Source organism: Diceros bicornis, chromosome 4 (assembly GCF_020826845.1).
Source record: "Diceros bicornis minor isolate mBicDic1 chromosome 4, mDicBic1.mat.cur, whole genome shotgun sequence".
Lineage (NCBI taxonomy): Eukaryota > Metazoa > Chordata > Mammalia > Perissodactyla > Rhinocerotidae > Diceros > Diceros bicornis.
In genome coordinates this window covers 28,016,658-28,295,993 of record NC_080743.1, presented here as the reverse complement: position 1 = coordinate 28,295,993, position 279,336 = coordinate 28,016,658, and the positions used below count along the sequence as shown (strand labels likewise).

The following is a 279,336-nucleotide window of genomic DNA, read 5'->3' as shown; positions in this document are numbered from 1 at the left end:
TTTTAAACTTCTAAAAAAGACTTCTAAGGAAATATTTCAAAGTCATCCCTGACAAATATGTATAGACCAAAGATTTCCCAAAATGCATGCATAAGCTAAAAAATGTTTCCAAAATGTAACAAGAAACACAAAAGTTCACCTCTAATTCAATGGACACACAGGCATATCAGGAAGAGTCTGATCGCTTTGGAAAAGGTTTCCCCCTTTCAAAAATATCAGGACCAACCAATTTCTTGGGTTTACCAAGAAAAGAAAATGTTTAATTCCTCAATTATTACTACCTCAGTGGTGCAGGTATTAAATTGTGTTGCCCTATATGCATACTGGAGTCTCAAGGAATCGAGCCGACTAAAAAACAAAAATATTGATTCAAAGTCTCAAAAAATTCAACTATATTTATCTAAAATTGAGCCTTCCAGGCTCAAGATACAATAACATATTATTTTCCATCCATTTCAATAAATGGCAGGGAATAAGTTATCCTGCTGTGTGGTGGCACTTCTGGTTGGACTTCATAGATCTTATAAGTGCAGGGAAACGGTACAGAATAGAATTAAAGACTTTTGGATTCTGGATATCAGACTGCTCTAGGGCTCAGGAAGGTCAAAAGTAATTTTCCCTGTGATAAGCTCAAATACTCCAAATCCTGCATCATCAAATGAGCTGTCTCCAATGGAGAAAATGTTTTCTTCAAAAAAAAATCAGTCTTCAATTAAGGTCAAACAAGTAATCTGTAGAAATGCCTGTTCTTCATAATTCAATCTTCTCATCTGCTCCTCCCTTCAGTCTAAGAATGAGGTACCTTTCCTGTCTAGAACTCTTTTCCCAGTTACTCTTCATAATGACCCCCCTCCTGAAGGTCCTTGCTCTCTCTTGATGGTATCGTCAACATTTCTATACTAGCTTTCCCTCATACAAACTTTCTCAAGTCTCCTTAAAATTCTTCTGGATCCTATTGTCTCCTTGTAGCCTCAATCTTCTCTATTCTGTAGCTCACACCAGAGCATCCTAAAAAATGACATTGTCTTTACTCTCCACCTCACACTTCACTTATTCCCCCTGCCATTCCTCTACAACTTCCCTTACCCTGAGGTTAATACTTACCATACTTAGTTGTTACATCCAATGGATTATTTTTGAAAAATCTTATCTTACTTGAGACCTATCAGCTACATCTGTCACTAGACTATTGTGACTCTCTTGAAACTCTTCTCTGGTTTCCAGGATACCACTTTTTCCCAGATTCTACCTGTTCATTTATTAAATATTTATAAAGCACCTACAATGGTACCAAGCACTGAGCTAGGCATTGGGGATACGGTCTCTTTACAGAGACTTATAAATAGCCAATTACAACATGATACATATAATTACTGCTATGCCAGAGGTAAGAACAGGGTGTGAAGGGAACAAATAGGAGGATCAGAGTGGAATTCCAAAGAAAGTTACCTCCTTCATAATCTCATCTTCTGCTAATCCCTTAATATTCCCCACAGTTCTTCCTTTGCATTTTTTTTACTCCATCTACACACTCCCCTTATGCAGATCTCTGCCACTCCAAGGTATCAAATACTCTATACAAATGACTCCTGATTATAAATTTACATATTCTGAATACTTATTGTGTTCCTATTCTCCATCCCCTAATCCACTCCTTTTGTTCAATCACGTGTCACTTCCCACATGAATTAATGCAATGGTGATGTTGATTTTTGTTTAGTAACTTAAGATCATATTGTTCAACCCATTGCCCTTCGTGCAATACAAATATATAAACCGTTTTATGACCCGTTGCCTATCTCACTAGACTCATCTCTTGCTACTCTACCATCCACCAATACTGTGCCAGCCACACTAAAAATATTTGCAGTTCTCCACTGCCCCAGCCTACTCTGTGCTCACACAGTTCCATGCCTTTGAAAATTTAGTCATCCTTACCAGAGCTCCCCTCATCACTCTTTAGTCTAACTTCTATTTGTCTCTCAAGACCCAGCTCAACTATCACCGCTATCCGGAAGCCTCCCTCACTCCTTTGCATCCACCCAGGCCCTTCCCAGTGGTCCCAAAGCACCCTGTACCTACCTCATCTTAATTAACACAAGCCAGCGCCTTGAGGTCAGGCCCTCCGATTCTCAACGCCCAACGGAGGGTTTAGCAAGTTCCAAGGGCTTAATAATGTTAGTTGAACGACTGAATGAATCAAGGACGGGAATTTCTCTGTCCCAAATAATGACGCCCAGAATAAAGACAACAAAGATGCCAGCTACAGCTAAAGCTCCGAAGGCTCTCCTGCATGCCCGAAACTACAGTACAAGCAGCGATCCACCAATGCAAGACCTAAGAGAACTACAAAGACCATGAGTGTTTTTCGAGATGGGGAGGAGGCGTTTGCACAACCGGACCCCCACCCCGTTGCCCCAGCCTCCTTCTTCCCACCCCTTCCTTGCAAAAAACCCCAAGCGTTTAAGAGAAAAGCCAAAAATTTTTAAAAAGGTCCCTTGGGGCAACGAGCTTGCAGTTGGAAAGGCCAAAGGAGGGCTGCAAGCTGGCACCGGGACGGCATCCCTAACTGCCTTGCCCGTTGCACACTGTTGATGGGGGAGGGGAGGAGAGGAAAAACGGTTGTTCCCCCTCAGGGTCGCACCCAGGGCCCGGATCCCAGGGCAGCGCTCCCCAAAGAGGCTCTCACCTCTTGAGACAAGGACCTTATTTATCTGATCATCCCCTTCGGTTTGCACAGGATGAAGCGTTGCAGGGCAGCGGGCCTCCACCGCGCGTCGCCGCCAGCTCTCGCCCTAATGGCGGCCGCTAGCGGGCAGCGACGCGCGCCTTTATGGGAGACGGGCGGCGGGCGGCTCGCCCATTGGCCTGAGCGTGTCACGTGGCCGCGCCTGGGCTCCGGCGGCCGACGGCGCGCGAGGGCTGAGCCGGGCGGCCCCCGGCTGGAGCGAGGTGTGGAGGCGGTTCGCTCAGCGAGCGCGCGCTTGTTGAGCGCTTACTAAGTCAGGCACGGTGCGCAGAGCCGGGAGTTAAGGGGTAGGAGCGCCGCCCTGGAGGCGTTTACCCTTAACACAACTCTTAGTCCAGTAGCCCTATGTTGCTGTTTTGGAGCTTCGTGAGTTTGCGGCGCTTTCTGCGGTTTTCATACTTTTCTCCAGCCCTCCTCAAAGCTCCTGTCTCTTGCACGTAGTGAGTGCTTAATAGTAGGTATCAGCTGAGGGTGGAGCTGACGGGAGCTCATTGGGTTTAAAATGGCACTTAAGAGCTGTTTCACAACAGCTGCGTAAGGAGAGTAATTTAGGATTTGAGAGTCTTGGCGACTACCTCCTGGTTATTCGTGGACGTGTATCAGAAGAATGTATTTAGCACAGTAGTTGCCTATTGGATCCAATTGCAAACAATGTTTCTAAATTCGTTTTCTTTTTTTTTTTTTTGGCGAAGAAGATCAGACCCTGAGCTAACATCCATGCCAAGCCTCCTTCCCGCCCCCACTTTTCTCCCCAAAGCCCCAGTAGATAGCTGTAGGTCATAGTTGCACATCCTTCTAGTTGCTGTATGTGGGAAGCTGTCTCAGCACCACCCGGCAAGTGGTGTGTGGGTGCGCGCTGGGGTGGGAACCCAGCTGCCAGCAGCAGCCAGCAGAGAGCGTGCACTTAACCGCTAAGCCACCAGCGGCTGGCCCCCTAAATTCTTAATATTCGTTCCTAGATGGATGAGAGGATGGAAAGATGGATTGGGGAGAGGAAGACAAAAACAGCTGACCAGTGGCTGGATAAACCCGTCAAAACCCAATCAATCTGCAGTTTCCTGAAGCGCAAATCAGGGGTCATTAACAGCTTGGCATATCTTAATTCAGTCGCTTTTATGTGTGAAGGTCCTCAGGACCAAGTGTTCACAAGAAAGCAACACACTGCTAGAGATCATATAAATTACTGGAGCTGCAGGCATTTTTACATTAGAAAGGATCTTATTCAAAACGCTGAAAATGGCTTACTTTAGTCAAAGAAAGCATGAGAAGGCCTTTATTTCCAAGGAACCCGCTGATCAAGAATTGTACCAAAACAAAACAAAACAAAGCGAATTGTATGGAAGAGTAAATGCCATAACATATACTGTGTAGATTTGATGTTTGTGTATTTGTTTTTGTTGCTTAAAATCTTACTATGCAAAGAAAAGGTGGGATCTAGGGTGTGACTAGGTACAGACCTAGGGTGTGACCCTCACACCCTGAAAGGTCTAAGGGAGGTGAAAGGAAAGAAAAGCCAGGAATGACTCAATGTAAATCTTGCTCAACTGTCAACTTTTTGGCTCTCCTCCTGAGAACCAATGGAAGAGAGAAATGCACACTCCACAGAGAAGCCTAAGTGATCTCTTAAGAAGCCAAATCTTATTATGTTAACGCCTCTAAAACCTTTCAATCACTTTATTTTTAAGATAAAGATCAAAATCTTAAGATGAGCTACAAAGTCCTACAAGAATTATCTATCTTCACATCCTACCACCCATCCAGCAGTGTCCCCATCTCCAGCCACATTAACCTTTCAGCTCGTCCCAGTGCTCTGTCCTCGAGCCCTCTCTCTCTCCTCTCTCTCTCTCTCTCTCTCTCTCTCTCTCTCTCTCTCTCTCTCTCTCTCTCTCTCAGGGTTTGTATAATGGGCTTTTCTTTCTTTCCTCCCATCCCACACTCCAGTCTCAGCCTAAAGTCATTTCCTCAAGGAGGCCTCCACTAGATTAGATCTTCCTGTTATACGTTGTCATTACAACCTAATTACATAGCACTTACTATGGTTGTAATGATATAGCTAGGGGTATATTTAATGTCTGTTTTCCCCGCTAGACAGTAAGCACCATGAGTGCAAAGTATCAAAAACCTTTAAAGTGTATTATCATTGAGTACATTATCTTTTGATCCTACCGAGTTTTAAGCTCTGTGGCAAATCAGATTTGAATTAAGGGTGTGGGTGGGTGGGGAGGAAGAGAGTGAGAAAACCAGATTTGAGTATTCAAAATAACTTAAAATGGTTGCAGAATGGAGAATGGGTTTATTTGGGAGGTAGACTCCCCAGGATTGGTGTTAGATTGGATGTAAAGATGATTTGAGCTCTCTGGCTTGAGCTCTTGGAGGAAGGCACCATTTACTGGGAAGGAAAATGTAGGAGGGGAACAAGTTTGATGGAGGCATAAGATCTTTAGTTCAGTTTTGAGCATAATGAGTTCAGGGATCCTGTAAGATATCTGGGTAGAGATTTTGAATAGGGAGTTTATTATATAGGTAAAAATACAGTCTAGGCTGAAGATGGGAGAGGAGGGCAGGAAGGAGGTTAGGAGAGTGAAAAAGGTTCAAAATTATTATGGAGAACAAGAAAAAAAGCTACCTGGGTAAATGTGTTAGTAAGACGTATTTGAGGCAGTTAAGACCCAGAAATTGGTGAGTGTTCATGGAGAAGTAAGATAGTTGCTTTTATCCAACATTAAGATTTGTCAGGGATGTCACAGATTTGTCACAGAAAGATGACAGAGAAAAGCAGCTTCTAAAATATTCTATTCTATGACATATGGAAATAGTTGTAATTATGTTTTTTTAAAGCATCACACATATTTCCATGAAGTATTTTAGTTTTAATCAAGATATCATATGAGCATAGCTGAAAGACATTTTAAAGTTCCCATCTTTCATTCCAGCAGCAGACTCAGCAAGAGGAAGCCCATCTTTCTGGTTTCCTATGGATTCACAAATGTCCCCAGAACTCACAGTTAAAGAATTTAAATTTACAGATGGTTTTGTCTAGGAATTAGGAGGCAATATAATACATATAGACATAGGAGATGCTTTATTACTAAAAATAAAAATGTTTGTTACCTCTGTGTTGCTAAATCCAAAAGTCAGTTCTTGCTAGTTTCTTCTCAATCCTCCATTCTCAATGTTGGAATGCTCTAGTGCTCAGTCCTTGGATCTCCCTATCATACACCCTTAGGAGCACATCCAGTCTCAAGGCTTGTCTACTCTTGGCTCCCAGATTTCTGAACCTTTTGTCCAAACTCCAGACTCATACATCCAACTGCCTACTGGATATCTCCATGTGGAAAGTCTAATGAGCATCTTACACTTAGTATGTCCAAACCTGAGCTCCTGATATCTCGCTTCAAATTGCTCTGCCTATAGTCTTCCCCATCTCAGTAAATGGCAACTCCAGTCTCACAGTTACTCAGGCCAAAAATTTCAGTCATCGTCTCTCTCATGTCTTACAGCCAATCAAGTCCAAAAGGATTTGATTCATCAGCAAATCTTTGTGGCTACATATTCAAAACCCATCCAGAATCCAAACTAGTCCAAGTCAATATAATTTTTCACCTAGTTTATTACGACAGACTGATCTCCAGTGCTTCTGCTTCTTTCTCTTTTTGGTCTCCTTCAGTCTAGCCTCAACACAGCAATAGAATGATTTTGGTAATCAATTCATGTCACTCCACCCCTCCGCACTTCTCAATGGCTTCCCATTTCCCTCACAGTAAAAACCAAACTCCTTGCAATGATCTTCAAGGCTCTATATCATCTACCCCAACCTCCATCCCTACTGCCCCACCCCATCATTGTTATTTGATCTTATTGTGGGCTACTGTCCCCCATGCTCACTCCACTGCAGTCAAACTTGCCTCCTTGCTGATCCTAGAACACACTAGCCATGCTCCTGCCTCAGAGCCTTTGCTCTAGCTGTTCCCCTGGCCTGGAAGGCTTTTTCCCCAGAGAGCTGAATGGCTTACTCCCTCAGTTTCTTCAGATCTCCCCTCAACTGTGAGCTTCTCAGTGAGACCTTCCATTAGCTAGCTTATCTAAATTAAAACATCACATACATTCACACATACACATATTTCTTATTTCCATTCTGCTTTACTTTTCTCCTTAATTCTAATCGCTAACATACTATGTATTCGTACTTATTTATCTTATCTATTGTCTCCTTACCCTATGAGATTGTAAGCACCATAAGGGCCAGGATTTTTATTAGTTTTGTTCCTGATATGTCCCAAGTACCTAAAACAGTGCCTGGCATATAGGAGACACTCAATAATTATTCGATGAATGAATGAGTTAATATGTGTCTGGATCGTTCTGCTCTGTCACAGAAAGAAGATACGTACTTATGACCGTATAATAGGGAAAAACACAGTTGAAATAAAGAATTGGGATAAGCTGTGTTTATACATATATCACCATAGGTAAGTTTGCCTGGGCAGACCTGCTTAGTGAGCCATATATTAAGAATAAGTAAATTTGGGGGATGCAAAATGCTTTGAAGAATTACAAATATGATTTTGAGAGAAGAAAACAGAATAGTACTAGTGGCAGGTAGACTGCTCCATAATTGTTTGAAGAAACAAGACCTATTCATTGACAAAGCATGAAAAAAGGTTTTGAGTCAAATAACACATACACTAACTTCAAGGGGGGGCTTGACTGCAGTCCTAGTCTTATCATCTCCCTTTTCAACTTCATAGTTTAAAAATTTGAGGGGCCGGCCCCGTGGCTTAGCAGTTAAGTGTGTGCACTCCGCTGCCGGCAGCCCGGGTTCGGATCCCAGGCGTGCAGCAACACACCGCTTCTCTGGCCATGCTGATGCTGTGTCCCACATACAGCAACTAGAAGGATGTGCAGCTATGACATACAACTATCTACCGTGGCTTTGGGGGGAAAAAAATAAATAAATAAATAAAATATTAAAAAAAAAATAAAAATTTGAGAGCCAGCCCTGATGGCCTAGTGGTTAAATTTTGGTGCTCACTGATTCGGTGGCCCGGGTTTGCTTCCCAGTCACGGAACCACACCACGCGTCTGTCAGTTGCCATGTGGTTGTGGCTCACATAGATGAACTAGAACAACTTACAACTAGGATACACAACAGTGTACTGAGGCTTTGGGGAGGAAAAAAAAAAACAGGAAGATTGGCAACAAATGTTAGCTCAGGGTGAATCTTTCCCTGCAAAAAAAAAAAACTGGGGGCCGGCCCTGTGGCTTAGTGGTTGAGTGCACGAGCTCCGCTACTGGCGGCCCGGGGTTCGGATCCCGGGCGCGCACCTGCTGCTTCTCCGGCTATGCTGGGGCCGCGTCCCACATACAGCAACTAGAAGGATGTGCAACTATGACGTACAACTATCTACTGGGGCTTTGGGGGAAAAAAATTTGACCTTTTACTTGCTGTAGACATCAATATTTTTATTAGCAGCTTTTCAGCTCTTATATTCCCATTTATTTTAAAAAGTGAAGTTAAATGAGGTTTTAAATTATTTTGACAATAAAATGCATAATGTTTACCAATAGATATAAGCTTACAATTTTCCTTAACAAATTTATTTATTTTAGAAATCATATTAAGTATAATTAAATAATGCTCCTCATATATAGCTTAGAGTGTAGAACTTTCAAATTTAGATGTGAATGAACGTGTATAGTGAATAATGAATTATCTTAGTATAAACATTTCAAATAAATAAAGATTACAAATAATTTTGGGGGAGTGGGCAGTAAACATGGGCCCCTTCTGTGAGGAGAGAAGCCGTAAATTTTCTATAAGCACTACCACAAAACTTAAGAATTTAGTTAATCAGCTTAAGAAAATTTATTTGTAAGATTCTGTCCCATTAACCCTGTAAATCAAGATTTTGTAAATAGCAAAATCACACTGGAAAACGCTAAAAGAAAGTTAATTTTGCATCTAGAATGGTGAAACTATACGACACAAAACATTTCTGTCAGTAATAAAAAATATAAATCAGGTAAAGTAGGAAGTTACAGAGACTGTCTCTGTGAAAGGGCTGTAACCTAATCTGAAGTCCTCAGGAATTCCTAGCCCCCTTGAGTCAAAAGGATGCCTACTGTTTGGCCTTGATTGCATTTTCAGGTTCCTCCTGAGAAGAGGAACCATTACAGAGGAGTGTCTGTTTGCCCAAGTCTGGATTCCTAAAGGGCTGAGGAGGGGTGTTGGTGATCCCCTCCTTCCAAAATAAAAATGGAGGATCAAACCCCAATGGGGCTTCTGATTTCCATCCCAGAAGAGAATCAGGAACTCGTGGACTGTTCCTTCACAGGAAGGACTGTGAACAATCCTTCACCTCCACCGGAATCAGTAATCCGTTAACCCTAACACCTTTTCACTATCCCTCACCCTCTTACCCAGCTGTAACGCTGTGGTCAATCATGATACTCTCTTCTTGCAATCACCCTCAACTCCTCTGCCCCCTCTTGCTTCCTCCTCATTTCATGCTTGGCAAGATCACAACCTTTATTAAACCCTTATTAAAGCTTAAATCCAATCCTGATTAAGTCTGTATCTACTCTGTGCCTTGCAGCTCAGTGTGACTAAAGGAAAATGCACAACCGTGCTTTCAGATCTTTCTTTAAATTTATCACCATGAACCTCAAACGGGCAATTATGCTGTATTTCTTAATCCATCACTTTTCCACTCACTTTACTGGTGAGACCTCACCATCCTATTTAAAAGAGCGAGCACCACTTCCACCCCCACACTCCCTCTCCATGGTCCCTGCTTTATTTTTCTCCACAGCACATATAACCATCTGACACATTATGTGATTATTTGTTTAATTTCTCTCTCTTCCTTGAATGGAAGCTCAGAGAAGGGATTTTTGTCTGTTTTATTCTCTCCCTTATCCTCAGTACCTAATAGAGTATCTGGAACGTAGCAGGTATTCAACTGACAGTGGTCTAATAATGAATAAGTGATTTTTGCCTAAAGATCACTCTTTACCAAAGGTGGGAATGGAGGAGACAAAGAGGTAAAGTGAACAGAGAAATCCACCTGCCAAAGTAACAAGTAGAAGACGGTGCCCTAACTTGGGCCTGAGAAGAAACCTGACGTTCCCTGACATGGCTCAACAGTGATGGCAGAAAAGACTATCTTGCACTGAAGAATGGATTAGGGAGGGGGTCAAAAGTTACAAACTTCCAGTTATAAGGTAAATAAATCCTGGGGATGTAATGTACAGCATGGTGAATATAGTTAACAATACTGTATTGTATATTTGAAAGCTGCTAAGAGAGAAGATCTTAAAAGTTCTCATCAGGAGGAAAAAATTTGTACTATGTATGGTGATGGATGTTAACTAAAGTTATTGTGGTAATCATTTTGCAATATAAACATATATCAAATCATTATATTGTACACCTAAAACTAATACAATGTTATATGTCAATTATATCTCAGTTAAAAAAATAAATATATAAAAAAAGAAAGAATAGATTAGGGAGTTCCTAAATATTTTCCAAGATTGCCCAGACATTTAAACAGGCCACCAGCTTTCAAATATTGTTGAAATTATCAAAACTCTGTGTATCTAAACCTCTCCTAATTGGCTGGAAATTGGCAAGTATATTCTCTATTATGCTGAAAAAGCAGACAGGCCAATGGAAAAGTTTACACATGGAACAATGACCTGGTCTTTTGGCTGCCGTCAACAATTACGATCCATGTCAGGGGACTGAAGGAGATACCTTCAGTGACCCAATGGGTCTTTCTCATATCTGAATTCTTTGATCAGAACTAAACAAACGATTCGTAAGGGGGAAAAAATCCCCTCTGACAGAATCAGAGAAAGAGTCATCATAGCAAAAATTAGTTACAGCTTTAAAACAAATTCAAAGGAAAATAAGCCAATTCGTCAAAATAAAATTCTTTTATTGCTTCATCATTTGTTTCTTAGGAGCCTTTGCATTAATTTTATGGAATTCTGACCCATTGTCCAGACCTAATCAATTCTAAGGATGCATTTCTGTTGGAGAATTGCACATTGTAACTCAGCCACTTCCTGTATTGTTATTGACACATAGGTGAATTTTACAGTGTACACAAAACCTCCTCAGAAACAAATAAGCAATACTAGAAGAATTTTATTTTGACAGACTGGAGCACAGATCATGAAAAGGGAAGGAATTTTTATTTGTTTTGGTTTGTTTTCCTTTGAATTTGTTTTACCATACTTTTCAGAGATGATCATTGACACAGATAAATTTTTTTTTTTTTGTGAGGAAGATCAGCCCTGAGCTAACATCCATGCTAATCCTCCTGTTTTTGCTGAGGAACACCGGCTCTGAGCTAATATCTATTGCCAATCCTCCTCCTTTTTTTTCTTTTTCCCCAAAGCCCCAGTAGATAGTTGTATGTCATAGTTGCACATCCCTCCAGTTGCTGTATGTGGGATGGGACGCGGCCTCAGTATGGCCGGAGAAGTGGTGCGTTGGTGAGTGCCCAGGATTCGAACCTGGGCTGCCAGTAGCAGAGCGCGTGCACTTAACCGCTAAGCCACGGGGCCTGACACAGATAAATTTTTAAATGTTATTAGTGGCAAAAAAAAAAAAGAATTTTTGACTATATTTAACATGGTAAAATTATTTGATTTAAAAAAATTTTATATAGTTAGATCCTCAAACATATAACTTCTATGTATTTGTTTAACTAGAAATGCTGGGATTTGCAGATGTCAGAATCAATAATGCTTATATTTCTTGATCCTAAGTTTTACCAGAAAATGAAGCAATTCAAATTATAAGTGATGAGAAAATGTGTTATAACATGTTGATCTCTTAGGCTAATAGAATAAACAAATCATCTCTCAAAAGTACAATAAGGTAATTAATATAGTATCCAGAGAGGTAATTACTAATGCTGCTTATTTGAAAAACATATATGCCTTTCAGTCTATTTTGTTTTATTTTTTTTGTGTGAGGAAGATCAGCCCTGAGCTAACACCCAATGCCAATCCTCCTCTTCTTTGCGTTGGAAGATTGGCCCTGAGCTAACATCTGTGTCCATCTTCCTCTGCTTTATATGGGATGCTGCCACAGCACGGTGTGACAAGTGGTGCATGGGTCCACGCTGGGATCCGGATCCGAAGCCTCGAACCCCAGGCCGCTGAAGCGGAGTGCACGCACTTAGCTGTTTGCACCACCTGGCCAGTCCCTCAGTCTATTTTAATCAGTGTTGTTGCTGTCTCTTTTATAAAAGAAAGTCTTCAATACAATAACTGATGAAAAATGAATAGTTTTGTTATTTTTTTCACCACAATTTATTTATCAAATACTTGAGTTTAGAATATAATTGTGTCTACCTTTTTATACTTTTGGATGGCATTCAAGTAATTTATTAAGGTCAATTTCTAAAAACATCTTAGAATCTCAGATGGGAAGTTTCAGCCTTAGGGCTTTGGATCATGTTGCTGGGCTGTGCCCATGACAAAGTGTCTGTCCTGGGAACGTAGGGAACCTCTAACCAGGCCCTGCCAGGCACCCTGCACAAAATAATGAAGGGCTCTGGGCTCTGAAGGAGTTGGACAGGGCTCTACAATCTTTTCCCCAATGTTAGATCCTGTCTGGACTAAAGGTCAGGGAAACGGAAACTGGAAATGAGGCGCTCTGCTAGGAGAAGGGCGAGGGACCAGAGGTTATAAGAAGGAAGAGCAGTTCAACAAGCTTGAGGGAGTAGGGACAGGAAAGAGATGTGATCAGAGAAAGAAAGCTTCCTTTGAGGTCCTGGAGGTCATGCCATTCTAAGTGAGGACCGGGTCCAAGGTGGGTGGATGAAAAGCAGTGGAAATGCAAGTCTCTGGAGTTTAGGAGATTGAGAAACTGGGAGGCAAGAGTATCCTGCAGAAGGGCCATCTCTGCTGTTCTCCTTCTGGCCGTATTCATTCATCTCCTTCCATCCAGGTCCTCTCTGTTTCCAGTTTCTTTCTCCAGTTCACTAAGTAGACAAAACTCCTTCAATAAAGTAGCTGCTGGGATAAAGTCCAGGTTTTTCACTAACACTGAATTTAACTTAACATGAAATCTATGTTGAAATGCCGCAAATCAATGGATTAAATTGTGGGAAGCGTTTCACCAATGACTTGAGATGCTTCATGGGCCGCAGCGTTAAATAAGAGAGAATCACATGGTCGTAAAATTATTCTTTTTCTCTTCGTATTAAACCCAGAAGAATATCTCAGTTTGGTGCTGGTATGTCTTGAACACAAGGCTCAGGCAACAGCATTTAAGGAGTACCCTGTGGATTCTGACGTAGAGTTCAGTTTATTTTGGTATTTGGTTTAATGACAGTCCTAGCTGATAAAGGTATCTCACAAAGATTTTGTTTGTTAGTGCCATGGAGTGGATTCTGACTCCTAGCGACCCTGTACAGCAGACCAGAACCCTGCCTGGTCTTTTTGCACCATCCTCTCATCTTCCGGCACTGTATCAGACAATACCCTGCTGCTATTCAAAGAGTTTTTCATGGCCAGTTTTTTCAGAAGTGGGTGGCCAGGTTCTTCATCCTAATCTGTCCGTTCTGGAAGCTCTGCTGAAACCAACAAATGGGTACTGTGGTTCTCTGACCAGGAACCAAACTCTGGCCGGGGCAGTGAGAGCAGCGAATCTTAACCACTAGACCACCAGAGCCAGCGTCTCACCAAGATAGACAAATTCAAATGGAAATACACTGTTGTCTATACTTACTAAATCTTGATATTCATTCTTCAATTCAATCCACCAATTTTGCAAAGTTTTGTTAAAATCTGGCCACTAAATTTCTTTCTTTCCTGATGTGTCAATCAATGTTTTGTGAAATAAATGGGAGATTTTGCATTTTTAATATTTTTAACAAATAGTTTCAAAACCCATTGAAATTTCCAAGCAGATGATACATTGTCTCCACGTCATTTTACTGTGCGGGTGACACTTTAGAGGTAACAGTTATATCATTTTGGGAAACAAAATTACAAACAATAAAAATAATTTCATACATCAGGGCCAGCCCGGTGGCATAGCGGTTAAGTTCACGTGCTCTGCTTCTGCAGCCTGGGGTTTGCAGGTTCGGATCCTGGGTGAGGACTGACTCACCGCTTGTCAAGCCACGCTGTGGCGGCGTCCCATATAAAGTAGAGGAAGATGGGCACGGATGTTAGCCCAGGGCCAATCTTCCTCAGCAAGAAGAGGAGGATTGGCAATGGATGTTAGCTCAGGGCTAATCTTCCCTACACAAAAACATAGTAATAATTTCACACGTCAATTTTCAAAATGTTCCTTTCATAGCATGAGTTTCTTTTCAAAGGCAATTTCTTATTCATTGGATGACTGCTTGTAATATCTAATTAGATTGTCACACTGTTTTAACCTGGCTGATAAAAAGCTCATAATATGTCAGTTTTGTTGTTTTCTTAGTAGCTTCTGTTTGCCCTATTGTTTTTTTTAATATGTGTCTTCTTCCAGGAAAAATTTTAAGTCAAACTAGATAGTATACTGTGTGGTTTTTCTGATACCAGCAACCAATTCTCCAACACCAGCTGGGTTTCCAATAATTTAATTCAATTCTGACGCTAACTGTCGGAAGTCAGCACAGGCCACACAGGTTAAGGGCTCGGTCCCACAAGACTGCCCCACTTCAGATGCCAGCAGCAAATGGGGTGCCCAGCCTCCCCACACTTCGGCCTGGCTGACTACAAATTTGGGGGTTTCCATGATCCCCTCCTCAGGTTCGTAATTCACTAGAACAGCTCACAGAGCTCAGAAAAACATTTTACTTACGTTTAAAGGTTTATTATGAAGGATACAACTCAGGAACAGTCAAATGGAAGAGATACAGAGGGTGAGATATGGAGAGCAGTGAGAGGGGCACAGAGCTTCCATGTCCTCTCCTGGCAGCCACCGTCCCGGCACCTCAATATGTTGGCTAACTGAGAAGCTCTCTAAATCTCTTCCTTTGAGAGCTTTTATGGACTTCCATCTCTAATCCCCCCTCCCTTCCCTGGCTGAAAGGTCCAACCCTCTAATCAAGTGTTTGGTCTTTCTGGTGACCAGCTCCCATTCTGAAGCTATCTAAGGGGCCTCACCTTGATCCATCTTGTTAGCATAAACTCAGGTGTGGTTGCAAGGGGCTTGTGAATAACCAAAGACAGACAGTGAATTCCAAGGGTTTCAGGAGCTCTGTGCCAGGAAAAAGACCAAATATATATATTTTTGTTATACCACATAATACTCTATATGGCGCTTAACCAGGCCCATGTAAATTGCAACTGCAATGTGCTTAAAATGAAAAATTGAGTAAGGGTGACACTGTTAGCTCCCACTTACCCCCAAGATACCTCACTGCATCAGTTACATTTCTAATTGCAAATAACAGAATCCACCCTAATTAATTTAAACAGGAAATGGTTTATTAAAGGATATTAGGGAGCTCGCAGAATTGTTGAGTTTAGAGAAACAGACGCAAAGCTAAGCTTCCAGAAACAATACTCCAAACCTGCTGTGGAACTGGCCTGAAATGAAAGCAGCTCCTCTAAGCTTTCCTGCAGCTGCTACTGCTGTTTTCCACAACAAAGTTTCAGCATCAGGAACTTGACCTTGCAGCCCCTGCTGCCCTCAACAGCTGGATTCCTCGGTGCATCCAGCTTTGCTGCCAACAGTGCCATCAAGGTGGACACTCCCTTCAGAGCCCAATTTCCTTTCTTGCTTAATCCTGAATCAAAGTCTGATGTGGGCGCCACTAAGTGGCAGAGCCCCTGCACCTGCTGTGTATTTGAGTGAGGCAAATGGCCTCATGATGTGGGAATTTCTACACAAATGGAAAGGCTAATTAGAATATGCTGGGCAGCCATGCATGTGACAAATGTCCCCTACTTTCCTTAGTCTATGTACCTGTGTCATTATGTATATTAAATATTATTAGAGTTTACTATCTTTCTTATTTTGTTTGATTACAAAACAGATATGGATGGGGCCGACCCCCTGGCTTAGCGGTTAAGTGTGCGTGCTCCGCTACTGGTGGCCCAGGTTTGGATCCCGGGTGCACACCGAGGCACTGCTTGTCTGGCCATGCTGAGGTGGTCTCCCACATACAGCAACTAGAGGGATGTGCAACTATGACATACAACTATCTACTGGGGATTTGGGGAGAAAAGAGGGGAAAAAAAAAAGGAGGAGAATTGGCAATAGATGTTAGCCTGCTGGCACAGTGGTTGAGTTTGTGCACTCTGCTTCAGTGGCGTGGGGTTCACAGGTTTGGATCCTGGGCTCCGACTTACGCACCACTTGTCAAGCCATGCTGTGGCTGGCGTCCCACATATAAAGTAGAGGAAGATGGGCACGGATGTTAGTCCAGGGCCAATCTTCCTCAGCAAAAAGAGGATTGGCAACAGATGTTAGCTCAGGGCTGGTCTTCCTCACCAAAAAAAAAAAAAAAAAAAGCAGCATTCCTAGATTGGCATAATACATTATAACTATTCCAAATCCTTCCTTGATGGATCCATGAAGCACCTCAACGTGAGGTGCTTGCAAGTAAATCAGAGCAAAGTATAAGCATGTGACCAAAAAACTGACCTGGCAGCAGTATTTAGAAAACCTGATGAGCAGCAGGTTGCAAGGAACAGGAAAAAAAAAATTCAATTGGAACAAGAAAACAAAGGCTTGAGAAACAACCCTCAGATAACTCCAGAATCAGTTCTGAGCCTCGGGAAAGATGATGCATCTCATTAATGACCAACAGCAATCTGAGCTTGAGAAGAGCTGAAGAACTTCTGCATCTCTGAGCTTCTTTTACGTGGTTCCGAAATGTCACCAAGGTTGGCCTGCTTAATGGACTAATTGAGTAAATGGGAAAACACAACCCCAATCAACCCTTCAACTCGTTTTTATTTTTATATTATGTTGACGATCTCTTAATCTTTCAACAAGGACTTTAGTATTATACTTCATTTATTTATTTTGCACAATTTTCTGACACTAAGATTTATAAGAAGATAGCACAAAATGCATAGTTAGTGGTCATAGGCTGTATTCCTATGAAAATATAACTGAGGGGCTGGCCCCGTGGCATAGTGGTTAAGTCCACATGCTCTGCTTTGGCCGCCCAGGGTTCGCAGGTTCGGATCCCGGGCATGGACCTACATACAGCTCATCAAGCCATGCTGTGGCAGCATCCCACACACAAAATATAGGAAGACTGGCATAGATGTTACCTCAGGGCCAATCTTCCTCACCAAAAAAACCCAAAAAACAAAAAAAACCATAATTGAGAAGCAGAAATTTAAGCAATTGTTAATAGCAAACATATAAGAAATTGCTTGTCTTGTAGACACTCCATCTTATATCTTAATTATGTCTGCAAAGCCCCTATTTCCAAATAAGGTCATATTTGCAGGTACAAGGAGGTTAGGACTTGCACTTTCCCTTTTGGGAGAGGCAATTCAATCCACAACAGGTACCAGTGATAGTAAGTAAATTATTATTATTTTTATGGATCCATTCTTGGGCTGCTTCTATTCCTAGTACCCCGTTTTTTTAAAACCCCATAGAAAGTAGAAAGGAGGAAAAAAGCCCATGGATTTAAATTTTTGCTTTTTCTTTAAGCAAACTTATACAATGTAAAAAAAAAATTTAAAGACCACCAAATTCAAGAGTGGACTTTTATTTTACAAATTGGAAAATATTTTTCGTGCTTTGTGCTGATTATACGTGTAGGGAAGGAAAAATGAGTTTCCCTCTACCTTTCTGGGTTCTTAGCTAAGACCTGTGTAATAAAAGAGGGAATAACAAAAGAAAAACATAAGTTTATTAACATGTATACTTCACGTATACATGGGAGATAGCGAGGGAAAAATGAGTAACTCTCTGAAGTGGCTTAGAATTTAGACTTAAAAATTATCTTAGTAAGGGAAGGAGTGTGGGGATGTAGGCCTCTTAGGGGAAAGTAAATGATTTTTGAGGAAGATAAGTGAGCCCTTAGAAGAATAGAAGGGAAGTATGATAGTTTATGACAAAGTTTGCCCGGGTGTGGTGTCCACTTCTAGTCTTCTCTCCTATGATAAGAGTCAGTCCTTGCTGGTTAATAAAACTCCCGGGGAGGGGATTTGTGACAACTGAGTTCCTTTTGGAGGATCTGGCTTTGGGCTGATAAGGGAAGTTCAGAGAAAGCCTCTCCCTGCATTTGCTGCTTTTCAGGTGCCTACAGCTCAAAATAATCAATATGCCAAAGTGGCGTATTTTAGGGTGGCGTATTCTGCTACCTTTCATAGGATGAAAGGATAAACCTGAAAGAAGAGTGTTAAATAAGTTTAAATATAGTATACTCATTTAAACTAAATACATATATATTAAAATCAGCACATATGAAAATAATAAATAAATAAATATAATCACATTAACGGATTAAAAGAAAAAATGATATGATCCTATCAATAGATGCAAAAAAAAGCATTTGATAAAATTCAACATCCATTCACAATCTCAACTCTTAGTAAATAAGGAATAGAAGATGTTATAGTCTGAATTGTGTACCACTCCCACCACTGCCTCCCAGCAAAATTGATATATTGACCCCCTAACCCTCAGTACCTCAAAATGTGACTGTTTTTAGAGATAGGCCTTTAAAGAAGTGATTAAGTTAAAAAGAGGCCATTAGGGTGGGCCCTAATCCAGTCTGACTCCTCAAGTTCTAAGTCCAGCGTCTGTGAATGTGGCTATATGAAAATTCCTTATAAGAAGAGGAAATTAGGACACAGAGACAGACACCAGCAGTGAACACACAGAAAAAAGATCACTGAGGACATAGGGAGAATACGACAACTTACAAGCCAAGGAGAGAGGCTCAGAAGAAACCAACCCCCCCCCCCAACACCTTGATCTTGGACTTTTAGCCTTCAGAACTGTGAGAAAATAACTTCCTGTTGTTTAAGCCACCAAGTCTGTGGTATTTCGTTATGGCAGCCTGCAAACTAATACAGAAGGGTATTTCCTTAACCTGATAAAGTCTATCTATAAAAAAATGTCTAGGGACAACATCATCCCAGACAGAGAAATATTAGAAGCATTCCCTTTAAAATTAAGAATGAGGCTGCAGAGGAGGAAAGTTTTCCTCGGCCCTCTTAGGGTCCCTGGCTGGATCTGAAAATTAAACCGACAAAGACAGATCAACATTTTAGAGAAAAGCATACACATTTTATTGAATTTTTACATGTGCACAGGAGCCTTCACAAGAGAGTGAAGACCTAAAGAAGTGAACTGAGCAGGAAGCTTTTATACCTTTAGACAAAGAAACACAAATTTGTGAAGAATTGGCAAGACAAAGGGGTTTGGGCTAGGGGTAGTAGATCTCAATAAATTATCTGTGCTTCTGACTGACTGGCTATAAATCAGAGGTTCCCATGACCTCCTCATTGGGTTCAATTAATTTACTAGAGTGGCTCACAGAACTCAGGGAAACAGTTTACTTACATTTACCAGTTTGTTGTAAAAGGATGTGATAAAGGATTCAGGTGAACATCCAGATGGAAGAGATGCATAGGGCAAGGTATGTGGAAGGGACGTGGAGCTTCCCTGCCCGCTCTGGGTTTGCCACTCTCCCAGCACCTCCACATGTTCACCAACCTGGAAGCTCCCTGAACCCCGTACTTTTGGGATTTTTATGGAGGTTTCATCCATAGGCATGGTAGATCATTAACTCCATTTTCAGCCCATCTCCCCTCTCTGGAGAAAGGCGGGCGGGGGTGGGGGTGGGGCTGAAAATTCCAAGCTTCTAATCATGGGTTGGTCTTCCGGTGACCAGCCCTCTTCCAGGAGCCATTCAGGAGTCCATCCAGAGTCACTTCATTAGAACAAAAGACACTCCCCCCCCCCAGGAAATTACAAGGGTTTCAGGAACTCTGTGCCAGAAACCAGGGGCTGAGACTAATATATATTTTCCATTATCTCACACCTAGTTACTTCTTTCCACCTTGCTGACCACCTAGCTCCTAGGCCTGCATCCTTCTTCTAACCACCACACTGGCCGGGCTCTCCATGGTCCCGTGAGTCTCCCTTCCAACCTTGGTTGGTAATTTTTTTGGGGGGGAGAGGAGATCAGCCCTGTGCTAACATCTGCCAATCCTCCTCTTTTAGCTGAGGAAGACTGACCCTGGGCTAACATCCGTGCCCATCTTCCTCCATTTTATATGGGACGCCGCCACAGCATGGCTTGCCAAGCTGTGCGTCAGTGCGCGCCCAGGATCAGAGCCGGCGAACCCGGGGGCCGCTGCCGTAGCGGAGCGCGCGCACTTAACTGCTTGTGCCACCAGGCCGGCCCCTTGGTTGGTAATTTTAAGAACTCCACAGGCTCACTGTCACATTCCTGGCAGGGATGGGCAAAAGCAATGGTCTGAAACCCAGGAGCCTTTGCTCTAGGTCCAGCTCTGTCACTAACCAGTGGGGTCTTGATTGGTCTGATTTTCCTCTTTTGTAAAACAGGAGCACTGGATTCAATCGTCTCCAATTTTCCTTCCAGTTCTTTTTTTTTCTCTTGAGGTATAATTGACATATAACATATTAGTTTCAGGTGTACAACATAGTGATTCAATATTTGTATATATTGCAAATGATCACTATAATAAGTCTAATGAACATCGGTCACCATACATAGCTACAAAACTTTTTTTTCCTTGTGATGAGTTCCTTCTAGTTCTAAAATCCTGAGTCTACAATCCCAGGGATAGCCTCTCGACTTTCCTGGGTTTTGTCCTAGCCCCAGGCCACCTCTCCTGGCCCCTGCCCCTGCCTTATTTTCCCTGCCTCAGTCCCTGCTTGACCTGTGTTCCCCCGCGGCTCCTGCATGAGCACAGCACCTTCTCCCGAGTGCCGTGGCCTTGGCTCCAGCTCTCCTTCGGCATTTATACATTGCCGTGTGTTATCTTTTTATGCTCATGTGTTTTATCTCCTCGGATGTATTTTAAGTGTTTTTAAGGTGAGAGCCCTGTCTTGTAACCCAAATCGACCTTTTCACGCCATCTGCCTAGAGTGGACATTCAGTAAATATTTATTTCTTCATTGAAGAGTGTCTTGAGAATTTATGCACCATTGTTACGAAAGCTTTCTCTCTTTTTTTGAGACAATCTTGAGTAAAAATAGCTTTGGCTTGCCTGACTTAACTTCTTTCAGTGTAAAGACGCTATGCATTCTTCCTCTATAACCCTCTCTGTGAATTCCCTTAAAAGAGCTGTTTTTTATAAACGTTTTTTGAAAAATTTGTGTTCTTATGGGAACCATTTCTTCCCAGGCATTCCATTAAACTTGTCTGTCAGGTTATTTGGTATTTTATTTGTTTGTCAGAGAGCTACTCAGAATTATTAGCTCATTCCACTATTCAAAACCCTCCAATGCCTTCCCATCTCACTCAGAGATCCCAATGTCTAGTGTGAATTCCTAACCAAGGCCCATACCCAGTGGGCATCCCCACCACCTCCCTGACCTTGTCACCTCCCACCTCCTGACTCTGCTCCACTGGCCTCCTTACTGTTCTTCAATCACATCAGACATATTCCACTGTCAGGATTTTGTCCCTTCTGTTCCCTGGGCCCGAAACACTCTTCCTCCCCAAATATCAGCATGATTTGCCCATTCACTTCCTTCGGGATCCCTATTGAGAGGTCTTCCCTGACAACCCTATCTGAAGTGGAACGCACGCTGCCTTGCCAGTCACTCTCATTCCTCCTCCTCCACTTTGTTTCTCTTGGTGGACTTCATTGTCAGCTAACACATTTCATGTTTATCCATTGATTGTCTCCCTCACTACAATGTCAACTCCATGGAAAGCAGGCATGTCGCTTGGCTGTCTGCTGTGTCCCTGGCACAAAGCAACACCTGAGAATTACTCTCATGTTAAATGACTAGATGCTGGGAAAAAAACAGAAATGTGGTGTTAGGCAGGTCACAAGTTTTAGTTCAAGTAAATTACAGTTATGTGATTATGTTTCTGGTGCTGTTTTTTCTGCTGCATCAGTGATATAACATTGATAGAGTCAGTAAACATGAATAAAAAAATGATAAATTTAGAGGGTTGGTTCAAAGGTTCTAAAAATATTAACAAGGTTCATTTCGTTCATTTTATCTTAATACCAGGAGTGTGCTTAAAAATGATTTCCTCCGGGGCCGGCCCATGGCCTACTGGTTAAGTTTGGCATGCTCCGCTTTGGCAGCCCAGGGTTCAGCTCCTGGGCGCAGACCTACACCACTCGTTGGTGGCCATGCTGTGGTGGCGATCCATATACAAAATAGAGGAAGATTGGCACGGATGTTAGCTCAGGGTGAATCTTCCTCAAGTAAAAAGAGGAAGATTGGCAACAGATGTTAGCCCAGGGCGAATCTTCCTCAGCCAAGAAAAGGTATAATTAACTACTTATGTAAAACCCCCAATGATGGATGGCTCTATATTGACAATAAAGCTTTAAAAAAAAAAAAAAATGATTTCTTCATATGGCCACTAGGTGACAGAATATGCACACATACTTCGCGAATGGAGTCGTTTGTCTGAAGTTCACCTTTCCGGAGCAGTCATACTAATCCCTCATATTTGAAAAGTACTTTATAGTAGACAAAATATTTTCACAAACAATATCTCCTGATGCCCTTGTGACATAGGGAAGACAAGTATTTTTTCTGTTTATTTGTTTGTTTGTTTATTTTTTTGTGAGGAGATCAGCCCTGTGCTAACATCTGCCAATCCTCCTCTTTTTGCTGAGGAAGACTGGCCCTGGGCTAACATCTGTGCCCATCTTCCTCCACTTTATATGGGATGCCGCCACAGCATGGCCTGACAAGCAGTGTGTCGGTGCGCGCCCGGGATCCGAACCGGCGCACCCTGGGCCGCCGCAGTGGAGTGGCCGCACTTAACCGCTTGCGCCACCCGGCCGACCCCCCTTTTTTCTGTTTATTTTTAATTTGTTTTCTTTTTCAAACAGAAAAACTGAGGCACTGAGTTTACAGGATTTGCCCCAGGGGGTAAACGGCAGAGCTAGAACCAGAACCCACATCCTGGGCCTCCTACTCCAGGGCTCTTTTCGCAATTCCACTCAAACAGGGCAAGATGACCCTGGACATTTGCTGTGGAGTCTAAACTTGCCCTGATGAAAGAGCCTGAAAATACAAATCCTTTTTAGCTTTTAAAAAGTAAATCAGCCATAAAAGCTTTCCAACCTCCTGAAATGCATCTCTTTTTTGGATCTCCCCAAACTTCAAAATATGTGTAGGGGGAAAAATAGTTTAAGATATGAAGCTTCCACCCTATGTCAGAGACAGTCTCAGCAGGTAGCAGGGCACTGGTCACATGACAACATGTGCCTGACTCCTGGAGGTTTCTGCCTCTTAAGTGGTTGAGTGCCTTTGGGTGTGTTTTCTGTGAAGAGCTGGGGTGTGTGATTCACATTAGTATTAATGAGAACTGCACATGCTGAGCCCTGGATGGATCTGGAAGAACACTAAAGGGGAATGGCAGAAAAATCACCTCCATGTCAAAACTATCACTTAAATTCATTAAATCTTGCTCTTAGATTTTCTAAGTTTACCGTAAGCGACCTATTGGTGTATTTTTAGCACAGGTTTCTATTGGTAGAAATGTGATTTAACAAAGCTCACTTCACTGATTGTATCTTGCTATAGTGCCACGTGGCATGTTAGAAATAACTTAGGCTTTGAGGCTAAATTCTGGGGTGTGGTCCTACTTTAACTACTGGTTGTGTGCCCTTCAGCCAATGATTCAACCCCTCTGAACTTCACTTTCCTCATGTGTAAATGAGTGTAATAATACCTGCTTTGTGGAGTTGGTGTGAAGATGAAATGCGATAATGATTGTGACAAGGTTTATAAACTAAAATCCCTGTATGTAAGGTGATTGTTATTATCACAGAGGCAGGGGGAAAGCATGGGTTTTTTCTAACCTAGACGACCTGGGCTTTGTCGTTACCAGCTGTTGACTTTGGGTTACTTTACTCAAATTGCTGAACTTTCTTGTTGGTGGAAAAAATAGTAATCCGCAACTCGGTCATTGAGGACTTTCTAAGTTCCTTATATAAAAACTAACTTAATCTCTACACCCACTTCTGAAGAGTGTTTGTTAAAATTGATTGATTATTATTAAAATCTTGGCACTTAGAGCTAGAGGAGCCTTTAAATAATATGGTCTAACACTTTTATTTTACACATGAAAATAAACTCGAGTGGCAAGGTAAAGTTTTTGAGGTTGCACAGCTAGTTGTTGGCAGAACTGAGTCTAGAAAATAGCCGGTGGCTAATTTCCAGGATGTTCATTGTCTCAATTCCTATAATGTCGATTCAAAGGAGTGTAAAACAGAAAGTTACTCTTACACGTTTTAGTCCAGTTGGAGGGATAAGTGAGAATTGCCTGAAGCAGTGCAATTGTGGTACACAGCAGTTAGTAGAGAGCAGAGAGGTGGGAGAGAACAATGTAGGTGGAGGTGATATCAAAGGACTTCCTGGAGGAGGAGAGATTTGAACTGGGCGTAAAAAACACCCAAGATGTGGTAAGCAAAAGAGGGAACATTCCAGGAGAAAATGGTGTAAATTAAAGAGGAGAAGAAGGTGAGAAGACTGAATCTGCAGGAGATTAAGCTTCTTGTTGAGGAGAAGTGGCAAATGAGGCAGGACAGGAGGCAGGTGGGGACTAGAGGCCAGGAACCTGGAATACCAGGCGAGGTTTGTTCCTAATTCTATAATCAACAGGAACCCTTAATCAATTAACTCAATCATTTGTTTAACAAATATTTATTGAGCATCTACCGTGTACTGTGCTCAGCGGGGCACTGGATATATTGCGCTGAACAAAACGGGCTTGGTCTCTACCTTTGCGGGGGGCGGGGTCAGTCTAGTTTGGAAAGATGGAAGATAAACTGATAAATTAATACAAATCTAGAAATGCTATGGAAGTCACTGACAGGGTGCTGCATTAGAGGGTAGCAGAGAACTGCCCTTATCCAAGGCAGCCAGGGATAGCCTCCCTGAGCAATTAGTAGGAGGCCCATGTGGCTAGAACCCTATTAGCATGAGGGGCTGGAGGAAAGGCTGGGGAAGGGGGCTGGATAATGCCGGATTTTGTTCTAAGTGCACTGGAGGTTTTTAAGCAGGTTAGTGATATGGTCTGACATAACTGTTTAAAAAGCCCCTCTTGGCTGCTCTATAGAGAATGAACTGTGGAGGGGGGAAGCGACAAGAGTGGAAGCAACGAGGCGCCGGCCTGGTGGCGCAAGCAGTTAAGTGCGCGCGCTGGGCTGCGGCGGCCCAGGGTTCGCCAGTTCAGATCCCCGACGTGCACCGACGCACCACTTGTTGAGCCATGCTGTGGCGGCGTCCCGTATAAAGTGGAGGAAGATGGGCATGGATGTTAGCCCAGGACCAGTCTTCCTCATCAAAAAAAAGAGAGGATTGGCAGATGTTAGCACAGGGCCGATCTTCCTCACACACACAAAAAAAGAGAGAGTGGAAGCAATGAGACCACTTACTGCTAGGGGGCCATGGCAGAAATTCTCAAGAGAGACAAAGGTACCTTGAATCAGGATTATAGCAATGAAGCAATGAAGCATAGCATCTTCATAGCAATGAAGACAGATGGACTTGGCTGAGAGGTACAGTTTGAAGGTAAGTTCTCCATGGATGAATTGGCTGTGAGGGGTAATGGAGAGGGTAGTGGGTTGCATGGTGGCTCCAAAAAGATACGTCCATGTCTTAATCCTCAGAGCCTGAGAACGTGACCTTACTTGGAAAAAAAGGTCTTTGCAGATATAATTAAGGATCTCCAAATGAGATCATCCTGGATTATCCACATGGGCCCTAAATCCAATGACATGTGTCCTTATAAGAGATACACAGAGGAGAGACTCGGACAAAAGTAGAGAACGTCACTTGAAGATGGAAACAGAGATTGGAGTGATGCAGCCACAAGGAACGCTGGCAGCCACCAGAAGCTGGATGAGGCGAGGAAGGATTCTCCCCTCGAGCCTCCAGAGGGAGTGCAGCCCTGCTGACACCTTGTTTTCAGATTTCTGGCCTCCAGGACTATGAGAAAATAAATTTCTGTTGTTTTAAGCCATGATGTTTGCAGTAATTTGTTATGGCAGCCATAAGAAACTAATATAGAGAGGGAGGAGTCCAGACGACCCCGGGGTTTCTGGTTGTTTGGTGTTGTCATTCGCTGAGTTGGGGAAGTCTGGGTTTGGGGGTGGGTAGGATCGAGAGTTCTAGTTTGGACGTGTTAAGTTTGAAACACTTGTGAGACGTCCAAGCAGAGAAGGTCAGTAAGTAGCTGGTTGGAGGAGGCTGGCATCTCAGAGGAGGGGTCAGGAGGGGAGATAAAAACTCAGCATTGTCAGCATACAGATTACATTTAAGCCACAGAAATCAATGCAATCTCCTGGAAAGAGCGTGGAATAGAGCTGTGGAAGATTTTGAATGGTAGCATGCGCTATTTCAGTCCATCTGTGGGAAACTGGTGAATCCTTTGCCTTTTGCTTTTTTCTTTGCCTCACCTCTGCTGCCCACATATTGTAAGAGAGGCAAATTATAGGAAGAGCATGGTTAACTGGGAAGGTAGTGTAATTTCAGGGCAAAACAATGCCATCTGCCTTCCCAGATATTTTCTCCATCTGTTGACTGATGACTAGCCTTCCGTGATTAGAGATTCATTCCTTTAGATATTAAAGTGTAAATATTCTTTGGGAGACATCATTCATAACCTTTTCCTTTACATCTTCATGAGAATTTGTTTATCAGATACTTTCCTTGGAGCAGGTTATGATGCTGTGGGTGATAGGAAAGTGGGAGAACAAAAGCACGAAGCTCAGGACAGAAGTTGGGCAGGCTGAGTAGGAAACAGCAATCAAGAGAACGTGGGGACCCTGAGCCTGACCACGTCTGCCCTATAGCTTTGCACGGGAGGGAAAGAGAATCCTAGAGAAAGATTCCTCTCTTCTCTACCATAGCCTGAAAACTCCCTTACCAAACTTCCTTCCCTCCCCCGCTGGAGTATCACTGAGGGCATCTGCGCTGCCACACCTCTCTCTGGAATGAGAAGAAAAGTGAAGGAAGCACCAATGCCACCCAGCAGATGGCTTTACAATATTAGGAGAGGAAATCTAGTGCACGGACTTCGCAGCGTCTTGATAAGGGCTGTTCTGAAATTTCTACTTTCTCCGAGGTGACGGTTACTTTCACTGGCCTCTTGTCTCCATCGCTACCATCATCAGTCTAGCACCAGCCCCACCGTGACTCCCCTGAAGTCCTGCAACAGATCCCCACACCTGGTCAGACTCCCCGCATCACCTCCACCTGCCCCCAGACCCTCCTGCCAACTCTGCTGTCAGAGTGAGTGTTTCAAAATGTAAACACGCTTCTCATCTTCAGTGTCTTCCCACTGCTCCTTGAATGAAACGCTGTAAAGCTTTTCTTGATCTAACTATTGCCTATATTTCTGGCTTTGTTTCATCTCACACCCCTACCTTCTTTGCTCTCTGAGATTCAGCTGCACTGACATTCGTTCAGTTTCTCCAGCTCCACAAGCCCTCTCCTCACTGCTCCCTGGGTCTGGAATGTTCTCCCTTCCCCCACCCCCCAACCTCCGCCCCAGAACATAGAATCACACACTTCATTAGGGAAGCTGTCCTGACTTCTCCCCCTCCCCACTATATCAATTCCCCTATCTTCAGCCTTATGGCACTGCATACCTTTTCTTTTCTGCCTAGTCCTTATGATAGTTGTAATTACATACTACATATATAACTATATGTAATTATATATATATATATATTTTAGTGGGATTATTTGGTGAATGTCTCTCCCTATCAGGCTTTAGTCTTCATGAGGGCAGGTATCTTGTTCATGGTGGCATCCCTAGCATTCAGCCGCCCTTGGCCTGTTACAGGGTCTCATTGTATGTTGGCTGAATAGATGAAACGAATGGACATATATTGCCACTAATTATTGAGTTACCAGATGAATTCTAAGAATTCTCAGGATGAGTCACTTTTATGTGGCTCTTTAAGGTTTGAAAAGCGATTAGTAATGATATTGAGTCTCAGTCTCTCTCCTGGACAGCACTCATTCCTAGGGCACAGGAAGGAGAATGATGCCACCTGTCAGTTTCCACTTACGAGCATCAATTCCCAGCCCCAAATAGAAGGAGAGAAATTCTTGCAGGCCCCGGGAGAAATGGTGTCGTTTTTGTGATAGCAGCCAGCAGGACAGATTTCTCTGTGACTGTCATTTATGAATGAAGAGAAAGTCCAGTGAAGGGTGATGTCCCCCCAGGGTACAGTCACACTTTAATAATGTGCACTGGTTATTTGAGACTGTGTTTGGCCTCCCTGAAAGAAGAAAGACAATGATAACCAAACTCAATCACTTTAAATAAAAAGGAGAACACAGGGGTTAAGGTTCATAAAATTACCAAAAAGCATTAATGTAGGAAAAAAGTCAATAACGTGTCTCAAACGTAGTTCAAAAGTTGTTTCTTTTAATTATTAAGTCCCCCATACATGGCTCTAGTCCTCAGAGTGATAAAAATATGGTGTACATCTGTACATTTGTTTTCTCATGGCTTGTGTTTAATTATCCACACACACACACAAAATTCACAAAATGTTTCATGTTCTTCTCTTTTAACTGCCAAAACAGGAACTTCTGAGGCTTTGACAGACTTGGTTGCAATCCCTTTGAAAGTTTTATTAACACAGACAGAGTGTGTTTTTAATCTTTTGTATTTTGATCACTGAAATGTATTTTCTATGATTTGTTCATGATTGCTTCTACCATATTTTAAGTAAACAAGGAGTTAGGGAGTCAGCAGTTTTTACCTTGTAAGATATATTGGGCTTTTTTTTTTTTAATGCAGAGCTATGATGATTAATGAACAAACTAAATATTAAATCAGAGGATTCTTCTTTGTCTAGAACAGAAAGGAGGTCTTGAGACCCTTCGAGAGATTAGTATCTACATTCATTTTAATGTAAACATCAGAGACATTCCACTGTGAACATGTTCTTTCCTCTAAAAAAAATTCTGTATACGGACGTTATATTTTTTATGTATTTGTAGATGTAGAAATATAAATAAATGGAAGTGCTTACTTTTTTTCTATCAATTGATATTTTGAGTCAGCAGTTGAAACTTAAAGCAGAAGTGTTTTTAGTAGAGTACTTTTAAAAATAAAAGTGTGCATGAGAAAGTATTGAATGCTTACTACAGCTAATCTATTATTATAATTGTCTTTGTTATTCATATTTTCAAAGCTTCATTCCAGTTTCACAGATCTCATTGTTGGGGGTCTATTTAAAGTGTATGGAGCATAAATAACTGGCTACTTATCAGTAGTCGCCTGAACAGAAGAACAAGATGTCTTGTTTTCTAGATGAATCTATAAGAAGAGTCTATCGCAAACAAAATAGAATTCTTGGGTTAACAGTCTCAAAATAGACATAACTAACTAAGGTAGTTTTAATGGAATGCCCCAAAAAGTAGGTACTTTAGTAAAAATAAAGGTCAAAACATTTTATTAAAATAAAATAATATCATCTTTTTTTAACTAAAAAGTTTATTTTTAAATTGTTTTGACCTTGTAGAGTCAAACCTCAGATCCTTGTTTCTTATTGTTAACATTGCACTATACTCTGTACACATGAAAGTGTATAAAACAAAACAAAACGAAAAACAGTATTTGAACAGATCTCACCTGTTATTACTAGGTTTTGCAGAGATGTAGATCCTCTTGCTTAACAGACTATGTAAGAGTTGAGGACAATGCCTAGAAATGGAAAGTTAACAAACAACTAAACACCAGGGGATCTGAAATAGAAGCCCTGATAGCATGTCATAAAGAACCATTTTCCATCATTCTTTTTTTTTTTTAAATAATTTTATTTATTTTTCCCCCAAAGCCCCAGTAGGTAGTTGTATGTCATAGTTGCACATCCTTCTAGTTGCTGTATGTGGGACACGGCCTCAGCATGGCCAGAGAAGCGGTGCGTCGATGTGCGCCCGGGATCCAAACCCGGGCCGCCAGCGGCGGAGCGCGTGCACTTAACTACTAAGCCACGGGGCCGGCCCCTCCATCATTCTTTTATTTACTAATTGAGCAAGTATTTAAGCGCCTCTCACACATCAGGCACTGTTCAAGGTGTAGAAATGAACTAAAGTAAAGAGATCAAAATCAAACCTCAGGGAGCTTCTCTTCTGGTAGGTGGAAGTGAAATGCTTAACATTTAACCACATCTTTTCTTAATCTAAGAATAAATCACATGCTATTAAAATAATTTCTAGATCTTCATCACAGATTGAGTTCAAGAACACCTATGGAACACCTATACTGTTATACCACAGTATATTATTTTTCTTAATTTAAGAAAGTATGAAAGTTTATCTTGTTAGCTCACTTAAAGTTTATCACATAAATGATCTCTTTCTTTATGATCAAATTTGTATACTTCTCCTTAGGAAATTATGCTTTTCTCTGTATTTTACAAAGGAGAGCCAAAAAGTATAAGATTACCCAGCTAGTTAGTGGCAGAGCTGGTGATAGATTTTGATGTTTTATCTGCTACCCTTTGATCTTGTTAGTCACTTTATTTTAAATTTAACACCTTGTTAAAGTGATCTGTTCTGAATTGGAAAGTGGGAACTGACATTTATTAAGTACCTACTATGAACCAGGTACTTGATATATGTGGAAAGGCAGGTATGATCAGACATAATTTGCAAAGGAGGAGACTTTTCTGAATGCAAATAGGTAATAGGTAACAAGACAGAAGTTTGAACGTTAGTCTTCAGCTTTCTATTGTGCCAAGCAACACCTAAGTGAAAACAGTACATCTGTTTAAATTTAGATTGCCTTTTGAATCCAAAATAGAGATAATAATCAACATTTAAATTAATGTCTAACAATAGATTCTAATGATAACTAACATTTAATAAGCATTTACTGTGCTAGGTACTTTATATGGAGTGTATCATTTAATCTTCACAGCAACAATTATTCACCCTATTTTATGGATGAGGAAACTCAGATTCAGAGAAGTTAAGTGGCCCTTGGTCACACAGTTAGTCAAGTCAGGATTCAAACTTGAACTTATTGCATGCTAGAGCCCCGACTTCTAACTTATTTCTTCAGTAAAGGACGTCAAAAGGAAATGGTAAGAGGGGGCCGCTGAGGGAGCTCTGCTGCCTTTGGGACGTCCCACGTGCTAGGACAACCTCTTCCCTAGTAGGAAGGTCCCTGGCAGGATGGACACTGAGGTGGGCTGTCCCTCTCTTTCCAACCCTTGGATCCACTGATGTAACTCAAGGGGACCTAAAAAAAGGAAACTTCAACTGGAGACTTGCTGTTGTCATTGGGGTGAGTGGGGTGAGGATGTACAACGGGTTTACCTGGAAGATAACAGAAAGCAGTGGTTCTCTGCTTGAGTCATGAGCATTTCCTAAACGTTCCAGTGAAAGAACAAAAGATGGTTTCCTCACATTCACACAGCAAAATGGGAGTTGGCAGCACTGTAATGTTGGCAAAAATACGTGCTGGGGACAGTATCTTCTCTTTTTTTGTAACTTTTCAGGGCTTTTAGTCACTCATTTGAGGAATACTTTCTGAATACCTAGTGTATAAGTGGCTCTGTGCTAGGCAAAGTGGGGGACACGAAGGCATACTTTGCAGGAAATTAGAAGTGAGAAGAGAAGACTACCACTGATTGAATCTTAATCCAAATCTAAATGGATTTAAAAATCTAAATAAAAAATGAAAGAGGGAGTTTACAATGAAATTAGAACGTTTAGAGTAGAAACTTGGTAATTCAAACACAGATCTAACTTAGAATTATCCAGATAGAATCAATATCTATCTTAATTATATCAACTGAATAAATTGCCCAGTCTACCTTTCACATTTGGTTGTATAGGTATCATCACTAAAGGACGATGATGTTACATTTATGCCTTTTTTAGGTAAATTGGGATGGTAAAGGTAAGATACTGAAACTCTCATGATAGAATTTAGTAAATACTTTGAGAATATTAGAGGAAAAATTAGATTTTCATAAAGCGATTCTAGTTACTTACATGTATAATGGGGCATGCAAGGGCTCTGGAGATATACCAAAAAAGTCTTGATGTTCAATTTACTAGTTGCAAAAGCTTCCATCATTGCAATATTTCATTTCTAGGATGCCAGTTTATTACATATTAATTAATTAGTTAATGTTTGAATTTGATGACTTCCAGATGAGATTTTTTTTTATGCAGTATCCTGGTGATTTAGGAAAACACTCTAGTGTTATCAGTAATAAGGTTTCAAACTTCGGGTGTGCCATTCTTGGGAAGATATCTTCAGATGGCTCATCTCTTTCTTTTTCATGTTTCCATTGCAAAGGATGACTTAGCTTTTTTCCAACTTCTTCCCCATACTCTGCAACTGTTCTCTATTTGGGTTGTGAACATCCATATACTGAGTTGGGAGAGTTTATATATATAGCATAGATATCTTTTTGGTTTTAAAAAAAGTTGTATTACGGAGCTTACGTAAATATTTTCCTTTTTGTCGTCCTTGATCATAAACTTGCCCTCACTCCTGGATTTGGAACAAAACCAAGCTGAAAGATGAGATCATGTTTGCAGAGCACAGAGAGGTCTCAGCAAGAATCTTCCAATTTGAGACACATGAGTATTTTATGCACTCATGTGCTGAAATGCTGAAGAATGAAATCAGGAGTTTAAAAGTTATTTTCAGCATTGGGACTAAACAAAGGAGATAGGGTTTTCCTTTTTGCATTTTTTTATATTCAAAATAACTTATTTTTCCTTGTAAATATAATTATATTTCACTTAGAAAAATTGACTCAATAGTCATTTGCTAATGCAAATAATGTAATGTCTTCCTTTCATTTTATTTTTAGTATTATGTAAATTGGTTATAGAATATTAACACTTTTGTTCTTATTTTTAAATTGGTAAAATTTTAGACTATTATTTATTAATTACCTGACTTGCTTTTTTAACATGAAGAAATTTTTTTCTGTTTCTTTTTCATGTAATTGTACACGATTATTATTTATTAATGGTCTTATTTGCTTTTTCAACAGGGAAAGATAATTTTCCCTTTTTTCATGTAATTATACACATTATACTGCTTAGGATGCAGAACATATGAGGATAACTATACTTTTTTTTTTTGCAGATGCTCACCACATGCAGAGCTTAGCATGAAGAACAAGCATGAGTCAAAAATGTCCCACCCCAATGCCCCTTTGAAGCATTTTTATGTGGTTCCATGAAATAGTGCATATTTTAATAGATGCCATGCTGGCCATACTGAGGTCTTTGTTTTCAGACAATCCAACTCAGACTATCTGCTGTGGGCATCTTGTTTTCACCTGCTTACTCTACCGTCCTCCTTTGTCAGGAATAACATCTTGATTTTCTTTTGGGAATCACCTCCCCCCAGGCCATGTGGTTCTAATGAGATGACCACAGTGCTCCACCTCCTCTGAACTAATAAGAATCTTCTCTAAGATTTGTTTCTCTAAGATTTATAGCTGCTAGGAGAGAGAAGAGCTCCTTTTTTTTAGGCTCTCAAGCTGAAAAAATCACATAAGCCTGAAGCTTATGGTCCTAACCCCAGGCTTCACAGAAGAAGCTCTCTGCAGAATGATGCCAACGCACGGAGGGAAGCAGAGCTCTGGCAACATTGAGCACCATCTGAAGCTAAATCAACCCTTAAAGCCCCCAGTTACTGGAGCCAATTCATTCCTTTTTGCTTAAGCTAATTCGAGTTTCATTTCTATCACTTTCAACCAAAAGAGCTTTGGATATTGCTTTCCATCTAGAGGTGAGAATGATCAATTCAGTGCAAGCAAAAGGAACTTGTCAACAGTTTTAACTGAGTAATAGAAAATCTTATTGAAATCTCTTTTGGATAAGTTGTAAGTTTTTGTTGGTTTGGAATCCTAAATTTAGAAAGTTCAAATAACTAACATTTTCCTGTACCCTGGAGACAAGTGTTAAATAAACTAACTGATCCCAAGATTATTCAAAGATGTAATTCCAGGTTATGTCACAGTGTCATTATAGATTCAACATAATCACCTACATTTTCAACATTAATAGGATTATTCTACAGGAATTGATGCCAACAGAAATGATTCCAAGGCTCTGTGCTAATAATAGCTACAACGTATTGGCACATTCTGTGTGCCAGAAAGTGTGCAAAGCCTGTCATTATTTTACATTTAATTCTCCCAGAAATCCTGAAAGATAGGTGTTATTGTTCCTCTTTTACAGGTAAGGAATCTCAGAGAGGTTCAGCGACGTGCTCAAGTTCACACGGCTGTCAAATTGTAGAACAAAAATCTAAGCCCAGGTCTTTCTCATTTCAAAGCCCAGGCTTTCAACCACTGTTCTGTCTTTAAGTTTCCAAAGTTCATAAGAATTTGTTCAATTATTGATTCTTTTCAACATATTTTGAAGATCTACCTCGCTCACAGTGATATTATATATATAGATATAGATATAAATGTAATATTGTATAATATATTACATATATGGTAAACATCTACAGATCTATAAGTTCTTATGAACTACTATGAACCAGGTATAAGAATTTCTAATTCACATGGTAATCTGATTTCAAAACTTTTACAGATAAATCCGAATTTGCCATCAACAATTCAATATCTGAATTTTACATTCTTTCTCTGATGAGAGAAAGAGGCCCAGGCTGGAATTAAAAAAAAAAAAAAAAAAAGTGAAGTAACCAATCCAGCAGACTGCTGCTAGCAGAACCTGGGGCTGCTGCTTTTTCCAAAAATGCACAAACCCTCGGTGGTTTTGGAAGACTTGGAAGGCATCTCTGCTGATCTAATGCGATCCTAGGCACAGCAGGCAGGAGGAAGGGAGTGGAGAGCCTGGCACTGGCCTCCATCCACAACCTTCTCCTTCACCAAGCCAAGTGTCCCATGTGGATGTGTGCTCCTGACCCCCGCCATCTGGATGTGTGACAATGCCTTGTTTGCATGTCGACTCTTCACAGCTAGGAGCTGTATTGGCACTGCCTGTTTGTTTTCACTTCCCACACAGGGACCGGGTCCAAAATGTAATTAATCGAGCCCTTATTTAAAAAAAATGTGTTCTGTGTATATAGAGGCTCCAAAAAGATGTGAAAAAAATATTTTCAAAACTAAACTAATGCAAATAGAACTGTTTTCTGATGGAGGAGTGAAAAAGGGTAGGGATTTGGAGAGAGAGCACCTAGTTTTGAGTTTCAGCTAACCACTTATTAAATATATGTCTTTGGGCAGATTGTTTGCACCACAGTTTTTCAGTAATAATATTTACCCCATAAGGATGTTGGAAAGATCATATAGAATAATGTGCATGCTAGTACTTTGTAAGTTTTAAAGCACTACTATTCTAAATTAATACACCATCCTAATATAGTTAGGAAAACTTCCTAGAAATCCCTTGAGTATCAGGGAACACACACCATTCGTTGTGATGTTTATTTCCACAAAATTTCAGGAACAGTTGAAACATCAGCTTAATATCTTTAAACACGTTATAATGCGATATACAATAGTGTTTGTAATGTTCAAATGTACAATGCTATTATTTAAACAGATAGCTGAGTAAAAACAGATTTAAATTCTTATCATCTTAATCAAATAAAAGATCAAGCAATTGCAAAAAAGATTAACTAGTTTCATTCTGATGTTTGGATGTAATTTCCCTTATTTGCATATTTGTAGATACTGGTTCTTGCTGGGCTTTCCTTTTATGGTATAGAAACTAACTTTTCTGTGGAGATCACTTGTATGTGTTGCAGGTAATCAAATATGTGGATTAATGAAGGGTTGTTACATATTTTTCATGGAATTAGAATCAATAAAAATAACCTAATAAAAACTATATGTAGCTACCAAAAAAAAAAAAAGCTAGACAATAAGTGTTGTAAGGATGTGGAGAAACTGGAACCCTTGTGCACTGTTGCTGGAAATGTAAAATAGTGCAGCTGCTATGGAACACAGTATGATGGTTCCTCAAAAAATAAAAAATAGACTTACCGTATGATCCAGCAATCCCACTTCTGGGTATATATCCAAAGTAATTGAAAGCAGGATCTCAAAGAGACAGTTGCACACCCATGTTCATTGCAGAATTATTCACGATAGCCAAGAGGTGGAAGCAACTCGATGCCCATCAATGGATGAATGAATAAACAAAATGTGGTATACATGCAGTGGAATATTATTTGGTCTTAAAAAAGGAAATCCTATCACATACTACAACACAGATGGACCTGAGGACATTATGCTAAGTGAAATAGGCCAGTCACATTCCATTTACATGAGGAATTTAAAGTAGTCAAATACATAGAAACAGAAAGTAGAATACTAGTTGTCAGGGGTTGCAGTGAGGGAGAAACGGGGAGTTGTTAGTGGGTGTAGGGTCTCAGTTTTGCAAGATGAAAAAGTTCTGAAGATTTGTTGCACATAGTGTGAATGCGCTTAACACTACTGAACTGTAAACTTAAAAAATGGTTAAGATGATAAATTTTATGCCATGTGTTTTTTACCACAATTAAAAAAAAACTATATATGAACACAGTTTAATTAGAGGTACTGTGGTCCCCAAACCCAGTGCTTGACTCAAGGTGAGGATGAGGGTGGGGTCTCAGGTCAGAGAGTTTCTTATCAGTTTGCAAGGATTAAACCCAAGGCTATTTGTAGGGGCACAACGGAGACACAGGGGGAAGAAAGGGCCTGAATTCTTTCTACTGGTCTACATTTTTTTTTGTGAGGAAGATCAGCCCTGAGCTAACATCTGCCAATCCTTCTCTTTTTGCGGAGGAAGACTGGCCCTGGGCTAACAACCATGCCCATCTTCCTCTTTTTGCGGAGAAAGACTGGCCCTGGGCTAACATCTGTGCCCATCTTCCTCTACTTTATATGGCACGCCGCCATAGCATGGCATGACAAGCGGTGCGTCGGTGCGCAAACGGGATCGGAACCCGGGCCACCAAAGTGGGGCGTGCACAGTTAGCCGCTATGCCAACTGGCCGGCCCCAGGTCTACATTTTTAAAAAGGGTTCTAGGGTCAAAATGTTTGGAAAATGTATAGTTAAGAAGAGTTAGAAATGGAATTTTTGTCCTCCAGAAATTCTCAAAGGCTTTACTATGTCAGTAATAATATTAATAGTACTATGCCAATACTAAGTATTAGATGTGAATATTTAGTGTTTAATATGTTGACATCAATGTTAACTATTAATTAATATCCATGTTAATATATTAATATGTTTTTCCTAGTCCCATTTTTGACCAAAGAAGCAGTCCTTGGCACACCACTGTGAGAATGAGGCCCTATATCATAAAAGGCATAATATTTTTGCCCACTGCTTTCCTTAAGATGGTAACTTTTTTTCATTTCTCCTGAGTTTGCTATGAAGCCCATCTCTTTCACCATGAGCACCAGCGGGGAAATATCTAGAGAGGAGGGCAGTAGTAGTTTTAGTATTTGTTGTGTTGAGATACTTTAAAGCCAAACAGTATGATGATTCAGCTTTGCTGTGACCCCAGCTATTTTCGAAACAGTGAGCGTTAATATTGGACCACCTTGTCAATTTTGCAAAAGTGTCTACACAAAAGAATGAGTCAAGAATACATATTGCAAGATGACAATGGTCAATGTGTGGAGTTTCTTATATGGGATACTTTTCTGCTTTGTTTTGTAAGAAAAAACTACTGCATTAGGAAATTACAGTTCACATATTTTGAATTCTCATTACTAGAGATTTTAAATGTTACTGTTACTAAAATGGTGATAGTTAGCTTAGAAATGGCCCATTTAACAGCTAACAGATTAGATTTAAATAATTAAGCTTAATATGAATAGAGAGTGATCTCTAGGAGGAACATATTTCAGAATCTAAAAAAAGACAACTATTACAATGGATATCGGCACACAAAATTCAAGTCAACTGAGCAAGAAGAGAGTCAAAGCAGTTTCTTAATACTTTAAGAATCTTTATGTTATTTTTTCAGATGAAAACTCAGGGTTGCTGCAACTACACTCAATGAATGTTCTTTGTTTTATTTATAGTTGAAGCCAGGACACAATATCAGGGGGAGGGCAGGGAAGCCTTGTGTGTAGACCTTTGATGGTGAGTCTCTTGATTAAGACATTTGCGTTAGAAGCATTTGATTTTGAACCTGAAAAGTGGAACCATTGATGTGAGTCATTACAGAGAGATAATGTGATTAGTAGAAAGAAGCATTGACTATGTGTTTTTTAACTCTTTTTTTAGTGTATAGTTTTATCTTTAGTAGAGCACTATTTCTGAAATGCTCCTAACAGCTTGCCCTACTCTTTTTATTTATTCATTCAGCAGGTACGTATTGAGCAGGTACTTTTGCCAAACATTGGGTTGAGCACTGAAGATGTTTATCTCGCTATCATAGTGAAGAAGCATATTTTTATTTTATCAAGAAAAATTAAAACAGCTTATTACCTTTGATGCACAAAAATGAAAAAAATATTTTAAGATACCAGTTTAAACATTAACTGCTTATATGTCAAAATTTTAGTATGATTGCTTTTTGAGAAACTGGTTTTTAAATTTCTTTTAGGACTTGCTCTGTCTAGAAATTGAACATGTATCACAGAGGAGGAAAACTGAGTGGTTAATAAACATATGAAACCGTATTTGACTTCACTAGGAGTCAAGGCAAAGCAAATCACTCTTCAGATTAAAAAAATTGGAAAGTCTGACAGTATCAACTGTTGGTGAGGTTGTAGATGAATAGAATGGCTGATTCCATCAGAGGGAATCTAAATTAATACATTCCCTATGGAGGACACGTTGATAATACCTATAAAATTTTAATTGTTTATACCCTTCAACCCAACAATTCTGGTTCTAGTTATACATCAGCGACTAGCGAAATTGTTGCACACGGGAAGTGGGAGACAGGTACAGAAATCTCTTGTTCATCAAAACACTGTTATAATAATAGAAAGTAGAAACAATTCAAATCACCATCTTTAAGAGAACTGATAAATTTAAAATTGTATATTAACACTGTGGAATAGTATCCAGTAGCTAAGAGTAATGAACTAAGTCCACAAAGACAACATAGATGGATTTTTTTTTTTTTGTGAGGAAGATTAGCGCTGTGCTAACATCTGCCAATCCTCCTCTTTTTTTTGCTGAGGAAGACTGGCCCTGGGCTAACATCCGTGCCCATCTTCCTCCACTTTATATGGCACCCCGCCACAGCATGGCTTGCCAAGCAGTGCGTCAGTGCACACCCAGGATCCGAACCGGCGAACCCCGGGCCGCCACAGCGGAGTGCACGCACTTAACTGCTTGCGCCACCGGGCCAGTCCCCAACATAGACGGATTTAAAAATCATAATATTGAATGGAAAAAAGTGAGTTGTAGGAGCCGGCCCATTGGCATAGTGGTTAAGTTCGGCACTCCGCTTCGGCAGCCCAGAGTTCACAGGTTCGGATCCTGGGTGCAGACCAACACACCGCTCACCAAGCAATGCTGTGGCAGCATCCCATATATAAAATAGAGGAAGACGGGCACAGATGTTAGCTCAGGGCTAATCTTCCTCAGCAAAAAGAGGAAGATTGGTGACGGATGTTAGCTCAGGGTCGATCTTCCTCACCAAAAAAAAAAAAAAAAAAGCGAGTTGTAGATTATGTGCTACTTATATAACATTTTTAAATTGACACATATGTCATGTTATAAAGCATTGCCCTCTCTCTATATATAAATATGTAGATATGTATATACAAATACACACATACACACATATAGGTATATGTAAAAATATAGCAAAACACACCAGAAGGGTACGCACTAAATTCATGCAAGTGGTTTCCTCTGAAGAGATTGGGAAGGCAATTGGTCTGGGCTGGAGTTGGGGGGAGGTCACAGGGGCTTTAATTTTTATCTGTAATGTTTTATTTCTTATGTAGAAAGGCAAAGAATTTGTCACAATGTTAACTCTCAGTTCTGGGTGTTGGCACATGGGTGTTTGTTACACATTTTGCATTTTTCTGTATTTTGAAAATTTCTTATAAACAAGATCTGTTCTTTCTTTTGGAGAGCAGTCTTCTACTTTGTGCCTAGGTTTGGTAAGTTGTGCACATTTCAGCCCACACAATAGTAATAAATGAGTCTTGGAACAAAACATGCATAATCCTCTGCTTAGCTGCACGGCACATTCTCACCAAGCCAGCCTAAAAATAACTGAAGAGTAAAAGTATTATTGGACAGAGGGCCCCTCAGTTGACCTGCAGGAATTTTAGATTGTCCATTCAGTTAATCTTGTCACAATTCACATAATTATGAGGTTGATTTGAGCTTAATGAACCCATATATGCAAAGAAAATATGCTGTAACCAGCACTGCGCCACATCAAAGCCGTTGGGGACATGATGCTTTTCTAGTGTTTCTACATGAGGTTTTCCTAAAGATAACAAAGCCTTCTTATGCTTTTCAGGGATATCACCCTTCCCAACTAATGTGCCTCTTCCCCAAGTCAAGTCGTCTTTCCCCAGAATATGCTGATGCCTCACCTCCACCAAAAAATACCCGAATGCCGCACCGCACCCCAGCGGGCGACAGTTTGACAGGGAGATACCTCTAAGAGCAGTGGAGCTGCAGAATTCTATTGAAAAGACCACTATATCTTCCTCTGAAACAGAATCTCATAAGCTGAAATACCAGTTAGTAAAAAATACAGGAAAGAGAAAAGCAACCAGGCAAGGATACAAGTGCATTCAAGCGGCACTCCAGATTCCAGCTGAGCTGAACTTGGAGTTAAGAAAAGTCAAATATCTGAGGAACCAGTTTGGGAGCCTCGGTCTGTTTTTTTTTTTTAAGGTACATACCACTTAGCTCTCTGAAAAAAAAAAAGTTGAAAGAGATTTCCATCCAACAGAATGAAATCTGAGACTATCCCAGGTTAAATGCAGTTATAGTTCACCATTCCCAGTGAAGTTTTCTTCCCTCAAAAGTTTTTTTTCCCCCCAAAGCCCCAGTAGATAGTTGTATGTCATAGCTGCACCTCCTTCTAGTTGCTTAGTTGCTGTATGTGGGACGCGGCCTCAGCATGGCTGGAGAAGCAGTGTGTTGGTGCGCGCCCAGGATCCGAACCCCGGGCCGCCAGCAGTGGAGTGAGTGCACTTAACCACTAAGCCACGGGGCTGGCCCTCCCTCAAAACTTTGTGTTTTGAAAAACTTCATGCCTTGAGGGAAGATGAAAGAACACCTAGTGAAGTTTTGAAGATATTTGGCACAATGAAAGACTGGAAAATAATTCATACGAGGAAAAAATATCTATAAAATTGACTAATTTATATATTCATTTTTACAAATGTGCATGAACTCTACAAATGTATATAATTTGCTTATGCATTTAAATTTAGTAAAATTACATTTAGGGAAAAGCAGGAGAAAATTTGGCGAAGAAAAAGAAGAGTGAGGAACAAAAAGCCATACTGCATGCACAAAACCCTATGAAGCTCTTGATTTTTAAACAAGGTCTGAACAACTGGTTTGCTTGAATTTTTTTTTTTTTCTCCCAGCCAATGACTGGGATAGGGACATAAAGTAGGCCCATTCTTGTGAGACAGAATACTTCTGACAGGTAACTCTGGCTCCGGGACTCCTCATCAGTCTTGCTGAAGCTTTTAGAAATACATTAAAGTCTAAGACGTAGCTTTAACCTCTTTCTGCTCCTTTCTGTGTGAGATTAATGAATGCCTAGATGTCAAAAGCAAGGTTGAACCTCAGATGAATAAATGAGCCTAATCCAGACTCCTGTACCCTCCATCCATTCCAACCGTCGTTTATCCCTTGAGATGAAGGTTCACCTTCTTCCCCTCCAGCGTACATGGAGTGTGACCAGCTAGCCAAAATGGCGCTAACTGGTTAGAGAGACCACTGAAGGAAGGAATGAGTAAGGGATCCATTTTAAATGAATGTGTTTGCAGTAGCAGGTATGCCTATGTTTTCTGCCTCAGCATTTCCACTTTCTTTTTATAGCTTGTTCTTTTTTTCTTTAGCCAGGCCAGCTCCATGTTTGGTGATGAAGCTTCAATGAGAGGTTTTTGGGGGATGAGTTGAGGGGGAAGGGGACAGATTTGATTGTGGTATGAAGAACGGTCACACAAATTTGCAGTATAGGGGCTGGGCTAGTTCTTACTCATTCAGTGGCCCTGAAATCTTCATGTGCCCCTCCAGGTCCACCCTCACCCTGCTTTCCTCTCCAGAGTCTGAGCTGGATGGGTCACATCACAGGCTACTGAGCCTTCTGACTCCTTATAGATTCAGCCAATGATAGGAGCCTGGATAGATTGGAAGGAGGCAGGAAGGTGAGGTCCAGGTGTTTATGCCTCTGGCACCTTCCTTTGAGGTCTCAGGGGCTGGCGATGTCTTTGTTGGAAGGACCTTGCTCCTAGTAAGGTTGTCCTCTTTACAGACTCTCTATCCTTCCAGGTCTGGTATCTTATTCCTGCTCTGGTTTCTCGGGGCCTGGGAGTGGGAGAGCTCTGCTGCTCTGCTGTGTCTTAAGGGCACAGACTACAAGGTTCTCAGCTCCTCCCCATTGCTGTCCAGTTCTGCTTCTTTGGAATTAAGTCCAGGTGCATGCTTTCCCCATCTCTTCCTCAACATTCAAGGAAGTGGCATTCTCATCAAGGTCTCGAGGTAAGTACAGAAAGCATCAGCTGCCCTGCTTCATCAGAACGAAACACGCAGGTGACGGCAGGTGGCTCCTGCTGCCCAGCGTGGCTAGACTTTCTCTCTGGGCCAGTTTCATGACCTGCATTCAGAAAGTGTCATTCTTACCATCCCTCTCACTGAGTGTCTGTGGCAGTATTCCCCAAATGCCAGTTCCAGGATGAATAGTCTGAGGGTAGTGGTTTAAGTTATAAATACAGATGCCTGAGTCCTAGGTACTAGGTGTAATCCAGCAAGTCTTGGGTGAGGCCCGAAATCAGTACTTTTTTAAGTTCCCCTAAGTCTAGTCAAGTTCATGAACCATTGCTCTATGTCCCACTTCTTCAACCTCCTACTGTTTCCCCTTTTGTTTCTTGAAGACATGTATATAGAGCTTCTACTATCAGGTTTGTGGATTTCCATCTCATGCTTGTTATCAAATATAGTTAATCCCCATCACCTCCATCATATCAGTTTCTTTTGAGGAAAGTGAATCTTTCCAATAACCTGATATGTCATTACTCTAAAACCTCCAGGCCATGAAAATGCCTATAAGATCACATACACAATTTAAATCAAGAGATTAAGTTCACTTCTAAATATTTGTATAAAATCTATCCTTGCCCACACAGTAGTTGCGTATATCTGAGAACACAAGGACTCTCATCAAACTTGTTCCTTAATATTTCTTCTATACTCTTCTCACAGTTGTTCTCCTTCCTGTCATATCTGTTGTCCTCCAGTTGTCTGGAATTTCAGTTTTGTCTGGTCTTCATTCTCAGGTTCAGTTTAACCTCTTGACCAAGTTAGCACTTTTTTTTTTAAACCCCTCATCATAGTCCCCAGGGCCCTGCATGACCTGGTTCCTACTCCCCTCCAACTTCACCTTGGAAGCTCTGGTTTCACGGTTAGCTTTCTGTCCTCCAGCGTGTGAGACTCGTTCTATCTCAGAGCCTTTCCTCTTGCTCTTTCCTCTATCTGCCTTCCCAAAAATCTGTGCTTGGCTTCTTATCACTTAGTCTCAGCTCCAATACTGCTTCCTCTCAGGGTCTCCCTATAGAAAAAACCACTTCTCCAATCATTCTTTATCACCGTATCCTGTTTTTCTCTTCTTCATAGAAATTAACTCTCCCTGAAATTATGCTATTTATTTACTTGATCCATGAAAAAGGAGCCTTGTCTGTTTTGTTCCCAGTATTTCCCCATCATGTTGAATGGTGCCTGGCATGTGGAAGGAGCTTGGCAAATATTTGTTGAATGAATACATGAATTAGATATGCTGGAGTTTGGACTAGATCATCTCTGAGGGTCTCCTCCCAGCTATTAAGTACTATGATTTTCAAAATCCATCACAAAAAGCATTTATCATTCCAATGGAGAGCTTTTCTCAACAAATCAGCCAAGACAGGATTTCCCGGGGCTTAACTGAAATAGTGGGTAAGCAAGCCCGGTGAAATAGATGCCTTCGGGTGCCAACAAGTCTTCCTCTGAGTTTAGCAAAGGAGCAAAGAGCCATCGTCATAATCACTACAGAGGTGGATGAGAGAGTTGGTTTGCTTGATTTTTAAAACAGAGTTGAGGGAGTTTTAACATTCTACAGAGAAAACTGAAAGGGATACTAACGGGACTGTGCAGTGTAGGAGACCGGAAGTTAAGAAGGAAGTATGCTGTCCTTACTCAAAGGGAAAAGGTGAGTGGGAAGGGAGGAGACTGTGTAAGTTAATGAATGCTTCCTGCCTTTCTCTCACACTTGAGGAGTAGCCAAAGGCCCTTTAAGACTGTTTCTTTCTCCTTTAGTACCAGTGCCTCAGTATTTCAAGATGGTCAGCATTTTCCAGCAATGATAATAGCAGTGTGGATATGATTTTTATCTCTATCAATCTAGTATAAAATAAGAGTGATATGCTAACACATTATACATTGTTTCCACTCTTAGTGGCACCTGACTCTTTCTCTCCTTTCAGCTAACTTTAGTCAGCAGGCCTTTTTGCCCCAGCCTGGGAGCTTGGTTTAGCTACTCTATGTTAACAGGTCTGGCTGAGATCAGGAAGCCCCTTGCTTGTGCTAGAACCTCTGGATTCCAGGTTAAGCTTCATTCATGCTGTTTATAGCATGTACTTGCTTCCTGCCTGGACAAATTGGTGCCAATTCTTCCAGGTCAGATGTATTCTGCTGTCTCCCAAGTCTTGGCCTGTATACTACCCAAAACCCTTGGGCCAGTCTCTTGTTGAGCCTCCAGAGGTGCATCTCTCTCAATGGTTGTTGCAAAACTTCACTATTCTCCTTAGCCACTCAACTGTGGGTATCCATCTCTGGAATGAAGCCATCCATTAATTTGATAATGTTTATTGGATACCTGTTAGATGCAGGACATTCTGCTAGGAGCTGGGAATACAATGTTGATTAAGATAGCCGTGGTCCCTGCCCTCATGGTGCTTATAGTCTAATGTGAACTTACACAAGAAGCCTGCTCTAAGGAGGGGCCAGGTTTTATTCACTAATGTGAACTGTACATAGGAAGTACTGAATAAGTATGTGTGCACACATGTGTGTGTGTTGGTGGGTGGGAAGCAAGATTAAAGTAGGGAGACTAGAGCTATCACAATTGTAAGGTGAAAAAAATTGTATAGGTTAGAGATTATGGGGTTTTGACTGTAATGGAAATAATGAGAAGTAATAATTTGAAGGTAGAGCAAACGGGACTGGCTGATGGATTTGTTATGGAGTATGAGAGACATAGAGGAAGCTATGAAGACCCACGTGTTTTTGACCTGAGCCTCTGGATGAATGGTGGAGCTATTTACTGAGATGAGGAAGGGGAGATGTGTGTGCAGGAATCAAGAGTTCAGTCTTTGACACACAACATTTGATTTTCCTATTGAATAAATAGAGCGGAGATGTTAAGATGTCAACTAAATACATAAGTTTGGAGTTCAGGGGAAAGATCCAGACTGGAGATAAAATTTTGAGAATCATCAATGTGTAGATACATTTAAAGAGATGAGTCTGGATGACAACACCTTGAGAGAGATTCTCAATAGAGAAGAGAAGTGGACCAAAGTCACTGCCCTGGGATAAGCCAACATTTAGATCCTGGAAGCAGGAAGAAAAGCAAGCATTGGGGACTTAGAACGACCAGCCAGTGAGGTAGGAGGGAAACCACTAGTGCTCCATATCCCTGCAGCCAAATAAAATGTTTTAAAGAGGAGAGAGTGAGCTCCGAGGTCATAAGACATTGAGTGGTTGAGTAAGATGAAAACTGAGAATTGGCCACTAGTCTGGCCACAAAATGACCTTGACAATTGTGGTCTGATTGGATCTGGTTGAGGCGGAAATGGTGGGTGAAGAAGCATGGGGAACAAATGTAGATATATCCCTTTTGAGGAGTTTTACTACACAGGGAGTAGAGAAATGAGAGTGAGATAGGTATGTGGGGTCAAAGTAAGATTTTCTAAAATGAGAAATATAGTATGTTTTTAAGTTGATGGTAATGCTCTGAAAGACAGAGAAATCTGAGAATGCAAGTGAAAGAGGAATCACTACAGGACAAAAGTCCTTGAGGAGTTGAAGGAATGGAATCCAGTGCACAGATGGAGGGAGCAGGGCCCATTCATCCAGGGTAACAAGAGAGAAATCACAGCAGAGAATAGACACAGACAAACTGGCAGATGTGGTGGTAGGAAGGTGAGGATATTTTCTTCTGAAGACTTCAATATTCTTAGTAAAATGAGAAGTAAGGTCACCAGTTGAGTTCGAGTAGGAGGTAGAAGGTATTTAAGATTTGAGGAAAGAGGAGAAGTAAAATAAACCTCTTGGGGAATAAGAGAGTGAGCTGATAAGGAAAACAGCAGGATTGCTGACCAGTGCTAAGAGCCCATTGAGGATTGTGGTCATAAATTTAAAGTGAGACCAGTTGTGGTTGCGGATGGTGAAAAAGTGGTAGGGACAATGGATTAGAGATCCTGGTGGGGTCAAGAATTGTTGGAACCAACAATATTGGAGGCAATAGAGATTGGTGGTCAGTGAGAAATGCTCAAAATTGAGATTTGGGAGGTGCAGCAGTTATTTTTAATGAAAACAACCTGGACATGATCATGGTACTAGGTGACGTAAGTAGGGTGGAAGAATTGGTCCCTGGAGGGGAGAAAGTTAAGGAACTGAAAGGCCAGAGTTTTCCAGAAGTGGAAGATACAAGGGATTTTACTATTAATTTGTCATAAATTCCAGAGGGCAAACTGGAAGGGTTTAGAAGGTTCGGAAATGGAGAAAGATTGAATTAGATTAGGGGATGTTCGGAGCCATTTGGTGATAAGAACCCAGGTGCATGAGCAGTGACTTAGAAGGTCTGTCTTTCTTGTGAAGACTATGGAAACAGGACTGTGAGGTCCTCCTAGTCTCTTACGGGAAGTTGAATAATGTATTCTTATTCTAGCTCCTTTCTTGGGACCAGTCTCTCAGGCACTCCTGCTTTACAGCCTTAGCATCACTTTGCCATTGTTCAGAATGTTCCTTCCATTCTCTGCATCCACTGAATCCTCAGCTCATTTCTTACCTTGTCTGATCATCCTAGACCAAGGATCATCTCAATTCTTCTAGCACTTACAGTTACATTTGATAGTTAACATATGATACTTTTCTATTCCTTAATTATCTTTTTATTATATTTCCTGTGACCTCTATATGTATCTTTTACCTCTTAATACGGCTTAGCAAATTTCAATAAATATTGGTTGGGTTTTGGAACATGAAAGAAACTACACCTTCCAGAAAACAGCCTAAATTGTATGAGTAAACTGGGGAAACTTTAAAGGAAATTTTAATAAAAAAATTTTTTTTTCTTGTGAGGAAGATCGGCCCTGAGCTAACATCTGCCAATCCTCCTCTTTTTTTGCTGAGGAAGACTGGCCCTGGGCTAACATCCATGCCTATCCTCCTCCACTTTATATGGGACGCTGCCACAGCATGGCTTGACAAGTGGTGCGTCGGTGGGCGCCCAAGATCCGAATTGGCGAACCCCGGGCCGCCACAGCGGAGTGTGTGCACTTAACCGCTTGCACCACTGGGCTGGCCCCTTAATTAAAAATTTTATAGTACATTTATCAAATGTTAATTTAAGGACTCTTCTTTTTATATATAGCTTTTTTTTTTTTTGGTGAGGAAGATTAGCCTGATCTAACATCTGTGCCCATCTTCGTCTTTTTTTCGTATATGGGACACTGCCACAGCATGGCTTGATGAGCGGTGTCTAGGTCTGTACCCAGGATCTGAACCTGTGAACCCTGGGCCGCAGAAGTGGAGTGCACGAACTTAACAACTACACCAACGGGCCGGCCCCTAAGGACTCTTTTTAAAGGAAAAAATTTTTAGGGACCTCTGGAAATAAGTTTCCCACTTTGAAAAACACTGATTTAAGAAAATAAAGTCTTTTATTATGAGAAAGTCTGTTGGTTTTTAACTATCCTTGGCTCCCCCCACCAAAAGAGGGTAAAAGCTTGCTTTTTAAGATTATCATTAAAACAAAAATACAAAATGAAAACAAATTTCTTACAGAACTCACTAGTGAATTCTAAAGAGTATGTCTGCAGGACCCAGTTGAGAAATTCTCCTTCTCCTTAGATTACATGTTAAAAGAACAGTGGGTGGGCTGGCCCCGTGGCTTAGCGGTTAAGTGCGCATGCTCCGCTGCTGGCGCCCGGGGTTTGGATCCCGGGCGCGCACCGATGCACTGCTCCTCCGGCCGTGCTGAGGCCGCGTCTCACATACAGCAACTAGAGGGATGTGCAACTATGGCATACAACTACCTACTGCGGCTTTGGGGAAAAAAAAAGGAGGAGGATTGGCAATAGATGTTAGCTCAGAGCCAGTCTTCTTCAGCAAAAAGAGGAGGATTAGCATGGATGTTAGCTCAGGGCTGATCTTCCTCACACACACACCACCAACAACAACAAAAAAGAACAGTGGGTGACCTAAAGAAATGTTATAGTAGGTAATTTTATAACAAATACATGGAAATAGCCATTTTCAAAATATGTTAGAAAATAAATTTATGTTAGAAAATAAATTTTATAAGCGAAACAGAACAAGGCCTTGAACAGAGTAAGTGCTCAATAAAGGGTAATATAATAACAACAATATTACAGAGGTAATTACAAAGGGTAATATAATAAACAACAAGTATTAACAGAGGGTCAATACCAATAGCAATAATAATTTTTAAATTTGGATGTTTTTAGAAGTAGAGTTTCAGCATTTCTTGTATTTGTTAAAATGAAGGTAATGAGATTTGTAACATTCACAGATATTAATATATGTCTTGGGTGCTCCTTGTCTTTGGTCCCTCTGAACACAAAATAACATGTCATAGTTCATGATTTTTTTTTCTTCTTCAGGCCTAAACCTAAGTTCTCTGCAGGGCAGCTATGGTGGGCCGAAGGCTTCCCTCTGGAATCCCTGTTCCTCAGGGATCTGGGGGGTGGGGGTGCTGGGGGTAGGGGGGTGGATGAGGGGTGGTGGGGGTGGGGGGGTGGATGGGGGGTGGTGGGGGGGGTGGGGGTGCCGTTACTTTGAAATGGTGCCAGGTTTCCTGCTTTGTCAGAAGCCCCACTGAGGGGGAAATTGAAGGTGCATTGTGGAAACCTACATTAGAGGCTCCTGCACAGGCACAGGAAATGACAGGTTCACAGGAAATCGTGGTTACTGTAGGGAATTTGCTTTGGATTTGTATTTCCAGATCCTCTGAGGAACCCCCAGGCCTGAATCAGGTGTCTGTTTCGGGCTCTGCTCTGTATACAGGTTCATCTGACAGTATTTTTTCCTCATTAATTTGAAATTTGCCAGCTGCAAATTTTATCAGTGAAAACCAAATTCTAATTTTGGATATAGATATAGAAAATGTGGCTTTAGATTATGACCTTAGATGATGGTGACAAATAAAACACCTATAGGTATGCACTGGAATCTTTATGGGTGAATTTTAGAAATAAAGTAGTAAATCTGTCTGTAATAATAGGTCAACGGAGCAGAAAATAGGAGCATTACTGTAGTTTGTAGACTGGTATCCTGTCACAACAATTTTGGGACAACATTTGGTTCATGTTCTGTCACACATTCTTAAGGGTAGTTACGCAATTGCTTCCAAGATGTTGGCTGTTTCAGACAAACTTTCGAGTTAGTGTCCCTTCTCCTCTCTTTACTGGGCAAAAGGAATCTATTTTTATGTGGTGTGTGGGGGAGTAATATTTCTCCTAAAAAACTTTTGTTTTTATCTTTTTTTTAGGAATTTGACCAAAGCTGTTCTTTTTTTAAATTTTTTTTAAGGAAGATTGGCCCTGGGCCAACACCTGTTGCCAATCTTCCTCTCTTTTCTCCCCAAAGCCCCAGTACATAGTTGTATGTCCTAGCTGTAGGTCCTTCTAGTTCTTCTATGTGGGACACCACCTCAGCGTAGCTTGATGAGCAGTGAGTTGGTCCGCACGCAGGATCCGAACCAGCAAACCCCAGGCCACCGAAGCAGAATGCGCAAACTTAACTGATACGCCACCAGGCCGGCCCCTGTTTTTACCTTTTGAAACTTTTAAAGAACTGAGCTTTAAACAAATAGGACTCTATGAGTGGAAGAGGGCTCACTTTCACCTGTAGCAGCACAAAGTGGAGGTTCAGAGCACACTCGGGAGCCGCAGGTCCTGGCTCTGCCACTTGCTAGTTGTGTGACTTTGGACAAGTTACTTAACCTCTCTGTGCATCATTTTCTAATCTGCAAAATGAGGATAATAGAGCTGTTATAAGGATTTAACGAGTTAGAATTTGTAAAGTGCAAAGCATGTGCTAACTACTGTATGAGGACTTGTTAAAAAAGAAAAACACCAGATGATTTTCTAATAATAGAGTCTTTCAGAAATTTGAGGTGTTTGCTTCTTTACGGAATATAAACAGGTTATTACGAATTTGTTCCGTTGTCTGCTAATCAACAGAATCTGGAGACATGCCACTAAACATGAGTCATTATAAATGAGAGGTTCTGCACCTATAGGAGGGGTGATTTCTTGTGAGAAACACGGCCTCAGTAAATCACTGAGACTGTCTGCTGTCAAATGTTTATGCAAGTGAGATAAAGTGCACTTCTTTATTTCACCCTCCTGCTTAGAATTTTTTTGGAAAAAATTCAGAACAAATGAACAAGATACCATCTTGGACCAAAGGAAGCTTGTATCTTACAGTAACAAATACTATAACTTGAACACAGTCCTAATTTGTAAGAAACCAATGAAAGGAGAGGATTCATCCCCCAAGACATCAGTTAATATTGCCATTAATAAAAGGTAAGGGAACACTTTTTCTAGAGCTTTGCTGGAAAGCCAAAAATTTATTTTAAGCCTTTGTTTAGGTGTCTGGATATTAGCATAAAGATTTAAAGAGAAAACACCTCTGTAGACATTGCTGGTTTTGTAAACACTGATATAATTTCTTGTGTTTTTCCATATCTTCTACTGACACTAATAGCCCTGAATTTTAAAGAAATTTTGCAAAAAAAGCCCGACCAGCCAACCAAACAAAACTCCCCCAAACCTTTCATTTTGCCGATACGTAAAGCTTTTGGTGACAGGTAGTATGTCCTGGTGGTTGAAGACTTGGCCTCAGAGCTAGATGGACATGAGTTTGAATCCTGGCCCTCTTGCTTATTAGCTATACTATCTTGGTAGGTTATAAGTCCTCAGTATATATGTGGGTTTGTACATAGGCCTCAGTTTGTATATAGCCTTATAGGGCCGTGAGAAGTAAATGTGGTTGGACGTATAGAATGTTTAGGACTCTGCCCGGCACAGAGTAATTGTTCAATTGATGTTGATGGTTACACTGTTGAGAATCTGGCTTCATTGTGAACAGTCACTTCATCACCCTTTAAAGACAAAACACTTCTAAATTATCTAGGACTTGGTTTTTCTCTCTTCTACCATGCCATTTTATTTAGAAATTAGAAAGCCTTAACAGGATTGATACATTTAAACATAGGATTAAATATTCACACCCAGCTCAAGTGTTCATGTTTGCACTTGAAACTAAAACTTGACAATTTGAGGCATGAATACTATATAATCTGAGTCTATGAGAAACTAAGGCCTCTCTCTTTAATCGAGAGAGACTACATCGAAGCTGAGGCTAACTCTACCTAGACTGTTCCTTCAGGATATTATGCCTATGTGTATCACCAAGCTAGCTCAAGCCTCTCACACAGTAGGTACTCAACAAATATTGGTAAGGAATGAATGGTTTATTGAGGAAGTTTTTGCAGTAATCTAGGGGATCAATGATGATTTGACCTTTGTGCAAGTATCTCCAATTGGGTGGATTCTCTATGTACATGTACAAAAGAAAAAGGATGAGAAATACTTCCTCTTCTCTCAAAGTAGGAAAATCCAATAACTTTCCAAATAGTAATATAAGTAATAATATAAGAACTTCCCACTCCACTCTCCAACATATTAAAGGCCTACCATAACACTTTAGAACTGGAAGAGGTCTCTTAGGCCAAGCTTCTTATGCTATAGAGGAGAAAGCAGAGACTTGGAGAGTTTAAGCCGTTTGTCCAAGATCCCACAGCTAGTCTAAGGGCAGAGTCAGGACTGGAAGTCAGGTGTCTGAAACCTGTCAGCCCACGGTCATTTCACCAGCCTGTTGGTAAAACAATATCCTGTGATTTAAGCATATCTTTTAATAGAAAAACAGGGTGTAAACAGGAGTATCAAAGTGGTATTCTGATTATCGTATCCGTCAACTCCTACAGGTTCACAGGCACCTGCATACAGGAAGTTGCACGGCCACCGACACCTTCGTTCATACCGTGCCAACCTTAGGGTAACGCCAGTAATGCTGACTTAGCTCCTTTATTTGTATCAATTTATTTAGCGAGCAGGGGGAAAGGCTGGGGAATGCACTCTCAGCTGGCTCCAGAGGAGGAGGCAGGACCCCGCAGGCGCCCACCATCAGAGCGCATCTTGAGATAAGAAGCAGGACTGGAGGTGGGAAAAACAAACAGGGAAAGAATGAATGTGTGCGTGGGGGGCTTTGCTAGGGGGTGGGCAAGACGGTGTGATCGGATAACTGGAGGTTTAGAATTTTTATATCAAGACGGAGGGAACCAAATAAAAATCCCACTCCTCCAGAGAGCCCTGGAAAGTTTGAGGGACCTAGTTTGAGGGAGCGAATTCCTGCAGCTCGCGCCCGCGTCCCCCGCGCTCTTCCCCCAAGGACTGGGACCCTCACCACCCCAACCTGGGCGCGCAGCAGCCCGGCGGCTCCCGGTACTCATTCTCTCCCTCCCTCCTCAGTCCGAAGGGAAACGCTGGCTCAAGCGGCGCTCGGGGCTCATCCATCGGCCCGGGAGGAGAAGGGGGAGGAGAGAGGAGGCGGGCGGCGGGAGGAGGAGTTTCTCGGCGGCCCAGAGCCCTCGGTGGGGACGGCGGAGGAGGAGCGCCCTTCCCCCCGCGCGCTGATTGCTGTGGCGTCCTGCCCGTCCCCGCCCGCGTGTGTGAGGGAGAGCGGGCGCGCTGGGTCGGCCCGATGGGGGTAATCGAGGGTTTCGGGGACGCTGAGCGGCGCTTTCCTCTTCCCAGTGAGTGAGGGAGGGAGGTCGGCGGCTCTGGTGCCCAGCCACTTTCCCCGTGCGATTCCCGGAGCTCCCTGCAGGAGGTGAAAGTCCCCGGCGGGTCCGGATGGCGTAGTTGCGCCGCGGCGCAGCAGCTGCCGGAGCTCGCCGCCGCCGAGCGCTGGGCGGGGAAACTTTCCTCTGCTTTCCTCCAGCTTGGGGCGGGTGGATCTCCGCTTGACACACCGCCTGCGAGGTACGTGCCGGCCAACCCCGCAGCGCTGCAGCCCGCGCCTGGACGCCCCTGGCCGCGCCGCTGGTCCAGCTCCCGTCCCGGCCGCGGGCTCTGCAGGCTGCGCGGTGCCTGTGGGCGCTGCGCGGAGCTCTGTGCCTGTTTCACGGCCCGGGGTCGCTCCAGCCTCCCGGGCTTGGGGGACGGCGTGGGTCGGGCAGTGTTTACGCTCCGAGGAGCCGGGATCCTTGGCCCGCGGTGCGTGGGGAGTGGCTGCCCCCAGTGGGCAGCGCTCGGGGCGATGCGCTATCCTGGGGAGGACATCTCCTCCACGCCTGCCCTCACTCTTCCTCTCCGCACTTTCTTCTGACCCTTGCGGGGCGCGCCGGCCACTTCCCGCTGGGCGGGTGACAGCGTCGGTGGGAAAGGTTTGTTGTGGGTTTGCACTCAGTTGCCATTGCAGAGGCTGCGGCCCCGGCACTCGCGCACCAACGTGCGCTGCGCTCCCGGCCGGCCGCGCCCTCGGGGTGCTCTGCGGGCGGCGCCGGGCGCTGCAGCGCGGAGTCCCTGCAGACAACGCGACCCCCGTTAGCTTATTAGCAGCCTGACCTCGTTTGTTTTGAAGGCTTCTCTTAGCATGTTTATTTGGTCAGAACAAGCTTGGAAGTCGTGGACTGTTGCTGGGAGAATCTGACTGGAGTCTTCTTATTAGGGCATTTGCCCCACTTTCCGGAATCGCATAGTGTAGGGAACCGGCTTGTCAAGCGTGAATTACCTTGATAGAGTAGAACTTACGGATTTAGTGTCCATAAGAAGAAGTGAGAGAAGAAAATCGCTGCATTTCCTTAGCTGTGAAATAGGAATCATAATAGTACATGCCTCATAAGGTCGCTATGAGGATTGAGTGATTTCATACATGTCAAGTCCTAAAACTGCCTGGCGCCGAGCAAGCGCTGCGCGGCCGTTAGCGCTGCTTGTCCTGAGCCCAGCGGTGACGGGAGAAGAGCGATGAGGCTAGGGGACGGTAGGAAGGACAGACTGAGATGGGGAACCAGGTTTTTTCTGAGCTCCATCTCCCTTGCAAGAAAAGTAAGCGAGCCGTTTGGGAGGAAGAGAAGTCTGTGCAAGTAGCAAAGCACATGTCCAGACCTTTTAATTTTCCTGAAATGGTACTTTTAGGCTGCTAACAGTTAACTTCAGTGTGAAATTAGCTATTTCTTTCGAGTAATAATAATAGCTAACGTGTATTGAGCCCAAACTATGTGCCAGACACTCTCCTAAATGCCTTAGGGACACTTAATCCTCATACCAACTCTGTGGTAAAAACACAATTAATAGCCCCATTTTACAGCTAAGACCTTAGAGGTTAGTTACTTGCCCAGGCTAATACACAGACAGAACTTTCTGTTCATTCTGACGGAGAGCTAGTTTAGGCACTCAGCAGAGAGCAACAAGTATAGTCAGATTCCAGGTGTTTTCTCCCACCTTTCAGCTTCCCCTTTGAGTTGAACACATCTCTCTTGAAACACAAATAAGATATCTGTGATTAATTTAGGTGATATGGGGGTGCCAAATTACAGCTCCTCTGAAACTGGCTCCAAGTGATTATAAGTAGAACTCAGATTTGTATTAATTAATTTGGATCTTTATTCTTAATTTCTTTTATTAATTCTCAAGACATTGCTGGTCATCATTACTTGGCTTCCTTAGGAAACAGCTTGGGGTTGGCACAGGAGGCAGGGAAATAATTCTTACCCCCTTAAGGGCTATTAAAGTGAAATTGATTTCATGCCATTGTGTCAGTTAAAGGATGTTGCTCTGTTTCTTAGTGTTCTCTGCTTTTGGCTTTAATTCTGCATTGTTTAGTGTTTCAAGGCTTCAGCATATTTTCAGCCCTTCAGTTTGCCTTTGTCATTTGTCAACTTTAATTTTTCCTGTTTTGATGGAATCTGACCATTACATGGCAGCTTTGCTTAACAATTGTTGATCCAGCTCATGTTTTTAAATATAAAAATCACCAACTTACTTTTGAACCCCCGCACTTCAAAGGCAACCCCTGGGGAATTCATTGTTATTTTGAATATTAGCCAATAGGGGGAGCATAATACACTATTGATGTCTATTCGGCAAGTAAACCAGTTTTTAGAGTGTTAAGCATACATTTCAGAAATGGAAAATGTGGTGGCTTTATCTAGCAAAATAACCAAGTTGCTTTCTGAGTTTACCATGGAGAACTGGGTTTAGTTTCAACTGATTACAATAAGAATGACCTTGAGGACAGAGCCTATATGTTGGATATATGTCAAGAACTCTCTGGTGGCTGATATTAAATACACACATAGGTAGTTTTTTCCCATTTGTTTTCCTTAAGAAGTATGTGTAAAATAATTTTGCATACTTTGAATAATATTTCAAATTACCTAGGAGAACTGGGAGTCCAGAGAGATCCATTGTGAATCCTTTTGTAATGACCATCATTTGTCTTTTGTAGAAAACTGGATATAGTGAATTTGTTCTCAGGGAGGTTGGTGCAGTCACAATCCTGTCATTATCATTTTTCATTAACATCTTCCAAGTGCAAGACAATAAGGGATTGTTATCCTGAGTGACAGCATTTCTATTCCTGTGCATTCTTCAGAGGCTTATATTTTTAGTATAGTAATAATTTAGAAGTATCTTATTTGCCTGGTATAGGTGTGATGTGTCTATTGACACTCATACCTGTAAATATAATATATACGATATTTAAGAATTAACATCCTTGGAAAAATAGTTCAAGTTAAACTGACTTGTAAAAACAGTTTCAATCTTTGCCTGCAGTTTTGTAAGTCAGTTTCCTTTCTTATCTCTTATGTATCAGGTAGTAGGGACTTAACTTTATTTCATTTACTAAGTTAGGGTCCAGTGGATCCTATTTTAAAATAACTTTCACATTTAGTCCCTTCTTTCTTTTTTTTTTTGTAAGGAGATCAGCCCTGTGCTAACATCTGCCAATCCTCCTCTTTTTTTTTTTTTTTGCTGAGGAAGACTGGCTCTGAGCCAACATCCGTGCCCATCTTCCTCCACTTTATATGGGACGCCGCCACAGCATGGCCTGCCAAGCAGTGTGTCAGTGTGCACCCGGGATCCGAACTGGCGAACCCCAGGCCGCCACAGCAGAGCGCGTGCACTTAACTGCTTGCGTCACTGGGCCGGCCCCTAGTCCCTTCTTTCTAAACCTCAGCATTGCATTTACACTTCAGAGTAGCATTTTATTTAGGCTGTTTAGCATTTAGTTTAGTCTTCCATGCTTTCATCTAGTTTACTCCTTCAGCAAACATTTATCAACCCCCAGCTCCCTATTAGGCTTACCGTTCCTGGTCTTGGAGTTTGGCAAATTAGCTGTCCTGTTTCAGCCCTCTGATAGCAGGGGGCCAAGATGCCTCAAGGCTTCCTAGGGCTTTGTCATGGAAAGCCTTTATAAATTGACAAAATTGGTTTGCTTCAAGGAAAGTATTGTTGCTTTCTTTTTAAGACTCAAAGGAATTAATCTTTCCCTTTTGCTTGCAAACTTGGTTGTATCTTGTAAAAGTCAGGTGACTTTTTTCTGAGGGTAGAATCTGGGCCTAAGCATCCAGGGAACTCAGCTGTGCTTTGACTAAGAAGGTGATTGCTGTTGACTTCTTTAGTACCTAAGTGATGACCAGTTTCCTGGGATCATAAATCTATGGAAAGTTGTGATTTTACATTTCAAGCTTAACGGACAGAAGAGTTGGAATTTAGAGGATGACTGTTAAGTATTACATTGCTGTAATATTTTTCCTAGATAAATTTGCTCTGTGGTCAGTTTGAATTACCCCTGTTCTTCATAATTCATTTTGAAATGTATTTTTTTTTCTTCTTTCATTGCTATTGGACAGAAACTAATTATAATTGTCAGGTTCATTAGTTAATCAGGACAGTCTTCATTTTGTCTTTTTTTTTTTACTCTTAACAGTTATTTTTATAATGATTTTATTGCTGTTTCAGTCTGTCCAATGGAGCATTTTTCTTATATTTTTAAACTTCTTTTGAAATTTTGAAACAAAAAATGTTAACTACTTTTTGAACTTGTATAAGTCAAGTTAGATAAATGTTTTTAGGGGTCTTGAACTTAAAAGCAATCTCATATGGCCTCTGAGAATGTGGACAGTTTGAAATATAAAAGAGTGAGTCTAGGGCGTTGGTGGCTTCGGAAGAAGATGACTGCATCAAGATCCATGGCAGTGATTTCTCTGGTTCTTCCTCTTTAGAGTAACACTTGGAATGATAGTGTTGTCTTTTTGTAGCATTTCATAAAACACAAGCTATTGCTAATTTGTTTGGTTTCTAGTTAAGCTGAAATAAATCAACACTGCTTGGAAGGGCCTTACGAAAAAGGACTTGGGTTCATTTCCTGGGCTCTGTCCATTTCTAGATTTCTTGTTTTATATCTTTTGAAATAGCACATTTGTTTGTTAACTGACATTGAGCTTTATTTTCCTCTGTTTGCAAAGTTCTTGCTTGAGATATAGCACAGATTTCCGAGCATTCTTCCTTCTCTTAGCAAATAATGATTTTTCTCTCTCAACCAAGATGTGTGCAATATTTAGTGTTTGAAGCAACATTCATAAAAATTCTGCATGAGGCCACTCTCATTTGGACCTTATTCTACATTTTTTTATTCCGCAGTGTTCCAGGCCAAATATCAAGACTTAATAGGCTGGGGCTGGCCCGGTGGCACAAGCGGTTAAGTGTGCGCACTCTGCTGCGGGGTTCACTTGTTGGGATCCCGGGCGCGCACCGACGCGCCGCTTGGCCAACCATGCTGTGGCAGCATCCCATATAAAGTGGAGAAAGATGAGGCATGGATGTTAGCCCAGGGCCAGCCTTCCTCAGCAAAAAGAGGAGGATTGGCAGATGTTAGCACGGGGCTGATCTTCCTCACAAAATAAATAAGTAAATAAATAAAATGATTCTATAAAGAAAAAAGACTTAATAGGCTGACAACTAGGGGTATACTTACAGAGGATGGAGATATTTAAAATCAAGATTATCCCTGAAGGTCTGAACCATGCCCTCAGGCCATCCTGGTATCTCCTGCTTAAGATAATTATAGGAAAAAAAGATTAATGTCTGTGTACTGAAAGCTTCTTCAAGTTTGGTAAGAGGACTGAGTGATAGTAGAGCCTGGCAAAGTTCATTTTTAGGATTTAATGTTAAATTATTGCCACAATAATAATTTAGAATTAAGTCTGAAATGTTAGCTCTATCTTCACTTTAAGAAAAAGGATGGAAATACAGCAGCATTTACTCTCCCTGCCTCTTAGACATTGGAAGCCGGGGGAAAGGAGATGGGTTGGGTGCTGCTTGCAGAAGGAAGAAGCACCTGCTCGTCTGCCCTTCCAAGCACATAATTCGTTTCCCTGGTACATGCTGCAGGTCAGGTTTTTGCATGAAATTGCAGATGGACCATTTGTAAAAACACATTTAGGTTGATTAGTCCTTGAAAAAATGATCTTCAGAAAACAGTCTTTACAGATACCAGTCCTTGCGCTTTCCTGTTGATCAAATTGCCCTGGGAGAAGGTCTGCAGTTTTACAGGCAGGATGACTAACCACCATTGATGGGTAAGAATGCCAAGTGGGCCAGGTGGAGGGTCGGGCAGAGCTGTGGATTTCTTTTCTTATTCTTATTAAACTATTTTATTAGTGGAAACTTGATAAATACTTAATTCAATTTGGTGTGTGAAAAGATTCCCTTTTGGGAGTATAATTCTGTTAGCGTTTTTAGTGATTTATATGTTTTGACAGTATGAAATTGGTCATTGGATGCAAAAATACACGAGTGGCTATTTGCAAATTTCATTTCATAATTAGCTTAACTGTATGATGATTGCTGGAGCAGAATGTGGCTTTTTTTTTTTTCATCCTTGGAAGGTTATTTGAGGTGAAATACTTAGATTCCAATCTCAAGGCCCTGTGTTTGTGTGGTCCCCGAAGTACTTTTGTGTGATACACCCTGTGTTGTTATGACTTATCTCTTTTCTGGTGTTTTCTTTAAAACAAAACATACTCAACACAAAATTCTCTTCTGACTGTCCATAAAGAATAAGTGTCTCATTTTGTTATATTAGACTTTGTGCAATTGGCTGGCAAATTAAATTCAACTTTGAGGGAAAGCACCGTTGACTCATTACATACATTTTGCATCATTGCAGTGTAAGGTCTTCCCTATGTGTGTGGGAGAAGTTTCTGATCTTCTAAATGGGCATGTTTACTATTGCTGTTCTATCTCTTTTTGTCAAAGGCTTTCTGAGCTGACATTCCTCTTAGTATTCTTATTTTTGTGTCTCTATAGAAATTGTTACTTGTGTATTCGTAATATACCATCTGAATCATGACAAAATACTTAGGCTAACAACCCATTTTGTGAAGATACATTTGACTTTTTATTTTGAATCCATCATACTTATCCATTACAATTGCTGCACAGCCATTGGATGCGTTATGTTTTTGACATGGGAGTCGGGAAGGATGACCTACTTGATATATTTCACATTTTTTGTGTTTATGCCTTTTTCAGTTTGTAGCATCTTTATTTCATTATTAGAGTGGTTGCTTTCTAAGATATTCAAGGTTTTAATTTCATTCAGTGTGTGGGCTAATAAGGAGGTTTCCTGTAGAACCAGTTCTACTAAATTCTTAAAAATAGTTCCAGAAAGTATCCCATATAGATACCTTGCTGGGTGGGGCTTTTGGTAATGTTCAAATGAGAGATAACTGAGCACAAAGCAGGATTCCACTTAGCTTAACTGGTTAGGGAGATTAGGAAAGGGAGGGGAGTGTCTAATTTGTTAGGAGAAAATTCACTTTTGCATAATAATAAGAGATTTAAATGTTTTCTTTGGCATTAATATGTATTTCAAGTAGGTATATAGGTAAGAGGTTTGCAAAAGAAATTTTGCTAAGGTTGAGATTTTGTAGTTGGCAACTCTTATAACCCCGAAGATCCTGTTCTCTGAAGCCAGGAAAAAGCAGTCTGTTTCCAATTATATATCACAAAAATAGGGAGATTAAGCCAAGAAAAATGATCATTTGGGGGTTGGATTGTTTTTTTTTGTAGAGGGTAAAGGAGAAAGGACTATAGATGCACATTTAAAAGAATCTGTTAGTTTTTCTGTTGGCTTTCAAATTTTTCTAAGCATTCTATATTGGAAATTAAGAATAATTTTGGGATGAAAGACTCGCTCCTCCTTCAGCTTCTTTTTGTTTCTCAGCAAACGGAAGAGTAGTTAGGCAGCTTCTGCTGACATTAAGGGGTTTGGTCCCAGTGTTCTGGGTCCCGGCTGGTGTTTTTGATACAGGTTTTCCTGTGTGAAGCTGCCAGGTTATGGGCTCCCAGCATCATACCAGGTAGTTGGTGCAATGGTTTTTTGTTATACGTTTTACCCTGCTTTGAACGGAAATGTAGTCCCTGCTGCTTAGCATTATTCTGCTGGGGGAGAAGGACTAGGGATGCTAGTGTGAGAAGAATACCAAGGTGAGAAGCCTAACTGGAAGTTGGATGATGTGTGTGTGGGTGTATTGTCCTCAGCACTTATCAGAAGCAACTAGCCTTTCTGAATGCCTGCTGCTAGTTTCAGGATTAGTGGTCCCATGAGACCCATGTGTTAACTAAGAAATCTCCTTTCCGCCATCAGCAGATCACCCCCAGCAGATCTTAGTTCCTGTTTCTCACACCTTACACCTCCACAGTGTGTTGAATAAAACTTTCCTGATGGTACAGAATCTTTGATAACACGGAGTCTGTCAGGGCTAGTGGTGTTGAGTTATTGGCTCTTGTCTTCTTACCTCCCATAACTCCCCGGCCTGTGGCAGGTGGGCTCCCATGCCCACCACACCATGACAGGGCGCTAGAAAAGGTGCTAAGTACAAAATTCCAGGCTTGCGTTCAGTCAGCGTCTTTGTTGACCTCTCTGTGATGTGTTTGCTGCTTCTCTCTCCTCTTTTCCCCACACTTTATCATCTTGGCTTCCCTGGAACTACTTCTGCTGGTTCTCCCCTTGCCTTGCAGATCTCTCTTCAGTTTTCCTTTTCAGTGCATGTGCTGGCATTCTCCAGGTTCCATCTTCCCTTTCCTTTCTCTTCTCAGTCTACATTTAGTCGCTCATATTTCCATGCCTCAATGGTCACGTCTATGCCATTTTATATTTCATACCCTTATTTCCAGCAGCTACTGGTTGTTCTGTAGGTCTTTCTGTTAAAACTAAGTCCAAAACCCAGCATACTATTTCTCTGGTCCCAGTCTCAACTCCTTTATTTCCTATGTCAGTAAGTGGCACCAGTTATGAATCAAGGAGCTTTAGGCATACTTAACTTCCTTCTGGTTCCTTCCCTGAGCTGAATCACACCAATCCCACTGTGGCTTACTGTTAGCAGGTCTCAGTTGGCATTTTCTTCTCCATTTCCAAATCATTATCTCACCTGGACTATTGCAGGTGTCTGCCAGTTGGGTCTCCTGGCTTCAGCATCTGTTTCCAATTATTCATTCATTATGGTTGGTACCTTCTAAAGCACAGGTCTGTGTTTTCATTTCTTGCATTTTCAAAGTCTCTGCTGTTCCATTATCCTTGGCATGGGATGTCCAGTTATTGACAATATAGCCGCAGCCTACTTTTTCAGCCATTTTTCCTTGATTTCCTCCATGAACTGCAGTCTACCAGACTCCTTATCGTTTCCAAAGCATGCCCTGTGCTCACACCCTGTTCCTTTTATACTTGCCCCTCCTCCAACATCCCCTGCTTGCTGTCCTCTAGTGGTCTCCTGCTTGCTTGTCCAGGCCGTTTCCACTGTCAGCTTCTCTAGGGAAGCTCCACATAGCTCCTCCTGGCAGGTGGTTGGTTGCTTCTTCCCTTAATTTCTCTTACGGCGCTTCTCCTGCTGCCTCGTGAGAACTTATTTTCTTCCTCTGCCGAATTGTGGACTTCCCTAGAGCAGGATTGAGTCTTATCATCTTTGTATCCTGGGTGCATGGCATGGGGTTGGCATATATTATGTCCTGTCAAATTGAATTCTTTGACTCAGTTCCATTTCGGTTAAAGCGTTGGGGAAAGATCAAGCTTACAGTCGATATAAATTATAACTATAGAAAAGAGAAAGAAAATCAACTCAGAGTCAGAGTTAAGGGCTAGAGTAGGGCTTAGAAATAATCATCTTCAAGTCCCTCTAAGGCTAAGAAGGGGACCCTCTATCCTACAGGACCCTCTAAGGTCCCTGTACCCTCTAAGGATAGGTACAGAGAGGTTAGTGGGCCTGCCCAAGATCGCACGGCTGGAGTAGTGCTTCCCTCTGGCCCTCTGCAATCTTCTCCGCCAGTAGCCAGAATGGCTCTGATAAAACCTAAGTCAGATCCTGTTGTTCCTCTGCTTAAAATACTCCACTGTTCCTGTCTTTCTCAGAGCAAAAACCAAACTCCTTACAATGGTCTGTAAAGCCCGACACAATCAGGCCCTGACTCCCTTGCCTGTTACCTCTTTGACCTCACTCCTCCACTCTCTGGCTTGCTCAGTCTGCTCCAGCTGCTTGACCTCCTTGCTGTTCCCCAAGCCTGCCAGACATGCTCTGTCTCAGGGCCTTTGCATTTGCTGTTTTCTTTGCTTGAAGTGTTTTTCTCCCAAATATCTACAGAGTTCACTTCCTGTAGATTCTTACTCAAAACAAAGGAAACAAAGTAAAGACCCCCAGATATGTCCTTTCCCTCTTCTCTGCTTTGTTTTCTTAGCATTTATCTCTATCTCCTATACCATTATGCGTCTTGTTTATATAGGCTGTGTCTCCTGACTAGTATGTAAGCTCCACGAGGGCAGCGATTTTTTTGGTTTTATTCACTGTTGAATCCTCACACCTGGAATAGCCCTGGCACTTGATAAATATTTGTTGGATGAATAAATGAATGAAAAGAAGCAAGATTTTGTGGATTTCTTATAGCTCGAGTTAAGTATACACTTAAAGGCATTAAAAAGGGAAAACCATCAGGTCTGTCTGGAGGAAGGAGAATCTGATTTTTAAAAAGCCTTCTTCAAGACCTGTCAGACTAGAACACTGCCCTCTTTTTAATTGTCTGACTTGAAGCAGCAGCCGTGGGCTCTCCCTAGCCTTACAAGTGGTTTGGGAAGCCTCCCATTTTACCTCTAACAGGCTCGGGCTTGCTGTGGTTTCTCTCTGCCTGTGGTTTGCCCTTTAACCCGTTGGACTACAAAGATGAAAAGTAAACACAGCATTAAAGAAAAGAGCTAGGGGAGAGGGTATGGGGCGGAGGAGCAGAATTTTCTTGTCACCCTGACATCTTCCCTTGGCTCTGGGCCCATCCTTAGAGCCGCTCACTGTATCTTCTAGAGTTGCTTCAGGGCTGTGTTCTGAGGAACAGTCTGGAGATGGCCAGGCCAGATGACTCTTGAGTTTTGCTTTGATGTTCTGATTTCTTTGAAAAGAAATGTTAAGCTTAGAGAAAAAGGATATTGGAGAAAGTCCTTTTTAAAATTAAATTACCGTCTTAATTTTGAAGAGAGGTTTTAACTCTTCTCAAGACGGAGGATTGCAACTGAAATTACCACTTGCTTCTGTGGGTGGTGCTAGTGAGGGGTCAAGACTGGTGGGATCCAGTCCTGTGAAACCAATGACTTAAATCCAACGGGCAGTAAATTACACTTCTGAAGAAGCTTCTGATTCTTGGGGGTAGGGGTTATGTTGAATGAAGAGTAATTTATATTAGCTTAACAGTGAGTTAGAGTGATTTGCCTCCCGCTCTTTTTGCGATAACATCAGTATGGTTCCTACAGAGCCCTCCTCGTCAGCACAGGAATCCCAGCCAAGGAAGTCAAAGGCTTAAGAGGAAGTCATTGGCCACGTGCAAAGCCAGCAGTGGAATTTAACCTTGGGATTCAAAACTATCAAATTGAAAATAAATTGTCTTGAATGGAGCTGAGTTATCAATCACCTAGTTAAAAATCCTAGCTACCATTTCCTGAACTCTAAGCACATACTAGGTATTAAGTGCTTTACATGTTATTAATTGACTTAATCCTCATAACAACCATTGTAGGGAAATAGAACGATTATTTCTACTTTATAGATGAGGTGTGGAGGTGTTTAGTAAGTTGCCCACAGATACACCTCTAAGAAGAGGCTGGGCAGGGATTTGAACCCAGGTGGGTTGGGGGCGTCCCCATGCTTTCCACTATGCTATACTGCAGTCTGCTCCTAGAACACACCAAGCATGCTCGCTCACCACAGGGCCTTTGCACTTGCTGTGCCTGCTGCTTGGGATGCTTTTCTTTCAGATATTGTCAGCTCTGTGTCTCACCTCTGTGCTCAAATGTCACTTCATCTGAGAGGCCTTCTAAAAAGGGTTCTGGTCACCAATTCCACTGTGTGTGGGTGTGTCTTCCCCTCGCACCACCAAGCAATTCTCAGACACCAGCAGGGTGTCTGAGAATTGAAATTAATTCTGACACTAGTTACTATCTACCCGGAGAGATAGCATTAGATTCCACAGTTTAAGGGCTCAGTCCCATAACACTTCCCTGTACTTCAGACGCTAGTCACAAGCCCAGCTTGTTACCTGTGCTTCCGACCGAACAGCTACAGATTGGAGGTTCCCACAGCCCTCTCCTTGGGTTTGATTAATTTGCTAGAGCAGCTCACAGAACTCAGAGAAATTTCACTTACTAGATTCCTGGTTTATTATAAAAGGATATAACTCAGGGACAGCCAGACAGAAGAGATGCGTAGGGCAAGGTATGGGGGAAGGGTGCGGAGCTTCCATGCCCTCTTGTAGGGTGCCACTCTCCCTGAATCTCCACGTGTTGACCAATCTGGAAGCTCTCTGAACCCCATCATTTTGGGTTTTTATGGAGGCTTCGTTCCATAGCCATGATTGATTAAATCACTGGCCAGTGGAGATTGATTCAGCCTCCAGCCACTCTCTGCTCCTTGCAGGTGGGGGGAAGTGGGAGGTGAGACTGAAAGTTCCAACTCTCTAATCACACCCTGAGATCTCCTGGCCACTAGCCCCCATCCTTAGGTGGGGTCCCAAAGTCACCTCATTAACATAACAAAAGACATTTATCCCTCTCATCACTTAGGAAATTCCAAGGGTCTTAGGAGCTTTGTGCCAGAAATGGGGATGAACACCAAATATATATTTCATATTATAAATCACAATATCACACCTTCCCTGACGACCTTATCTTAAATAACATCCCTCCTCTTGTCACTCTCTCTCCTTAATCTGCTTTATTTTTCTATCGTAGGACTTAAACCACCACTTGACACATTATACATTTGTTGTCTGTCTCTTCTACTAGAAGGTAAACTCCAAGCATACAGTGTTATGTTTAGTTCACTGCCGTGTCCCCAGCACTCTGAACAGTGCCAGGCACATGGTAGGTGCTAATAAAGGTTTGTTGTGTGAATGAATGAAGTAAAATAAAACTGCTGATTGAGCCTTGCCTCCCTGGTTTCAAAACAAAATAACATCCTTAATGTCAGATCTAATCAGCCCGCCCACTACCAGAAGGTGACTGTGCAGGGCCTGGTTGGCGCCCAGTGGATGAGCTCCTGTTTGTAGTGGTTTAGAGCATGGGCTGTGGAGTCAGGCAGACCAGGGCTCAAATCCTGGTGCCAGGACTTATTAGCTGGTGATCTTGGGGTTGTCTAGCATCGTGAAGCCTCACTTCTCTCACTATAAAGTGGAGTAAAGGACATTTATCTCCTTGGGTTGAGAAGATGAAATGAGAACTTGTGAAAAACACAGTAGGTGCTCACTAGATGGTAGCTGAGATGTTTTGTGGAGTCAGAAGAAAGCATGGGGTTAGCCTCTAATAGGAAGGGGGACGAGGTATAAACACATGAAGAAGCACAGAGTAATTACAAAGCAGCGTATGGACAAGTCTTGGCTGTGCTGCTAACTAGCTGTGGCCCACTCGTTGAGCCTTTCTAATTCTTGGTTTGCTAATCTGTAAAATTAAAGGGTTGGAGTAGATGTTATCTATTTCTAACATTCTGAGTTGGCTCTGAGTAGAAGATAACATGGAACAAATTATACACAAATTTTAAGGAGATGGAATGTTCACAGTAGGATGGAATTTATCAGAAGTGGCTTTTGGAATGAGGTGAGGGGAATGAGTAGAGCTCCTGGAGTTTGAGGAATAGAATAAAAATGGCAGTTTTGATAAAATGGGCAGATGTGATAAAATTCAGATTTTGTGTCTGCTTACATTGCTTGGAAGAGAATTCATTTAAATATTTTTTGTTTATATGTTATGCATTAAAAATAGCTAATGTAGTATTAGTATTTTATTTATACTTATGTTGTCAAGTTGAGTGTTTTTCTTGGATAATACTTTCCAGTTTTAAGTCATTCTTGCTAGCCATTAAATGATCATGCATTTCAAATTTCCACAAGTGTGTTTGAAGTCTCATTTTTTAGGAGAGATTCAGGATTAGTTATTGGTCCATGTAATAACAGTTATAAGTAAGGTATACAATAAAAGATTTTCTTGTTTAATCTGTTCATATTAAAGATGAAGAAATTAAAGCCCAGAATGAAGTGACTTGTTTGAGCTTGTAAAACATGTTGATGCCAGAACTCCTGCCTCTCCTATTCCTTTGAGGCTGCCTGGGATATAGGGTCTTTCAAATACACAACTCTTTTTTTTTTTTTTTGTGAGGAAGATCAGCCCTGAGCTAACATCCATGCTAATGCTCCTCTTTTTGCTGAGGAAGACTGGCTCTGAGCTAACATCTATTGCCAATCCTCCTCCTTTTTTTTCCCCAAAGCCCCAGTAGATAGTTGTATGTCATAGTTGCACATCCTTCTAGTTGCTGTATGTGGGACGCGGCCTCAGCATGGCCGGAGAAGCGGTGTTTCGGTGCGCACCTGGGATCCGAACCTGGACTGCCAGTAGCAGAGCGCGCACCTAACCGCTAAGCCACGGGGCCGGCCCTCAAATACACAACTCTTATTTGTTGGTTTATCATTTATTATTGAGAAATGTTCTCATAATTCACCATCTTTCCATACTACTTTTAATTGCAATGTATACAATACTATTTTATACTTGCTATCCATTATGATACCTACATTGTATGCTTACTGTATGCCAAGTAGTGAGCTAGGTAGACTGTGATCTCTCTCTCTGGAGTGAACAGATGAGTGAGAGAGCCCATACCTGGAAGGAAATATTACATAAAGATTTACCTTGAGGGTTGAATTGCACTACATTCCAGGTGTCCAAGTTTAACTTTGTCCGAGGGAATCATAGAAGGCTACCTTAAAGAAGTAACCCTTAGGGGCTGGCCCGGTGGCATAGTGGTTAAGTTCGCACTCTCTGCTTGGAGGCCCGGGGTTCGAGGGTTCGGATCTCAGCTGCAGACCTGTGCACCGCTCATCAAGCCATGCTGTGGCGGCGTCCCCTATAAAGTGGAGGAAGATGGGCATGGATGTTAGCCCTGGGCCAATCTTCCTCAGCAAAAAGGAGAAGGATTGGCAACAGATGTTAGCTCAGGGCTACTCTTCCTCACACACACACAAAAAAGAAGTAACCCTTACGCTGAGATGTTGGTTTGGTGGCAGTGCCAGGCTGAGTTCCGCAGCCCCCTGGCTAAACCCCTGACACTAATTTGGAATCATAAGGTAGAACTGAGGAGGGCCGTGCAGCCAGATCCCTGTGACTTATACCAGAGATGTTGAAGCAGTAGCTTTGCCACCCTTTGCGAAAAGCTTTGCAATATTATGACTGTCTTTAGGACTCATATCTCTTGTGTTGAGTTTGGAATCATTATTTTTTGGTGATTTGGAGGGGATTTTTGAAATTCTAGATGATAAAGTCTAGTCCTAAAATTAATACAAACTGATCTAAACTACTATTTATATTATCTTGCTACTGGTAGTTTGCTTGGTTTTCTGAAAGTCTAGTTGTATGTTACCCATAAAAACTCCAATGACTATTATTTTTAAAAAATGTGCTGTGTGGGCCAGGTATTGTTTTAGGTACCGTGCCCCTGTTCTACTTCATACATTACAATCAAAATATCATCACCATTTTACAGATGAGGGGGTGGTGGAGGCTAAATGACTTGTCCAGTGTAACACATCTGGGTAAGGCAGGTTTGGAAACCCCCAAGTAGAGTTCTCTGTTAATTTTAGCTCAAAATTATAAGCAACAGAAATCTTTAGATACACAAATATTAAATGTGAAATGTGATTCTTAGAATATTGCAAGGGTGGGTAAAAAATCCATCCTATTTTGTGAAAGTGAACAAAACATGGTTTTTCACAACCTTGGGAAATGTAGTATTCATGCCCACCCTCCCCTTTTTACTGGATTTTGCTTGGGCAGTGAGGTCTCTTGTGCTTGGGACAGACAAAACGGCTTTTAAGAACTGACTGAAGGTCGGCCTCAAGGAAACCACACAGCATCTGGGGCCCGAGATGTGCTGGTCACACTCTGTGCCAGGAGTGAGGGTGGGCCGGCACTGGTGGTGCAGGGGAGAGTGGATTCCAGCTTCTCTGCACATCCTGTACCCTCTGTGCCTCCTGCCTCCCTTCCCACTGAGTCTTCATGAGGAATTCCTGCCTATAAGTACAGGTAGTTCAGGAGTTATTCTCCTTTTTTCCCTGCCACTGGCAGCCGCAGAATGTTGGGACTTTACTCTTAGGCCTCAGGATAATAATTCTCTTTAGTAGAGACAGCGTGCTAATGATAAATAATAACTTTTATACTGTACCTGTACAATCTGATTTGATTCTTACAACAACCCTATGATGTAGGTGAGCTTAATTTGTTATTATCTTCTTACAAATGAAGAAACTGAGACTCCTTTCTGATCTAAACCTCCTTTCTTGTCTGACCTGCTGTAAGAGGCTTAACTGATCTTCCATGCACTCTGGGCTCCCTTCAGTCTGTTCTCCATACAGTACTCAGAGAAATCTTTAAAAGCCCAATCAGATCACACCACTTCCTTGCTTAAACCCTTTCTCGAACCTTATTCCTCTTGTTTCCCATTTGGCTTTGCAGCCATGCTCCCTCCGTAGGTGTCAGGGATCTGTAATGGTTCCTCTACCTCCTCGCCTGGCCTTTCAACCTCTACTTATCCTTCAGGTTGTGGATACTTTTTCTTTAGAGCACTTATCATAGTGTGTAGTTGTATATTTGTGATTATTTGTTTATCTCACCAAACTTTAAGCCCATGAAGGCAGAGAACATGTCTCTTTGCTTGGCCACTATATCCCCATTGCCTGGCATGGAGTAAGCAATCAATACAGATTTATTGGAGGAAGAAATGAAGGTCAGGAAATGAAATATCTTGCCTAAAGTAGTAAATGGTGTCACTTTACAAGAACATAAGCTCCATGAGGACAGGATTTTGGGCTCCTTTTTCCACTGCTATATCTTTGGCATCTTCAGCAGTGCCTGGCACATAGTAGTAAATATTTGTTGAATATTGATCGTGCTTGGATGCTATTCCAAAGATTTCTTATCCAAATCCAGGACTTTTCCCCTCTTTATGCCAAATCTGTCTGAAAATGGGGATTTGGAATTATCCAGTTTCTCTGTGTAGTAGAGAAATCTGAGAGTTGCTGTTGTGACTCAGTAAGGTGGCTTTGCTTTCTCTGTGTACAGGTCTCAAAGGGCATCCAAATGTCATCAGACAAACAACAGTATCTGTTCTACATCCTGTACACCCCTTTCTACAGGCTGCCAAGCTAGATATTGATGTCATCCATCCTGCCTCTTCTAAATCCTCTGGATAACATGTTGAATAGCTATCAGAACAATTTCGCTACCAGTTTTTATTTAACCATTTGCAGACTTAACACAGGTTTGTGCTTCATCCTGCCCTTTGCATTTTCAGAGAATTTAGAGTCATACAGTGTTACCAAGGATTGTTTGTTTATTATAGCTGCCACCCACAGTCCTGAAGTCAAGTCACGGTTTGTGATCAGTAATGATTGGTGCAGAGTGCATATGTAAAGATGGAAGTACCAATGTCTGATGGCAGCCATGACAGGCGTCCCCCTCTCTTGGGAAAATCGTTATGTTTTCGGAGATTGGATACCGAGGGGGAGAAAATGTTTCCTAGTTTTTGGTGACAGACCTTGAGCTGGGAGGTAAATGCTGGTCATGGAAAGATCTGGTTTCTAGTCTGGACTCTGCCGTGTTATTTTGGGCAAGTGCTGGTCTTGGGGATTGGGCTCCTCTTCATCAGTAAAATCATGTTGACCTCTTCCAACTTTAAGAGCCATTCATATATATCTTTAGCATGTTAATTCTTTTGAGAAATTGATTGGCTACAAGTTAATTATACATTAGTTCTGATTTTGATAATGTCATTATATAGCTGGTTCTGTTAGCCATCAAAGGAGAATTTAGTAATTTTTCTTACTGGCTTTTAACCTACTGCCAGACATCATTTTGCCACATTTTCCTCCTAAGATAGAGCAAGATTTGCTCTTTAAAAAAAACATCCTGTTCAACCCAAGGAATACCATTCCCAACCAATTCCTTTTGAACGTTGGTTTAACCCAGGATGGTTTTCAGGACTCCTTTGGGTAGGAGTTTTTCAGCTAATCCTGGTCTTTACCTTTGTACTCTGTTGGATCACCGGGGAACATGGGACAGCATGCTCAGATTAATGGCCTCAGAAATAGACGTAGAGGAGCTCTGAAATTAGAAGAATTAGTAGCACATTCATCTTTTTTTTTTTTAAATCCGTTAAGCTCTCACCCAGAATTTTTTTCTGTTCATTTGCGGACACTAAAAGTTCTGGTACCCTTTGAATGGAACACATTACTTTGAAATGTGGGCAAAATGACTATTACACAGTAGACCCCAAATTGTTCTTTCAAGATCTCAGAGTACCCTATTTATATTTCTAAAGGGAGCATTTAGTTCTTAAAGTCCAGAAGATTCAGTGAGGTCAGAAAACCAGGGTGAGGCGTCCCTGGTCTTTGCAAACTGAGTGTGATATAATCTCAGAGAAGGAAGAGGAGTTTGTATTTCTCTAGTTTTATTTCAGATCTACAGCTTATCAGAAGCCTTTGCTTGTCCAGCATTCTTCTAGCTGGAGAACTGATCCCTGAGTCGTGTGTTAAGGCGCTAATGTCTGCAAGTTTTGGCCAAAACTCCAGTTCCACTGGATGGGAACAACGTGCTTCCCTTTTTATTCTTCTCCGCCTTAGGATCCTGTCACCACGTTGGGAAGATTAGACAGAAAACTCTCTGCAGTTTATTTTCTTTTTGAACAAGTTACATTGTGGAGGGACTTTTAAGCTAAAAGAAGAAAAGTTCCCTCTTTGTTAGAGGCAGCAGTGTGTAGTTTCAACTTGTCTTGGACTTCCTCGGAGATGTTTTAAGATCCGGTGTAAACTTGCTGTGGTTTGCCTTTGGGCATCAAACTGTTTAGCTTGGCTGTATTATATCTGTAATTGCTGCATTTTAATAATTGCCCAATATTATTGTCAGCAATTTGCAGTCTATATTTTTAATAGAACCATTTGCCTTTCTTTTCCACAGGTTCATTCAGACCTAGTTTAAGCCCCAGGATTAACGCGTACAGTCGGACAGACCCTCTGCAGCTGCGGGCAGGGGGTGACACAAGCTCATTCAATAGTCTCACAAGCCTCATGCTGATTATAGTTTATGTGCCCCATAAAAATCCTCTGGGAAGCCATCTTCTGAGATTTCCTTACAGAGTTTTGCTTTTGCTGAAATAGTGTATTCTTTTAGAGAGGGTTTTCCTTATCAGTCCATTCAGGAAATCTAATTTTTTTAGGGGAAAAAGTAGAGACAAATTCTCTTTGCTGTCGTTGACTTTTTAAGTTAACAAAGGACACTTCATTTCATCTGAGGTGATGTGGAATTATGGGGACAGAAATGTTGGACCTCAAGGGATGATTGGAGGCACTTTCTTAGCTTCCAAAATTATCTCTATAATTAGTCAGTTTTTGAGACAAGCCCATTGTGCCACCAATGACTTGTGCCTCAACTTGACTGGCAATTTTGTTCTTTTAGTGATTCCATCCTTTAGCTTTCTCCTTTTTGTATCTTTTTTTTTTTTATAATTTTATTTATTTATTTATTTTTCCCCCAAAGCCCCAGTAGATAGTTATATGTCATAGTTGCATATCCTTCTAGTTGCTGTATGTGGGAGGCGGCCTCAGCATGGCCAGACAAGCGGTGCGTCCATGCGTGCCCGCGATCCGAACCCGGGCCACCAGCAGCGGAGCGCGAGCTCTTAACCACTAAGCCATGGGGCCTGCCCTTTTTTGTATCTTTTGTAATGTTTATTTTGTAGTAAATAAAAGACTGAACTGGTTTTACAGTAGCTAAGAATTGCATAAATAACCACACTCTAATTTCTCCACTTTATTGGTATAAATATAACTCAGAGGGAATGGACAAACTGATGATAATAGCTAACATTTATGCATCACTTATTATGTGCTAGGCACTGTTCTAAGCAACGTGTATATATTAACTCATTTAATCTTCACAACAGCCCATAGGGTAGGCTCATGTGTGAAGAATAATCTGCCCAGTGTCACCCATAGGCTGGTGGCAGAGTGGGTTCACACCCAGGCAGGCTTTTAAAACTGCCCTTATAATCCATATTTTATTCATACTAGGCTTTTAATCACTATCGTATACCAAGATTGAACCACAGTGCCTCCTGCATATATAATAATTTAGTTTTAAAACATATATCAAAATTATTTTTGAAATTAGAACTTTATTGTTATTATTTCTGGATAGGTAGTATTTGCAAAACCCAAATGGGAGTTCAGTGAAAAGGCTCCTGCTCCCTCCCACCGCTGTCCCCCAGTCACCCTGTTTCCCTCCTTCTCATAGGCAATTAGTGTTCCTACTGCAAAGAGCCATTTTAAATATCTTTCTCTTAACACTTGATGAGATGAACTAAGACCATTTAATTAGAAACTCATTTTGCCATTGTTTTTTTTTTTTTTTGTGAGATCAGCCCTGTGCTAACATCCGCCAATCTCCTCTTTTTTTTTTTTTTTTTTTTTTGCTGAGGAAGACGGCCCTGGGCTAACATCTGTGCCCATCTTCCTCCACTCTATATGGGACGCCGCCACAGCATGGCTTGCCAAGCAGTGCGTCGGTGCGCGCCCGTGATCCGAACCAGCGAACCCCGGGGCCGCCGCAGCGGAGCGCGCGCACTTAACCGCTTGCGCCACCGGGCCGGCCCCTTTTGCTATTGTTTTTATGTTTTTGTATGTATCTACCAGTGCCCAAACTGGCTTTGTCTCTGAAGCAGCAAGCTAGTTCTGTGGATGGTACTCCCTGGGTGAGGGTCACAAGGCTGCAATCCCCAACTAGTTGAGATGGTTCCTGGAAACTCCATGATCCTGCCTTGCTCAGGGCTTAGATCAGGCAGGGTCTCTGTGCTTTTATCCAGTTGGATAACTTTTATTCCTGAGTAGAAGGCATCATGTCTTTATACAATGCTTGGAACACAGTGGGTGCTCAATAAATGTTTGTTGAACAACTTCTGTGGGTTGTGCCAGGCTCAGGGATATAGGGCTGGAAGATATACTTTAGAGTGTCTAAATGAGGTAGTCTTTAGGGTCATGGGAGGGATATTCAAGTTAAACAAACCACCACAGAACTCGTCATTCAAGGCTCTGGATACGAAAAGGTTAGAAAGGACCTCTGGATCCTCTAGGCCATAACCAGATAGTTTTGGGGGGGGTTGACAGTCAGGGAATACTTTTATCCTATTAAAATCTTGGCAAACAGTTGAAATAAGAATCTTGCCTTTTAATAGTTCTTTATTTTTCAGATTGATTCTAAATGTATTTTAACTTGATCCTTGTGCTAACGCTGTCATTGTAATGTTAGATTGAGTCTGTAATCAGAGTCGCGTGTGTTTTCTTGTTGGAACTAGGGAATTCATGTACCAAGTGTCATTGATTCCTTTAGTGCTACAAAGTATTTGGTGATGCTTTATTATAGGTGCACCTTGATTTTCTTCTGTATTCCTTAAAATTTTATGTAAAACCAAAGATTTAATAGGATGTCTTTGCAAAAGTATTTGCTATGAAAATCTTTGTTAGGTAATTACCACCCCCACCTCAGTTTGCGTGAGTGCTGTCTCGGCATCTGTTAAGATAAATTTATTTTACACTTTTTAGAAATTCTTCGTTTCACTTTAATGTGCGTTTATGAAAAGAAGTTCCTGCATTAAGTTTTCTTCTTGAAATATGTTTGTTTTTACAGGCAATTTGAAAATTGGAAAGAAGGATTTTAAGACCACTTCTGATTTGCAAATATTGATTACAATCTGAAGAACTATAGGCTGAGGTGACTGAACGGGACACACTTTTGGAGAAATAAAAATGGTGTCTCATTATGTGATGGCCATGTTTGCCCTGATGAGTTCCGGTTTAGCCACTGCAGGTAAGCTGCATAATATAAACTGCATATTTGTTATATTCTTTTGGATATATTTTTCCTCAGTCTCTTCACTTTAGAAAAATTTAGGACGTGATGTTTATGCAAAATTTGAGTATTTATGTTCTTCAGGGAAATAAAATGTTGATTACTATGCAGATACATAGTATGTTTACCTGTGTTATATTTTACCAGTTTGTGCTAGACATTCTAATGTTAGTGACATAGATACCTAATTAACCCCCAGTGTCGAGACGGGTAGAGAACAAATATGCTAATGTTTAATCTCACTTAATTTTGTTACATGCGTAGATTACATTTACTTTCTTGTCCTAAATAAGAATTTCAAGAAAGGCTTTTTGTTCTTTATCACAAAATAAATAGATCTTCTAGATAGAGGTGACACCCCTGGCGTAGGCTGCTTAGGAGGTTTTTAATTTTGCCCCTTTCCGATATTTTAATATGTAACTTTTAAAAAAAGTACAGAAATACAGTATGCTTCCTGGAGGCCATCAGAGTATGAGGCTGGAGATGAGAAGAAGCAATTGACTTGGTTGGAACATTGTTGCTTCAGTAAGAGTATCCCATCCCCCACATCAACATCTTAGTGTTCGCACTCAGGGTTACTTAACACATTTGGAAGCTTAATTTGCTCTATTTTATTGTAATTTGCTTTGTGTCTCTTCTGTAATGAGTTACATGATACTAATTTGTTGGACCAGTTCTGGAACCTGGCTGGTCTCAACAAGAAATGCATTGACTTGAAAAATGATTAGCCTCTTGGTTTTGGCTACTGAATTCACATAGAGAGGAAATGATAGTGATGATAATTATCATTTATTGAGTGTGCACTACAGCCAGGCACTGGCTAAACAATTATAGAATATAACAATGAGTAAGTATATTCTTATTTCATGAGGTCACTTCATCACAACTCTGAGGTAGGTATGATTATTTTTCCCATTTTATGGATAATGAAATAAGATACGGAGAGATCAGATAACTTGCACAGTGTCGTGTAGCTAGGAAGTGGAGGACCCAGGTTTTACATCTATGCTCTTAACCTCTGTGCTCTCCTGAAGAAGCCAGACCCCCCTTAAGGCTCCAGTAAACTCAGACCAGGAGTCGACGTAGACACTGGGTGACTGAGTGAAAGCCAGTTCGCAGAACTTGGTTTATGAGATTGGAAAGCGGAATGTCTCCCTTGTTACAAATATCTTGAGAGAAAGTTGCTACTTTTTTTTTTTTGAATGCCAGTGTATGAATTTGAACTGCCCCTTCTCTCTGTCAGCAGTTTCATTTTGTCTCATGATTGAAGAGTTATTTGCCTTTTAGCCTGTACGTTAAAACTGATCTTAATTAAAATCTCATTGAAAAGTCGTAAAAAAAAAGAGAGAGAAAGGACTTGATGGAAAATGTGCTGTTTTGATGACAAGATGTATAATCATACCTGGCGGGTTTGATGCAAAATTTTCTGCCTTCATTGATGCCTGGGACAAACTGAAAAACATAGCTGTTTTTGATGGCTCTGTACAGCCTTGATGTATTTGATAGTCAATCAATTTTGCTTAAGACCTTCTTTCCTCTTTCAAGCCATTCGTAAAATATCTTTTTGAGTTTATACACACTCAAAACTTTGCTGAGGTGTATGGTAAAATTGAAGATACGGTAGAACTGCAGATTTTGTAACAACCTGAGGCAACTGATCCATAGTACAGCCGTAGAGATGCCTTTTTGGACAACTTAATGGGCCAAATGAATGAAAAAGAAGGAAGAAATGTTTTGTATGTACTGATATCCAGTAGCTTTCTGTACAGGCCCAGCATGCTTTACAAAATGCTGTTGGGGGCATTCTGGATGAGTTTAACTTCAAGGTAGTAATAGTAATAATAATATTTATAGAATAATTAATTAATTACTGTGTGCCAGGCCACATTCGAAGCGTTTTATATGTATTATCTCATTTCATTCTCATAATTACCCTAAGAAGTGTAGGTACTTTGTTTATCCTTAGTCCATAGATAGATGAGGAAACTGAAGCACAGACAGGTTAGGTAACTTCCTCAAGGTCACACAGCTAATAAATAGCCGATTTAATTATAAACCTACTTAGTCTAGGTCTGCAGATTGAACCTTGAAGTCTCTACACGATGAGGGAGTATTGATCAGAAGGGGGTATTTGTTTAGAAAGAATGATAATGGGTTTGCTGTGTGCTGTCTGTGCCCTCTTGAAACATCAAGTAAATCAGTTATTCTCTGAGTCCCTGCTAAAGCCAAATCACAGTACTAGTCACTTAGGAATATACAAAGAAATGTAAGATTCATCCCTTCCTTTGAGTTGCTTGTACTTTAGTTAGGCATATAAAATATAAGCGTCTAACAAAATAATCAGTGTATGGTGAGTGCCAAGTAAAAGCCGAAAGACCTCAGAGGGGACAGAAGGAGCAGCCCTGGTGGGTTAGAGCATCCCACAGGGCTTTGTGGAAGTGCCAGGTCTTGAGCTCTGTTCCGCAGGCCAGGCAGAATCTAGGAAGGGGAAGGCGCTGGGTTGACCAGATGGGAGGAGTGTGCCTAGCACAGTACATGGCATTAGGCGCTTGGTGTTTTTGTAATGAATGGAGGACCCAGAAAGCTGGTATGGGAATGTGGCAGGAGGGCTGTTTGGAAAGACAGATGGGAGTAGGTTGTGGAGGACCTTAAATGTCAGAACGAGGCCTGTGGATTTCATTTTGAGGTTTGGATTCTCTTCTCTTCCATTCCCCTAGCCAAAGGCATACACTGTTTAATCTTAAAATTCAAACGGTGGCCTCATAAAGTGAGGCTGAGAATGTGGTCTTCAAAGACAACAGTGCCTGGCACAGAGGCTGACATTTATCAAGGGCTTGCTCTCTGCCAGCTGATTTATTTTGTCTTTATAGGACAACCTTATGAGGTGGTATTAGTATTATCATCATCACCTGCATTTTACAAACGAAACTGAGAGTCAGTTTTGTTAATAATTTGTATAAAGTCCCATAACTAATAAGTGAAGAGCTGGGACTTGAACCCAGGCAGTTTGGCTCTAGAGTCCAGCCCATCAGCCACTCCACTGGAGCCTCTATGTAGGAGACCCTCAGCGTGGAACGAATGAGCCTCTTTCCTTGATTGAGTAGCTACCAATGAGACACCCTGGAACCAGATTAAACCCTTTTGGCCTCAGAAGAGATGATGTAAGTTATCAGAGCGGAAGGACCCTCAAGTAATGGGCCTTATTGATTTGCATTTTCACTTCACTGACATGGCCGTGAAGCTCTGTTGTCGAGTTCTGGGCAGCAGAAGGTGGAGGCTGTAAAAGGCTTCCCTTAGATACGCGGCCAGCGGGGGGCAGAGCACAGTGCAGCACATAAAATGAGCCCAAGTTAGAGTAGTAGGAGGCTGCTTGTTCCAGCCCCATGGGTTTGGCTGGGCCTTCGTGAAAGCCTTTCCTTCTCTGCTTGTGGCTGAGGGGGAAGGAGGCAGGGGCAGCAAGCCACAGCCCAGGGTCAGTGGTTGCTTTGACAAAACTCTTGCTTTTCCTCCCTCCCTTGTTCCTTGGTAATTGTACAGCATTGTGGGGAGGGAGGGCCATGCTCTTGGTGAACAAAAGCTGTGTAAGGACCATAATGCCTCTCAGTTAGAAATTACCCCAGGTTTTTGGCCTGTAATCTCTCTAAGAAAAGTGGGAAGTTTAAAAAATAAATGCTTGCTCCTGTGAGTTTAAGGCTCCCTAAGTTTTCATTTTAAAAACTGTTCCGCTACACATCTTTAAAAAATGTTAACTGCTGCCTCTGAGGCTTACCACGGTTAGGTAGGGCTGTGTTCCCAGGAGCCTTAATAACAAGAAAAAGAGCACACAGAGAGAATTCAGGGAAGTCGGTCTGGTTGGAAAGGATAGACTTGTCTGCATCCACCAGCCCCTTGTGCCAGGTCAGAGCAGTGCTGCTGAGGTGAATGCTGCAGAAAGGTGTTCATGAGATGTTCCACTGTTTCCATTCAGGGCCTAGAAGCATCATCTTGGAGGCTTGCTCACGACCTGCACATGCATTTCTATTGAGCAAACACGTTTCTTTTTATCTCTACTGGATGTACCTGGAATTCCAGGGATAGTCCATGGGAAGAAAAATAGATGTTTTTAGTTGGAGCTATTTTCCTGCTAAGAAAGCTCTGAACTCTGTGTCCATGGGACAGCAAGCAGAGATACCAGCTGGTTAATACTTGGTTTACAATGGGACAAGCTGGCAGCCTTGGAGGGAGGCTAAACTAATAATAATATCATTTTATATTTATAGTTTTCAAAATGCTCTCATACCTGATATTTCATTTGGTTCTCATAGCAGTCCCTGGCGTAGGCAAGTATTGTTTTCTTCATTTCTAGAATGAGAGTAATGGGACTTAGAGAAAGTAATTTAGAAAGATGGTTCAACTCTTGGTGAAACCAAAAGTCAACACTCTTCTGCAGACAAGATGCACTGACAAATCTTACGGTCTTTTTGCCACAGTGCACCTGTTAGCACCTCTTGACACGGTGCCGGCCAGGCACTCTGCTGGGTGCTTTACACGTATCAGTTCATGTAATCCTTACAGAAACCCACTGAGTAGGTATTTATCATTATCACTGTTTTTGTAATTATTACTACTGCCACCCCTCTTTCTACTGTTATTATACTCATTTTACTAATGAGGAAACTGAAGCTTAAGAGAAGAAAGATGTAATATCTAATGAGAGACAAATCAATTTTTAAAAAAGTTAAAATGGCTATGTATGTGCAGTCATACAACTGGTAACCGGCAGAGTGGCCGCAAGTCCAGGGTTCATGCTCTGTCTGTTATGTGCCCAAAAGGAGCTGGCACTCTTTCTCTTGGGCTGGAGATGAAGGCCTGAGGACCACAGAGGTGGTTCTGCCATAGTTTTCTCCTCTCTGCCAATTGAGTGATCAGAGGCTGTAACTCATAATGGCAGGAAGGCATTGTGAGTGCTGGCGGGGGCTGCCACCAGGGAGTGTAAAGAGTAGAGGAGGGATGGACTTGAAGGTTCAAAGAAAATTCAACAAGGCCTTCTCTTGCCAACCCCTAAATCTCTGGACACAGCTAGTTGATTTGGTCCGTGATTATTATTGTTTTTAGGTGGTTATTATAACCACTTTTGTTTTTAATTCCACTTTTGGATACACAGTGAAAAGATATTCAATTGTAATGCCAGCTATCACCACGGTGCCAACTTTCTGTTTATTTTAAAGAGCAAAGAACTTTATTAAAAGACCCAGAGTGGATAGAGTGGCCTGCATTTTAGGTTGTGTTCCCTTTGGGGATACCATGCACACCCAAGCGTGATGAAGTCCCTCCCCCCTTTATGTTTTTGCACAGAAGCAGTAAACACACACACACACACACACAGTTGGGACAGTTAGCAGTAGTCAAGAAAACAGATGTTTGCTTCTTGAAGATTCTCTTGCTCTGCATGGACCTGGATGAGTGTGTGTGGGGTGGAATATGATATGATATCTAATAAAAGGCCTTTTTTTCCGTTTGCAAGGAGAGTTTACTAATAGATAGTTGGGTAACCAGATGTGCATATAGCGTAAGAAAGAACGTGAGTAAGATTATACATGGATTTGATATTAGACAAGTACTGAGAACCCAGGTTTCTCTCTCCTTTGCAACCTTATCCTAAACTGTATAATAGCCACCCTGCTTTCTGGATTCCCGATTTATTTGGATTCTTTTAGGACACCAATGATGGTCTTTTTTATAAACACTGATCAACATTTCCTTCAGGACAGAGCTATCTGTGTGTGCCCACACTGCTGTTTAATTGCTCACAGTGTATACGTTCACACATTGTGTATATAGGACATTAGGCTTTCTTAGCTTGTTTGCTTTGATAGCTAATCCCTCATACTCTGGGGCCACCTTGAATCACTGATAGCGCTCCGAGCTCCGAGCGCTGGTTTTGGAAGCGTTGCAGGAGCAGGGAGTGTCTGGGAAGAGTTCCAGCATGAGGCCCTGCACACAGGCATCCAGGCGTCAAGGCACTTGCCCCTCTCAGAAGATTGGCCTGGCTTGCACACTGCATCCCTGTGAGCTGCTGACTTTCATTTTCTTTAAAATGTTTTCTGCCAGAGTGGCCTAAAAAAGATTTATCCTGAAGTCCAATATAGCCATATTTTTGTTTCCTAAGAGGACACTGTAAATCAGGAGGAATTCAAGAGAGCTCAAAAACGCGCTTGCTCTCAGAGTGTTCCTTCCAAGGACTAGGCAGCAGGTGCTCTGGGGACTGAGGCCCCGCTATTCTCCTGCCCTATCCTGCCAACTCTTAGAAATCTTAAAAAAAAAAAAAAAAGCCAGAGTGGAATGTGGAAAATCTTACTACCTTCAAAGGAAAATGTTGATTTTTTTTTTTTTAAAGTTATTCTCTGTTGGTAATGAAGGGAACAAGATAATGATAAGTGGTAGTTATGGCAAAAGGATAAAGTTCCAGTAAAACTGCTCTAAGTTCCTTGTGTTGCTTCCCTTTGTCCTCACACATGCCCCCTACATGCCTGAGTAACTTAGTCCTAGTCTACATGATAGAGTAGAGCCATCTGGAGTGACACCTCTCTTCCTTCCTACCCTTCTTCCCCATCCGAAAGGATGCTCAGGTGGCACAGGCATCAGGGGAGAGCAGAGCGTCAGCTTCTGGAGTGGTCCTTGTTCTGTCAGCGCTGCCACGGAGCTGCTGCAGCACTTTCTTGCGATGAGCTTTTCCATTGGGAAGATGAGCTTTTCCAGTGGCATCTGTGCATGCCAACTGCTGTTTTGTTGCTGTGTGGTGAAGCAAAATGCCACATAACTCCCACCCTCCCCTTTCTTTTGAGTTTGGGGAAAGAACCATTTATCATTTCACTTTTTCTTTCTTTCTTTCTTTTATTTTTTGCTGAGGAAGATTGGCCCTGAGCTAACATCTGTGTCCATCTTCCTTTGTTTTATATATGGAATGCTGCCACAGCATGGCTTGATGAGTGGTGCGTAGGTCCACACCAGGGATCTGAACCTGTGAACCCTGGGCTGCTGAAGCAGAGCACACGAACTTAACCGCTACACCACCGGGCTGGCCCCACATTTTGTCTTTTCTTTTTCAACTTTTAAGTAACTGCTGTGTTTAGATGAGAACTTGTAGTCTGGTCAGTAAACTTTGCCTACCACTCTCAGGTATTTTGCTAGCTTCTGAGGGACAGAATGGGGAGACTGGAGTTAGTGCAAAGAATGAGTTTTTTCCACCTTGTAACATGGTTGAGTTTACTAAGGTGTTAATTGATTCATTCAACAAGCATCTGTTGACTATTCTAGACACTGTTCCAGGTGTTGGAGATATAGCAGTCAACAAAACAGACAAAAATCCTTGTCCCCGTGAAGCTTACATCCTAGTGGGGAGAGACAGACCAGAAACAAACAAATTATGCATATTTTAGCAGGTTCAATGGAGAAAAAGCAGAGGGGCTTGGGATTGTTAGTGGGGAATACAATTTAAAGTAAGGTAATTAGGGAAGTCCTCATGGGGAAAATGACATTTGAGCAAAGATTTGAAGGAGGTGAGCTAAGTGGATATCTGGGGGAATGAGCATTCCAGGCAGAAGGAAAAGTGCAAAGGTCCTGAGGTGAGAGTTTGCTTGAGCTGCTGAAGCAATAGGAAGTGGGTCAGGTGGCTGCTAGAGTGGACAGTCGGAGAGTTACCTGGGAGGCGTGTGTGTGTAGAGTCTCGTAGGCTATTGTAAGTAAGGTTTTTACTCTGAGTGAGAGGGAGCCATTGGAGGGTTTGAGCAGCAGAATGATATGATCTGAAAGATGTTTTAACAGGATCACTCTGGCTGCTGTGTTGAGAATAGACTGTTTGGCAAGGGTGCATTTGGGGATACTGGTTGGTGGCTATTGTAATAATTGAGGCAAGAGATGTTGGTGGCCAGGATCAGAGTTTAAAAGGAAGGACCCTTGGGAGTGATATGCTTATGAACCTGACAATGATTTTGTGATTTTTCTTTCAATTTGTTCCTTTTGGGGAGGAAAGAGGATAAAGACTTTACATTTCATATCAGTGGAATACTATGCCATAAACTACTAGTAAAGATAATTACTGTTTTGTATCTTAAAATCCTGTTTTGTATCTTAAAACACAGAACAACCCCCTAAACCATCTAGAGAAAATCCCTTTGCACTGTGAATGACTGCCCTTGAAAAATCACTCTCTTAAAGCCTGGAGCCTCTCTTCCCAACTTACTTACTCTTCTGATTTGCGAGTCTCATCCTTTCCATTCCCCAGGTGGTCTGTTTTCAGGATTATGGATTTCGAGGGTCTTACCACCTTTTGCAAAAGTCCTCCTCATAGCAAAACTAGTATTTTAGAGAAATAATGGTTGTATCCAGCTTTCTATAGTAAATAAATGTGTTGTATGTAAATTCATTTTTATTACTTAAACTACGTATTAAATGTGAGCAAGGAGCTTGATACTTATAGCAATTTTTTTCTATAAAGAAAATAATTACTTTAAAATGTGTTTTACAACAGGGATATTCATACTGGTTTTGCTTGAGGATGGGGTATACCCATCTTGCTTTTGGAGTTGGAAGTTATAAACAGACAGACATTAGACCAGTGCTTTCTAAACTTCAATGTGCATACGAATCTCTTGGGGATCTTGTTAACATGCAGGTTCTGTTTTAGTAGGTCTTGATGGGTCACAGGTTGTACATTTTTTAACAGGTCCATATGATGTTGATGCTGCTGGTCTGAGGACCACGTTTGACAGCAGAGATGATCTATTTTCTCAATGCACAGTTGGTAACACAGAACCTGCAAACACCTTCTAGAAATTCTTACTGTCATAAAAGAGAGCTTGGTTTTAGCATGCCTTTGAAACAGCTACCTTGAAAACCTTCCAGTAAACTCTGTTGGGCCAGAGGGATCCATGTGCTGGAGAGGAAATTGGTTTGAGGGAATGAGTTCCACAGACACCTTTAGCTCTCAGCTATAAGTGTGGTGCACCTGCAGAGACCAGGTGCATATTTATTGTTTATTAGCTGGGGCTACCCCTTGACACAGTTATCATAGTTATTAAAGAAGGAATTTCCCTCCAGTTTTTCCTTTTAAGTGCCTCTTGCTTTTTCCCATTTCTTGCCTTGGGACTTAGTAGACCAAGGTAGTAGACTTGCGTTGATTCAGTGAGCACGGGGCCATTGGTGCAGGCAGCTGTGGCTGAGGAGACTCTAGATAATGTGGCATGGTACCAGCTGACTGGATAAAAGGGACAGTTGAGGTAGGTTAACAAGGGTTTAAAAAAAGTTAATGTTGGTCCGGCCCCGTGGCTTAGCGATTAAGTGCATGCGCTCCGCTGCTGGTGGCCCGGGTTCGGATCCCGGGCGCGCACTGACGCACCGCTTCTCCGGCCATGCTGAGGCCGTGTCCCACATGCAGCAACTAGAAGGATGTGCAGCTATGACATACAACTATCTACTGGGGCTTTGGGGGAAAAAATAAATAAATAAAATTAAAAAAAAAAAGTTAATGTTAAATGGGGCACACCTCATTTTTGCTGGACCTGTTCTAGTTTTTAACTCTGCCTTACTCACTGATACCTGTTTCAATCCAATAATCAGACTCCAGGCTAGAGCTTTAAAAAATTAACATTTTTACAGAAGGGAAAAAAATTCCCTAAGTTGTTATTGATATTTGTTAAGCACCCGGCACCATATTTACTAAAAATTGGGATAACCTCTGTGCCTGCAAAGTTGTCTTTTAAAATAACTTTTATTTATTTATTTTGCCACTGAGTAGTTTATAAAGTTTTCTGATTTGCTTTCTCAGACCTCATCACTGTCATGTGGGGGGGCAGTTAGCACCCTAAGCAGAGCCCTGGAGCTCGCCACAAACCCCAGGTGGTGGTCGTTCTGTTTTTGAAATTGGACCAGAAAAGTCCAGAGGAATGCAACAACATTTTTACATCTTGTCCCCCTGCTAGCTTTTTTTCTAGGCCTCCCAAAAATGTGTTTATCTTGCTAGCCATGCATGTGGAGCAGTCTGGAATTCTGTGTGGCATTAGATAGTGAAAAAAATAGCAAGGTTTCCCACATGACTGAGGTTATGGGAGTGGGAAATCTTGGATTATGCTGGACACATTGATTGAAAGAAGGGAATTTGAGGGTGAGATTCATTTTAATATTTAGTTTTTAAAACTACTATTTTTCTTTTTTTTAAAGCCAGTCTTTTTGGGCATGGGGGTGTAGATTAGAAGCAATACCAAACTTTTTAAGTATCAAAGCAAGAGTTTCCACTCATTAGGGAAAAAAATGTCTTTAGGGTGAAAGAATAGTTTGAACTTCGAGAGCTTGGTAATTGTATAATTTGAGAGCAGGGTCTGGCATATTATGGAGGACTCTGAGGGCCTGACCCCAGCAGCCCCCCGCCTTTGTCACTCCAGGATGTCTGCAAGGATGGCTTCGCTGTCACCCGCCAGGTCCCATCTTGGCCCTCTCCAGTGCCTGGGGAGTCTGTGTCCTCTGTTTTGCCACCTTTAATTAGCTCTGGAAATACGCTATCAAAGGCTCTCTGGCAATGTTTCGTTAATGGTACAGGGTGAATTCAAAAGCACTAATTAATTGTTTTAGATGATTTGCAAAGCCCGTGCTGAAAAACCTAATGCCTGTAGGAGAAAGTTGGCAGAGAGGCTGTTCAGAGATTAGCCTGGAAGGCTCAATTGCCTTTTGGAGTTGGGCCAAGAGGGGAGTTGTTTTTCTTTTCGGAGAAGTGCTTGTGGCCATATTGTTCCCTGAATTCCCATTTTACTGCTCCAGGCTCTTGGCTGATGGAGCTCATATGGACCTTGCTGAGCTAGGGAGCCCAAAGAGCATCTTCTAGAAGTTTTGTTTGTTTTTTGTTTTGTGAGAGAAACACAATTACTTAACATTCATTAACTAAATAAATACTTCCCAAGGGCCTCTTCTTAGAGAGAGGAAAGGGAGCTCTAGTTTGTTATGAAACAATTCAGGTTTTAAGTGTTAAATGTTCAAAGGCACCAGAATCAGGCCTTAAAGTGTTTTTTTTCTTCTTAAAACAAATCAGATTCCTCATTTCCTCTGTTTAGCTGGCCCAGGGCAGCAAATTGCTACTGCATTTGTAAAATGATGTTCAAAAGTCTCAATTTGAAATCAAGTGCATGCCAATTTAAGTTCAGGGTATTCTGTACGTATGAAGGGGGAAAATAGGCTTACGTTATTTTGCTACATTTGACATATCTTATAAAATAATAACACCTAGAATTAGCTCAGCCTGATGAATTGTAGAAAAATAATAGAAATCTCTGGCCCTTAAAGATGAGAGAGATTTGAGGCTTGTTGAGCCAAGTGCCAGTTCTGGTGACTCAGAGCAGTGTAGACAGTTGAAGATGAAAGTAGAGAAGAGTGTTTCAGACTTATCTCGGAGCCAATCAAGTGTTATATAAGGGAGCTGTTTTCTGAGCAGTATATAGCTCTGTTTGAAAATATCCATCCAGAAATCTTCCAATTCCTGGGCCTGGCCCTGCCTCCTACTGGCAGACCTCAGAGTCTTTTCCCGTCCTTCTGGGCTCGAGGAGCCTGTGAGTAAGGAGTTACTTACGGATCCCAGGCCAAATCGTACTTTATTAACATGATTCAGAAGAAAGGAATTCTAATGAAAAATTTCAGGGGACTGTGCTGAGCTATTTCGTGATATTGTCAGATCTTCCTGAACTCAAGGAAGGCCCAACAAAGTCTATTATTTATGTTTATTACTCAGCTTGGAATCTATTGGAAAAAGCTTACATGAAAACCTCAGGAGAGTATGTGCTGGTTGAGGAATTTATTCCTGAGTGCACAGCGGCCTCTGTTAACTCTGTGTGAGGCTGGCTGTCCTGAGGCCCTGGGCAACCTGTCTCCTCCTGGGCCAGCAGGCCTGGAGGAACAGCTTTAGACTTTTAACTCTTTCCGTAGAATCCTCAGGCAACTTGATAGAGTTGATAGGAATGCAGATCTCAGAGCTGTGAGAGATCATAAAAGATACTTTTAAAGTTGGGAATAAAAACTTTGCACCAATAAATGACTGATTTTTCTTTGCTGCTTTATCTTTTTCAGTCTCCTTACACTTTTATTTTGGAAAGTAACTTTGTGCCACAATGTCAAGGCTTACTGGTGTATCTCAGTTAAGTTGTAAGATATCAAGAATAATGTTGCAACTAATAGTTAAATTGATGACTTTATCTTTAGAGTGATTTTCTTTAAAAAGATAAAACAATTCAAGGTTGTCCTAAAATAACCATGATTATTTGCATTTAAATATATTTGAGTGGAAGAGAGAGGGTTTAGGATTGCCACTGATAGAATGAAAAGTGCACAGTATCTGTAGCGTGTCATATCTGTTTTGCCATCCATGAACATGGTATACCCCTCCATTTGTTTAGATTTTCTTTAATTTCTTTCAGCGTTGCTTTTGTAGTTTTCAGTAGTTTGTTTTGAAGACTATAGGGTGTCCACATGTGAACAATATCATGTCTGTTTCATTCCAGTTAGGTTTGAGGACCTCTATTTTAGAGCTATAATTCTATCTTCTTCCAACTACTCTTCATTAATAATGATGAAAACAAATACTCCCTCTGGCCATCTGGAGAGGGAGCTCAGTTACAGATAACTAAGGCCACTTGCTAAAGTGAATTATTGGCCTGGCTGGCTTTGCTCTAAGTTATGGGAACTCTAAGCTCAGTGTGTACTCTGAGAAATATGCTCTTTAGCTGGGGCTCGCACTGGCGTTGCTGAGCAGGGAATGGTCATAGCATCTCTTCACTGTGGTAAAATGACCATCTTTTTTCTCTTGGACTAAAGGTCAGAGTTAGGGGCAGTTTCAGAACCCAAAGATTGAATGTTGTGCCCTTTTACCAAGTCCTTGGGTTTTCCCAGTAGATTTTTTTGCTGCTTCACAGTCACTCTGGTGAAGCTTTATTTGGAACTTGTAACTAAAGGATTTTGTAGAGATTTTACCCTCCAAATGTAAGGAGTGCCTGAGGACTTTATCAAGGTGAAGAGTGACTCTGTTGGACTATTACACTTTTATTTAGGAAAAGTAATTTTCCACCAAAATGTCCGGTCTTGACAGAGATGTATTAAAGTAAGACAGTCAGGGTCGTTTGGTACTTGTGACCTTGGGCTTTGGATTCAGACACACAGGTTCAGGCCCAGGCTTTGCTATTTGCAGACTGCATGACCATAGCCTCAGTGTCCTCATATGTAAGATAGAGATATTTTAGGTAACAGTACCTACCTTGCTGTGTTCTTGTGAGGATTATAAATGAGATAATGCAGGTAAATCAGAGGGTCATGTTTATTTTAAACTATTGAAAATAGTATTCTTTGAAAATGTTAGCATGATGAACATATTTACCCAGTCTTTTAAGTTGCAAGTCTATTACTCAGGCATATTTTTGGTGCAAAAGTCAGATCTGATCCTGGAATACAATGTTGTGGATAAGTTGGACTCTATCAACGCACAGTTTCTTTATTTTCCATATCTTCTGCTCAAAGTGGAACAATAGGGGTACCGAAGTAGTACAGTGGGACTGATGAAGTTGGCAGGAGGTTGTGAATAAAAAAACTCTTCTTTTTTTCTTGTTTTGAAGATGTGAATTTAAGTCCCAAGTTTATGACTTTCCAAGCTTCTCTTGCTTTGTCTATAGAATACTGCTAATTATACTTATTCCTTTGATTGTTATGAGAATGAAATACATGTAAAGCAGCCAGCAGTTTATGGCACATGGTAGGTCTCAAAAAGTCCTTATTTAGAGAATCTGTATATTTAGGAAAAGAAAGAGAGCAAGAGCAAACTTATGATGGGCAGTGTGAGTTTACTGTTCAGCTGTGTGCTCCCAACAGAGAAAAGGCCATCAGGATATTTCTTTGGGACGTGGCTGAGGAGCTGTTGGCTGAGCCAGGGCTCAGGTGGCTTTGAAATGAGCAGCTTAACCTGAGGCTGAAGGGCTAAATCTGGAGCCGGGATGGAAAAGACCTTGCTCCTCTTGAGGGCGCGACTTGGCTGCAAGTCGGAGGGTAAGCATGAATCCTCAAGAAAGGTAGTAGTGGCACTGAGGGTTGGGGCTCGAGAGAGACAGGAGAAGCCAGAAACAACGAAGTGAGACCGCCTATCAGTAATGTTCCTCATCTGTGTGGTACCTCTGGGCTCAGTCCCACCCTACCCACCCTATTTAAAATTATAATCCCTCTCAACCCCTGGTATTCCCACTCCTTATCTTGCTCTGTTTCTTTCCTCATAGCACTTACCACCTTAAAACATGTTTATAATTTACTTATTATGTTTATTCTTTATCATCCCCCACTAAAATGTAAGCTCCACGAAAGTCAAGTTGGTTTGCTTTTGCTCTGGTGCAGCTTTTCCGTATGTATGAAAATTCTCAAGTAGACAGATGTCCGTGTCTTCTGTGTCTGTCCCTTCTTGAGTGTGACTTTTGAGGGAGAGGGCGGGGACTGTCCACTGATGAATCCCCAGTCCCCAGAACATAGTGAGTATTTAGTATTTATGGAATAAATCAATAACTATAACTCTGTCTCGTTCACAGAGTGCAATAAAGAGAAACAACTTGAGTAAAATAATAAATCTGAATCTTAATGTATTCCGTTTTTGGGGAAAGAGGCAGTGTTCGGATGGAGGCTACCCCATGAAGACTGGGTGAAGAGTCACTGTCTTTTCAGATTCTTAGGTAAAACAGTGTCTGAGTGACCTGTAGTGGTTGATTTAAAGACAGATACTGGGTCTTTAAATAACAATCACTAGATTGTTATGAGTCTTTGACAGCAGGAAGCTTTTGTTTCATTCTATAAAGCTAGCATAAGACTCGTGTTAGTACTCTATGTTGGCTAAAGTAGTGGTGGTATATTTCATTCAGGAGCTGAAGGTTAATTTTTTAAACCAGTGGTTCTCCAAGTGTGGTCATGGATCTGAGACCTTTTCAGGAGATCTGTGAGGTTAGACCTATTTTTACAATAATTCTAAGATGTTGTCTTTTTCACTGGGTTAACACTGTGCTGATGGTATAAAAGCAATGCTGGATAAAACAGCTGGTGACTTAGCAGGGATCGAGGCAGTGCTTCACGGCCACACACCAGTTTCACTTAAGAATGTCCTTGATGAAGCAGTAAAAACGCTCAAATACGTGTCTTTTTCATATTCTGTATGATGAAATGGGAAGTCTGCATGTAGCACTTGTATATTCCAAAGTATGATGGTCGTCTTGAGGAAAAGCTCTTGTGCAGTCATTTGAATTGTGAGTTGAACTAGTCTGTTTTTCATGGAGGACCGTTTTTTTGAAAGAACAACTGACAAACGATGGTTATCCAGACTTTGGTATTTGGCACACATTTTTCGAAAATGAGCAAAGTGAGCGTGTTATTTCAAGGAAAACAACTGACAGTATTTGTTGCCAATGAAAAAATTTTATTTTTCAAGCAAAAATTAAAATTTTGGAAACTTATGTTTGTCACCATGACCATGGCCGTTTCTCAATAGTTAAATACTTTATTAATGAGATTAATGAAGATATTAACAAACGTGATTTTTTTGATATTGAATAAGAAATATGTCAACATTTGGCATATGTGCATAACTCAGTGAACCATTATTTTCCAGATGACCAATGCATGATGTTACAAAAGCATGTGTGGGTAAAAGATCCCACATTTTGATAGTACAAGATAGAGCAATTGATTTTGAAAAACTTTGTATTTTGAGATAATTTTAGGCTTACAGAAGACTTGCATAAATAGTACGGAGAGTTCCCATATACCCTTCACACAGCTTTGCATTATGATGATATCTTGTATACCCAGAGAACAATGATCAAAACTAGGAAAATAATCTTGGTGCAATATTATTAACTAAAGTACAGAATTTATTTGGATTTCACCAATTTTTCCACTAATGTTCTTTTTCTGTTCCAACTCAAAATTTCACATTGCATTTAATTGTCATGTCTCCTTAGTCTCCTCTAATCTGTGACAGTTCTCTGTGTTTCAGTGACCTTGACACTTTTGAAGAGTACTGGTCAGTTTTGGAAAATGTCCCTCAGTTTGGGTTTATATGATGTTCTCTGCTGATTTTATTGAGGTTATGCATTATTGGGAAGGATACTACAGAGGTAATGTGCCCTTCTCAGGGCATCAGATCAGGGTTACATTATGTTGATGTATCTTATTACTGGTGATGTTAACCTTGATCACTTGGTTAAAGTGGTGTCTGCCAGAATTCTCTGCTGTAGTTACTATTTTTCCATTTGTAATTACTCAGTATTTTGGGGAGACCAGTGGATTTTAATGTAACAAGGTATGAAAAGTTCATTCTGTGCTTCAGATTCCACTTTGCAACTAACCTTTAAGAAATGACTATTTATTAATTAAATTTAGGTACAATATCAAAGAAGAAATACCTGCAAGTATATGAAAAGACTCTTGAGATTTGCCTCTCCTTTCCAACTACATATCTCGGTGAGGCCAGATTTCTTCATATCCTTCAACCAGAACAATGTATCACAACAAATTGAATGCAGAAGTAGCTCTGAAAACCCAGCTGTCTTCTATTGAGCCAGACGTTAAAGAGATTTGTAATATGTGAAACAATGCCGCTTTTCTCACTAAATTATGTTTTATTTCAGAAAATAGTTATTTTTCATAAAAAATACTATTTACATTTCATGCAATGGGTTTATTATTGTTGGTTTCAAATGAATTAATAATTATTTTAAAAGTTTCTCAGTTTTTATTTCTGTTGTGGTAGATGTTGATAGATATAACTCATATCAACAAAATCTCTTTGGAATCTCAGTAATTTTAAAGCCTAAAGGGATCCTAAGACCAAAAAGTTTCAGAAATGCTGCTTTCTGAATAAAAGAAGAGATATCCTGGGGGAGGGGAGTGGATCTTGTCTTCTGGCCTAAACGAACTAGGAGACTTGGTCCTGGGGGAAGTCAGTCAGCATCTCTGTGTCAGTTTTCTCATCTGGCAGATGAGGCAGATTGGTCTAAGGATCTTCAAGTTTCTGTCAGCTCCCACATTCTGTGATTCCAAACCACTGTTGCTGTCAAAGATGCCATCTTGGCAGCACAAGCATTATGGAGCGAGATAGGTAATTTCTAGAGGGTGATATTTGTTAAGGGTGACAATGAAGAAGATCATATCTAGAGGATCTAACATGGTAATGTTTGTGATGCAGGGATTTGAGGGCTGTGTTCTGACTTTTTTGGGCCTATAAAATTATTTCTTTCACTGTCCTCTTCAAAAAAATTGTAGTTTTAATTACTATTGGATTTTACTATAATGACTAAAGAAAAGATTTTAAATTATTGCTGAATATGTTTGTTGGTTTACATGTATCACAAATTAAAAAGTGCATGATTTCCTAGATTTTTTTGTGCTCTAATGTTCTCTCTGTGTACGTGTAAACTTTTGTGTGAATAGTTATAAATATTTACATAAATCATTTTTATTTGTTAAAATAAATATACCACTTAATACATCACTGACGTCTATATTGAAGCAGGCTCAGGTTGTATATCCATTATATACTTAGTTATAATCTCATGGAGTTAATTAATTAGTTATTTTAGTACTTTGATTTTTAAAAAAATTGATTCCTAAGACTCTTTAGACATTGTTAATATTTACAAATAAAGACCTTAAAAAAAAAAAAGCCAGCTGGAATGTTTTAAGAATCCCAAACTTTGGAACTGACATTTTCCTTTTTTAGTTTAAATGGAGGGAGACTTGAAGCTTAGTTTTTAAAAATGAGGAAACAGAAGGAAAGGGGAAGCCAATAGTGTATTGTCATATTAAGTATCTAAATCAGTTTTTAAACAGGATCCTGTGTTCCTGTAAAGTGGATTTTGTAATGGAAACTGCCACAGTGGAGGGCCAGCTCTGTCATAATCACCAATTTGGGCATCTCTGATACTTAGCAGAAATATAAATATCTAGTGCAGTGTGTGTTTGTTCTACTGTCATAGGAAAATGTTGTAACTGATTTTGAGCCAGATTCTTCCAGTGTTTAAGCTGCTACTTGGAAATAAAATTTGGAACCTGAACTAACTTTCTGAGCACTTCTACAGTTTAGTAAGTTATAGTAAGGTAAATTTAGTATGTATTATATCTAGAACAGAAATTTATGATTATGTTACATCAGAAAAGTTTCATTCATTGTTCAAAAATTCCTTTAAGTAGTTAGCTATTTTAGGATATTCGTGTAACCCAGCCTAAGAGGAAAATGCTCTCCGACCCCCAACGAGACAATTGAACAGAGCACAGGCTTGAGAGCCAGCTGCCTGGGTGCAAATCCTAGGTCTGCCACTAAGGAGCTGTGTAACCTCTGTTTGCTTCAGTATCCTCATCTGTAAAATGGAGCTAATAATAGTATCCACCTCATTGGGTTGTTTTGAAGGTTTAATGAGATACTATGCTTCAAGTGCTCAGAACCCTGCCTGGCACTTACTAAGCACTGCTAAGACATAGCTATTAGTGTTTGTGTGCTTTTAAAATTATTGCTTAGTTCACATGTGGTATATTTTAGGTTGCTTATTTCTTCATGACGTCTGAATTTTTATCTCATTAGCAACATTATCCTCGAGTAATGTTTTAGGATAAGTTACATCTGGGAAGATTTTGCATTCTTAGGGCACACTAGAGTTCTAGATTTGTGGTATGTTGCTGGTATTTTAAAGATCCTTAGAGATTATGTGGTCCAACTCAGCCTGATACATAAATCACCTTTCTAATATCCTGTTGACTGAGCCCCTAGCCTTTGCTTGAATTTAAAATATCTCTGACTCTTGGGAAATTCTTCCTTGTGTTTTGTAATCCACCTGGCTGTAACCTCCACTCTCGGCCCCTCGTTCTGCCCTGTGGAACTACGTACAATTTGGCCAACAAATAACCCATCTGAATGGAGACAATGAAGCAAATGGATTCTGGACAATTCCGAGTTGGCTAAAAGTGACCAGATAGCATATGTCAAAGTTGGGAGGGTTCAAAGGACTTTGCTCCCTGTTGGTAAAAGAAGAAAGGCTCGTGTTTGTAGATAGAGTTGTCCTGAGCTAGTTGGGAACACATTTGGCATAGAAATTTGTGCTACTGAGCCTGTGGTAGGGCTGTGAGCCAGAGAGGGGAAAGGCAGTGCCTGGGTCTCTGGGCTCCAAGCTTACAAAACACCCCTGTGCGTTGTTGTGCATGTCCTTTCCTGGAGGTGGAACATCTTGGTGTTTTTATTTATTTATTTATTTTTCCCCCAAAGCCCCAGTAGACAGTTGTATGTCATAGCTGCACATCCTTCTAGTTGCCATCTTGGTGTTTTAAAAACCTGATCTCCCATACTTTTTTATTGTCTGTTTCTCTTACATAGAATGGAAGCTCCATGAAAGTGGAGGTGAAACTGTTTATCTTGTTCATTGGTGAATCTCTAGCAGCTACAAGAACTTGGGATATAGTAGATGCTCAAAATATGCAAATGATGGGATTAAAGATTGAACACTCAAATTGGAATAAGTTTTCAGTTTAGTGCAGGAAAATAAATGTCACTTTTACTCATATGTCACAGCCCGTCCTTTGGGCCTGAGCCAAAGGAGAACCTGTCAGAGGATAGGAAATGAGATCTCAGGAAAAGTATCTGTTATTATTTACAACTTTCAAATACATTCAGGAAAAAAGTATCTTTTTTCTTTTGAAATATGAGCATTTTTGAGAAAGGAAGGAAAGATTTCTAATTTTATGGAAGGCAGGGAGAGATATACCATGCTATCAGAATTGGGTTTTTATTTTTTTATTTTTTTAATTTTATTTATTTATTTTTCCCCCAAAGCCCCAGTAGATAGTTGTATGTTACAGCTGCACATCCTTCTAGTTGCTGTATGTGGGACCCGGCCTCAGCATGGCCAGAGAAGTGGTGCGTCGGTGCGCGCCGGGGATCCGAACCCAGGCCGCCAGTAGCGGAGTGCGTGCACTTAACCCCTAAGCCACGGGGCCGGCCCTATTTTTTATTTTTTTGTGAGGAAGATCAGCGCTGAGCTAACATCTGATGCCAATCCTTGTTGGTTTTTTTTTTTTTTTTTTGCTGAGGAATATTGGCCCCGGGCTAACATCTGTGCCCATCTTCCTCTACTTTATATGGGATGCCGCCACAGCATGGCTTGACAAGTGGTGCGTCGGTGTGCGCCCGGGGTCGTTCAGAACCTGCGAACCCTGGGGCTGCCAAAGCAGAGTGCACGCACCTAACCGCTGCGCCACTGGGCTGGCCCCCAGATTTGGGTTTTTCAATCAGCCAAGCTGGATAGAAGCTTCAAACTGTAGCCTGGTTGGTGTTATACGAGCTGAGCTCTACTATGAGTGCTAATGAAACAAGTTTGCCAGAAACATGAATTGTAAAAAGCCATCAAAACATTACAATGTAGAAGAAAAATGTAGTGAAAATTCCAACATATAATATCCAAATAGTTCCTTTTTCTGAAGGCTTTAAACATTTTTCTTAGGTAATTTGCAAAGACTCTCTGAGGTTGTAGAAAATATATGTAAAATTAAAATGACATTAGCTGAGAACTTTGAACAGATAATTAAGGAAATCTGAGCCTCTTTTTTTCTTTGGCATTTGTATCTCTCTTTAATGTGCCAGTAGCTAAGTTTTCTATAGAATGAAGACACATGTTTAGGTCAGAACACATTGGCATATTCCTTGGGCTATCTTGATTCAGCATTTTCTCTGGGAAGAAACACTCTGATTTTGGACCCAGGAGGCTAGTTCCTGCCTTTTCTTCCAGGTTCCATCCTCCTCTGCAGGCTGGCCTTGGCGAAATCATTTGACTAAGTCATTAAGTCAATAACTTACAAAGTCAATAACTTCGTGACTTTGAGTGGGTTACTTAACATTACATTCTATCTTAGTTTTTTCATTTGTAAAATGGAGACAGTAGTAGTATATCTCAAGGTTGTTTTGAGGAATAAATACATAAACACAAATAAAGTGCTTAGAAGAGAGCCTGGCACATAGTAAACACTGCACAGATAATAGTATTATTATTGTCAAATGTGGATATTTTGAGGGTAATATAGTGGAAGATAGATAAAAGAACTTTGTGAATTTAAAATCCCTATACAAATTCAAAGAAATATTGATTATTTGTTTCTGTGATGACCTTAGCACTTGCAAATTTCTTTCCCATTTAGGACCACTAGCTGTGCTTTCATTTACACGTCCCCGTGCGGGGTGTGGAGCTAATTACTAGGGTGCTCCGTTAATCATGAACTAGAACTGCTCTGAGGAAAAGAAGTTTAGGTACTGACTAGTTAGAAAATGACATAACTTTGAATTTTCTAAGCTATACCTTTATTTGGAATTTTCACTTTGTTGAATTTCTAAGTAAGGGGGTAAAAATGATACTCTATTCTATTCTTAGATTCACAGTGTTCATAGGCAAAATGGAAAAAAATTGCTAAAAATTTAATTTTGAGGGGAAAAGTTTTTTTTTATAATTGTCTACATTAATCAAATTCCGTGAATGTTGTCTTAATTATCACTTTGTCTCTGTAGAGAATGAAACAGACTTTGAACATACTTTTTTTTTTTCTTAAAATCTATTGGCCATTATATTTAACAGGATTTAGGTTTTTTTAAAAATGGAAGTAATTCATTGTGAAGTATTTTGATATTCAGCAGGCAAAGAAAACGCATTACTTTGTATAAACAGAGGTTAATATGGAGTCTTTGAAGTCTAAATTATTAAACTATTTGCCTAAGGACAAACTTCTTAACTGTTTAGGTTCCCTGTGGTCTGTAATAAACCACAGTGGTGGGAAAAACACAAAAACATCCGATGTGTAAAACATTTGGGTCCTGTTTGCAAAGCACGTTTGATCCAAATTTTCAGCTTTACCTTTGAGTTACACTGACGAAGTAGGGAACTTTCATCCCATTTTCCTCTCCTTGTAGCGGTCTAATTGGCTCATAGTTGATAAAGACAGAAGCATATGTTTCTGGGAAAGGTAAGCCTTAATTTTATTTAAGTTTTAAATGATCTCTTGTCTCTGGAACTGGCACTGGGGCCAAAGAATGTTTATTACTTCCATGTTGTTAACATGGGAATGGATCTGAAAGATGTTAAGTGAGGTTTACGTTCATTTCTATTCTATAGCTATCTTGGGTCCCCGCCAAGGTGAGTTGGTTTTGTAAGGGCCAAGAGGATCTGCTTATAGTCTCTTTTTATAGCTGTTTTTATCTGAAAGCGTCTACCTTGAGGACAGAAAAGTTCTACTTTCAGAGTAAAAGGCAACTAATACTGATCAAACAAATGGACAACCACCAGGGAGGTGGGCAGGGACACACGTGTTTCCAGATACAGGTTTTGCCTCACACGTGCTCAGCTTCTAATACTGGTGGTCAAGCAGATCTTGTGGCCTTGGGACAGGGCTGCCTGAGCGAGGTGAAAACACGATAGTGATGGTCTCTAACTTAGAAAGACCTCTGGGAGTCCAGTCAAGAAGTTTTTTTTTTTTTTTTTAACCTGTATGTGCCAGGTGGGAAGTATGCTGTGTTTCCTGCTGTGATGGTGGGGAGAATGGTGTCCTGCCTTTGCCGGGAAGGGAGAAAGCATCTGATTGGCACACGTGGTTCAGACGTGTCACAGGCCTAACTCCACATTCACTTTTCCAAGATCCTTCCCTTTGCGCTGAACTTCGGCCCTGCCCCCTCTCACCGCTCTGGGGACTGTGGAAACGACAGGGAGGAAGTTGCCACTCCTTCTGTTCTTTGCTCTTCCTGTGCCCCCAGGCTGAGATCTGTCAGGTGGGTCTGGGCCCCACCTAAAATCACACTTGTATTTAGCAGCTTGCTTGACAGTTCCTCCTCAGGGCCTGGGCTCCTGCCTGAAGTACTGGCTGGCGTGACTGCAGCTCCCTCCTTTTGACCCACTGTTCACAGAGGCATAGGAACAGAGAGCCCCAGAACCCAAAGAAAGCTCTGGGTGACCTCTGCTATTTAGCAGCTGCTCCTAGCACCAGTCACTGTGGCAACTAGGCTCTGTTTATAAAAATGATTAAAGACCTCAAGCCTGGGGCATACACACCATGGACAGAGCTCCCCCTGGAAATCCATTGCCTGCCAGATTGCCAGGGCTAAACCAAAACAAAGACATACCAAACAAAAGTAGCCGGGAAGTGTTCTGTCCTTGGGGGACATGCACCACAGCCTAATTGCCTGAGTAGCCTCCTTAACCAAGCAGAACCATGCGAGGGTGAGCTTACTTGGTTATGCCAGAGAAAGACGGAGGCAAAGACCCTGGTACTTGCATGGGCAGTTTTCAGAGACACCCTTGTATTGCACAGGCCTGGCCTCCAGCTGTGGGTTTAGATGCAAGCAGTTTAGTACCAAGGATCTGACTTTTTGAAAATCTTATTTTAGATCCTGTCTTTATGTAAACTGTAAAGCTATTTTTGGGTCTGCACCTTTAGAATGGACTCTTGTCTGGAACCACTGAGTTAGGAGTTTGTCTTCTTTGAGTCCTTGCTTTCACAGTGATGGTCCTTTGTGTCCAAACCACTCTGGTAGTTATAACTCCCCATGGGAAATGGTGAGTTGTGGACATCCTTGGGCACACTTTGAAACCCAGAGCTTCCTCTGACAGGACTGCTATGTTCTGGGTGCTTCCAGCATTGTTTTGTGATTTCATGGCTGGATCCTTCCAGCATATGTGTCCTTTGGCCTCACTTAGATGCTCACTGGGGTACATCACTGGGGGTACAGATGGATAAAACTATGGTCTACATTGAGTGCTCCTAGAATTTTAGAGCTGGAAGGGCCTGTAGAAATCATCAACCACACTCCCCCATTTTAAAGATGTGTAAGCCAAGGCTAAAGGTCACCTGGCTTGTTTGTCAGAGCAGAGCACGGGTCTTCTGATGCCATTCCAGAGCTCCCTTCCCCACACCATGCCTTGTCACTGTGCAGTCTGCTTGGACTGTGGCCAGGGGTCCTGGTGGCATTGGTGATTTGCCAACAGAGCAGAGACACTCAGGAACGTGAGCCAGAGAAAGAGGGACTCCTTCACATCCATGTTAGTCAGCCTTAGCTTTAAAGCTTAAAACACCCATTCATTGCATCGAGGAGGCCTTGAGGTCCCCCACTGCTCTTCTTGATCTGAATGTCAAAGAGTTAGGGGATAAAGGGGGAGGGGCCTGGGGTGGGGTATTACTGGTTGTGACTGCAGTGAGAAGAACATGTGCTTAAGCCCGAGTTCCTTCCTAGAAGAATTCAGGTCTGCCTCTGCTCCAGCAGCCCTGTACTCCCTAACTTCAGCACTATGTCCTGGGGTTTGAATAGCTGCTTCCCCTCATGAAGGTGACCCATCCAGAGGGACCCTTCATTGCGGGGGAGGGAATGGAGCTAAGTTCACTTGCTCCTCCTTCAGTACTAAGGCCTGTGCAGTTACGGGGGTGGCTGCCACTGTTTGCTCGTGATAATTCCTTATGAACTCTCCTGTTGATAAACCAAACCAAATCAGTGGTAGTTTTCCTTTAACTGAGGATTTAAGTTAAAGTATAACCACAAGTATCCTGTTGGTTTCCATTCATTTCAGGGCGGGACATTTGTACAGTGGGCTATAGATCTGATGTTTCCGTCCTGTCTTGGCTGAGATACCTGTGTGAAATGTGAGTTTGCTATTTGGCAAACTCTTTTTCCTCTGGCTAGTTAATGAAGCTAAAATATTGACAGGGTTGATGGGTTATACTTGAGAGTTATCATGGGTGGGAATATTGGTACAGGTGAATCTAGTGCTTCATTGAGTAATTGTCATCAGGGGAAAAAGAAAACTTTTCCAGGTTTAATCTGTAGTTATTATGACATTCAGGTTCTCTTGGGGAAGGGATAAGGGAGAGGTCTGTTGGTGTATGTCCTGCGCTGGTGCTGTCAGGCTTTGGAAAGCAGACCTCAGGGTGATCCGAAAAGCCAGCACCCTAGATAAATGGCTAGATAAAGCCGTTAACCAAGATGATGGTCTGGACAGTCAGCAGCTGAATAGGTTCCTCCAGCACCTATTCACCGTTAGCCAGTGAGGTTAATAACAAGTTAGCTGGGAGTGAATGCCTGCACTGGCCGTAATTCACTTGTATTCTGGATGGGGGTCAGAGAAACTGAATAGATTTATTCATTCAGTGAGCCATGAGTAACAGCAGCCTTTGCTGCAAAACCAGCTCTTTTCAGCTTTTTGATGACATGTGCTATTGCTGTTGTTAATAGGTCAGTTAAAAAGTGAACCTGGGAGAGTCAAGGCTTTGTTCCTGTCTGTCCAACACTCAGATGTTTTCACCTAGTTTCCTGTAGTCATTCAGTAAACATTTATCAAATGCCTACTGTGTGCCAGGACTGTGTTATCTTAGCCAGTAACTTATTATTAGTTAATAAATGATCTCATGCGGCAGGCATACAAAGAAGCCTTAAGAAGGGGAGGATAACTGGGGTCTTTTGTGTCTCTTCCTGCTCATCTTTTGGTGCCTTCACACCGGGGAAAGGAAGTAGAAGTCATCTTAAATTAGTTTACTTTGCTAATAGCAGTTTTAGAAAAGGTTTGGAGAAGGAAATTGAAACTACTGAGAAATAGGAAGTTTGGGAATTACTGCTGGAGTTTTCTTGTTCTTACTAGCCCAGGGACTCTGTCCCAGTTACCACTGATAATGGACCCTTTTTATGTTTAACTGTCTTGTCAGTAAGTCAGTGACACATGCTGAGAATAGAAACCAGTACCATTCCATGTTGCAATCACCAGCCCTTACACGCCCCACTGGGTCTGTTGTTGTGATTGTTGCTATGATGCTTAACATCAAATGCCAGCCATTTGCCTGGCGCTTTACGTCACACCAACAGGGGCCCTACCCCAAGCAACTTACCTTCTCCAGAAGCCCAGGACCTTTCCCACATTGGCACCACAGAAGTGGTGGAGGGGAAGGGACAGGAACTTTCCCTTGGTAAAATGTGGTCCTTGCTTGAATCAATAAAGGGAACTGTTTGTCTGTTTTATTAGGGAAGGCCTTTATTTAGGTATTTAGGTGTATTAAATTCTGCTTTTTAAGATATGTAGGATTGAGTGTAACAAGAACGGACTAACAACTCTGTTCATTGTTCTCTGTTTTTTCAGAGTATGTGACTTGCAATGGTTGACTACCAGCTAGACTCCAAGGGAGGAAAGGAAACAGAGATGTAGCCTTTAGTCTCTGCTCTGTAGGTGCTTCTTGACCAGTGAGGGAAGAGAAAATATCAGGTGGCATTGTCAGGAGCTTTTAAACTTAATGGTGGACAGGAGAAAATGGCAACTTGACTAATTTCATTCAATTCTTAGGTTGTTTTGTCTCTCCACTTTACTGGTGATAGGGTCAGCTTAACCGAAGACTGGTCTGCTGGTGGTTGTAGGAATGGCTGTCAGTAGGTATCAGAACTCTGTGTTTGTTCATAGTCAAAGGAAGAGTCATGCTGCCTTCAGCCTTCTTAAGAGAGAGAGCTTCTTTCCCAAAACTCCCAGCATGCCTCTCTTTGCATTCATTGGCTGAGTTGACTTAGCCCCGCCCATTCTTGAACCAGTCACTGGCAAAGAGCAATGGAGTTGCCATGATTGGCTTAGACTGATCAACTGGAGAATCAATCACATTTCTCGCCACCGGGCTTCCTACCAAGATAAATATGAGCAGACCTTTCGATAGAAGAAATGCACATGCAGTAGAACCATGATGTAGAGATAAGAGGTCAAGGAGGCTTAGCCCTCGTTGTGTTCCTGCAGTTCCCTAGACAGCCTTCTAGGGGGCCCTCTAATGTGGTGCTACACTGCCTACCTGCCTCTCTCCCCACTCCTAGAGTATAGCTTCTTAGGGCTAAGGCATTCTCTCTTACTCAGTATTTGTGACCACACTACGTGGCACATAGTAGGGACTTAATATGGATTTACAAGTTGAATGAAAAGGGATGCTTCACATTCCTTTGTGTTTAACTTTTATCAAACATTCCTTGAAATAAGTAGACCATTGACATCCTATTGTTCATTAAATATTATATAAGAGCTTAATTGAGATATAATTCACATACCATACAATTCACTCATTAAAGTGGTTCAATGGTTCAGTGGTTTTTAGTATGTTCACAGAGTTGTACAGCCACCACCACAATCAATTGTAGAACATTGTTTATCACCCCAGAAAGAAGCTGCATACCCATTAGCAGTCACTCCCCACTTTCCCCTTCCCCCCACTCCTGGCGATCACTAATATACTTTCTATGGATTTCCCTATTCTGGACATCCCATATAAATGGAATCATACAATATGTCACTTTTTGTGTCTGGCTTCTTTTACTAATATAATGTTTTCATTGTTCATCCATGTTGTAGCACGTATCAGTACTTCATTCCTTTTTATGGCTAAATAATATTCCATTTTATGTATATACCACATTTTATTAATCCATTATCAGTTGATGGACATTTGTGTTGTTTCCAGTTTTTGGCTATTACAAATAGTGCTGGTATGAATATTTGCATTTAAGTTTTTGTGTGGGTATGTTTTTCTTTCTCTTGGGTATATACATACCTAGGAGTAGAATAGCTGGATCATATGGTAACTCTGTGTTTAACCTTTTGGGGAACTGCCAAATAGTTCCCAAAGTGGTTGCACCATTTTGCATTGTCAGCAGCAATATATGAGTGTTCTAATTTCTCCACATCCTTGCCAACCCTTGTTATTATCCGTCTTTTTGGTTAGCTGTCCTAGTGGGTGTCAAGTGGTATCTCATTGTGTGTTCATCGATTTTTTTTTTTTTTTTGTGAGGAAGATCAGCCCTGAGCTAACATCCATGCTAATGCTCCTCTTTTTGCTGAGGAAGACCGGCTCTGAGCTGACATCTATTGCCAATCCTCCTCCTTTTTTTCCCCAAAGCCCCAGTAGATAGTTGTATGTCATAGTTGCACATCCTTCTAGTTGCTGTATGTGGGACGCCGCCTCAGCATGGCTGGAGAAGCGGTGCTTCGGTGCGTGTCCAGGATCCGAACCCGGGCCGCCAGTAGTGGAGCACGCGCACTTAACCACTAAGCCACAGGGCCGGCCCCATCGATTTTTTTTTAAAAATAAATATTTAATTGGATATGTCAGAAGCTCTCTGTTAGGTGTGAAGACATAGAGATGAGTAACCTTTGACCTTCTCTGCTTTTCTGGCCTCATCTCTTTCACATCTTTCCTCTTAATTTATGTTCCCAAAACACTAAATTGTTTCGTAGTCCCCACACTACCATATTGTTTCATACCTCTAGGTCTTTGCTTGTGCTCTTCCCTCTGCCTAGGAAATGAATACTAATGCTAATGCTAATAGGACTACTGGTTAAGTTATACACAGCCAATAAATCGTAGAGCTGGCAGTCTGGCTCCAGAGTCTGAGTTCTTAAGCCGTGTGCTATATATGTGTGTGTGTAAATATATATATATATATATATATATATATATATATATATATTTTAATCAGCTTTATCGAAGTATAATTTACATAGATTAAAATGCACACATTTTAAGGGGTACAGTTTCGTGAGTTTTGATGAACGTCTATACCTTTGTGACCACCACTGTGATCAAGATATAGAAGATATAGATATTTTTCTATCAAACCTCCCCATCCCCCCCATTCTCTTGTGTCCCTTTGTAGTCAGTATCCCTAGTCCTGGGCACTTACTGATCTGCTTTCTGTCACTGTAGATTAGTTTTGCCTGTTCCAGAATTTCATGTACTCTTTTGTGTCTAGCTCCTTTTGTTCAGCAAAATGTTTTTGAGAGTCAACAACCAGGTTGTTGCATGTATCAAAAGTTTGTTCCTTTTCAATGCTGAGTATGTCTATTGTATGAATATATTGCAATTTGTTTATTCATTTACCTGTTGATGGACATTTGGGTTGTTTCCTTTGACTATTACAAAAAAAGTGGTTATGAACATTTGCAAACATGTCTTTTTAGGGGACATATGTTCTCCTTTTTCTTGGGTAAATACAGTGTTACAAGTATAGGTGTTAACTGCCAAAGTATTTACAATAGAGAAATATTAGAAATAACCTAAACGTTCACCAAGGTACAGCTGTATCATGAAATATATGTGCTGCAGTTAAAATACTACTGTTTGTACTAACAAATATCTTAATGACATATTGTTAAGCTTTTTAGAAAACTGCAGAAGAATATGAAAGAATGATACTTTATAAGAAACTGCCACCCAGTTCTTCAAAGTAGATGTATCTACATTGATTTTAATACAGTTTTGTCCCTCCCTATCCTTTTTGCTTGGGTAACTTCGACTAATTCTTAAGAATTACCCCAGACATAGCCTTCCTAGGAAGGCTTTTCTGACCCTTTCATCTTCCCCTTCCTTGAGATGGATTAGAGAGGCTCCTCCTCCGTGCTCCCCTAGCACCTTGGTTCTTGAAATTGTTCACTTGCCCATCTTTCGTATTAGACTGTGAGCTCCTTGAAGATGGGGAATGTGTTCTTATTTCCATATCCCCAGGTCCTTGTGTGGTACTTATCATCTAGGTACATGCTCAATGAATGTTTGTGAATGGGTCACTGAATTGGACATTACTCAGCTTATAAGGGGGTTTATGGCCCTGTAAGGGAAGTAAAACAGGCGTGCAAATAACTGTAATATAAAGTAGAAATTGATAGAGTTGAAGAACAAAGTCGGGGCCGGCCCCGTGGCTTAGCAGTTAAGCATGCGTGCTCCACTGCTGGCGGCTCGGATTCGGATCCCGGGCACGCACCGCTTCTCCGGCCGTGTTGAGGCCGCGTCCCGCATACAACAGCTAGAAGGATGTGCAGCTATGACATACAACTATCTACTGGGGCTTTGGGGGGAAAATAAAATCTTTAAAAAAAAAAAAAAAGAACAAAGTCTATGGGAATTCAAAGAGAGAGAGGGCTTTAATGGGAGGATTTGGGAAGGTTCATAGAGGAGGTGGGATTTCAACTGAGCCCCTAGAATAGATTGAGACATATGAGATGCTGTTATGCATTGGTTCTAATAGGATTTGACTTGAACTTCTGTCCCAGAAGATTGAGGAGGCTAGAAAATGAAGGCTGTGTTTGGGAAGGTCACACTAAAATGCATCTTTTTTGTGATACTTTGCTATTCCCAGCCTATAGCAGGTACTAGGGGATATTGGAAATGTTTTCTTTTTGGCAGTAGAAGAATATGAATATGTCTGTATGTCTGTTTATTTCTCCAAATTCTAAGTCTCCTAGACTGGAGAAAAGAGGCTTCTCTTACCTTCTTTTACTTTTACCCCATGATGTGGTCACAGTCACACAAGTCACACCATCGCCACAGCCCTGCCTAGGAGGTTCTCTGGTCTCTTTGGTCCCAGCCACTTGCCTACAGTATTCAGCACGTCTTTGTCCACTTTCCTTCTCTAGCACATGTGCATAGAATATTAGAACTGGAAACTTTAAAAAAAATCAAATGGTAGGCCCTTATTTTAGAGATGAGAATTGATCTTGAGACCCAGAGAGTTGCCTGATTAATAATATTAATGATAAAAGCTGCCATTTATTGAGCACTTAGTATGTGTCATGTAATCCCTGTGACAGCCCTGCGAAGGTTAGCTATGTCTCCGTTTTACAATGAGAAAACTGAGGCAAAGTCTCAGACAGTACATGGCAGAGCCTGGAATCAAGGCTGGGTCTTTTCACTGCAGGATCCTACTGAGGCCAGGCAGGACCCCAGGTCTGCAGAGTCACTGACCACAGAGAAGGAGGAAGTTGTGCCAAAGTCCTCAAGTAGAGGAGAGGCCATTGTTAGGCAAGTAGAGTGGACCGGGGTTCTCTGCTGCCCAGAGAGGCACTGGGGTTGTTGTTCCTTTGAACCACATATGATGCTGTCCCCGAATAAGACATCCAGAGGAGAGAAAACTAATCAACCAGCATTGGCTTTAATTAGAATTATTTGTGTGATAAAGCAGGGTATATTTTTTAGTTTTTAATTATACAAATAAAACTGTTTTCATTATGCGAGTAATACTTAAAATTCTTGTGCGTAGTAAAAGAGTTAAATATTGTAGAAAGACAGAGCGAAGTCTCAGTTCCCATTCATTTCTCTGACCCACTCTAGGACTGCCCCCACCTTAGGTAAGAACTATTTATAGTTAAAATTATGTATTCAATCCTTTTTCTAATCACTGATATACATATGTATGAACATATACACATAGTTCTAGAGGAGTTAATAAATTGTATCATTCTTATTCTGAAATTTTTAAAAAAGTTTAATATGTCATTAAGATATTTCTGTTAGTACAAATAGTACTGTTTTAACTGCAGCATATATATTTCATGGTACAGACGTAGCTCCACGAACGTTTACGTTATTTCTAGTATTTCTCTATTGTAAATACTGTGGCAGTTAACACCTATGCGTGTAACACTGTAATACCTTTACAGTTATGTTGTCAAGTTATGGTGTAATATAGTTGGTGTATTTACACTTACACCAATTACAATAGTGTATAATTACAGTTATGGTGTAATATCTTTACAGAGATGTTGAGCACTTTAATTACAACCCAAACCTAGCTGAGAAGATTGCAAAAGGTTCAAAATGTTCCTATTGGCCTTTATTATTGAAAGATCATACCCTCCGAAAAGTATTAATCGAGCATTATGATTGCTTTATAGGTAAAAGGTTGGTAAGTACTTAATATATGCTAGGTACTTTCTTATGTATTATCTCATTTAAATCTTTTAAAAATCCTGTGAAAAATGTGCTACTATTCACCATTTATCTGAAACTAAGACTCAGAAAGATTGTGACTTGCATAAAGTGACATGACTTCTAAGAAGCCCGTTCAAAATTTGAACCCTCATCTCATTACCAATTTAGTGTCACTTTACCCATTGTTCTGAAGCTGATCCATTCTCTTCTTAAAGCGTTTAAGGAGAAAAATTATAGAAGGTAAAATGTCTGTGAAATAATGGAAGCGTAGCGTGAGTAGAGGAAGGAAGAGTGGGCGTCGTCTATATTGGGGGGTGGGGATGGTGGTGAAGCCTCTACCCCTGTCATCAGGGTTTTGGGTGTGATTCATGACTTCAGGAGGCTGTGACAGTGGCTACACTGAGAGGCCTTGGTGTCTGACAGCAATGTCCTGCTATTGTAAGCTGTGGATTTAGTATCATGCTAAGAAAAATAAATCACCGCCAGGAAAGGCTGTATGTTTAGATGCAGCCGACTCCTGGAGGCCCTCTCCCAACAGGAGAATGGCCCCCAGTGGATGAATTGTCTCAGCTTCCTTTGAGTTTTAATTTCTATATGGATCAAAGGGTTTTTTCAGCCCGTGGGATAGCTTAGCTCTTGAGAAGTGGCCCCTTTTACAGGGACACTGGAGTGGGTGATGGGCGGGATTTAAGGCTTGTTTCAAGCTCTTCCTGGACCCTGTGTTTGTAGGTCCCCTGAAGTAGGTGTGAGCACCCTTTCCTCCCAGAGGCAGAATTTGAGCAGTTTGGAAAGAGGAATCAGTTCTACTCCCTGGCAAAATGACCTGTGTCTGTGGATCGTAGGGGGATCCTGTTGGCAGTAAAATAATCAAAAATTTAAAAATAAGTAATCAAATGTATTTAAGGAAGAAAGCTAAGAAAATCTGAAAACAAAACACAACACAACAGAACACAAACCCATAATAGAGTAAATGACGTTCTTACAATGAACGTGTCAGCATTTTTAACAGATGTGTACTCAAGTGTATGGTGACACAGTATGTATATAAAAGTCAAAAGCACAAATGTAGTCAGTGTTTACATTAAACCTCCCACCTCCCAAACACACACAAATGGTCCCACTTGTGTATGTGTAATTACATCTCTGAATACTCCCTTGGTCCCTTTTTTCCCCTCCTTTCCCCAAACATATATTTTGATTACTTCTCTAAAGATACATGATATATATGGGGGAACGTACTCAGTTGACTCACACCTCTGCGTAGTGTATAAAGTGTAACGTTTTGAAACACCAGGGACGCAGGTCCACCGGGAATCCTGAAGGTTGCTTTCCAGCCACACTGTGCTGGAATGAACTAGAAAACAATGAGGCATGTGCCGAGTCAGCTTTCCTGTGTGTCTTAGCTCAGCAGTTTTCCTGCTGTCCGAAAGTTTCCTAAAAAAAAAAAAAAAAAGTCTGGGGAAAAAGAGGAAATGATCCAATTTTCAAAGATTTTAATAGCGAAGGGTAAAAATATAAAATAGCGGTTAGGGCTGTGGGACCACATAAAAAAATTAAAACTGAGTTAATAATGAGAAATCTCACTGTTCTTTGCTTGGTTGTGAGGACTCACATGTATGTGCACACCACACAATATACACACGTAAATACGAATGCAGCCACGGCTTTTCATGGTGGTATGGAACGAGCTGTATGTGGTCATCGTGAAGGATGGGTTTTATTTTTGCTTCTGCTGTCTGCTTGCTGTGGAACCTTGGAAATGTTACTTTATTCATTAATCAAATAACTCCATTTAACAAATATTTATTGAATGTTTGTTATATATGAGGCCCTATCTAGGTGCTGTGGAGGATTAATAAGAAAACACTTTCTCTGACATTAATATGCTTAGCTGCTGGGGGAATCATGAGGAACCAGCCTGCTGCAGGAATTCAGAGGAAAGGGCAAGGTTAACTCTAGCTGGGAGAGGCTTCCTAGAGACAGTGAAGACCATTGGGGTGGGCTTTAAAGGCTGGGTGGCCTTTCAGCACATTAGAGACAGGGAGTGAAGATTAGGTGCCAGTGCTGGGGAAGCACGTGGCCTTTCTGGGTGATCGGGTCCCAGAAGGAAGTGGGGCTCTGTTGTGGTAGGTGTTGACCTCCAGGCCAAACTGCCCCTTAATTTTTCTGGGCCTCAGTTTCCTCATCTGCAAAAAAGACTTTGAGATTTCTTTTTGTTTCAGTGTGCCAAATAAAGAAAGGGAGTGCTAGGTTTGTAGTATAGGCATGCAAACTGCCACTGGTCTTATGCCTTAGTGCTTGAAAACAATTAGGTTTTTAGCCCTTTGTGAAAAGTAGACATTAAAAAGCTTTCCTTTTTTTTTTTTTCCTCTCGTGTCTTATTTTTCCATTTTAGCACCATGGTCACTAGGATACTATTTACTATCGGAAGGACTTGTGGAAACTTGTTTAGTAAATAAGAAAAAAACTCTAAGTGATATGTCAAGCCTTTTTCATGAATGGTAGGAATCCAAATTTACATACTGTAGTTTAAATTGACAGCTTTGTTAGTGAAGTATTATTTCAAACATCTGTATATGCATCTGTAAAAGGAGAAAAGTGAAGACAGAGGGAGATGTGAACTTTAAGTACATTTGCAGTTCTTCACTGTTATCAGTGGCATCCTTCAGAAAGTACTGATTAGAAGTGAAGGCCGTTTCCAGTTCTTGGTACTTGCCTCATAGCATACCAACTCAAGGCTGAGCTGGGGGCCACTTTCCAGAAAGCACAGACTTCCTTTCTGATTGGAAATAGTCTGTATTTTGCTTGACCTTCAAAATATTCATGGCCTTGCTGGAATACATGGGCCAACGTTTGTCCTGGCAAGGCCAGGGCACTTGGCGCTTGGTGTCCACAGGGATTGCTTTATAGGCGGTTAAGAGCAGTGGGAGGAAGGTGACTATAGTAACTCAGACATTTGCATCCTTTGCTGCTTAAAAATCAAGGGGTGATTTAAAACAGACAGTATTTGAAAACAAATAAACAAAAAAACCACTTCTTGCAGTTCCTATTTGTCTAAACTCTTGAGAGCTCTGCCAAGGTCAGAGTGTTCTTTTGCAAGTGACCTTGTCGTGAAGAGGGGGTTACATCTCATTTATTACACTGTGCTGTGATGTGCAGTCCTCTTCTAAAGACTGTCAAATACGGACCTTGGAAAGCACAATCTCCATGACTTTTGAACAATATGTTCTTTATGATGCTTTGTAAAAATACCGTCAGGGGGCTGGGGATTTGCGTTAACACACTAATGCTAACTGGAGTTAGGCCTCATGGTAGCTTTTTTTTGATCAAGGCAGAGGCACAGTCCAAAGTCTAAGGTAGAGTTAAAAGTTATTGTTCTGATTTTAAAGCAAATATGTAACTAGAGTTCTTGTTCTATCCTGGGTTCTTGAGTTCTTAGGGAGGCCAGTAATTCTCACTACTTAGGGCCACAATTTGATTCTGTCCAATGTGTAGTTGCAGAGATGACAAATGATAAGGTGCCTCAGGGATTAGATAAATTCATATGCGGTGACATGAAGATGTTTTCTTTAGCAAGAATATCCATTATATGGGAAATAACGTATCCTAATATAGTTGAAATCCTGTATTAAATTAGGGAGAGAAAAGTAAAATAAGTACGTTTTTATCCTACTTATGTAAAGGGTTATAAAAGAATGCATGTAATTAAATTTCTTAGTGCTTCGTTTTGTTTTTGATGTGCTCCCACTAGGTAAAGTTATACTTGACTGTTACTGCGTATAACATGACTCTGAAGTTTCAGTTGTGGCCAGTAGATGGGAACCACAATCTCGAGTGATTTTCAAAATACAATTCCGTAAAAATGAAGAGACCCCACACCTGAAACAAGTGGTGTCTCAATTTAAGTGAACATTTGGGAGTCCAGGAAGAATCAGACACCATCTAGTCGCTGTCAGGAGTGATTCCAGCACCATCGGTGTACTCCAGCCCACTTTGTTGGCTGTGACTTGTATCTATGTTTGCTGTTCACTCGATTGCACAAGGAAAATATCCGGTAAAAAAAGAATAGATATAAAAGAATATGTGTTACAGTGTCTGTTCGGTCCAAATTGGTATGTATTTGCTTACTGCAGTTGAGAAAGCAGGAGGGGTAAGTGAAACTCAAGGATTAGGTATGAAAAATAATTGAGAAAAATGGGTGGAAAGAAAGAAAAATAGACGTTGTGATAATCTTTGTCAAATGTTTTCTCAAAGACCAGCCTCAGGTTTAAAGTATTATGCAGATGTAGGCTTTGGCCTCCGGTAGTTTTCTGATAGGAATTCAGCCTTGATTTGAACTTTGAGATAGGTTATTTTCTTTTCTTTTTTCTTTTTAATTACTGAATGACCAATCTGTTGTAGTTTGTTGATCTATTTTCTCCTCTTACTCTCCTTCTGTTGGTCTCTGCATGAACTGCTGTTTATTCTGGAATGCGGGGCATCCACGTGTAGAATTAGGGTTTGCTGGCCTCTGTCTTAACCAGGAATGGACAAAATCTGACCTGAGATTTCAATTCACAAGTTCAAGTGGACTCACAGGGATTCTAATCCACAGTTATTTGCTCTAAATTCCAATTTCTAAAGCCCTCCTCTTTACCTAACAAATGCATGAGTTCCTGCTGTGGAGGCTTCTCCACTCCTCTGTCTTTGCTTAGCTTTCTTCCTTCAGGTGTTTAGGAGAGATCTTATTACCGTCAGCTTCTCTCCTTGTCAATCCATTTTATATCAAAGCCATTAAAGTCCAAACTTTTTGTTAGGCAAATACAATTCATTAATCTCTTATATAGGTATCTCCTTTTCAAGTTTATTGACTTCTTTGCTATCCATTACTTTAGCTCATTTTGGCAAGATAGATAGTATGAGCCCCAGGTCACAGGGGAGGAAACCAAGGTGGCCGAGGTCAACCTGCTAGTTAGTGGTGGAGCTGAGACCAGAACCCAGGTCTTCCAACTTTAGGTTCAGCCTTCTTTCCTCTGTTCCTAAGGTCCATATTATATGTTGGGAGCTTCCTTGTTGGATCGGGAGGGTAGAATGGTGAGGAGAAAGGAGGTTCTTTTCTATTGATTTTTCATATATTTATTGGTAATATCTTCATATTCATATAGAGCTTCCCAATTTAATTAACAAAACAACTTTCAGTGCATGATCTCATTGTTTTCCTAACAACCCTGGGGATTAGCTAGGACAAGTATTATCCCTATTTTAAAGATGAGAAAACTGAGGCTCACGGAAGTGATATGTTATTAGTGGAACTGGAACCATAGCCCAGACAGGGTTGGACTAAGACTAAAGTGAATGAGAATTAAAGGCGGGCTTTTCCTTTCTGTAACATACATGGAGCCCCTAGTGTGTGTCAGTTGCTGTGTTAGATGTCATGGGTTCCGAAATACCCGTTTTTAAATTGGTCGCGGTAAAGTAGAGGTTCTCAGAATTTGGGGGTACCATCGTTTAAGGAAACCATTTCTCTAGTATGGAGGAGGTGGTGGATATGCAAGACTTGATGTTAAGAGAACTACAGCCAGATATATGTTTACTTTTGTGAATGCCTGTTTTATTTGCCAGTTTATTCATTCCTATGCATTAGAATAGAAAAATAAATATAATTCTATTTTGGCTCCCTGAAATAGTTTTTATATTTTCTGGAATTTCCTCACTTATTGTCTTTAATATTCCAAAGTTTTATTATGACTCATTTTGGCCATACAATAATAGAATAAGTACGTGTAGGCCTGTTTGAAGAGGTTCATGTAGTAATTTGGGGGAAATGTGTTTTTGAAGCCTATAAATCTTAATTTTTTCTTGGTCTTGCGATTTGTTTCATGGGTGTCAGTTTTGCATGTTCTTGTATGTTTTGATTGGGAGAGGGTGAAAAGGTGGGAGTTAAAAGAGCATAGTTTAATTTTTCTCTTTGGCGCAAATATGTAGTTTTACCATAAACTACTGCAAGTTTCCTGTTCTTGTTTGATAAAAAAGTGCACTTCCATTCATTGTTTCCATGCAACTTCCTATACTTTTTACAGTAAAAAAGGTTGAAATCTGGGATAAATTATGAGTTATCTCTGGAGGCAAAGAAACTCTTTCATTTCAGAAAAGAGCTTAAACAGGTGAGCCTCACTGAGTGTGAAACTGCAGTAGCCGTCACTACATGCCTTTCCTTACAGAATCCTGGTTTGCAAAGAGTGCAGTCTGACCTGGCCTCTAAGGGATATGAGAAGGCAGGGAAGATTCCATGTCACAACTTGATTTTAGAAAGCTGCAGATGATATCATTGTACTGTAGAGGGGCTCTTTGAGTGGCCTCATTGTACATTTTCTTTGTGGAATGGCACTGTCCAGCGTGTAGCCTGCCCTGCACTCTGTCGTCCACAGTGGACCATTTGTATTGATCCAGAGCAGGGACGACTGGTGGGAGTGTCTGATCTCCATGCAGTACCTGCTAGCACTGATGGGAGAGTGAAGACAGGAAGGGATGGTGACTGCAAGTCCCAGTGAGGAATGACAGTGGAAGAATGTGCAAGTGATGCTAAAATTGTCATCAGCTGGGATGCGCTAGTTAAGTATCTCTTTATCTGAAAAATAAAAGAGATGAGGAGACACCATGAGGCCTTTATATATATTCACATGAGACCTAGTCATATATTTGCTTTCTCCTCTTTTTGAAAAGATAAAATTTCTAAAATACTTGAAGCCCTAGAGCAATAGGAGAGGAGAACTTTTAGCACAGTTTTTGTGTGAACTAAATTCCCAGCAGTTCACCCTTAGTGCATAAGCTTTACTTTTTTTGATGGCTTGCCAATCAAAATAGATTAGTGTGGACAGTTTCACTAATATTGTTGCTAATATTGTCACTAATATTATTATACAGTGTCAGTTTTACAGCAGGTTCGTGCATCTGGAGCACATGAAGGAAGCCAAAACGTTTGGTGAGTTACAAGGAAGATAGCTGTCAAAAGCCCACATGAGGTGGGATGGCCCTCATCCAGAGCTTGTTGGCTTAGAATTGAGTGTGAAAGATGACATGTGATGGGCTTGAGGCAGAGACACAGGCCTGCAGCCAGAGTTGAGAAAAACAGAAGTATAGAGAGTATAAGCAGAACTGTAAAACATGGAATATGGGACTATTTGGTATAGAGATAAAAGCTGAAATACCATACCAAGTTTAATAAACTGTAATTAGTATTCATAATGGTGACCCTAAGTCCTCAAAACAGTTTAATAAGTGATATTCAGGATGCTCAAAATATTTAAGATGGCCAGGAAGTAGTTATGTATGTAGTACATTTTAGGTAGATTTCCTTTAAAAATGACTAAAGTCACTTTCTTTCTTGAAAGGAGTAAAGCTTTAGTTATTTGGAAAATTTGCTTATGTGGGATATCTCATTACCAGTCAAGGCTGAATAAATGAGGCATTTATTGTGTAGTGGTAAGGTGGTTCTTTGGGCCAGACAAGGTGGGAAGAAGGGGGTATGATATAAAATACTGAGAGAAGGAATTAATTATTACTTTAAATAATAGATTAGTGTAGTTTGGTATATTATTTTTGTGCAAATCTTGAAACAAAGCCCTTTTTGTTTTAGGAATTGGTATGCAAAGGATTTTATTTTCCAAATTCACCCTTTGAAAGTATTTGAGCTTGTCTCCAGGTGAGAAAAGGTGAATTCCCTCTGGCAGAGTGGTTTCTGAAGGTTCACTTGGGAGGAAAAGAGAGGAGCTAGTTGATCCAGAGTGGAAAAACACGGAAGAAAAGTTTTCCCCCAAATAACACACAGATTTCAGGAAAACAGAAATTGCTTGATTGAAAGTGACAAACTTAAAAAGAAAAGTTGAGCTTTGAAACATCATACGACACATCTGTTTTGAAAGGTTGCTTTGTCAGATACAGATGTGTGTTTTACAGTACTTCACTGTGTGTGAAGTTTTGTCCTGAGCATGCTCAGTAGATGTTTTTCCAAACAGGTATCTCATTTATCCCAGTTTTAAATTTTTGGGGAGAGTTTATTAAACAATAATTTATCTTATATTTGTCTTTAGGTTAAATACAATTTGATTGACTCTAAGCCCCTTCCTTCTAGTCTTTATTAAGCGGCTGCCTCTGTTTAGAATTTATCCTTTCAGAAGTTGCTTGTTGACCCAGCAGAGCAAAATCCAAAACTTTTGATTTATTACATGGCATGTTTTTAAAAACGGAGATCACAAAATCCCCCAAATGCCTTTAGCAAACTAATGCCACTTAGCTTTTTGCCTTTATACCTACATTAATGCAAATTATTGGTTTAAAAATAAAAAAAAAAAAAAAACAAAAACTTCCAGTTGTAGAAGAGGAGTCTTTGTGCATACTAGAGAGAATTGCCTGGAACCCTGAATGAAATTCACTATAGAGTATATGCCCTCTATTTTTAATGAGGCCATATAAGAAAATTTATGCACATTTGCATTTTATAAAATGACTCTTGAAATTACTAATCCTTGCATTATTATAAGCCTCTTAAATTCAGAGTTAGGAAACATATTTTCCTATCCAAAGAGCTGTTTTTGTTTCCTTTTTATGACATCTTGTAGGCATCACATTTTCTCTTTTACCTTGGCTGCTAGGAAGCTCAAAGCTAGTTTTGGTGCTCAGATGAAGTAGTTTCCTTTAGCTAAGTTCTTTGATAAGATTTCCTTTTTGCCATAGCCACTTTTTTTTTAATTGATTGGCAGTGAAGTCGGTTTTCTGGGCCTGTTTTCTGTTTATTTTTTATTACAACTCTCTCATTTTCCTTTCTAGAAGTAGTTGAGGGATATATAGCATGACATTTTGGTTGGATAAGGAATTTTCTGGAAGTAGAGCCCACAAAAACTGGGGACCCTGGTCAGACCTACCTTGATACATTAATTTTGCATCTCTAGGACCAAAAGCCATCAGAACTTGTCTGACAACTAGGAAGGATTGGAAGGAAAGGACTTTTTGCCTACTAGTTTATAGAGGTCTCTTAAACCTTCTGGGTGACAGTGAGGGCATTGAACTACATGGAACCAAGTTCCTTTAAGCTCTAATATTCTATGATTCTTAATGCAAAAGGAGGTTGAGATAGGTTAAAAATTAATTTTTTCAGAACACATCCCATAGTTGGAGAGATAGTAATAATAATTATTATATGATAATAAAAATGAATTAATCCTAAGAACAGTCTTATGGGGCAGATACTATTATTATCCCCATTGTCTAGATGAAGAATCAGAGACATGGAATGGTTATGTAACTGCCCCAGGTTACAAAGCTAAAGTGTGGCAGGGCTGAGATACAAACCTAGGAAACTGGTTCCATGGTCCATAGAGAATTAGGGTTTTGGTTGTTTGAGGAATTCATCACTCAACAAGTTTTTGTGAACACCTGCCACATGTCAGGCGCTGTGGTGGGTGTTCAGTGGATAGACAGAGGACAAGGGAAAGAAACATGGTCCTTGCCCTCATGGGGTTTCCAGCTAAGTAGAAAACATACAAACACATGCCCAAATGAAACAATAGGTTTATAACTAAAAGCTGATACTGGCTATAAAGGAAAAGTATAATGGGTATGACAGGTTTATGGAGTCTCTGAATTTAATCAGGTACAAGAATGTGGTTCTGGGCCAGGGCTACTTAGCTGGGCATAATCCTTCTGTATTTCTAAGGCCCAGTGTTCCCTGGTCTACACTAAGAAGTCCTGTCAATGGCGCTGCTTGATTAGCCCATAAATGCTGTGAACTCTGGAAGTATAAGCTCCAGAGATTCTCCTGAGCCTTTTAGCTTCCTTGTGGGAGGAGCAAGAGTACACTAGTTGTTTCTAGATTTCTCTACAAACCATCAGCTCTGTCTCCCTCTTAACAGAAGTACCTGACACCGAGCTAGCTTGAAGATGAAGGAATATGGTTTAGTATTGTAATTGGATTTGACATACACATTGATGCTTGGTAATTTGGCATTCATGTTAAACATTTCCTTCATCCCTTTGACAATCAATTGTTGAGTGCCCTGATTATGTATAAAATCCTTAAATAAACGTATTTCAGTTTATGGCCTAGTTTGGGCATGTGGCTGTAATTAGTAATATTTTGCATGGCCAAATCAAAAGTTGGTAGATTTTCCTTTTTTAATTTCTTGTCTCCTATCTATAATCAGGGCCAGTGGTTACGGGCTATGGTTCAACGCCCCAGCACTTGTGGTTTCCCCCTTCCTGACCATCCTCCTTCTGACAGCTTCTTGCCTTGCCACTTACTCAGACCCTACACCCCAGCTCTAACTGAGGGCTCACCAGTCCCAGAGAATGCCCTGTGCAGTGGGTTATGTCTCTGTGTTTCTGTGTATATTTTTACCTCTGTTTCTCCCACCTTTTTCTTTCTCATCAGACACCAGTTTGCTAGAGGTAAAAAAGAGAAAATTAGTTTAGCGACTATGTTAGGTACAAGTCAAGGTATGAGAGATGAGCCGGTTTGGTGATGTCATCCCTCAGGGTTGACAAGAGGCAGCTTTCCAGCCCTGCAAGTCTCACTGTGCCATAAAATATTGCATTAGTAGGAATTAAATTGTAATTTTTGTTGGTCACGTGCCTAAATGGAGTTTAATATTTTGAATCCAAATCAATTACATATTTTCTTTTTAATAAAGAAGTATACTTTCTTTTAATTATTTTGTGTGTCTCAAACTCACATGGTAGGAGAAAACAGATTCCATTTTCTTCCATCCTCCAAATCTTCAGATTTGTTCTTGGTCTCTGTGCTGAGCCATTTAGGCAATAACACCCCATAAATTTTAATCTTTCCGTAAATGAATACTATGGCCAGTGTCCCCTTCATTCCCAGCCTCCTTTAGATCTTGTCAGAAGAACCAGGGACAGGTGCACCATTTTACAGATTGAAAGTAAACAACAAGAGAGTCAGCCAAGATGGTGCCAATTACTCTCTTTCTGGACTGTGGAAATTCCCTAGGGTCAGAAAAATAACCTGTTCTCGCTTTGGGAGTTGTACTTCCAGAATGTGCTCAGAGAACAGGAATTTTTACTCTAATACTGTACATAGTTTTATTTTAAATCTTCCCAGTGTAATTCTTAGAAATAATTTTTAGGGAGTAATGACTAGGGAGTGTATAAGAACATCTTGTCTTAGGTGTTTTATTAATCATTCTAAAAGCTCATAAAGAAAACATTTTTTCAATTGGAGAAAATGTTTTCATTCATTTATTTCTCCTCCCCCCAGGGGACTTTATGTCTCTAATAGTACTGAAATTTGTTAGGCATTTGCATGTATAGTGTCTCATTTGATCTACCGGTTGAGCCTGTCATAAAGTAAGAGAGGGAGAGATTATGGGAAGTTGAAAGACAAGGTTAAACAACTAGTAAGTGGCAGATCAGGGTTTAAAATGCAGCTCTCATATCTCCTGGTGCAGTGTTCCTCCTATACCACTGTGTCCCTAACACCAGACTCTTCTCTTTCTATACCCAGTGGTAACTTCTGGGACATGCTCCCTCTGCTACTTTTCTCTTCAGGTTATTAAAAAACAAGAGAAACAGCACAACTCCCTCACAGAACTGCATAAATCCCTCTGATACTTCTTGGTTATATAGTGCTCTTGTTATACAATCTTGTATATATCGTGCATCTTGCTTAGATGGAAGAGTGAGTGCACTTTATAGCTTGGCACTTCCCAACACTTTGAGAATTTAGGTCCTTTTGAACATTTAAAAACACAACGTGAACACAGGAAATTCTTCAACATGGTTGCACCATGATTTCAACACAACAATGTATAAATATGCGCTAGCTTTTGGCCCAACAAGTTGGCGGTTGACTTCTTAGAAGTGGGTTGGTTAGTCAAGAGGAAGGTTTGCATTTAGATATTTATTTGGAAGATGAAAGAAACTGTGATAAGATATGCCTAAGGAGTTGGGCTATAGAAAAATCTGGCTGTTTTTTCCTGAGAAATCCATATTACAGGTTTTAGCACACTATACATCTTCTGCCTGTCTTTTTCCAACCAAGGATAAGCTTCTACCTGGAGCCAAGTTTTATTGTTGAGAAACCCAGGTGGGGACTGTGGTAGGAATGCCCCCTTTGGATTTTAATGGTGGTACATTCTGCACCTCCATCCCCCAAGGGGCTGTAGCTCCAATGAGTTGTAATTTGAGATGATATAAACATGAGCATATGTTGTGTACTCTGCAGGCGCTCCTGAACTCAGGGCCTTCCAGGTGTTTCTTCTTGGAACTTTGTTTTCGCATCATATCCTGGTGTCTGTCACATTCCCTCTCATAAAGTTCAATTAGAGCCAGGCTGTGCTATTGGCAACAAATCATCTTGGGTGCCCTTTCTTACCGATTCTTGCATCCCAGGGGGGTAGAAGGGATTTTTCAGCTCAGGGGCAGAATAGATCCTGCAGTGCCCAGTCCCACAATCTGTGGGAGTTTGTCCCTCTTCACAGCTGACAGCATTGCAGAATTCCCTGTGGGACAATAACAGAAGCCCTTATTAGCCAATGGTGGTGTTGGAATAAAATCTCCCCACTGCAGTGTTTTGGTCCCAGGCTATAATGTTACCCCTTGATTACCTCTGCGTCCTTACCACTTTTATTACAGCTGAACACACGCTCCTCATTAGTACCCTGGGTGATATGGGGAATCAGTGTGCTGGAAATCATGTGGAATAGGTACCAGATGTTTGTGTCAACTTGGTATGCACTGGTATTTAAAATGCTTAGGGATCGCATTTATTAAATGTGAAAATTACTTACTGTAACTTCTCCCAAATAATAACTGCCCCCCTCCCACCCCAGTCTTTTACTCTGTGTTCCATGAGGTGTGATATTAATTTCTTTTGGGACAGATTAAATTTAAAATGTGTGCAGCAAATACATCTGTTCCCAAATGCTTTGTCTGCATTCTGTCAAGTCTTAGGGCTGGCCTGCAGCCAGTGTGGATGTGGGGGTTCTGTAACTGAGATTTTGGAATGCTGTGTTGTAGCTAAAGGACATAATGAAAGGGTGAGTCCATTTGCATTTTTTTCTTTAAGTGGAACTGGGAATTTAGACATTGATGTTATAGCCAGATCTTAGAAACATTTCCCATGTGTGCAGATAAGCAAGCATTAGTGAAAAAAGAGGAAGGAAGACATTTGGTAAAATGAGAAATGAGCTTGTGCTTTCTCATTGAGTTGATGAAGTCTTGAAGTCCACCAAAAGGTTGCAAGTGTGAACCAAGCGGTTTATTTTATTTTATGTTATCAGACATGAATTAATGTTTATGTTTGGCCAATAAGTCTGTTCACCAGGTTCTGAGGTGAAGGACTGGAAAATGCAGGGAAGTGCCTTGTCATGGGAAGAGCTTGGACTTGGAGTCTGAGGGACCCAGGTTCAAATCCCACCCTGCCACTTACTGGTGGTGTGTGACCTTTGGCAAGTTACTCAACCTCCCTGAGCCCCAGTTTCCACCACTCTAAAATGGGAGTTTTAACAGTCTTTATAGTAGTGTTATGAATATTACAAACAATATGTGCAAAGCGTATGGCCCAGAGAAGGTGTATGATAACTGTACGCATGAAGAAGTAAACCCTGGCTTATCGCAGGAGGTGGAGGCCTAGGGCACCACCTTGTGCTTCACAGTGTTGCCCCAGGGGCCCGGCAGCTGATCTGAGGGCTCTGCTTTGTGAAGGAGGCCACTTGGTCTGGGCACCTGGGGAGTTTCTCAGCACAGGGTTTACTTGAATCTGTGCTGTCTTCAGGTCAGTAAATGTTTTCAGTCAATAGAAGTAGCATCTTGTGGGTGAATAGAGGCCGTGTGTCTGTCCTGGTGGCCAAGGAGGGTGTACTGAGCAGGAAAAACAGAGTCTGACTTCAGGTTAGGAGGGAAGACACAGGTCAAACACAACACAACACTCAGCTAGATTTTGTGGAGATCAGATGGCTTGAGTGGCCAGTGGAGTAGGATAAACTCAGCTCCCACTTTGAGACCAAGGGAAAGTTAGACTTCTTTGGGAATTGCCCTCAAAGAATCCTGGACAGGGCATGTTCTAGATGCCTGGAATAAACAGAAATATCCAGATTGGGAGGTACCAGTGAGGAATGTCTCTGGAGGTGAGCCTGTGTGCACATTACTATCAGGAGGCACGTTACTGAAATATGCACCCAGCTCTGTGGCTTGCAAGTTTACTTGGAGTGGGAATAATATCTGTTTTGCCCACTTTCAGTTTCTGTAAGCCTTCAGATAGTAAAGTATGTCTAAAATATCTTTTAATTATAAAGCTTGGTGCAAGGTTAACCGGAGTGTGTGTTTATGACATTGTTGCTTTCAGCCAGTGTTTCTTTCCATATCATTGGCCCTGGTTGATCCTTACTGTGGTAAAATAGCTCTTGCTGTGCTGATTAGCATCACCACCAGAGCGTGTTGCTCACTTGCTTCTTGACTGTGGGGAAGAGATTGCAAAGGAAGGGCTGTGGGTTTCCAGCCGTGGCCACAAGAGAAACTCCCAGCCTTCTGAGGCTATCCGTGAGAGCCTACACTAGCAGCTTCAGAGCTCACAGGTCACCACAAAAGTGAGCAGATGAGTCAGACAGGGTTTCGGAGCATGTTTTCCTGGTTTCCAAGCCTTTGTGGCTGTGAGGCGCTGCACTTGGGCCCCATGGTGGTCAAGCGAGGATCACGGCCGCCTTGCTACCTCAGGCGTGTGTGGTAGAGCCTGGGGGGTGGATCACCCTGTTCTCAGGTGGAAGCTTTTCTAACTGGAGACGGTCTGGCATTGTGTGGGCAGACTGCAGAAGAAGCTGCTATGAGGCCAATGGGGATGGATGGGACCGGTTCATGGAGGCTGGCTGAGGCTGTGGGAGAGGCGCAGGAAGGCTTGGGGTCAACCTGGGAGGCTAGGATGAGGCTAGGCATGTGGTGTGCTGACAGGAGAGACGGGGGATTGTTGTGCCACCTGGAGAGAAGGGCCTTGCCAGAAGAGTGTTTGGGACGAGAGGACAAAAACAGGTTTACATTTCCTGCCTTCTGTGACATTTAAGGGCGGGGAAGCCCCGATTGGGACTTGCTTCTTAGCAACCAAAAATGCCACCTCCTTCATCTTGTGATTTATTTTTTTTCCCCTTTAGTACACAAGATTGAAGCTTTGGCTACTAGGTAAAGAGTGAAAGGAAGAACTCTAGGATAGTCTCCTATTGGTATGAAATCCTTTGAGCATGATCACCTCATGGTTCTGTCCCCTTTCCTCTCTCACCACCCTTCCCTCATTAATATTTGAGTGTGTAGTGTGTGTCAGACATGCTGGGCTACAGGATCTAGCAATAAACAGAATGACTGGGTTCCATTCTTTTGTGGTGGTTTCAGTCTTTTGGTGTATGCAGACATTAAACAAATAATTGCACAAATAATTATGTAAATATAACCACTTGAAGTGCAGTGAAGAAAAACAGTACAATGAGAGTATCAAAAAATGTATATCTAATGTGGTAAGAGAAGCTTCCTTGAGAGAGCTGAAGAATGAGTAGGAGTTTCCACACCAAGGCAGGGGAAAGGAACAGGAATGGTGGGGAAAGTGTTCCTGGAGGAAACGTTGTATGTGGAGGCTCCGGTGGGAAGAAGGGTGGCACTTTTGATGAAGTAAAATAAGCCAGTATATTAACTGAGGTAGGTTAAACTGCAAGTGTCAGAAAACCCAAAATAGTATTGTCTTGAATGACAGAAAAGTGGACGTATATTTCGTATAAAATAAGCAGTCCAGAGCTGATCCAAGTCCAGGTTCAAGGACTCAGGTGACTTCTGTCTTATTGCTTTACCCAACTCTGCATGTTGCTTCTATCTTATGGCCCAAGAGGGCTACTCTTGTTCTACCCATCACATCTGTATTCCAGCCAACAGGAAGGAGGAAAGGGCAGAAGAATACATCTCCCTCTCTTTGTAAGAAACTTCCTGGAAATTGCATATGTCACCTCTGGTTATATCTTATTAGCCAGATTTTGGTCACATGGCTATATTTAGCTGCAAGCATTAGCTAGGACTTCCAGTACGAGGTTGAAAAGAAGTAGGAGAGGGGACATCCTTGCCTTGTAACTGATCTTAGTAGAAAGTTTCTAATTTCTCATCAATAAGTATGATATTAGCTGTAGAGTTTTTGTACATGTTCTTTATCTGGTTGAGGAAGTTCTCATCTATTCCTTGTTTGCTGAGAGGTTTTTTTTTTTTAATCATGAATGACTGTTAGATTTTGTCAAATGCCTTTTCTGCATCTACTGATATGATCATGTGATTTTTCTTCTTTTTGTCTTTAGCCAGTTGATGTGATGGATTACATTAATTGATTTTTGAATGTTGAACTAGCCTTGCATACCTGGGATAATCTCACTTGGTCAAGGTTTATAATTCTTTTTTATACATTGTTGGATTTGATTTTCTAATATTTTGTTGAGGGTTTTTGCATCTATGTTCATGAGAGATATTGGTCTGTAGTTTTCTTTTCTTGCAATGTCTTTGTCCGATTTTGGTATTAGGGTCATACTGGCCTCATAGAATGGGTTAGGAAGTATTTTCTCTGCCTCTGTCTTCTGAAAGAGACTGTAGAGAAGTGGTATAATTTCTTCCATAAATGTTTGGTAGAATTAGAATTCACTGGTGAACCCATCTGGGCCCAACAATTTTTAGTGAAAAATTTCACTGTACAGAGATGTTGGCCTTAGGGGCAGGTTTGAGTTCAAGGCCTTGGGTGATTGGGGCAATCTTGGAACAGTTACTTAAGTTCATTGAGCTTATTTTCCTTTTCTTTAGGATGGGGGTAATACCACCTCCTTATGGTGGTGGTGGAAGGATGTACAGCACCTAGCACTGCCCAGCCCATAGTGAGCACTTAATAAATGGGAGCAATTTATTTTGTTGTTTTTTACTAGACCAGACTGACATTGTGTGTTGACCTGTTGAAGTCACCATTTCTTATATACTCTTGGGGATGTGAGTGGATAATTCCTGATTTCTTTTTCTTTTTTTTTTTTTTTGGTCTAAAGGCGTAAGGTTAGCTTAACATACATTTTAACTTTTTTAAACTTGGAAGAAAAAAAATTCAACAAGGAACCTCAAAAACCAAATATTACTTTAGTGTGTCTGATGGTTGGGGACACTCTGTACTGAGTGTGTTTAAAAATCCATCCCAGTGGGTGTCTGTAGAGAGCAGCTATCCCCTCCCTTGATCAGAGAGTGCCCTGTGCATTGCTTTCTCTTTTCTTTGACCTTGGACTGACTTGTATAACCCATGGCTGGAGCTGCAGCCCACAAAGTGGGGGTCTGCCCTGGCCTGGACTGTGGCAGGACGGGAACATAGACTCTAAGGCGAGGAGTCCTCATCCTCAGCACTGGGGGTGTCCCCTCCGGTTCCCTCCCTCTTTGGGTAAGACCTCATCCTCTGATTTATTTCCAGTGAGTTTCTGCTCCCATCCTATTGTGGAGATGAGCAGTGTGGTGATTTAAGGAAAACCCCGGTGGGTGATGGTGGCAACGTAAGGAGGAGGGCGAGTCAAGCAGATTGCAAGACTTTTTGCAGATGTGTTTTGGATGGAACTACAGCCCAGTTGGAACTTCGCACATACATACAAAAATGGAACTGAAAAGTATTTTTATTTGTACTTAATTTGTGATAATGGCAAATTTGTGGCAGGTGGCAATGAAAGCAATCCAGACGAGTTTTCAGTATGGATAGCGATAGCTGCTGTGTGTCCTCAGCGCTGAGGAAGAGTAGGAATCTTTCTCTGGAGCTCTGGGGTGTGAAGTACACCCCACTGCAGCTGGTGAAGGCAGGAGGGGAGCAGTGGGGGAGCATCCGCTCCTGCTCTTCACCCTGCGTGGGGGCCTGCAGGGAATCGGGCATTCAGTACCTTCTGCCTGTGCTGCTGTGACGTCTTCCTTGACTACCTCTTTCTCAGAAATCGGCTGGGCGCAGTACAGCAATACAGAGGGCGGCAGTGATTATTTGAGAAGGTACATACTTCGTTTCAGACCAGATAACTGTTATCAGCCTAGATAACTCCCGTGAGTTTTGAAATAGACTTGGCACACCAGGCAGGGTGTCTGCTTATGGTATAGCAGTGGGCGTGCAGGATGGCCTGATTCTAAACTGTGTTTGCATTTTAGACCCGAGCTGCAATCGCGGAGAGTATTGTGTGGAAGTCAAGAAGAACTAACTGGATTGCATTCAGGTTTTTTATCAGGTTCCATTTGGAAGGTTGTGGTTTAGTGGGTGCTGTATGTTCAAGTCCCAGTCTCCCCAGCTGTCAAATGGGAACAACACCAAGCTCACAGAGGTGTGTGGGGTTTAAGTATCAGAGGTTCCTCCTTCTTCTGGATGTCCCTCTATCAATCCAGCCAATGTGAAATGAGGCTGAAATGTAGTGGGGTTGTACCTCACATCACTATAGCAAGCTGTTTCCCATTAGTTCCTAGAGCCAAATTCAGGTCCCCAGAATGGTGCCCTAATCACAGATCAGAGAAGGGGCAATTTTTTTTTAAGCTCATGATTCATTTAACAAATATTTTTTGAGCCAGGCACTGTGATGGATACTGAGGCTACAAAGATGAGTAACCCACAGCCATCAGGGAGGTCACACTGGGCTGGCAAAGACAGTTGTGTACACTGGTGGTTACAGTATGGAAATAAGCAGCAGAGACGGGCAGAGAAATTGTAGGAGGACGGGAAGAGGACCTCCCTTGGTTTGGGCTGTTAGTTCTGGCAGCAGAGTTGGAGTGGAAGAAGAATTTGGGTAAAGGGAACAAGTTTGAATAAAGACATGGAGTCGAGAACTGTCATGGTATGTTGGAGACCTTTAAGCTAATTGGTGTTGCTGGAGTGGGGAGGGGTGAGGCTGGAGAGAGAGGAAGGGGTTAGATGAAGAAAGGCCTTGTGTGCCAGGTTAAGGAGCGCAGGCTTTATTCACAAGGCTGGCAGTTCTCAAGGGACAGGACGTGCTTGCAGAGATGGGAGGGGCAGGTGTTGGCATTTGGAATAACCTTTCATTTGAGCCCTCCTGGGTTAGGTGGACAATGCTTGTATGGAAAGTGGCTAGCAGAGCTTGAGACCTGAGGCTCCTTTTAGGAAGATCTGCAGTTGTCTAGGGACAGAGACAAGGAAGGCTATGGGAAGTAAAGATGGGGAGGAATGGATGGATTTAGGATTTAAGGTCTGATTGATCAGAGAAAGGGAGAATGAGGAAGCAGGAGCCAAGTATGACCTGGGTTGTACTTTTTCTGTTTGAGGCTCTGCTCATGTCCTACCTCTCTTGGCAGGATTTTTCTGACCTCTGGCCCAACGCTGTACAACTCTGGCCCCAGTTGCCTCCACTCATTACATCTTACTCTGTGTTGTTCTTAATTTGGTTTGCTTTCCCTATGAAGGGGAAGCACTTAAAAGATAGGGACTGCATCTTAAACTTTTTAGGGTATAATTTTAGGTGTTTAATATTATTTATGCATGATATTATTGGAGCTTTAGGCAATTTATTCCATTTATCTCTGGTTTTCTTCTAAAAGAGGAAGAAAGAATTGAACACAGATGTCAAATGGGAGGTTTCCTCCATCCAGAGGAATACATTCATGATTTGTGTGTCTAAAAAGGAATTTAAATAATCAAATACACATCAAAATCATCCAAAAGGAATTTAAGAAATTGGGGTTTTAGAAGAAGAGGCCAACTTTTTTGCCATTTAGTTCTGGAAACAAATTAGTTAGAAAGACTCCTCTGGTGGGTTGATCACGCATAACAATTAATTTAATTGCGGCACGATGAATTGCTGTTTCTGAGGGGTGCATGTTTGTGATTCCCTCTGCAGGTCCAGAGCCCAGCGCCAGGTGTGAACTGTCGCCCGTCAATGCCTCCCATCCAGTCCAGGCCTTGATGGAGAGCTTCACCGTCTTGTCAGGCTGTGCCAGCAGAGGCACGATGGGGCTGCCGCAGGAGGTGCATGTCCTGAACCTCCGCACTGCCGACCCGGGGCCTGGCCAGCCACAGAGAGAGGTAGGTGCAGGTGCCAGCTTTCTACCCATTGCCTCTCTAGTTTGTAAAGACACTTCTCTGAAGGAAGAGTCCTTTTCTTCCATTCTGGGTTTAACAAGGATGCTCATATATGAACATAAGTGGGGAAGAGGACACAACGTATGCTCGAGAGAGAAGGATTTCAAATAACAGATTGTTCTCTGGGCTGAGCAACTCTAGAACCTGTCTCTCTCTCAGCTTTCCAACTTTTCTGGCCCCCCTTATTGGAAAGAATGTTCTGAAGAATTTCATCTTTGAAACATGGCTGTGAAAAAACATAAGGTGCCATTTCTCTGTAATTGTAAAATGTTTTTCCCATCTCCTCCTGTGCCCTGTCTGTCTTCTTTCTTTGCTTTGTCTTATGAACCTATTGCTCCTGCAAGATGAGTCAGGGGAAATGACAACACTCTGGAATAAAGGCCACAGTACTTTGTACTTACATGGAAAGCCCTGGGGGTAGCTCCTTATGCTATCCAGACAGCTTCTCGAAGATGGTGGTGATCTTGGTGGTGAAGATGATGATCCAAGCTCATAATGACTCAGTATTTACTCTGTCTTCAGCGCTGTTTGAAGCACTCATGCACTAACCCCATGAAGGCCTATCATTATCCTCATTTTACAGGTGACAGACAGGTGCAGAGATAACTCACTGGCCCGAGGTCATCACCGTAAGAGAGAAATGGCCTCCTCTTTCCTGTGGCTCAGAAATGACCTAGATTATGGGCACATTGTCATCATACTGTATTTAAGATAACACAGTTGTCATTCTTTCTGTTTTTAAGCTTCTGTGTGTCAGAAATGTTGTCACTCAGGTATTATCTCTCCAAGGAGAGAGAAACCACAATAAATTCTGATCACAGTGAAGTGTAGGAAAATGAATGCAGAATGGAATTTATCTTTGAGCTTTCTTCTAGTCAAGAATGTTAATTTCCAGAACCATTTGTTTATGTGCCTCAACCACTCTGCCTTTTTGGGGGAGTAGGAATAGGAGAGGCGAGGTGTCCAGAAGGAAAAGCAAACTGATTTTAATCTCATGAAAGTGTGCAGAGTTGGCTCTTTTCAAAAACAAATCATCTAACCTTTCCAGCTACATTGGAAATTATTGTTAATATCCTTGGTTGCTTGCCATTGTAGCTGCAACACATATTTCAGGTCAGATTTCTTTATCCCAGTAATACGTCTTTAATTCTTAACTTACGGGGGAGAATTTGTGGTGGGAGGGAAGGGAGGAGAGGAGGAAATGCAGTTCCTATGAAGCATTGCTGACTCCAGCAATTCTTTAGCAGCAATAATTACTCATTTTATATATGCTTCTCTCAGAGGAACCGAGAAAGAAAAGAAAGTCTGAGCTATTACAGAAGCAGGAACAGCAGAAAATTCTGGATGTTAAATTGTGCGGTACTGTTGTTGACTCTGAAAAGAGATTCAAATAATACTATTGATGCAAAAGAAAAATACCTCAAGGAATGACAGCAGAGCTCTCTCCCGCACTTGTATTTACTATGTTAGATCAAAATGGAATTCATTTTAGGACATGGCAGTGCTGAGGATACATAAAATTAGCTGGCATCAAGGGACATAGTGTGTTCAGTGAGGAAGTCAAAAAAGAGGGCCTGTGGTGGATAGTCTCTCAAACTTGTTTAAAAACCTGACCATTATTCTTTTCCCTTCAGTATTTGTATGTATATGTATGATTTGGGGTCAGTTATTTGAAGATATTTCTGAGACTAGGCAACTGAGGGAAATTGCCTTCTTTCCTTCTTCGGGAACTTTTAAGAATTAGATGGTTGTAGTTCAATCCTGTTTGAAAACAAGATGTTGGGCTAGGTGATCTTTAGAAATTCCATCCGGCTCTGAGTGCTCTCGTAGAGTAGACCTTGGAGTATTTCGTGTACACAGAGTGAGCATAGACGACTATGTCAGCGCAGTAGGGCCCTGACGAAGAGAGAATGAATGAAAGTGTTTGTTGCAGGGTGGTCAGATGGGGGTGGAGAAATATTAACTATCTTTCATGTTCTTCATATATGACTATGGAGAGGCATTACTGTAGCTGTGCAAACAGTTTTTAAAAATCGTTTGAACTGTATGACCCAGCACTTCTGCTCCCAAGTATATACTCAAGAGAAATGAAAACATACATCCACACAAAAACCTATCCACGAATGTTCATGGCAGCATTATTCATAATAGTTGAAAAGTGGAAACAACCTGAATGTCCGTCAGCTGATGAATGGATAAATAAAATGTGGTATATCCACACGATGGAACGTTATTTGGCAATAAAAAGGAATGAAGTACTAACATATGCAACAACATGGATGAACTTGGAAAATGTTATGCTAAGTGAGAGAAGACAGACACAAAAGACCACATATTGTGTGATTCCATTTATATAAAATATCCAGAATAGATGAATTTATAGAGACGGAAAGTAAATTAGTGGTTACTTAGGGCTGAAAGGCAAAAGAGAGTAGTGGGAGTTGACTGCTAATAAGTACCGAGTTTCTTCTGGGGAGACAGAAATGTTCTAAAATTGTGGTGATGGTTCCACAATTGAATATGAATATACTAAACATCATTGATAAATATGAATAAGTGTGAATGTACTAAAAACCATTGCATTGTACTTTAAATGGGTGAATTTTATGGTATATGAATTTTATGGCAGTAAAGCTGTTTAAAAAACAATAATTCAACCTGCCAGTATTCTAGTTAGCCCATAAAGTTTACCTTAACTATATTCACTTTTTTACCAAGATCGCTTCCTCCTCCATCCTAAACTCACCCAACTCTTTCTGTTATTCTCAATGGATAACTTGATTTTTATAGATATGCTATTGCATGGTCTGTGCAAAAAATCACAGCTGATCTGTTTTTGGGGCAATAGTGGGAGGACCAGAGGCAGCCTTTGTGCATATCTTCACCGAATATTGAAGGCAAATATTTTTCAAAATGAAATGATAAATGATGTTGCTTATATATTAGCAAAAAGAATGCCATACTGGCTCCAAGCCATAATTGACATTGACTGATGACCGAGGTAGTTGTTTTTCATGGTGTCCTCCTTAAATGTGAGGGAATTTCTAAATCAACCCTCTTTCCCCTCGGCTTGTTATTGGTGCAGGATCAGCATTAAGATCTATTATAAATCATCCCTTCTCAACATTTTACTAAATTCCTACCTCCCAGGCATCTTAAGGTTTTTCAATGGAGGAGAGGCTGCTGCTTTTCCTGTGTGGAGGAGGTGACAGAGCGTACACCTGGAAGTAATAACCGCAGCAGGTTGACAAGATTTGAGGAAACAGTTACACTTAAGTTAGATAAACAGTTTTATAGGCTAGCAGAGAATTTGTATCAGAAACACACTTGTTGTGATAATGTATACAAAGCCCTCTGTAGTGAAGCACTATTTTGCCATTGGCCTCCCTGCTGAGTTCTCATCACGACCACACAGACCTAGAGTTATATTTTTCATCTGAGACCACACCTCTCATCTGTAATCATTGGTTTTGGAAACAACAGCCCTGGAAGTGAACAGGAGCCTGGAAAAAGACTCTCTGGTGACAGAGGAGGGCAGAAGAGGGTAAGCAGCCCTGAGAGATCAGCTTTGTCTTTTATAATAAGCAGGGACCAGTATCATCATTTGCATCCTATGGAATCCAGGTCCTTGTGCCCTTTGACTTCAAAGTAAAATGCCCCGGCCCCCGCCCTCCTCCCCGTTCAGAGTTTGATCCCCTCAGGGTGTTTCCTGACTCCTGAGAAGGGTTATAGCACCGCCAGAGGCTTGTTTACAGTAACATACTTTCATTAGTTGCTGGAATGGTAACAATTTTGTTTCCTGTCATCTAATTTTTATTGTGACCTGCTTTTATGTGGCGATGTGTCTTTTCTATTTCCGACCTAATTGCTTGCTCATTATTAAAAGTTGCTGAGGGTAAGCCCCTAGTTAGCATTACATATGTGTATAAAAGATACGGGCGTTTAAATTAATGTATTTATTTTGACATTAAAGGAGCAAATGTTAATGGGCGTGCCAGCCACTGGCTGGAGGGGTGGAGTGGAGATCTGGGAGGCTCCATTGTCATGGGAAAGGGGCCAGGTTTCATAACTTCACCCACCCATCAGAACCCTCCATACTTTTATGTATTTGCTTATTCTCTGCCCCATTACAAAAAAGGACTTGGGATGGGCTTACAACAATTGACATACCAACATTGTAAGCAGAAATGCAAAATGAGGACAAAAGAAAAAAGAAAAGTGTAGTTAGTTAGTCCGGGTTAATGTGGTTGGTATGATTGAGTTTGAAATTTGGCTTCCAGCTTCTTGGCAGGCAGGCCAAATGGGATGTGTGGTTAATCACACATGTGGCTCCAAGTCGCTTTTACTTTGTACCTTCTCTGAGGACTGCAGCATAAAGTTGTCCCTTTCCTGGTTCTTTTTGAGGGTGGGGAAGACCACAGTTGGGAGAAAGGGAAAGAAGTAAACACATCTAAAATGCTGACTGTTCTGCTTGCCTCTTGACGGCTCCCTTACCCCCCAAATAACAGAAAGAACAGTCATAGTGGCCAGCCCGCCTGTGTTGTCTCTGCCTGTCCTCATTGTCAGCCTAAAGGGAGGGAGGCCCAGGGAGGTTCGGCAGCCTGGGTCGTGGAGCTGGACTGGAGCAGGGTCAGTTGCACTCTACCATCCACGTCCAGTCCACTTCCCTTTTACTTTTAGCTCTTACCTTGTTTCCGGCTACAAAACCTGACCTGTCTCGGTTGGCTCTGCCTGTTAGGTGAGCCAGCAGGTCTCGGGTTTGGGTCTCCTGCACAGGCTTGTGATAGCTCTGTCCTGTCCTCAGAGTCCCTTTTCATTCCCTTCTTCATTCGCATCCTGGTGGCTTGGACCTATAATAAGGCTGGTCTGTGTGTGGCGTGTCTCTTTTTTCCTTCCTGGTTTAGGAGATTGTCACAGCAAATGGCAGTCAATATAAAATGCAGGGCTGAGCTCAGGACCCTTGCGCTCTACGGGGCTGTTAACCCTCACGTTAAATGCCGCCTCTTCTCTGTTGTTCGTGTTGGTCATTCCCCTGCATCCCCCATAAGGCAGCTTTCAGCTGCCTTCACAAGAGTAACCCACCTGTCCCCTGCTTGTGATCCGTGAGGTCTTGTAACCAGACTTGCTTGAACTGTGTGATAAGTGGGAATACACCCATTAAGGGACTCTTCCTGCTAGGAATAAAATGCAAGAGCTTCAGTGTATGGACTTTGCCATCCATTTGACATCTTTTTTGCTTATTATGAGGAATTTGGCAGTTCAGAGATTAAACATTTTGGAGATCCCTACTACCTTCCTACTTACCTATCTATATGTAGTCTTTGCTGTTTCTACAATATTAGTAGCTCGACAACTTCTCTCTTTTTTCCCCCTCAGTTATTAAAATAGAGACAGAACAGTGTGGGTGGGGAGGAGCGGGGGGAGTGGATGTGTGACTTACCTTTACCCATCGCTGCTAAAAGAACTGATACAGAATTTAAGATTGGCTTTTTGGAGAGTACATATGTGAGAGCAAAAAATATCGAATGGAAACCAGCACACTAGCTACATTCCTTCTCTATCTGGGGTATTTTTCCCTCTGCTGGTTTTCATGAATGACTTCCCAATGCTAGTCCTGTGTATATGCAGAAAAAAATCCCAAAACAAACTCAGGGCTATTTATGTTTGAGAGATCTGGTGTGTAGTACGTGTAAGCAAGTGTCGAAGTAAACCTCTTACACACAGACTCTGTATGTTGGTGAAATCCAGTTACTAAACAAATACATTCCATGTATAAACACTGCTTGGTGTTTATTTAAATGCAGGTTGCTTTGGAAATCACTGCAGCCTGACAGGTAAGATTATCTCTGAACAGGCCATTTTGTCGGAGACCTGCAGCAGATAAATCAGAAAGTTATGCTGACAACAAGGGTCACATTTCCCAAAGGCATTCATCTCTCTCTCTCTCTTTCTCTTTCTCTCTCTCTCTCTCCCCCTTTCTTCCTCTCTCTCCCTCTCCCTCTCTTCCCCGCTCCCCTCATTCATTTGAGTTTTGCTGTGGAAATTTTATTAACTTGAAAGGCAACTGAATCTGACTCTCACATAGAATTGGAGGGCCTAAATGAATAGGACACTCACCTCGTTTAAAAAGAGTTGCCCCTTTACTTGAAGATACTCAGTGCAGTTTAAGTAATGATACCCCACTGGGCAGTATGAAGGTGCCAGGCCAGGGCTGGACAGAGGAGCAGGGTTGGGGACAGCAAGGCAACTAGACCTCTGGCTGCTGTCTCAACAGAGGACAATGCAGGCCAGTTACAACTGGCCACGCTAGTCAAGGATGGTTTCTAACATGTTGGGGCAAGATGTGCAGTCTGAAACTACAGCTAACTCTCAAAAAGAAGACCTATCCAAAAACTCAGTTTTGGAGTTTTGGAAAAAGTGAAAGCAGAAATCAGAGCGATAATAGTAAACACCAGAGATTAGCAAACAAATCAGGACACGAGCTCAGCAAAAAAGTTACAACATTCCTACCAAGATGCTGGCTGGCCACATTGCTTAAGCCCTGTCATTTATCATAGCAACGTCCAGATGCTGTAAAATTGCCCTAGGAAAGCACGGCCCCCTTCCTCACCAGGGGGATTGAGGCTGGTTGGACTCTGCCAGTTTAGCATGAGGTAATACTGGGTTATGTTCTGTGCTGGCGGGGAGCTGACAGATTGAAAAAGCCTCTTATTACTGCCTCTTCCCCAGGCTCCGTGGAGAAGAGACTGCCTTGACCCCTTCTAAAATTTGTCCTGCAGCAGCATTTACCATCCAGTGTGGAGTTTATCTTTATGGAAGTTAGGGTTAGAACCCTGACCCATACTATTGTTGCCATGGTAACCTCTCCTGACTTTTAAAAAATTGTATAATTTCCTGAAAATGTTGTTAGAAAATCTTTCTACAGGAGCACCCTCTGCATTTGAAAATGTGACTTTTTGCTCTTAGAACTTTTTGGAGAGTATTTAAAAAAGCAATAGACCAAAGTAAGGAGCAGGTCTACAAATCTGAGACCAGATGTGCTGAATGGGCAAATGCCCAGTTTGTATGAGTGCAGAGTATCCAGATATTCAACTTGTACTTTCTTCTTTCCATTGCTTATCTGCTATGTTGACATTTTGAGAATAAAAGGAAATTTACTGCTAGTATCTCTGATTTAAATATTTAAATTCTGCAGAAGTATTGATTGTATTAGTTTCAATCATTCCCCCCGCTGTGTTTTCTAAGTTTTTCTGTGAAAATTAGACATGTGTTTAGTTATTTTACTTTTATTTCTCCCACAATGAAGAGGCCATGTATGAACTTGTCCCTGGTGATCGCCTCTCGGTACCCTCCTATTTCTCTTTTCCTTGCCTATCCCACTTCTTGAACCAGTGAACGTTTGTGTGTCTTGCCTTTTCTTCTCTCTCTGCAGCCTGACTTCTGCTTTCCTGAGCTCATCTCTGGGGAGTCACTGATGATGCCCTCTTGACCAACTCATGGGATGCTGGGGCTGGAGAGGTCCCCTGGAGACAGTCTAGTCCTAACCGCCTTAGAGAGGAGACCAGGGCTGGGGAGTACAGTGATGACTTAGTCACTGTCAAACAAGCAATTGATGCCAGTGCTGGGCTGGAATGGAACCCAGGGACCCCGATTCCCTTGCAGAGCTCTTTCTACCACACCACCTTTCCCCACCTGTACTCCTCCTCAGCTCCATCAAGGTTTTTAAGCACCCCCTTTTCTGGCCCCTCTCTGGGTTTCAGGGCGTTACCTTAGCCTGGTTCTCCTCCTATCTTTCCATCTGTTTCTGTTTCTTTCTCAGCTGCTCTTCCTTCCTTCTCAGGGGTTCTTGACTGAAGTGTGGTCCTTGGCCCTGTGTTTTTCCCTGTCTACTCTCCCTGAGGTGGCTTATCTGTTCTGAGGATTTTGGTTGTCACCTCCATGCCAATGACTGCCAGAACTCTCTCTAAGCTTCTCAAGTGGTGTTTTCAGTCAAGTTTCTAAAGTACCCTACCTCTTGGGTCCTACCTCAAGCTCCAAGGTGCCCCAGATGGCTTTGGTGGAGTGACTATCGTTATGGTTCTATCTGGTGTCACATAGAAGGGTAATCTCAGCTCTGTCGCTTCCCAAGTGTGTAACTCTGGTTGAGTTACTTACTCTCTAAGCCTCAATTTCCTCATCTGTAGAATGGAGATGATAGCAGTAGTTCTTTAGAGGTTTGCTGAGGATTGAGGGATGTTTCTATGGCACTTAGGGCTGGCATGTGTGCCTGGCACACAGCAAACAATTAAATGCCAGCTCTTTTTATTATCTCTAAAGTTGAACGGAAGAACCTTCCTAAGCCAGTCTTCTCCTTACCCCAGTGCTGGTTTATCAGTCCAACTTCCCTGGCCCATCAATGTCACTGCTACCATCTATCTTGGGACTTTTGAACCACCTTGGAACCATTTCCTTCAAGCCCTCTATTTGGTCATTCACCAAGTTTTATTGACATTTCCTCTGCAATTTCTCTTGAATTTCTGTGTTCCTCTCTACTTACCCTGCAGCTTCCTTAACCAGTCTCCTGGGACTGGCATCTTCAGCCTTAGGCCCTGATTCTTTCAGTCAAGCTTGTGGACTACTTCTTAAAACCAATTTTCTCTAAATAATCCTCCCATAATTCATTCATTTGTTCATTAATTTGCAGACTCATTCAATGAGTTATTCGTTGAGAACCTACTGTGTGCTAGGTAGATACTGCTAGATTCTTACTCATCTTTATGTCTTCAGCACTTATTGGAGGTTAAGGGAGGGTAAGTTTAATACAATGTGACAAACAATATGAGCATTATTTGTTGTAAAATTAACAAAATTTTTCAGGAGCCCAACAGAGGGAGTGGTAATTCTATCTGCAGGTGAGGAAAGGATTCCCAGAAGACAGCATTTGATGAAGGGCTTGAAGAGTCAAGTAGAAGTTGCTAGGCAGAAGAGAAGGGAGGCCTCAATATACACCGAGGGAAGAACAGAAACCGTGTGTCGGGGAAAGTTCTTCCATGTACACGATGTGGCTGGTGTACAGATCAGGGAGTGGCAAACTATGGCCTTTGGGCCAAATCCTTCCTGCTGCCTATTTTTGTGTGTATGTAATTTACATATCATGAAGTTCTCCTGTTTAAAGTATACAAGTCAGTGGTTTTTAGTATATTATACAATATATATTGTATAGAATTGTACAGAGTTGTACAACCATCACCACAATCTAACTTGAGAACATTTTTAGCACCCCAAAGGGAAACTTTGTACCCATTAGCAGTCACTCGCCGTACCCCATGCTCCCATCCCTGCTCTAGGCAACCACTAATCTGCTTTCTTCTTTATAGATTTGCCTATTATGGACATTTTCTGTAAATGGAATCATACAATATGTAGGACTTTTGTGACTGGCTTCTTTCACTTAGCACAATGCGTTTGAGGTTCTTCCACGTTGTAGCATGCATTAATTATTTCATTCCCTTTTATTCCTAAATAGCATCCCATTGTATGGCTATACCACATTTTATTTATCCATTCATCAGTCTGATGCCTGTTTTTGTAAATAAAGTTTTATTGGAACGTAGTCACACTCGTTCGCTTATATATTATCTGTGGCTGCTTTCTCACTACAGTGACAGTTGAGTAGTGTGACAGAGACCTGCATGGCCTGCAAAGCCTAAAATATTTATAATCGGGTCATTTGCATAAAAAGCTTGCCAATCCCCAGAACAAAGGATGGAGGCTAGTAGTGGGGTGGGCTGGGGCCCAGAAGTGAGAGATGAGACTGGAAAGGCTGCAGGGGTAAGGGTTTGGACTTAATCCTGTAGATCAGTGTTTTTCCAAGTGTGTGTTATGTGAACCCCCTGCATCTGAATCCCTTGAAGATGCTTAAGTGCAGATTCCTTGGCCTGTCAGCTGATTCATTGCCCCACACCTTTTTTCTTAATTCCAGCTGAACTTCTTTCTTAACTCTCTCAATCCTTGCCCAGTTAGAAGCCCATGTCTAAGTCTTAACTCTTCAACAAACCCTTTCCTGATTCCTTTACCCTCTTCCATCTTCTTCTCTTCTAAACATTGCTCTGAATCCCCTCTTTCCCCCCACCACAGTCTGCACCTCTCCAGAGTATGGATTTCGGTCAATGATAGACCACGTATACGATGGTGTTTCCATGAGATTAGTACCATATAGCCTAGGTGTATAGTAGGCTATACCAGCTAGGTTTGTGTAAGATGTTCGCACAATGATGAAATTGACACATTTCTCAAAATGTATCCCTGTTGTTAAATGACGCATGACTGTATATGTTTTCTTGTAGTATTTGCTGCTGAATCATGTGTGTTAATCTTGCACACCCAGCTAGTGAGTGGACTTCTTAAGGGCAAGAACCAAGTCTTGGACTTTTTTTGCATTGTGCATGATGGGTTCTTACATGGTGCTGAGGGTGTTATTTAAAGTATCATTGTAAGTCTCCTTAAACTACTCCCCTTTTCCACAGTGTACCATTATTTGATTTGCATTATGTCGGTGAACTTGGTGTTTCTTCTCCAGACCCCTCTTAACCGCTATAGCTGAGCAGGTATCCTCCTTTTTGTATTACTGCTTTGATTTGTTTTTCCTCATTAAATCTCATGTTACTGCAATTTATTCTAAATTCTCCAAATCTCTCTTTCAGTCTTTCCCCAGCCTGTTTCTGAGTTTTTGTTACATTTTTCTTTACTCTTACGGATTTTAGTCATCTGCTAGTAAACTAATTAGTCCTTTCCCTCAGCTGGATAAAAAACTATAAATGGTTTTCGACTCCATGTTGCTCCCTTGGGTAGCTCATTTGATCTGAGCTGGGTTTGAAGTTGGGCCATCGAGAATGATCTGTCCTCATGATGTAGGGGGGTGTTTCCTAGCCAATTCTTAACACTGCTGGAATTAATTAACCTTGATTCCTCCAATTGGAAGGGGCATTTTACTCTACCCTGTATTGTTAAATACCTAATAACTTGATTTTTTTTATTTTGTTTTTTTTTGCTCAGTGAGCACTTTAAATATCCCTGCCTGTATAGTAATTTGTTCCCTGTTTAATGTGGCTTTTTCCTTTGTTTACTCTGGACTCAAGTCTTTGTAGCTTGTTTTCTAAGTCAGCTCAAAAGTTGCTGGTCATTAGATTTGGCAGCCTTTTCAAGCTTTACCCACCAGAACCCTACAGGAAGTTGTGTGTCGGCCAGAGGAGTCTGTTTATTTAGAGCATGGTGTCCAGCAGAAGCAATCCATTTATGAGGGTCTGGTCTTAAAGACACAGGAATCTAAATCTGTGTTTGGAAGACCTGCTGCTTTGGCTTCCATTGAGGTTGTGTGCTCTGTGTTTTCCTTTCCAGACTGCCAGGACACCTCAGCTAGACTGTTCATTAATTGAAGTAGTCCTTTTCCTGAGATCCTTAGCCTTGTCTGAAATGCTAAAATGTCAATGCCCAGATGCGAGATAGACCTTTTAAGATCATGAGAATGGTATTAAGTTTTTTTTTATGAATTGGCTTTTATTAGTTTATTTATCACCATTTTCTAGTGTTCTGGTAGGATTTTGCTCTGAGTGCCCTCCTGATTTAGAATGCTAAAACTAAGTTGAAATGGCTATATTTTGACTCCTGGGTAGGGTTCTTTGCCCACAATCATTTGGCATTATCTGGGTTCTAGTCCAAGACGCCTTACAATACTGCTTTATGTTTATGGCGTTTTTTACCTGAACCACAGAGTTCTTTGGCTGAATCTAGAATTTTACATCCCTTGGAGGAAGAGAGGTAAATTGCTAGTGTGATTTGGCTTCTTTTGAAGATAGACTAGATTAGATGTTACTGGATCTAACTATGAGCCAAGGAGAGCCAGCTGTAGGATCCAGAATGACTGCAATAGCCTCACTCCTGCCTGGAGTCCAAATACCACATCATGCACGTTCAAGTTTCATTTCTATTTGTTGATATGTGTACACTCACTTGATTCTTTTTGAATTTGGTGATGTGGCTGTATGTTTCACACTGGGCTTGCCACAGGGTAGGTTATTCAATACCTGTGCATTGATTTAAATGGAAGCTGCATTGGTATCTTAAGAGGTGAGCACCCCCTGCAACTGTGGCCTCCCTCCTAGTGATGTGAACGCATATGCAGGTACCTTGGGGGAGAGAGGACTAAAGACATGGCAGCTGCTGAGAGGACTGAGAAGTGAAAGGTAGAGGAAAAAATGAGGTATCACACTTCTCAGCTTTAGCCTTGCTCCTGGGTGGGTCTTTCAGTTGGATTTTTGTGAGCTGGAAGTATATTGCGATTTCTACCTCAGAATAGCTCCTAAAGAGCATTGACTTTCTCGAAGTCAATTTAACACTTAATGAAATTAAAAACTGCACACATTCTGTTCCTACTCCTCTCGACCTCAAGTACATAGATATGCAGGCAGTGCTTTCCTGGGAATCAGTAGTTTCTGAAAATAAAGGAGAAAGCTGAAGTCCGAGGGAGCCACAGGTCCATCTGGACACGGACATGCATGCTTTGGTGTGAGACATACCGGCGTTTAGGGTGTCTCCTTTGCTTGCCACGCTGAATCTCAGATTTGGGGGTCTTCCAAAAACAAAGGCAACTGACGAGCTTGATTTCCAATGATGAGTCATGCTTGGGCGTTTTGCCTCCATATCTGGCCCCAGAGGACTTTGGGGGGCCAATCACCCTCCCTTGTATTCTGCACACCCCCAGATTTTCATCTGGTGCCGTTGACCACAGGGCTCTGCTTATTCCCCACCGTGAGGTCTTTCTGCGGAGCTGGTTACTGTTAGAGGTTTTAATACTGTCCCTGTATTGCTCTTTGTATGTTGTTAGTGCATCTGTTGCTGTTTATTTTTGTTTCCTGCTTTCATGAGGGTTGAGGATTCCACTGTTTTTTCCCTTATTACTGCTGGTTGTTAAGATAGTGAGAATCTAAATGATGATAATATTACCATTGTGAACAAGTATTTCTCTGAAAGGATCTTTCTTGTTCATTTTTAATGCTGTTAAGATCTAATTCCCAGTGTTTTACTTGGAAGCTGTTCAAACTTCCCAAATCATAAAATCTTTCAAAGCCTACTCCAAGTTACTTTTTCTTGATTCAGTTCTCTTCTTATTTGCATTTTTTTTTAAAAAAACAGCCAATTTCCAAATAGGGAAATGACCTATGTTTATTAGAGACCAGAGTGATACGGACCCCTGACTTGCTGTGAGGTTTTTGGATGTGTTTTGGAGCAGTGTACAAGGGTAATTTTTAGTCCTGTTTTTGCCATGTGTTCTTATATACATTTCCTAAACACTTTCCCTGGCTTGGTACTATTACTGTGTATATATCCTACATGTGTTTCCTATTTTTTATGACTCATACTTACGGTACTCATAAAGATTTATCCTTTATCTTGGCTCTGAGTAATGAGCTCACTTGCACATTTCCAGTGGAGATGTGGGTTGGGAATTTTGCGTTTAATCCTGCAGGACAGGCCTCTTGAAGGCATAGTGCAGGAAGCATGACATGTTCATCTGAAGGTACTACTCCCTTCTCCCTGAGGAAATAGTCAACTCAGTTCTTGGGAATTTATTAATTTGTGTTTTCCAGGTTTTCCTTCCCCTTTGCCCCTTTTAGCCATTTTGCTGCTTATAAGTGAGACCACCAGAGGGTGATTAGATGGAACAAATGCTCTACTCCTTTTCCTGCTGGTAATTGGGTTAAAGGATTTGGTGGAAGAAGAAATGGAAATAATTAACTGAAATGATATCTCTATTACATGTGGCAACAAACACCGAGGGAGTCTTCTTGGGTTCACATAAACATTCAGACCCAAGAGATTATCACAGGCCACAGGAGGCTTTAGTCTACTGAAAAGGATGTGGGATAGGGACCACAGCTTGCAGCAGGGCAGCATGGTATTCCTCTTTTTTGGTTGCCTTTTGGCTGCCTACACGTTAGTTCATACAGCCACCTGGAGCTCTCCAATGATGGCTCAAATGCCAGGAGATCTACATGGAGAGAGAGAGAGAGAGAGAGAGAGAGAGAGAGAGAGAGTGTGTGTGTGTGTGTGTGTGTGTGTGTGTGTGTGTGTTGCCCTGGTTTAGAAGGCTTATTTATACCTCCCAGGAGCTAATAGGCAACTATGCTCTGTAGAAATAGTTTCCATGGTGCACACAAAGGCTGTGCTCATTTTACAAGAGTTACTACTCTCCAGAACCCCGAGATATCTCTTCCTATCAGATATTTTTCCAATCTTAATACAATTTACCAATTGGGGTAATTTTTACTATAAGCAAGTTGCCTTTTATTATAGTTGACATATTGTTTTAGATTACCAGGGTTACAGAGTTAAGAGAGTTAACAGAAGATCAAATTCTCATGTAAAAGAGAAATAAATTTTGCTAACTCTTTGTCCACACTTATGGATTTTCTTCTTCTTATTATTATTTGTATTCCTGACTGTGGTAGGCTAAATAAGGGCTCCCAAAGTATGCCCACATCCTAATCCCCAGAACCTGTGAATGTTACTATATGAATGTTCGATAGAAAAAGTCTTGATACTGAGGTGAGAAGATTCTCCTGGATTATATGAGTGGCCTCTAAATACAATCACATATGTCCTTATGAGACAGAGATTTGACAGAGACAGAAGAGGAGAAGGTGATGTGACCATAGAGGCAGGGATTGGAGTGGTGCGGCCGTAAGCCAAGGAATACCAACAGCTGTGAGAAGCTGGAAGAGGCAAGGAGCGGATTTTCTCCTAGAGCCTCTGGACAGAGCATGACTCTGCTGACACCTTGATTTTGGCTCGGTAATACTGATTTTGGACGTCGGGCCTCCAGAACTATGAGAGAATAAATTTCTGTTGTTTTAAGCCACCAAGTTTTTAGTAATTTGTTACAGCAGCCACAGGAAACTAATACACTCCCTATCTCACATTATGTTGGGAGATTATCTTGAGTTCCATACAGCCCTCCTATCACCATTTTGTTCACTCCTTGTGTTCTTTACCTCTGTAAAGGACACTACCACCCAGTTGCCAAGGCCAAAGACCTTGGCGTTATTTATGACTTCCTATATTCTCTCAGATGTCACATCCGATCCTATTTATTCTACTATAAAATGTATTCTGAATCCACTCACCTTTGACCTCTCTCTCCCGACCATCCCCCCCACCACCTTTGGTCTGAGCCACCATCACATCTTTACTTGAGACACAGTAGACCTTTCACCCAGGGCCCTTAAGAGGGCAGGATCTGGAGCTAGAATGCCCATGTTGGAAGCCCGGTTCCACTATTTATGAGCTGCGTGACTCTAGGCAAGTTAACGTCTCTGTGCCTCATATGGAGATGATAATAGTGTCTACTTCGTAGGTTGCTGTAACAATTAAATAGTTAAACTGTGACAGGCACTTAGAACAGTGTCTGGAATATAATAAGCACTCAATAAATGTTAGCTACTGTCATTATTAGCTAAGAAGATCTATTCTCCACATAGCAGCCTGAATGATCGTTTTAGAACTTAAGTCCAATCACAGAATTCACCAGCTCAAGTTCCTGCAGTGGCTTCCCATTACATTTTTTTTTCCTGAGGAAGATTTGCCCTGAGCTAACATCTCTAACATCTGTTGCCAATCTTCCTCTTTTTTTTTTTTAATGTGAGCTGCTGCCACAGCATGACCACTGACAGACAAGTGGTGCGGGTCTCCGCCTGGGAACTGAACTGGGGCCACTGAAACGGAGCGCGCTGAACTTAACCACTAGGCCACTGGGGCTGGCCCTCCCATTACATTTAGAATGAAGTCCTCAATACCCAGCAGGACTTTCATCCTCCCCCCCCCCCCCCATTTTCTCTGTAAGCATCTGTTGGTCCTGATGTCCTTCAGAGGTGCGGAGCAGACTCCTGCCTCCCATCTTTTGCCTGGAGCTCTTCTCCCAGTTATTCACATGGCTGCTTCTCTCTCTTCCTCCAGTCCCTGCCCAGCCCTTACCTTGGCAGAGAGGCCTTCATTGACCACCCCATTTAAAATAGCCTCTCCCCCATTCTCTAAACCCTGTTTTACTTTTCTTAAACAACTCATATCACTATCTGATATTTATATTTTAATGTGTTTATTGTCTATCCCTTCCATTAGACTATCATGGGACGTTTTAGTTTGTGCACTGATACCTCCAGTAATTAGAACAGACCCAGCACATAGTAAGCACTCAATAAATATATGTGTAATAAACACTTGACTGAACAAGTGAATATGTTGATCATAACAGTTTAGCTTTACTAGATCGACTGAGTTAGAAGTTTTGTATTTGGAAATTTCTTCTATTTTCAGGAAAATAAAGTTTTTAATATTGGTATATATGGTTCAGTTGTAAAGTAATGTTTCTTAATGCAGGTTTCAGGATGTAGAAAACAGAGCCCCGGATTGTGAGTCTTAATAGAGGACTTGGTCCTCCATTTATCGAGATATTTTTTGTTTAAACTTGAGCAAATCTGTAGACCCATGTGAATCTCAGTTTCTTCATTTATTAATAAAAAGGGATTGGGAAGATTGAGATCTAATATTTCTTAGTGCTATTGTTTTTTTGAGTCTACATTGAGAGTTAAGGGCATATTTTTTAGTATAGTTAGCCCAGGCCTCCAGTATGAAAAACAGCATAACTTGCATTTAGTAAAAAAATACCAATTGAAAAGTAGAATTGAAAGTGTTTCTGGAGAGGTGATTAGGCACATGTGTATGGTGATGGGTTGTAATTAGTCTTTGGGTGGTGAACACGTGTAATCTACACAGAAATTGAAATATAATGATGTGCACCCAAAATTTATATCATGTTATAAACCAATGTTACTGCAATAAAAAAAAATCTATTAAAAAAAAGTGTTTCTGGAATTGTTAAACTAGAAAATGTCCTTTAAAAAACCCTCAGCATATGGTGGGTAAGGAACCACCGAAGAGCTGAAATGTAAACAAAGGGTATCTGATGTCTTCTTATGTGTTTTTTTAAAAACCTGGATTAAGTAGGATTTACAGATCTGGGGGCAAATCTGGCCTCCAAATACTTGGGAAAATGCTTTTGAGTTTCATTGCTTAGATCTTACTGCCTTGCACAGTAGAAATCTCATGATTTTCCAAACAGCTCTACTGTTTCATCAGGACAGAGTACACACAAAGAATCTTTCTCCCTCTCTCCTTTATTTATTGAAATACAGAAGATTAGAGGAACTAATCATTTCAGTTTGCCTGAGTGAAGGCCCCCTCCCCACCTAATTAGAACCAGGCAGCTGGACAGTCATTGGCAGCCGCAGCCTTCGTGGACTGTGCACCAGTGCAAAGCATTGTGGGAGTGAGGAAGGCAGCAGCCTGCAGAGCTCATGCTCCGATGTGCAGACCAGGGCAAAGAACACCTGTAAACAGAAAGGACAGAGACATATTATTGCCCTAAACAATGATAGAAACAACCAAATAGACTTAATCAACTACAGCTGGGCGGAGGTAAACACATAAGTGCCAAGGAATCAGGCATGTTGTAGGATGTGGGGCTGGGGCTGGGGGCGGCTTGTTGCTGGAGTAATTGGAGCCAGGTGTGCTAGCCTGGCAATGCTTTTTGGAGGTGAGAATTTGGAAAGGTTTGAAATAGGGATGTGGTTTGGCCGAGGGCTGGAGGGAGAATTTCCAAGACTAGAGGAGGAGGCTGGTAAATAAAATAGAGCCGAGTTGAGGAGTATGAAATATGTTGAGGACAGCAAGTACCTTGGCAGCTGTGAAAGCTTGTGTCTAATGGCCTTGCCTGTTGGTGTTTATGGTGGGAGGATGGGTGTTCAGCCTTTCCACTGCAGGTCTTCAAAGCCAGACGAATTGGTATAATCCTTAACGCTGGAAGGGGCAATTTGGGTAGACCTCTAAAGATAAATGTTTGTCCCCAAACTTCCCAGCCACAGATTGGGAGAAACCTCCAGCTTCTTTCATCCACTGACTTAAGCTGCCTTGAGAGGAGTTCATGGCTTTAGCACGTCCTGTGTTCCTATTTCTCTGGAAGGCATACTCCAGGATGGAAAGGAGGGTCATTGAGTTTCTGTTCAGAAATTTGGGGTCCCCTCAGAGCAGGTGTGGTGTTGGGGTCAGATGTGGAATGAATATGGTATTCTTGGGACCATTCTTTGTTGGATTCCAGAGTCCCCAAAATCTCACTTACATTTGGAGAACAAAACTTGAGCTGGCCACGTTAGCCTCCCCCGAGGAGGAATAACTGGGGAAGATGACTGCATTTGCATTCCCTGCACTCTAGCTTTCAGGCCTGGTCTTGAATGAGACCTGAATCCCAAAGGTTGAGGGGAAAGCTGGGAAATGGCAGAAAAGCTGTTAGTTCTTTATTAGGAAGCCAGGTGACTGAGGGTCATGTAGGCAGCTGTCATTGGTTTGTCATCCTGCTTCAGAATCCAGGGACCTGTAGGCAGGAGGTAACAGTACCACACTGATCAGAGTCAAAGTCAAACACTGGTAAGCTGCTGTCGCAGAGGATTACGAAAACCCGCATTTTGGTCAGTCTTCTCAACACCCCTGCAAGGGAGTTGTTAGCTCTAGTTTACAGGCATGGAAATTGAGGCTGAGAGAGGTTAAACATTCTCCCCAAGGTCGTGAGCTTGGAAGTCATTGGTGGAGTCCAAGCTTGAATCTGTAGCACACACCTATAGATGGGGTCGATGTGCAGTGAGTGGCTGTGGGCAAGGTGGGCTTTCCCAAGATTTAGACATTTGTTCAATCGTTAAATCAGTATTTACTAAGCACCTGTTATTTATCAGGCACAGTGCCAGACACTGGCAGTCCTGATGCCCCTAACCTTGAGAATTTGCCACAGTTAGCAAAGATAGAGTGGATAGCGAGTTTTCGCCGTACTCCTGCTCCCACTTAGATGATCGCAGCCTCTTAGCTCTCCTTAACCATGAGCTTAAATATTGCTCCTGTTGTTTGTTAACTTGAATCATCTTGGAGATAAGTCTTTGAGCTGCAATGAAATAGCCATCTGGTAAGAATTACATGTGAATATAAGCTGGGTTGTCATCTATAGGTTAAGAGCTTAGAAAGAGGGGCAGGTTGGGGCGTTCTGTTACTAACAATAGTTCTGTTCTATACAAACAACTTTCTTTACTAGGTTATCTGTGCCAAAATATTACCAAATAGCTTGGAAACAGGTCAGTGTTTTGCCCTTTAGGGAAAAAAAGACCATAGAGTTGAGTTTGGAAAAGAATCTTGGAAAACGTTTCAATAAAACAATATATCATTCACACGCCCGAAAATTCACTGCAGGGCTCCTGCTGGCGGGATCAGGTGAACTTTGAGATATATTATGACTTGATCTTGAATTCTTGCATATCTCAAGTAGGCTGAAAGTTGGTTATTTTTCTTTTATTGGCAATGACCTTTTATCAGAAATGCCTAGGAGATATGCTTTAGATAGAAGTCAACAGGCATTCTGATAACTTTCTATATCTACAGCTGCCTCTTTTTGCCTTCAGTTTCATAGAAAAACCTAAATGAGGGATTTCCCAGCACCATATTGTGGAGTCACTCCATATGTTGGTTCATCTTTCCTTTGTCTTTCATACATTCGTTTATTCATTCTGAAAATGTGTGAGTGCCTATCACGTGCAAACATTGTTCTAGAACTGGAGATACAGTGGTAAATAAGGCAGAGTTTCAGCCCTCCCAATGCTTACATGGTTTTGAACGCAGTGTACCCGGGTATTCAAGTGACAGGAAGGGGTGGTTGTTAGGGTGGTTAGGAAAGGCTTCTTTGAGGAGGTGCACTTGAACAGAGACCTTAATGATGAAAAGGAGTGAACCATGCACAGATCCAGGGGAAGAACAGGCCTGATAAAGGGCCTGCTGTTGTCAGGTCCCTAAGCTTGGAAGCAGTTTGTTGGAGGTGAGTGAGAAGGCCGGTGTGGCTACAGTAGAGTGAGCTAAGAGGAAAGTGATGAGAAGTGAGATTAGTTAGTCAAGGGTCCCATCATGTGGTGCTTTGCAGGGGGACAGGGTGTTTCTTCGCATTTCTTATGTTTTCGTGTCCTTATCCGGTGGTTAAAAAGGCTGGCCCTGAATGCTGAAGATTCGGGGAGCCCTTATTGTCCAATAACAGAAAACTGGTTCTATGAGGAGAGACATGGGTAGTTCTAGTAGCAGGATAACGAGAAGCTGAATTACTGGAATGGATATTTGGGTTCTAGTCCCAATCATGCCATAACCAGCTGTGGAACTTGGGCATACCATTACCTCTTTGGGCTTCAATTTTCTTATCTACAGCAAATATTTGGAGTAGAATATCTCTAAAATCTCTATCACAAAAAGTCAATGATTTTATTATATACAAGTTTCATTTTGTGTTTTATCCTCTTACTTCTTTCAGACTTTTATCAGAACTGCTTATAGTAGCCAAATCCACTGGTTCTAATTTCACCCCTTTCTGTATTCCTTTGCTTCTGGAACAGCCAGTGAAGTACTTGAAAAAAGTGTCAGGAAGAAGTAAACAGTGGGGGGAAAATGAGAGAACTTCATAACTTCGCATCTTGTGTGCTGGCCGGTGTGCCTTGTGATGCCCATTTAGCACGTTGCCCATTGGCCTGAAAGAATTCCCGGTCGGTCACCAGATGAGTTGACTGTAGTGACTGAGATTTGTTCTCAGCCTAATGATTTATGGTTTAACCAAGAGCAGCCATTGTCCTTATCAAGGAAGATTGTCCCATCAAAATAGTGTTTTTAGAACCTAATAGTGTCATAATGTTGTTTGTGTTGACTCTTTTGTTTTTAAATCATATTTCAATTTGGAAGTGCTATAGTTCAATAGAAAATAGAAAAATCTGCCAGTCTTCTTGCAGTTTAATATAAATCATGCAGCTCTCTCATTGAAAAGTATATCTAAAGGAAATTAGCAAAACCACATAAATTAACCTGATTAAGACTATTATCTGGGCTGGCCCCATGGCTTAGCGGTTAAGTGCGTGCGCTCCGCTACTGGCGACCCGGGTTCGGATCCCGGGCGTGCACCGACGCACCGCTTGTCAGGCCATGCTGTGGCGCCGTTCCACATATAGCAACTAGAACTATGTGCAACTATGACATACAACTATCTACTGGGGCCTTGGGGAGAAAAAGGGAAAAAAAGGAGGAGGATTGGCAATAGATGTTAGCTCAGGGCGGGTCTTCCTCAGCAAAAAGAGCAAGATTGTCGTGGATGTTAGCTCAGGGCTGATCTTCCTCACAAAAACAAAGACTATTATCTTGTCAACACTACCTATTTTGAAAGACACTGTAAATCTTGATTTACCTTAGGATTAGCTTCGAGTATTTCATGATTTGCTTTGCTTCTGCCAAGCATAAAAGACTATAGGGCACACACTGACCCACAGTTAAAGTAAAAAAAAGAAAGGAAAGGAAAGAAATTCTCTAAAACATGTTCACACTGGTCTGAAAAGTTCGGTAAATTCATTTTGGAATATTTTCAGTTCTTGAAAGAAGAAAAATCTTCTATTTTGTTCTCTTGTATTCACTTTGGCAGGTTAAACTAAACTTTTGTTAATCTTTCCTTTTAATTGAGTACACAAATCATTTAGTGTGACCTGGCATTTATGAATTGATGATTCAGTCACATCAGCCCATTCTTTCCTGTCAGCTACATCTATTCCTACGGATCTGTCAAAGACTGTTACTGACTCTCTCAGTTGCTCAAAGAACTGTAGGCTTTGGTCATGCTTTTTAATTTATGGGGAAACTGAATCCCAAAGTAAGATACTTTAGCAGAGTGGTTTTTTTTTTTTAATGAATAATATGTTCAGAATTTTGCACAAGGAGGAAGACAAGATTGGGAATCACCAGTATTTGTGGTTTATAGTGAAAGTTACTTTCCTCTGTTTCTCAGGCAGGGGTAATTAACAACTTCTTCCTGAGGGCAAACAATAAGTTATTTTCTGGAAATCAGACAAGCTGTTTTCATTCTCAAATTGCTTACCAATAGTTTACTTGCTTTTTTGAAAAGAAGAAGAGAGATTATGACTCAAAATTGTTTTAGGTGTGTACTCAAAGTAATGGAAATTTATTGTTAGGTCTTGCCAAGAGTTAGGAGGGAATCTGAAAAAGACATTCATAAGGTGGAGAATGGTGACCTGCTTTCACTTCAGGGGTGGTAAAGTAGAGGAAGAGGTAAAAGACTTGATCTGGCTTATTTCTTACACGGTAGCGAACTAAGGGTGGGATTTAAGGATTTTTGCGTAGACTAATATAACCAGGACTGGAATTACCAGGCCCCATGAGTTGTTTCTTGTAAAAATGCTGAAGGCTAATAACTCACGGTAGTTGCCTGATTCATTGATTGTTTATGGTTAACATATACCCCAAACTCATCAAGTATTGAGGGCCTGTGAGCTGGGGATGAAGCCAGGGAACAGACTCCTCAGGTCTGGGAGACTTGAGGTTGAGGACTAAGGTTTCATTTCTCACCTCTGAGATAATCCTTGGTAATTCAGTAACAATGACACTATGTAAGACTTGGAATAGGATCCTATACATAATGGGATTTTTCTTAGCTCTATTACTGATATATATATTCTTTTAGGCAAATAAGTGGGGCAATTGAAGTGTATTTAATAAATTGTCATTAATGTCATTAACTAAGTGACACTTGATATGCCAGAGATTGATGTACCCATTATTTATCAGGAGGCAAGCCATGGTCACATCTCAGTGAATTATATTACATGCTATTGTTTCCATTGCGTTTACTGATTAGTTAAGCTTGGCTTTCACGGCCCATTGAGATCTGGCCCCAGTTACCCTTTCCAACTTTATTTCTCCATATTCTTTTGTATATTTCTTCAGCTCCATGTGAATTAAATGTTCCCCCAACCTACCCATGCTGCCTCCCCCACTTGGACATTTCTCTTAAGGCTCTCCCTGCCCTGTCCCCTTAGTTCTGCCTGTCCTGTCCTGTTCACCCTCAGGGCCTAGCACAAGGGCCCCCTTTCTGCTCCCCACAGACACATTTACATCTGTATGTTTTGAAACTGTGAACTTCCTGAGAGCAAGTTTTGTATCTGATTGGCATTTGAAGTCCTTTCATTGCTTAGTGGTGCTTCCCAAATATAAGTTTACATGTTCTGTCATCACAGTTTTTGCAGTATTCATATACTAGCTGTATTATTATTTATCTAATATTTTTCTTTAAATCTAAAAAAAACTAGCTTTACCCAAAACATCCTCAATATGAAATTATGTTTTCCAATACCTATAAAAATAAATACATAAACAATATTTTAAAACATTGTTAGGTATCCCCACACTTTGGGAAAGATTGACTTAGCAAGTGCCTTACACATAGTAGCCATTTGGTATCTGCAGGATGAGTAAATGGCTCCACAAAACATAAAATAAGAACATCTTGTCCCTGTTAGCTTAGTAACTTCATGGTTGTTCACCTAGAGATAAAACGAGGAGAAGCTAGAAAAGACTGAACAAGACTTTAAGTGGACCACTCATTCCTGTCTGTGAAGCATTTAGGTGTTAGACCTTGTATATTGCAAACTGCTAGGCTGGGTGGGGTCTGTGGAACAATAAGTTCTGTGGACAGCGGACTCCCTGCTGATTCACTTAGCATCTTGCTGAAATCCCAGAAATTGTGCAAGCAGACCCCCTCTCCACAATAGATTCAGGAAGCAGCACTGTACATGGGGTGCACTTAGAGAAGAGGAATGTGATGAGTGTATGTACACGTCACATCGTTCTAGTCAAATTTCTAAATGTTCTGTTCAGGGTAATTAGAGTTACAGATTTCTTCCTACCACTAAGTGTTTTTTATGAAGGCATTGTGTACTGCCAATATCACTGAGGTTCTGAGGATTTTTTTCTGTAAATTCTTGCTAATGGGAATTGTATATTTTTCTTACTTAACTTTTGAGGATATTGTAAGGCTACTCAGGTTTACCACTTTGAGTTCCTTAAAATAAAAAATATTCTGTATATTCAACATATAGTTAGCGTAGATAATAATTGACTTTAATCAGGTTAATAAAAATTGTTTGTTTGTTTTTTTGCCAAGGAAGATTTGCCCTGAGCGAATATCTGTGGCCAGTCTTCCTCTATTTTTTGTATGTTAGTCGCCACCACAGCATGGCTGACGAGTGGTGTAGGTCCATGCCTGGGATCCGAACCCCAGGCCGCTGAAGTGGAGTGTGCCAAACTTAACCACTACACCACTGGGCCGGCTACTTCTATATAGTGTGGAAATAATATACTGTAGTTTCTTATGTGCTATTTAAACTATAGAGTAGGTTGATGGTAGTAGATCAGAGATACTAGAACAGGTTGTTTTCTCATTTAGTGTTAAATAAGGTTTGGATAATTTTTTTCTTAAATTTATAGGAATTCATCCATGTAAGGTCAGTATGGGATAAAGTCTATTTAAAGTTTAACCAGAAAAATCACCTTCTCTCTCTCTCTCTTAAAATCCAGGGTTGGGATCAACAGCTGTTCTCACATGGGCAGGGTAACTTGATATAATGGCATACGTTTTTACCCTGGTCTGCTCTTAGAGCAAATTTGAAATGGTTGTTTTGGAAAATGTGCTATGAATTTATCTCTAGACCTTCACACCAGAGCAGTTAGTTCAGCCTAGCAAATCCTTGGCACTTGATGTGCATCTTTCATACCAGAACTTTGATGCTGTGACTTGATGCCTTGAAATCAGCACAACAAAATGGTGCTTGAAGAGCAGTGTTTACTTTGATCATTTTTCAACTTCTGTGCCCCAGCCTTTTCACGGAGTACAAATTGCTTTACCAGAGTTATAGGGCTGAAGCCCACGGACTGTTTTTGTAGTCTGGTTGCTGTGGTGATTCTTAGCCTTCCATGAAACTCCATCTCCAGGGAAACAGAAACCTTTGCAGCTGTCTCGACCTCTTTGGTGTTGTATCTGGTGGAGGTCTTCACTGAGCTTGTAGCAAGCCCGAAAGTGGTCAGTTTTCGTCAGGGTAAACAAATACGTGGAAATAGGGCATCTCGTTCAGGACATGTGTTTCCAAACACATCCTTATCCTTCTCCCAAATCATATGGGGACTTTGAAGTATCTCCAAGTCTGGCTGAAGCCAGAGTGTAGTGAGCCATGGAGATGTTGTTGGTCATGATAATGATATGAGTAAGAGCCTTGGGAGAATGGCTGATGTAGTTCATGGAGTTGCCAGGTGGGGAAGAAAGAGAGTAACGGCAAAGGAAAAGCTTAATGGGGCTTCTGTGTGCCCAGAGTGGAGAAGTTGGTTTAGGAAGAAGGTGCGGACTGAGTCCAAAGATGCTAGCAGTTTGGTGTTTGGAGGACTGTGAAGAACCTCAGTTTAAGACGGTATACACAAGCTCTTCCTTCTATAGGAACCAAGAGAATGGAGAAAAATAGCCACAGTTTTAGAGAGTAGAAGTAATAATAGCTCACACTTAAAGAGCACTCACTACGTGCCCATCACTGTTTTGAGTGCTTTGCACGTATGACATGTTTAATCTTTTGACATCTGATGGAATAGGCGCGAGTATTATCCCCATGTTACAATTGACGAAACTGATGCTCTCGCTTAGTCTTAACATGCTCAAGGCCCGAAGGCTGGTAGGCGGAGAGCTGCTATTCCAACCAGCTCTGAGTCACTGCTCTCACCCACTAGGTCAAACTGCCTGTAATTTAGAAAGGAAGGCAGCGTGACCCAAAGAATTGGGTTACAGGAGACACTGGCCAACTTGGAAGAAAATGTAGATATTAGAAGAGATTAAATTATGCTTTAAAATGTGTTTATTGATTCGTCCATTTATTCATTCATTATTAAGTATTTATGTAGTACCTACTAAGTGCCAGGTATTAGACTGGGCTCTAAGGTGATGAAAAGACAAGTCCCAGCCCCTCCTCTCAGATAGTTGATATGTACAAAGTTAACTTAATACAAGGCAGCAGGTGCTGGATGCTGTAAGAGGAAGGTCAACTGGACATGGGTCAGGAGTGTCTGCGGGGAAGAGCCTCCCTCTTCTTTCTGGGGGCACTGACAACGTGAAAGCTTCTTAAAGAGCATGATATTTTTTCTATGAGGTAAACAAAGTTGATCCCATGTGAAAATATGAAATTGTAATTAAGTATGTTAATATATATCTCTACTCTTTCTAAACAGAATTGAGAAGTCTAATTTGCTGAGTTTGCATATAGTTTGTCCTTAAGAATTTCCAAACCACAGTAGAGCAGTATCCCCATTCCATAAACAGCTCTGGTAGGAGTGGGTTCCAGAGTGGTGAATGGAGAGCACTTCACAAGAAGGAAAAGGATATGAGAAGGCCTGGGAGATCCATCTTTATGGGAGAAAGTTCCTGTGATGCCTCAGATGATGACTGTGCAAAGTTCTTGAAATCTCTTGAGGGCCTGCCTATAGCTAATACATAATTTGTAACTATGGGGCAAGCATGTTGTGAGTGCTTTACAAGTATTAACTTATTTATTCCTCATAATAACTCTAAAAGGTAGATACTATTATTCTGTTTTTTAGATGAAGAAACAACAACACGGAGAGGTCAAGCAATTTGCCTAAGGTCACATAGCTAAGGAATTAATGGAGCTGGAGTTCAACACAGGGAGTCTGGTGCCAGTGTCCATGCTCTTGATCATTATGCTATGCTGATTAGTCATATTTCACTTTATGGTCCCATTTTAAACTATAAGGTATTAATCAAAAGGCAGTCTCTTAGATGCTAAGGCATTCTTAGTGTAGCTTGAAGCTAATATAAGATCCTCCCTCCCCTTAAAACATCTAGTTACTCACTGTCCTAAGAGGGACGCTATCCGTTTTGTACATCATCCACACTTTATTTCCCAGTGCTGACTGGGAGCCTGCCCTGGTGAGTGGAAAATTAATAGAAGAAGAAATGAAAATCATATAGTTTTGCTGCTTGTTAACTCTGGTTAAAAAGTTTGTTTGCTTAAGGATATGGAATCTGATGATGACTTTGACTTTATCAGGTTTCTCTCTCTATTCTAAAAGCTAGGATATTTTAGAATACTATCCATCTGTAATGGTCTGGAAAGTTTAACTTTTTATGATCTTTGAGAGAATAATAAAAATTCCCTCACACGTCAGAGTTTACAAAGGATTATATTTATAATATAAATTAATTAACCTTCTCAACAATCCTATGTGATTACTCTGATCTCTTTTAAGGTTAAGGGAGATTTAATTTAATATCTTATGAAGAAAATGGCTTGTTCAAAGCTGGTTCTAATTTTAGAATCTGGGCTTATAAGCCAGAGACAACAAGCTCCCACAGACTCACATATACCAAAACATGGAGAGATATGACCTGACCTAGCACAACAGTATTCTGAATTCTATGAAATACTGAAGAACTGTCATCACTTCCCTCATAGATTTGCTGTATCCTAGTATCATTTTCTTTTGAAATAATTAAAAAGTTTTTTCTGTTGGGAAACACTCTCAAGGACTTTACTGTATTGCTTTCTAAATATATGGATTTTTAAAACCAAATTTAGCTAACTTCTTTAGAGAAGAAATGAAATAGGAAGTGGGTAAAGTGATTCTGAAAGTCTTAAGGAAAGTATTTAATAATGAAGTCATGGAAACCCTAGATTCTAGGGTCAGAAGTGGTCTTAGTGGTCATCCAGTCCAGCTTATACTTTGTGAATTTTGTTTCTAAAATATCTCTAACAAGTAGTCATCCAGCCAATCTAAGTACTTCAGAAAATTGGGAAAGAGTGAGAGAAATAAGAAAGTTATCATGTTTGCTGATTTTGCTTGTTTCTTAGAGAAGTTTGGGTCTGACTTGTCCTGCCTGGGGTCCCAGCCTAGCCCAGCCCAAGCTGCTTGTTTCCTCTCCCAACCCTTGACATCCTCTCCTCTCCGCATATACCCTTTACATATCTCAATCTTAGTGTTGCATTATAATCATCTCTTCTTATGTCTGTCTTCCCTCTGGACTGTGAGGAAATTGGGGAAAGATAGGCTGCATCTTACTCATCTTTCTATTCCGGTAAATGGCATGGTGCCTGGCACATCAGAGGTATTTAACTAATGCTGTTTGAATAAATGAAAAAAAAAATGCGTAGGAAACACAAGTTACTGTCTGAAGCTAGCTTAGAGTGTGGCTTAGTTTTGACTGCCTTAGATCTGAAGTCCTGAGGACTGAAGTGACCTTTCGGCCTTCTAAGATAAACTGAGTTCCTTGTAGTGTCACATGAAGGTCTTTCCAGTTGAGATTTGAAACTCAAGACTTGGTCTGGTTCATCCCGTATGAATCACATTTTTTTGGTGTATGGTAAAAAACACATAATATAAAATTTACCATTGTAGCCACTTTAAAGTGTACAGTTCAGAGACATTTGTACATTCACAATGCAGTGCAACCATCACCACTATCTCTTTCCAGCACATTTTCATCACCCCAAAAAGAAACTCTGTAACAATTAGCAGTTACTCCCATTATCCCCTACCCCTAGGCCCTGGCAACCACTAATTTGCTGTTTGTCTCTATGGATTTGCCTGCTCTGGACCTTGCATATAAATGTAATCATACAACATGTGGCCTTTTATGTCTGGCTTTTTTCACTTCACGTAATGTTTTCAAGTTTCATCCATGTTGTAGTACGTATCAGTACTTCATTTTTTTATGGCTGAATAATATTCCATTGTATGGATATACCACATTTTGCTTATTTCAAATCACATTTTTATAGAGATTTGTCATTATGAGTCAAATTTCTTTTTTTTTTGTGAGGAAGATCAGCCCTGAGCTAACATCCATGCTAATCCTCCTCTTTTTTTGCTGAGGAAGACCGGCTCTGAGCTAACATCTATCGCCAATCCTCCTCCTTTTTTTTCCCCCAAAGCCTCAGTAGATAGTTGTATGTCATAGCTGCACATCCTTCTAGTTGCTGCATGTGGGACGTGGCCTGAGCATGGCCTGAGAAGCGGTGCGTCGGTGCGCACCCGGGATCTGAACCCGGGCCGCCAGTAGCGGAGCGCGCACTTAACCACTAAGCCACGGGGCCGCCAGAGTCACATTTCTTATTTCTGCCCGAACACCATGAATGACAGAGAATCTTAATTATTTCTACAAGATCCTGGTAATTTTGGAATATTTAAATTTATAATCTAATCTTGAATATTTTGTAGTGTAGCCCTTCCACCCCCGCTTCTACTTTTCCCATTTTGGCTCTACTTACTGCTTATTAGTGGTATTTTCAAAGGATGAGTCAGAGACAGAATGGTAGACTAATAGTTTTGCTGAAAATGAGAAGTAGAAGACTAGCAGCTGTTGACTTAATAGGCATTTGGGACTTGACTGAATTATGAAACAGAGCTTAAGCTGTTTGATCTTGGTATCTTTTAGGACCTTCCAGACTTTGGTCAGAATTAGAAAATTTCTTTAGAGATATGTTATGAAAGAGTAGCTTGTACCGTCTCCATTTGCATGGGAAACTAAGCCTTTGTAACACTTTCAAACTCTCTTTAAATACAGGTGCTCCAGCTGTGCCTTCCATGTTTAATACACTGAGTAAAATTCAGAGATTAGTAGCTTATTTTTTTTCTCATTTTCTCATTTCTCATTTTTCTCATTTTTTCCTCATTTTCTCATTTTATAAAAAACGATACTGTGTATAAAAAGTAAGACACAATTAGTATTTCCAAATGTTAAGGTAGAACCTCATATTTCTCGATGTCAAATGGGGGAAACAATTTTAATTATTCTCTTGGAAATGAACTGGTACTGTTCATTTTCCTTCTGTTGCTCTGTACATTCAATAATTCCCAGTAATATGAATTGATTTATCAGGGTTTAAATTTGCTGACTACATGTATGGTTTTGACAGGATTATAGTGTCTTCGTTTTTGGGAAATGAATGACTGGTATTAGTTATCATTAGGATTAATTAGATAACTTGAAATCAAATGGTTTGTGTTAGAATTTGCACTTGTTTCATTCTGAGGTAAAATCCATTCCTAGTCCCATGACTCTGAATTCTGATTTACCTGTAAATAAATATCAACAGGATCATTCTTGATCTAAATAAGGAACATTGTTCAGACTTCCTACAATTAGGTCTTTTGCTTCTTTCTTTCTTTGAATTTTTGTTTTCCTTTTTCCTTCAGGTTGTTATTAAGTGGTTAAAGAATTTTTAAGGGTATAGAGTAACTATAATAAACTTGTTACCAGGTGTCCTACTCTTCATTGTGGCTTTGTATAAGAAGTAATACATTTCCAGTTAGAATGAATGTATTGAACTACTTTTAATGCTGCCTCAAGAAAATAGGAAATTTAAATCCTTCAGTAGTGGCTTTAGGAAGATATTATCCCATCTCAGACATTTTCAACTACGGCATGCTGAATTCTGTGTGCATATTTTCACAACTTTCCCTCTGCTTTCTGTGGTCATAGGTCTTACCCTGAAGACTCATTGCAGGGCTCAAGGAAAACAGATTCTGAGGAGGAAAACAGGCAAAAGTACTGAACTATAGTGTAAATACTGCAAACTGCATTTGCTCTCTCGTGCGTTAGGCTGTTCTGACAGTTCATTGCCTGAATTAAAAGCATTTAACATTCTTTGCCTCTAAAAGATAGTGGAACATTTGATCAAAGAAAATAATGCTTTTGCAGGAAAAATGTTCCCAAAACATAGACTGATAACATGTTCTCCCACCTTTGACATCTGGGTTATTTCTTCTCTCTCTCTCAAGACAGGCCATGTAACATTGAAGCTCAAGTTCCTCTAAAATCATAACCTGGCTGGATGAGACCAGAATACCCTTAGGGGGCTGCTACTTTGAGCTTCAGGAGTTGTTTTTGTTAGAGCTTTCAGAGGAAACCAGACTTCACAGAATTCCCAAGGTTTTCCTACCCTGACCAGAATTTAGTTTCCTTGGGGAGTAATTTGGTCTAATCCACGTATCAACTTGTGAGTCCCTGGAGCTCAAGGAATGATTGGTTGCACCTCTGCTACTTCCATGGTTTGTAGAAATCCAGAGGAGGGTATATTTCTGCAGATTACGAGAGCATTAGAGTTCTCATGGCCCTCTTCACATCCTGGGTTTATACTTCTACACGTGATGTGTCTGAGATACACTTGATTCACTTGGATTTGAAATGTAACCAATACCATTTTGAGTTCCATAGTGCATTCGTTCATGAGAACCGTAAGCATTATTAAAGCTTTTGTAGAGGAGATAGAGGAAGATTTACATCAAAGCAACTCAAACAACTTTAGCTGGCACTGTAGACATCATGGTTCATAAAAATACTTGTTGACCCATCCCTGTGGAGTTTCAATGACCTCTCAGCTTGTGCTAGCTTCCCGTCATCTTGCTCACAACTCAATCCACTTCTTTTCTTCCTTATCTTTCCCTCTCTTCCAGAAGCAAAGTAGTTCCTGCCTCTTATTCCTGTAGAGCAACTCCCCATCCTCCCCTATGCCCCAAGGCCAACACCCAAGATTAAGGGTGGGATGGGAAGGTAGGGAGAAAAAGAGAGAAAGAGAGGCAGACAGACAATGAGAGACATTTATTCTTTTTTAATCTTTATTATCTATCCCTGAGGAGGAAAACATGCTCCAGAAGTTTTTACATATTGAATTTGCATAACTGTTAAAGATAACCAAAAAATTCTGTTTCCTTTTTTTTGCCTAGTGTGGTCCCTGTACGTGGCGTATCATAGGTGCTGCTCTACCCTGTCCTGTACACACAGCAGAGGATGATAATCAGGGCGTTTATTCCCACAAAGTCTGGGTATGGCCTCGGAATCCTCTCCAACATATGTTCCAGGCAACCCCTACCATTCGTTTTGGTAGCATGAGTTGGAATCTGTTTGCTTTTCTTGACTGTGTTTTAAAGTTCAAGTTGAACTTGATAGTGAGGTTAATGTTCTCTTTACTAGATGCACCCATACCCCCCTACCCCCATTTTGGCCAGAAAAACATGACAATATGACTCTGTAACCATTACTTGAGTTGCATTTCATTAACACCCTTTATTGATTCTTCCTTTTATTCATTGTTTCAGAAAACTTCTTGACTGCTTACTAGATATCCAGCCCTGTGCTAGGCCCAAAGGATGCAGAAAGGAGTGTAATTCGGTTTCTGCCCTTGAAGAATGTCCTGAGGATTTCACAGTGTAAGGGGGAGGGAGTAAATGACAAATACCTAAACGGATCACGACAGTGCCATGCAGAGGTAGAAACATGAGTGTGGTCTGTGGGAGCAGCGCCTAGTGCCAGCTCTGCCTGGGGGATGGGGCCAGTTTCACTGGATATTGCATTTTGAGTTGGATGCACATGTCCATCCAGGGGCTGGTGGGAGGGTGCTGCAGGCCAGAATCCTGAAAGGCCGTGGTGTGTTAGTGACATATACAGAATGATATTCGGATGGCAGATGTTTAATACTGAAGGACAGTGGAGAGGTGCTGTCAGTGTTCTCAGACTTGCTCTCAGCAGCAGCCTCCTGTGGGTTGCAGCAGTGTTCCTACCCCAGAACATACCACACCCAGGGTCTCCCCTTTCCCTCCTCTCTTCTCTGTAGTGACTGAGCTTGTGGGCTACTCTGGGAAGGAAGGGCCAGGGTCCCTGGAATCCCCTTGCAACTCTCCCAGGACCCCTCTAAAGGGTCATGACCTATAGTTTCAGAAATATTCTTCTGTTTATATGAGTTCTTGTCCCTCAACCCCCAACCCAAATTTAGTTCCGAGTATTTTTCCAGGGCATTCAAAATATAGAGCAGAGAGGGCAGACTTATTTCTGTATCAAATTTGAGACTTTCATTTTTGGTTTTTTTTTTTTTTTTTTCCGGTTTTGTGGTCACATTAGATTATTTTTCAGAGGCTCCCAGGGAATCCTGAATCCCGTCCTTGTTGTGGGGAAGAGGAATTAGTTTTGGATTTGACCGGCTGGGTCCCTCTCATCACATTAAGTGGTTTCATGACAAAACTGTTGAGAAAGAACTTGATATCCTTTGCCATAGTAGTGTGAAATCTTTGACCTCAGTGCTGCTGGGACCAGGGAGGATGGTCAGTTGATTCCCGGGTGAGGGTAGAGACACTTAGGGGGTCAAGGGAGATTCCTTGAATTCAGCACCAACTGATTGATGTTTCTCTAGAAATTCAGAGAAATATAAAAATAAAATAATACGGAAAATTTTTTTAAAACTCCAAATCCACCCCTCCAAGAATGTTTTAAGGGACTCTTTTTATACTAATTCCCAAATGGCAAAAGACGAGCAATGGCAAATAAAATGTCAGCTGTAGGGGTTCCTCAGACTGGAATACACTTTAAAACACTGTAGCAGCAGCTTAACTAACTACCGTTCCCCACTCCCAGCAATTGGTTGCACATTTCAGATGCATCTTGGGTCAGATTTGAGTTCCTAAAAACCATATTGCCCAAATGTAAGTAAAATTGGAGTTCAGCTGTGGTACCCTAATGTCTTGTAATAGGTTCATGTCGCACTGTCCGTTTTTGTAAATTATGGGTGCTACGAGACCCAGATTCAGGATGTTTTCAGTTACTACCAACACTGTTGCTAAGTGAATATCTCCTTACCTCTGAAGAGGGGATAGATGGTGGCTATATACAGACCAGGGTGTGATTTTATGGGTCTTAGTTATAGACTCACTGCTGGAGTTCTTATCAGTCTTTGTGTAAACTGATTATTGGATCATCCATTTCAGAGCATTATTTGGTCTGGATTTAGAGAACAGGAGTCTCTTTGGTAATGTTTGGGATGACTTCATTGTTTCATGGATCCATAAGGGCTGTCAAAAGAATCAGAAATGTTGAAATGGAACCTCATTGACATGTTAGCAAAATTGGACAGCTGTTAGACTCTCATATCAGTTGTTTCGCTTGCTTTGATTTTGTTTGTTTTAATAACCTCCAGGAGTAGGGGGTCTAACTAAAGGCATTTTTCAAGTCACTATGGTAGAAGTATCTTGCATCTCTACTATGAATCCTGGGGAATTCGGAACAATTTTCATATGGCATCTTTCCATCAAGAGAGTAGGGTTTTTTTTTCTTTCCTGTAAGAAAGTACATAATTCATTTATATACAGTGGTATACAGAGTTTGATGCAATGTATGTTTTTGCTTATCAAAGATAATCTTTGCTGAACTGAGAGGTCTTCAGCCTAACAAGGTCCAGAGAAAATTGTTCATGTTGCTTTCTGATGATAAAATGGGCAAGGACATGCCTCCTAAATGGGAGATAGAAAGGTTGTCTCTCCCACTTGGAGGTTTTATGCTCCTTAGTCTTGGCCTTGACTTTGTCAAAATTGTGTTCAGATTCCCAGAGAAGTACTCAGAAAAGATTTACTTTGAATTTCTTTATAAAATAGGAGAAATACATTAATTACATCTAGTAGATAGTTGAAGTGCATAGATAAGCTCAGAAGACCTAGTATAAATAGATGCCGTAGAACCGATTGGACCAATCAGCTTTCCTCTCTTTAGGGGGGGGATCAGCAGTGTATGAGGAACAGTGTCTACATGTGGGATGTGACAGATCAAATTTACTTACATTTTCTCATGCCATTAGGAAGACCGAACATTCAGCACTGTTGAGACAAACATGATTAGAGCAGGAACTCTTGGACTAGGCTTTATGGACCACTATGTGGATGGTTTCAAGAGGTCACTGAAACCCCAGAAACTGCATGTGAAAGTTTTTTAGTTCTGAGTTGTCATCTGTTCTTTCCTTGAAAGGATGACATCTTAAGACCAGAGGTGTAGTCTCTAGTTTAATTAGATGGAGTCATTTTGTTTCCATTTTTGCCATTAGAATTTTCCTGCTCTTCTACAATGGATTCCTTAACCTAGGTTAATAGGTACTTAACCTGGGGTTATGGGCCCTGCAATGGATATATTTCCCTGATGTTGTCTGCGAAGTTTTGTGTGCATATGGGTTTGTTTTTTCTTGTGGGGAGAAGGTTCATTATTGCATTAAGTTCTCAAATCTCTATGATTTGAGATTAAGATTAAGAAAGAAGCCACTAATTTAGAGACCAGTCATTGTCCCCTCATTTGGTATGCATCCCCTTTAAGCCCCATTAGTCTTCACAGTGACATGGGCCCTAGGTTCAGTTCGTTATGCTTATGAAGCCCATGGACTAAGTGATGACCCTTATTTTTATGTAAATTTGACGTAGGATTGAGAGTCAACTCTGTAAACTATTGTTTGGATTTCCAAACTGGAAATTATTGGATACCATTTGTATCATTTCTCCATGGGCTATTCTTTGCTGCTGTCTGTCTCAGCTCTGGTCTTTAGACCATGATCGCTGGACAATCCACCCATGAAAAACTTCAGCAGGTTGTCTTTATCTTTGTAACTGTAGTCTATCCTGAGCTATAATTGGTTCTAAAGAGAATTTTCTTTTCCTTTTCTTTTCTTTTCTTTTCTTTTTTTCAGCCTGAGAGAAATTAGGCACCTTAGCCAGGAATTCTTTAAGAGATATTCCGGGTATGTTCTCCCCACGTTTCCGGGAGCTTTTATACCTTCATTCTTTTGTTGGTTGTTTTTGGTTGTCCTCTGTCTTCCCTTCAGCAAGATTTATACAAGTAGAGGAAGGTTGCTGAGGGATTAGGTGAGTGGGTGCTTGGGGGACTCTCTGTTCCTGCCAAATGATCTTTTTAAAAAAGTATTGAGTATTTTTTTTTTTTAATTTCCCAATCATAGTGTAAATTCCTCTTTGCAAAATGGTTTTTGGGGCTTTGCCTGGGCCCCATGTGCCAGAGTCGGGGATTCATCTTGGCCAGACACTGCCACATATCGAAGAGGCAGCCGTTTCCAGGAAAGCTCGGAGAGCTGTGGCTCCTAGAAATCTTTCCTTGATCGTATGAGCCAGGCCTCAACACTTTTGACCATCTGGAAAATTTTGGACCCGAACACCAGTATCTGTCTCATACATATTTTTCTTTTCAGTTCTTAAGGTTTCTTTTTTAATTTTTGTTCATTTGAGATACATATTCATTACTATTTTATCTGCAAGCTCCAAGAAGTGTATACTTTGAGGGCTGCAAAGAAAATCATCAGAAAAAGAGTTGATGTACTCTCTGTGGATACACATTGCTGTTCTTTGTGCCCTTGTGGTGCTCAAAAAGCAGTTTTGGAATGACTAAATCTGGAAACTTTTTACTGACACGTAGTATTAGTGACAGAGTGTTTCTTTGCAATTTTCAGCTACTCTTGAACGAGTAAGGATTTCATCTCTCCTTTCTTCACTCTCCGTAGTGTTTGCTTTCTGTAGTGTGCATCTCTGTTTAGTTAATGCTGTGATCTGAATCTTGGCCCCTGCTGTGTTTCTGCAGCCTCTCTTGTTTACAGTGCGATCAGTCTGTTTATTTCTAAATGTGGACAGCATCTCCAAAATGCTGTGAGGTGGACTCTGTACAACCAAGGACATGTTATTTTGCTGTAGCTATACGCGGCATCACCGTTCATTAGTACTCTGCTTTTGGTACTACGCTTATGCCAATAGAAAAACAATCCTAGCTGTGTTGCAGAACCAACTCATGACAGTCTGAGTCTCCTCGTGTTTTTTTTTGTTTTTTTTTTTTACTTTTCTGTAAATTAGCTAGCTAAATCCCTTGAACCTATTCATATATTCAGCCTTTTTTTTTACCTTTTGGGTAACATAAATTTATGAATTTGCTGTGATCAATCATTTAAAAATTATTGACTCTATACTAAGCACAGACTTAAACATAAGACATATCTTTGCCTACTGAGTGTTTATGATCTATTTTGGAAAATAAGACACGCACACTCAACGGTTAAGGAACGAGATGGTATTATGTACTCTAGTGCAAATTATTCACAGAATAAAGTACTTTCGTGGCATTGAAAAGTAGAGAATTAGACATCCAGTGGGCGTTTACTGAATGCCTACCATGTGCTAAGGCATGGGTATTGAAAGTTAAGTAAAGTTTAGTGCCTTGTCAATGACCTGAGAATATACTATAATAAGTGACACTGGTGTGATAGGCAAGCGCTACAATACAAGGCAGAGATACATTGAGATTAGAGTGGGCCAGCAACCACTGGGAAGATGTAAAGCAGTCCAGCTTTGTGTGCTCTGTCCCTGATGATTGTATAGACTCACGTCATAGACCTAGACCGTTTAATCCTCGTAAGGATTATGGCTGAGATGTGCTATTATTCCCAGTGTATCATGGAGTCTGTGTCTTTCTAGCTAAAGTCCTTTTTTGTCCTTTCCCTCCCTTATCACTCGATGGTGCTCTTTGGTGAGTTCAACTTGTTTAAAAACGCAATTCTTGGGTCTTGCTTCACCCCTCTGTACGGAAAGCCGCTGTGAGACATAGTTATATGAAAGCATCTGTTCAGTATTTCTTTATCCACCCCTTTGCTTTTTCACATCCGTGTCGACCGACCTTGGCTCATGTGCTCTGGGAGGACGTTGTTGAATGCTCTGGGTCCAGCTCTCCTCACAGGTGCGTTTTGATGATGTTAGTGATGACAGTGGTAACCTACAATAGTCCTTGATCCGCTATCAAGATGGGCCATAATTCTCCTCTCCAGGCTCATGGCTTTCTTCCCTGTTTTTTCCTTTTTTGGACCGGGGCGATATACAATCAGTTATTATTCTGTGTGTTCTCTGTGCTTCATTTCTTTGGAAAACCCCTTCAAGCTAATGGCTGGGATGATGAAAGCGCTGGCAGCTCCCCTTGGCAGCCCCTCTCCCTCAGCTTTCGGCACTTTTCTTTGGCAGAACTCACTTAATTTTATAGAAGTTGGAGCTTACCTGGAAGAGAAGAAAGTCCTTTCTCTGGTGATCCAGAGGGATGACCCGCCCCCGGGGGATTCTGCACTCCAATTTTCAGCTTAGTCATTTGACTTGAAGGATGAGGCAGTCCTGAGGGAAGATAACTTTTATTCTGCCTTTGCCAGCTTATAAAAAACTATGTTCTGTTTATTTGTGTTCCACTATTACTAGGAGCTGAATCATGTTTTGGTTGAGATTGGTGTGGGTCGAACCATATGATATAGCCATCTTTGTAGTAAAAAATAGTCAAATATTGGCAACATCATCTAGTTCAACCTAATAAATCTTATCCATAGAATCTGAACTAGCTTATAGCTGGTTTCTCTTAATGGTGAGCTGTGAAAAAGTATTCCAGATGCTACACTAAGTGAATTTAAAGGAAAGCTAGTGCTAAGATTTCCCTCCTCTTTCTGTTGCTTCCTAGGTCACTCTGCACCTGAATCCCATCTCTTCAGTCCACATTCACCACAAGCCTGTCGTGTTTCTGCTCAACTCTCCACAGCCCCTGGTCTGGCATCTGAAGACAGAAAGGCTTGCAACTGGGGTCTCCAGACTTTTCTTGGTAAGTATTCGAAACCATCCCAAAGTGATCCTTAACACAAGGATATAATGACTCTAAAACTTTGGAAGGCTTTTTAAAAGGCTTATTTCGTTGAAATAATACCCAAGTCCACAGTGTGTTAAATTTGGCTTACGCTCTTAGTGATGTTGGGACGGCACAGATAAGCATTCACAGGAAACAAACACTAATCGTGTGTCTTCTTCTGTAGGTGGAGAGTCAGGTCTAGTCTGCACGTTAGAGCAGGGCCTGCAGTCATAGTCTGTGTGGCCTGAGCTTCGGTCTCAGCTCTGAGCCTCCCCTTGTGGCATCAGGAGCAATGTAAATATTGTAAGTAGCCACTAGGTGTGTGGTCTCTGACCGTAAAATAAATATGCACAAACCCATCCTATTTGTATATAACACGGGCCTAATTTCTGATATGAGGATCTGTTTGTTGAGAAAGTGACACAGGGAGCTCCAAAATGAAAACATTTGTATTTTATAAAAAAGCTGGAACCCAGCTCTTATGGAAAGATCCAAATATTACCTACTATTTGTAAATCATGTCCTTTTGAGTTTGCCAGAACATTCAACTTTGCTAGTTGTGGAGAAATTGATGGGTTGTTTGGATGGAATTTTTGGGGTATGATATCATGTCTGATGATGAGCAACTCTGCACTTCACAGTGATAACTCACATTGTCTATTGCTCGAGCTGCACGCTCATGTCCTTAAAGGCAGAGTTGAGGCTTTAAACCTCTCTTGCCCACAGCATCCAGAACAAAAAGAGGCTTCAGTTAATAGTCTTCCTCTTGCATGATGAATAAACTTTGCCTAATTAATGACTCTTAATCCAAATCTGTAGTTTCTTGTCACTTAGATTTGAAGAGTTCTTTTAAATACTCAAGGTATCCAATGAATAAAGGAAGAATCCATAGTCAATACAGTTAATAAATAGATAAATAAATGAGTAAAAAGGGGAGAAAGGAAAGTTCCTCTTTATAGTAGAATACCAATCAATAAATATAGAAGGAATGGTGGCATTTGAAAATCATCATTTTGCAGCCGTCATAGTAAAAGTTGATTAGGGAAGAGTCATCAATAGATGCTAAATCTAGTGGAGGTGGAGGGAGTTTGAGGAATGGTATATTTATGTAGTCTCAAATTACTTACTAATAACAAAAGAAAAACAGTAACTATATACAGTGGAGCTACCAATACCTTAACCAACTGATCAAAATTAACATCACCAGTGTAGTGCAGATGGATATTGTGTGCCTCCAAATGTGGTAACCTGAGAAGGAACACAGCATCACTTTTGCAGTATTCTAGCCAAAAATGCTCATAACCTGAATCTAATCCTGAGGAAACGTTGGACAAAACCATATTGAGTGACATTCTGTACAATAACTGGCCTGTGCTCTTCAAAAATGTCAGTCATGAAAGACAAAGACTGAGGAGTCATTCCAGATTACAGGAGACTAAGAAGACACATGTGACCCTAAACTGTGATCCTGTTGGGTAGGGAGTGGGGCCGTTGCTATAAAGGACATTGTGGGGACAATAGACAGAATTGGAATTGAGCCGATAGATTATCTTTTTTTTTTTTTTTTTGTGAGGAAGATCAGCCCTGAGCTAACATCCGCCAATCCTCCTCTTTTTTTTTTTTTTTTGCTGAGGAAGACGGCCCTGGGCTAACATCTGTGCCCATCTTCCTCCACTTTATATGGGACGCCGCCACAGCATGGCTTACCAAGCAGTGCGTCGGTGCGTGCCCGGGATCCGAACCAGCGAACCCCGGGCCGCGCAGCGGAGCGCGCGCACTTAACCGCTTGCGCCACCGGGCCGGCCCCCGATAGATTAAATGATTGTGTCAATGTATTATTTCTTGGATTTGTAGATGTACTATATATAAGAGAATATCCTTCTTCTTAGGAAACGTAATACACTTAAGTATTAAGGGATAAAGGGCCAAATAAATCAGAAAAAATATATGATTTATAGATAAAATAATAAAGCACATGTGGCGAGATGTTAAAAACTGGTGAATCTAGTTAAAGGGTATACAAGAGTTCTTTGTCTATATTTGCAAATTTGCTGTAAATTTGAATTAATTTCAAAATAAAAATTTTTTAAACTCAGAAGTACATTTTACAAGGTTGCAGTTATTGTAACTTAAATTGTAGCCTATTCTGACAATTGAAACTCTCATGACTTCTAAATTAAAGAGGCCAAAAGTCAAAATCAGTCGTCGTTATTCCTCTTCCTAGCACATTTATTTAGTACTCAGTGCCTTCCAGGTATTGCACTCAGTGCTCCAATACTTGAGCTCATTCAGTTCTCACAATAACCCTGTGACGGTGGGGGCACTTACCTCATTTTACAGATGCATTTACAGAAGAGGAAGTAAGACTTAGGTTAAGTAGTGACCCAAATCACACTGCTAGTTACTGGCAGTGTGGGACTCAGACCCGCAGAGGACTTACCCTACAAGCTCTTATGCTAAACTGGCTCCCTTCATACTCACAGTCTTTGTCAATCTCCTGTAATTAAAGGTATTTGTGATAGTGTGTCTAATGGCCGTGATCATACAGTTGTACACACATTTAGCCCTTATAGTGCAGAGCTGTACTGTTCAATACTAGGCAATAGCTGTGTGTGGCTATTTAAATTTAAATTAACTAAAATCAGAAATACACTTCCTTAGGCACACTAGCCACATTTCAGGTGCTCAGCAGCTATATGAGGCTAGTGGCTACCCCATTGGGCATGGAGAGGGTTATGGAGAAGTTACGAGCAAAGGCTTTACCTACTCTGGTTTGAATTCAAGCAGTAACCTGGGGCAAATTATTTAATTTCTCCGAGCCTGTTCCTCTTCAGTTGTAATATGGGAATAATAATAGTCCCTACATCAGGGGGTTGATATTTGATTAAATGAGATTACATGTAAAACGTTTAGTACAGGGCCTGGCACTGATAACTTCATAGACATTACCTGCCATAACATTGTTGTTCTTTATTATAAGTCATAGTAATGAACACTTTTGGAAAGGATGTTGAATTTACATTTCTAATTATGAAATTTCTAGCTTGGCCAGCCCCAGACTGAAAGGAGTTCCTATTTCTCTGGGCTATAGGTCCAGAAGAAAAGTATGGGCCACATATATCACAGTTACTGGTCACTCTCTGGATTCCTTCTTCAACTTACCACTCCATGGGTTTTGAGGGAAAGTATCTGTCTCCTAGTTATTATTTATTTGCTTTAATTTTGTTTAAGATCTGTAAGAACTGCTTTTTGGCCCTCAGTTTAAGATACACTAACAATGAAAAAAGGAGACAGTTTTAGTAAACAGTTTAACATCAACCCTATTTGGAGTTAATCCCATGTAAGGAGATTGCAGATCAAGTGATGAATCTAAAATTACCAAGACGGGGGAGGCAGCATTGGGAGAAGTCAAGGATTTAAATTCTGGAACACCTGAACTCTGCTTTGTTGTTCAGCAGGCTTTATTTAGGGAAAATGGTTTTCTCGCATCTGTACATTTCTTCATGGCCTGGGAGAGATGGTGGAACGTCTGTTGTTCATTCAGGTTCTCAGGTCAGTAGACAATGAGTGATTTAAGTTCTCTCACAAGCTGGGCAGCTCTCTCTAACAGAGAGTGTGCTGAAGAAAGCAAGGCAAGCTCTTCCCTTGCTCTCTGTAGCCTGAAATGAATTTCAGAGTCTGCTCATCCACTTGACAGCCTTTTCAGCAGGGGGATCACCTGCTAGATAGAAAACCAGTGGTGTGTTCTGTTTATCCTTTTATTATAGTTAAGAGTTAAAGTTTGGGGATAAGATAACCAGATTATTTTACGTAAGGTGTTTCATCTAAACCCTTTAGAAGGCCTATGGAATCTTTGGAAACAGGCCTAGCTGTTTCTATCAGTGTCTTCTCCAAGGTTACCCAGATAGCTAGAGGAGCTGAGGAGAGAGGGTGGGTCCCTTGACTCTCAGTCTAAGATGCATGTGTCCTTGCTTCCTCCCTGATATGCTTCTGAAGGATTTGCTTGACTGCCTTAAAGCTGTCTTTACTTTCTAGGTGGAGGTTTAATACTTTAACAGTTTTTTTTTTTTTTTTAATGGGGTAGGGAGAAAAGTTCAAGTAATGGCATCTACTCATCTATCCGGGTGACCTTTTAATTTAATTTGACGTGTCTCCATTATTATAACTGCCCAAATTAAAAAAATGAAACCTTTCATAATTAGTTAGCAGGGCCTTGTGTTACTCACAACGTCTCAGCCACCCACCAGGGTGACTAAAAACATTATACTTCAATACTGTCTAATAAAGGCATCTGGTTTTTTCTGTCAAATCATTCCAGTCCTTCTCATGATTCCACCTTGCAGGCGAGAGAGAGTGGGTCAGGCAGGGAGAGAATGGGACTGTGTCCTCTGCAAGTGCAGTTCCTTTATCTGGTTGTTCTGCTCTAGGAAATGGGAGTGGAGTGAAGATGATTGTTTTAGGCTGAGTATCAAGTAGTGGACCTTTGAATACGAGTCACAAACATGCACACACGCACACACAACGGAGCTGTCCCAGCTTTATAGTTTTTCTCTCGAGTGTATGGAATATTGGGTAGGTTAGAGTTGTCCCTCAGTGCAATCAGAAATAAAAATAATCCTACCCTTTCAGTCTATCCTGTTGAAACTCCAAGTAAAACTCTCATAGAAGAATCATCTAAGCTTATTTTTTAATTTATGTAATTATTTCCACACTGAAGAAAAAGTAAGGTAGTTCAACTGGGCAATAGATATCTGAACTTTCAACCTGAGTTTGCTAAAAATGTTTGGGAAGAGCCACAATACTAAATTGTCTTTTAAAACATGCTACAATTTGAATACACATTTCTCCAAAGGAGAAACACACATGGCCAATAAGCTCACTAAAAGATGCTCAATATCATTAGTCATTAGGAAAATGCAAGTTTAAAAGCACAATGAGATGCCACTTCATACCCACTAGGATGGCTATAATAAAAAGATATAATAACAGGCATTGTTGAGGATGTAGGGAAATTGGAACCCTTATACATTGCTAGTGGGAATGTAAAATGGTGCTTTGGAAAACAATTGGGCAAAACACATGCCCACAGAAAAACTTGTCCCCAGATGTTCATAGCTGCATTATTCATAATAACCAAAAAGTGCAAAAAAACCAGATGTCCGTCAACTGATGAATGGATTAAAAAAATGGATTAAAAAAAAAACTGGTATATCCATGTAATGGAATATTATTTGGCCATTAAAAGGAATGGAGTACTGATACATACCACAACATGGAAGAACTTTGAAAACATTATGATAAGTGAAAGAAGCCAGACACAAAAGGCCACATATTGTATGATTCCATTTATGTGAAATGTCCAAAACAGGCAAATCCATGGAGACAGAAAGTAGATCACTAGTTGCCAAGGGCTGGCAGGAGGGGAGAATGGGGAATGACTGCTAATGGTATGAAGTTTCTTTTGGGGGTGATAAAAATGTTCTAGAATTAGATAGTGGTGAATATACCACAATTGTGAATATACTAAAAAACACTGAATTGTACAGTTTAAAAGGGTGACTATTAAGATATTTTAATAAAGTGAATTATAAGGGTGAATTATAATTATATTTATATTATAAGAATGGTGAATTATATCTCAATAAGGCTATTACAAAAAAACTTGCCACAGTGCTCTTTTTAAAAATGATGGTGTAAAATCAATGAACTAGATTTAAAGATGTATCTTTTTACTTTATTCCGTGTGCCTGTCTGATTTTTGTTTTTTAATCTTGCTTTATTTGTATTCCAAACCTGAGCACTTTCTTCTGCAAGGTCTGCAGACTTGGAGCCTTGGGACAAGCAGAAATTCTCAAGATGAGACCTTAATGCCTGGCTTCTAATAATATAAAACGTGTGGTCCAGAGGCCTTGGCCATCCTTTTTATGTCAGGTTTAGTTGCTTTGCATGCTCATAAGGAAAGAAGGTATCTAAGATTAGGAAAGTCTCAAGAAATAAGTAACCACTTCCTCCAAACTCATTCGCTCTTGGGATTACTGTACTGTGATTATATTTTCCAGTGATAATTATCATTTAAATCAGGAAAGAAATGTATGTAATTGTGTGCATGTTTGAGTGGAGGTGTGGAGTAGAGGGGATATTGGTGTCTGAGGTAGGGTTTCCAGAGTTAACAAAGATACAGGATGCCCAGTTAAATTTGAATTTCAGAAAACAACAAATAAATTTTTTGGTATGCCGATATTTGGGACATACTTATACTAAAAAATTATTCATTATTTATCTGAAATTCAAATTTAACTGAGTGTCCTGTATTTTGTCTGGCAAGTCTACTTAGAAGTAACTCAGGTTTTTGTTTCTAGTTAATGCTCTGACCTGGGTGTCAGGAGGCCTGAGTACTAGTCTTGGCTCTGCCACTAGCTAGTTATACATCATTGGACAAAATCACTTAACTACTCGGGCCTCAGTTTCCTCATCTCTAAAATGAGGGGGTTGTACTAGGCCATCTCGAAAGTTCCTCCTAGCTTTCAAACTCTCTGTTTCTTTGATAATACAACTGCTAAATGTTATATCCCAATTTAATTGGAAACAGAAAATAGTAATCTGAACATTGCCTCTTCAGCAAATCCAAGTAAATATCAAGGCAGGGCAGTTGAAATAAATGAGAGAAACCAAACTCTATGCTATTGGCTTTGGATTAAAAACAAATCAAAATTTAATCCTAATGAAAAATGTAAATTAATACCAGGAACATGCTTAATATTTAAAACCTAGTTTTGTGTTTCTGAGAAGGGGGAGGGGTGGTTGAAGAAGCTGGAGTTGCCAAAATCTGGTTTATTCCTTTTACTTGGGGGAAAAAAATGGTCCAAATATTTTGGGCCTTGGCCACCAAACCACAGGCAGTTCTCTGGTGTGCACTGCAGCTTGGATGACTGACAAGGCTCAGTGAAAAACAAGTGCTATTTGTTTTCCTGTGCCCAGTATTTAACTGGAAATCAGAAGGCAAAATTTCCAATCAGTTGTTAAATAGCCCCAGATGTGTGCTCAGTCCTGCTCTAGGAGGGGACATGCACAGCTTGTACCACGGCGTGTTTGGTCATTCCTTTTCATGACTCCACGTGGTGTGTAACTGAGGGTTGTAGTGTCCAAAAACGCCCTATGAATAACTCAGACATGCAGGTTTGCTTGTGAAGGAGGGAACTTTTAAAAAATCTCTGTGTTCACTACTACGTTGCATTTAAAAATCTGGAAGTGATGTTTTTCTTTTCTAATTTCTTTCGTTCCCTTGTTTGGCAGTTTTCTCCATGTTTAGGAAAACATGACATTAGCATACCTGGTATGATGGTTTATGTATCTACTTGTTCATTCATCCAACACCCAGTTGTTAGTGCCTGCAGGATGCTGGGAACTGGGCTGCGTTGGGGGATCCAGAGAGATGTGGAGCGGGTTGCCTGCCCTCAAGGAGCTTCCCATTATGTGGGAGAGATGGTTAAGAGATCGGGAATTGCAGTTCAGTGTAATAAGTACCATGGTTGGATCCTGAAAATTAGAGAAAATAAGAATCTTCTTCCAAATGCAGTTAAGGCAGCTCCCTCGGTGGGGCTGACTGAGATGCAGCATGTGGCAGATGGGTCAGGGTTGTGGACACAAACACAGCTTTTTGCTCAACCAGAAGTGTCACCCCTATAAACTAGGGGTCTGGACATACCATTTTAGATTTTCCAGTGAGGTCTTTCCCCAAATAAATTCTCTCTTAAAGGCAGATTAAATAACTAAATGTTTCAAGATTGGTTCTTTTTTTTCTTTTTCTTAAATGTCTCTTGTGGAATGACTCACTGTGTCCTGTGGGATATTCTAAGTGGTTGTGTACCATGCATTTTTGTTCCAGAGGCTGCTTATCTATTGGTTTTGTGGCTTGTCCATAAGAGCCCTAATTATAAGGGGCTTGATCCTCTCATGAACTAGGGTCAGTCAACTACCATATTTCCTAGGAAGGAGTTGCTGGCCCTTTTGTGGTGAGAGAGCTCTTCCTAAATGTCACTGTGGCAATTAGAGCATTGGAAAGAGTCCATTTTCAGCTGGTAATCTTGGTCCAGAAAGAGTTTTTGAAAGACTTCCTAGGATTTATCCTAACTCGCTGGGTTAAGGTGGTGAATGTTGCCAGTGAGCGGCCCTTTGGCCGTATGAGGTTTGCCTGGGTGTATTCTTCCTGATCAAGACATCCTGTCCGGGAGGGTTCATGAAAGCGTAGACTTTTCCTGGCTCCTCTGGACTTGCTGTGTCATGTCTGTGTGCAGGCATGGGCCCCAGCCCTGTAAAGGCTTTGCTTTCATTCAACAAATTAGGTTAAAATAAACTCGCTTTCACTGAGGGGGGAAGGTTGGTGTTTTTTCGTGTAGAATTCCATGACGTCCTTCAAGGCTTTACTCTCTAAGGCTAATCTGGTAATCTGATGAATCTGCCCTTTCTAAGCATTGGGCAATTGTATCAAATATTACATCTCAGATGCCCTTGGTTAACGTGTTGGGCAGCCTCCAGAGGGCTGTTTGGTAGAAGAAATAAGTGTTTTGTTGCAGGAGGTTGCAGAATATTTTTTCGTGTCATGGGAGGGGGAAAAATTTGTTTCCTGGGAAATTCCAGTGAGGCTGACTTGAAAGCTTGTGGCTGTGCGTTGGTCCTCTCATAAATTGAAGACAGTGAGGCCCTTGGTAAGTACCCCACAGGTGGCCTATATTCCTCATCTCTGAAAAGGACCACAGGATGGTCCTAACTCCTTCCTTGGCACAGAGTCATTGGGTTTATTTGAGGCAACCCAGTTCTGCCGTTCAAAGCCTCCATCAGCTAACTCCCTGGCTTGGAAGCTGATTTCTTCAGAGGAGGAAGGGGTCCCTTTAGCCTTTTTTGTTTCCTGGTCCAGGGTAGAATTTGTATCCCAAGGTCTGCTTTTGCTTGTGGTTCTAATACCTATCCCCAGATGACCTGGGGTCTTTGTTGCGTGCTTGGGCTCTTAATGCCACTGGGCCAGGGAGTCATCATTGGTCTGCTCTTGCCTTGTCCCGTTTGGGTGGTGAATGACACAGCTGTGATACTAGGACCCAGGGTGTACCTGGAAGTCAGGTGCTAATTCATCTGCCACCTCTGGCAAAAGCCTACAGTGGGCACTGCCCATTTGATCTCGAGCCCTTCCGTCTTTAACACAGTGAGCCTGTTCTGGAGATTCTATAGTTTCTTGGTGATGCAGGCTGCTGAGTGATATTCAGAGCTGCTGTTTGGAGCCAACACTGCTCCAATCCTTGAAAACTTGGTTTGTATATCCTTTCCTAGCAGTTTGGACAAGAAGGCTATGGTCCCATCACTGTGAGGAATCAATCGTGGCCTGTCAACCTCAAGATCTGTCAGACAACCCTTGTGTCCTGTTGTGAGGATATGTACACAGGTATGTGTATATTTAACAAACACAGCACGCGCCATGTGCTGGGCACCCTTTTAAGCACTATATATATATATTACCTTGTTTAATGTTCATAACAAGACTATGAAGTAAGTACTGTTATTATCCTCATTTTAAGGTGAGGAAACTGAAACAAAGAGATGTTAAGTTAACTGGTCACTTAGCTAGTAAGTGGTGGCTGTAACCCATGTAGAGTGCTTACAGTCGTGCCTGGCACATAATAACTGCTCATAAATGTTAGCAATAATAACAATAAATATTTTTTAATGATGAGGATTAGCAGTTTGGGCTACATTTCCCATACTTTCTCCCTTTATATCATGTATCCCAGATTCGATCCTGGGATTGAATGAAGTTGTGCTTTGAATGGGAGCAAGTAAGTGTGGCCAGGGATATTGGATTTTAATTATCCACCGTCATCTGGCCCAGGGTTCTCCTTTTGCAGAGGAAGATACTGAGGTTAAATGGCTTTCCCTGAGATTTAGATGTGAGAGGTGGTCCTGATCACACCTGACTATATATAACAGTAGTATTCCTAGACATCATGTGAAGCTTCTGAGGTAGTGTCAGCAGTTACCCTACTACTGGCTGGAAGTTAGCCAGGGTGGCTGCCACCTTAAAAATAGCATTCTAAAAGTGACTAACCCCCATGGGTGTTTTGAGCTTGTTTTTCCCTGATTTTTTTTCCTCTGTGGTTGGAGCCTTGCCATTACCCTTCAGTCACAGATAGTGTAAGGAAGGTAGTTGGGTGACCCCCTGAAGGACGTACGTAATCCAGGTGCCCCACACTTTCCAGAAGGGTAAATGGAGACCTCACTGGGGATGGTCACACCACCTGACTCAAGGGTGTGACTGTGATGTCAATAGGAACGCTGGTCTGCAACCTGGAGCCACTAATGACTGTCCCAAAACCAGGGCTTCAGAGTTGAACTTGTAGAGTCAAATTGGGGCATTGCTCACCTGACCCAGTGAGGAGCTGGTGTGGAATCGCCCATCTGGTCTCATTTCAGCCGGTGTATTGTGACTGGCTTGTTTCAGTGCTGGCATCTAGGTCATGCCAGTAGTTCACTCAGGTAAGGGCTTTAAAACGGCTTCTTGACCCCTGTCCCAACATAATTGTTCCTCTGGGCTCCCCTGGTTGGCCTGACTCTGGATCAGCTCCTCCAGGATGCTCTGCTTAGTATCTGCACCTGTCCTTAGACCTCTGGGATCATTTATTTCTTCATCAGTGTTAAACATGTTCAGTGTAGCCTTCTTTGCTTTGGCATAGGAGATTGCCTTGGCTGTCTTCAGAGACTGTTAACTGTAGACTGGAAAATGAGGGTGAACACCAGAACATGGTCTGCCTGTGGCTGAGAGCTAACGTTAGGGAGTTCAAGAGGAGTCCAGCCATTTTTGGAGCTGAAGGCCCACCTCCATTCCCCACCCCCCGCCAAGAAAATCTCCTTTAGAACCTTTTTTCCCCAAACTGTTTTTAGGTCTGTGGTTGCTGAGCCAGAATATGCAGCTCCATTCCTCTTGGGGCTTGCGTCAGCCATTCACAGAAGCTGTGTCAGTCAGGGGTTATCCAGAGACAGAGAACCAGTAGGGGATATATATGAAGAGATTTATTGCAAGGAATTGGCTTACGCCATTGTGGGGACAGGCAAGGCAAGTCAGAAATCCGCAGGGCTGGCGGTCAGGAAGGACACCTGTCCACAGGTGGGATTTCTTCTTCCTTGGGGAAGCCTCAGCTCTGCTCTTAGGCCTTTCAACTGGTTAAATCAGACCCACACAGATTACATAGGATAATCTCCCTTACTTAGAGCCACCTGATGATGGACTTTAATTGCATCTACAAGGTACCTTCACAGCAACACCTAGATTAGTGTTTGATTAAATAATTGGACATGAGAGCCAAGCCAAGTTGACATATTAAAACTGACCATCACAGAAGCATTTACATCTTAAATTTATACAGCCAATATTCTTGCCATGCTGTATCTACTATAGTTTCTATTCAATCAGTTTCAGATCCTTTGGCAGTTGTTGTTGTTGTTTATTATAACAGATCTCTCTTCTTCCAGCCAAGCAGTTATTTTGTTTCCATAACAGTCATTACTATTTCTCTCTGCCGTTTCCATTCCCTTCTCCTCTACTGTCACCAGCACAGCTCCTCAGGCCGCTGGGGAAGGGGAGAAAGAGAAGGAAGCAACCCACTGGGGAGCGTCTCTGTGCAACAGGCAGGAAGGGCATAACTGCCGGCGTTGTCTTACTTCTGTCCCTTTCCGCTCTCTTAAAAGCCTGGGTTTGTGTTGCACCGTTTTTGGAGTCCAACAGATACAGTTTGAATCTGCACTTGTCCTTTGCTAAAACTACCTAATCTGGGGCTTTACCCAACCTCTCAGAGCCCCAGTTTTTTCGCTCGTCAGATGTGAGGATTCAGAATCTAGAAAACGTGTACCTAGTAAGTGATCAGTAAGAGCTTTATGGTTATTATGTCCCAGTGTTCTATTAGTAGGAGGGCGACGGAGGCTCTGTCTGCCCTGCTCTCCTGATTTCTTGAGCTTGGTAGCTGACTACTCCGTGGTGGTGGAGGAGAAAGCTCTAGAGTCAGAAACGAGGTCTTTGGTCCTATTGTCAGCCCTGCTTTCTACCAGCTCTGTGCCTTGGGCTGATCCTTTAGCTTCTCTGAGCCTCAATTTCCTTGTCTGTAAAATGAACCTAGATTCTCAGTCTTGATGAAGAGGAACTCGTAACGAGAATTCTGGGAACCTGTTTGGAGCCAAGTGTTTGTAAAATTCAGTTTGTGCCCTTGAACCTGGTTTGGCAGATTGGATGTAACATAAAAGAAAAATAAAAGAAAGAATCCGCCCCAGGGGCTGGCCCAGGAGCATAGTGGTTAAGTTCATGCGCTCCGCTTCAGTGGCCCGGGGGTAGCAAGTTCAGATCCCAGGCGCAGACCTACACGCTGTTCATCAAGCCATGCTGTCCCATATACAAAATAGAGGAAGATGGGCACAGATGTTGGCTCAGGGCCAATCTTCCTCAGCCAAAAAAAAAAAAATCCTCCCCAGTGAGAGGTTTCCCAGAAGCACATTTGGAGGGCAACAGTAGATTGAGGATTGTGGCAAGTAATAGTAATGATGCCAACATTTTTTTTCTCGTTGAAAAACACCCTGTAGAAGGCAAATGTACTTGAAATTTTGAGTCAAGCCTCCTCCTAACATCATGGTAACACACTGGAGGATGAGAAAGGGTAGATTTAGGAGTCTGGAGAGATCATAAGGCCATCGAAGATCCCTGTGTGGCGTGGGACTCTGCTTTGGAAAACTCTACATTATATAGCAGCTCACACTTCATTAATTTGGTAACCTGTGGGAACTGAGTCCGTCTTTCAGATGAAGTGAGCTATTTTGCTTCTCTTTGTATATACACATATTCACATATACTATTGTTTTGCGTAACGTTTCCGTGGGAGATTAGAGTATTGCTTTTGCACTGGCTCACGTTCAAGTTTGTGCATGTTTATATTCAGAGGGCAGCATCTCCAAGCTTTCCTCTTGGACATGTGTAAACATGTAGGGCATTCAGAACAGAGGGCAGTTTCAATCCTTTAGTTTGAAATAAATTCCTTCAGCAGAAGTAAAAATTAAAAGCAGAGGATAATCGTAATGAATACTTTGAGAGAAATTGTTGAATATGTTTTAAGTCATTTTATTGGAAGAACGTAATCTGGCTGTGGACACAAAATAAAAACATCCAGGAATTTTTATGCATGGATTTGTGTTTCTTAAACACGCGATTGGCAGATACCATAATCACAAGGCTCATGAATATGTAGCTTTGCAAATTATGACTGTAGGTTCATGGACATGGAAGTTATTATTTGTTTAAAACAAACTTTGAAAAAATTGAGTCATGATATGTGGTTAATAGAAAACATGTTTCAGATCACATTTCACATCACGTGGCTTTGGAGGAGCTAGGCAAGCACAGTCCTCCCAGGAATTGGTTAGGGAGAATGTGTGATTTTCTTCTTTCAGAATGTAGGGTTCAGTCCACATTTGGGAGGTAAATATTTCAGTACTGTTCCGGTACTTTATGTAAGTTTGTTTCTGTTGGACTTTGTGCACAAAATGCATCAAAGCATAGTCTCCTTAATGCCTTTCTATGTGGGCACTGTTACAAGTTCTAGGCCAACCTGCATAGATCCTACTTATACATAAACCTAAATTCTAGAGAAATGCCCATTCTACTGTACCATATGTCTTTTTTTCCCCTAGAATTGAACTTGCAAATTCTTGGCACAGCAGGTGTTTCTGAAATGTCAGTGTGTTTTTCTTTGCTTTATTTGTTTTCCTTGTTTTGCTCTTTCTATTTTCCTAAGCAGGCAACTCCAAAAAGAGATTTGTCGGTGCAAGAGTCAGGAAAAAGGAAGAGGAATAGTAAACGTTGGGTGCAGGGCAGGACTGAAGAGGGAGAGGAGCCAATCCTGATTGTGCAAGGGCTGAACTTTCACCAATGCCAAAGTCATGTAAATGTGTGAAGTTGGGTGTGTGAGTTAGAGCAGCCCCAAGGAGCTGTAACCTGAATAGCAGGTCCTCACCCAACCCATAGCTCAAGCTCCAAATGGACCACAGCCGAGCTATAGGGGGTGTGCGTGTGTGAGATTCCTGGAACAGATTTTCCTCTGAGATCTCAGCAAGCTTTTCTTTATCATTGGGAAGCTATGGCTCCTCTTATTTCACTGGGCCCATCTCTTTCTTTTTAGATGTGCAAGAAAATGACTCCATCCATGACTTGGCTTTACTCTCTCCCTCTTGGCTTTTTTCTTTCCCACCAGTGCAGGAGAGAAGATTCTTGCTTGTTCTCCAAGCAATCCTGTTCACACTTTACAAAGATTATTTGGAGTTTAAATAATATTTGTATCTGTGGCTGGAGCAGCGATCCTCAAGTTTGCATGAGAATCATGGGGTGGTGGGGGAGGATTATAATGCAGTTTCCTGGACCCTGCATTCCCACCCCACCCTGGAATCTGCATTTTACCATACTTCTCTCTGTGATACACTGGTCTGAGGATCACACTTTGGGAAGCACTGGCTTGCTATGTCTTCTTGATGTTGATTTTTGTTCTGAGACCAGACCAAGAAGCAGATGGATGGATGGACATTATCAGTTTATAAAGATATTCCTCCCTTAGGGTCATGTTGGAGGAGGATCTAGAGCAGTGCTGTCCAATAGAAATAAAATGCGAACCACATGGGTAATTTTAAATCTTCTATTAGTGCATTAAAAAAGTAAAGGAAGGGGGCCGGCCCGGTGGCGCAAGCGGTTAAGTGTGCGCGCTCCGCTGCGGCGGCCCGGGGTTCGCTGGTTCGGATCCCGGGCGCGCACCGACGCACTGCTTGGTAAGCCATGCTGTGGCGGCGTCCCATATAAAGTGGAGGAAGATAGGCACCGATGTTAGCCCAGGGCCGTCTTCCTCAGCGAAAAAAGAGGAGGATTGGCGGATGTTAGCTCAGGGCTGATCTCCTCACAAAAAAAAAAATAAATAAAATAAAAAAATAAAAAAGTAAAGGAAATAAGTGAAATTAATTGTAATGGCATATGTTATTTAACCCAAAATAATATCATTTAACATGAAATCAATAAAATATTATTGAGACTTTTTACTTGTACTAAAGTCTGGTATGTATTGACATTTATAGCACAGGTCATTTTAACTAGCAGCCTTTCAAGCACTCAGTGGTGGTATGTGGCTAGTGGCTCCTGTAGAGCAAGGATGGCCTGCCCTGAGCCCCTGGCAGACACATGACTGATCATGGTGCTCATTCCCATTTTTCCAGTACTCCTGAAGATGACCTCAGAATCCTTCTCAGCACAGAACTGTAGGTAGGCACTGCCTCAAGATTCATTCATTCGTTAAGCAAATACTTATTGAGTGTCTTTTCTGTACCCAACACTGTTCTAGGTGCTTGAGATATACGCATGAACAAAGCAGACTAAGATCCCGGCCTCTGAAGGAGCTTACATTCTAGTGGGAGGAGGTGGGCAAGAAGCATAATAAATAAGTAAATTTTGTGGTAGTTTAGAAGGTGACTATACTGTATCTTAGAAATAAAAGCGTGTAAAGCGGGTTTGGGAGGAACCAGAATTACTAGAGTAGGGCGCTGCTGGGCGGCTGGATTGTAATTTTATATCAGCCCCTTTGAGAAGGTGACAGGTAAGCAGACACGAAGGAAGTGAGGTGAAGCTTCAGATGAGACTTAATTGCTACCCATGATATAGTGTAGCCTGCATTTTCATCAGGATCGTTCACCTGGGAGCATTCTTTTGGGGGTGGGGGTCAAGGAAGCGGGAGCAGGGGGCTAGGACTAGATGAGGCTCTACAGTATGGTACCATCCTCAGCAAAGCTCTGCTCTCCTTCCTCACTGAAGACCAAGTCAACTTGAGGGAGGCCCAGAGAGAGCCTGTGATGCAACCACCAGCCCTCTGAGTCGGTAATGTGCTGAGATAAGTGCTAAAATGAAGAGCCTCAGTTCCAGGAAAATGGTGACTGTACCCATTAGCCAGGATGTGTTCATTCCACTCAGGCTTGGGAGATCACTCTCGAGGCTTCTGTGGGTCTGCTGAGGACTTTAAGAGTTAAAGCTTAAACGCAGGTGTGGAAACAAAAGGGCTGGTTGCCTCTTTTGCTTTTTTCTTGCTCTTTTGGACAAGGTTGTTGAATCTGGTCCAGAAAAAATAATAAAACTTGGCTCTCGTTCCCTAGCCGTAAGTTCTTGTAATAAAACTCGCAGCACTGGCAGATAGAGTAATGTTCTGCTCTTTAAAAAAGTCTGGTAGCGTAACCAGAATTGAAAATACAAATGCCGGCACGGTGTAAGTAGTGAAGAGCATTCAGGAGAGGAGGTGGCCCGGTGTGCATCTCGGCAGGCCGGGATTTGTTGGACAGTAAAGTGCTTCACATTTGCCCTTTCAACAGATGCTTGCTAAGAATCAGGATTCTTGGAGCTCCATGCTCTGTTCATTCCCACAGGAAGACGTTTGTCATGTCAGGGAATGTCAGAGGATTGGGTTTCAATTAGCAAGCAGGAGGAAAGTTCAGTGGATCCTAGAGGGAGACATGGAACTACTAAATGATTTCATAATTGGTTTTTAGGTGGAGTTATTGGGTGAAAAATCAAATCATTAACTTTACAGCCTGGATGAAAGATCATTTCCTGGGCAGTGAGGGAAGTAAGAGCTGGGGAATGAAGAAATTGTGGCCTATCCTTTCCTGTAAGGAGCAGCGTTGAGCTTTCATGCAACAAGCAATTTTGAGACTCTTGTGCCTAGCACTCTGCCAGACCCATGAGATTCAGCATGAACAAGGCACTTTCTTGGCCATCAAGGTGTTGTTCTTTGTCAAGTGCGGGTGGCAGGTTTGCTGATAAATAGGTAGCAGCTCATGTGCGAGAAGGGCTGGACTAGAGGTATGCCCAAGGCACAGGGGCAGCTCCATCCTGAGGAGAGAAAGGGAGCCTGGGAGGTTTCACAGAGAAAGTGATCCCTGTGGGAGGACAAGGGGCAGTTACCAGGTGAGCAAGGCAGGGAAGAGCAGGCCAGGTGGGGAGCAGGATGTAAAGACCCGGGAGCCCGAAGCAGCAGAATATATTCTGCCACCGTGAGTGGGTGCTTATGGCGAGTGCGTCGGGGAGTGGTGGGAATTGGGGCAGGCAGAGCCCTCTCTGGTCATGTGCCAGTTAAGATGCTTAGATGCTGTCCTGCATCATCGTGGGTTTACTTTTTAGGAAGATCTCCCAGGTGACAGTGTGGTGGAGGGGTGGAAGGAGACCTATTGGCATTGGAAGGCAGGAGGTTGCTGTAATGGTTGAGATACCCAGTTGGTTGAGATATAAGGGCCAGAAATGGGGTGGTAGCATGGCAAGAACCTACAACTAAGGTAGAGGGTGGGGGTGGAATAAATAGCCTTGGAAAGTTTCTGCAATTTTATCCAAATATAATATCCTTGCTCTTGATATTTTTTAAAAACAGTTCTGTATTCACTCGTGTGGTTATTTTCCTTGGATTAGTGATTGTAACCCCTCTTCGTATTAGAAAATTGTTATTTTCCCTTTTTTTCTTGTTTTTTGCTAATCTCTTTGCATCTGTCTTCTTCCACAAACTTTAACCTGGGCCAGACTCTAGTACGGGTACCACACCATGAAGATTGCGCAAGGAGTAGAGCAGACTGGTAGAACAGAGGAATGACATTGATATATCATGTCTTTATTTCAGTGGGGCTCTTGACAGCTTCTAGCATGATGCCCTTACAGACAAGATGAGGACAGTTCCAGGGGGTCACTTTGTAGTTGAACAACCTTGGACCCCAGCAAGTGCTGTTTAATGTGCTTGGGTCAGCGTGGGAGTGTACCTGTAAGTCATAGACCTCAGTCTGGTCTCGTTCAGCTTCTTAGGGATATAGATGAACGTGTAAAAGGCATGCGTATGAAATTCCGAGATATTGACAACTAAAGGAACAAGAATTTTTTTGGTCTCTGCAGACTTGAAATACGGATCTAAAGAATGAATATAAGACTTGGTATTTATATGAAAAGAATTACTGATGTAAGGGAAGGATGTGAAGAGCCTCGACCTGATAAAGACCTGGGGATTTAGGTACCATCATCTCTACCACCACCTCCCTGGTGTGAGCTGCCACTCTTTCTCCCCTAGATAATTCCAGAAGTTTACTGGTTTCCTGCTCCTTGTCTCCCTTCAGTCTAGACTGGACATAGCAGCCAGAGTGATCCTGTTAAAACATTTGTTAGGTGTTTTAATGAAGTTTCAGTGGTGGCCCATCTCACCCACACTAAACACCAGGGTCCTTAACAATGCTTTGCAGGGTCCTGTTGGACCTACCGATGTCCTCTGAACTCTCTGACCTATTCTGCCGGTCTTCCCTCACCCCTGTGCCGCAGGCCACCCTGGCCTCCTTCCCCAGGCTGGACCTGTACACTTGCTGGGTCTCAACCATGAGTGCTCTTCCCCCTGACGTGTGCATGGCTTGCTCTTTCATCTCCTTCAGGTCTTTAACTGCTCAGTAACTTTCTCCGTTAGACTTTCCCCATCACAACATTTAAAAGTATTAGTACCCCTCTCTTCTTCTCTCAATTGGTTTTGTTCCATAGCACTGATTACCATATTATTCGTTTTACTTATTAGTTTTGCTCCTCTGGCTTCCTTACTAGACTGTAAGCTCCACACAGAGGGGGAAATTTGTCTTTCGCATTCTCTACTAGATCCCCAGCACCTAGAACAGCGTCTGGCTCGGAGTAGGCGGGCACTCAATGGATGTTTGTTGGATGTATGTTTAAACCATAAATTAATGAATATGAGATAAGAGCAGAGTTCAGCTGATATAAAAGCTAGTGTGATCTTGGACCTCCTGCAATCTTGGGCCTCATGCAGTGTCCACATATATAAAGAAAGAGATTTATTGTCAGGAATTGGCTCGTGTGATTCTCGAGGCTAGCAAGTCCAAAATCTGCAGAGCTGATGTCCCAGTGCCAGCAGGCTGCTATAGAACCAGGAAGAGCCGATGTCCTCAGGCAGGAGAATTCTCTCTTACTCAGGGGAAGGTCAGCCTTTTGTTCTATTCAAGCCTTTAAGTGATTGGATAAGGCCCACACAAGTTAAGAAGGACAGTTGGTTTTACTTAGTCTACCAATTTAAATGTTAATCTCCTCCAAAAACACCCTCACAGGAATACTCAGAATAGTGTTTGACCAAATGCATGGGCACCCCATGGTCCAGTCAAGTTGATGTAAAATTAACCATCACGGTACATTCGTCAGACCACACCCAAAACCCTGAGCCTTGTCCTGGGCACCACATTGCAGAGACTGTGCTGGTGAAGAGCCGACAACCGTGGTCTCTAGGGAGGAGTTGAGGGGCTGGAGGTATTGCCCTGCAGAAGTGAAGTCGTGGTCAGGCTCTAGTGACATCTTCAAATGTTTGAAGGCTTGTCTCATGGAGGAAAGAGGAAGGAAGTCTCTGGTCTGGAAGGCACAGCTCAGACAAGCAGATAGAAGGTAAGAACAGAAATCTTCTGCCTTGGTAGCTAGCAAGGTCTTCTTTCTGGAAGGGTTCAAGCAGAGGCCATCTGTGACCAGGAGTCAGAAGTCTCCTGTTCTGATCTTGCCCTGGTCTGATTCTCTGACCTTTTAGGCCATTTGCTTCACGGAGGTTTCCTCCTCTCTACCGTGGAAATCACAGGAGCCTACCTCACAGGTCATCCTGAGGGTCAGATGGAAATAACAATACCTTCTAAAACTCAATGGGGATTGAGGGGTCTTTGTCGGCCTCCAGCTTTGTCAGAACTGGGAGAGCTGGTGATCAGGAGTGCTGACTAACCTCTTGCTGCAGCAGAAAATTTCCGCTGACCTGCAGTCAGGGACACTTCACTGCCGCCCTGGCAGCTTTGCTTTCTTCTTATTGGAATGTGCCTGAGGAGTGGCGGTTACCTCCTTTTCCAAATTCCTCAGCCCTGAGTGTATGATCCTTGTTGCTGCTGGCCCAGGAGAAGACAGACTTGAGCAGGGTTGATGGTGCATGGAGGGATCAGCCAAGAGTTGCCCCTTCGTGAAGAATCAGCTATACTATGGTAGCATTTTTCAGTTACTTCAGGATACATTCAGAAATTTCTCCCTATTTCTTCTCTTATTTATACTGTTCACATTCTTGCCTCTGGAATGCACCAGGCTGATAGATCCCACCTTCCACTCTGCAGAAATGTACTCTATATATAACGTATTTCAAACCTAATTGTTTTATTTTATGCTGTAACTTGAATGAGGACGAAAGGGTCAGAACATCCAGGGATGCTTGCCCTAACATTCACAACTGTGCTGGCAGTGGGACAAAGGCCTTTGGACTGTTGTGGGTTTTTTTCGGAGACTGGCTTGATAAAAAGGACTTTTTTGCACAAGTGTTTTTCAATGAAAAGAAAGTTTTTACTACAGTGCTTATCAGAAAATCAGATAAACATTGTTTGAAGTTCAGTGTTGCTGAGTAGCTAAGCCTCAGAGGATTTATACATAGGTTGGTGTGGTTGTGGTTTGGCAGGTAAAGGGCACAGGAGCTTTTTCTTATGTAGGTGATGTCAAAACAAGGTCAAAGCTAAACAGTCCCCACTGGTTCTGCTTATAACTGGCATCGGGACAGTTAGCAAATGTCATTAGCACACTTGATGGCACTTCGTGGGGCCTGATACATAATAGGTGACAGTGAATAGTAACTATTGTTAGTGGTCATAGTTTATGTCCAGCTTATTAATGAAGAGTTCTGGGCCTCCCAAGCCAATACAAACCAAAAAGATTCTCTTATTCCTTATTAAGTACTAAACAGCCTGATTTCTAGTGTAGAAAGGGCTGTCAATTTCGGGATCCAGTTTGGGGATCTGGTATATGTTTGAGTGGTAGTAACATTTGGTCAGTCCAAAGTGTAGACTAGGATTTCTCAGTCATGTTACTATTGACATTTTGGATAATTCTTTATTGTGGAGGCTGCCCTGTGCATTGAAGGATGTTTAGCAACATCCTTGGCCTCTAGCCGCTAGCTGCCAGTAGCTCTTCCCTCCCAGTTGTGACAATCAAAATGTTTCCAGACATTGCCAAAAGTCCCCTGGGAGAAAAAACCACCCCTGGGTAAGAATCACTGGTGTAAAGGAAGCTGTGAGATGCCCACACTAGGCCTGACCTATAACAGTGTTTTTCAAATCTAACACCCAGGGAGCTTTAAAATATTTCGATGCCTGGGGCCCGCCCCAAAGATTTTAATTGGTCTGGGATGTGGCCTGGTCCTCAAGCTCTTAGGTGCTTCTGGTTTTCAGCCAAGAGGGAGACCACAGCATTAGTAGTAGGTCATGGAATCAATTCAGTGAAATACTTCTTTGCTAGCATTTAAAAAATATATGTATATATAATTGAATAGAAAATATTAATGCCTAGCACAATAGTTAGGGTAAGTACTATTTTGTATGTGTGTTAAAGTTGAAAATGCTGCTATAAGCGATAGAACCATAAACAGAATCCCTGCCCTGGGGCTGCTTGTAGTCTGGCTGTTTATATCCTCTTCAGAAATGGCTTGCTTTTTGTCAGTGGTAAATAGTTAATGTGAAACTTAATACAAGACATTTATAGTTCTATGACTTGGGAATTGTGAGCCTTTTTGCTCATATTTTGAGGTTTCAACCTGACATTGAGAAAATCTGTTATTTTATAAATGCAAGCCAATAAAGATGACATACGTATTTTCACCATCAACTAAATTTGATTATAGTGCAGCAACAAGATGATAATTTTCCTCATTTGTCTGTGTTAATTATGTATACCATGATTTGCTAAGTCAGCGATGGTCTAAATACCTCCAGCAAGAATGTGGGACTTGCATAAATCATCCTTAAAGCTTTGTTAGGATCCGCCTAACAGCCTCTTGACTTCATTATCTATGGGAATTTGGGGGCCTTATTACAAAATAAACTGTAATATGGATTCATCTGAGTGCTAGGAGGTAGTGTGATGTGGCAGAAGACTGGCAACCTCTGGCCGTTCTTTTTATCTCAGAGCTCAGGAGAACCTAAACCAAAGGGACTCTGGCTGTGTCCCTGTGGTGGTGACACTGCAGCTGTGGAAGACCTGGAAGTCACGTTCGCTTGCTAGCAGGACTTTGGGATCTCTTGCCCTGATCCTGAAGCCCATTACAAGCCCGCGACAGCACTCACCAAGGCTTCCCGCTTGACTTGAAACACATTACTTGAAAGGTTGGCCTTCAATTTAGATATCTGGAAAATAGCAGTGATAATTCTTACGATTACTCACAACGCAGTCTGCAGTCTCTCATGACAACGTTCTTTAAAAATTCAAAGGGATGTCCTGCACTGTTGGTAGTTTTGTCATTACCTGGGAGAAGTACCCTTGGGTTTATTTCTTGAGTCAGCTGCTGAAAAAAAGATGCTCTGCCTGTATAACAAAGGGAAGAGGTTGGATTGACAAATATCCATAAGATGTCTGATAAACGCCTTCTCTATGATTTAGCTCCGGGTGACTATGCCACATTAAATACATGATTTTATTTCCTCTAGGTGTCTGAGGGTTCTGTGGTCCAGTTTTCGTCAGGAAACTTCTCCTTGTCAGCAGAAACAGAAGAAAGGAGCTTCCCCCATGGAAATGAACATCTGTTAAATTGGGCCCGCAAGGAATATGGAGCAGTTACTTCATTCACCGAACTCAAGATAGCAAGAAACATTTATATTAAAGTGGGGGAAGGTAAATTTTACCTGGTTTCAATTAATGACTGATTTACGACAGTCAGTTGTTTTCTTTTCTGAGACCAGGTGGTTAGGGAGGAATCATAGAATTACCGACTGTTGGAGCTGGCAGGGACCTGAGGGATCGTTGGGACCTGCTTCCCCCCACATCCCCTCCTTCCCTTTTTCCTTCTGAGGAAACAGACCTGGTAATGGCCAAGTGAGAAATGGGGTATAGCGTGGTCGAGAGAGAAGGAGGTTTTGGTGTAGGATTTAGAAAACATCCACGCACAGAAGTCAGAAGAAGTGAGTAGAGGACAGGAAGCCGAGGGTGTGGGAACGGAGGTGGTAACTGATGGAATGAAGCAGGAGTTGGCAGGATGGGTCAACAGTTATTATTCAACAGAATAATAACAGAGCTATTATTCTGTAAACACTTGAAGCCAATGTCAGTTTATGGTCTTGTGACATCAGTTAAATTTTAGACAGTAGCAGAGGAAAAGTGTTTGAATATATTTTTAACACTAATGCCTGTTACAAGGACAAATTATTAGAGAAAGGAACTGTGTGACCTTGATAAGAGATTGCCTATTTTAATTTCCTTGCCTTGTAGAGAGATATAAATATCCGGCGATTCAATTTTGAAAGTGTATTACTTTTTTAGTAACTTCTGTATCATTATTTTTAGTTGACTATATTTGGAGCCCCCATAAGTTGCTAGAAATAACAACTCTTGTGACTAGGTCCTTGTTATAGTCAGGTGATTGTGTGAAGACTGCATTTCAGGTTTTCAGGGTCCATCTGCTTTCTGCTGGATTCTACAGCAGTTGTCGCCTGCTCCACAGACAGCGTGGCAGTGCAGAGTGGGTTACTGAATGCTTGTTCCAGCCGTTGTTTGGATCCGGGCTCTTGGTCAGATGCAGGAAAGGTGGATACTGATGTTGAGTGTGTGATTCGTGCAGAGGCCATATCAAGTGCTTTCACACGCACCCTCCTAAACCCTGCCAGTAATCTCAGGAGGAAACCATTATTTCCACCATTTTACAGAGGGGTTAGTGGAGGGTTGAGCTAACTTGCTTAAATCCGCATTACTAGCAAGTGGCAAAGCCAGAACTCAAACCCAGGTTTCCTGGCTCTTGAGTCTAATGCCTGATGCTGTATTTTAAGTCTTAGCCAAATAAGCATAACATAAACAAGAAAGTGGGCCACCTGGGTGGAAAGACTTGTTTAGTAGAGTAGAGAGAGGAGGAGTTTTAGACGAAAATTGGCTTCAGAAAGTTGACGTCTGTTACTAAACTCTCATGGTAGTCAGGTAGCTAATAATAGAGGTCAAGTCCCATTGGAACAAAATGAAAAATCTCTTTTAATAAAGGATCTAAGCCCTGGCCAATGGTCTGCATTTCTGAAGCTGAATTCTAGTAGCATGCAAGAATGTTGATTACCCCCTTGGAATTTGTTAAAATAAGAAAACATGTTATAGTAACATTTAGAATGTTGGGCTCTGTTCTCTTGACTGCGCATGAGCTTCTAGGAACAGCTGTTGCCTGCCCTGAGAGTGAACGGTTAAGTGACTTCCCCAAAGCCACACTCTAGGTTGGGGAGAAACTTAAAGGACCTGGTGTCCAGTCTAGTAAAAACTGGTTATCTCCTTGGTAACAGCTTTGGAGCCCCTGAAACTTGACTCCAGCCACCAGTTGGCTATAAGTCTTTGGCCCACACCATGGGGAGGAACAGTTGGGGGAAGTGAGGGTCCTTGGTTGGGTCGGTGGACCACAAGGCAGTGTTGTTTATCATCATGGATCAGACTCCACTGAGCAAGCTTCATCCACTAGCTTCCCAGAACCTGACCTGTCTCTACCCAACTTGTACCCAGGGATCCCAGGCCATGAGCTTCCTCTTGCTCTATTCCCAGTGGTTCTCAAAGTGTGGTCCCCACCCCCCAGCAGCATCCTCATACTTGGGAACTCATTAGAAATGCAAGTTCTTGGGCCCACCCCAGACCAGCTGGGGTGGTTGGTCAGAATCAGAAATTCTGGGGGTGGGATCCAGCCATCTGTGTTTTAACAAGCCCTCCAGATGATTCCGATGCTTGCTAACATCTGAGAACTACTGCTCTAAGCTGTATACCTAGGGTGGAAGAATTGAGGAGTTTTGGTTCTTATCCCAACTGGTCTTATTAACTGTGAGGCTTCAAGCAACGCTCTGATTTACCACTGGAGCCTCAGTTTCCACCACAGTAAAATGAGGAGTTTGCATTACCTCACAGGCTCTCTGAGTATATTATTCTAGATCTCAAAGTCATTGGTCAATCCTTTCCTAAAATACAAATAAGCATGTGACTTTTTTCCCCCCAAACTTGCCAGGTTTCTACCCGGGGATTCCCCTTTGTGGTTTCCTTTCTACTTGGCAGTTGGTGTTAAGTTTTGATGCCAGGCACGCTGGAGGTCATTTAGGGGGAAAACGCCACACGCACACATGCACACACAACAAAAAGTGATCAGCCTATTCAACTTGGTGACAATGGCTTCTAGGACTTGAGCCCTTAATAACAGCAACTTGTAAACAATTAAACTTTCCCTAGTGGCTTAGGAGGGCCACAACGTGGGTAAGTTTTTCGTTATTTGTCTCAAATCTCACATTAACGTTTGTTAATTCAGGAAACCTATACCATGTGCTACTATATGCCGGGTGTAAACCAGCCACATCTAGGAACTGGGTATAGGCCAGAGTCCCAGGAGGGTCCTAGTCTCTTGAGTTCCAGACCAGTCTGTCCCTGGCCCATGCACACAGCCTCTGATTCTTGATTAAATTTCTGCCTTCTCACTCCGATGTCATTTTCCATCCTATGATCTGGGGGAGGCATCCGCAGGGCCGCAGCTGCAGGGTGTGCGTTCCTCATCTGCTCATCTGGCAAAACCCTCAGCAGATGTGGAGGGGAGGCTGCTCCAGCAGCCTGAGTCGGCGGAGCCCTGGCCTCTTCTCTCTGAGGGGGTCTTTAGGGAACAATGCAGAGTGCAGAGCCAGCGCTCTCTTGCAACAAGCCTACAGCAGGGGCCTCGTGAGCTCCTCTGGTCCCCTCTGTTCTAAGGGTGGTGCTGGAGGTGCCATGGTGTGCAGAGCCATGACACCACAGTGTGTGCTGTGGACTTCAGCACAAGGGGGGTTGCACAAGTTGGGCGGGGGCGGGGGAGGGCAGTACCAACCCAATCTTGAGACCTCCTGGGCAGATTCCTCACTCCTGAGTGAGGCTCACTTGTGGATTTGAACTCTGGCATTAAATGAAAAAGGCAGAAGTCTATTCATTAAAGTGCCAGGGCTCTGATTAATTACCCCTTCTGAAAAAAAGGTTGCTACACCTAGAACTTCCTTGACATTGGTCCCAGCTGTCACACTGCCAGCAGTTTCAAGTTCTGTTTAAACATTTAAACCACTGGATGGAAATCCCATCAACCACAGTGCTGTGTCAATGGCATATGCCAGTGGGGGAGTATCTTCAGACTCTTGGTACTTGCATCACTTTCCCTGGTGGAGGTGATGAGCAGCCCTCGGCACAATGACATAATGTTTGTGAAAGCACCTTGTAAACTGTAAGGTGCCATACAAACATTAGTCGTCTGTGTCAAGATTGTGAGAAAGTGAGTCTGCCCTCACTGTTTCCCCCAAAACTTCAGTCTTGAGAGTATAAAATCCTGTGAGGAATAAATAGGAGGGAATGATTAATTCTACCTGGTGGGCCAGAGAACTAGTTAGTTGGCTGGTTCTCCTATTAACTGAAGTAGCAAATATCCAAGGAGGACCATATTTGGGGATAGGACAGATAATTGGATTCAGTGTTAAGTATGCTGACTGTGAAATATCTGTGGATTCTTAGGTGGGAGGTGCTTGGTGGACAGATGACAGTACAGATCTGCAGCTCAGAAAAGGAGTCATGATCAGGGTACCAGTTGAAGCTGTGGGAGTGATTGAGATCATCTAGGAAGAATATGAGACAAAAGATGATTGAGGAAGGAACTGAGGTTCTTAGTCTTGGTTTATATCAGGATCAGTTATGGAACTTTTCAAAAAGAAAGCTTCCGAGGCCCCACCTTGATCTTCTGAATCAGACTCTCTGGGATGAGGTCCAAACAGGTGGATTCTGATGTGCTCCAAAGATTGAGGACCACTGGTGTTTAAAGGATGAGCAGAGGAAGAGAAGCCAGTGAAAGAGACTGAAAGGTAGAGGAAATGGATGAGGCTGAAGAAGTATCACAGAGAACAGGAAACAGAGGATTTAGACTAAAAGAGGCCACTAGAGTTGGTCAGTAGGAGGTTGCTGGTGACTGTAGGGGGACATTTCAGGGCTGTGGTTGAGGCATTCTAAGGCCCTTCCTTAGGCTTGTCATTCCGTGTGTTCCCTGTATCCTGTACCTGCTCAGTGTCAGCATCACGCTCTTTCCTTTGCGTCTGGTTACCCTGTAGCTCAGTGGTCTGACAGATTGTCTTGTGCTCCTTTGCTTTCAGATCAAGTGTTCCCTCCCACGTGCAACATAGGGAAGAACTTTCTCTCACTCAATTACCTTGCCGAGTACCTTCAGCCCAAAGCAGCAGAAGGGTGTGTGATAGCCAGCCAGCCCCAGGATAAGGAAGTTCACATCATCGAGTTAATCACTCCAAACTCAAACCCTTACAGGTGAGTGAGTGTGTGTGTGTTTGTGTGTGTGTGTGTTCTAAACTGAAGAGAAGAAAATAAAGATCTTCCCTGACTTGAGGCGGGGAGACAGTGCAGCACCCGCTGCGCAGGAGGGAGGGAGGGAGGGAGCCATCGATGCTTTGGGTGAGGTTCACAGAAGCTTTGAAGAAAGGAGTCAAGGCGCCAGTGTGTATTTTATTTTATTTTTGCATCTGGCTCTGGATCCCCTATTTGCAGATGAGCTCCCGAAGCCTGTTCTGAATTTCTCAGGACTGATTATAGGACACATTCACTCATGCTCCATCAATGTCTCCTTTGACTGAGGTTATCCCTGATAAGAAAATTACAAAATGTGCCTTATTAACATAATTATCATTTTAATAACATTCTGTTTTTAATAAAATTCTGTTCATAGTGTGCTCAGAACACTTGCACTCATGACTGTTTACTTTAATGCTGTGTGTACGCACTTGTGTGTGTATTGGGGGTGTGGCCCTTCATGATGACACACGAAAGAGCCATTAGATACAACTTGCCTCTCCCTGTGTTCTTGTTCACCCTCTCCCACCCTCAGCTTCCTGCCCAGGGACTGGAAATTTAACCCTCCCTATTAAGAATGATTAGGGAATTGAAAAGAGGGGGAGGAAGTAGGCCCTTCTCCCCTTTAGCCTGCATTTCCTGTGGACTAGTGACTTAAAATGTAAATTTATATTGTAGAGGGATTTCAAAGTTAAAATTCTAATCAAATTTTGATTTCAAAAGTGAATAAACTACAGATCAGTTTTGGTAAGATTCCATTCTGTCCCACATGGAGAATTTTGTGGAAAATTAAAAGGGAATGGGAACAGGAGCAATCTGGCAAATGTGCTTAGATATTAAGCCTATGGCTTCATTCGAGTATATCATTCATTTTATGCTTTACAAGTGTGTAAAACCAAGATGGAAAGAAAGATTTTCCTTTAAATTCAGAATGACAGAGGTTATTGTTTGGTAAAAATTCCCTTTTATGCTGAATTCTTAGAAGTTTGGGTCGTGTGCATTAATTTTCCAGTAATCACTTGGTTGACCATCTGTTTCTTTATTTTAATAACTGTATATCCAGAAGTTTGGGAAAGTAAATGCAGGTATTCTGTAGCAAATGTTAATGGCTTAAGCAAACCTATATAAGTCAAAAAATTCTCCAGCCATTTGCCTCTCATTTTATTCTAAAGTTTCCTAATTTTTTCACTGCTGTGCCTCCCTACTCACCAAACTGCTGCCCACTTCTGGTTTTGAAGGATTTTGAACATATTGCAAGTTGGATAGTTACACATGGAGGGTGTTGAAGGTAGAAAAAGCAACAATTCTGCTTCAAAAGGAGACTCTTCTGTTTGTTCAAGTCCGTTTCAAATGGTGGCTGTGTTAAGTAATCACCTATTGTTGCCCCCTGCCCACAAAGAGGAGAAAAATTTTAGTGGCTCATCAGCAGCAAGCGTATTTTTCTATTGTTATGTAAAACCATTTTGTTATGTGTGCACTTACAATCTGTTTTGCACATGTCATTTGCCTGGGATCAACTCCAGTTTTTTAATCAACTGGCCAGACACTGGAAACACGAAGACTTGGAAGAGAGGAGATAGTTGCAACTTTCTGCCATTTGGGTCCTAACTCTGCCTTTGTTTTCCATTCCCAGTGCTTTCCAGGTGGATATAATAATTGACATAAGACCTTCTCGAAAGGATCCTGAGGTGGTCAAAAATCTCATCCTGATCTTGAAGTGCAAAAAGTCTGTCAACTGGGTGATCAAATCTTTTGATGTGAAGGGAAACCTGAAAGTTATTGTAAGTTGGTTGAGCATTTCTTTGTTTGGGTGAAGGGCAGTAATTTAAGCTGTGCTTATGTATGTTATTTTTGTCAAGTTTCTGCCTCTTTGGACTCTGAGCTCTCTCAATTACTTTTCGCTTTGTAAAATAGGCTGCTCCTTGCTTTCTCTTGACAAAGGTAGACAGTGTGGTGGTTAAAAGCATGGCTCTGGGGTCAAGACAGACCTGATTTGAGTCCAGACTTGGCCATGTACAAACTGTGACCTTGGACAAGTCCTTTAACCTCTAGACCCCAGTTGCCTCATTTGTGAAATTCTTAAAATGTATTAGTGTACTTTCCAGTCCTGGTAAGTGTAAAATAATGAACACAATGAAGGCTTTCATGTTGAGAGTCCTGTGAGGGCCTCAGTATCATGGTCCTGATTATCAGCTCTCACTTTGGGGTTAGGTATTTAGGGAAGGTGTGGGAAATTAGGCTGACCCCAGCTCATACTGTTGACTTTTCTTTTTGAGATAAATACATAGTATTGGCTTGTCTTTTCACTTGCTTCTAACTTCTAAGGGTAACACACTGATAAAAGAATCACAGTGCCGTTATGGAGAGGTTAGTGAGATGATGCAAGAAAATTACCCTCCAGCCTGTTTCCTAAGCATTATGTTTCATGAAGGAAATATATGTAAGAGGCTTAGTTGTTTGGCATGATAGGCAAATAGCAGCTAGTTTCCTGAAAAGTTGAATGCTGAAATTTGGTAAAATAGATCTTTTTCAAATATGTTTAGGGAGATAACTGTTTGACCGAACATTGGTGTGAATTACATTGAAAGTTAAAGAAAAATCCATCCCCTCATTTTTTTTTTAATTATTTTTTTTTGGTGAGGAAGATTAGCCCTGAGCTAACATCTGTTGCCAATCCTCCTCTTTTTTGCTGAGGAAGATTGGCCCTGAGCTAACCTCCCTGCCCATCTTCCTCTATTTTGTATGTGGGACGCCACCACAACATGGCTTGATGAGCAACGTGTGGGTCTGCACCCGTGATCCTAACCCACGAACCCCGGGCCACCGTAGCGGAGCATGCAAATTTAACCACTATGCCACCAGGCTGGCCCGTGTCCTCATTTTTTTTTGTTTTTTTTAAATTTTATTTATTTATTTTTTCCCCCAAAGCCCCAGTAGATAGTTGTACATGATAGTTGGACATCCTTCTAGTCGCTGTATGTGGGACGTGGCCTCAGCGTGGCCAGAGAAACAGCGTGTCGGTGCGCGCCCGGGATCCGAACCCGGGCCGCCAGCAGCGGAGCGAGCGCACTTAACCGCTAAGCCACGGGGCCGGCCTGCATCTCCTCATTTTTAAGAAGATAATTACCTTAGCATCTCTTTTGTAGACTCGAAATTTTGTCATTGTCTTTTAAAAAAAATGTGGCCAGTTCCTCTTTCAGTACCTCCAACCTGAATCAGTTGGAGTGGGATTTGTGTTTTCAATATTTTGGGAGAGGGCTGCCTTTGGTTTGGGTATTATTCATTCATGGCACCTTTTGTGTGACACACCAGTGAACAGAGCCAGCAGTCCCCTAGGCAACGTCATGTACAAGCACTCACCAGAGGCAGCAGGCAAAGCCACGCACACACACATCTTAATTTTAAAGTAATCGTTTCTGGTTCCTGTGGGTTTTTTTTGTTTTTTTTTTTTTTTTTAACTTCAAGAGGATCCCAATAAGCCATCATGTGTAATGGTGAGACATTAATTTGGTGTTAAGCACAAAGCCCAGCTGTGATTTTCTGAAGTCAGAGCTGTTTTGATTGCCTTCCCTGGCATGAGGGGTGTTGGTGACCTGGGGTGTCTGCAGCCTTTGCTGCCTGGCACACCGACCAAATGTTTTTAATTTCAGAATAACAAAAACAGGAAAGGGAATCATGCTTTGAAAGGCAGAAACATACAGTACATTTTAATTCCCTGCTGGAGTTCTTGTGTAAATGTTCTTTCAGCCCTGACCCTTCACTGGCTCTTTCTGTCCCTGAATATGTGTGCCTGGTCCATGGCAGTCCTGGAGTTCGCTTTGAATGTCCCCTCTTCTCATATGAATCAGAAAGGCTAGAAATGAGATGGCTCATCCCAGTGCGAGATCTGTTTATATTTCTCTCCTTGGCTGTACTCCTGTTCCAGGCCAATTTTGGACAATGCATGACAACGTTACTAAACAATTAGGTAATGTTTCACGATGTTCTTTTTTATTCCCCCAATCAGTTTCATGCTTTGTGATTTCCTAAGTCCCTGTCTCAGATGTGAATTCTGACTGTGCTGTGAGGGAAAAGTACCTGCTAATAAAAGGCATACCTTTGTGCTTAGAAAGGGGGAAATGGTTTGTAGTGACTTTGTTTCTAGTATTTCCTTTAGAGACAGCATGGTAGAATGGAGAGAATCCTGGTTTTGGTGCCAGATGTGGCTGCATTCAAATCTCATCTCCAACTGTCATTACTCCCAGTTGATATTGGGCAAGCCAGTTGAACTCTGAGTCTGTTTCTTTACCTGTGAAATGGATACGATGATAGTACTCACCTTGAGAGTTACTGTGAGGGTTAGAAGAGTTCGTTCATTTGTTCACTCAACAAGTATTTGATAGGTGCCTAGTGGGTATTTCATCTAAAGCACTTGGCCCGCTGCCTGCCCACGGTGAGTTCTCAGCTACATGTGCCACTTAACTTCTGTGAGCATCAGGTTCCCCTTCGCTAACAAAGGAAGAGTAATGCCTATCTCCTTATATTTTGTAGGAGAATTAAATAAGATAACAAATGTAAAGCTCTTAGCACAGTGCCTGCCGTAAAAAGGGAGTTCATCTTCCTTCCATAAGCAACTTGTTAAAAGTTTGTCTATAGGAGCAATTAACTTCTTTAAACAAACTGAAAACAAAGAAAAATGTCTACTAAAGGAATAGTAAGGAACTTGATGGGGTAGGTTTAAAGAACAGCCCCACTAAACATGGCTGGCGTGTGTGTGTGTATATGTGTGAGTGTATGTGTGTTGGGGTGGGACATGGGCAGAATGCACCCTCCAAATGACAGAATGGTCCAAAGAGATGCAAAGGTCAAGCTTTGGGCAAGAATGGGAATGCTAATAAGTGTCCACATTGCCACGCCCAGCTCTAGCTTTTCTTCAGGTACCTTATGGACCATGCATAATCACATTTTGGAAGAACCTCCAAAACATAAAAGAGTAGATGGAGGAAACTCGTTAAAAATTTCCTGTCGTACTATTTCATATGGCCTCTGGACTTCAAGGTTGGCAGTAGCCAGCTTGTTCTTAGAAAAGACGTTTTTAATCCCATTGGGAATATGCACTATACTCTCTGACCAGCCCCTCCCCCAGGCCCCCCTCCTCTCCCTCACCGGCTCTAATGCAAGTGTATGTTGGGCGGTGTGGGGGAAGGGGGAGGCGCTCAGAAACTACCTGGCTCCTCATCCTTCACAAAGACGTGGCTGGGAAACATGGCCGTGATATTTGGAGATTCCCTTGAACACTCCCATTTGGAGTAGCTACCCTGAGGCCTTGAGAGAGCCTGGGGACTCCTAGAAATAGAGTGAGGAATTCACTCATTGCTGGGAACCAACTTGCCTGCCGTTGTCCCAAGCCTTCCTGCTTTACAAACGTGTAGATAGATTTCTAGCCCTGTAAGTCCCGAGGCTTAATCAACATGAGTTGTACTGACAGCTCCTAGAGTTAAGTGGAGAGGTGTGAACAAATCATTCCATATTGGTACAAAAAGACAGGTGGCAGTTATGATGATAGTATTCTGGAAATACAGTATTTTCTCAGCTGTCCAACAACATGAAAGACTAAGGCAGATGAGGCCAAGCAGTATTGTTTAGGCCAGTGTTGCAACTCCAGCCAATCAAAACGACATGCTGCTTTGAAAAGATGGAAGAAGCTGTGCCTAAGAAACTGCTGTTGACTCAATGAATAGAAAGTTCTAAGAACAAATTGGATCCTTCTTTACCTCATTTTAGTTTTCTTTTTTCTTTTTGTTTTTCAACTCTTCCTTCCCCTAAGGAGTTTTCTCTGAATCAGAGTTAAAACTAGAATATTCCAACCTATGAAACTGAATTTTTTTGCAAATGGCTACCGAACTTAGTTAAAGCTCTGTCTGGTTAACTTTGTGTACGTGATTGTGACTGGACTGGCCGGTGTGGCAGTTTTTCCTCAGATAAACACTTTGGATCATAGGAAAATATACTGGGTGAGATCCTTGAAGCTTTGACTTGAAAATATGTGTCCTCAGCCAATATCCCACAACCGAAGAGACCAAGAGAACTTAGAGCCTGTGAATCATCTATGGTTTTACAGTGGGAAAGGATTAATATTTAGTCATGTTAGGGGCAAACAGAATGAGAAACAAATGGGGAATTTAGGAAAAATGCTGCATGTATGCAGGAGAAAATAATTGGGCATGGAAATTAAAGTGATTTTTATACGGCATGAAAACGGCATAATCTGCATGCAGGAAGGGCTTCCCAGCCCTGGTAGAGCAGTTGTTGAAAATGTGGGGCCTTCTCTTTGGGGTCCCCTCTGCAGCATTCAGTTCCCTCACCACCTGACAAGATCGCTGCTGTAGGAGTCAGAAGGCGATGTGGAAATTGACCTTCCCATATCCTGGTTACTCAGGGTCCTTTTATATCTTTTCCTGGAAAGATTTCTATCATTCCATTTAAGTTTTGTAGCTGCTTACCAAGTTAAAGCCAATTTTAAGACTTACTTGTATTGCTGGATAAAATATTGGTACTTAGAGGAACAGTAACCTAAATTCATTAATTAATATTTAGAACATAAAATTTAAGCATATTCAGTTAATAGAATTGGCAAATGAATATAATTCAAGATTGCTAAATTGATCATAAATCATAAATGAAATATTGACATTGATTATGGGATTTAATAGTTTACAAAGACAAGATGGTCTCCACACTGAAGTAACTAGGTTATGCCTTCTTTCATGTAAATCTAGGGTACGGGGAGTAGAAGCAGGGTTTTTTTTTTTTTGGCAATATAACGTGCGCATCTGTATAATTTTAAATAAAAATAAGAGTGGGTGAAAGGGATAAAGGGGCACATATGTATAGCAACAGATAAAAATTAGACTATTGGTGGTGAGCATGATGCAGTCTATACAGAAACTAATAATAATGTACACCTGAAATTACACAATGTTATAAACCATTATGACCTCAATAAAAAAAAAGAAACATTTAAAAAAATAAATAAAAATAAGGGAAAATTTGGTATACATATTTGGTATATGTGTGTTAATTTAAACATTCAACTAACTCTGCAGTAACGTACTAGATGTACTTAGCTATAAGTATAGCTACTTAGCTGTCATTGGATTACTTTTCTCGACATAAGCAACCCAAATGGTATGATCAAACAGCATGAATAGATTTCTATTAATCTGCTGTAAAGATTTTCACATCAGTATTCTTAGCCCAAGGAAAATAGGAATCAAAAGAATAAATAATTCCCTCATATACAATATAGCATCTATTTGTTTCAGATAGTTATTGTTGTTTAAAGCACCGTTTAATTTTAGACTCATTAGTGAAATTTTGCTGTTATCTTCAGGCTCCTAACAGTATTGGTTTTGGGAAAGAGAGTGAAAGATCCATGATAATGACCAAATCAATAAGAGATGACGTTCCTTCAACCCAAGAGAATCTAGTCAAGTGGGCTTTGGACAATGGCTATAGTCCAGTAACATCATACACAGTGGCTCCTGTGGCTAATAGATTTCATCTTCGGCTTGAAACCAATGGTAAGTATGATTTTTTTTTAACTGTCTTAAAACTATCCCCCAAATGAAGCTTTCTAATGAGGAACTCTCCTTTCAGTTGATATGGCGCTATTTTTCTATTGCAAATTTTGATGATTCATTTGACTACTTTTTACTATACAGCTTAAAGTTATCTAGAATTGTGATAGATTATTTTGAGGAAACTCTTTAATACAGATTTTTCAGTCAAATGGAGTTGATGTTCTAGATCGCCTTCACTGTGATTACATTAAGGATAAATTAACCTGGCTGCTTCTCTCAGAGGTATCTAATAATCACTTGCAGCTGAGAGACAGAGGGGTTGGGACTGCAGGAGAGAAGTCCTAGGTCAGGCTGTGTCTTAGAGGAAAATAGTTACGAAGACTCATACGTGTGCTTTCTCCTCCTCACCGAGAGGGAATGCAGGAGTTATTACCCCAGTTTGATGGAACAGAAGGCAGAGGCTTAACAAATTCTTGAGGTTTTCCAGAGTCTTAGAGCAAGCGAGACTCAAATCCTAAGTTTTCTGATCCCCAGACTTGTTCTTCACCTCATGATACTGCCCCTGAGTGCAGTGCCGACAGAATGAAGGTTAGGGGCCGGCCTGGTGGCGCAAGCAGTTAAGTGTGCGCGCTCTGCTGTGGCAGCCTGGGGTTCGCGGGTTCGGATCCCAGGCGCGCACCGACACACCGCTTGGCAAGCCATGCTGTGGCAGCGTCCCATATAAAGTGGAGGAAGATGGGCACGGATGTTAGCCCAGGGCCAGTCTTCCTCAGTGGGGAAAAAAAAAAAGAGGAAGATTGGCAGATGTTAGCACAGGGCTCATCTTCCTCACCAAAAAAAAAAAACAAACAAGGTTAGAAGTACAAGTTCAAGTCCTAACTCTGCCATTTATTTGCTGGTGGCGGGGGCGGGGGTGGGGTTGGGAATTGCTTAGTCTCTGAGCCTCAGGTTTCTCTTCCTCAGTAATATGGGGAAACACAGTAGGCCCTGCCTCACAGGGTTGTTGTGAAGGTTATTGTCAAAGTACAAATTAAAAACCCTCCAAAGCTCTGACTTCTTTTGGACCCATACAGCTGTGCCATCTTTTTCAAAAAGATAGTATTGAAGGAGTTATGTCCACTGGTCATCTCACTTCCAACTCCCACTGAGATGGATTGACCTCAAGCATACATCAGTTGGCTTTGGAGAGTGGATGTAGAGAATAGTGGGGAGATTTTTTTCCCTCTAAATTGTTGAAAATATGACAAAAAACACCGAGTATTGATTGTGTGGAAATATCTTCCCCTTTGAAGGAATAAGTGTGCCTAAGCAACTTTTTCTTTTCTCATTTAGGACTGAGTTCTAAAAGGCCGGGTTGCCCAAATACCTGTTAGAATTTAGCAGTCAAAAAGCAAGTAGCAAATAATTTTAAAATACCAATATTGTTTCAAGAAGTCTTTAGAGAAACTATTCTAAAGAATCTCTAGATTCAAGGGAAGTATTTCAACGGCATTTGAATGGAATAATATTGTCCCACTTAACTTCTTCATATCATAGATTTTTTTATAGCTTGTAGGGCCTTAGAAATCATCTAATCAATGGTTCTCAACCTTGGCTATATGTTGAAATCATACAGAGAGCTTTAAAGTATGTTAATGATTAGGTACTACTCCAGAGAGTGATTTTGAACCACCCTGGGGTGCAGCCTGGGCATAGGGATTTTTTTGTAAAGCTCCCAAAGTGATTTTAATATGTAGCCAAAGTTGAGAACCACTGATATAATCCAACCTCTTAATTTTAAAAATTAATAAACTGAGAAGCCACTGGCTCCAAGCCACTCAATTAGAAAAAACACCAGAACAAGAATTCAGGCTTCCAGATCCTCATCTCTTTTATACATTGCTTGTTAAGAGTAATTTTACCCATGTGCATTCTGTGCTAATTCCTCCTGTTCTTGCCTCTAATGATGATGATTATAACCTGCATCAAACACTGATGATGTTTTGTCCTCTTCTGTCACCTCCAGAGGAGATGAGAGATGAGGAAGTCCATACCATCCCTCCTGAGCTACGGATCCTGCTGGACCCTGGCATCCTGCCTGCCCTGGAGAACCCACCCATCCGGGGTGGGGGAGGCCGAAGTGGAGGCTTCCCCTTTCCTTTCCCTGATATCTCCAGGAGAGGGCAGAAGGAAGGGGGAGAAGATGGGATCCCCCGGCCAAAGGACCCTGTCATCCCCAGCATACGGTTGTTTCCTGGGCCCAGAGAGCCTGAGGAGGTGCAAGGGAGCATGGGTGTTGCCCTGTCCGTCAAATGTGACAATGAAAAGATGACTGTGGCTGTAGAAAAAGATTCCTTTCAGGTCAGTGCAATTTCTTAAAGGAGAGAAGAGCAGGCTACCTCCCTCCCCATCTTGCCCAGTATGTATTAGTTATTTCCCTCTAGCTCTTTCACTTTTGAACTCTGGAGACTTGATACTGTTTTCTCAGTTGGATGGGCTCACTTCCCCTTGGCTGTGATTCTTACCCAGTTCCTGTTGTTCTCAGTAAGGGGGTTCCAGATCCTTGTGTGTCAATATTTTGCTATTGAATTTCCAAGGCCAACAAACACAATCCTTGGGCTGTTGAGAGGTGGTAGACTGGGAAGAGGTAAGGGGGGAGGGGGCATGCAGGCCTCCAGCAACCTTTACTAGGAAGACCAGGCAAAATGTGTTAACTGTATGCTGCAGAACTACCTGTGGGTAGTTCATGTCTTTGGTGGTTGTTATTTCAGGCCAACAGCTACTCAGGGCTGGAGCTCACCCTGCTGGATCCTACCTGCAAGGCTAAGATGAATGGCACCCACTTCATTTTGGAGTCTCCCCTGAACGGCTGTGGTACTCGGCACCGGCGGTCAGCCCCTGATGGTGTGGTTTACTATAACTCTGTGAGTGTTCACTAGAACAAATGTTGGCTCTTTGCCAGAACCTTGCTGGGTGTTACCTTAAAATTATTCTTAACACTTCTCTGAAGATGAGGAGGCATATACCCCAGGCCTGAACGAAGGCATGTGTCAGTTCTCAACAAAGTGGGATGTACTTTGACCTTAAACTCTTTGTTTTATTTGCTTTATTGGTGAATCTTTGGGAGTTGGGAGGCCCTGTTTTCTTGGTTGGAGCATTTGTGGTCATCTCTTCCAGCCATCCTTCCATCTCCTGGTGACAAAGAGTTCACTGGCAAGGTGATTATGACTTTTCTCTCTGGCCAAGCTGCAGGAACAAATGGCCTGATTCTTAGGAGGATACATCCAAGCCCTTGGGCTATGAGTGAGCGCATCTACACAACTGAGCTAACCAGAACCGTGGTCTCTCTGGCGTCATTTGAGTCTTGTCCAGAAGTGGGAGGACTTCTCCCTCCCTCATGAACAAAAGAGCCAAAAGAAAGAAAAATCCGAAAAGAGCCTTCAAGAAATTATTATTAAGTCTCTCTCCACCTGTAAGGAAGCCCCTAAATTGAAGAAAATCTGCTTTTGAAGTTACCCAAAGGGAGATTTCACAAATTCTCCCAATGATAATCCATTGCAATAGCTAACACTTTTCAGAAATCATTCTTGTCAGTTCATCTAAATCTTTTCTCTTCAATTTAAACCTGTTCTTGCAGAGACGGACACTAGGCAGTGAGTATTAAAAGAATTTGAAACATGAAATCTCAAAAGAACTTTATAATGTTAATTTTGCAGTTCAGGTTGTACTTTTGATGGTAAAAATAAGGCTCAAAGATCCCTGTGTCCAGCTTTGACACGATGTGTGTGTCTGTGCTCTTAGCCCCTACTCCGGCTTTGGCTTGGGCTGGGGGGTGCACAACTACTCGTTCATGTTCATTCCACTGCCGGTCGATAGATACGCTTGACCCATCCAGAGAAAAGACTGGCGATCAAGTGCTCCAGTTAGTGTGGCTCATGTGGAGACTGACTCTGCTGTGAGTCCAAGTTTATTGTTCCTCAGACAATCTTAGAATGTTTGAGCTGGAAAGAACCCTAAGATGATCTCATTCAACTTCCTCATTTCACAGGTGAGGAAATTGAACTTCGGGGAGTTAAGAGACTTGCTTAGATTTGAGGGACTAGTTAAAGGCAGAGCCAGGCCTGAATCCAGCTTCCTGACCTCTCCGCCACTAATCTTTCCTCAACACCAGGCTGGCCCAGCTGATCGCCCTTTGTTACTGGAATAAGTTTTGACCTCTATGATGAACTCCCTTCTGCCATTTCCAACACTGATTTTCTTGCAATTATCCAATTTTTCCAGGTATAATTAATGTCATTTATTACTGGTATACTTGATTTTGGAATTTTCAGGTTGTGTCTAATTAACACCAATAAGAGGCTATGGTAATCTGTCTGTTAAGTGAAAAAAAGTGTCATTTGCCTCAGAAGAGAAAATCATGAGCCCTTAAAATCCCTTCCTTCTCATATATATGTATATATGTATTGACGATGATGGTGTTGATGATGATAATGGTGATGATGATGATGGTGGTGGTGGTGATGATGATGATGAAGATGATGGTGGTGGTGGTGGTGGTGGTGGTGATGATGATGATGGTGGTGATGATGATGATGATGAAGATGATGATGGTGGTGGTGGTGATGATGATGATGAAGATGATGGTGGTGGTGGTGGTGATGATGATGATGATGGTGGTGATGATGATGATGATGAAGATGATGATGGTGGTGGTGGTGGTGGTGGTGGTGATGATGATGATGAAGATGATGATGGTGGTGGTGGTGATGATGATGATGAAGATGATGGTGGTGGTGGTGGTGGTGATGATGATGATGATGGTGGTGATGATGATGATGATGAAGATGATGATGGTGGTGGTGGTGGTGGTGGTGGTGGTGATGATGATGATGGTGATACCTAGGGTAAGCAATATCCTAGGTACTTGCTTCAATTGCATCAGTACTTGGAGGACCTGGTAAAGAATAGAGATGAGGTTTTCCTACATTGTCTTCCCATTCTACTCCCTTCAGTGACTATTTTAGCTGTTTATTCCAGTTATAATTGTTTGTAGTAATTTTCAGACTTACTATGTATTTTGGTTTTGCAGAATATTCAAAATCTAAGCATGTGAAGCAAAAAATCAAACAAAAAAAAAAAAGCAGAACTATACTACATATGCAAAGAAATCAGGATTTAATTTATGGAGTTGTGGTCCTTGGGTGAATTTTTCCTCTCATCCAGAACTAACCTAGGAATAATCATTTTAACCAGTGTTAAGATAGAATGTCATGGAATAAAACATGATGTACTTTCCTGCATCTATACACCATACAGAAAGATACTGGGGAAGAAATGAGGAAAAGATAGAGGAGTACAAGAGAAAAGATGAGGAGAGATGGCTAAACATTGGGTCCTTTGCTTCTAACTCATACCAGACTTGATACAAAACTCGATGGATACTGATAACAAAAGCTCCTTCATTAGCCAACTCTTAGTATTTAGAATTTTCAGTATAAAGACAAGCACCCTAAGGAGAAGTCCCCTTCCCCCACGGTATAGGCAGGCCTGTTGACAACCACATTCAACCCTATTTCAGTGTCTAGTGTTTTCCACTGTTTGAAATAATTTGTATTTTTTCGCAAGGGAAAATACATATTTTAGTTGAAGTCTTAATGTGAACATGCATTGGATTTCTCTTTATTTTTTGTCTCTTTGAAGATGAAGTCCTAAAAAAACTTGCAGTTTTATTTTTTTTAAATCACATTTTCAGTTTGCATTTGAATTATTACATGGGTGTTTATGTGAGGTAGAACCAAATGCATGTGAGTTGGTGTTTTTATAACATTGTCTGTGCTTTGTTTGCCTTTTAGATTGTGATACAGGTTCCATCCCCCGGGGATAGTAGTGGTTGGCCAGATGGTTATGAAGATTTGGAGTCAGGTGATAATGGATTTCCGGGAGATATGGATGAAGGGGATACTTCCTTCTTCAGCCGACCTGAAATTGTGGTGGTATGTGTTTATTTGCAGTAGGTAGTTTGTGGAGAATGTTGTCTTTTTGGCTGGCTTTAGTTAGGGACTAGTGGGAAAAAAAATTAGATGTGAAAGGCCAAAGCTCATAAAGCTACAGGGCCTTCTTCCTTCATTTGACTGTGATTTATCTCTATCTGTTTGGGTTTTTTTCCAGTTTAACTGCAGCCTGCGGCAGGTGGGGAATCCCAGTAGCTTCCAGGACCCGCCCAACAGAAACATCACCTTCAACATGGAGCTGTACAACACTGACCTCTTCCTGGTGCCCTCCCAGGGGGTCTTCTCCGTGGCAGAGAATGGACACATTTATGTTGAGGTGAGATGTGAACCTTCGCCTTGGGCTTGTAGGTTAGCACTGAGTTGTTGTAGCTCTGGGGCAGGAGCTCATGCACCCTGGAGCAGACCTCTTCCTGTTCTTCCTCACTGGCATTGACCAGCTCTGGGTGAGGGCTTGACTCAGAAAACACTTCCAGGTTGATTTCTGACCAAAGCAGGAAATTTCAGGATTTGCTAAATGGAGAGAATATTTTATAGATGAATGTTTTAACAAAATTGGCAGTGTGAATTCTGCTAGTAAAGCCATGTCCTTGCTTTGTCCTTAGCATTTTTGGAACAGTAGTTCAGTAGTTGCAAATATCAGAGTATTGCAATAACCATGGAATTATCCACTAACTATGGAATATTTCAAACCACCTCACACTTTATCTTTTAAATTGCACACACTTTAGTGAAATGCTGTGTTCTACCTTATCTCATGAAAATTGCTTTTGCTAGATCATTATCTAAATGTATCTATAAATTTATTAAAATTATTTGCTCTATATAAAATGGTAGTAATAATGCATAGCATAAGTCTGTGGAATGACTACAAAAATATTAGGTAGTGGTGGTAATAATGACATAACATTTTTTGCAGATTTATTTTGTGCCAAACTCAGCTATAAGTATTGTGGTAATTTACTCTTCAAAGCCATCCTATGAGATGGGACTATTAATATCCCTATTTTATGGATGAAGAAATTGAGGCACCAACTTGTCTAAGGTCACACAGTTAGTACCTAGTAGAATTCAGAGTCAGGGTTCACACACAGCCCATCTGGCTCCAGAGCCCACACTATTATCACTGGATGCTACTATCATTTATCCTCCAAATGCCACTTGAAAGGGGAGAAAATGTGACCTCTTAGCAGTGCAAGTGTCCAAGTTCATAGATTGGATTCTAGAGAAGATAAATATCCTTATGGCCCCGGAATGTCTGCTGGCCTTACAGGGAAGTTGTTGTCTGATGAGCTGGTTTTGGTGCTAAGCTGCAGGCTGGTGTTATACTTCACTGTGGGAGGAGTGAGAAGCTTAAGGGGTCGAAAAGAGATACTTCCATATATTAGAAGTGACTTCAGTGCACATATTTCTGCTTTAGAAAGACAGCTCTCATTTGTACTGATTCTGGGACGGAGCCCACTGGCTCTAGACATTTTCCTGGATCTCTCCTCTTTTTTGGTTCCCTGTTCTGAGAGGTCTTCTCTTTCTTTGGGAATGCATTCTTTCTCCACTGGGGAGAATATACTGTTTTCTACATGTTGTTCCTAATCATAGACCTCTTCTGATCCAAGATTGTTGTTTTCTTCTTGCTTTTGTGGCTGCACAATCCACACGTGCAGTTGGTCGGTGACTGCTTATTGTGCTGTGGATTTTAGTGGCCCTGCTTAATGGCAGTGTGTTCTTTTCCAAACGTGTGCCAACTTTGCTAATTTATGGCTTTGCTGCTTTATGCTAATCAGTGACCCATCTTCCTCCTGTATCCCTCCCACCCTGGGTGTTTTGGTTTTTCTCCCCCATCCCCCGAGTGCTAGCTCACGTGAAATACCTTTTTTCATTCTTGTTTTCCCATTTATATCTTTTCATATATTATCTATATTTTTCATAATTAAATTTAGTCAAAGACATTGTCAAGTGATGAAAAGGAAGAGGACCAAATCTCTTTGCTACCATTTTATTTTATTTATTTATTTATTTATTTTTTTGTGAGGAAGATCAGCCCTGAGCTAACATCCATGCCAATCCTCCCCTTTTTTCTTGAGGAAGATTGGCCCTGAGCTAACATCCGTGCCCCTCTAACTCTACTTTATATGGGACGCCGCCACAGCATGGCTTAACAAGTGGTGCATTGGTGCGCGCCCAGGATCCGAACGTGCAAACCCCAGGCCACTGAAGTGGAGCGTGCGCACTTAACTGCTTGCACCACAGGGCCAGTCCCCCTGCTATCGTTTTAAATATCAAGTACATTGAAGAGAATTTGGGGGGAGAGGAGGAGAATGTTATAAACTGCTTTATTTTAAAGTTGTTTTAAATCACCTAAAATATGAGAGAGAACCTGTAAATATTTTGCTAAATAGGATAGCCGCCATGCCTAATCTGTGTTTCTCAGTTTGGACTCCACTACTGATAAGAAATTTTCTTACTTAGGGTAAGTAAAACTTACCTCGGTCTAAAGAACTATTTCCAGTTTCTTCTCCCAGCTGTCCTTATCACACCCCCTACCAAAATCGTCTGTTCCCTCTAGATCACAGTCCCTTCCTTTAATCCAGGACATTATCAGTTTTGCCACTCGGTCTTTTGTCATCTCTGGGTGGTAGTTGGTCACGTAATGGCAGCTTTTCTTTTAGTTCATTTGTCTTGGGGAATTAAAGAAGCTGTTTATAACCCCCCAAATTTAATCTATATAGTACTACCAAAAATAGCCGGCATTTATTGACTAGTTGGGACCTGTGTTGTTTGCATGTGATTTTGACTTTACAAATCGTCACAATAACTGTATCTAGTAGATATTAGTGCCCTCATTCTGTAGGGGAGGAAACAGGCTCAGAGTTCACGGTGCGTGAGCAGCAGAGCACAGGACTTCCTGGGGCTCATCTCACTCCAAAGCCTGTAGTCCTTCTACTACTCCTTTCCAGTCCATTTTAGAGTAAAAGAATTACTGGTAATACTTTTTCCTCCAAAACAACTTTTTGGGATACCTTAGACATTCTGCCATTACATACTTTCTTTGAGATTAAAGAAAAGATTTGCATTTCTTCAGTCACACATTTTTGCATGGCGGGTTCTGAGTTCATGTTGAAGGGTACTTTTGAGTAATAGGATATATGTAATTTGCCATCTTTCCAAGATAAAATATCTTATTTTTCAGAAATATTGCAAAAATAATGAAGTGTGAATATTTATGGACTACCAAACACTACTTCCCAGAAAGATTTCTTACCAAGTGCTCTCCCAGGGCCATATCTTGGGCCTCGTTGCATTGACCCTGTGGCTACAGTGAAATAGTAAAGAGAGAAATGGACAGGGTCAGAAGACTTGGGTTTAAGCCTTGGTATTACCCAGTATTTGCTAGATATGATTTTGAACAAGTCATCTGTTCTGTGTGTTCAGTTTTCCTCCATTTGTAAAATGGGCGTGAAAGTATTTATCTCACAAGATTGTTCTGAAGGATTAAGCTTTAAGGCACAGCAAAGTGACATTATTATAACATCTTCATTGTTGAGTGTCTTGAAGTTACCACGTAGGGATCTTTCAAAATAGTGCTGTGGACTAAAAGCCCCTTGCGTTGTCAGGGATTTCCCCCCGGTATCTCAGAATGGAAAGTGTGTTTATAGCCGCATGCTTTTTGAAAGGATTCTAGGGCTATTGGCCTGTGGTTAAGGACAAACTTTATTTCTAAAGTGTTTAAGTTTATTTTGATCCTAAGTTTAGTCATGGAATGAGGCACAGAGGGAAGAGGCAGTTCATAAAGTGATCCGTGTATCACCAAATGGAGAATCCAGTCTGGTCTGGGGATTTTAGCTGAGTTTGGGATAGTTGAGGTTTGAATTCTGTTTACACTTGGCTAAACACTACTTCTTGTTTCTAGAGAAAAGAACCTTAACAAGGTTTGGACATAGCCCATACAAATGTTTTGTAAGAGGGAAGTGTAAATGAGTTGGAAACGTTTCCAGATTAGATTTCCCTTAAAATACCCTTGGGCTTAAAGAGTGAAGGGAGAGTACTTGGCAAGGCCTGATTTGGACCTGTGAGCAGCTGGGACACTTTGCCAGGCCCGTGATCGCCACCAGATTGCACCGTCCCTGACATCCAACCCCAGAGGCCAGCTCTGCCTGCTCTCTGCGAAGCAGGAGTTTAGATGAATCTGTAGCTTTACTGCAATATTTTAGGCTCACTCTGACTTGTTGCAATTTAGAAGTTCACTCCTCCCTGCCTAGGTTAAAGAGATGCTGCCTCTGCACTTTATTTTTTGAGCAATTTTTAAAAAGAGCTTGCCTAACAAGTGATCCACTATTATGACAGTAGGGGCTTTGCCTGTTGCTATTTTATTTATTTTGGAAAATTTACTTCAGGTGCATGATGTGCTTTTATTTTTATCCCTCAGAGGACTTATGGGAGGGTAAAGAGACTTATTCATCTTGTATTAGAATCTTCCGGGCTGGCATTTGAACTAAATAATTCCATATCAAGTTTAAGTGGAAAACATCTCTTTCTTCAATGAATGTGTGTTACTTTTGTAATTAGAAGACTGTATAAGTATGTTGTGGAAATTAAAGCAATGTCTCTCATCAAAAGGGCCATGTTGTATGTGGCTGTTGTGCCTAAAGTAAAAGTGAGGTGCTAACTTGTTACTGAATTGATCTTTCTGTTCTTTTGTAGGTGTCGGTTACTAAGGCTGACCAAGAACTGGGATTTGCCATCCAAACGTGCTTTATCTCCCCATATTCGAACCCCGATAGAATGTCAGATTACACCATCATTGAGAACATTTGTCCTAAAGACGAATCTGTGAAATTCTACAATCCCAAGAGAGTGCACTTTCCTATCCCACAAGCCGAGATGGACAAGAAGCGATTCAGCTTTGTTTTTAAGCCTGTCTTCAACACCTCACTGCTCTTTCTACAGTGTGAGCTCACGTTGTGTACCAAGAAGGAAAAGGACCCCCAGAAGTTACCTAAGGTTTGTGGGCCTTCATCCATTTGTACTGTTATTTTGATATTTTTAGGTGAGGTGGTGGCCTACAGAGAACTGTAATCACAAGTTATTGCAGGTTGAGGTTTTTGGTTTGGGAATTGCCCAGTTGAAGTAATAAAAGTCCGTGTTAGCAGGGAACTGTGAGTTTTATGGAGTCTTAGAGAATAAATCCTGACAGTGTGATTTTTTTTTTTTCCGTGCGTGCTACTTAGTAGTATCTTACGAATGAGATAAATCAAGACTGTTTTCCATTGAGGGAGAGGCCTGGCTTTATCTTCACTATTCAGATAGCATGCAGTGCCAAAAGTACAGAGAGCCGAAGGACAAATTCAGTGTGAGGATTAATTTTTCCAGGTCCTGCCGAGACTTGTATTGCAATTGTTTTTTGACCTTCTCTGTGTGAGTTATAGGGTTGACTTGTCTCAGGAGGACTTCTAAGGGAAACTAACAGATATTTTAATTTTTCTCAGTTTCATATCAGTTCATCGTGTTTGCCTCACATTACTCCCCATATTGAACTAGTACATTCTGTTGCCACAACAGAAATCAGAACCTTTTGACCTTGCTGGAATAGCTACTATAGGGGAGATCTGCAAGGTTAATTACCTCATTAGTTTGGCCTTGTACATGAAAGGTATCCTTTGCCTTAGTTTTGTTTTTGTGATCTGCCATAATTATGTATAATTTCGTATGTGCATTTATTCTGTAGATATCTCACACAACGTAAGCTGACTTCTAATTCTCTTGTAACAAGTCACATATCGGTCAATATCTAAAAGTCTAATAATCGCACTGTATGGGTAATAATATATGTATAGAGTTCTCTCAATTAATACCTAGGTTGTAAGAGATAGGTGTAGAGGTAGAGGAAAAATTATTATCAGATAGATTACGTTGACCTGAATCCTTGGCACTATTATATTCCCTTGGGCATTCATTTCTTCAATAACACCAAAGAAAATTTTATAATACATATGAAAATGTAGCAAATCTGATTATAATCATCAGGGAGCACATATATATAAGATGATTTAGACTGTGTTCTTTAGGTTGCTTTTGGAAACATTGATGCCTTAGCCTTGTGGCCATTTACCTTCCAGTGGCCATCAAGGTTGGAGCTTAGTGGACAGTGGTAGAGAGCCCTGGGGAACTTAATGCCTGGCTGTGGGACCCAGCTACTTCCTGCAGGCAGAAATAACTTTTAGGAGTTAGGGATCTAGGAGGGGAGGTCTGGCAGTTACCAGGGGTCTTTACTGATGGCTTTGGCTGTTAACTTTCACCAAGCCTGGCCTGTAGCAGCCCAGCTTCATAGTGTGTTAATTTGTGAAAATTAGTCCCAATATTTCCTTCCAGAACATTCTAAGGAGAGCGCTAAGTCCCAAAGGATGACATGGGATGTGACCCTAAACCTAAAGTTTACACCCAAGGCAAGATACAATGGGAAGAGCATGGAGACTGAGAAGGAAGGCCTGCTGCTTTCTAACAGGACTTTAAGCAAGTCCCTTGACCTCTCAGAACCTGCATGTCCTCATCTATAAAACTGAAATAATAGTACCTGGCTTCCCTCCTGGGTAGAGGAGCAAATGAGATAGTAGATATGACAGTCCACCATTTATAGAGCACAGCTTAGGATGAGCTCTTACCACGGTCTCTCTGTTCACTGCTTATGGTTAATATTTCCATATTTCTAGTAACTTCTGAGTACTTTCTAGGACAATAGAGCCAAAGAATCTTCTAGAGAGAGTTCTCAAAGATTATTAAGTCCAATTCTGCCCTTTGCTGATGAAACTGAGACCAGAGAGTTCAGTGCCTTGCCCAGGTCATGCAATAAGTTAGTCATAGAATCAGAGACTCTTACGTAGCTGAAGAACTAATAGGAAAGTAAGAAGGCTTTTCCTAAAATGCAAATCTTTTCAATAATGGTACCTCTCCACAGAAAATCCATTCTTAGAGGACTATTGTAAAGATTTTTCTCTGGGTTTGTGTTTTGTTTTGTTTTGTTTTGTTTTGGTGAGGAAGATTGGCCCTGAGCTAACATCTGTTGCCAGTCTTCCTCTTTTGTTTTTTGCTTGAGGAAGATTGTCACTGAGCTAACATCTATGCCAGTCTTCGTCTATTTTGTATGTGGGATGCCACCACAGCGTGGCTTGATGAGCAGTGTGCAAGTCTGTGCCCGGGATCTGAACCCGCGAAGCCCAGGCCACCAAAGTGGAGTGTGTGAACTTAACCATTATGCCACCGGGCCAGCCCCAGGAGTTGTCTTCTTATAATATGTGTTTGACTTACATGTTGCTCAGAGCAGCGATGACAATAAAGCCAAAAGTCTTTGCTTTTTTGTGACTAGAAGAGCTGGAAGTTAATTAACTTTTTGGGGTGCCTTGCTATAGACTTTTAAAATGGCTAATAAATTTCTTCTTACAACAAAAGCAAATGGCTGTCATTCATTAGAGTCTCACCTAATGATGAACTTAGACAAGTAACTAAAGTTATTTTAAAGAAAAAGGCAATAGAATGTGATTATACTTTTTAAAAACAGATACCTTGGGCTTGGGCATGCTAGTTCTCTTAAAATAGCTAGAAGCAGCTGATCTCATGGCCTCCACACCTGGGCACAACTCCCCAGGTCTCCATTTTGGAACATTAAAAGCAGATGACCCTGGAAAGCTTCATTTTGCATGAGCCTATACCGGGATTAAAAATCAAACATACTCAACATGATTATCTTTTTGGACAACTCATATAAGATCTGTCACCTTCATAATTCAATACATGAAGTTTCCCACAATCACAAATCACAAACATGAACCATTTATGTGAAGCCACCTTGGTGAAGAGCCAACATTTGTCTTATAGTTTCTTTATTTTTCAGACTAAATAACACTAAAACCTCCAGTTGTTTTATGGGAAGACAGAGGAAGAAAAAGACAATATTTATAAGCCGTCCAGCAATATTTGCATCTTTAAGTGCAGCTGAGAATACACTGAGCCTTCCACTGTATGTGCCAGATTATTTGTGGTTCTTTGAAAAACACCAAAATCTCCTGTTTTTCTGTGGTAAACAGCTGTGAGCTGTCTGATAAGGGACACAGGACAACTGTGTAGGCTGAGCTGGTGAAGGCCCTTTTGAATGATCCCTCAACTCTGTGCTTTGCTGTTCCTCTCTGCAGTGTGTGCCTCCCGATGAAGCCTGCACCTCACTGGATGCCTCGATGATCTGGGCCATGATGCAGAATAAGAAGACGTTCACCAAGCCCCTCGCTGTGATCCACCACCAAGTAGAAGCTAAAGGTGCGTTTTGGGAGGCTCAGTGAGAGAATAGGGACCTCAGGGCTGCTGTGAAGAAGCTCCAATACTACTGTAAATCAAAGTCCAGTGTTATTCAAAAGATAAATCAATGGCCAATTAGTAACTTTAGAAAAGGATTCTTTGCCCGAAGAGTCTTTTATTTAGTTAATTCTCCTGCTGCCTGTGGCTGAGTGGTTAGTGATACATTTGCAAATGATCCTTAAATATTGATCCTCCTTAAATATTAGATCCGAGTCAAGATTGTCCCTGTCACAGTGTCACTCTGCCTTGCATTCAAATATGCTTCCTTGAGTGTGCAGGAAAGGGTTAGGGTTCCTCTTGGCATGCTGGAATCGCACCCAGTCCACAGCCCATCGTTCTGTGATCTACTGGTAAATCTTGTGCTGGCTCCAAGCTGTTGTAGTGCTTTGTCAAGATCACAGATACCTTTGGGGAGAGTGTTGTCTATATGAACACCAGGCTTCTTAGGTGTCACAGCAGAAAGAAGGTTGAGAACCACTGTCTAAATGTATTTTTATAATTCAGTTTTCAGAATCTAAAACAGTTACATTTGTTGTTTGAAGCCAAGGGTGCCTCTTCCTACACATGCAGGAACATTCAGGAAGCTGCATCTTCTAGGAGAAAAGGAAGCTTGTGTCCTAAGAGGTGTGGCATGAGTACTGAGAGGACAGGCGGGGAAAAGCCAGACCTGGCGTAGGCTGAGCCAGCCAAACCAGCAGAGAAACAGAGTTGAGCTCTTCGGGGATATTGAGAATGGATATGAGGCCCTTTGGACTGTGTGGAGAGCATATGACAGGACCAGCATCACAGCTCCAAGGGCATGAACAAGCAAGAACACACCAGGCAGCTGTCAGCATCTGAGGGGGTGGAACCAAATGTCGCATGGGCTATCTGGGCAGTTAGAGTTGTCACTGTCTAGATACAACCTGCGCCTGTCCAAAATCATTGCTGTTGAGGGGTGTCAAACTAAGAGAAGGCTGGGAGAGTGAAAGTGGATTCCAAGCCTCTGGGGTTAGATATTTCAGGACTAGAGTCCCAGGCCACCTACCACCACCCTGAGGGACAGAGAGGAGCCTGGCACCAAGGGCCTTGACATACACCAGTGAGCAGCCTGACTCCAGTTGCTGGGCATTAATTGGGAGACCTGCTGGGTGGTGCTGACACCAGATCTAGGCATGGGGCAGCCCTGGGATGGCATTTCTGATCTAAGCATTGTTGGATGTGCAAGACTAGGCACGAGGGGTGGCCCTGCAGCAGACAGGACCTAACAGAACAGAGGCCTGTGGATGCCATCCAGTTTATTCTTTAGTTGAGTGACCTTTGTGAAAGTAGCAGAGCCATTCCTACAGTCATATCTGGGGCGGCATCTGCCCCCTTCCTAGGAACATGCTCTCTTTGGAAAGGCAGGAGAACATAGTGGGGAGGGCACTGGGTTAGAGCCAGGAGCCGGGGGCGCAGCTCTTAGCTTTTCCTGCTAACTGGCTGTGGAACTTTGGAGACCTTGTCCTTGGTTTTCATTTTCTTTACCTGGAAAAGGAGGAGTTTGGATTAGACGACTTCCAGAGGCCTTTCAGCTGTAACACTCGGCTATACTGTTTGAAGAAGCAAAATAATTTTTCAATCATTTCCCAGCCATCTCAAGTTGGTGTGAAATGTACGTATTAGATGTTTATTGGTTCCTCAACAACGTTTTTGTTGTTGTTTGTTTTAGTTTTATTGGTTTGTTTTCAACCATTTGAAACAGTTATAACAGCCGCAGTCTTTTTATAAATGGATTGCCCAAATAGTTTCTTGTTTATTGGGTCCAGGGGAAAGAAATAAGAATAAATTAATTGTGTCGCAAAGCCTATCACATTGGGCAGCAGCTGGCTCTGTTTCATACTGTGAAAGTGGTTTAACAATAGCAACAGCTGCCTCATACTCCATCTGTTGTTACTCTTACCTATTTTGAGAGAGGTAGTTCTGCTGGTAATTGAAGGCAGCAACTTGCTTTTTCCTATGCCAGACAATAATCAGGCATTAATATTGCAGCAGTATAACTTCCAGTAATTCATTCCTTCTTCTTTTAAGTCTAGTGGTATTTTTCTAAGTAATTCCTCTTATAAATTAGGTAATTACTTTTATTTAAATTTAGTGTAATTATCCTGAAACTTCAGTGTTTTCTTTACATAAAAGTTCAAGAGGAAATTTTTACCAAATATCAAAGCAATTTCATGAGATTTGCTAATTGAGACTAGATTTTAGTGGAGAAGCATGTGGTGAAGACAGTTTATTGCTTAGGTTTGTTCAACAAATTGAGGAGGTAAGTCTGTAGGCTAGCTTCCCAGGGGCTATATGCAAATATGCTTTCTAACTCTGCATTGAATATGGTAGGTTTTCTGGCAGTTTTCAGCCTTGTGAGTGACTCCTCTTACTTTTTTTGTTTATTTTCTTTTGACTCTAAAATCATTTCTCCTCAATGCAGGCCATTGGAGTCTGTGCTTTCCCTCGGCCTCTCAGTGAATTGGAATAGTCAATTGAAAGGGGAATGTGACCATTTGCTTAATAGCATTGGTTTATTTGAATAATATCAGGGTCATGAGTGTTCTTCCTGCTAGACAGCTTCGTGTGTTACTGTAGTAAGCCGCAGATACTATAGTATCTCTGGAAGTGGGCAGATCTCTTATTGGGATTAACTTTTTGGGTAAAAATTTCCCAACCAATGGGACATTTCACTGGCCTTTTAACTACACAGGCACTCTATGGCCATGCCAAAGTCCAGCTCTCCCTGGTCATTTGGTCCATCTTATTTCCCAACACTTGGGTTTTCTGGGGCAGCAAATTAAGGCTCTGGTTATCAACTTCACAGACAAGCAGAGAGCTGCTCTGTTGCTACCAATGCCAATAGCATGGACACATATCAAGCGGTGTTTCTGCCTTCTGTGGACAGAGAGAATAAGCCATCAAGACTAAATAAATAATTCTAGGTCCCTCCTTTGGGCAACTGTTTTTAATGGAACTTTCCTGAGCTTCCACAGCACACCTTTGCCCTCTCAGTCCTTTGGGAACCAGCGTTGGGTTAGCATTCTTTTGCTGCTTAAACTTTCAATAATTGATGTTGGTGCTGGAGGTGGTGATGGTGATGATGATTAACATTTATTGAGCATTTTCTTAGTACAAGGCTCTGGGCTATACACTTTATGTGGATAATCGTATGTAATCCTCCTACGTCCCTATAAGGCAAGTATAGAGTGAGGTTAAGTAACTTGGCCAAGATCACACCACATCTAAATAAGTGGTGGATGTGGGATTCAAATCCAGGCACTTGATTCCAGAGCCTATGCCTTATCCTAGGTGGTGGCTGATTCTAGTTTTTAATCAAAACTGCAAGCAACATAGGCAACTAGCTCTTCACACCCCTCTTCCTACCCCCTTCCCCTGTTCATGCCATATCACATTGGTATTCAAGTTAACAGCCAAATACTCTAATGATTATGAACTGAAAAGAAGATAAGAATTTTAGAGAAAAAGTCTGTTTGCCCAAAAGGTTAAGATATTGGTAAACGTGTAAACTGTTCAAGAGAGTATTCGAGTTTCAGAGAAGTTCTATGACTTTGAATTGTAACTCACAAAAAAGCTCAGAAAATGTGAATAGTTTACGCATATTATGGTTTATGGCAAAACAATTAAAATAGTTGAGGTGGTGCCATCCTACCATATTCTCTGAAATATTTTGAAGTATAGGCGTGTTAGTGCTGTTTGCCTTGGATGCTATGACCACTTTTTACAGCATTCGAGAATACTTGTGCTTACACAATAAAAATGGTTACACCACGTCAGGGATAATGTTTTTTAAATTATGAAAGGGAAGAATAATCATTTCTCTGAAATTTAGAGCACATAAAAAAAAATGGGCATAAAAGAACAATAAATATCATCCCAAATTTGCCGTGATTTGTATACAATATGTAACTCTTAGCAAGTTAGATGTTTAAAATACTGAATTTTCTCCATATTTTCACCACATAACTTTTTAAAAATAAAAGTGTGCTCAGAACAGCACCTGGCATAGCATGGGCACTCAGTAAATGTTAATTTCCTTTCCTTCCTCTTAACATGTCAGCCAAACTAGGTTTTTTCAAGGGGAGTGGAGGGGAGTGGAAGGGAAAGTCATGAACGTCAGTTGGAAGTTAATCCAAGAGAGGCGTTACTTTTTGGAACACATTTGATTTTTCCAGAACAAAAATACTCTAAAGCATCAGCCAGGTTTTGTCCTCAGGCTGAGGTAGAGATGAGGGGAAGCTGAGTAGAAAGATGATAGAAATGCTTAATTGACAGACCAAGACATTCAGTCTCTATCTGGTAAGAGAAGGAGTATCATCAGGATTTTCTTTTTTTCTTTCTTTTTTTTTTTTTTTTGTGAGGAGGACTAGCCCTGAGCTAACATCCGATGCCAATCCTCCCCTTTTTTCTTGAGGAAGATTGGCCCTGAGCTAACATCCGTGGCCATCTTCCTCTGCTTTATATGGGACGCCGCCACAGCATGGCCTAACAAGCGGTGGGTCGGTGCGTGCCCAGGATCCGAACCGGCGAACCCCGGGCTGCCACAGCGGAGTGCGCATACCCAACCACTTGCACCACCGGGCCGGCCCCTCATCAGGATTTTCTTATTCAATGTGCTTCACATTTTAAAAACTTTTTACTTTGGAAAATTTCAAATATATATAAAAATAGAATAGTAGAGTGAACGCCCATGAACCCTCCATCTGGTTTCAGCAATTACCAATTCATAGCCAATCTTGTTTTATCACTTCTTGTCCCTGGAATATTTTAAAGGAAACCCAGACATTTCATTTCAGCCATAAATATTCCAGTGTGCATCTCTAAAAGTTGAGAACCATCAAAAAATCTCGAGCAGGGAACTGATGATCAGATCATTTAGGAAGACCACTCCGAGAGCAGCATGAAGGTTGGGTGGCTGGGGAACATACACAATAATAAGATATACATGATATTTATGCTTATTTATTCCAAAAAATGTTTATTGAGTACGTGCTATATGCTTGGCATATAGTAAACAAATTATCCTGTCTTTAAGGTCTTTACAGTCTAGTGCAGAGTTTACAACCTTGGCACTATTGATATTTTGTGCTGGGTAACTCTGTTTGGGGGGAGGTCCTGTGCATTGTGGGGTGTTGAGCAGCATCGCTGGCCTCTACCCACTCGATGCCCGTAAAAAACCCCTCCACCACCAGTTGTGACAACCCAAAATGTCTCTAGACATTTCCAAATGTCTCCTGGGGGGGCAAAAAGCATCCCCAAGTGAGAACCACTGATCTAGTAGAAGAGTGCAGATAAGTGAACAGGCAATTGCAATGAACGCCATAAATACTGAAAGAAGCCAGGGAAGGAATTCATTTACAGTGAAGTAAAAACTACATCTTAAATGGTCTGCACAGGCCTGCACAAGCTTCTTCATCTCCCCATCCTTCCCTCTTTGCCAAATAATGATAGCTGTGGGTACCAGTTAGACACCTTGTTTCCTTGTGGCCCCCCTCGGTCCTACTGTGTTTGGAAGAACTGAATTGAAAGCTAGAGGCCAAAAGCTGTGGTCAGTTACTTATGCATAACCCCAGAAATATGCCTTTTATGCAAACCATGCCTAACAATCTGAGGAGGGAAATTTTGATTGTAGAGGCAGACCAAAATGTGCTCAGAGTATATTAAAAAGTTTAATTCAGAATGTTGATTATACTTTTTTCTTTCTGTAAAGAAATCTTCATTGTTAAAATTTTCTTTACAGCACTAGCTAGGATTCCTTTCTTACAATCTTACCCTTAAACCAAAAGTAAATATTGTTGTGTCCACTCTTTTCCTTTCAGCATGCCAGCTCGATTATAGGGTTCCAGTGGAGATCAAACTATTTTAGTTGTACTCAGCGGTTATTGGGGATTTTGGGACAAGAAACTTAGAGGATAAAATCCTTTAACCTTGGTTCTGCAGCTTTTGCGTGTTATTGTTTATGCACAGAAATCGTGGAGGAACTTCACCCCAGGGAAATAAGCAACAACTGTTTCTGTTTAGCTCTGTGAGAAGGCCCCTATTTGGGGTGGGGGAAGAGGATTAGATCATAACATAAGTCCATTAAGAATTTTAAAACAATACCATCCATCACACAGGCCTTGCTCTAAAACGTAAATTCTCGCATGTGAGGTCTCCTTAGGGGAAAATCATTATTGAAAACCTCATGGGGATTCTGAGTGACAAAGTTGAACCACGGGCAGTTGATTGGATGGAACTCTTCCCAGAAGCGTGTATATTTCTTGCATGATGCACACCATAGAGACCTTTAAATGCCTTTGGACTTAGTTCAGCGAATCAAACCACTACTTCTTGAAAGTAGGAGAATTTTGTGGTTAGATACCCCTATTTCATAGGGTTCTTGGGAGTTTAAAATGAGAAAATGTAAGTGAAGGCTTTTTGTCAATTGTAAAACACTATAGAAATGTACAAATGGAGGGCGTCACTGTCGTTATTTTATTGTTGCCGGTAAGGCTGATGGGACCAAACTCACAGGAATCAGTCTCTTGTATGCAATTTGTAGTTGGTGTGTGTTCTGCATACTGAACTCGATTTTCTTAAAAACACACAATTATTTTAATTTTCTTAGTAATTTTATTTACATATAACTTTTGCATATATCCTCATCCCAGCACCACCATGTTGCACAGCTTCAGGGGCCACCGTTCAGTTGTAGTGACCTTGCTTCATCCCGTAGCATTCCTTCCCCGAGGGCTGATACCTCATGCTGCAAGAATATGATCAACCTAACTGAGATGGTTAATCCTGAGAATTTACAATTCTATCCAGCTTCTTTATTTTTCTAAACATCAACTCAAATACTGCTTGTTTTGGTCAATTTTTCACAAGTTCTTTTCACTTCACTGTGGGTTCCAGCATAACGTGTGTGTTCCTTCCTTACTGAATGAAAATGGAGATGAAAAGAGAGGCGCTAAAAACTTATCACTTTTAAACTCTAAGGAGCAGGGGCAGAGTCAGTGCCAGGACTCAGCCCACATTTGTTGTAAAGGGCCAGATAGTGAATAGTTTCGATTTGTGGCTCATACGGTCCCTGCCTCAACTACTCAGCACTGCTGTTGCAGCAAGAAAGCAGCCATAGACAATATGTACGTGAATGAGCATGGTTATGTTCCAATTAAACTTTATTTATGGAATAGATTTGAATTTCATATAATTTTCACGTGTCATGAAGTATTATTCTTTTGATTTGTTTTAATCACTTAAAAATATAAAATTTATCTTTAGTTCATGGGCCACATGAAAATAAGTGTTGGGCCATTATATGCTAACCCCTGGTCTGTGCTCTTCTCACTGTTGAGGATAGCGAGTAGCTGTACACAAATAGCTTCTTCGTCAGTGCTTCCTGGCTGAGGACAGCACACTCACCATCATTTAGCCTACTAGGCAGAATCTGGAATTCTGGTTCAACCCTGCCCTGATGCTTTCCAGCTGTGACCTTGGGCTGGTCACATGCTATCAGAGTCTCAGACTGCTCATTTGTAAAATAGTGATAAGAATTCTTTTTCTCTCTCCCTCACAGCGCTGGTTTGAACCTCAGATGAGATCATGGCTGTGTACCACTTTCTGAACACGAAAGCGTTATAGAAATGCCAAAGCATACAAGCATTTTCATATGGTCTTATTCCAAGTTTCCTCTACTGCCTCCATTTTCAAAAAGTACATCAACATTCTAATCATCCTTCACTAAACATTTCTGACAGGGCTATTCTATGCCAACCTGAGCGCTGAGGATATACAGATGAGTAAGAACTAGATCCTGCCCTCAGGGCAGAAAAAAATTAGAGAACAATGTGATGTGGCACATGTGTAACAGAAGAGGGATGGAATGAGCAAAGGTGGGAGAGACCAGCCCTGCTGGTGTGGAGATGGGGTGGTGGGAGAGTCAGAGAAGGCCTCCCAGTGAAAATGCCAGCAAAGCAGGTCTAGGGGAGGAGGGTACTTTAAGGGATGGCTTGCAAAGCGTGATGACGTGGAGCAGCGTGGAGAATTTGAGGGGCTGAAATAACTATGGTGAAGGAGTCCAGCATGGGTGAAGGGTGATTAGGAAAGGCTGCTGGAGAGGTGGGAGAGGAGGGAGGCAGAACTTTGTGTGCCATGCTAAAGAGTTTGGATTTTTTTTCCCTATGAATGAAGGGGAGTTATGGAACGGTGTAATCAGGGCAATAACATAATCAGCTCTGGGATCTGGAAAATTCACTCTGGGGGCACATATGGAGGAGGAAATCTTTGGGGCAGGGGCAGTGGTGGAGACAGGAGACCAGTGAGGAAAGCTCTGTAATAATGCCGAAAAGTGGTGAATAGGAGCTGAGCTATGGGATGATAGCATTAAGGAGAGAAGAATAAAGATACTTTTACAAAACTTGTGTACATTAAATCAAAAGAATTTTTTGAAAGTGGGATAGTATTATGAATACACTGGAGAAGCATGGTATTAAAGGTATTGAATCCTTTTTAAATAAATATAAAGATGTACACATGCACACACACACACACACACACACACACACACACACAAATGAATTGCCAGACTCAAATTCCTAAAGTTTTAGATATTTGTCTTCAAGTTTGCTTCAAATTGGAGAGCCTGTACAATTGATTGTTAACAAAGTACAATGCTTAAAATTTCTGAGTAATCCATCCATGTTATAGCTTTGATATCTAAAGAGGATAAATGCCAGAGCTTTCACAAAGTAAGTATTTATTAACAAATAGAAGAGTGTCAGTCTCTGCTGAGATTTTGATGACCCTTTGCCTAAAACTTGATTTCTCTGTGGAATGCATTGTGATTTATGTTTTTGTTTCAGAAACAGGTCCAAGCATTAAGGAATCAAGTCCAGTTTCTCCACGTAAGTCTTTATGCAACTATTTCGAAATAAAAACTCCTGGGCTTTTATAAGGATGAGTTGGTTATGGAACATTTGCCAAACTTTGAGTTTTGATAAGGAGACTTCTGCTCTCATTCTCCCTCCCCCCTTTTTCTTGTAACTTTCTTTTTCCTTTCCTCTGTCCTTCCTTCATTTTCCTTTCTTTTTTCTCTCTACCTTTGCCATTTTTAAATATGAATTTGTTGACCCATTGGCCGTTATGGCCTTAATGGGAAGGTGGTAACTTTCTTCATTTTAGAGAGAAAAGTTCATTATTTGCATATTTGGATCGGTTGTGATCTGAAAACATTAACATACAGCTATGGGAGTGGTTTGCTTTACGGGTCATCAACAGTACCTGCTCAGAGAAGTAGTGCTAAAGGAACTCGTTGCTGTATCTTCAAGACAATCTCTAGTTCCAAGACTGGGGTGGGGAGCAGGGGCTTGTAAGAAAAAAACAGATACCAACTACTACAAAGTGATGCATTGGAAATTGTCTGGGCCAATTTCATTGCTTTGTTATACAGAAGAAAACCCTGACCAAGAAATGTCTAAGTGACTTGTGCGTGGTTATAATTGGCATTGAGGCAGAACCTGGGCTTTCTGGCTGTGCACCCAGAGCTCTTCTAGATGATGTTGCCTTGTAAGGAAAACCTGAGTCTCCATGGCTGACTCTGTCACTGCACAGAATAGTTAGTCTGGAGAGTTCTGTTATAAAGGACTCTCCTTTATACACTATTCTATTAAGTGTATTATTTTAACAATATTGTGAAACAGTATCAGGAACCCAAAAAGAGACACATATGGACACGTTCTCTCATACTTACCTAGTGTGATTTTCATAAATGACATCTCCATCTTTAGAATTTTAGAATATTTTCACTAAAAACTTTTAATCGTGTCTTGCTTTTGCATCCGTAGGCATAAAAAGGCAAGTCATCTTTTAATATCTGTCCTATGGACGAGATTAAATTAAATTAGGTTGATGACTTGGTTTGTCTTAACCTCCAGGGAGTTCTTCCCAGTTCTTACTCCTTCTGGAGGATCACCAGCCCTTTTACAAACTCCTTTTGTTTACCCCCTGCCTTCGGCAGGTGAAGTAGCGCTATCCCCATTTTTCAGAAGTTAAACACACACACCAAAGGGCACATGGCTAGAAGAGTAGGGACCAGAACTTGGAAATTTGGATCCTTCCAGAATCCTCTCCACCATGACATACTTTTCCTGAGCCCTTTCGAGTGCTGGGGCTGCTCAAGAGTCACATTTGTCTACAACTGGATGTTTTACACTGAAGTGAGTTGAAAGGCAAAGAGATTTAATTTATATGGAGATCAGCTGGAGTCATTTCTGACTGGAGAGGAACATAGAAAGAGTATTGAAATAATAAAGAGATCCTATACCTTCAATTTACATTAAAAAAACAGAGACCTTAGAAATTTTATTCTCCCGAAAACCCCTCTCCCTTAGAAACTGATTTTAACTTTTTGTAAGTGATTCAAAGAAGGTAGTTCTCCTAAATGAAAGGAAATGTTCTATTTCTGTGGCCTGGAATTAATTTCAAATATAAAAATCTCTGCCAAATGGAGGAACAATTGGTTCTATTTATATGTTTTGCTGACCATAAAACGACATCACTCCCCACTGAGAAGTATTTCCGTTCCCCTCATAGAAAGATCACGGTTGGAAAAGTGTTAAAAGGTAGGTTGTTTTAAGTGACACAATATGTAATTGTTAAGATTGAGGGTTTACTATGAGGAGATCAGTGAAATATTATAATCCATGGGAGTAGTTTATCCTTATTCTGTTTTCTCCTTCTCACCCCCTTTCTTCCTGCTATCTTTCATACTTTTACATGTTCATGAAAATATGTTTGTAGAGTATTTGAAGTGTGTTTTCTGTGTAGCATCTCATTGTTGGAAGTGTTCAATGGATAAGAAGCAAGGAGTAGGATTTTGATAATGGAAGTTCACCTTATTTTCCAAAACATCTTAACCTCTGAATTTTCAAGCCACTATACCGTTCAAGTAGGAGGTCCTTGGATTGAGACAGTGAACCACAGACTTAAGGTTTTACAGAATTTACAAATCTGACTTTTTAGTAAGTTTGTTGCTCAAAATAAATTGCAAACTGAGGATATCTTAGAAATCTGATGATTTTATTTTTCTTTTGAGAAATAATTTTCATGTTAAAAATACAGTGTATTTTGTAGGAATTCTCATTTCATCTTCAGATTCTATTACTCAGGGCTCAGCCTTTCTGACAGTGCTTGTGAAACAAAGATAAAATTGCAACATATGATGCACACTAACGTAAAGTATGTGTTGGCTTCTCTTCCTTATAGCAATTTTCCATGGTCTGGACACCCTCACCGTGATGGGCATTGCATTTGCAGCATTCGTGATTGGAGCTCTCCTGACGGGCGCCTTGTGGTACATCTATTCTCACACAGGTTAGTGTGACGACTATTAGCTGGTGTACATCCTGTGTGCCTGCCACGCAATAGATACTCGGTGTTTCCTTGCGTGGATGAATGGATGAAATAATGAATGAAAGAGAGAAAGTTCATTCTCATTATTTTCACATTTACATATTTGGCATAAATTGGGTTTTATGCAAACATAATTTGCTTTAAGCAGCTATAGAAAAGGAATGTTTAAACTATTTGTTTTAATTGCAGTTGAGATGTTGGTGAAGTTTAGCTTCTAATAAAGCTATTTTGTGGTTAGGATTTAATTAAAGAAAGTTAATATAGACAAACTGGAAATAGAAACCATTCCCTCAAAGCTAAAGACTTCAGAATAGACATATAAATGCTCAGGAATTGAAAAAGGAAGCCAAGATTTTATTACCACATCTGCCAAGGTGCTGAGCACTGTCTACCAGAGTCCCTAATCAATGGCTTAAAACAGAATTTCTCAAACTTTTTTAAACCCATACCATGTCCTCTTTGATAAACGTAAAATTCTCTTGTCTTTCTATAAAGTTATTTAAATTTTCAAAATATATTTTCATGAATTGTAAATAAATAAAAATGGTGAAACAAAGCACTTTGTTTTCAAGTTACGCTCCTCCGCCCCCCAGAATTTTGATGTGCCTTTCCTCCTGCCCCTTCCCTCCAGTCCCAAGGTTGAAACATTCTGGCCTGAACTGAGAACCTGTTCTGACCCTAATACAGAATGCAGGCCAGGCAAGGGGAGTGTATAGTGCAGTGGGGAAGGAACAAATGGACTGCCCTTCTGTTGCTTCTCTCTCTCTCTCTTTTTTGTTTTTGTTTTTTTTTTTTTTTTTTGGTGAGGAAGATTGGCCCCGAGCTAACATCTATGCCAATCTTGCTCTATTTTGTATGTGGGACGCCACCACAGCATGGCTTATTGAGCAGTGTGTAGGTCCTCCTCCAGGATCCGAACCCTTAAACCCCGGGCAGCCAAAGCAGAGTGCTCGAACTTAACCACCACACCACTGTGCCAGTCCCTATTGCTTCTTTCTTAGGTTCCTTGCAAATATCGGAAGGAAAGACACGCATTTTGAGGCACGTCTAGTGAGCTAGTTGTGTTGTTTCTTCTTGGATACTTGTAGTTTACACTGTGAACCTAGGTAAACTGTGTTGGGTTGATCAGTCAGACACCGGTGGCAGGCCCAAGCTTTCTGTTTAGAATTTTCTTAATTCTCCATTGACCGAATGAATGTGATGATCTTTGGCCCTACCCTGGGCCTTCCAAGCTGAAAGGATGACTACTTTCAAGGGAAGAGAAGCACTTTGAGAAGTCATATCTTAATCCTCATCAGAATCTTCACTTCAAATACTGCATCCTCCGACTGAGTTCTTTTAGATTATGGCAAGAGAAGAGTGAACCCTTTGGTGCTCAGCACAGGAAAGTCACACAATCCAAAGCAAAAGTTTAGGGGAGTTTAATAGTGGGGCTTCGAGTCCTCAAATTATTGTCCTAATCAGCAACCTTTGGGTGAAGTATATTTCGTGTGAGAGAGAGAAAATAAGATTCTTAAGTGCAATAATTCTGAGGATATACAAACATCTGTAAATCAGTTTAGGAATATTCTTCCTCATGAACAGTTTATACAAGCACCAGAAGGGACAGCCTTTAGCTGAGTAGCATCTTAGAGTAAATAATTTTGTCACAGGAATACTGACATGTTCAGATCTCAAACTAGCAGTTCTTTGCCACTTTTCCCAATCTCCTGCATGGCTGTGAGGTTCTAGGGCTGTTGGCAGCAGTATTAGGAATGAACTTGAAAGTGCTCCAAGAAGACTCTGTAGCACTGAGGATTTTCTATGGGCTAGTGACCCACAGACGCTTAATGTGTGCCTGCTGACCTGTGACTGGCCTTGGTCCTAGAGCTACACCCTCAAACCCTGAAAGCTGGTCTCAGGCCAGGTAGGGCCAGGAAGCCAGGTTCAGGCAGAATAAGGCACTGACTATTGCACATCGCACTGAACTCCCTCTGATAATTCCAGACTCCTGTCCACAGCCATGCTCACAAACCTGATAAAAAGTCAAGCCTGGTTTTATGGCATATAATACTGTTCATTAAATTCTGAGATTTGTTGTTACTGCTCCCTTTTCCCCCAAACCAGAGACTTAAGGTGGAGTTTTTAAGTTTTGTTAACACAGAAATAGGTTTGTAAGTAGATTAAAGAAAAAGAAAACCAAAAACCCTTCCTGTGGTGGTTTCCAGCAAAATAAATTATGCTGATTTGGAAGTTAAAAGGTTTATAGACACTGTCATTTGGGCTCTAAACCTGTTAGCATCACATATGATGCGGCTTCAGAATGACTTTTTATTAAAAGCTGTAGCCTCTGGTTCATTTTAAAGACTGCTCATTAGGAACACCAGGGTCACACAAGTGTGAAAAAGGCTCACTTCAGGCCCCAATGGGAAGTTCCTGTCTAGAACCCCTCAGCTTCGTACCTGGGTCAGCTAGCAGCAAGTTTAGATAAAAAGAGAGGAACATAATGTAGAGGCCAATGGGGCGAGGTGTGTATACAAACACTGACTCAGCTCATTCAATGTCCACAATAAGCTAAGCTGTGGAACTCAGACCTTATATGGTATATTTGGGGTTCAGGCAGCATCTGCCTCTTTGTGAAAAAGAATCCTTAATTTGGATGACTTCCCTTTGATTATGCTTTCTATTCTTTCTACAGCACAGAGAACAAAACCAAGTCACATGCTTGAATTGTGGATATCTCCTTACATACCTGGAATGTGCGTTAGTCTAAAAAAGCTGGATTCCCACTTTATCATATGACAGCTTTGGGTACAGTAAGAGATACTTCCTTAGGGCTATATTAACTCTGTTTGGAGAACTCTGTTCCTAAAACATACATTCCCCACTAAGATGGCACAGAGAGGAGGGCCAGTCAGGGTGGAAATGGTGCTGGAATGGAACCATAGAATCTTCATGCTCCTGGGAGCCTAGCTAGTTCAGGGGTCCCTAACTTATAGTCCATGAAGTTCCCAAAAGTCATATGCAAAATTTTATCTGTTATATATATATATATTTTAGTAATTTTATTTATTTATTTTTCCCCCAAAGCCCCAGTAGATAGTTGTATGTCATAGCTGCACATCCTTCTAGTTGCTGTATGTGGGACGCAGCCTCAGCATGGCCGGACAAGCAGTGCGTCAGTGCGCGCCCTGGATCCGAACCCGGGCCGCCAGTAGCGGAGCGCGCACACTTAACCGCTAAGCCACGGGGCCGGCCCATCTCTGTTATATTTTTTGAGGAAAGGGGCAAAAGCATTTTTATATTTTAGTAAAACTTTTTAGCTTTATCACAGTAGTACATGCAGATAGTTTAAATGCTGAAATACTCCCACAAGACTTGTTATGGGGGCTGGCCTGGTGGTGCAGCGGTTAAGTGCAGGCGCTCTGCTTCGGCGGCCTGGGGTTCGCAGGTTCGGATCCTGGGCGGGCACTGACACACTGCTTGTCAAGCCATGCTGTGGCGGCATCCCATATAAAGTAGAGGAAGATGGGTGCGGATGTTAGCCCAGGGCCAGTCTTCCTCAGCAAAAAAAGAGGAGGATTGTCATCAGATGTTAGCTCAGGGCCAGTCTTCCTCACGAAAAAAAAAAAAAGACTTGTTATGAAAACCTTGAGCTCCTTGCTGCCCCACCCACTCCCTTTTCTCGCTGCTCCAGGCACTATTTTTGACTCTTAGCTGATTCTCTTGGACATTAATCCATATCTCTAGATAACATGAGTATATTGCTACTTCTCGACTTATCAGTTTTAGGCTTTTTCTGTCAACCTCTTACTATGCACAATGAAAATTTAGTTCTCTTTCACTCCTTGTGCCCTAATTATACGTTCAAGCCCTTCTTATCCCTCTATCCCCACCATCCTCCTAATAGAATTATACTAAAATTTTGGTTAGATCAGTATTTACTGTTTACATTATTATGACTACCTAAATGCGAATCACAATTTAGCCGTGCAGTATAATATTATTGCTTTTCATCACCTTTCTGAGGATTTCCTGCACTTTTGAGTTGCGGATGTCTGTGTCATGTATCCCGTGTCTTCCTCCTTCTTGGTTTAAAGGGTAGCTAAGAGATAAATGTTTTTCACACCTTGCATGTCTGAAAATATCCTTGTTGTATACAAACACTTGGTAGATAGTTTGGCAAGGTATAGAATTTTAGATTACAAATAATTTTCCTCCAGAATTTTGAAAACACTCCTCATTGACTTTTAGCTCTAAAGATTGCTTTTGGGAAATTCAAAGCCATTCAGATTCCTGACCTGTTTTTTCTTTCTGGAAGAAATTTTATGATGGTTGTCCTTGATTTAGGTGTATTTTCACACGTTAGAGTGGGTATTCATTGAGCCCCATCAGTCTAGAAACTCATGTCCTTCAATATTAAGATTTTTTTGCAGTTATGTATTTTTTCTCACTCCTATTTTCTCTATTCTCACATTCTAGAAATCATTTTATTTGAAAGTAGAACCTCTTGAATAGTCATCTACTTTTCCTTTCTTTTCTGTTTTCCATCTTTTTCCTTTCTTTGTTTCTTTTCTAGGAGACTTCTTCATCTTTATCTTTCAGTTTTTATTGAGTTTTTATTTTGCCTTTAAATTTTTAAATTCCAAGAAATTTTTCCTATGAATTAAAAAAAAAATTCTATTTTTGTCTCATGGGTACAATGTCTTATCTCTCTGAGAATATTCACATAGGATTATTTAAGAATGGGGAAGTTCTGAGCTTGTGGGTGGGACATATTGAATGTGAACTTCCCTTAGGGTATTCTGGCTGGACCTTTTATTGAGGCACTCCTGATATCACATCTTTGGATCTTTCCTCTTGAGCTCACCAGGTTTTTCTATAAAACAGATTTTCCTGTTTCCTTCCTGGAGGGTGTAGGTCTGGCTGCCAACGTTCTGGGGGTCACAAGATTCAACAGGTAGACATTCATTTAATCCTCCTCTTTCAGTGATTCTCTGCCCTCACTGTGCCTGGTGTTGGTTGTTCCCGGAACCCTCAGTTTCATCATCTTTAGAGAGTAAACTTCCTGTCTTCCTCCCGGATGAGGAAGGGCAAGCTCCCACCCTGTGGAGTAAAGAAGGGGATTTAGAGAAGTCTTACTGCTTCTTATATAGAAGTTTGGTCAACTGCTTATTGGTCCGTGTTCACCCTCTCTTCTAGAGGTACCTGATGCCACCATTTCCTGAGTTTTTAAGGGTTGTTTCTGTGTTATAACTTGGTTGTTTGTCAGCTTTTCCTCCTGTTGGCTTAGGTTCTGGCTCTCTTGAATCTGCTAATTCGGTTACTACTCACCCATTTCCTCACCAGCTTCCGATATTTTATTACTGTTGTCTCCACTCCTGCTTTCTTTCTTCTAGGTTTATGCCTTGTAAAAACCTGTAAATTGTCATTTTGGTGAGATTTTCCCCTTGGCCTGTGAATTGGTTGTGTATTTTGTACCAATTAATGTCTTGATTTCTTGATATCCTAACTAATTTCACAAGCTCACTCTTGTAAAAAGAGTGAACTAGAACACCTTTAGAGAAGTTTTCATCACTTTTTATCAATTTCAAAAGTTATCCCTCCCCATTCTCCAAGCTAAACCTTCTTTTTACAGGCAAAACTGCAGGAGGGATGGGTTAGATGTTATCATTTATTTTACTTTGTGGCCCATGAACAGTATGCACTCCAAGTCTGATGATAAGAAGAGGAGGAAGAGGGAAAAGGAAGGGGGGTTGGGAGGGAGGCCACCCTCCCATGTATCTGTACAATCCTTAGCTGTGGGCTATCGTCAGAAATTGGACTTGAAGCTCTAGTTTGTTCAACTGCTAGTCTTGTTACCTGAGCCAGGTATGTTAACCATGTTTCCCTTTAGTAAACATAGAAATGATCTCTACTTCACAGGGTTATTGGAGGCGAGAGTACTTAAACAAGAAATGCATGTGTAAAGCTTTCTAAACTCCTGAGTCCTACAAAAATGTAAGATATTTAAGGGTGCTCAGATGTGTAGGCAGAAAAATATCTAAGAGTGGAAGGAACACTGTTTCACAGAGCAAAATAAAATGCTGAGGTCTTGAATTAGGTGTGCCTGTCCCAATCCCTCAGGCCTCTGTTCAGCAATCCTCAGTTGAACACACCGTGTATTCTTAAAGCAGAAGTCAAGCACATACCCAGGTCCACCTGAGTCAGGTAAGAGCTTTTAATTAGGAGCATCTCTGGAGGCTTCATATGTTTTTAGAGGTCTGAAGTTTCTCCAACCTCCCAAGTATAATCCAGGTGAAGAGAGAAACATCAAGAAGATAGGCTAAGGTGTGACAAGAGACTAAGTCCCATGGATCAGAAAAATGCAGCTGGAATGGATGGGAACCCTGGTGTGACGATAAAGAAGGCAGGATCCACTCTTTTCAGCCAAGTGCTCAGGTTAAATGAAAGTAAGATGCCCACAGAAAACCACAGTGCAGGTGCAGGCAGGTTGGCCCTACTGTAGGAATATGGGAAGAAAGTGGTAGGGAGGACATTTTGAAAGCTGTTAATTCCTGCCTTGCAACAGTTCTCCCTTTCCCCATAACTTATAACAACATCTCATCCACCCCTCCTGCAGAGTTTTGCCCCTGTAAAAGGAAAGTCTTTTAGCTTGGAGAGTGGGGAGGGACAATTTTTGAAAATGACAAATAGTGATTGAAAACTTCCCTAAACTAAAGGTAGTCTATTCACTCTCCTTACAGGAGTGAGCTTGTGAAATAATTACAATTCAGATATCAAGAGATTGAGACATTAATTTGTACAAAGTTGCAACCCATGCCTAGAGGAAAATATCTTTGTTTTTTTCCAGCATTAAGTAATATTAAATCTAAATCACCCCTAGGCATATGGTTTTCAATCTAATGCTTAAATATCTCCCAAGAAAGAAATTCCGTATATTCCCCCTTTAACTAACCAATCCTCGTAATCAGCAAGTTCTTTTCTATGTGACCTAAATCCCTATCGCTGCCATTTAAACTCATTTCCTCATGGTCTGCCCTCAAGGGAAATAAAGAACAGCTGTCTGCTCCTCTTTGTAATAATTCTCTATTGGCAATATTTGCAAATAGTCTCCTTTGGGCTAAATAATAGAGATTCCTCTCCTCTTTCTTTAAAGTTCTGTTGTTTCTCCATAGAGCCTCTCCATGTCACATCTTTCTTAAAGTTTCTTCCCCAGGACCTGCCATGCTGAAAAGCTTAGAGACAAGAATCCAGTTGTAAAGCAGACTGCCAAAGAGGTGGCAGGAAATCAGATCTGGACAACTCCATGCCAAGCTAAAGAAATAAAACAGATTATTCCTTAAAAAAATATATTTTTCTGTTTCTAAAAGCATCTTTGGCAATATCTAGGCTCAGCCACAGGCTAATATGTGAGCTGGGTGGAATTAATCCTTGTCCTAACACACTTTCTTCTTGAGTATCCCATGTACTAAATGCCTCTTTCCCCTACTCACTCTCCTCCCCAAATCTCTCTTCCTCAATGTGGTTTAAGATTTTAGGAGCAAAGCATGAAGACTGAACATATCTCTTCTGATGGCCAAGTGTGATATTTATGAGCAAGGAGCCTTCCTTGAACTCCTTACATTCGCTAAGTAGGCCTACTCTGCTTAATCCTGAGGTCTTCCCTGCCCATCTTCTCCAGAAGTAGGCTGATTGTATCTGTCATCCAAGGGATATTTTAGAGAAAGTCAGTGCTCCAAGAAATCAGAGGTCACTGTGATAGAGAGCAGAAAACCAAGGGACCCAACTCAGAAAACCCAGGGGACTGACTCTGTTGGCTTTTTAAGCAGACACATCTGCACATTAAATTTTCTTTCTCATGGTGAATTTTTCTCTGGTGCTGCGTCCATCTGACAATGCAAAAACTTTTTCTTAATTTCTGAAAAAATAAAAGTTCTTAACAACTTGGTTATATTGAGAAATCTCATATCTTACATGTGAAAATAGCCACAGAGGTAGAAGGGATAGTCTAAAGAAGATATTTTCAACATTTCCAAGCAGATTATCAGACAAATACTCTCCTTGGCACATTATTGCTCAAAGTCAATAGATTATTGGGCTAAGTTGACTTGTCCACCTTGGTGAAATGTCTCCTGCAATCTCAAGTAGAGGGGGCTTCTTTGTTTTGTTTTGCTTGGGGTTTCATTTTGAACAGTGTTTTTGCACAAGAGTTTCCAAAACTCTGGAAGTTGAAAGACCTTTTTAACAGGCACTGATTAAAATAAACTGACATGGCAGCAAATTGTATTTGGCAAGTAGGCATCGGAAAACAAGTATTCAGACCTCCTGGGCAGGGAGTAGTACTGGTACTTTTCCTGAACGTGAATAACCAAGCACATGTCAAATTCTGGATGAGACAGACTTGTCCACTGTCAGGAGATGAGGCAAGGCGATCTTGCTTTAGCTGCTATTAGGCTGAACAAATGAAGCCCAGGTGAGCCAAAAAGGGGATGTGGGGTGTTGGCTTAGCTCCTGCTTTTCTGATGTATCCTTTATTTAAATGGGGACTAGATATTTTTAAAATGTGCTTCACGCACAGCCACATTAGTTCTTCTGATTGAAAATATGAGGATCCAGCTGGGTGTGGATCAACATGTGGGTTGTAAGGGGGCTGAATTTTTGTTTGGGTCTCTGGAGGTTTTTGGGTTTTTGTTTTTGGAGGTTTTTTTTGTGGCCATCAGAATAGCTGAGAGATTTGATTTCCTTCTAGAAATAAAGCTCCCACTCTGGGGAAAGTGAATTTCTGAGAGAAAGTCGTTGTCATTGAGGCAAACTTCCTCACCTTTAATTATATACACACATGAAGGGTAGAGGGCAATGGTGAGGAGGGTCCAAAATAGATTGCCAAAAAAAGAAGACTGAAAACAGTGTTTCTCTGCCTCTGAAGGATATTGACCCCCTGTCCCTTCTTCATCCCACCAATCCCAGAAGAAAAGATAATCAGAGGAAATAAAGCAAGGGCTAAATATGCAACAAGCATATAAACGCCCTGAGGTTGATGCAAAAATGTGTGCTTTAGCTGTGTGGTTCGCAGAATGGGTGACCAGGAACGCTGTAACCAGACCCAGGGGCAGAAGCTGGTTCTACATTTTGCAGAACTGCTTTTTTGGCAGAGGCTTTTGAGGGACCCCAGAAAGGGAATGGAGGTAACGGGCTAAGTTCCTGTACTTGGAGGGCAGAGCCTTTGCTCACGCAAGTGTTGTGTTTTAATGAAGCTGCTGGAGGGTTGCTTATCTCGGGCTGATAGCTGTGTGTTTCAGCATGACAGGAAGGAGGAGGCTCATTCATAAACAGACCCGGCCCTCTGGGGCTTCTCACATTGGAGGAGGGGGGACTGCTGACCAGACGTTTATGAAGTTTATATTCTGACTTTTCAAAGAAAATGCAGTGTTGTCATTGAGAGCCTTGATCACTTTTCCCTACTTAGAGCCATTTTTTGAGGGCCGCCCTGAGGGCAGTTTCGCTGAAGACAAGCCTTAGCTCTAGAGCCTTTTTCGCAGTGCTAAATGCAAACCATGTGTGTGACCCAAAGGTTTCCTGCCTCTCCGAAGCACTGCACATTTGGCACTAGGAATGGGTTTAGCTAAAATGCAGTGGGGTGTGTAATGAAAAGTGGGATGCTTAATGTGTTAGGAGATACTCACGCCCCACCCCACAGTGAACCTCAGGATGGAGGGGGTGTTACCTGGCAACCGCAGTCCCCATGAGCGAACAGCTAAACCCCTTCCCCAAAAGGTTTTTCTGAGAGCAGGCTCCTCCCACCTACATTTCTCTGGTAAGTTGTGTGCTTGGTGCACGTGGCTCTCTCTGTTGTAGCTATGGCGAAATCTAGGCTTCATCACCCCCATTTTGAACAAGTGCATTCAGAAAAAGGCCCCCAAACTGCCAAGGTTCTCTTATTACAGTTTAAAAAGTGTCTTTATGAGAGGAGATGGACCATGTTACCTGATTACAGGGCCTGGTCAGTGGATCATACAGTACAGATGGTGGTGGTTTCTTCAAAGATTGTAGACGCTGAAATCCTGGGGATTCGTCGTCAACTGTCGGGGGTCTTAGCCACTATACCTGCCTGTCAGTCAGCTTGAAAACAGTTCTCTTTTCCCCTTGCAAGAGGCTTTAAAAACAAAACATCAACCAGGAGAACAACCTTATGGTGTGAGGCCTTCTGGTCTAGTTGCTTCTGCCCATCATTGAGAACATCAGATAAGATGGCAAAGGGAGAAATGGCTTTTTCAGGAATGTGCACACGTTAACATGCATCTTTCTTTGCCCTTTTTCTTTATTAACTGCAGGAGAGACTGCAGGAAGACAGCAAGTCCCCACCTCCCCGCCGGCCTCGGAAAACAGCAGCGCGGCCCACAGCATTGGCAGCACGCAGAGCACGCCCTGCTCCAGCAGCAGCACAGCCTAGCCCGGCCCGGCCACTGCCACGGGCAGGGCCTGACGGCTGACGGCGCGTATCCAGACTCCAGACTCCGAAGGCTTGATTATGGTTCCTTTGTAAAGAGAGAGTGAATTTCAATGTAAAGATCACCTATTGGATTCGCCCCCCACCCAGGGCTACTGTAAATGTGACCCCTGGACTTCTGTAACACACTAGGATTCATGTGAGAAAGCTAAGATGGTGGCCTTCTCCACCAGCCCCTCCCAGGCTTGGGGGTTTTCAATGTGAAACACATGCCAGTTTTTAAAATGCTGCTTTGTCCAGGTAAGAACATTCATAATTTGGGGCCCTGAGTTTCACCCAGACTTAAGGAGTTGGTAAAAGGATAACAGCCAGATAGTTAGAACCAGTGAGGAGATGTGGCTAAGGATTCTTTTATAAGTGAACCAAGATGTAAAACAAAAGAAATGCTTCAGGACTTTCTCAGTGGGTTCCTCCATGTCTGATTTGCACCTTCTGGATGCACACTTCTCACCTTGCTGCCACACTCTGTGGGGGCCGATGTGTCAGCCTGTTGGGCGCTGCCCTCGGGGATTGCATCCTGACACACATCACGGCAACATTCCTTTCTTGTGCCCTGGGCCAAAACCAATGCTGATTACCTTATCAGCTTCCTCCTTCTCCCCACACTTGCACACCTACTGCAAAAATGTCTTAATGCAGATTTTGTATTTCTTCATAGGCATATAGAAATTGAAAATGGTCAAAATCTGAGACTGCAGATTTGTGCCCGTTTATGACATTGTGTTCTGATAAATTAATGTATAAATTGGAGTAAAATTCTGTTAGAAAGTTGAGGAGGAATTTGAACAGTGATATATATGCCAGTACAAGTATATAATATATCATCTGGTACATTTGTTTTCCCTGTTGAAGAAGAGAAAATCCATTCCCCTTTTAGTAATGTCCTATGCCTTCAGAGTTGGAACTTATTCTTAAATATATTTGGGAGAATTAATGTTTCCACTCAAAACATATCAACCTTTTTAATAGATCCTTTTATAAAAACCAAGCTCTTATAAGATGCAAATGCATGGCAGATCCTGTTGGATTCACTGGTTACCTGAATAGTGTCACCAATTCTGCCAAGAAAGTGCTGAGATATGGAAAAGGGCACTCATTATGATTGCTTTAGTTCTCTTGCCTTAAATATATACCAAACTCAAAAAGGATTTGAGGTGAATTTCATTAAAATGGAATAATATGATGCCACTTTGCAGCTAAAATAAGCTCAACTGATACCTCTATGTTAAAGAAGAATGCCAGAGGAAAATTTCCATGCCAAATTATTCACTACTGAGGATAGCTTCATTGCAAATAAATATTACTCTTTTTCCAGAATTCCCTCCCAAATGACTGAGAATTCTACAGATGGAACAGGCTAGATTCTACACCAAAATATTCATAAGCAAATCTCACTGCCTTTAAAATAAGGAGGTTATGCCTGGTTCTCTGTGACTAGAACGTTAAGTAGGGAATGAATGATGATGACACCCAGGACCTGCGGGCAGTGTCTACCAGGTGAACAAGTAGGTGGAGATTGACAGTCATTGTTACCTAATCATAGAGTATTAATACTCTGATTGATTATATAGGTGTAGACATTCAGTCAGGATAATTTTAACCAAAACAGATTACTTGAGAGCTAAGATTTCCAGGCTATCTACATTGATAATTTTGCAGTTTTCCACAGATAAATGAGGATATGAGATTACAGAATTTTTTTCCTTCAATTAACTTTTTTTAACATAAGGGTATCAGAGTGGAGGACCTAGATTACGCTACCTGTGTTTGAAAATAATGCGCTTTGCCTAACCTTCAGCAGAATGTATTGTATTAGCATATTCTATGTATGAAAATGTTTAAAGATGTCTTCAAAGAAGACTAGAGTCTTTAAAGTCACTTATAGCTATATTTTACTACAAAAATTTGTGTATAAAGATATATTTAAGTGTTTTAGATAAATTTAAGTTACTCCATATGAAATGTTTAATTTCAGTTACTGTGAATTCTTTTGATCAGTTCTTTGCTTTTAAAAAAAAAACCCTTTCCATCCTGTTAAACAGAAAATTAGCTATTAAAAGATATTAAAAGATCCAGTTCTTAGATGGACAGGGTTAAAACCTTTTATAATATATTTAAATGTATATTTTTGAGAGAGATGCTACATTGCCAATGATTTTATAAATAATTTAAAATTAATTTACAAATTTATAGATGCAAACCAAAAGATTTTAAAAGAGAGAGAAGAAAAAAAGTCAACTTTTATTTGTTTGGGTCGTATTGTCAGAAGTATTATTCAGATCAAGAAATCCATGTTGATGAAACCTGATCCCATGTTAATTGGAGAGTGAATGTTGTTAAGTATTTCTGAAATGTTTCTAAAAAATGAACATAAAAAAAATCTCCCTAGCTTCTTGTTACAGCATTTCCAATTGCTTCATACTTCACAGTTTTAATACAAAGTATAAGCTCTACTTTATAACACGTTCCGTAAGTTTCTTTAAAACAGTTGTTATATTCCAGTTAAACTCTTCTATCTACAGTCTTTTGTTACTTCTGCAGGCTACACCCTTAATTTGCAGAGGCCATTTTATTTTGTTGTTTGATGCCAAAGCTATTGTTGAAATGCTCTAAACTTCAAGGCAGATTGTGTAATATCCTATAGCTTTTCACAATTTGTGGTGTTTACCAGCTGTTACTCTGTATTTTAAAAGTCAGAGATTCCTTGTTTAAGCTGTTTCTATAGCATTTTCTAAACAAACAAACAAAAATGGTCTTTTCCTTGTCTGTAATAAGATAGTATACCCATTTCCTGTGTGTGTTCTGTAGTGGGCATGATTGTGAGCGTGTGTGGGGGCGCGCACGCGCGTGCCAGTCTTTTTGTACTATAACTACCTCATGGTTTGAGTGATGGTTGTACTGCTGGTTGTGTTAACAGAGCACATTTTGTTGGGTGAATTGCGTGTGATTTTTTTCCTGTTTGTTTTAGCTGGGGGTTGTTCATGAAACTGACAGATGTTTTCCAAAAAGGACTATTATCAGTTTCTAAATACAATACTTCTCTCTTCTGGTTTTTCCTGAATGAGCCTGATTTTGTTGCTGTTTTTCATCATCTATGAGGGTAAAAAGAGTACCCTTAAAATCCCTGTGGCCAGTTTGAACACCCCTGTTGTATTCTTTTCTCTGTTCAGTGTGTCGGCAATTTTGTGAACGTGCTTAGATGTATAGTTTTGATAACCACAGTTTTAAGTCCTTTATCTGTGCATAATAAAAAGGTATATATCAATTATTAATACATGTCTTGTTTGGTCATCATTAAATTCTACCCCTAGGCTGATATAACCCTTTTTCATTATGACTTTCTCCTAAAAGTATTGTCTGCTACAATCGTCCTGTGTTGAGGAGGAGGAGGGAGGGGAAAGGCTAAAAGAATACCCCAGACTCACTAGAGCAGAGGGTAGGGCTGGACAGAGCAGAGGAGAGCACAGCAGAGCTGTCACTCTTCTCAGAAAAACGTGGCAGGAGACCTGGAAGTGGGTGTCAGCCCTGGAATCCATTCCTGGGCTTTCTGTCAATCTCTTAGAGGCAAGGAAAGACAAATATTATGTATTTTGGATCTACTGTTTTCATCCCCTCCAAATACCCCAGTGCTGCTTCCAGCATTCTCTATCAATATGGCACCACCATCTTCCAGCTGCCCAAGCCAGAAACCTGGAAATCTAATTTGACTCCTCTTTGGCTCCCACACCCCAAAATGAATAAATCCAAGTTTATTCTATCTTTGGAATATTTCTTTCTCCAAACCACTGACATATTTCTACTCCTACTGCTGTTACCCAGAATCCAAGGCCCATTATCTCTGAAGCTGAATTACTACAACAGTCTAAGTAGTATGCTGACTTCCCAGCTTGCTTCCCTCTAATTCTTTCTCCACGATGCAGCCAAAGGAATCCTAAAAAGACTCAAATCATGTCACTTCCCGACTGAAAGCCTGTAAGTAATTCCTGCGTTAGCCTCAGGGTAAAGTTCAACCTCCTAAGCATGGTTTTAAGAGAATAATCTGCCTGCCTTCCCGGCTACTTCTCTCAGCTCTCTGGAGCTCAAGTTCTATGTGTCACATGCCCCACCACATGAATTTATATTATGAAAACAGTAGTTTTCTTTTACTGTGGAAGATTAAATTATAACATCGAATATGTGTTTACAAACTGCACTCTCATATTCCTACCTTCTCCCCTTTTGTGAATTAGTGATTTAGATGGTTAGAAACAGACCCAAAAAGGTATCAAGGCCAGCAGCCCACCCCTCACGCCTCACAGGTAGGTGCCCACACGGTAGAAACAGTGTGAGAGGCTTAAGCAGCATCTCACTCCAGCAAGGTTGGAGTCCTCCTTACAGAGGAGAGTCCAGCCGTTTTTCAGTAACAAGATTGTGCCCTGGAGTCAGCTCCTTTCTCAGAGGATAGAAGGAGAAATTGGCAGGTCACCTAATTTTTCTGCCATTAAACTCTCCTTGTATCTACTGGAGCAGAAACCTAGGCAATCCGTAAATGGGCTGCAGCGAGTCTGTTAACTACCTGAAATTGTATGTAAAATTTTGCCTAGTGTCTGGACTTTTTTTATTTTTGGGGGGTGTTTTTGTGTGTGTGTTTGAGAGAGTCCATAGCATTTTTGTAGTTACATCCTTTAAAACAATTTTTTTTTGCACATGCAATTAGTATATATGTACAAAATGAATGCAAACTATACAGACATGTAGCAGAAAAAAGGCCCCCATAACCCTCCCACTTAGAGATAATAGTACTAATTTCGTGGATGTGTTCTCAGACATTTCCTTATGTTCATATCAACATGTCCATGTCACTACAATAAAGAAGATCACATTATAACCATTACGACCTGCTTTTTTCACACGGCATATCTTCCTATCAGGCTTCATAAAATGAGTACTGATCATCACTTTTTTACCAGACTTTCCTTAAATTACCAGAGTAAAACATGGTCATTGTAGGAAGTGAAATAAAAAAGTTATTTGTCAAAGCTCTTTTCCACCCACTCCAGTTACTTCCCTGGAGAAACTGATGTTAGCCTTTTTTCTGACTCAAACATATTTACACGTGTTCACAAAGAGAGGAATTTTGGGTTTGTTTACTAAAAATGGGATCACTATATACATACTCTGAAACTTGCCTTTTTCACTTACCATGGACCTCCCTCTGGTTAGTAGATATAGGACAAATTTATCCTTTTTAATGGTTACATAATATTTCACACAATGAATTCAGCCAATTCATTAGTGATGGACATTTAGAAGTGTTATTTTCAGGGTTTTGCCAAGATACTCTGCTGCAGTTAATATCCTTGTATATACGTCCTTGCATTCTAGTACTTTAAAGCAAAAAAAGTGACAGTCACAAAGAAACTGACAAATTCATTATTCGCAGCAGAAAACTTCAACATATCACTCTCAGAAGTGGATAAATCAAAAAGATTTGGATATGGAAGTTCTGAACAATGCAATTAAGCTTGATCTACTAGGCATACGTAGAATCCCGTGGCCCCAAATTTGAGAATTTGGTACATATGGAATATTTATAAAAATTGACCACTGTTAGACCATAACGGAATTCTAGGCAATTATCATAGAACTTATCATACTGGTCAAGTTCTTTAACCACAATGCAAACAGTTTAGAAATCAATAAGAAAAGGATAATTTAAAAATACTCAAGATATTTGGAAATTTTAAAACACTTCTAAATAATTCATGGTTTAAAGAAGTACTCATAATAGAAATTAGACAATATATAGACTTGAAGAATAATGAAAATACAAAATTCAAACATACAGCTAAAGCAGTAATTTATGAGAAATTCATAGCTGTAAAATGCTTATATTGGGAAACGAAGGTTGAAAGTGAAAGTGTATCCAATATAGCATGTTAGGAAAAATGCCAAAAACTAATTATTACTTAAAAGGACTGTTAGAGATAGACGAAAATTAAGTAAAAATAAATAAATGCATGCATTAGCAATGAAAAAGGACAAATCAACAGATACTGCAGAGATTTTAATAAATAAGGGATCACCATATAGTTTTATTCTTATAAATTTGAAAACTTAGACAACGTGGGTGATGTGTCAGGTGGAGTCCTGTTGAGTGAACAGAACATGCAGTGGGTATCTCAACAGAGAGAAATTAATATAAGGAACTGGTTAAGCAGGTGTTGGAGGGCTGAAAAGGTGAAGAAAGGACACTGAGCCAACATGGAGTTCATAAATGTAGGAAGAATTACATCCCTGGGCTGGGGATTGTCGGAACTTAAAGTTTGGGGTGGTGCAGAGACCCAGCGCCAACATCACCAGGCAGATAGGAAAGGGTAGATTGGGAACTGAGAGGTGAAAGCCTAGTAAAGGGCACAGATGATTTCCTGGAAAAAATGTAATTTGCCAAAACCAATTCAAGAAGCAACAGAAAATCAAAAATACATCTTTAACCATTAAGAAAGTCAGTGGTTTAAAATCTACTCACAACAAAACAGAACACAAAATTAAAAAACAAACAAAAAAGCACTGCCAAGCCCAGATGGTTTTACAAGTAAGTTCTACTAAGTGGGCAAAGACCAGGTAATGCCAGGATCGTGGTGGTTCTTTTATTTTGGGATGCCGGGTCAAAGGGAATGAGTTTTTTAATATTAATATCCAATACCATGTTACTTTCTCTAAAGGTTGTAGCAAATCACACTGCCACAGGCCACCTCATCAGCACTGGCCGTGTTGAATCAGAGCTTGGGCACCAGGCGTCAGACTGCTTGCGTTTGAATCTTTGCTCTGCCGTTTGCTAGCTGAGCTATTTCCTTAATTTAAAAAAATCTACTTCTTACCATTGTCATGAATATTAAATGAGATAATCCACATAAAGTGTTCATCATATACTGATCACTTAATAAATATCTGCTATTATTGTTACCAGCATTACATATTTTAAATTTTGCCAATCTGATGGTTAAAAAATTATATCTCATTATTTGAATTTGTATTAGCCTCATAATCAGTGAGTTTTAAATTGTTAATCATGTAACTATTGGTCTTTTCCAGATCCTTCCGTATATTCCCATTTCCTTTGCCCATTTTTCTATTGAGTTGTATTTTTCTTAATAATTTCCATATTAGTGGTATGATGTGTCACATGTCACGTGTGACAAATATTTTCCTAATCCACGATGGTCTTTTCATCCATTCTGTTTATAATGGATATTGCCAAGATAAAATGTGTAATTTTATGTAGTTGAATACGTCTATCTTTTCCTCCTGGCTTCTAGGTTTCCTGGCTGCTTAGGGTCTCTCTACCTCTAAATATAGACTAATACTTTTATTAATTTATTTTAAAAATTTAGATCTTTATTCCATATTTTTGTGATGGCATGAGAGTAGGGATCTATTTTTATTTTCTTCCAGATGATTATTCAACCTACTGGAAGCATTTATTAAAAAGTTCATCCATTTCCCATTGAATTCAGATTTTGAAAAAGAATGGTGAGGGTGATTAGGCCTTAGCAGATATTAAAATTTAGTATAAAATTTTGTAATAAAAATAGTATGATATTAAAATAGGAAGAGTTAGATTCCTCAAATAGATATGAAGAGCAACCAAAAATAGATCTAATTCATTGACACCTTAACATCTGACAACTAGTCATAGTTTTCATTAGATTCTTAAAGGATTTCATGACCCAAAAATGGTTATAAAACCATGACCCATAATAAGAGATATGGTTGTCTGACTTAGACTGTAAAAAAAAGATCTTATTTTCTTCATGCTATTTCAAAAAATTGAGAGAAAAAGTAGTCTGAAAAACAAAAATTTGATGTTAGGTCTTTCCCAAACTTTTCATGTTTCAACATGGCTGAGCTGTGGGGGTGATGTTGCTACCCTAGTGGACACGGAGGGCAGATCATCAAACCGAAGAAGGTTGTTCTGGAGCCTTAAGATCTCATGGAGTTTGTCTTGCTAGGTTTTAGACTTGCTTTGGACCCGTCACCCCTTCCTTCTTTCCAATTTCTCCCTTTTGGAATGGGAATTATAGGAGAGGAAAATAATTTTCCTTCTACCTTTCTGAGTTCTTGGCTGAGATCCCTATAATAAAAGACAGATTAACGAGAGAAAAACAGACAAGTTTATTACATGAATACATGGTAGATACCCAGGGAAAAATGAGTAACTCAAGGAGGTGGCTTTAGAATTCAGGATTAAATAGCATCTTAATAGGGAAAGAGGAGGAGGGATACAGGCCTTTTAGGGGAGAGTAAATGATTTTAGAAAAGATAAATGGGCCCTTAGAAGAATAGATGGGAGATATGACAGTTCGTGACAAAGTTTGAGTGTGGTGTCTATTTCTAGTCTCCTCTCCTATGATGAGTCAGTCTTCCCTGATTGATAACACTCCTGGAGAGGGGATTTATGACAACTGAGTTTCATCTGAAGGCTCTGTCTTTAGGTAGATAAGAGGAGTTCAGAGAAAGCCCCTTCTTCCATTTGCTGTTTTTCAAGTGCCTACAGCTCAAAATAATCAATATACTGAAGCAGCACATTTTAGTGTAGCACGTCCTGAGCTCCCACAGTCATATTTTGGGGTGGCATATTCTGCTACTCTTCGGAATGTCTATCCTATGCCTGTCTCACTGTTGTATTTTGGAAGTGCTTAACTTGTTTGGTTTCACAGGTTCACAGCTGGAGAGGAATTTTGCCTCAGAATGAATTGTACCTACCCCGATTCTCACTCATATCTGATTTAGATGATACTTAAGTGAGACTTTGGGCTTGAGAGTTGATGCTGGAATGAGCTAAGACTTTCGGGCTGTTGGGGTAAAATGAATGTATTTTGCATGTGAGAAGGACATGACTGTGGGGGTTAGGGGTGGAATGCTATGAACCGAATATGTCCTCCCACAATTCATATGTTGAAGACCTAATCCCCAACTTGATGCTATTTGGAGATGGCCCCTTGGGAGGTAGTTAGGTCATAAAGGTGAAGCCCTTATTATGGAATTAGCTCCCTTATAAGAGGAGACAGGAGAGAGCTTGCTTTTTCTCTCCCTCATGTGAAGATATACTGTAATGAGAAGACAATCATCTACAAGCCAGGAGGTGGGCTCTCACCAGATACCAGATCTGCCAGTGCCTTGATCTTGGACTTCCAGCCTCCAAAACTGTGAGAAATAAATATTTGTTGTTGAAGCCACCAGTCTACGGTATTTGTTATAGCAGCCAGAGCTGACTAAGACAGAAATTGACGATTTGCGTGATGATTTGCTGCTACACCTCTTCCTCCTTCCCCACAAATGTTTATAGAAAAATTAATATTAGCTAATCAAATATCATTTATAAAGTGTTGGTTTCTTCCAGCCGTTTGTGAATGTTATAATAATTCTGTGAAGTGAAGAAATAATACCAAGTGCCATTTTCCAAAAAAAGTCATGTTTTTTATTTCAAAGCAAGCCAAACCCGCAGCATTGCTCCTCCCTAACACAATGTGTTTGAAAATGGGCAAGTGACTGGTTTAAGTTTTATAGATGTCATTAATAATCTAAAGTTTGATTTTTGGCATATTTGCTGTCTTTGTGTCTAAATTTCAATCTCAACTTTTTCAGAGGAACTGAACACTGCACTTTATGTAGATTTGATTTCATACTTAAAATAAAGGTCATATGACATCATCTCCCTCTTCAAAAGGTCACAGCTTGAATTGATTTTTAATGATCGTCTCCATTTACTGTCTCTGCGATTTCTTTAAAAAAAAAAACTTTCAAGATAGAACCACCACATGACTGAAGTGAACCCTACTTTGACTTAAAAAGAGAGTCAGGAGTGTGCGCATACGCACGTGTGTGTGTGCACGAGCCGGCCCCCACACACACACGCTTACATCTCAGCCGTTTTCCTCTTTTTATTAACATGTTCTCAATATTTTCTTTCAGCTCAGAAGCCCCAGAACAGATGATCCTTTTATAGAGCACGGCACACCATCTTTACAAGAAGGATGGGCAAGGAGAACAAGAATTTCTCAGCTTTAAAACCCAGCCTGGTTTTTTCCACTTAACCAATCTAAAGCCCAGAGCTGAAAGTCTTCACAAGTGACTTGGGTGGAACAACTTTTACCGGTCTGTTACTCGTCCCGGTTCATAAACTGCCTATGACATAGTTCTTGCAAAAAACAGTGCACTTGACAAGAGTGTTGAAATAATACTGAATTTTAAAAGGGGAAAAACACATGGATTCTGTTTGGTGGAGGGGAAGAGTAGGAAGGAAGAAAATCGGACTGTTGTATTAAAACCCAACCCAGATAGTAACAACCTACCCCAAAAGTGGAAACCAGAGCTTCAAGTATCTTCTTCATCAGAAACACATACTTCTGGGGCCACTACTCTTTCAAGATTAGTACAGTATCTGCAGAGGAGTCTCTCCATTGAGGAGTCGAGTTAACAAATCTTTTTGCTAAGTGGAGAGGAGAGGTGAAAACAAAAAGCTTCTTAGCCTAATAATTAGCCTTAAAAGTAGATGCATCTGGGGCCGGCCTGGTGGTATTGTGGTTAATTTCGCATGCTCCGCTTTGGCGGACTGGGGTTCGCAAGTTCGGATCCCAGGCGTGGACTGATGCACCACTTGTTAAGCCATGCTGTGGCGGCGTCCCATATAAAGTAGAGGAAGATGGGCACAGATGTTAGCCCAGGGCCAATCTTCCTCAGCAAAAAGAGGAGGATTGGCAACAGATGTTGGCTCAGGGCTGATCTTTCTCACATACACACACACACACACACACACACACACACACACACACACACAAAGCAGATGCATCTGTTGGAGCTTCCAACCCAGACTCCAGGGAAATTCACCCTTTTTCGCCATTCCACTACAGTTCCAAGAGAAGGTCATTCCGTTATCGTGCCAGCAAAGGAAAAAGCGACAAATCTTTAACCCAGCCAAACAGTCCCCATTTTGACTGGTAGATTTTTCTCTTTTAGTATATTTCTCAGAATGCCAACATGTGTGATAAAAACTCTTCTGTTACTGCAAGGAAACAGTCACAAGAAGTGTAGGAAGCAGTTAAAAGAAGCATGTAACGGAAATGGAGGATTTGGTTTCAAGTCATTTCATGCCCGTGGGTCTGAGCTGAGCCACAATGGAGAAAAATGGAAGCAACTTTGGAGAGAGACCCACTCACTCCGCAGGGCAGAGTCCTCCCCCTGCCCCCTGCCCTGTGCCCCTTGCCTGCTCCATTCCCTCCTCTCCATCTGCAATGACTTTTCATCATCTCCTCAGATCCCAGTGTCCTTCACAACTGTGCTGTTATACAACCTTCTCCATGAAACCTTATGAACCACCCAACCTGTAAGCTATTGTACCACTTTCTAAGTTCTGGTTGCACCATCATCCACCTCAGTGCTCAAGGCACAAAACCGTTACCTTTCCCCCACCCCTCCCAGCCGATCCATCAGCAAGTTCTTTTGATTTTACCTCCAAGACATATTCTGTTTCTCTCCATCTGCACCACCTCATCCTAGTCTGTCATTCTCATCTCTAATGCAGAACAGTACACCTAACAGCCTCCAGCATCCTCCTTGTCCCACTACACTTCGTTCCCCGCTTGGCTGCTAGAGCACTCTCTTCAAAATATGCTAGATCTTGTCAATCCCCTGTTTAAAACTCTACAACAACTTCCCATCATACTTCAAATAAATTTCAAGTTCTTTATCAAGGCCTTTATTTGTTCTTAGATCAGTCGGTGGGTTTTCTTATTTGTTCCTTTTGTCTTTAACTTTTTTATTTTTTAAGTTTTGAATAAAAATACAATTCACATGATTCAAAAACTTACGACATAAAAAGTATATGTTAGTAAGTCTTGCTTCTATGTCTATCCATCCTATTCTCCCCACAGGTAATCATTTTCACAAGTTTGTCATGTTTCTTAAAGTAAATGCAAGCAAATAAGACTCTCTTCTTATTTTCTCCTTTATTACACAATGGTAGCACATTGTACATGTTTTGCATTTTGCTTTTGTCACCTAATACATTTTGTTTCCATATCAGAATATGAGGCATTTCCTCATTCCTTTTTTATAGCTGTTTAGGATTCTACTGTGGGAATGGACCATAATCTATTAACCTGCCTCTTTCAATAAACACTTGGTTTGTTTCTATCTCTTGCTATTACACACAAGCTGCAAAGAGTAGCCTTATTCCTAGGTTCTTCGGTTTGTGTGCAGGCATATCTCAAGGAAAAAATCCCAGAAAAAGGATTAGCAGGCCAAAGAGTAAATTCATTTATATTTCTAATAAATCTTACCAAATTGTATCCTACTGAAGTTGCACCATTTCATGCTCCTATCAACAATGCCCGTTTTCCCACAGCTGCACCAACCAAGTGCATTATCCAACTCTGGTAGTTTTGCCAATCTGGATTAAAATGGTATCTCAATGCAACTTTAATTTGCATTTTTCTTATGGTGAATGAAGTAGTGCATCTTTTTATATGTGTCAGGAACATTTATTGTTCTCTTTCTATGAGTGGTCTTTTCTGCCCTTTGCCTGTTTTTCTATTGAGTTGTCCTTTACCTTCTCAATGTCTAAGAATTCTTTACATATTAGGGAGATTAGCCCTTTATCTGTGATTAGTTTGGCATTTAAAGCCCTAGGGATCTGACCCCTTCTCATCTCTGACCTCAGCTAATATAAATCCCCTGCCCGCCTGTTAAGCTCTAGTCACTACGTTCTGTGATCTTTTTCTTGCCTGAAGGCCTTTACGTTTGCTGTCCCTCTGCCTGGCATGCTGTTCCCCAGATCATTACACAGCTGGCTCCTCCCTATTATTCAGATCTCAGCTTAAGTAGCACATAAGAAAGGTTTTCCCAGATCACCCAGTCTATAGAAGACGCCCAGTTCCTCTCCATCACATCATTCGGGTTTAATCCTTAGTGTAGTATTTATACCTCACTAATATTTTTTCTTATTTGTTTTGGTTTGTTTATTGTCAGTCTCTCCCTATCCAGAATGGAAGCTCCAAGAGAAACAGGGTCTGTCTTGCTCACCACTCTATCCCCAGAGCTTAAAACAATGCCTGGTACATAGTTGGCATGCCATACAGATCGCGTAACTAATGAATCCTTTGATCCTCTCCTTACACATTTTCACATGCCTTTACACTGAGCGTTACCTGTCATGTTTCCTAGAAAGATGATTGAAAATAACATTTTTTTGAGCTGCCAATATGTGCCAAACACTGGACTAGGTCTTATTGTACGTCTCATTCAATCCTTCTGATCACTCTGAGCTAGTTGGCATTATGTCGGTTTTTATCAACTAAGAAGTTGAGACTCTAAGAAGCCCCCAAAGAAGTTGCCCAAGAACATGTGGTTTATGTGGATCCAGATGAGGCCTGCTGATTTCAAAGCCCATTCTCTTCTTATTACACTATACCTAGGACATTATCTTACCTCTTGAATCTCTGCATGGAATGTACTTGTTACTGGCACATTGTGCATGCTCAGTAAATCAGAGAACCGTAATATGTCAGAGCCTGACAGGGTCTTAGTAGTCACCTAGACTTAACTAAGAGGTACAGTAAATTAGTAGTTGGTCCAGGATACAAATCTGTCATGCTTGACTCTTCATCACTATTCTCCTCCCTACTCCTTATTACCTTGGTCATGCCAGGCTCATTCCCACCTCAGGACCATTCACTTGCTATTTTGTCTGCCTAGAATTATTTCCTTCTAGATCTTCACATGGCTAGCTGTTTGTCATCATTCAGGCCTCAAATATGACCTCTTTAGAGAAGCCTTCTCTGACCACACAAACCAAATTAGGCATGTCTCTCATTCCCAATCACTCTCTATCCCGTTTTTCTGCTTTTATTTCCCTCTGAGTACTTCTACCAATCTGGAATTCTTTTTTTTTTAATTATTGAGATATAATTAACATAGAACATTATATTAGTTTCAGGTGTACAACATAATGAATTGATATTGGTATATATTGCCAAATGATCACCATAATAAGTCTAGTTAACAATCTGGAATTTTTAATCATTTGTTTTCTTGCTTGTTGCATGCCTTTCCCACTAAAACGTAAGCTCCATGAGAGAGGGACCTTATCTGACTTGCTCTTTGTCCAGTGTCTAGAGTAGCGTTCTCCATAGCAGATCTGTAATAAATATTGTAGAATTGAAAAATTAACACAATGGCTCTAGAAGCAGCATGGAAAAAGCATAGGCTTAGGAAGCTAATCTGGCTCAGTGATTACTCAGCTGCTATTACAGTAGCAAGTCATTGAGCTTTGGTTTCTTCATCCCTCAAGTAAGGGAATAGATACTCTCTGTGGCCCCTTACAGAATGATAATTCTATGAAGTCTTAAATTATTCATATGATTCAAGAGTGATTTTTAAAGAGGTGAAGCTTACCCTTTTAAGTACAAAATCTTGTCCTATTTTTTCCATTTGGGACAAGTGTAAATCCATCTAAAATATCATATCATTTTCTGGCTTTTAAACAAAATAACCAGAACATCATTTACCTTCTTATATAATCAGAGTTCTCATTACTAAAAGCAAATGTTGTACCATGTTGTAAGGCAAACATTGAGAATGCCAGTTTCTATTGACTGATATTTCTCCTCATTATAGGTTGCATTTTACCCTTCTTCAGATGTTTAATAATCTTTGATTCGATGCTAGACATTATGAATGCTACATTGCTGAATTCTGGATTTTGTTGTCTTCTTTAATAGAAGGTTGAGTTTAGTTTTAGCAGGCAGTTAATTTACTTGTGGATCAACTTGGGTCCAGAGTAACCTTTACTCTGAGGTTAGATTAACCCTCCTCCTGAGATGTGGCCTTCTTGGGGTCTGCCTGGAGTGTTCAGTGAGATCTCTCCATTGGGCTGGTCAGAACTTGAATGTCTCCCAGTTCTGTGTGAGTTTCAGTAGTTGTTTAGTTCACAACACCCAGTGGTTGTTCTTTCCCTGGGACTCGTTCTTTGCCCAGCCTTATGGATTCTTACCCCACACAAACACAGCTTAATATTCAGCCAAAGATTTGTGGGGACCCCTAAGCAGATGTCTAGATTTCTTTCTTTGCGCCTTGCCCCGCAAATTCCTACCACCTCAGTAGCCCTGAACTCTGATCTCTGTCTTCTTGGTTCAGTAAGAGGGCTGTGCTCTGTTTGAGTGCCCCCTCCCTGTACCACAGTGGGTAAAGGGCCTCCAGGCAGAAAGCTAGGGCAACTGAGAGGTTCATCTCATAGGTTTCCCTTCTCTCAAGGATCACAGTCCTGTCTAGAATCTGAAAACAATAATTTCATACCTTTTTGCCAGTTTAAAAGTTGTTTACAGTGGGAGACTAGTCTGATATCACAATAACTAGAAATGGAAATTGCCTCCTTGGGTGTTTTGAGATATGTAAAATTTATTGCCCCAAAACTAAATGACCCCAGAGTGCTGTATATTTTTATATGTTTCCTATGAAAGAATACGATGGTTTGCAATGCTCAAAGAAACTCAAATGGTACAAATAAACTGGTGTAATAACTAGATATATCCCTGGTGTAACTCATAAGTCACAGGGTATCAGGATTAAATAAAATAAAGGCCAATGGTACAGGCCCAGTGACTGGAAGATAAGTAAGTATTTGATAAATATAACCTTCTTTCTTTTTTCTAGGGCAGATGCTTGAAGCCAAGTCCTATTTTAAAATCATCTAGTGAACTAGTTATTTAAAGGATTCCTGTGGTGAATCCTTTTCCAAAGCAAAGGATCCTTTTGTGAAATGCATAAACTCCTCCTAATCTTTTTGTAAATAGAGATTTATGTGTATTTGGTTGGCTTAATGTGTTCTGTAAGGAATTTGTTTGCTAAGACTAAGTGTGGGTGTGGGTGTGGATGTGTGTTTGGGAAATGGGTAAGGAAGAAGGGGTTTGGCTGTGCCATGTCATAAACCCTGTTGGTCTGGGTAGAAGCCATGAGGTTTTAGAACTGTATTTTGAATGAGATGATAAGACAGTAACAAATACAGGATGGGAAATCCCTAGACTGCAAACAAGAGGCTGCTGATATACCAGTTTCTGCTGCTACCTGCTGCCCCCTCTGTTTTCACAGAACACTTTCCAAGAACCTGGAAAGAAGCCTGCTGTGTCATGTCTCTGCCATGAGAGTTCACTCATTCATTTATTTATTCATACAGCAAATACTTTTATTGAGCACTCACTATGTGGCAGGTACTATTCTAGGTGCTGGGGACGCATCAGTGAACAGCAGACCTGCCTGCAGACAACTCACATTCTAGGGGGGAAGCAATCAAATAAACAAATGATATGCAGAAAAGTAGAGCAGGGTAAGAGTGTTAGGGAATAGGCCAGGCTGGTAAGAAACGCTTTTTGATATCAGGAGGGGGCACATGAACAGAGCACGTTTGAGCAGAGACCAGAAGAAAGCAGGGGGAGGGAGAGCCTGTTAAATATCTGTGAGGGAACAAGGAATGCAAAGGCCTGAGGTGGGAGCAGCACTGTTGGGGTGTCAGGGACTGGCAAGGAGGCCATAATGGCTAGAGTGAAATAAGGATGTAAGGGTCAGAGAGGAGGGAAAGAAATGAGGATAGAGGTTGGAGAGCGCCAGAACAGGCAGTCATGTAGGCCATGGCAAGGACTTGGGATTTTTTTTCTGGATGAGATAGGAAACCATTGGAAAGTGTTGAACTGCAGCTGGATATGACTTTACATTTTAAAAAGGGTCACTCTCGCTATAGAGAAGAAACTGAGATGTGAAGACCAATGAAGTGGCTCTTGAAATAATACTGATGAGAGCTGACAGTGGGTTAGGCCAGGATGGTAGCAACAAAGTTGGTAGGAAAGGGTCAGATTCTGCATACATTTCAAAGGAAAATCTGACAATATATGCTAAAGGATTAGATGCGGGGTAGGAGAGAAAATGCAAAATCAAAGATGACACCAGGTTTTTGGCCTGAGCGATTGGAAGAATAGTGGAGCCATTTCTTGGTAGGAATGGATACTGTGGTGGTAGGAATGGGGGTAATGAGATTTGGCAGAGAAAATCAATAATTCTATTTTGAGCTGTCAAGTTCATTCCTACATATCCAAGTGGAGATGCTGAGAAGGCAAATGAGTATCCAGGCCTGGAGTTCTGGGGAGCAGTCTGAGCTGGAGATACAAATTTAGGATCATCAGCATAAAGATGGCATTTAAATCCGTAGAATGGGATTAGACTCCTACTAAGTGAGTTATTCCAGTATTCAGGGTCAGGATGAGAAGGATGCAGCAAAGTAGACCAAGACGGAGTGGTTACTACAGGGAGACTGACCCCCATGTCACTGATTGTCTCTGATTCCCAGACTCTTCTTCTATAAAGCAGAGACAATAATTCTTAGCTCATGGTTGCTGTGATGGTTAAATGAGATAAAGTACTGTCCTGGCAGTGTGCAGTCCACTGAGGGAGGGGGAAAAGGGCTTTTTTCTTTTCCTAGTGGCTTCTTCCCCTGTGTTTTCTAAACTGAACATCAGAGAACCACATGGGGTCATTTCTCAAGCTGCTCTGAGATGGTGAGGATTAGGCTGTGGCCCTGGGAGCCTGTTGTTTTCCCAGCTCCTGGGGACACCCCAAGTCTGATTTCACAGAGCTGACAACAGGTCTGTCCTGAAGGTGTGAGCGGTTGGTATTTGTATGGGATGGTTGAGGAAGTGTGAGGTAGGGTAGAAGTAGGTTAAGTAGGACCACTAGGGAGAATGTAGGGGGTGCCGGGATGTGCTTTCAGATCCAGGCACCCATCCCTCAGCCCTAGGAGTATTGGCAACTATGCTCTCAGCTGACTTTCTCTTAGGGAATTTCCCTTGGTGAAGAGTCACTTGCCCAAGGTTGTGCCCCGCTCTTTGGGAGTGGGTATAAAGTCCTGGCCCCCAGGGACAGCTCTGAGGGGCCATCTGGGTGTGGTTCCCTGTAGGGGCCACTGAAATGTTTGTTGCAACTACATTGCAGTTCAACTTCTCCCTCTGCTCAATCCTGCCTTCCTCACTTGCAAATGTTTGTCCAGAGAGTACTCCTTAATTAACCTCCTGCCTGCAAATCTCAGAGTCCTGTAATCTGTTTCTCAGTGTACCTGCACTATGAGAGTTGATACAGGAAGCGGTTTTAGGAAGCAGGCTCTAAAATGGGATTTTGAACTGAATCACTCACTGGCAGGTTGGCAATGAAGACCCCACTGGTAGTAAGTGAAGTAGTCATAGCCTCTGGCAAAATGTAATAGTCAATTTTTCAAACCATTAACTAGGGTCAAATCACAATACATCCCAGCTGGGGAAGTGCTGGGCCCACTAAGAGAAGATAGGAACTGCAAGACCTGGCCAATATGTACGGACAGAAGCTGGGAGAGTGTGGATGAGACTGGATTCTGAGAGTGCTAGATCAAGGGGTGGGTGATGGGTAGAACACAAGGTTGGATAAGAGTAAGTGTATTAGTAATCTATTGCTGCATAGTAATACTACCACAAACTTAGTGGCTTAAAACAATACATATTTATTTCTCTCGTAGTTTCTATCTGTCAGGAGTTCCAGCAGAGCTTACCTGGGTCCTTTGCAAGACTGGAATCAAGGTGTCAGCCAAGGCTGGGATCTTATCTGAAAGCTTGACTGGGGAAGGATCCATTTCCAAGCTTACATGGTTGTTGGCAGGATTCAAGTCCTTGCAGACTGTTGAACTGAGGGCCTCAGTTTCTTGCCGGCTGTTTGCCAGAGGCTACCCTCAGTTCTTTGCCACATGGCTCTCTCCTTAGGACAGCTCACGACATGGCAGCTTGCTCTTCAAAGCCAGCAAGGGAGACAGTCTCCTAGACAGATGTTACAATCTTGCAACATAATCACATATATCTCAGCACATGTCTGGATCAGACTCAAGGAGAGGGATTACACAAGAGTGTAAATACCAGGAGGCATGATCATGGGCCCCACCTTGAGTCTCTTGCCACAGAGAGTTTATTGATATGGGAGCATTCTCCTATGATGTAGGATTTAACACCCTGGCAAGAACCCTGGGAAATAGTGCTAACATGCTGCTTTGAAAAAGCAATGTCTCAAATTAAGTGAAGTAGAAATGTCAAAATTGCTGTGGCAGATGGTGGAAGAAGAGACCAAAAGGCTCGGAGCAGTGAGCATGCAGGAGAGGCTATACTACATAAGGCTGAAAATCTGTTCTCTGTTCTCCAGAAGAGCCCAAAGGACATTGTTTACCAAAGTGATAAGTAATGCACTGGGGAGAGGCTGCTGAGTGTCTGCTACAGAGGCTGTGGCACTAATCAAGGCACGAGGAGACTGTGGCCTGGACAAGGGAGAAAGTGTTGGAAGTGATGAGAAGTAGATGAATTCTGGAAGGACAAGATTTGTTGACAGGTTGAATGTGGGGTGTGAGAGAAAGAGGAGTCACAGATGACTCTAAGGTTTTGGGGCCGAGCAACGGAAGAATGAAGGTCCATTTACTGGGCTGGAGAGAACTGTAAGGAAAGCAGGTTTGTGGGTGTTAAAAAACAAAAATCAACTAAGTAAATTTTAAAGATCTTATTGGCTTTTTTCTATCATTCATGAACCAGGCAGCATCCAATCTAGCAGATAGAGAGGAGTTCCAAGGAGCTTTACAAAATAAGACTTTTATAGGCAGAAGGGAGCAGGCACAAGTAAGTTATACTAGAAAAAGGCAGACTGGTTACTGCAAGGTTACTTTCCTTTAGGGGACTGCAGGGGTCTATCAGGCAGATTACTTAACTAGCGCTGATCAGGAGATTCCTGACTGATTGGTTTAATATTCCATTTCTGGGAGAGCTGATACTGTAATTAAGTCTCAGTTTGGTGATGTGGAGCCTAATTAGCATAAGTGACTCCATTTTGGGCTTGTTGTCTTGCTTTTAACATGGGGGAAATCAAAAGTTCTGTTAAGAGTGAGACGTGGGGGCCGGCCCCTTGGTGTAGTGGTTAAGCGTGTACGCTCCGCTGCTGGTGGCCCGGGTTCAGATCCCAAGCGTGCACCAACATACCGCTTGTCAGACTATGCTGTGGCGTCGTCGCACATAAAGTGGAGGAAGATGGGCACGGATGTTAGCTCAGGGCCAGTCTTCCTCAGCAAAAAGAGGAGGATTGGCATGGATGTTAGCTCAGGGCTGATCTTCCTCTCACACACACAATAAATAAATAAATAAATAAATAAATATTAAAAAAAAAAAGAGTGAGATGTGTGTTAGACATTCAAATAGAATGTGAGTAGGTAGTTGGATATATGAATCTGGTGTACAGGAGAGGTCTGATCAAGAGATATACACTTGGGAGTTATTAGCTCCCATTATACAGATGTATAGACCATCCATGGGATTGGATGACATCACCTAGGGAGTAAGTGTAAATAGAGAAGGGGTCAGAGAAACTGAGCCCCAGAGCATTCCAACATTTAGAGCCTGAGTAGATGAGAAAGCCAGGGTCTATTGCAGTAATAATGAGTAAGAGAGAGAGAAAGAAAGAAAGATCTACAAGGAATGAGAGCGAGAGACCAGGCTGTAACAAGAAGAGCTAGTTGGTAGTATCATCTGATGTCATGAGCTTCAGAGCTGGAGGTTTTAAAGAATAGTGAGAGACAATGCTCTGTAGTACAGGCTGTGGCAGGACTAACAACGGCAGGAGAAGCTGAGCGTTCAGGATGAACCCAGGGTTCAGATATAACAAGCCATGGAGGGAGAGACCAGAGAAGAGACTGGAGATGTAGGGATTGTACTGATGATGGATAGTGAGATTCCTCCTCTATTCCCCTGCCTCCCTCCCCAGGCCACCAAAGAGATACCAGTAATTTCCAAATCATTGCTCTCCTACACCTACCACCATCTCCCCAAGAGAATGCCTCAGTCAGACTTATTCTTGGACTTTGGTAAAGACATAAGTTCTGAAGACACAAGAAACCCAGACCAAAAAGTGGGGGGACGGAAAGAATTTAGGAGGGGGTTAAGTCCTAATACATAGTTAGGGGTGGCAGAGGACATGGGAGTGTGTTAGGGATGGGGCTGGGAGTGGGGTTGTTGGGAAAGAAGGGGAATGAAGGAGTTGTTAAAGAAAAAATCTAGACTGAGCTAGATTCTTGTGGGGCTGGAAGGAATTGAGGTAGAGAAAAGAGAATATGAGACGTCCTGTAGGGGTTATGAATTGGACTCCCTTGAATGTCAAGACATGAAGAACAAGTGAAAGTCCTTCCCAATAATTTATTTGTTGAACTGTACTTTCTTGAATGCAGCAGTGCTTTGGGGCTGGGCTTGTGTGTATTGACTAGAGTGGGGTTTAAGATAAAGACACTTGGAATCTACCTCATGATTCAAGCCAAGGTTCTGGTCCCTGGAAGAGGTAAAAATTAGGTAGGCAATCCTTACAAAATACTATCATGAAAGTTTATCCAAGTCTATTCATTCAATCATCTATCCTTACATTCAATCAATTAATCCATCAATTAAGCCCTAGAATGTCAGCTCCCGGAGACTGGGATCGTCTCATTTTCTCTTACATCTCCAACATCTAGACGAGTGTTTCTTCGTTCATCCCACAGTGTGTTGTCTGCCTGGCTCGTGCCAACCACTGTGCCAAGTGTTGCTTTATGCCAGCATACAAGGTAGGCGTCTTCCTGTGCTGCCCTGGTGATTTTACTCTCAATTACAGTCAAAAATGAATGTATACATTTATAATTACAAGGTGTGGTTTTGATAAATACTATAAAGGAAATGCACATGTTGGTGGGATAAAGAGTAAGGAACGTCTTGAATTAGAGTGGTTAAAGCAGGCCTCTCTGGGAAGACATCATTTATTCTCAAGCCTGAAGAAGGAGACATGGTGGCCCTGGTGGTGACAGAAGGAATATTTACATTCTAAGCAAAGACAACAGCAAGTGTGAAGGAGGTAAGGACCAAAAGATCTGGATAGTTTTTGAGGAACTGAAAGAAAGCCCATAGACTTATTTACTGCTGAGAAATAAGAGATTAACCAGGTCTTATTGACACTTTCCCCAAAAATGCTCCTTTAGAATAGATATTAATGAATATTCCACAACAAAAAGTAATGCCAGCAATGTTTCCTTTTAACATTGAGAAAAATACTTAATATTTATAGTTTTAGTTTGTTATTTGCTTTTTGGTTTGGTTTATGGTATTTATCAATATACTGAAACAAATCTCTTCTTTTTTATTTGGTATATAGCCAACTTTATCCAACTTTTCACTGCTTTCTGCCTTTGGGGTCATCCACAGAAAGTCTTCCCTATCTCAGAATTACATAATTACTTATATTTTCTTCCAGGACTTTTATGATTTTATATTTTACGTTTAAATATTTAATTCATCTGGATATTTTCAGATGTGTGGTACTTTTGTTTTCATTGTCTCTCAATAAAGCAGAATACTTTTCTTTATATAGGTCCCTCATTTCTTGTGTAATATTAATTCCTGGGCATGTTTTTACTTTGTTGTTGTTATTATTGCCACTATGAATGGAATCTTTTTTCCATTACATTTTATAGCTGGTTATTGTGGGTGTTTGGGAAGAAATATATATAATACAAAGTACATAGTATATAATATATGTCATTATATACTTTTTAATAGGAATATTGTGACAAGTTACTTGACTGAGGTCTCAGTTCTGAAGTCTTCCAGTTGACTCTCTGGTTTTCCAATAGTTAAAATTTGCAAATAACATTATTTCTTTTAATCCTTTCTAATCTGAAAGACATAACATGGTTTCTCATTGTTTTAATTGCATTTGTTTGACAACATATTGGGGGTGAAGATCTTTTCAGGTGTTTATTGGACATTTGTTTTTCTTTAGTGAACTGCCAGTTCATGTCCTTTGCCAATTTTTCTAGTTGGTATTTGTCATGTTTTTATTGAGCCTATAAAATCATTTTAAATTCATTTCCACGTTAAAAATAAATATTTATACCTTATTTCTGCCAAGAGTCACTAAATGTCAAATGTAAATGCTAGCACGTGAGCAGTCTACAAAGGTTGAGAACCACTGCTGGAGGCTACATGCCTACAAATTGACTTTTTGTCCCCTAGTCCTTAAAATCCAATGGGAGGCGGTGGGTGACCAATAAAACATGCCCAGGTAGGCAACGCGCTATTCCAATCCAGCAGCCGCAGAGCCGCGGTCCGCCCCAGCCCTCCCCGGGTTCCCACCCACTGGGCCCCCTCTCCCTCCCTTCACACCGGGTGGTCGGCCCCCGTCCCACCCCACGCCAGGTTTGAAAGGATTATCCAGGATCAATATTTGAAATAGTTGTATTTTTTTCTAACTGGAGTTAAGTTTATAAGCTTTTTTTTATTTAACCACCAAACACCAGAAATAAAAATCTGGAATAGAGCCGGTTTGACTCGGAGCCAGCACACTTCCTCCTCGCCAAGGAGCTGGCCCTTCGTCCTCGTCGTTTTTCCCCCGAGTTACTGACATTTCCTTTCAGAAGCTGATTCCCCAGCTTCTCAAATTCTTCATCCGAGTCATTCAGTCCCCAAATGATTCCTTTTGGGGAGATCCTGCCCTCCCAGTCCAGCCGCCACCCCCAGCCCCTGACACCTGAGCTGTAACTGGGGGCCTGGCCACGTGACCTGCTCTGGTCCCGAGTCTTTCCTGGGGGAGCTGTAATTGCGGCTCTGCAAATGCAGAACGAGGGCCTGGTCAGTGGGGGAGGAGGAACGAGAGCATCTCAAGCATCTGAAGGCTGGTCCATGTAAAGAGGTGTGGACAGAGTTTTGTTCATACTAATCCCTAAGGGCTGAGATAAGACCTAAGTCCATGCGCCGTTTATCACTCATCAAATATGTATTGAGCACCAACTGTGTACCAGGCACTCTCCTAGGCACTGGTGAAAAGTCTAAACTGACCCTGGTGAAATTTACTGCCCAGTGGGAAAGACAGACATGGAATAAATAATTCCACATCACAAATTCAATAATTACAAGTGTGAAAATTCTGCTTAGTCAAGTGGGAACAATTTCATGGCCTAGTTTACAAGCTCCTTTCTGAATCTTTTGAAAGGATTCAGAGGAACAGCAATGAGACTGCCCCAGGGATTTCTGATGGCGGTCCCTTCTGCCTCCCACATTTAGGGAGGGACCATCCTGAGAAAACAGACAGTCCTGACTTAAGTAAGGAGACACGAGGGGGAAGGCATGGGGAGGAGCTGGGCGACCCTGGAGCTGCTTTCCCTCCCTACTTGGGAAATGAGTCTCTAGGTTCAGCCTTGCAACTCTCTTGATCTCTCAGTTTGGGACTGGCCCCAGACGTGGCGGGATCATTCCGGGTTGGCCTTGGAAGTCATCTCTGAGTCAGCTCTCACTGACCCGCACATTTAGGGCTCCTCCCCTCGTCTCCCCTCTCTTTCATGCTCAGAACTCATGTTCCAGATGGACTCAGCTGGCAAGTGTTTGAGACGTGTCTCAGCATCTTGTGATGTGTTCCTGAACCTCTGGGCCTCTGCGTGGGGTGAGTCACTGGCTCTGACTTGATCTCTGCGGCATATTGGCCCCTTTTTCCTGGATCCATAAACTACAAGCCCATCATCTGAGATCAGACCACCAAGTCCCTGTGACCAGGCCTGGAGGGGACAGCTCTGCAGTTGCCTCTGCCTTTCAATGATTCTTTTTCCCCCCTTTTCCTCTACGCTGATTCTCAGAATTTATTTGTCAAGGGATGGGGATAAACGCATCATCCCACTGGGTCTTTCTTGCTCCCTGCTCCTTCTTCACCTAACTTTTGTTATACCTGGGCTGTGAGACTGAACACAGCTGGGAACCCTGCCAAGGCAGGAATATTCCTGTTCAAGCCAAAAGGGTGAATTTCCTTTTTAGTAACAGCGTAGGCGGTGAGTTGGTGAGATGGGGAAATGGGAGGAGAGGAAGCTTTTGTCTTGTGGTTAAGAGACCGGGTTCAAACCCTGGCAGCCTCACTTCCTAGCTGAATGGCCTCGGGCAGGTTTTCTGTACCTCAGTTTCTTCATCTATAAAATATAAATAAGCACCCACTCATGAGACTATTGTGAAGATAAAATGAGTTAAAACAGGCATAGATTTTTTTTAAAAATCCCTCAAATACAAGTGTTAGTAGTGGTGCTCTTGTTGATATTATAGGCTCTTAAGGAGGTTCCTTTCAGTGGATTTTTGCAATTTTAGGCTGGTAATAATGATTTTTATGTACAGCTTTCCCTTTTCTGCTTTTTCTGGATCAGTACTCCAAAATATCTGGTCTGGCATCTTTTTTTCCATTTCTGCCAACCCAGGTCAACAGCACTTGCTGGACTGATTCCTTGCTCTAGTGTCTCAGACTCTGGTTCATCGAGATTTGGGAAAGGGCTGGACAGGAGAGACCAACCCATGACTTGGGCTCTTCTTTTCTGCCCAAGCCTGAGGCCATGCTCCTCTATGGCTGAACCCCAGGGGGAGCCTGTTTGAATCATCCATCCATTGATCCATTTATTTATTCATTTATTCCATACACATTATTGAGCATCTACTATCTGTCAGGTACTATGAGAAATACTAGGTCTAAATAGATGGAAAATATTCATTTCCTGTGCTCAAGGGGCTCAAAATCACAGACTATTACAATCCTGGCGTATTTAATGCTATTATGAAGGTAGGTGTGAGGTGCTCTGGATACACAAAGGGGTACCTGACTTGATCCTGGGTTTGGGGATTTTACAGTGTTCTATGCTGAATTCTGGAAGATTAGGAGGATTTGCCAGGTGAAATGAGGGAAGGACATTCCTGGCCGAGAAAACAGCATGTGCAAAGGCCTGGGGAGGAAAGAGAGCAGGTTCAGAGCTTGGTGTGGATTCAGTGGCCTCCTCCAGGAACAAGAGAGGAGCAGAATCTAGGGTAGGGGTAGGGGTAGGGGTAGGGGTGTGCCAGGAAAGCATGGGGGCTACTCTCTAGTTTTTCCTCTGATGATCTAGATCTCTCATATTTATCCTATGGTTTCTCATTCCTTAATGTTCCATCTCAAATGGTCCTCAAAAAATGGAGTTAATTTTTAATTTTCACATGACCTATATGAAGCTGGAGGGATTCATTATATGTTTCACGTGTTATGAATATTTTTTCACACTTCTGGTTAAACACAACAGATTGAACATGTGTGTTTATCCCAGATGCCTTGTAAAAATATCACTGAAACCAGAGTAGATGAGAAAAAAAATAGATCTAAACAAAAAGAGGAGAAAACAGCTAATGAGAAATGCGTACAAATGTTTAGAATATGAAAATCAGATGAAAGCAGTAGAGAGCTGAGAGGTGTCTTAGATTGAGTTTCCTGTGACACAGACCCAGAGATGGAGACCTGATGCAGGAAGTTTATTGGGCAGAGCTCTTGAGAACCACAGCTGTGGGCCAGGGAAAGAAGCAGGGCTGGGCAGAGAGAGGTGTGGAACCATGATGCAGTCACAGGAGTCTCAACTGACCTCACAGGAAGCTCTTCAGAGTAGTCCCAAATTGAGGCAAGTGGCTCAGGCCCTTGTACCCCTCCACTGACCAGTCATTGGATGTGGCTTCCCCTGAAAGGGAGATAACTTTGAGTGATGCAGGTCCCTTCATCCAAGACCAATTCCTGGGAAAGAACTCAGTTGTAAGCCTTCATCAACCAATAATTCCAGCAGCTGAGAAATGAGAGCCTCCATCAAAAAAGGAGTGTCTGGGTGGTGCATCCCAACACTCATTACAAAGAGAGTCCAAGGAGAGACAAGCCCATTCACACCATAGAACCCTGGAAAGGCTCAGGAACTGGAAATGCAGGAGTCTCCGAGGGCAATGGGGAGGCGTGGGGCTGAAAACAGAGACATCATGTGAAAGGGTATATGAGGAGATCTCAACGTCTCCACAACCCTAGCAGAGGACTGAAGGGTTACTATGTGGGGAACTAGAACCAGAGAGTTTCCAGACCCAGAGACACTAAATATGGCAGGGGTGTGCAGGGAAGCCCCTGAAAATGGAAGAAGTGGAGACAGTCTTCTGAAAAGTGGGGCCAGACCCATTCCCTGCTCAGCTCACAGAACTCCGGCAGTCGGGCTTATAGAGACTAGGCGGGAGTCTAGACAGGGACTTCATCTTTAGGGACATTGGCCAGCCCAAAGAAAAGACCTACCATTCTGAGATTTGGGGATTCTCAAATAAAAAAGCCAGCCAGTCACCCTAATGAAGATTACGGAGCAATAAACCTCACCCATGGTCACATAGCTTTTAATCGGTTTTTTAGTGCCTCACTCTCAAATAAGGTCATAGAGTCAATGATAATACTCATACACTTGGGGAAGAACTCAACATGAAAGATGGTTGCAAAAGCAGATAGATGGCAAAAAGAACTCAGAGAAAACAGAGACAATGAAGAAAGCAAAAAAACCCTAAAAACAAAAGAACGACAACAACAAAAACCCTTCAATGTCCTCAAAGAGATAACAGATGATGTTGCATTATTGGAATAAGAACTGGATGCTATAAAAAGGAATGATTACAGAATAAGAAAAATTGTTTCTCATTCATATAAGTCCAATCAGTAGTAAAAGACGGCAGAGTGGGGTGGGACTCTGCTCCACAAAGTTATTCAAGGCGCAGCTGACAAAGACTGCCATCTTTAACACGTGCTTCCAATGTCACCCAGATGAAGAGAAAGGGGATCTCTCTAGAGGGTTTTATGAATCAGGTCTGTAAGTCATGAGCGTCATTTCTGCTCACATTCCATCAGCTAAAACTAACACAGTCTAGCTTTGTGCTCAGGAAGAAGAAGGATCTGTTTTGTTGAACACATTGTAGTGTCTGCCACAAGAAGTGTTGGAAGATAAAGTTAGGGAGTTCTCACAGCAGGCCTGGAAGTTAACTAGTCCAGATTGAAGCAGGCAGATGGAAGGCTACAGGAGGGAATGTCTGTAAGGAAACAGGGAACTTAAAGAATATCAGACGTTTTACTGAAAAAGAAAGTTAAATTCAGAGGGTTTTACAATACTTCTGCAAGTGTAGGAAGAAATTATGATAGTGAAAAATGAGCAAATGATAAAAGGGAGGAAATTGTTGCCTCTAGAAAGAACAAACAGTGAAAGAAGGAAATACAATCATATAACATTTCATAGTAAGGGGAAAACTGAATAGTGATTTAACCAAAAATTGTAAAATATCTATTTTGGAAGGATGAAGTAGGGTGAGGGATAATGAGGAACAATAGTGCTAAATCTTCATGTTCTGTGTAAAAAGTCAATAGATAATATATAGAAGTATTGACCTGAGAAGTAGCAATATAACCCTGTTGGTTAGAAATATGGACATAAATTCCATACAAAGTGGCAGAAAACACTGAAGAGGAAGATAAAGGAGATGGGAAGGAGTAGGCAGGGGACTTTCGTGGTTGTTGTTTATAAACTTGTATATTTTTTGACTTTTAAAACTTTGTATATGTATTACTTCAAAAATAATAACAGTAACATAAAAAGTACATGGGTAGGACCAGCATCAGGCATGACTGGATTTAGGAACTCATACAAAGTTATCAGGACTTTGCTTTCTCTTCATTGTTCATTTTTAGTTAGGCCCTCTTCATGGGGCACAGGACCTCCTGGTCTATGTTTTCTTTTTCTTTCTTTTATAAGTAAAAAAATTTTTAATTGTGGTTACAAAACACATGAAATTTGCTGCCTTAACCACTCTTAAGTGTACAATTTAGTAGTGTTAAGTATATTCACATTGTTGTGAAACAGATCTCCAGAACTTTTTCATCTTGCAAATGGAAACTCTATCCATTAAACAACAAGTCTTCATTTTCCCCTCCCCACAGCTCCTGGCAACCACCATTCTACTTTCTGCTGTTTTCTTATAGCTATTAGTGCCAACAGAAAGAAACTTCATTTTCCTGATAATTCTGACAAAAGTTCCAGGATTGAGTTCCACTGGACTAACCAGCGGTTGGCCAGCATCCCCAAAACAAATGACCTAAGAGTCAGGGATGAGTGGCTGCCCAAGGAGTGCTGACAGTAGAAGGGGCTGGGACTCCAGGGCAAACAGGACCAGCTGAATCCCCAAAGGAAACAATGAGAGGGGCGGGTTATGAACCATCAGGGCCCCACCCTGCTTAGACCCCATCCGACTTAGAGGTTTACCTATATCTCCACGACCTTCCAGGCAAGCAAGATTGCCGTAACTCTCCAAGGGACTCTTTTTTAAACCTCTTTAGCATAAACTATATTTAAAGAAGACTTATTGTTTGGATAAATAGAAGATTGTGATTTTTAGTGAAGTTAGTAAAGTTGACCTTCTTTGAAAATGTTCATTAGTTATTTGTATGTTTTATTATGAGTTGTCTGTTCATGCTCTTTGCCCACCCCATATTATTAATGAATACATTTGTCAGCCTTCCCAATTCTAATAAATGTGCAAAAACTTATTTTAAAAAATATTTCATGAAACCTTGTACGGGACTTTAGAGATTACCTGGTAGAGTGACTCTCATGTTACAAAGAAGAAAACGAAAGCACTGAGAGGCAAGTGTCGAGCCAGCTCTAGAACCCGGCTGGTCATGCAGGACAGAACAGAAAATCCAGTTTGATCCTCCACCTGTTAGATTGGGCTGCCTCTTCAATTACTCCTAAATTTGGTTCCCTCAAAGTCACGTTTCCTGCCCAATCGCCGTATTCAGGGGATTACAGAGAGCCACCTTTATTTTCCCACAGTTTGCAGCATTTTTTAAAGACAGGACAAATAGCTGAGAAGATTTTTAAGCTAACTTGAAGCCCCTTGTTGATTTCATGCTGTAGTCTTGGCATTCCCCCATCAGCACCTTGCAAATCTCCACTCCAGCTGGCACAGTATTGGACTGGGTTTTGCCGCTTAAATAATACAAGTTACAGTAAAAAATGATTAATCTTGTAGCCCTTTCAAAGAATGAGAATGAAATGCAGCGACCACGCTGCTGGTTTCTTAGGAGGGAGGGCGAATGAAAACAGTGGAGCAACCATGGCAGTGTTGGCCCCAGTGCTTTTTTGCTCTGCAGTCCTGGATTCTCATGAAGCTCCTGACCGCAAGAGATTGAAAATACCCTAATTGGAATGAAGCGTTCTGTGCTCCGCCCGCTGTTCTCACTTCGCATTAGTTCAACGGTCGTTGTGTGGGTCACAGCAGATGTAATTTGTAGACGAGTAACTGCAGGGTTTAGAGTTTCAAAATGTAAACTGAACTAGAAGGAACATGAGGCACTGGGCAGGATTTTCTCTCGCTGAGGAAATCTCTTTGTCCAGAGTAAACTGCAGCAATTGTGTTTTGTTGACTCCAAGTTTCAAGATTAATCAAGTATCTACTGTAGTTTGGAAGGCGAACTGCTGAACTCTATATTTTTATCTGTTAACTTCGTGTTTCCTTTTTCCTTGACAGTGTGCACCACTCAAGTGATAATAGGTCAGGCAGTTGCCTCAATTAGGCTGCTGGAAGGAGGAGAGTAGAAGAATTACTTTAAGTGTAGATAATAGAGAGGTTTAGAATTATTGAGAGATGGGACTAGAACTTCAGATGGACAAATCTTCAACAGTAAAAGCGGGAGGGCAGGGTTAGAGTTAATAATAATAGGTAAAGCGCTTAGTATGTATCAGACAATTGTACGAAAACTTGACGAGTATTATCTCATTTAATCCTTGCAACAATCCATGAGGTGCATACTACTATCCTCACTTAACAGATGAAGAGACTGAGGTTCAAAGTGGTAAAGTTACTTGCCCAAAGTCACAAAGCTAGAGTTCTTGGGGCCAGAGCAAGCAATCTGATTCCAGGACCCTGGACTCTTACCCTGTCTCTGTAAAAGCTCCATGAATGCTCTGGAGGTTGTATCCTTTGCTCCTGAAATAGTGCTCGGTAAATAGTAGGTGCCCAAAAAATATTAGCCAGCTGAATGAATAAATACTCCAAGCTGCCTTGACCTGGGTCGGGGTCTGTGTGATCTGCAAGCCAGGGAGACCTGAAATCTGCATTTGGATGGCCTTTCAAACTCCTCAGAATTTTCTGTTTCAAATTTAGAACTCCTTGGATAGTTGTCACATTAATGTACTTTCTTTGTTTTAGCAGGATGAAAATATGTATTTAAAAGTGGTGATTATTATTGTTATCCCAGACTTATTTTTAAGAATGGGAAAAAAAAGGGTAATTATTGAACGTCCAATGGCAGGGGGTTGGTTAAATAAACTATGGAAATACAATGATGGAATACTCAACAGCCATTAAAAATCAAGTTGTAGAATATGGCGTAAAAACACATTCTTGATATATTGTCCAGGGGAAAAAGCAGGTTACAAAACAATATGTAGAGTATTACCCCAATAATGTGCTTAGAAAAAGCCTTAAAGAAAATACATTAAAGTGTTGAGTAGTTATTTCTGTGTGGCAAAGGAATAGATGATTTTAATTTTCTTCTTTGTGATGTTTTAAAATATTTTTTGAAATTTTCTACAATAACTATAAATTTTATAATCAGAAAAAAGCAATAATGTGATTTTTAAAAAGCAGTTAATCAAATTTTGACTCTTGTTTTAAAATTAATATATGAAGTTGCCACTTAACGATAGACAACAAAGTGTAGCTGGTGAGAACATGGCCGGTGGAGCCTGGCTGCCAGTGTTGTAATCCCACCTCTACAATTTACAATTTGTATGACCTTGATTAAATTACTTAAGTTATCTGTGATTCAGTTTCTGTGTCTGTAAAATAAAGACATTACTATAAATTTTACATATATTATATGTTATATATTATATATATACTATATATTGTAATATCTATATTTTATATATACCATATATGATATTACTGTTGATATATTATATATATTACTTCCTACCTCAAAGATTTGTTATGAGGATTAAATGAGTTATATCTAAAGCATTAGAACAGTGCTATATGAGCTAGGTATTATTATTGTCATCATTATTATTATTATCATTAAAAATTCTCTCAAATTCTTTTATCCCATCTTAAAAAATGCACAGGCAGAGGCAAGCCTAGGTCAGATATTTTAATGCCCACATATTTGGGGATTACAGAGAGCCACTCTTCTAGTCCAAATTTGTGACTAGGATAAGCCAACAGGATCCCAGGAAGAGCCCCAGCTGGGCCTCCCAGGGCTCAATATCACCATTCCTGAAGTAAGGTTTTGTGAAAACTCAAATTTATTTTGTCCTCACTTATTAGTCAAATTAGCCAAAGCATAAAGTTTAAACCAGGGAAAAAACATTAAAAGGAAAAAAAATTAAAATGTAAGGGAGAGAGAATTCTTCCTATCTTAACCCTCAAATCAAATCATCTACCCTGACATTTGTCCTCCAAACATAAGCACCTTGTGAACCTTCAAATTTGTATTTTCTTCTCTCTTACTCCTCATCCCTCACCCTCCTTACACCCCTCCCCTCAGCCAGCACCCCACTTCCACCCCCAGGCCTGGCTTTAACGACTGACCTCCACACAACAGAGGCTGGATTTGACATCAGCCTGCACCAGCCCTGACCTCTCAGACCTCTGAGGTCCTGGGAAAGGGAGCTGAACCCGACTCCACTCAGGAGAGTGGGAAGTGGCAGTGAGATGCCCCCACAGGACCTGCTCCCAGGCTGGCCTTATCCCAGTGCTGGGGGCTGGGATTTCCTGCCCGGAAGCACTAGGCCTGGACACAATGGGGATTATCAGTCACCATCGGGGGATTGGGACCACGGAGGGAGCCCTCCACTCAGCTGTCGGTTTTCCAGGCCTTTCCTGTGTGAATCTTTACTTCCGTGGAAGCTCTTGTTTTGCTCTTTTCCAAGACGGAAACCCTTCCCCCAGCTTCCTACTCCTCTGTCACCTTGGGTCAGCTACCTTTCACTCCCCATCCTTTCCAACTTGGGTCTAAGTCAACTTAAATTGATAATGAACAGAACCCAGATAAAGAAAGTGGTTCCACTCTTTCTAGATCTTTCTTTTTTTAATTATATCTGGATGCATTAACTTAATTGGCTTCCATGATGATGATAATTCCATCAACTGAGCAAATTAATAAATTATACCTGTATTGAGGTTTAAGTTCTCAGTCAAAGAACTTATTTGACTTATTTAACAGCCCTTAGTAGAGGGTCTTTCTATGTTAAAAAGCAAAAATATTTTTTAAAAAACAACCTAATGGTTTACTTACCAGAAAATATTTTAAAGGAGGCATAATTTATCATGTTGCAAGTCTTAATAATACAAACAGCAGAATTGCTTTTAAAACTCAGGTTGCAAAGTAATAGCTATCATTTATTGAATATTTACTGTGTGTATCAGTGGTTTACTCATGTTAGCTCACTCAGTCCTCAGGACCACCTGTTTTATGAATGACAAAACTGATCCTCAGAGAGGTTGAATAACTCACTGAGATCACTCCGGATGACAGTGTCAGCGCTGGGTTTTCAACTCAGCCTGTGTGACCACAAAGTTTGTGCTTTGACCCTGCACTATACTGCTGCCTCTCGAAGTAGCTGACACCGCTCACATCCACCAACAATCCCCAATATTATCGTAATATTGGACGCGGCCTTAGGTCTGAGAGCTTGTCTCCCTCCCATCCACAGTAATCTGACCACAGCTTCTCAAAACTCACCACCCTCACCCACCCAACTTCAGCAGTCTAACCTCAGAAAAGATGAAAAGATGGTGGTGTTTCTTCCCACGGACCTGCCTGTAATTCAAAACTAAACTAAACCACAAAGAAGTGTCAACAAGTTAAACAAAGGTATGATTTTTCTGATGTGTATATCTGTGTATGTGATTATGTATACGATACAATAGCAGATACTTTCCAAACATTTCTTGGGTTGTTCCAATCTTTCTGGACTGTAAGCACACACTTATCTGCCTACTGGGTAAATGAGTATTGCCAACTCCCGCTTCCCATGTTGGATGTGGGAAAAGAGAAAGCAAAGAAAAGGGAAAGAAAAGAGGAGGGAAAGGAGAAGGAGGAAGAAAAGTGCATCTATTCAGAGTTGGAGGTGTGGGATTAAAACCACCAAATGACAACCCGTTGTCTCCTCCCTGCAGCCCGGTGATTCTCGAGCAGGCGCCACTCTGTGCTCTCCTGCAGGAGGGTGAGCTGCTGCCGAGAGTGAGCCCCCACGGGGGAGCAGGGGCAGCCCAGGTCCGGGGGACCCCCAGAGAGAGGGCTGCTCTGACTCAGCGGGGAGTGGGCCAGACCTGCGCCTCCCTGTTTGCAATTGGATTCCACTGGGACCCATCGTACAATGACTCAGATTGGCTCTGCTGCCCTGCGAAGCCTGAGGGATGTCAATGCCTGCTCTGGGTTAACACCCGACAGTCAATTTAAATTACTGAATTCATTTTTGTGACATCCAGCCAGCCCGCCTGAGGGGCGGATCTCTGAGATCATGATGACACATGTGCCTGTGGCTCCTCGGATCTCTGCAGTCTCTGTGGCTTCCAGGGGACATCGGGTCACACGCAAGGCCACTGGCTGAGCTTTGAGGAGCGCAGTCCATATGAGAACCTGAGAGGGAGGGCAGTGGGCACTTTTCAGGGAAAGATGGGGGCTGTGAGGTCAGAGGAGCCATCCTGCTGCACCCCTCAGGGAGGTGACCTCATGCCAGCAGGTGCCTTCATGGCCTCCACAAAACAGAGCAACTGTGGGTCCCTTTCAGGTGCTATGATAGGTGCTCCCCTTTCATGTGCCTTGGGGGAGCTTGGAGGTTTTCTAGGGGAATCTAAATTTATCCACCAAGGGCACTGAGATTTCCTGGAGAGCTCTGAGTTGTGGTCAGGGAGCCTTCTTCCCGTGCCCAGATAGTCTGCTCAGGGTTTTGTGAAGTTCGTGGCCCAGAAGCCCTGGGAAGACTCTTTGTGCATTAGGAGAGTACTGCCATCCAGCAAGTCCTTGGAGGTCTTGTGACCCGGACAAGGAAAGAGTCCGGTGCTGGACTCCAATTCGGCTTCATCCAAGTGAATGGCTTCAATTCAACCACAATGAGGAAATTCAGCTTTCTCTGCAGGGACTGCTCCATGAGCCAGATGCAGAGAAGTTGGATGCCCAATGATGTCAACTCACTCAGGTCTAAGGCCCAAGGTGGCCGAGGAGTTGGGATCTGAGGATGGGCTGTTCCACAGTTACAGACAGCATCCCTGCCCCTGCTTTCCTCCTTTTCTGGGCCCACTCCCGCCTCCTAGCACCCCTTTGGAGGCAACCCAACAGCACCTTCTCCTGCTGGGGTGAGGGTGAGGGTGTCCTCCCTGGGTCAGCTGGCTTAGCCCAGCCTCCCATTCCAAAGCTCACCGTATGCATAATTCCACAGCAGGCCAAGTGCTCCGGCTGAGAGGAAAGAGCCCCCTGCTTCCTCCCATGGCCTCCTGGCGGAAAACGCCCCCTCGCACCAGAGCACCAGACAGCCGGTGAAGGCTGCCATTCCTGACAATTAGTTCTTGAGCCCTTTGGTTCCTTGCTCCCAGTTCTCAATTCAGTAAAGCTCCAGATGTGATTAAAAATAAAACAGGAGAAAATGGTGTGGAAGACAAAGGAGGTTTGTTCCCTTTCTCCAGATGAAGGATAATTTTAAGGACAGAGCCTGGTCTCTAAGGATCCTTTGGTTTAAGTAATATGTGTCTTGGGAAGTCATAATCTTTTCAAGCGGTTTTTCTCTGCATTGAGGAAAGTGCTGTACCTTCATTTGGCAAATGGAGGCATTGAAAAATAGAGGTGTAAAGTCATTTCCCAGCTTCAAATAGGAAATAAAGACCGGACTTGAAGTTCTTCGAAGTTTATAATTCTGTCCCACTGTGTTCCTCGAGGAGGAGGCCTGGGGACCTGAGGGGTCTTCAGTTGTACAATGTGTGTCCCCGATGATCAATTTTAAGTTGGTGGCAACATGTAACAAAAGCTTTAAGAATTCACTTGGACCCAGCAGCTCCACTTCTAGGAAGCTCTTCTGGAAAATTAATTAGAGCTGTGCAAAGATATAGTTAATGATGTTCATCACGGGGTTGCTTATAATACCAAAAAATTAGAAATGGCCTAAATGTTGAACAATAGGGAATACATAATTGTCATGCATCCATTATGTACCATTGAAAGTGATCTTGTGGAAGAGTACTGTCAAGGAAACAATGTATTGTTAAATCAGTAAGGCAGGCTGCAAGACAGTACGTGTAGTATAACCCCAGTTTTAATAAAAAAATATGCATATGTCTTGGAAAAGTATTAGAGTGATATTATTTCTGGGTAGTTTAAAATGTTTTCCTTTATGTAGTCTAAATTCTCTGTATTGAATATGCATTTCTTTTTAGTAAAAATACACTCACAGTAAATGTAACCAAAACAGTACTCAAGAAGGTAACTAAGATTCTAAGTACTGGGAGAGAAAGAGTGTGGCCACTGATTGACCTTATTCAACAGCCTGTTCAAGGACCTGGATAAGTCGTTTAACTCATCTCCAAGTCTTGAAGCTTCTTCACCTGCCCCTCACCCAACCCTGGGGAGAGGCCACACACTCCTATTGGGACCTCTCTCTCAAAGTTTAGTAGTTTTATAAACACTTTATTCTAGGTACTACTTACGGATTCCATACATTACCTTCCATGACTCTCACAACAGGAAGTAGTAATAATAACAATAACAGCTAAAATTGATTCACTGGTTTCTATTTACTATGGTGAGCATTTTACCTATGTTAACTCATTTTTATTTCTCCTTTATTGACTTCTCTCTTGCTCTCACATGTCCCAATGGATCTGTCAGCAAATCCTGTCAGTTCCTCCTTCACAATATATTCAGATGCTAACCATTCCTCACCACCTCCTCCACCGCCACTCTAAGCCACCTTCCTCTCTTGAGCCTGGGCCACTGCAACAGCCTCCCAATTGGTCTTCCTGCTGCTGCCCCCCCTGCAGTCTCTTTTCTACAGAGCAGAGTGTTAAAATGTAAATCAGATAATTTTACTAATCTGCTTAAACCTTCTTATAACTCCCCTTCCTGCTCAGAAGAAAAGCCAAATTTCTTACAACATCTACAAGGCTCTACATAATCTGCCCCACTCTTCCTTTGTAGCCCCCTTTATACCACTTTACCCTCTGACCCGCTGTGAGATGATTACTACAGGCAAACTAATTAACGTGTAATCTCCTCACATAATTGACATTTTGGTATGTGTGATGAGTGCACCTGAAATCTACTCTCTTAGCTTGTGTTCAATACAGTATTATTAAGTATTGTCATCATGCCTGTACATTAGATCTCTAGACTTACTCATCCAACATGAATGAATAATTGCAACTTTGTACTCTTTGACTAGCATCTCCCCATTTGCCCCCTCCCCTACCCCCTGGTAATCATTTTTCTACTCTCTGCTTCTGAGTTCATTTTTTTTTTTTTTAAGATTTCACATATATAGTGGGATCATACAGCATTAGTCTTTGTCTGTTTGGCTTATTTCACTTAGCATAATGTCCTCCAGGTTCATCCATGTTGTTGCAAATGGCAGTATTTCTTCCTTTCTCATGGCTGAATAATATTCCATTGTATGTGTGTGTGTGTGTGTGTGTATATATATATATATATATATAAAACATCTTCTTTTTTTTTTTTTTTTGTGAGGAAGATCAGCCCTGAGCTAACATCCATGCTAATCTTCCTCTTTTTGCTGAGGAAGACCGACTCTGAGCTAACATCTATTGCTAATCCTCCTCCTTTCTTTTCCCCCCAAAGCCTCAGTAGATAGTTGCATGTCACAGTTGCACATCCTTCCAGTTGCTGTACGTGGGACGTGGCCTCAGCATGGCCGGAGAAGTGGTGTGTTGGTGCGCGCCCGGGATCCTAACCCGGGCCAACAGTAGCGGAGCACATGCATTTAACCGCCAAGACACGGGGCCGGCCCACTATTACATCTTCTTTATCCATTCATCCATTGATGGACACTTGGGTTGTTTCCAAGTCTTGACTATTGTGAATAATGCTGCAATGAACATAGGAGTGCAGATATCTCTTCAAGATGCTGATTTCATTTCCGTGGTTATATACCCAGAAGTGGGACCACTGAATCATATGGTAGTTCTATTTTGAATTTTTTGAGGAATCTTTATACTGTTTTCCATAATGGCTACACCAATTTACATTTCTACCAACACTGTACGGGTGTTCCCTTTTCTCCACATCCTCTCCAACACATGTTATCTTTTGTCCTTTTGATAATAGCCATTCTAACAGACGTGAGGTGATATCTTATTGTGGTTTTGATTTGCATTTTCCTGATGATTGGTGATATTGAGCACTTTTTCATATGCCTGTTGGCCATTTGTATGTCTTTTTTGGAAAAATGTCTATTCTGGTCCTTTACCCATTTTTTAATCGGGTTATTTGTTTTCTCGCCATTGAGTTTTTTGAGTTCCTTATATATCTTGGATATTATTCCCTTATCAGATATACGGTTTGCAGATATTTTCTCCTATTCTGTAGGTTGTTTCTTCACACTGTTGATTGTTTCCTTTGTTGTGCTGAAGCTTTTTAGTTGGATACAATCCCATTTGTCTGTTTTTGCTTTTGTTGCCTATGCTTTTAGGATCATATCCAAAAAAATCATTGCCCAGACCAATGTCAAGAAGATTTTTCCCTATGTTTTCCTCTAATAGTTTTATGGGTTTAGGCCTTACATTTAAGTCTTTAATCCATTTTGAGTTGGTTTTTATATGTGGAGTGAAATATGGGTCCAATTTCGTTCTTCTGCCAGTTTTCCCAACACCATTTATTGAAGAATTGTCCTGTCCCCATTGTGTGTTCTTGACACCTTTGTCAAAGATCAACTGACCATAAATGCATGGCTTTATTTCTGGGCTCTCTATTCTGCTCCATTGGTCTATATGTCTGTTTTTATGCCAGTACCATGCAGTTTTGATTACTATAGCTTTGTAGTATATTTTGATATCAGATAGTGTGATGCCTCCAACTTTGTTCCTTTTGCTCAAGATAGCTTTGGCTATTCATGGTCTTTTGTGGTTCCATATGAAATTTAGGATTGTTTTTCTATTTCTGTAAAAAATGCCATTGGAATTTTGATAGAGATTGCATTGAACCTGTAGTTTTGACTAGTATGGACATTTAACAATGTTAATTCTTCCAATCTATGAACATGATGTATCTTTCCATTTATTTGTGCCTTCTTCAATTTCTTTCATCAATGTTTTAGTTTTCAGTGTACAGATCTTTTACCACCTTGGTTAAATTTATTCCTAGGTATTTTATTCTTTTTGATGCTATTGTATACGGTATTGGTTTCTTAATTTCTCTTTCTGTTAGTTTATTGTTAGTGTATAAAAATGCAACTGATTTTTGTATATGGATTTTGTATCCTGCAACTTTCCTGAATTCTTTTATTAGCTCTAACAGTTTTTTGGTGGAGCCTTTTGGGTTTTCTATATATAAAATCATCATCTGCAAACAGAGACAGTTTTACTTCTTCCTTTCCAATTTGGATGCCTTTTATTTCTCTTTCTTGCCTAATTGCTCTGGCTTGGACTTCCAATACTATGTTGAATAAAAGTGACCATAGTGGGCATCCTTGTCGTGTTCCTGATCTTAAAGGAAAAGCTTTCAGATTTTCGCCATTGAGTATGATGTTAGCTGTGGGCTTGTCATATATGGCTTTTACTGTGTTGAGGTACACACCTTCTATACCTAATTTGTTGAGCATTTTTATCATGAAAGGGTGTTGAATTTTGTCAAATGCTTTTTCTGCACCTATTAAGATGATTATATGCTTCTTATCCTTCATTCTGTTAACGTGATGTCTCACATTTATTGTTTTGCATATGTTGAACCATCTTTGCATAGCAGGGATAAATCCCATTTGATCATGGTGTCTGATCTGTTTAATGTGCTGTTGAATTTGGTTTACCAGGATTTTGTTGAGGACTTTTGCATTTATGTTCATTAGGGATATTGGCCTGTAGTTTTTTTCTTCTTGTAGTGCCCTTGACTGGCTTTAGTGTCAAGGTTGGCTGGCCTCATAAAATGAGTTTGGAAGTGTTCCCTCCTCTTCAGTGTTTTAGAAGAGTATGAGAAGGATTGGTATAAATACTTCTTTAAAAGTTTGGTAGAATTCACCAGTGAAGACTTCAGGTCCTGGGCTTTTATTTGTTGGGAGGTTTTTGATTACTGATTAAATCTCCTTACTTGTTATTGGTTTGTTCAGATTTTCTGTTTCTTGTTTCTTCATAATTCAGTTTCTTCATAACCTCAATGGTAGGTTGTATGATTCTACTGATTACGCATTTTTTCTAGGTTGTCCAATTTCTCGGTGTATAAATGCTCATAGTGGTCTCTTATGGTCCTTTGTATTTCTATGATATTGGTTGTAATGTCTCCTCTTTCATTTATAATTTTATTCATTTATGTCTTCTCTATTTTTTCTTTCTTTCTTTTTTTTTTTTTTTGTGAGGAAGATCAGCCCTGAGCTAACATCTGATGCCAGTCCTCCTCTTTTTTGCTGAGGGAGATTGGCCCTGGGCTAACGTCGTGCCCATCTTCCTCTACTTTATATGGGATGCCGCCACAGTACGGCCTGCCAAGCAGTGTGTCAGCGTGCGCCCGGGATCCGAACCGGCGGACCCCGGGCTGCCACAGTGGGGCACGTGCACTTAACCGCTTGTGCCACCAGGCCAGACCCTCAAGATATTTTTTTAATTTCCCTTTTGATTTCTTCTTTGACCCATTGGTTGTTCAGAAGTGTATTGTTTAATTTACACCTCATTATGAATTTTACAATTTTTTTCTTATTCTTGATTTCTAGTTTCATGCCATTGTGGTCAGAAAAGATACTTGGTATAATTTCATTCTTAAATTTGCTAAGACTTGTTTTGTGGCCTAACATATGATCTATCCTGGAGAATGTTTCATGTGCACTTGAAAAGAATGTGTTGGATGGAATGTTCTGTTATGTCTGCTAGGTTCAGTTGGTCTAAACTATAGTTCAAGTCCAACATTTACTTGTTGATTTCCTGTCTGGATGATCTATCCATAGTTGAAAGTGGGGTATTGAAGTCCCTTACTATTATTGTGTTGCTATCTATTTCTCCCTTCAGTTCTGTTAATATTTGCTTTATATATTTAGGTGCTCAGATGTTAGTTGCATATATATTTACAATGGTTATATCCTCTTGATGAATTGACCCCTTTATTATTATACAGTGACCTTCTTCTCTTTTGACAGTTTTTGACTTAAAGTCTATTTTTTCTAAGTATAGTCACCCTGCTCTCTTTTGGTTACCATTTGCGTGGAATATCTTTTAATATCTCTTTACTTTCAGTCTATGTGTGTCCTTAAAGCTAAAGTGAGTCTATTGTAGGAAGCATATTGTTGGATCTTGTTTTTTAATTCATTCGGCCATTCTATGTCTTTTGACTGGAAAATTTAATCCATTTACACTTAAAGTAATTATTGAAAGGTAAGGATTTACCGTTGCCATTTTGTTAATTGTTTTCTGGATGTTTTGTAGTTCTTTTGTTTCTTTTTTCCTCTCTTGCTATCTTCCTTTGTGATTTGATGATTTTTTTGTAGTAGTATGCTTTGATTCCTTTCTCTCACTTCTTCTAAGCCTGGACATTTCTTTACCAGAAGTTTTAAAATTACTAATTTAATCTCTTTATTTGTTATATGTCTATTCAGATTTTATACTTATTCTCAAGTCAGTTTTATACTGTCTTTCTGGGAATTGTCTGTTTCTTCTAAGTTGTCTAGTTTGTTGACATACAGTTATTCATAGTATTCCTTTATAATCCTTTTCGTTTCTCTAAGATCAGTAGTGATGTCCCCTCTTTCATTTCCGATTGTAGTTGCAATTGCATTTTAATGCAAAGATAGTGTATAACTTTGAACATTTTGAGACATTTTTATTCAAGAAAACAAGTGTCTTTGGAAATTAGTAGGATTTCAAAAGGAATAATTTAAACTATGGGACCAGAAAGATCGCCTACCTTAATGAAGATTCATTCCAGCAGTGCTGGCCTCAGTTTCTAAGAATTGTCTTGCAGACCTGGAAAGTCAAAGAAAGCATCTCTGTGTATTGGGATTGCCACCGCTGGAGTCTCATGGCGTTGCCAGGAAAGGCATGTCTCAGCACGTAGAACAGCTGGGAGTTATCTGATAACATATGGAAACATTTTATGAGCAGAAATAATTTGAAAAGGAGATTAAGGGGCCGGCCCGGTGGCGCAAGTGGTTAAGTGCGCGCGCTCCGCTGCGGCGGCCCGGGGTTCGCTGGTTCGGATCCCGGGCGCGCACCGACGCACTGCTTGGTAAGCCATGCTGTGGCGGCGTCCCATATAAAGTGGAGGAAGATAGGCACAGATGTTAGCCCAGGGCCGTCTTCCTCAGCAAAAAAAAAAAAAAAAGAGGAGGATTGGCGGATGTTAGCTCAGGGCTGATCTCCTCACAAAAAAAAAAAAAAAAAAAAAGAAAAGGAGATTAAAATTGTCGTGAAATTAACCAATTTCCATGATAAAATCATACAGGGCAGAATTCACTCTGTATTGCTTTCTTGAATTGTTTTGAGAAAGACAGTTTAGAAGAAAGGGAAAATCATAAGACTTCCCAAATCACACAAACCATGTAGCACAAGCAAATCTGTTAATTATTAAATGTTTAGCTGGGGGATTAATAAGCTATTATTTGGGAATGAACTAGAATATTTAGGAGAATGGTAATATAGGTATAAGGATTGTCACCGATTAGGTGATATTCCAGTGCAGTTGAGGTTGAATGTATTTCCTATTTTTCTTATAATTGCACAAATTAAAATTATCTATTTCTTTTAAATATGGTAAAGTCAGGTCCTAAATCAGACATGTCACTCTGAGCTCTACCATA

At 41.3% G+C, this 279,336-nt stretch overlaps 1 protein-coding gene across 2 annotated transcripts; it reads left to right on the top strand.

Annotated features, from left to right (window-relative positions):
- Positions 1-53,049: 53,049 nt before the first annotated feature.
- On the top strand, positions 53,050-239,685 carry TGFBR3 (transforming growth factor beta receptor 3). 2 transcript variants are annotated; one of them, XM_058538504.1, is made up of 17 exons: positions 53,050-53,399; positions 74,677-74,856; positions 126,507-126,691; positions 165,030-165,167; positions 187,749-187,932; positions 192,414-192,582; positions 194,255-194,402; positions 199,994-200,183; positions 202,189-202,523; positions 202,934-203,086; positions 206,015-206,155; positions 206,331-206,489; positions 210,869-211,168; positions 214,351-214,471; positions 223,381-223,416; positions 225,776-225,883; positions 236,236-239,685. In XM_058538504.1, the coding sequence occupies exons 2-17, from the start codon at positions 74,796-74,798 to the stop codon at positions 236,352-236,354; spliced, it is 2,547 nt and encodes an 848-aa protein (XP_058394487.1). In that variant the 5' UTR covers positions 53,050-53,399; positions 74,677-74,795; the 3' UTR covers positions 236,355-239,685. The 2 variants fall into 2 exon arrangements, with proteins under 2 accessions (XP_058394487.1, XP_058394486.1); XM_058538503.1 differs by having other exon boundaries at positions 223,375-223,416.
- Positions 239,686-279,336: the final 39,651 nt, after the last annotated feature.

What these genes read in the sequence shown, in the direction of transcription:
- TGFBR3 (XM_058538503.1), top strand. Translation starts at nt 74,796, where the DNA reads ATGGTGTCTCATTATGTGATGGCCATGTTTGCCCTGATGAGTTCCGGT. An exon ending in GGGTCTCCAGACTTTTCTTG is followed by an intron (nt 165,168 to 187,748) that starts GTAAGTATTCGA and finishes TATTTCCTCTAG; the next exon opens with GTGTCTGAGGGTTCTGTGGT. An exon ending in CCAAACTCAAACCCTTACAG is followed by an intron (nt 192,583 to 194,254) that starts GTGAGTGAGTGT and finishes TTCCATTCCCAG; the next exon opens with TGCTTTCCAGGTGGATATAA.